The 288,358-nt window shown below is 41.3% G+C and overlaps 3 protein-coding genes across 4 annotated transcripts; 1 reads left to right on the forward strand and 2 right to left on the reverse strand.

The window, feature by feature from the left end:
* The first annotated feature begins 24,564 nt into the window (after positions 1 to 24,564).
* Positions 24,565 to 169,922, forward strand: zmp:0000001082 (integrin alpha-D). Of its 2 annotated transcripts, XM_061223232.1 has the most exons (32): positions 24,588 to 24,693; positions 24,920 to 24,996; positions 28,136 to 28,256; positions 65,148 to 65,242; positions 72,918 to 72,985; positions 82,915 to 83,026; positions 85,095 to 85,225; positions 90,376 to 90,518; positions 95,255 to 95,405; positions 99,468 to 99,603; positions 104,517 to 104,590; positions 124,680 to 124,797; positions 125,758 to 125,900; positions 128,899 to 129,039; positions 129,531 to 129,728; positions 129,844 to 129,974; positions 130,085 to 130,236; positions 132,111 to 132,277; positions 134,872 to 134,994; positions 135,712 to 135,782; positions 139,732 to 139,873; positions 141,838 to 141,933; positions 144,047 to 144,126; positions 146,296 to 146,367; positions 147,657 to 147,735; positions 155,134 to 155,241; positions 155,997 to 156,038; positions 157,534 to 157,632; positions 157,804 to 157,917; positions 158,000 to 158,035; positions 158,180 to 158,290; positions 166,984 to 169,922. In XM_061223232.1, exons 2-32 carry the CDS (start codon positions 24,930 to 24,932, stop codon positions 167,152 to 167,154), a joined length of 3,492 nt encoding a protein of 1,163 aa, XP_061079216.1. In that variant the 5' UTR covers positions 24,588 to 24,693; positions 24,920 to 24,929; the 3' UTR covers positions 167,155 to 169,922. The 2 variants fall into 2 exon arrangements, with proteins under 2 accessions (XP_061079224.1, XP_061079216.1); XM_061223240.1 differs by lacking the exon at positions 24,920 to 24,996 and having other exon boundaries at positions 24,565 to 24,693.
* Positions 169,923 to 216,799: 46,877 nt separating this feature from the next.
* Positions 216,800 to 222,920, reverse strand: LOC133121216 (uncharacterized). Its single transcript, XM_061230417.1, has 8 exons — positions 222,761 to 222,920; positions 219,015 to 220,115; positions 218,713 to 218,852; positions 218,423 to 218,627; positions 218,220 to 218,324; positions 217,400 to 217,593; positions 217,165 to 217,306; positions 216,800 to 216,810 (listed from the first exon to the last, which is right to left on the reverse strand). The coding sequence occupies exons 1-8, from the start codon at positions 222,918 to 222,920 to the stop codon at positions 216,800 to 216,802; spliced, it is 2,058 nt and encodes a 685-aa protein (XP_061086401.1).
* A 1,463-nt stretch (positions 222,921 to 224,383) lies between these two features.
* Positions 224,384 to 261,218, reverse strand: LOC133122677 (nicotinate-nucleotide pyrophosphorylase [carboxylating]-like). Its single transcript, XM_061232764.1, has 5 exons — positions 261,136 to 261,218; positions 244,574 to 244,848; positions 234,781 to 235,091; positions 230,678 to 230,809; positions 224,384 to 226,228 (listed from the first exon to the last, which is right to left on the reverse strand). Exons 2-5 carry the CDS (start codon positions 244,824 to 244,826, stop codon positions 226,019 to 226,021), a joined length of 906 nt encoding a protein of 301 aa, XP_061088748.1. The 5' UTR covers positions 244,827 to 244,848; positions 261,136 to 261,218; the 3' UTR covers positions 224,384 to 226,018.
* Positions 261,219 to 288,358: the final 27,140 nt, after the last annotated feature.

Consider the following 288,358-nt stretch of genomic DNA (forward strand, 5'->3'; position numbering starts at 1 on the left):
TAACACTCAGAGAACCTCTACTCTAAAGGTGATGCTACAGGAGGCATCTTTTGGGCCAACAGTTGCTGGCAACTGATAATACACAGAACAACTAGTGCAAGCAACTGCCAACCGGGCAAATTTCTAACTGAAAAATAAGTTTGGGATATTGGAATGCAATTAAACCAGAATCAGAATGCGTCGGAAAGTGGAAAGTGTCCTTGCCATACAGTTAGCAGGGAAAGCCACGATGGAGGCTGAAACCTACACTGCAGTAACTTTAATATCTTTACAGATGTTTTCAACTTCATAAACTATGTATTCTAACTCCACTATCTTCATCAAGTGATAATCAATAAGTGATTAAACATAATTCAGTTTAAATTACTGTACTGTACTTTTTTTTCTTAGCAACAAAGAAAAGAAGCTCTGGACGATGAGGACACCTGGCTCCTAAATAAAAAGAGGGGATGATATAGCCAGATGATATAGAGGAAGAACCAGGGCACTTTCAGACAACTGCTGAGCATGGTGGGGCCAGCAATAGCCACAGAAGATACACTAATGAGGCCAGCCATTCCTGCAGGAGAATGGCTTGCCATTACATGGAGGTACCTGGCCACTGGTCAAACATACACTTCTTTGTCCTACACCTACAGAGTAAATCTGCACAGAATTTCCAAGATTGTGGAGGAGACATGCAGGTCACTTTGACAACTTGAAGGGGAAGTATCTCAAAGTGCCCTCTACAGTGGAAGAGTGGAAGGAAGTTGCCCTCAAATTCCAAGCGAGGTGGAACTTCCCCCAGTGCATCAGTGGTCTGGACGGCGAACACCATTCAGATTTTTATTTTTGGCTTTTGAGCCTTTAACCGTTTGAACCTTTAACCTGTGTCTCATAATTTTTATTGAGTAGTAAAGGGCTACTCAAGTCCTGATTCTGGGGGCTGCAGTGTCTGCAGGTATTTGCTCCAGCCACAACCTACACCACCTGTTTCACTATTGACCTAACTTCCTCAACCAAGTAGCTAAAAATGTTATGTTCCTGTGTTCTGTCCTCTGTTAGTTTATTGCCTCTTTTCGACCGGGAGTTCCTGGGAATTTAACTCCCAGGAACAAGTACGCAATGAACAAAAGGTTCCTTCAGCCTGCAAACGTTCCACGTTTTGCAACGCTTGCGCCGGTCTGTCTGCTAGCGAGCTAAACTAATAGCAAGCTGTTGTTCTTATGCTACACTGGGTGTGGGTGTGAAACTAATGAAAACCCACCGCAGTTAAGCAGGAGTTGCAAATACTGATTTCGAAAGGAGACAGACTCAGAATTGAAAAAATGTTGCATTTATTCACTTGTTATGGTTTCACATTGCACATAAGTAAAGCCACAGTCCAAATCGAAAACAACAGTCACACTACAATGTGTTGAGAAACACCATTAGACCTGTACGTGCGTCTACATCGTTGCAAAACGCCGGTCTTTTAGCTATCGTTAAATAGCTATCGCTACATAATCGCTTGCTAGCAGGCAGACCGGCGTAAGCATTATGTGCTCGTACAGTAAATTGAGGAACTAAGGTGTTGTGATACAACAAACAAAACAAGCTCTGTAGCAGGCATTTAAAAATGTTGCCTGGAATACAATGCACGTAAACTCGCCCAATCAGAAATGACCTGCGCTGCTAGCCACACCCACGCTAGTTCCCGGCCATCAGAAAGCTCTACCTCCTGAGCAGGGGCTTTTTTAGGGCTGAATAACGGCCCCGGAGTGATGAGATTTGCCAGGCACGTGGTATGAAAACGCGTCGACTTCCGGCGAAATACCTTAGTTCCGGGGTAAAGTTCCACCGGTGGAAATGCGCCATATCATTGTTTATTATCATCATTCTTGTAATTTATTATTTTTCATATTCATGTCTGGTGTTCTGTTCATATTCATTACTCTTTGCACTCGTCTTCCCCTGTGATGTCTGAGTCTGAATGTTTTCTAGCCCACACTCCCTTGTCTGCGTGCTCCACTATTCGGGTGGTTACGATAGTTCCGGGGTTCAATCTTCCTTCCAATCTTACATTCCTTACTTCCTGCTTTCTCTCCATTTCATGTTTGTACATAGCACTAATATACTAACCCCAACTAACATAGAATTTGTACAGTACTAATTATACTAACACACAAATATGTTTGTCAAACTAACAAACTAACATTCACTAGTTTTGGGTATTTGTAATTTAAATCACTTAACTTACTAATGCATCTCCAGTTTCAATTCTGTTCTGTAACTCCGCCTCCCTATTCTATCACTGATTACTTGCTTAGTTTCAGCGAAGTATTCGCACCTGTCTCTCTGCATCTCCTGATTCTCTGCAATTATCTACTCTCTAGTCCGAGCCCTTGATTCCTTCCCCCAGTTCTAGCCTCCTTCTTTCCTTGCCCTTGCCCTTGCCCTTGTTCCTGAGTCCTTGCCCTTGTTTATCTGGTTTTCCTGTTTTGACCCCTGCCTGCTTCCCTGGACTATTCTTTGTGTTTTGTGGATTTCTGTACCTCTGCCTTATTGGATTGACCCCCCAGTTTTTGACCCTGGCCTGCTTTTTGACTACACTGTCTGCCCCTTCACCTGCTAGTAAACCTGCCATTTTTCTCCACCACTGTCTGCTTTTGGTTCCTCTGTTTCCCCCGGCATAACAAAAAAATTCTCATTCAATGGTTTTTCTTTATTTTTATTATTTTCTACACTGTAGATTAATACTGAAAACATCAAAACTATAAAAGAACACACATGGAATTATGTAGTAAACAAAAAACAAACCAGAAACCAGAAACCTTTTGCCTTGATGACACCTTGGCACACTCTTGGCATTCTCTCAATCAGCTTCATGAAGTAGTCACCTGGAATGATTTTCCAACAGTCTTGAAGGAGTTCCCAGAGGTGCTGAGCACTTGTTGGCTGCTTTTCATTCACTCTGCGGTCCAATTCACCCCAAACCATCTCAATTGGGTTTAGGTTGGGTGATTGTGGAGGCCAGGTCATCTGACGCAGCACTCCATCACGGGGGTCATTGTCCTGTTGAAAAACAAATGATGGTCCCACTAAGTGCAAACCAGATGGGATTCCATGTCGCTGCAGAATGCTACGGTAGCCATGCTGGTTAAGTGTGCCTTGAATTTTTCATAAATCACCAACAGTGTCACCAGCAAAGCACCCCCACACCATCAAACCTCCTCCTCCATGCTTCAGGGTGGGAACCACACATGCAGAAACCATCCACTCACCTTCTCTGCGTCTCACACAGACACGGCAGTTGTAACCAAAAATCTAAAATTTGGACTCATCAGAACAAAGTACAGATTTCCACTGATCTAATGTCCATTCCTTGTGTTTCTTGGCCTAAGCAATTCTCTTCTTCTTGTTGTTCTTCCTCAGTAGCGGCTTCTTTGCAGCAATTCAACCAGGAAAACCTGATTCACGCAGTCTCTTCTGAACAGTTGATGTTGAGATGTGTCTGCTACTTGAACTCTGTGAAGCATTTATGTGGGTTCTAATCTGAGGTGCTGTAAATTGGTTGGAGTGGCTGTAATGAACTTATCCTCTGCAGCAGAGGTAACTCTTGGTCTTCCTTTCCTGGGGCGGTCATGAGAGCCAGTTTCATCATAGGGTTTGATGGTTTTCGCCACTGCATTTGAAGATACATTCAAAGTTCTTGAAATTTTCCAGATTGACTGACCTTCATGTCTTAAAGTAATGATGGACATGTAAGTTCCTCTTTACTTAGATGAGTGGTTCTTTCCATAATATGGATTAGTACAGTAGTCGAATAGGGCTATTCACTGTATTCACTATTCACCCTACCTCTGCACAACACAACTGATGGTCTCAAACACATTAAGAAGGCAAGAAATTCCACAAATTAACTCTTGACAAGGCACACCTGTTAATTGAAAACATTCCAGGTGACTACCTCATGAAGCTGATTGAGAGAATGCCAAGAGTGTGCAAAGCTGTCATCAAAGCAAAAGGTGGCTACTTTGAAGAATCTAAAATATAAAACATATTCTGGTTTGTTTAACTCTTTTTTGTTTACTACATAATTCCATGTGTGTTCTTCCATAGTTTTGATGTCTTCAGTATTAATCTAGAATCTAGAAAATAATAAAAATAAAGAAAAACCATTGAATGAGAAGGTGTGTCCAAGCTTTTGACCTAGCCAAGACAGGGTCAAATAGCAGCATAACAAAATCAGAATCAAGAGACCATTATTACAATACAGTACTAAGTATGTTGGTATATACAATTCCATTACAATACACAGTATGACAGAACAAAACACATGGCGGTGAATTAACACATCAGTGTTACTTAAAACAATTGCAGCTAACTGTGAGAACATCCATTATTCTTATTTTAAAATTGCTTAATTAAATAAAATAATTCAATTTGAGCTTAGCCTGCAGCTTGTTCCAGGACCAAGGACCACTGTAGGACAAGCATGCTCTTCCATCCTCTGTATGAAAGAGGGGACCTTGAACTGAAGCCATTTGTGCGATCTCAGGTTATGACTGCTTTGCACAGATAAAAACTTCCAACTTAAATATATAGGGAATTTGCCTAAAATAATCTTAGAAATTAAAATGTACCAGTGTCATAGCCTATGCAAAGTAAGGGATGATAAGTGAAATCAGGTGGTGGTTGGAGCAAATATAATATGGCCCTCAGGACCTGGAGTACAGTGTCCCTGGAGTAGTCCTTGATATTTTCCCCGCTATTTATGGTACATTGTGATAATGTGTACAGTGGGTCCAAAAGTTTGAGACCATTTCATTTTGAAAATCTGGGAGTTCTTTTTCATGTAATTCTTTTTCACTGAAATAATTCATTATTATAACTGCCACTACTATTTTCAATTAGATTCAAACTGATTTATGAGGATGGCAATATGAATCAGATTTGCATTAATGTGATTTTATATGACTGATTTGAGGTGGTGAACATAACCATGTGTCCTGCACAATTACCTGCGAAGTCAGACCCTCACCTGCCATGTCTACAGCCTTCCCAATCTGATCAATCTGGAGGACCTGCAGACAGGACACCTCACACAGTGGTCCTGGTGTTAGGAGCCAGATTGTCTGGACATCCATCTATGGAGGCAAAAGATGTGAGACAGGAATACTGGCCCTACTTCAACACCAATGGAGCAGTCATTTGGCAGCAGAGCTGTCAGCTCCAATTGAAAAAAACATGTAGAAGATGACAGATTGTCGGGGAAGCAAGGATTAAGTAAAATGCTTTCAAAATAGCAATTCCTGAATCCAGAAGTTTTAACAACACCCTTGTTTAATGTCCAGCACACAAGTGTATCAACAGTTAATACCCTTTGCTTAACCAACATGTAAAATATATTTGTTTGATTTACTTTATTAATAATTACCAAATATATCAATTATCAATTAAACTGCCAAATTCTTTGATGGGCAGAGCAACTTGTTGGTTCAAGCATTATCAAAATGCACAACCCGCAGTCGCTGAAGCAAAAACCCGGGTATGGGAGGAGTTCGGGGAGGCTATGGAGAAGGACTTTCGGTTGGCCTCGAGGAAGTTCTGGCAAACCATCCGACGACTCAGAAAGGGAAAGCAGGGCTTGTCTCAGGCTGTTTTCAGCAGGGGAGGAGAACTGCTGACCCGGACTGGGGATATTGTCGGGCGGTGGAAAGAGCACTTCGAGGAGCTCCTGAACCCGAACAACACGTCCTCTGTGGAAGAGGCAGAGCCTGAAGACTCGGGGGAATCTGCACCTATATCCCTGGCGGAAGTTGCTGAGGTAGTCAAAAAGCTCCTCAGTGGCAAGTCGCCGGGTGTAGATGAGATTCGCCCTGAGATGCTGAAGGCTCTGGACATTGTTGGGCTGTCTTGGCTGACACGCCTCTTCAGTGTCGCGTGGAGATCGGGGACAGTACCTGTAGAGTGGCAGCCCGGGGTGGTGGTCCCCATTTTCAAGAAGGGGGACCGGAGGGTGTGCTCCAATTACCGGGGTATCACACTCCTCAGCCTCCCTGGGAAAGCTTACTCTAGGGTACTGGAAAGGAGGCTCCGACCGACGGTCGAACCTCGGATTCAGGAGGAGCAATGTGGCTTCCGTCCTGGCCGTGGAACAGTGGACCAGCTCTTTACCTTGGCAGGGTTGCTGGCGGGGTCATGGGAGTTTGCCCATCCAGTCCACATGTGCTTTGTGGACTTGGAGAAGGCTTTCGACCGTGTCCCCCGGGGAACCCTGTGGGGTGTACTGCGGGAGTATGGGGTACCGGGGCCGTTGTTACGAGCCATCAGGTCCCTGTATAACCAAAGTGAGAGCTGTGTCCGCATTCTCGGCACAAAGTCAAGCACGTTTCCGGTGGGTGTTGGACTCCGCCAAGGTTGCCCCTTGTCACCGGTCCTGTTTGTGGTATTCATGGACAGGATCTCAAGGCGCAGCCGAGGTGAGGAGAGTGTCCGGTTTGGTGACCTCAGAATCGCATCTCTGCTTTTTGCGGATGATGTGGTTCTGCTGGCTTCATCGGACCGTGACCTTCAGCACGCACTGGAGCGGTTTGCAGCCGAGTGTGAAGCGGCCGGGATGAGAGTCAGCACCTCCAAGTCCGAGGCCATGGTTCTCTGCCGGAAAACGGTGGATTGCTCCCTCCGGGTTGGGAACGAGTCTTTGCCCCAAGTGAAGGAGTTCAAGTATCTCGGGGTCTTGTTCACGAGTGAGGGTAGAAGGGAGCGTGAGATCGACAGGCGGATCGGTGCAGCGTCAGCAGTAATGCGGGCGTTGCACCGGACCGTTGTGGTGAAGAAGGAGCTGAGCCGGAAGGCGAAGCTCTCGATTTACTGGTCGATCTACGTCCCAACCCTCACCTATGGTCACGAGCTTTGGGTAGTGACCGAAAGAACGAGATCGCGTATACAAGCGGCCGAAATGAGCTTCCTCCGTAGGGTGGCCGGGCTCAGCCTTAGAGATAGGGTGAGGAGCTCGGACATCCGGAGGGAGCTCGGAGTAGAGCCGCTGCTCCTTCGCATCGAAAGGAGCCAATTGAGGTGGTTCGGGCATCTCATCAGGATGCCTCCCGGGCGCCTCCCTTTGGAGGTTTTCCGGGCTCGTCCAACTGGGCGGAGACCCCGAGGGAGACCCAGAGCCCGCTGGAGAGATTATATATCTCTCCTGGCCAGGGAACGCCTCGGGATCCCCCAGGAGGAGCTAGAATGCGTTGCTGGGGAGAGGGACGCCTGGAATACCCGGCTTTGCCTACTGCCCCCGCGACCCGACTCCGGATAAGCGGGTGACGATGGATGGATGGATGGACAACCCACAACCAGATTAAAATTAAGAAATGTCTTATATTGCAACACAGATCCACATCTAATCTAGGGATGGGGTTAAACTACCTTAAAAACATTTACGTTTACAGAAATAGACAAGTACCAATCACAAAATAAATTAATGAAAGGGAATACTCAACCACAGTTTGTTTCCTCCCAACAAGGAAGCCAAAGTCAATGCTTAATAACCAGAAAACAGCTAAATATTCCAAAATGGGAAGAAATGTAGAATGTCAGGTCAAGGTTGCCAACTTCCAACTTTAAAACGAACTAAAGAAAGACCATATTTTATCTAGGTGCAGCCGGGGCAGGACATCCCAGCTTCCCCTGGCTCATGCATATTAATTAATGATTGTCATAGAAGTATTGATATCTTGCTATGCTTGCTATGCTATATTGCAAAAATGTTAAAAATGGTAACTGATAAAATGAAAGTGGTGAACAAGTTGTTAATTGATGAATGAGGGGACACATTACCACAAAAACTAATTTGGTAATGAAGAATTAAAGATAAGCTCAAGCAAATGATAACATGACAAACCTGCATTATGTTAATCAGTAAAACAAACATTTTCAATATGGACAAACTGGGGGGTTCCGGTTACGTTATGATCGCGAGTAAGACGTGGCTTAGTGAGCTCCTGAAAATTTAATGAAAAATTATAGCAAAACAAATAAAATGACCGGTGTAGACACTACAGTGCAAAGTGTGTATACTCCGCTTCAATTAAGTCGACTTCTAAGATGTCCAAAATGCCTAAAACCAAAAAGACAGAACAAAATCAACCAAACAGCCCATCATCGGAAGCTAGCGACCACGAGGAAGCTAATCAACATGCTAGCAAGGCTGTGTTGGCTGGACTAGCTGCCATACAAACAGAAATTTGCTCATTCAAAGCTGAAATTGGTGATATGATTGACCAGAGATTTGAACAATTTTCGTCGTCCATTAGGAATGAACTGACTGCACTAAAGAACGATACCAACAATGCTATTTCCGCTGTGAAGGAAATAGTTCGCGGACAGGCTACGACTTTAGCTGAGCTCGAGCGCGGTGCCTCATACACATCAGACCAGGTCACTCAGTTGCAACAGGAGGTACAACAGTTTAAAAAATCTATGTCACAACTAAACAAAAAATGCACAGACAAGCAGGAGCAGAAGGCAAAATCTGCGGATCCTGAACATTAAGGAAGGCGAAGAGAAAGGTCAGAACAACAGGGATTTTATTGCCAAATTACTACAAAGTGCCCTATCCCTGGATAATCCCCCAATGATTGACCGTGCTCACAGATCTGCTAGTGCTATCCAGAGTGCACAGAATAACCCGCACCCACGGGTATTCATCATCAAACTGCACTACTTCCAGGAATGGGAGACCATCATGCGGAAGGCTGCACAGTTGAAGACCATCGCCTATAACCAAGAAAAGATCCTAATCTTCCCCGATCTGCCACCTGCCATTGTGAAACAACGCGCCCGCTTCAACAGAGCCAAGGAACTTCTGCGGGATCGCCAAGACGTTCGATATGGATTTCAGTATCCAGCAACCCTACGGATCACCTACAAGAACGACGAACAACGTTTCACAGACCCTGAGAAAACAGCTACATATGCAGAACGTCTCTTTGGCACTGGTAATGTAACCCCAGCTGATACGCTTGATCAGAGCTAACTTCATGGACAAAATAGTTTCTTAAATCCGCTATTGCTAAGTCTTGCTATCCCTTAGCTTAAATGACCAGACTATACCATACGCTCATCCTACCGAATGAATCAGTATTTCATTGTATTATGAGTGGTAAGCATGAGCGGTCACCTATTTCTTTATTGACTTAGTTATAATTTGCACGATATACAAACGTTTTGTGCTACAACCTGATGTTTCAGGAACTAAGGAGCTTTACTAGTTCGACAGTAGTTCACAAGACTCTCACCAGGATGCCTATGATAAACTGCCATTTAGGCCATGTGTGCCATGGGTACGCTTCTGTTTTTTGTGTTTATTATTGTTATTCTTATTTTCCTGTTTTTTTTGTGTTTAACACACCATGGTTTACAGTTCTCATGGGTTTTATCTGTTTATACAGGGGTTTTTGGAATGTGGGGAGGGTGGGCATGGGTTTAAGGAGAGGTGTGTTGGTAAATGAGAGCTTTGTCTGCTTTTGCTTTTGTGCTTATGAAGGACTATGCGGGTTGTGGGGGAGTGGGTTACCAATGTCTGACTGGGTTAGGATGAGTACTGTACAAGACAATAGAAGCCTAGATAAAACGAGGAGGGGACTCACCTTTACATCTTGGAATGTCAAAGGCCTGAACCACCCTATTAAGCATAGCAAAGTTCTATCTCATCTGAAAGCACTGAGTTCAGACATTATGTTTCTCCAAGAGACGCATCTTAAGAATGATGCACACTCCAGACTGAGATCCAACTGGATAGGCCAGATTTTCCACTCTACTCTTTCAGCTAAGGCTAGAGGAGCAGCCATTTTGATACGTAAAGGCATTCCTTTCAAACATAAATCCACAATTGTAGACAAAGAGGGGAGATACATTATGGTGACTGGGGATATTCAATCATCACCAGTGACCCTTGTTAACATCTATGGGCCAAACTTTGATAATCCCCAATTTTTTAAGAAAGTGTTCTCTCTGATCCCAGAGTTGTCACTCACTAACCTAATTATTGGAGGGGACTTCAACTGTGTTCTCGATCCATATCTGGATAGGTCTTCCACACAACGGACTCCTCCATCCAAGACCAGGGATTTCTAGGATTTCCAGGCATATATTAACAACACAAATATATGTGATTTGTGGAGAACCTTTAATCCTTCAGGCAGAGATTACTCTTTCCACTCTCCAGTCCACAACGTTTATACGCGAATTGATTATTTCCTGGTCGATATGAAACTGATGCCATATCCTAAATGCCAAATACCATGACATTTTAATTTCAGATCACAGCCCAGTCACATTCATTCTCGAACTAACCGACTTTTCCTCAACTAGGCCAATATGGAGAGTTGACCCTCAGCTTCTGAGTGATCCTGCATTTTGTGTTTATCTCCGTGCAGAGATCAAAACATTCTTTGACTCTAATGACCAACCAAACACCTCTCCTTCTTTACTGTGGGAGACCTTTAAAGCATACTTGAGGGGATGTGTCATCTCATTTAAAGGGAAAAGAAATAAGCAGAACAGAATAACTTTACTAAACTTAGAACAGGAAATCCACCAGCTTGACTGTGAAAATGCTAAATCACCTTCTCTCGACTTGCATAAGAGAATACTTAAACTTAGATTCCAGTATAACCAGATTATTTCACAAAGGCTTTCAACAACGTTAATGTATGTAAAACAGAAATATTTTGAATTTGGTGATAAGCCTCACAAGTTGCTAGCTAACTACGTAAATTAGAGAATGATCGGTCAGTCCATAAGATTAAGTCTGATTCTGGGGTGCCCCTGACTTCACCTAAAGATATCAATAACCGCTTCAAGCTATTTTACGAAGCACTCTACTCTAGCAATACTAATCAAGACCCAGTCCCTACTGAGACATTTCTAGACAAGTGTAACTTACCAACACTGACCCAAAGGGATTGTGATTTTCTTGGGGCAGACATAACACTTGAAGAAATAAACAAAACTATTAAGTCATTGAAAACAGGGAAAACACCTGGCCCTGACGGGATACCCAGTGAAATATACAAAAGCTTTAATGAACTATCACCCTTCATGCTTAAGATGTTCACCCAGGCTCTGGAGGATGGACTTCTCCCTCCATCTCTCTATGAGGCAGTGATCACAGTCATTCCCAAGAAGGGCAAGGACCCAGAGGAGGTTGGGGGATATAGACCCATATCTCTCATAAACGTAAATCAGAAGATTTTAGCAAAGACTCTAGCCAATAGACTTAATACACTTCTAAACAAATTAATAACACCAGACCAGACTGGATTTGTTCCAGGTCGGACTTCATTCTGTAACCTGCGCCGCCTCTTCAATATTCTATACTCCTCTCACACTAGCAATGAAGACTTGGTTGTCATCTCCCTGGATGCGGAAAAAGCATTTGATCAGGTTGAGTGGCCATATCTATTTGCTGTTTTACACAAATTTGCTATGGGTGAAACATTTACTGCCTGGATCAAAACTTTATATAGAAACCCAAAAGCACAAATACTTATAAACAAAACACTGTCTTCCCCCTTTAGCCTCCAAAGAGGTACTAGACAAGGCTGCCCATTATCCCCCTTACTTTTTGTCCTAGTGATAGAACCTCTGGCAGAAACTATTAGGTCTGAAAGAAATATTCATGGGTTTAATTCTAAAAATACCCCACACAAAATATCTTCATTTGCAGATGATGTCCTCATCTATGCAACGAAACCACTTACAAGTGTCCCAATGATTTTACACATAATTGAAGACTTCAGCAGTTTCTCAGGCTACAGAATAAATTGGGGGAAAAGTGAACTTATGCCAGTTGGACTTAAGGACTCCTCCCAACTTTCACACTTCCCATTCAAAATATCTAAAGACAAATTCACTTACCTTGGCATTGTTGTAACTAACTGCCAAACTCTCTGTTTACAGCCAACTATACTCCTCTGTTGGAGAAACTGAAATCAAATATCCAATTCTGGAGGTCCCTCCCCATCTCTCTAATTGGAAGGGTTAGTACCATTAAGATGATTTTCCTTCCACAGCTGTTATACCTATTCCAGAACCTCCCTGTCTTTCTCCCTAAAGCATTTTTTAAACAACTGGACTCATTATCATGCCCTTTGTCTGGCATTATAAAAATCACAGGATAAAAAAAACACACCTTTGATAGGATTTGGGCCCCCTTCATGAGCTACCTTGAAGTGAACAGTTAGGCCTTAACAGGCAACAGAAGTCCAGAATGATCCTTCCCTCTCTCAGACCCTTCTTTCCTTTTGATATGCAGGCAGACGCTCTCCTATTATTATTTATTTTATTTTATTTTATTTGGGTGGGTGGGATGGGTGGTGGGTGGCCTGGGTGAATTAAGATGTCCTATGTTGATGTCTTTGTTTAATATGCTCTTACTTCTACCTGATTCACTTGTTCTTGTTTTATGTATTACATTGTAAAAACATGGAGAACAATAATGAGATCCTGTCTATTGTAACTCTTGTCAAATGAATCTCCAATAAAAACCTATCTGACAAATATGGACAAACTGATAGGACGGTCGTAAATGTAACCAATTAATCGCAGCACAGTTTGTCTTATTGTAACATAATTAAATTATTATTTGAGGAAATGGGTCTTATTGTGTCTCGGCTTCATGTTTTCACTCTTTTCTTGTGAAAACTGTTAATGTGTTCAGAATGAGAACAATTTGCTATGGTTTATGATTCCTTGTTTGTAGGTTTGTTTACATACACCTATGTTTTGTTGTCTAATATATTAGATCTGTTGGTCAGAGTTGTAGATACGCTTTTATTTAAGACCAGTTTCCACACTGTGAAAGAAATCCTTTCGTTTTAAAGAGAGGATCCACTAGAGAGTTGCAGGCTTTCTGTTTCTCTTATCTTTTGTGTTGCTTCCCGAAGCCTGCCCGAAGATTTGCCTGGCAGTGGCAATTTTGCAATAGTTTTCTTTTCTTTTTTTTCACAGAAACAACTTGTTGTTTGCACACGAACATGGATTATCATTCTAGAACTTTCAGGCAGTAAATACAGTACCAAAATACACGCCATGGGGAATTTAATGATGATGGAGCATGCATTAAGCACAGAACTCTCATACAGTTCTCAGATCAGTTCTGTGGTAATCAAATTAACCTGACAGTTAATTTGCACACAATAGCCTCTGCTACACGAACATTGACGTTAACATCTGCGATTGAAGGACATTTTCTATAGACTGAGGGACTTTTTCCATAGATCAAGGGATGCTTTCCTTCAACTGAGAGCTGTTTATCTATAGACCAAAGTACTTTTTCCATAGATCAAGGGATATTTATTTTAGCACACAGGGGAGATTGTCTACAACCCAACACAGGCATGTTGAAAAATGGGATTTTGCATAGTTGCTGCATTTGTATTAGAACCATAAACCAACATAAAGAACAGAGAGCTGTCTTTGGGAGGAAAGCAAGCCATTTTGAAGCTTAGAAAAGATGGGAAATTGATCAGAGCCATTGCAAAAGCATTGGGGATACAAGAACTTGGAATGAACTTGGAATGAAACTGCTGGCGTACTGAACAACAGACATTGAATAGGTTGACCAAGGAAAACAACAGCAGAAGGTGTGAAGAAAAAACCCAAAACATCTCCACAGGGCAGGGGTGAAGGTGTCACGTCCGTGTCCTTCTATTTGTTTTTCCCTTTAACATGTTCTCTCCTTTCACTCCAGTCCTTGTTTTACTTCTCTCCCAATTTTGTCTCTGTCCCCCATCCCTTATATGCATTTCCTTCCTGTCTAGCCCCAGCTGCTTCTTGTTATCTGTTCCCCAGCACTCACACTAATCGTTGAATTCATTAGTTAGTTTATTTAAACCTGCCTGTTTTATCCTTTGGTGGCTAGTTCGTCAGTTCAGTTGCTTTTGTGTAAGGTTGTTTTGTCTATTTAGTTCTAGCCAGTTTTATGTCTGTTAATGTTCTGTTCGGCTCTGTTCTAGTTTTTTTTTTTTTTTTTCTAGATTTATGGATTTCTTCCTGACTCCTGCCTGGCTCTGTGGACTCTCTCTTTCTGGATCACGATTTCTGCACCGCTGCCCTGTTTGGACTGACCACCCAGTTTTTGAACCCTGTCTGTTTTTCGGATTACGCCCTGTCTGCCCCTTTATCTACATTCATTATTATCTGCCATTGAATGCTGTCTTCCACTCATCCCCCCTCTCTGATATGCACCAGGTGATAGGCGTTGTGCAGGTTGAGCTTGGTGAAGTAATTGCAGTTCTGTAAGGAGGCGAATGCAGTGTCAATGAGTGGTTGGGATAGCAGTTCTTGATGGTGAGATTGTTAAATCCACGATAATCCATACAGGGGTGGAGTGATTTATCCTTCTTTTCAACAAAGAAAAAAACGTCTCCAGCTGGTGAGGAAGAGGGTCAGATGAGTCCGGCGGCTAGTGAGTCGTCAATGTACTTCTCCATTGGTTTGGTTTCAGGGGCTGACAGGAAGAAGAGTCACCCTCTAGGGGGTGTAGAACCTGGATGCAGATAGATAGCATAATCATAAGCGCGATGGGGCAGCAGTGAGCTGGTAAGGGATTTACTGAAGACTTGCTGGAGGTTGTGGTAAATGGAGGGTATGTTAGTCAAGTCGAAGACATGAGAGGTGAGTGGTGACAGCCTGAAATGGCATCGTAAAAATCCAGCCAATTTGTGGGTTATGTCGTTGGAGCCAGGGGTGGCAGTGGATGCTTTGGTGCAGAGGGCCGTGGTGAAATGAGATGTGGGAATCCTTAGTCTGCAAGTCGCAAGTTCATCTTTAATTGGCTCAGACAGTCCGTAAAGAAAAATGTTGTACATCGCCAGGCTATTCCAACCAGTAGATCCGGAACTCTATGTCGAAGTCTGAAACGGAACTGTTCTTCATTTCTGTGGAGAACTGAGTGAAGTTCCTACACTCTGGAGCGTTGGAATCCCAGAAGGTGGTCCCCAACTTGCGTGTTTTGCCGGCCAGCAGGGTAATCACATAGGAAACTTTTGAGTGTTCCAAGGGGAATATGGAGAGCTGGAGACCAAAAACCAGAGAACACTTAGACAGGAAAGACCAGGGGGTGGTAGGTGAGGCTCAGGGTGTGATTGCGAAGTCTCCGGAGCAGCAACGACCGGGGTCCCCGAGACTTGTACTCCAGTGAGGGTAACTTGAGCATGCAGAGAGTGGAGACTTTGGTGGAGGGAACGGATCTCACATTCTTGCTGGCCCAATCGCTGTCCCTGAAGTCGGAGGGCAGATGACGGGATTGCTGGGTCCATCTCTGGCAAGATTGTTCTGTCAGGCATTGGGACAGAAAAACCAAGCACAACCCAGAAGTAGATGAAACAGGAGTTTTGTGTGGTATTTAGAAAGGTAGAGGTACAAAAATGAACAGAAACGGGTCAGAACATGCAGCAGGCAGTCAGAATAACACTGCAGAGTAAGCTGATACAACATTACAGTCTAGCAAAGTAAAAGACCTGGACATACCGGTATATAAACACAAGAAAATTGGCTGAAAAGACAATCCGGAAATGGCATACAGGTGAAAACAATGAATGACGTGAGGGAGCTACAGAGCAGGAGTGTCGACAAAACATTAACGTGAGAAAACTAAAATGCCAAATGCCGAAGACAGAGAGCAAACACAGGATGTGACAGTTTAGGAGAATTTAATGTTTAAACGCTTTTCATGGGAAGGTTGCATGGTTGTGCTTAGAACTTTACCAAACTTTTGGTCCAAAAAAGTCAATCTCATGTCAAGATATTTTGGATTTAATTGTTTTAGCAATTTCATACAATAAAATGTGTCATCATTCCATTCCATTTTTTGTGTCTTCGCTTGCTCATCCTTGGTCCTATCTCATCACAAAAAAGGAATGGATGCCAAAGCTGTCTACGAGACTGAAAATGGTTTTGTAACCATAATTATATTATCAATAGTTTACACTTTTGATTAGGGGGCTGCAGAAAACTTTGTAAATGGCTAGTAAATTATTTATTAATACTGTAAACCAGTCATAAGTAACATTTGGTCTCATGCGCTGGTCAGCTTGCTGACTTCCCCCTCCTGGAGCATACATTGTTAGCCCCCACCGTTGGCACACATGCCTGTGGGGGAGAGCTAGAGAAGGATTCTTAGAGGCGCCTTCTTGGGCCCTGGGGGCCCCCCTTTTCTCACATTCCTGACAGGTTAGAGCACAGGAATATTGGAGATGGTATAAAGATGTTTCATGATAATCCCAGGTCAGAATATAGTAATGTTTGGTGTTAGTCTGATTGGTTCAGTGCGACTGGTGTAATGGTCTAGTTTTTGTAACAGTACAGTTTTTGTACCTTTGATAGCATAACCATTCAGGAGCCGAGGGGAAAGCTGTCTCTGTAGAAGCCATGTGTTTTAGCCCCCTGCCTGGTGGGCCTGGCTGTAAATTATAGATTGGTGACTCACTTTTAGGGTTGTAAGCCAGTCAAAAGTAACGTTTGGTCTCATGCGCTGGTCAGCCTCCTGGAGCATACATTGTTAGCCCCCACCGTTGGCACACATGCCTGTGGGGGAGAGCTAGAGAAGGATTCTTAGAGGCGCCTTCTTGGGCCCTGGGGGCCCCTTTTTCTCACATTCCAGAACAGGAATATTGGAGATGGTATAAAGATGTTTCATGATAATCCCAGGTCAGAATATAGTGATGTTTGGTGTTATTCTGATTGGTTCAGTGCGACTGATGTAATGGTCTAGTTTTTGTAACAGTCTACCGTTGATATCATAACCATTCAGGAGCCGAGGAGAAACTGGGCAAAAGCTGTCTCTGTAGAAGCCATGTGTTTTAGCCCCCTGCCTGGTGGGCCTGGCTGTAAATTATAGATGGGTGACTCACTTTTAGGGTCAAGAACTAAGGCCTGGATTTCGGAGATAAGGAGAAGAAACCAAACAGTCTGGGGTGTCTCCTTTCCTTTCATTCACCCAAATCAGGTTTATCCAAAAGGTATATTACCATGAGAGGCACAAAGACATATTCACAGCATAATGCAGTTATCATGAAAACTCCCAACTACAGCATTCATAGATATGATGGGGCGGCCTGTAGCATAGTGGTTAAAGTCAGGAAGGGCTGCCATTTGTGAGGGGCCTGAGAGCTGGGGTTTCAATGTTGTTTAGACTACCTGTTGGGGAGTTAAGATGTATGAGTGGTCCAAGGCCAGTTGGGTCATGGGAAAAGAATCCTCCCGAACATTGGTGACCTCCCTGTGACCCCATACCTGGTCACTTCCAAGGGGGAAGACTCCGGACAATGCCACAGTGCCCTCATTTGGGCACTGCTGTCATTACACCGGTGACTGCTCTCCTAGATTAAATATTCAAAACTGCTATTAAGATAGTAAATAGACCCGGTAACACCTTGAAAACATTGCCCATGTGATCCTTGTATTATTGCATTAAGTCTTATGTAATGGTAACAGGAATTGCACGTAAAATGGATAATCAGGAGGGAAGTTTCATGATAACTGCAACATAATAAAACATGAGGGTAATCTGTTTGGTATGGATGTGATCTGATAAAATCAAGGAATTGGATGAGATACATTTCATACCAAATGGAATTTAATAAACTATAGTTTCAGTATCCCAAGGGAAAACCTACACATCCTCTCTTGGTAATCATCTCATTTTCCCTACTCAACAACCCCCAACGGTGGGGGCATAAATTCCAGATTTGACCACCCCTCCAGGTTGATTTATGGCACTGCCGCCTGGTTTCAAACGTATGATTTGGCATAAAAGCAAGGGAGAAAGACCAATCTGGGAAGATCGTATTCAACTTCCCACACAGCATATTGTACGTGTATGTAAGTATCAGGAAGATCGTATTCGACTTCCACACAACATGTCTTATGTATGTATGTATGTGTAGCAGCGGAAGATCGTATTCGACTTTCCACACGGCATATTCTATACTCTGTGTTTGTGTGTAGTCCAAGCAGGCTAGGTATGATTATTTACTCTATCTCTATTCTTAATTTGTGTATTTTATACTTGATTGTGATATTCTAAAGCTAATAACCTACCTGTCTGCGAATAAACTATTTTGTTTGTAACTTGCGTGATCTCCATGACTCATGAATGATAATTCATCTTGTACCTTTTCAGCCTAAATTACAACTGAATACTCAGGGGGAAATGGTGGCCAAAGACCGACCGATCAGCGGGGCGGTACACCTGTGGTAGTTCTAAGCTGTGCGGCCAGCAATTTCTGTCCCTTAAAGGGTCGGGGGACGCACGGCTCTTGTAATCTGGTGCGAAGGGAACCCATGGGCGTTAAGGCGCTGGTTCCTGCCAAATTAGCTCTAAGGAGCCCAGTTAATGCTACGCCGACCTGGGCTCGCAACTATCATGGCAGGTTTGCATGTATTGTGTTGACTGGACCCTCAGCCTCTGAGTTCTCCACCGAACTGAGATTTCAGCAGTAATGTTAATCGTGAGAGCATATATTGAGTAATGGTGGCGCAGGTACAAGTCGAATGTAATCACTCCCGAGGTCCGCGTAAGTTGCAAACCCAAATTTCTAAATTATATTTTAAATGGAGTCAGATAAACGAGTAAAACTATAGTAACCACTAAGCGTACAATATGGCCCCGTTTGAGAACGGAGAATATTAAGAATTGTACTGATCCGTTTCTGGCCAGCTGTAAGCGGGATATGGGGCAGGTCAATCCATATCCGACCCATGGCAACAGACCCAGTATATTCTTAAACATAATTGTGCTCTGTTCTTGTATGGAGGATAATAATTAACCCAACTAATGTTCTCCCAGCAATGCCAGAAGGACAAACACGCAAACCCCCTTCGGCCCCCGCTAAATTCCGTCATTGGGTTAGCGTGGGGTTTTACAATACATTTACAGATCATGTATAATGGATGAGAAGCACTGAAAAAAGGTAACCCACAAATGTAAAATGTAAAAAACATTTGTTGTGATGAATAATTCACACTTTGGGGCTGCAGAAAGTTTTGGATTTGGGGCTGCAGAAAGTTTTGTAAATGGCTAGTAAATAACTTATTAAATTTAAACGTATAAGCCAAGTTTGGCCGGCTCACGTGAAGGAGCAATAATTGGCTTGCTGCTCCAGAGGGAGGGACTTGGCAGGGTTAGTAGATCGCCGCACAAAACAAGCACCTCGAGCGCCTCGGAATCACGGTCACGACTTGGGAGGCGAGGCGGCTTGAAGAAGGCGTGTCGCTCTCCCGTCGGCCGCCGAGGGACGGGGTGTGGGCGGTGTATCTAATACTAGCTCTAATTGAATCAGACAGGGGTCCAATTGGCTACCAAATTGGGAGAAAAAGGGAAAAAATTGGATAAAAATATAAAAATAAAAAATATACAAATTTTAACGTATAATCACGTATAACAGGTGACAAGCAGTGTATATATTTCATTCATATTGTAAATAATTGTTTACTAATAACTATGCTTTTTTCATGATCAGTTCATGGTTTGTACATCACAACTTTATAACAACAAATTATTTATTATTAATTTGCAAAAGCATTCAATGATTTGTTGGAAAGAGTAATCAACAAATCATATGTAACTATTTAGTTGACATAACTCATTGTTTAGTAATCATTTAGATATGTTTTATTCATTATTAGTTACAGGATCATATGTGACTTACAACACATCTATATAACAACGTTATTATTCATCATTTTCAAATGTATTTAAATAATTTGTTCATGATTAGTTCATCAATGACTAATACATGATTTATAAGGGATCATGATTATAAAGTGTTACCAATATTTAAACATGAAATAAATATATTACCTCACGTACTTGCTACATCTGTGATGGAGACAAACTGCTCCAGGCTGCTGTGAGTAGGGGTGTGCGAGTACTTGTTGAGGAAATATTTTTTGCCGCTTTTCCTCCTCGTCCCTTTCACGTGGGTGAAGTTGTATTGGCAGCAATGATGCTGAAGAAATATTCAGAGTCAATAGTAGCTCATTACAAATCTTTCATTTAAAATAAAACAGATTAATCTGGGGAGTCTGTGTGCTCCGTGCAAGAAGCTTCCAGAGACCAGAGAATTCCAAAATAACAGTAGGAAGTATCCTAGTCTTTTTACATTATAGCTAACCAATCAATTGTCATATAACATCACATTGTCTCTCTTAACCCGCCTTAATATTTTCTGTCTGTAATGTTTCTGTACTTGTTCTGTTTGTTTTCATGTTTTTTCTTGTTTATTATTCATTTCTCATAGTACCTGGTTTATGTTTTCCCATTACAGTTCTCATTGTCCTCCCCTGTTATGTCTACGTCTGAATGTTTATCAGTCTAGCCACTCCCCTGTCTGCGTGCCCCACTATTCGGGTGGTTACGGTAGTTTTCAGGGTTCAACATTTTTTCTAAACTCTCGATTCTTACTTCCTGCTCTTTCTTGATAGTTAAATGTTGTAAAGCACGATTCTAACTAACTCACTAACGCTATCTCTTAGTATTTCTCCACTGTTCTATAACTCCGCCTCCCTATGCTATCCCTGATTACTCGTTTAGTTTCAGCGAAGTGTTCGCACCTGTCTCTAACTATCACTACGTCTTCTAACTATGCAAATGTCTACTCCCTAATCCGGAGCCGTATGTTTTACATGTTTTGTTTCGTGCATCCAGTCCGCGTTTTCGTCTCCCTCCCGTTATTATGTTATTACCCTATTGTGTTTCCCCACCTGTTGTCCATTTGTTTAGCCCACCTTTTTCTCTGCCCCGCCTAGATTGTCACCTTCCCTCTTGTATTTAAACCTCAGTCTCAGTATGCTTCGTTGTCAGAACGTTGATCTTGATAAGTGCCGATTGTTTGTAAGCCTTGTTATAGAGATTCTTGAAAGACACCCCTTTGCCTTGACTTCGACTTTGCTTTTGCCCTACTGTACCTTCGCCCTGTGATTTTCTGGATTTTTGACCTCTCGCTTGTTTTTTCGACTATTCTTTTCAATCAAACTTTAACATCCCCCCTTTGAGACCACTAGGTCTCACATTCTTGAGAGTTAAATTTAACGTTATCACTCATGCCCAAATTAATTAGCTATCAATCGCATTAATCATTTCATCTATCAATCACAATAATAATTTCATCTACCAATTACTTTAATCATTTCATATATCAATCACAATAATCATTTCATCTACCAATTACTTTAATCATTTCATATATCAATCACAATAATCATTTCATCTACCAATTACTTTAATCATTTCATATATCAATCACAATAATCATTTCATCTACCAATTACTTTAATCATTTCATATATCAATCACAATAATCATTTCATCTAACAATTATACTAATCATTGTTTTAAATGAGCAAAAGAGAAATATAGGAACAGCATCAGTTCTTGTCCCATGATCTTCAAATCCATGAGAGCCTGAGGAGAGGTTACTAGCACATCACTCAGCCGTCGCAATCAGGCCTATTTATTTATTGTTACCTCTATGTGTCAGTGCATCAGAGTAAAACATTTATAAGCACGTGACAGGTTACAATTAACTGACTAAAGAACACCTAACTAGCGAATAGGCTAGGTTAACATGCATTCAGGTATCTGGTTTGCTGACGTACATATCCATCATTTCAGCAGGCCTATAAATAGGCTGCAGCAACTAGGTACAAGGAAATGCCTTACCTGTTGGGGTTCTTGTTCTTCCCTGCTTGTGTGCAGGTTCCTGTCTGGCTTCAAGGTATGTTGCAGTTTGCTCTGTTACTTGCAGCCACGTAATGTTTCATGTAAGCCTGATGAAAATTGTGATTGTAGGTCACCATACACAAAGTGGTGGAACTTGAGACTCTGCACGTGCATAGCCTAATGAGGTATTTATTCTAATCGTTATATCTTGTTAATGGTATGAGTAGGAAAGCATTTAGCTTCCGCGGTAATGTCATGGTTAAAATGCGCTAAAATATTGTGTTTACAAGAACGCCACACTGCATGTGCACTAAAAAATATTTTCTGCCATTATAGGACATTGCTAGCTGCTGTTTTGCCAACATTAGTAATTTGCATTTATCTTTCAGTCTCATTAAAGAGCTAAGGAATGTAGATAGTGGAGCTCCAGTTCTATTAATTTGTCGGTAACTGGCTATGTGGAGCTCCAACCATTTGTGTTTTAAACTGTGTTGTATCCACCTTTTCCTTGGGGTTCTGTATTCATTTGTATTGTTAGTACTCTTACTACTGACAAACCAACTGTTGATCGAGTTGCGGCTTTGGGGCTGCTAACGTTGCAGTGCGTGGTTTGGGATCTGGGTTGGCGTGGAGGTCGTTGCGGCGCTGTCGGAAGTGGTGCCATTCTTTTCACTGCATGTTATAGCATGTGTGTAGAAGTAGAATATTTTGTGATAGGCACCTTCATGAGTGAGTGACCTTTCGGTTCCACTTCCATTAAGTCCTCCATGGACCCGTACCCGCATGCATCCAGTAGCGCCCCTAGCGGTGGTATTTTTAAGGTTATAACAAATAAACTGGATGTTTTTATTATTGAATCCATGTCTCTGCTTGTTCATTTTGTTGAATGTACCTATGTGGGGATTGATCATAAATCCTTGATTTGTACAAACTATTTCTTTGGGCATAATTCCCAAGGTGGCATAATCAGGTGGTGTTATGCCAGGTCACATTCTGAAGTATAGTCAGCTCCAGAATTACTCGCACCATTTGAAAAAATGCTACATACAATAAACACAGATAATAATCATATGCTCAGTCATTTTCTTTATTAAACATACCAAAGGTCCTGCGATTAATTTGTGTTCCACTTTTAATGTGCAAATGGCCTTTGAGCTCATGTTCCCAGTTTCAACACTTCAAGGGTTGTTTCTCCTGAATAATTTTTCCATTGGGTTCAGTAGGGGCGGCACGGATGGCGCAGTGGGTAGCACTGCCGCCTCACAGCAAGGAGGTCCTGGGTTCGAATCCCCGTCGGCCAGGGCCTCTCTGTGCGGAGTTTGCATGTTCTCCCCGTGTCTGCGTGGGTTTCCTCTGGGTACTCCGGTTTCCTCCCACAGTCCAAAGACATGCAGGTTAGGCTGATTGGAGAGTCTAAATTGCCCGTAGGTATGAGTGTGTGAGTGAATGGTGTGTGTGCCCTGTGATGGACTGGCGACCTGTCCAGGGTGTATTCCTGCCTTTCGCCCAATGTATGCTGGGATAGGCTCCAGCCCCCTGCGACCCTGTTCAGGATAAGCGGGTTCAGATAATGGATGGATGGATGGATGGGTTCAGTAGGACAATTATTAAGGAGAAACAACCCCTTGAAGTGATCCATATCTGCTGCATATCACAACATCATGATGGTTTGAGGCTCATTTGATAGCTTGGACCCTAGATGACTAAAAGCCATTTAGCCAAAAAATGTGTTCTATACTGTATCAACATAATTTACAGCTGAATCTACTCCCACCCCCTATTCCCACAGTGATCCATTCAAATGCAAAGAGTTTTAGTATCACTTGTAGGACAACCTGAAAATAAGATATTCAGACTCTTGCACTGGTTATTTGTCCGGGATGTATTCCTCCCCTTCTCGCAAAGTATATATGAATAGGCTCCCACCACCCTGCAACTCTGACCAGATCTAAGCAGTTAGAAGATTTAATCTTTCCCAGCAGATGGACCTTCTGTACATGATTACATACTTTGATACTCTCCTACCTTTTGTATTATCTGGCTAATTTTCTCAACTAGGACAGGTATCACTAAGTCAAATGAGCAGCCTCATTATATTATTAGCACAGTATAAATGCATCTCTTTCAACCAGAGTGAACAGTGACCCTTACAATAGGTAAGATTTTTGTTTTAAAACATTGTTACAAGACCATTGTAAATCCCTTCTTTGTTTGAAAAAGGCTCACTGTGCTTCAATTCAGATTTCAAAACATACAGTTGACTCTGTACCAAAACACTGTAACAGTTGTACAATAATTTAATAATTTAAACATTTCACTCTCGACAAGCTATCACTGAAACTCTGTGTACTATTGCTTATTATCCAAGTATTTAGCATATTTAGCATAGGTATTTTTAAGGATTGCAAAGCTGTTTGCTCACCTGTGGCCATCAGACAGGCTTACTGTTCAAAGTAATTTTTAATTGAACTGGTCTAAAATGTATATTCATAAATGAGTCAAAATAGATTTTTCAAGCAGAGAATGTGTGGTTTTTAGTAAATTAAAACATGTATAATGATTTTGAAGAGGACAGGAGCTGAACTTGTTCTCAGAATGGGAAACAGTGTAATTGAATGTCTTTTCAACCAACAGAATTGTCCTCCAAACATCCAACCAGCCCCTTTACCAAGTCTGTAGCACTTCATATATGGGTATAATTTTTTTTTTAATTGAACCTGTGTAGATTTCTTTATATTTCACACAGAACCTCATACTGGTTGTGCAAACACTGAAAAGGCAAAAACAGAAAAAAGGGAACAAGCACACACCCAGACCTTCCTTGTCTAAAGGACATGCCCCTTTATGATAAATGTACAGGAAATGTAACACAGGAAGACTTTCATGAGAACAGTTTCATGCAAACGGTTGTACACACTTTCACAGCAAGGAATTGAAAAAAGCAATGTAAAGGATGTCTCCATTGCCGCTAATCTCACTCTCCATCAGTCTAGCAGCTATAGGTAAGATGGGTCAGATATACTGTTCTTCTATTGTCAGGGATCTAAATGTCATGTCTCGTTTTCATGCACAAAATATATTCTGATGTGATGTATGCATAGATTATCTCCAGTCTAAAGGGCGTCTAAAGGGCACACCCCACCTTATGATAAATGCACAGGAAATGTAACACAGGAAGATGTTTATGACCACAGTCTATTGCAAACGGTTGTGCACGCACTTTCACAGCAAGAAACTGATGAAGGCAATGGAAAGGATGCCTCCATTGCGACTAGTCTCACTCTCCATCAGTCTAGCAGCCATAGGTAAGATGGGTCAGATATACTGCTCTTCTATTGTCAGGGATCTAAATGTTATCTCTCATTTTCATGCACAAAATATATTCCGATGTGTATGCATAGCTTCTCTCCAGTGCATTTGAAAAGACAAACCACACCTCTTCACTTTGTGAGCCGTCTAACTTTTCATCAGCCAGTATGATAAACATGCAACAGAATTGCATCATTGCCTTAAGCAGATTCAGAATTTTTTACTTTTGTGAAAAACTGCATAAAGTCAATGAGTGAGAATAGACATTTATATTACACAAAGAAATCTGTTTTTACAGAATAATTGAATGAAAGCTCCTTTTACAACACAAATGTTGGTAGTCAACCTTTCCCTCATTTAAATAGTTAAATATACTTATTTGTATTAAAATGCAAAGGAGTCAAATTGTCTTCAGAAAAATCTTTGGGTTAAATTTTTTGCATTCTCCCCAGGCCCTACTAAGACTTACATTTTGATGTGTGCTCCTGCTCAACCCTTTTGTTTTATGTTTTATTTTATTTTTTTGCATTTTTAATGAATTATACAGGTTTTCAAAGCAGTTTAAGACTTGCCTTGTGCTGATGCTTATCTTTGATATTGAGACAATATCCTGGACAAAATAACATTTATGCAGGTTAAGCACACAACAAAAATACTGGCACCAAAAGTTTACATTTACACTGCATTAAGAGAGAAGACTTGGAAAAATAAAGCTCTTGTGAAATCAGGAAAGTTGGCCCAGCAATAGTCTAAAATGATTTTTGCAAAGAAAACAGAAAAGCCTGTTTGGCTTGCTTCCCCCCATTAAACGCCAGGGGCTATATGTATCAATCTACTCAAAGTAAAAAAAAAAAGTCTTCAGTGTAACTTAAGTGTAAAAATTAAAAAAATAGTCTAAGAGAGATCCAGAGGTCTCTTAACTTTTATAGGAGTAGGCCTAGGAGCAGGGTGTCGAGGCTTGCTGTTGGAGAAGCAATGCCAGATGGGCCTTGGAGCAGCGGTGTTGATCCGATACAGGAAGATTGATATGAAGGGATGATATGGTGTTGTCTGCATTATCTGCATTACTGGAAACATTTACTTTTTTTCTGCTGTTCGAAATGTGTGTTTCAATGGTAGTGTTCACTGGATAGCGTGTGCTGCTTCCTGAAAGTTCTGCTTCCTTTATACCTAGAATGATAACTTTTATGATAACTATAATCATGCAGGCAAGCAAACCATCTCAAACAAACAGGTTGAATATACATCGTACAAAGATTCCTATATATACAGAAGAAAAGCTTACAATACATTTGTATAGTACCCAGGGCGATTTAATTTTCATGCAAGCAGGAATGCTAAAAGTTTCTTTGGCCAGCATCTTTCACTCACACTTTATTTAAAAAAATAGATCCCGTCCCACATTCATTATTCATCATCTCATTCATACAGTTTGAATGGGTTTGTAAGTTCAACCAATTCTAAATTTGGCACAAAGGAGGCTGACATATGGGCAATGCGACTGTGCCTTCTATTTTAGAAAGCAAGTACACATATCCCTTTCTTGCAATAACTGCATCAAGCCTGCCACCCACTGACATGACCAAACAGTTGCATTCTTCTTTTGTGATCCTTTTACTGCAGCCTCTTTCAGTTGTTATTTATTTTGGGGTTCCCTTCAAGGAGGTGAAAAGCATGCTGAATTGGGTTAAGATCTGATAATTTGACTTGGCCAATCTAAAACCTTCCACTTTTTTCCTTTGTTGTGTCCTTTGTTGTATTGCCTGTGTGTTTCGGGTCATTGTCTTGCTGCATGATGAAGTTCCTCCCAATTAGTTTGGACAAATTTCTCAGTAAATTGGCAGACAGAATGAACTTCTGAATTCATCATGAGTTACATCATAAATAAAGATGTAACTCATTTTACTCAGTGAACCCACTCCAGCAGCAGCCATGCATACCCATGCATGACACTTCCTCCACCTTTATTGATTTCTCCTCTGTTCTAAGCTTCAAAAAGGCTTGTTTGCTCTCCCAAAGACAACTCTCTGGTCTTTGTGTTGGTTCATCCTTTCTAACACAAATGCAGTCTTCACAGGCAAACCCCAAGGCTAAAAGAGTAGATATTCAGAACTATTTATTGTTTAACTAATCAATCTAACAGAATACATCTCGGCAACAAGAAACAGCTGTCTGTCACATTTTCCAATACCTTTACTCACCTAAAAAATGGGTGGTGTGATACCAAAGGTGCTATGTCCTAAGTAATACATCTAGGTGTAAATAGCAGGACATAAAAGCTGAAATTCAGAAATTTTGAAATTCTCATGATGCATGAATGCTGCAATGGGTAGCACTGCCGCCTCACAGCAAGGAGGTCTTGGGTTCAAATCCCGGTCAGCCGGGCCCTCTTTGTGTGTTTGCATGTTCTCCCTGTGTTCGTGTGGGTTTCCTCTAGGTATTCTGGTTTCCTCCCACACTCCAAAGACATGCAGGTTAGGCTTATTGGAGTGTCTAAATTGCCTGTGGGTGTGTGTGCCCGGCGATGGACTGGTGACCTGTCCAGGGTGTATTCCTGCCATTCACCCAATGTATACTGGCTGAATGTATGCTGCAACCCTGTTCAGGATAAGCAGGTTAAGACAATGGATGGATGGATGGATGTCTCGTGATCATATTTTTATCCCAAATGTATTGTGTATTGCAAAAACAAAGGAATTGGCCTTGCTGTTCCAATTCTTTTGGAGGGAATTGTATGTTTGGCACTTTCTAACTGGTATTTTTGATAGGATGACATAATCTGTTATACCATCTTGTAAAAGCTGTTGCGTCATATTTATAATGCTTTGTCAGTCTTATGTCAAGTTAAGTTACTGTTTCTGTAGCCTACTATATTTTTACTTATGGTATCGCCTAATTTTGGAAGCCTGATTATATTTGAGCCCCATCCCCGCAACATTTCCTATTTTGCAACATTTTGCAATTGTACATTAACATGCTTGTCCCCAGAAATACATGTACAAAGCCATCTTTTCTATAGCCCAATATAAGCTGACCAGTAGTCTTGCATGATTTACATGTAGATTACTGACAAAAGGAGGTTCAAATGACTCAAAATTAGATCTGACCACATCCATGTTCTACTTGTGTCAACAGTGTCACTTTCTGTGACTTTCACCATTGATGACATCAATACCAAAAACTTCACTGGGGACACTGAGGAAACGGGATACTTTGGATACAAAGCTCTACAATATATGCATGGGAAGGAGAAATGGTGAGTGTTGCTTTTCTGACAGTTGAGTATTGACATGTTTGACAGTGTGAAGATCCCTCTGTGAGGACCTGAGCAATCTCCCAAAATTATACTATACTTGTAGGGTCCTTCGCACAGGGCACCAAATTATGTAGGGTCCTCGCACGGGCCGCCAAATAACATAGCGATTTTACTCTCTACGAAACCGGGGCGCCAGTTAATGTTATGTAGCAGTATAACTGCCAAAAGTAATCAGTCTCATAAAATTACTGTTATCAGAAATATCTAACCACAAATTTAGTATTTTAATTAATAATTCAAATAACCAATATTAATGATTAAACATACCGATAACCTGAAGGTTGGAAGTTCTTTGAAAGACTGCTTTAACTCGGCTCTCATGTCTATGTGACGCCAAAACAGACACCGGGTTTAATAAAATATATTTATTAACATACAAACACAGAACAGATAAACTAATGGGAAGCTAGTAGTGAGTGTGTGTGTGTGTGTGTGCGTGCGTGCGTGCCCCTTGGACAAAGGAAAGGTAAATTGGGCATGTCAGTGATAGAGTTAGCTGTGAGAACAGACTACTTGCGTAGTTTTACTCTAATTACATATGCGAAAGACGGCGAATCAATTCAGGTATATATATGGCTAACACAAATACATTCAAACGGTAAGACGGCAAATATAGAACACAGATTCACAATATCAGTCAAGACTAAACTAAACACTGGCTATGCCTGAATGTTTGTTCTCTTACTGAGTCCATACGCTTTGGATCCAAAAGACCTTATAGGAGCCACGATGGTGCTGTGAATGCGTGTCCTGCAGAGGTGCGCAAAGCTGGGGCGTTCCTGTCTTAGCCGCGCTTTGCTGTCTGGTCCGCTCGGTTGCTGGAAGGATGTTCGCTGGTCCTTTTTCCAGGTGGAAAGGTTTGTTGATGTTGTTCCTTGGTGAGCTTTGCAGGGGTAAACTGATGTAATAATAATAATAATAAACTTTATTTATAAAGCACATTTAAAACAACCATGGTTGACCAAAGTGCTGTACAAAACAAAACCAGGCAATAAAATTAAAGATAAAATGAAATAAAATGAAATTAGATAAAATGAAATAAAATGAAATGAAATGAAATACAAGTACATCATCTGGATTCCCCATTTATGTCTGACATAAAGGCCTCACTAAAAAGGTGGGTTTTTAACAGGGATTTAAAAATATCTATGTTTTGGGCAGATTTAATATGTGGCGGTAGGCTGTTCCACAACTTGGGGCCAGCTACCTCAAAGGCCCGGTCACCCCTCCTAGCTCTCCTCGACATAGGGACATCCAAAAGTTGCTGATTGAATGATCTAAGTGATCTAGCTGGGGTATACATATTGAGGAGTTCAGACAAGTATGTAGGTGCTAGACCATTCATTGCCTTAAAAACAAATAATAAAATTTTAAAATTTATCCTGTAACGGACAGGAAGCCAATGTAGGGATGACAGTGCTGGTGTAATATGCTCCCGTTTTTTTTTGCCAGTCAGAAGGCGGGCAGCAGCGTTCTGCACTAGCTGCAGACGGCAGAGAGAGGACTGGTCTAAGCCTATATATAGAGAATTGCAGTAGTCCAGCCGAGATGTTATAAAAGCATGGACCACTCTTTCCAAATCTTTTTGAGAAAGATAGGCCTTGACCTTGGCTATTTGTCTTAACTGAAAAAAGGCAGCTTTGACAACAGCACTAATTTGCTTCTCAAATTTAAAGGCACTGTCAAAGGTGAAACCAAGGCTTTTCGCAGCAGGAACATTTTTGGGGGCCAGGGGGCCCAAAGCACCAGCAATGTCCTCCGATTGAGCTGGATGTCCAAACATAATGACCTCTGTCTTATTTTCATTAAATGCAGGAAGTTAGCATCCATCCAGTTTTTTAAGTCTTTAAGACATGTAAGTAAAAGCTGCAGTGATTTCTTGCATTGAGATTTTACAGGTAAGTAAATCTGTACATCATCAGCATAACAATGGAAAGAAAGGTTATGCTTCCTGAAAATTGACCCCAGGGGCAGCATATATAAAGAAAATAAAATAGGACCCAGAATAGAGCCCTGGGGGACTCCACAAGTGAGTGGGGCTGTATCTGAGGAGTAATCTCCTACCTGGACAGAGAAACTCCTGTCCAATAGGTACGACCGAAACCACTCCAAGGCAGCCCCCTTAATACCCACACAGTGTTCAAGGCGAGATAAAAGAATCTCATGATTCACGGTGTCAAATGCTGCTGTCAAGTCTAAGAGCACCAGGATAGCAGGCTCACCAGAGTCTGTAGTTATTATCAGATCATTAAAAACTCGTAAAAGGGCAGTTTCAGTACTGTGCCGAGGTTTAAAACCAGACTGAAACTTTTCACAGATGTCATTTTTATCTAAAAATGATTGTAACTGAATAAAAACTGCTTTTTCCAATACTTTAGACAAAAAAGGTAACTTGGAGATAGGCCTAAAGTTAGAGAGAACCGAGGGGTCAAGATTTTTCTTTTTGAGCAGTGGTTGCACTACAGCATGTTTGAATGCAGCTGGGACACATCCTGAACTGAGACAGGTATTGATTAGCAATAATACGCTAGCACCAACTGAATCAAAAACTTCTTTGAGAAGACGAGAGGGGATGCTGTCTGAGGGGCAATATGTAGGCCGCAGATGCTTAATTATATCTGAGAGCGAAGGGAGGGATATAGGCTCAAACTGGTCAAAAATGGCAGAGCACAGAGATGGAGCAGGGTCAATGGTAACACTCAATGTGTTAACACTCGTGTGGGCTAGCCTAAGAGTAGAGACCTTCTCAATGAAAAATTTAAGAACATTTTCACAGAGTGTGGGTGAAGATATGATGGGGGATACATCACGGGGGTTAATAAGGGAATTAAAAACATTAAAAAGAACCCGAGGCTTGTGGGTGTTTTTGGAGACTAAGGTAGATATATACTCTGTTTTGGCAGTTTTAACAGCTCTCTGGTAGTCTGATAGGCAACTACGCAGGATTTCTAGAGAGACATGGAGTTTATCCTTTTTCCACTTTCTCTGAGAGAACGAGTGGAATCATTAAGCCACGGCTCTGAAAGTGCTTTGGTGCGTCTAAGCCTAAAAGGAGCAACAGAATCCAGTATTTCAGAACATGTAAAATCAAACATGGAGATAAGCTCCTCAGCACTGAGAGCACAGTTCGCATCCAGCGCACAAATCGAGGAGACGCTGAAAATATCAGAGAACTGTGATGCGGTCGACTGGTTGATCGAGCGCAAACGGCGTGCGGAGGCGCGTGATTTGATTCCCGAGCAAGGGATAGAAGATGTGGCGTTCCGTGTACACCAGTTTCCACTCGCTATAGGCCACAAAGTTACCGCGAGGTAACTAGGTGTGTCTGTAGGCCTGGTAGTGCGCTGTGCAGCATTCAGCCTCTGTCCAAGTCTCGGAGCAGATGAGCTGAAGCGAATGGCCAAAAAGGGTGCGTCGAAGAAGGGAATGAACAAGAGAAGGAAGAAGAGGATCCCGAGAACATGTCTTGCTCTTGTACGGGAAAGTTTATTGCTCCCGCCATTACGTGATTGGCTGAACCAAGCTAGACGTTATGCGGGGTGGATGTCACGGAATTGTCCTGTGGGATTGTGGGAGTTGTAGTTCCTATGTACTATACAATACAATATGTATCATGATATGAGGGTCAAAGTTACAAATATAAAATAAAAAGAATGGATAAATGCTAAGCAGATGAAACCATCTAAACATGGCTCATCCATTTATAAAAAACTACATATTGCTACTGATTCTATGCATTTTTACTGTAGGAATTTGGAATTATGGAATGGCAAACTCCACCATAATCACCATTCAATTCAATAAAAGCCATTTTAAAAGAATTTTTCTATAGTGTTTTTCACAGAAGAAGCTTTACAGAGTAACAAAAAACTCCCCGATAGGAAGAAATCTCGGGAGGAACCCACCTATAGGGGCATGCCTATCCTCCGCTGGCCAATAAGTTTGATGTATTAAACTTGTAGGTAAACTAGAAAGTCCATATGGAGGGATGTACAGTTTGGACTTCAGAGGATAGGGGGATGAATTTGTAGCTGCAGGATGTGTCGAAGTGTGGGTTTAACCAAGGAAGAGCAGGGCTGCCGCAGTCCTTGATGTTAGATAGGGGTCCAGTGGACAGGTGGAGAGGTCGATGAGCTCTGGGAAAAATAAACAAAGGAGGATGTTAGGACTAAAATGTATTAGTACATAGAATAAGATTTCCCCACATTCTAGAACACATTTACCACACGTACCTACCCAGTGACTAAGGTTGTAGCTAACCCCACTGGCACCATTGAGGCATGCTCAATGCCACCAGTTACATGTGCATTTCTAAGTAACCACTAGCCTCATCCAGCACCAATCTCCAGAACAAAATACTTCTGATGATGCCACTCCACCAAGCTATACCTGCTTATAAACTGGATTGTAAAGGTGTGTTTTTAATCTAGATTTAAATAGAGACTGTGTCTGACTCCCTTATACATTTTGGAATGGTTTTCCATCGTAGTGGGACTCTGTATGAGAAAGCTCTACCACCTGTCAGTTTTTTTATATTTTTAGGACTACCAGGTAGCCTGCATCATCAGAACAGAGTGACCTTGTGGGTCTGTATCGTAAAAGCAGGTTTTCTAGGTAAACTGATGCAAGACCATGCAGAGCTTTAAAAGTCAGAAGCAAATCTGTCCTAACCCATTCATTTTTGCGGTAAAACGTGTGTGGCGAGGTGGTGATAGAAACAAAGAAAATACCATTCATCCGACTACGCCACCTAGGGAATTTCACCCCAGGAAGTATATAGGGGGGGGGGGGGGCTTGGAGTAATACCTTGATGATACACAGGCTACACAAGTTTGATAACTGAAGAAAGACAGAGACATGATTCCAAAAGAAATGCAAATTTATTTAATTATTAATAACTAAAGGGTCTGTGGAAAGAATAGGAAATAAACCAAACCTAGGTGAAAGGAAGTAACAAAGGTTTATTACAAATTTAATCAATATATAAAATACAATATTTTCCTAAACTTCCCCTTCCTAAGGCTCTAAGGGGAAAGTGGACTGAGGCCAGCAATGGGGAGGCAGGCTAGCTGAGTGTGTGTCCAGGGGTGCAACCACTTACCTACCACACGTGTATTCACTCCAAAATGGCTACCACGGCAAACAGGTGAAAAACAGGTGTCCCAGTGCTCTTTTTAACACTACCAACCAGTGAGGGGAACCACACCAAAGTGTCTAGCCTCGCAACCAAGCCAGCACTCAGTTCCACTTCAAAGAAATAAAAGAAATATTAACAATCAGAAAAGGGTCACCAGTACACCAGTAAGCTCACAATAAAAATACCAGACAACTGGCTAGATAAAACACATACACATTGAATATAAAATCTATCTAGGCAAAACAGCAGCTGATGGAGACCTACAATCAAAAAGGCACATTAGTACATAAATTACTTCAGGTACTGCTCAAACCCTACTTACCCCTGAACATTGGTTTATACCTTGGGTAAAATGCACGTTGGCCAAGCAGCCTCAGGGTAACAATCCCCAGCACCGAAGGGCAGGCCGGGACTTAAATCACCAATCGGTTAGCAGCAGACCAGGTAAACAGGACACTATCAAATAAATTAAAACTCAGTCATTGAGTATGTAAAAAGAATCTTAAAAAAAACCCAAATGCATGCCTGCATCACCTACCCCAGTCACAGAGAGGAGCCAATATTAGCAACCGGAGAACAGCCAGAGAAAAGCAGAAGCAGCCATGCTGCCACAGCTGCCTTAAATGCCCTAACGAGCTACTTAGAGGGCGGGACCAGGAAGGCTGTGTGGGTGTGTCAAGACTACTACATAGATCTGGAAACCAGTGTTCCTACCACACATGCGTGAACTAGCCTGATGGTGCCCAGTCAATATCAGTTTTCAAATAAAGGTTGGATGGTTGAACTGTAACTCAGGAGGGAATACCTGGTTTCCAGGCCAACCAAGGAAAACAACAGTAGTTGATGAGCAAAACATTATGAGAGCTGTGATGAAAAACCCCAAAACACAGTGAGTGACATCACAAACAATCTCCACAGGGCAGGGGTGAAGATATCTCAATCAACCCTTCTAAGAAGACTTAGAGAGCAGCAATATAGAGACTATATCACAAGATGCAAACCACTCATCAGTAGTAAGAATCGTAAGGCGAGATTACAATTTGCAAATAAGTATAGAAATCAGCCACATAAGTTCTGGAATACAGTTTTATGGACTGATAAGACCAAGATTAACCTCTACCAAAGTGATGGAAATGCCAAAGTGTGCAGAAAGAAGGGATCTGCTCATGATCCAAAACATACAAGCTGATCTGTGAAGCACAGTGAAGGAAGTTTCATGGCTTGGGTTTGCATGGCTGCATGCCGAAGTGGGCTCACTAATCTGTATTGATGATGTAACTCATAGTGGTAGCAGCAGGATGAAAAAAACATTCTCTCTGCCAATGTTGCACACTTGAATAATGACACTTTGTGATATCCAGGTGCTCATATTTTATTATATTCTGCAACAACACATGAAAATATTGTTAGCAAAACTGTAGTCACGATAAGCAGCTATGATACGCTTCTGCTTTCTGCTTTCATTCACACTGACATGACTTGTTCTGCACTTACAATATTTTATAATGATCAAAGAAATTATCATATTATATCATAACATATTTTATATTACTATACTACCATTACCAAAACAAGAAAATGAAATAATAACAATGATCCAGCTATTACTACTATTAGCACCATATTTTATAACATTCACGGTTTAACTTTTATGCTGTGACATTCCCAAAACGGCGCCTTTAAACCCAGAAACAACAGCTCACTCCCAACTTTACTAGTCTACCGTTATTCTCCGTGCCGAGCCACGTGGCTATGCTAACAAGCTATCGTCGTCACTTTCATTCCTCTCCTAAACATAAACACCGGACATTCAGCATGAGATAATATAAACCATAAGTTCTAAACAGTACTTATCGTGATGTTATATTACTTTCTCACCTGCAACAACACATGAAAATATTGTTAGCTAAACTGTAGTCACGATAAGCAGCTATGATACGCTTCTGCTTTCTGCTTTCATTCACAGTGACATGACTTGTTCTGGCCAAGGTACAGCGCGTGTGGATGATATCCGGTGTGACTACGGCCACTTAGCGGCTAGGAGTGGTGTGCGAAGAGGAGTTGCAGGCAAACTGTGTCCAAAATACTGTTTGAACAACCAAAGAAATATTAAACGAACATTTAAAAATGCACTATGGGGGGTATCATAAGAAGCAATGCATATTATGAACAAAATGCATATTATGAACAAAATTATAAACAGTACCACATTCCATGGCGCCACACCCTCCCCCACTTAAAAAATAAAATAAAATGTTTTCTCAACATTTTATCCATAACCATAACCATTGACATATAATTGGTGTATTCCTGGAAAATGAAATGGTTGATATTACCCAAAGGCATTTACTCTGTCCAGTAGAAACATCCTTCATACTTCTTGACATTTATATTAAATGCGTTCAAAGACCAAAGTAGAAGTTAATAGTGTTTAACTGTAACAAAATACCATTTCATCTGAATATTAAACCATTGTTTTTTTCATGCCAGGATCCGTAAACATTTTCACCTCATTGGGATAAACTCACTTTTACTCATTGTAACCAGACTCCAAATAATCGGGCAACATTTTACTATAGTCTGTTACCACAATTCTGTTGTTTACCTATCATACACCTTGAATTACATGTTGACCAATGTCTCCACATTAGTCTTTTCAGCATAAATCCGTTATTTTTTATTTTTTATTTTTTTGAATGCAGTCTCTCAGGCTATCAATGTCCCAGTCTTATTTCAGTTTTTAGCAGATTGTCTCGATAACTGACATGGTCGCCATAGGCTCTGGGGACAAGGGGATGGTGTTGTTACCTCCATACTGCCCATACCCGTCTCTATGAAGGTTGGTTGTCCTAGTGCATCATACGTCAGCATCTTGGGTCGCTGTCGCTCTCTCTGAGGGTGGACATCCACTGGCTGAGATGAAGACCCCTGCTCTGGTTCAGAATCACTGTGTCGATCCTCTTCATCAGATGCTTGTTCCTCCATTTCCTCGACTTCAGGCTCGCAGGTCTCCGCTTCCGGGATAGGCACAGCGACGTCATGATGGTGTGGAAGCCTCCACACAAGCTCACCTCCGTTCTCTTCATCACTGTCTATATCCTGATCCGGTCGCTGTTGCTGAATTTCCACTCTTCTACGTCTGGTGTCTTTTTTTCCACTAGTTTGATCCTTTGTTTCCGATCTATCCACCGGCACGCTGTCACATGGAAGCAATAGGTTTCTATGCACTAATTTGCTCTTGCCTCCTCTCTCTGGCTTGATGGGGATGTCAGGGCTCTTTCGACTCACCACTACATATACTTTATCTTCCCAGTGTGAGCGAAGTTTGCTTGGCCCTCCTCTTTCTGACAGGTTGCGCAGTAAAACTCTGTTGCCAGGGTGAAGTTCAGCTCCGTGGATCTTTTTATCATACATTTTCTTTCCTCTTGAGGCCTCGTGGTGGGCTGTTTTTGTTGCGATATCATACGCCTCTTGCATCCGAGCCTGCCAGCGAGGTCTATGGGGAGTCGTGGGGTGCGCCCAACAGCAGATAATAGGGCGAAAACCCGGTGGCTTCACTCCGAGTGCAATTGTAAGCGTGCACTACTTTTGCCAGCGAGTTTTTCCAGTCAGCTTTCTCAGTATCAGTCAGTGTTCTCAGCATGGACAAGAGCATTCTGTTGAAACGCTCTACTTGACCGTTTCCTTGTGGATGATACGGTGTGGTGTGGGAGCCACGCACACCACAGATTTTCTCCAGCTGGGCAAACATTTTATTCTCAAACTCTCTTCCCCTGTTGTGATGGATTTTTGCCGGAAAGCCGAATTTGAGGGCAAAATCATTAAAAACTTTTTCCACCACTGTCTTCGCAGACTTGTTTGTTGTTGCATACGCCTGTGCAAAGCGTGTGAAATGATCCATCACGACTAGTATATATTCATATCCGTGTTTGCATGTTTCGAGGTGCAAAAAGTCAATGGACACAAGCTCAAATGGGTAAGTAGTGGTGATATTGGTCAGTGGGGCCCTGGTGACTTTATTTGGCCTCTTTCTCTTCAGGCACTCGCAGGCATGCATTACAAAGTGCTCAACATCACTTTGCATTCTGGGCCAGTAGAACCTATCCCTTATTAACCCCAGTGTCCGTTCTACCCCCAAATGTCCCATTTCCTTGTGTAACTCGGTAAAGACTTTGTCATGGTGCTCTTTTGGTAGGAGGAGTTGTTCTCTACTCCCTACTCTCTTATGAAGAACCCCATCATTATCCACATACAATTTGCTCCATTGTCTCTGACATCCGGCGTCTCTGCTTTCCGGGCCTGTCCCCTGGGTAGATGGTTACTGACCTTGTACTGCAGAATACGTCCGATTACAGGGTCCTGCTCTTGACTCAGTCTGATCTCAGCTGGTGAGAGTGGCTTCCTGTTGGGCAGTGATGTGGTGTCTCTCACTAAGTTGATGGCATCCAGGCTGACTGTGGAGGTTAGATGAAGGGGGCTCTCTTTCTGCAGTATTACACTGTCCACAGAAGCACAAATTACATCCTGCTTTACCTCCTCTGTGCACTGGGCCATGAACTGATCCATATCCAGCAGCATGCGGGAGAGGCCGTCAGCGTCTGCATTCTGTTTTCCCGGCCGATATTTGATTGAGAAATTGAAGTCGGCCAGCTCACCCACCCACCGGTGACCTGTTGCATTTAATTTGGCTGTTGTGAGGACATATGTTAAGGGATTGTTATCGGTGTATACCACGAAATGAGGGGCGTAGTAGAGGTAATCCCGAAAGCGAAGAATTCTAATTTTCCAGAATGCAAATGATAGTTTTTCTCTGGAGGTGTCAATGTCCTGGAGCCATATGCGATTACCTTCATCTTGCCTGCCTGTCTCTGATATACCACCTCCACCAGGCCCACTTGTGAGGCATCACAATGTAGAACGAATGGTTCTGAGAAATCGGGATAGCCCAGAATGGGTGGCTCTATTAAACAGTCAATCAGAGTGTTCAATGTGTCTTGGTGACTTTGGGTCCAGCTAATGGGTGTGCTAGAGGGTAGACGATTGCTCTGTTTTGCACTGACCTTTCTCCTTTTTGTCTTTAGCACAGGAGGTGGAGCGTTGTCGGGGGGTGAGGCCAACAGCTGGTACAAGGGTTTAGCCACTCGGGAGAAATTTGGAATGTAGGCTCTGTAGTAAGAGAGAAACCCCAGCATACTGCTCACTTCCCCCACTGTAGATGGTGTTCTGTCCTTTAAAGCTTGTACTGGAGCAATCTCGGCTGGGTCCATGGTGTATCCCTCTTCAGAGACTATTCGCCCAAGGAAGCGTACTTCCCGCTGGAATACCTCACATTTCTTTGCACAGAGCTTGACACCATGGTTTTGATATCTCTGCAGCACAGCTCTGATGTGATTCACATGGCTGTCAAAAGTAGGAGAGTGAACAAGGTTGTCATCCAAGTAGGGCTGGCACATCTCATCACGGAGACCAACCAAGCACTCTTCCATACTCCTTTGAAACTCTGCTGGTGCTGAGCTGAGCCCAAATGGGATGTAGTTCCATTGGTAAAGGCCCCAGGGTGTTATAAAAGCTGTCAGGGGCCGACTCTCAGGGTCCAGCAATCCCTGGTGATATGCTTTCCCCTGGTCCAGTACTGAAAACCAGGAGCTGCCATGCAGAGAGTCCAGCATATCTTGGATCCTGGGAATCGGGTGCCGGTCTGGTACAGACTTCTTGTTGAGCTCCCTATAGTCACAGCACAGCCTCAGCTCTCCTGATTTTTTCCTGACGCAGACGATGGGTGAGGAGTAGGGTGACCTTGACTGTGAAATCCACCCTCGGTCCAGCAAATCTTGGAGATATTCTTTCACTTCCTGGTGCAGGGGCTTTGGCACTGAGGTGTAGGTTTTTCTTACAGGTGTGGTGTCGTTTAGTGTGATATGCATATTCAAAGAAGGAATACGTCCAAAGTCTTTGTCATTGTAAGCAAAAACATGGCATTCTTCCCTGAACAGTTGCTGATCTTCACTGAGGTGGTCTAACTTAACTAGAGGGTCCCACTCAGTTGGCTTTTGGTCTTGTTGTGGAGTGGTGGTTACCTGCATTAGTTGAACGACAGCTTGAGAGGGGCTTTGATTTGGTTTGGCTGGTGTCTGACTGTTTCTGGGGAAGCCACCGGTAAGAGGATACTCTGCTTTTATTTCCTGCAGATGACCCAGAATGGTGCGGGGGGTTCAGTGTGACATCATGCTTGTTATTGTTAGCGATTGAAACTGGTATGAACACTGACCTTCCCTCGTCGACACTGACTAGACCCTCTTGGATGACCAGACCTTCAGGCAGCTCATCAGGCGAGAATAACACACTTTGTCCATTAAACTGAGCTCCATTGTGGGCACGAGCATAGATGGTGGTGATGTGCCCAGCAGCCAGCCGTACTCCCCTCTTCCCTGCCTGCACTGTCCCCACATTATTACTTGAGTCTGGAGTCTGCATTCCTTTAGGACTGAGTCTGCTGATGTTCTGGTTGGTTTGTAATTTTGACTGCCGCTTGTCCCACTTGTTGACTACTTCCCCAATCACATTATATCCGATAATGGGTTGTTTAGCCACACCGGGATCGCCAAGCACCAGCATGGGGACCAACAATGTCTTTTCTGGGTGAGTGTCACAGTCTAGATAAAACTCTACCTCTACCCAACCATCAAATGGGTTTTCAGTTTGATTTGCCGCTAATGCCACCAGTGGCTCTTCCCCCACTAGTTCGGTGAGTGGTCTAACTGTGCTGTGTGGAAGGTGCCGTTTCCTCCATTCATCATTGATAACGCTTACTTGCGCCCCAGTGTCCCACAGAGCCTCAACCCCTATATTGTCCAAGTAACACTGAACCACACATCTTTCCGCAATAAGACTGATGAGCTTGGCTTGACGCTGTGAGGGAACATAAGCAGGTTGCTTACCGATTGTCTGTGGAGTGATAGGTAGGCTGTCTCCCTTGTCACTTGATAGGCTTTGTGACGGTGGGGGGTATGAGATGCAGGATTGATTTGGGACCTGGAGGACGGGAGGGCTACTGTGGGTCCCGGCTCAGCAGCCCCTGTCCGTTTCCCTGCATTTGTCTCCTCCTGCAGCCATGGGAAAGATGGCCCTCCTGCCCACAGCGGAAGCAGTGTCTACATGACTCACCAACCTGTGCCTCTCTGCATGCCTGGCATCCCCTGGTCCACCTAGCAGTGGTGGATGGCCCTGTGTCCGTGCTGGGGTGTGACTTTGTCGCCCCCAATGCCCCACTGAACATCCTTTTCACTTCCATAATATCAGCCCTAAGACCCTCGATGAGTTTAGTGGTTTCTGGGTCAGGCCCTTTACATTGTCTTTGATTCTTCTTTGTGCTTGTTTCTTTGTTTGTCTCCGTTTCACTGTTTGGAGGCTGACTACTGCTGGAGTGTAGTTCTGTGTGTATCTCATTCACTTTAGGTGGTCTTACTGTCATATTTTTTTTCTGTTTGGCTTGTCGTTCTAGCTCGAGACTGGCAGCCTCAGTCACCTTATCGATCAAAAGTTCACCTGTGACCTTTGGGTTGCTTAAGTAGGGTTTCAGCTGGAACTTCACTGCCTCACTAAGTAGTCCAGTTTCAAGTGAGCGGAGGAACTTTTGCTGGATGAGATCTGGGCTGAACTGTTCTCCTTCCTCCTCATCTCCAGACTTGCAGAGCAGTTTCTCCCTGAGTTCGATCGCCCGGAAGAGGAAGTTCTGAGCTGATTCTTTTGGGTCTTGGGAGATATTCATGAGTCTATGCAGCAGGTCAGATGATGAGTCAACTTTATAGTGCCCTCTCAGTATAGTTTTTAATGTGGGAATTTTGAGGCCTCTCTTTATTTCCAGTAGATCACGCAGGGGGAGGCCTGGGCTCACTGCTCTAACAACAGCTTCAATAATTTCAGCCTCTGAGTAGCCCTTCTTCAACCCAGCTTCCATCTGGTTAGTGAGACTGGTGTAAGAGAGTTTCTCTTTCGGTCCAGCTTCCCCTATCTGACCACAGATTCTGAACTCTCGTCTCAGAGTCACTTCTTGTGCTGCAAGGGGTATAGGAACAGTGGCTTCCCCTCTCTCACTCCTGCAGTGACACTCAGTCGCTCTCCCAATGCCTCAATCTTCTCCTCAAGTGCACAACGTGCCTCTGCCTGTGCCTGTTGGAGCTGAGCATACTCCTCTCTTAATGTCTCCACCTCACTGGGCTCTGTTGGTTGCTGATTTTCCACTTTCATGTTCTAGTGTTTGTATGAAAGACTGGAGTTTACTAAGACACGACTGGAACACTTTGGTGTCCCCCTCACCATCTTCAACCTCATCTAAAGTTACTTCTATCAGCTGAATTAGGGATCGACGGTGCTCGCCTCTGATTCCCTTTGCTGGTTCACTGCACTTCAGATGCTGACACACCCTGATGAGTTCAGACTGCTGACTGATGTTAACAGTCTCCTCCTGGCTGGCTCGCCAAAAATATGTTGCACACTTGAATACTGACACTTTGTGATATCCAGGTGCTCATATTCTATTATATTCTGCAACAACACATGAAAATATTGTTAGCAAAACTGTAGTCACGATAAGCAGCTATGATACGCTTCTGCTTTCTGCTTTCATTCACACTGACATGACTTGTTCAGCACTTACAATATTTTATAATGATCAGAGAAATTATCATATTATATCACAACATATATTATATTACCACACTACCATTACCAAAACAAGAAAATGAAATAATAACAATGATCCAGCTATTACTACTATTAGCACCATATTTTATAACATTCACGGTTTAACTTTTATGCTGTGACATTCCCAAAACGGCACCTTTAAACCCAGAAACAACAGCTCGCTCCCAACTTCACTAGTCTACCGTTATTCTCCATGCCGAGCCACGTGGCTATGCTAACAAGCTATCGTCGTCACTTTCATTCCTCTCCTAAACATAAACACCGGACATTCAGCATGAGATAATACAAACCATAAGTTCTGGTGTGAAAAAGTGTTTGCCCCCTTCCTGATTTCTTTTTTTTTTTTTTTTGCATGTTTGTCACACTTAAATGTTTCAGATCATCAAACAAAATTTAAATATTAGTCAAAGACAACACAAGTAAACACAAAATGCAGTTTTTAAATGAAGGTTTTTATTATTAAGGGAGAAAAAAAATCCAAACCTACATGGCCCTGTGTGAAAAAGTGATTGCCCCCCCTGTTAAAACATAACTATCAAACCTGAGTTCAATTTCTCTAGCCACACCCAGGCCTGATTACTGCCACACCTGTTCTCAATCAAGAAATCACTTAAATAGGACCTGCCTGACAAAGTAAAGTAGACCAAATGAATCTCAAAAGTTAGACATCATGCCGAGATCGATCGAAAGAAAGAAAGAAAGAAAGAAAGAAAGAAAGAAAGAAAGAAAGAAAGAAAGAAAGAAAGAAAGAAAGAAAGAAAGAAAAAGTAATTGAGATCTATCAGTCTGGAAAAGGTTAAAAAGCCATTTCTAAAGCTTTGGGACTCCAGCGAACCACAGTGAGAGGCATTATCCACAAATGACGAAAACATGGAACAGTGGTGAACCTTCAAAAATTACAAAAAAAAATTACCCCAAGAGCGCAGCGACGACTCATCCAAGAGGTCACAAAAGACCCCACAACAACATCCAAAGAACTGCAGGCCTCACTTGCCTCAGTTCCAAGACGAAAACCACTGCTGAGCAAAAAGAACATTAAGGCTCGTCTCAATTTTGCCAGAAAACATCTTGATGTTCCCCAAGACTTTTGGGAAAATACTCTGTGGTCTGACGAGACAAAAGTTGAACTTTTTGGAAGGTGTGTGTCCCATTACATCTGGCATAAAAGTAACACTGCATTTCAGAAAAAGAACATAATACCAACAGTAAAATATGGTGGTGGTAGTGTGATGGTCTGGGGCAGTTTTGCTGCTTCAGGACCTGGAAGACTTGCTGTGATAAATGGAACCATGAATTCTGCTGTCTACCAAAAAATCCTGAAGGAGAATGTCCGGCCATCTGTTTGTGACCTCAAGGTGAAATGAACTTGGGTTCTGCAGCAGGACAATGATCCAAAACACACCAGCAAGTCCACCTCTGAATGGCTGAAGAAAAACAAAATTAAGACTTTGGAGTGGCCTAGTCAAAGTCCTGACCTGAATCCTATTGAGATGCTGTGGCATGACCTTAAAAAGGCGGTTCATGCTCGAAAACCCTCCAATGTGGCTGAATTACAACAATTCTGCAAAGATGAGTGGGCCAAAATTCCTCCACAGCGCTGTAAGAGACTCATTGCAAGTTATCACAAACGCTTGATTGCAGTTGCAGTTGCTGCTAAGGGTGGCCCAACCAAATATTTAAATTTGTTTGATGATCTGAAACATTTAAGTGTGACAAACATGCAAAAAAAAAAAAAAAAAAATCAGGAAGGGGGCAAACACTTTTTCACACCACTGTATGCTACTAATTAAATAATTGCATCCTTAATCTACGATCTGAACAAGTTGACACAACTCTTGACATGCACAAGAGAGAAGTGAGGAAAATAGTCATTTTTACAAAAGGGGGAGGAACCAGGGAGGAACTGACCGATCACAAAACAGTATTAACTTCATGTTATGCATTCGTCACTGATGTACTCGTTTAAGATGAGTACTCGGATCACCCCTAATATTTACCTCGAAAATGTAAAAATGAAAATGCCCGTAAGGTACATTTATTTGTATAGCGCTTTTTACAACACAAATTGTCACAAGCAGCTTTACAAAGAACCCAGTCCTGAGACCCCCTCAGAGCAAGCCTAGGGCAACATCGGCAAGGAAAAACTCCATGACACCTTGTTTCAGAGGGGAAGTCTATTTGCTTCTGGCTGGCACTGGTCATACAGTGAGTTTAACAGCAGTATTATGTATACTATATAATGAAATAAAATCTATAATGAAATTCATAATTATACAAATAATAATTATATGGATAACAAATATAGATGATTATCCGGGAATGTCCGGTTTTTGGCACAGGGAGGGCAGAAGCAGCAGGTTAGTTGGAACCAAAGTCAGGTTGTGGTGCTTCAGCTACAGCTCCAGGCCGGAGCCCAGAGCAGGGAGAAGAAAGCAGAAAGAAAACAATGATTACTGGATGGTAAAAGTAGTATGACAGCAGAACAGTGGGTAAATCATTCCACAGGAGAAGGGCTCGATAGGAAAAGGCTCTGACGCCAATAATACATCTATCCACTCTCAGAACCCACCTGGGTTAGTGGTCTTCAAGAATGTCATGGTGTTTTTAAATAGTGCCATGTATTGAAATTAAATGCAAATATGGAGATTGCAATCCTATAATTCCACATTCCTACAGTAAAAAGGCACATAATTGATGGTATGTAATAATGTCAAAGTGTGTCCTGAAAAGAGTTTATATGGATTTTCTTTTGTAACTGATTTTCTAAATTGGGTGATGTATTGAATTATTGAATAGTCAATATAGTGATTATGGCAGTGTTTGCTATCCCATATTTTCAAATATCCACACTCCCCGGGCGCTGCACTGTGGCTGCTCACTGCTCCTAAGTAAAATTAGAATGGGTCAAATGCAGAGGGAAAATGATCTCACTGGGTTCAATAAATTATATAGACACTCTGTGAGCACTATTAGGTATTTATTAAATTTGTTTTTCAGACTTATTAAGTCTTCTGCTGTTGTAGTCTATCCAGTTCGAGGTTTGACATGTTGTGTGTTCAGAGATGTTCTTCTACATACCACTGTTGTAATGTGTGGTTATTTGCATTACTGTCACCTTCCTGTCAGCTTCAATCAGGCAAGATTGCAATTTGCAAAGTACAGAGATGAGCCACAAAAGTTTTATAGACCTAGATTAACCTCTGCCAAAGTGGTGGAAAGGCCAATGTGTGGAAAAAGAAGGGATCTGTTCATGATCCAAAACATACAAACATACAATATATATAATAATAATAACACTACATTTTATTTGAAGTGGCGCCTTTCTAGACACTCAAGGTCACCTTACATTGGGCAAAATACAAAATAAACATGGTAAAAACATGATATAAAATATCCAATTAAAAATCATCAACAAAAAAAAGAAAACATAATACAATATATCCAATAAAAAATAATTTACAATGAACATACAATTCATATCAAACAAACAGACAGCAGACAGAGATAGACACAAGAACAGAGAGAAGGAAACAGTCAGGGGTATGCAAGAGTAAACAGATGAGTTTTGAGAAGTTTTTTGAAAGATGACAGTGACTCTGTATGGCGGATGTGTATGGGTAGAGAGTTCCAGAGCCTGGGTGCTGTAGAGCTGAATGCTCGAGCACCCATAGTAGAGAGTCGGGTGGTGGGGATAGACAGGAGGCCAGCTGAGGAGGAGCGGAGAGTGCGAGTTGGGGTGTAGTCGTGAAGAAGGTCAGAGAGATAGGGGGGTGGATGGGTGTTCAAAGCCTTGTATGTGAGTAAAATATTCTGTTGCCTTCATAACTCTGGTTTCCCCCCAGAGATGCATGTCTGCTGGCTGCCAGTACCGTCTGCTTGTCTGCAAAATTGTGAAAACGATTTTTTTCCCCGTCCTCTGTTCTCTAAATCGTCAATATGCTCGCCAAACAATGAATTCGTTTTTTTAGCCTGGCTTCCACAGATTCTGTAGAGCTTTCAATCACAACAATTATTTACTTGGCTTCATCTAATTGTTCACCGGCATTCTTCAGTTCCTGAGTGTGAGCTTGAACAGTTTGTACACCTTAGAAATTCTCTCAGTCACTGATTGCAGCGGAGCAGGATCCAAAGCGGCTTCTTCATCACGGCCATGTTAAGAGAAGGCTGGCTCCCTGTCATTGTCTCGGCAGGCAAATAATTTTTGTCTGTTTTCTTGGCAGGTTTTGGCATTTTTATCAAAGGAATCTGGCCCAAAAGCTTCTAGAGACATAGTACTCAGTTTTCATTGCCCTAGTAGTTCAGAGTAACTGAGCTAAATTAAATAAATTCTATTTTTCATTATTAAATACAAGTTCTACATGGGATCGGCCTGTAGCATAGTGGTTAAGGTAAATGACTGGGACACACAAGGTCGGTGGTTCTAATCCCAGTGTAGCTACAATAAGATCTGCACAGCCGTTGGGCCCTTGAGCATGGCCCTTAACCCTGCATTGCTCCAGGGGAGGATTGTCTCCTGCTTAGTCTAATCAACTGTATGTCAGTCTGGATAAGAGCGTCTGTCAAATGCAATACATTATTACATAAATACATAAATGTAATACATTATTGAGTGAGTGGTGCAGGAGCTTTAAAAATGCTGTGTGCTGCCTACTCTGCCATCAAATCCCCCCCCCACTCCCCAGTAAACAGTAATCTAAAAAAAATAGTTTTGTGTTTACTCAAGTTCCCTTTTTCTTTATTTTTTTCTTTTTGTTTCAGATTTTTTTCCCAATTTGGTAGCCAATTGTACCTTAACTATTCCAATTGCCCATGTGGCTGTGGATACACCGCAATGGCCCCATCACTTGGCAGCCTGGGATTCCTGAGATTCAGGATTTAGAGAGAACAATACGCCTTCTACAAGCCACATCATCTCTCACATTCACATGCAATAGTCAGAGACGAGTGCAATCAGGGCTCTATTGTTTTTTTTTTGGGACTTTTTCAGATTTATTGGACAGTATATAGAGACAGGAAGAATGGGGGGCGAGAGAGAGGGAAAGACATGCGACAAATTGTCAGACGGTCAGATTCAAACCGTTGACATCGCGGCTCACAATGAGCATGCGGTCAGTGCTCTGCAGGCTGCGCCACCGAGACACCCATCAGGGTTCTATTGTATACGCCGATCCTACAGTCACTGCTGAGTCCCTCCCCCCACCCTCCGAATGGAGGGCCAATTATGCCACTCCATGTGTGCCGGCCAAACTCTTTGGCAGGCATGCAATGGGCATGCAACGGCAATGAACTGATGCCTGCATTAAGGTCTGTTGCTTTAGCTGTGTGCCACTGCGGCTCTAGCAAGTTCTCTTTTTCTAATATGACACTTTGTTTAAAGATCTGAAACTATTCAGTGTGACAAATATGAGAGAATTTAGGAAATCAGGAAGTGGGCATATACTTTTTCACGGCCCTGTACTATAAATATAATTGCAGTCTGCTTCCTGAAAGTCAGTACATTCAAATGGGTTAGCATAGTTTTGTATTTTACATAGAAATATAACCTGAGAACTGCAAATGATAAAAACATGACTATAATGTACATTTCCTAATTTCCTGTGGTCAAGCAATGCCAATTACTTTTTGTTTGCTATACATTTGGTGTGAGATAAAAAAAAATAAACATGAGACAACAGTTCAGAATTTAAATTTTAAAGTTAACTTCATATATAACTTCAGTATAACAAAAACAAAGGAATTTACCTTGCTCTTCCATTACTTTTGGAGGGGACTGTAAAGAAGATTGCTTCATTTCCTGAGGAAGCTAGTTGAGGTGAGCTCAGCTCTCAACTGTGAAAATGACAGTTGCAACACTCTGTTGCAAATTCATGGGCATGTGACAGTATGCTGTATATGAAATACATTCCAAAATCACTTGTATATGAATACTTTATTTCCTTTCCAAACAAAGCTGATAGGACATTTTGTGTAGTTCATACATTTTTTCTATTGTTTATAACTCATTACGAATGCACTGGTTCAAGAACTTGTGTTGCTTCTTGGTTAGCAAATGGCTGACTATGTATAAAAAGGGATGTATTTCCTACACGGATCACCTGATATGGATATAAATACCTCCAATTAATTAAAGGTGATAGTCTGCATTTTAACCTGCAGTTTAAATTTTCCATCAAAATTAATTTCAAATTGTACCACTGTCCAAATACTTACGGACTGGACTGTATGAATTTAGAATAGAAAATGCAACGTCTCTCCAATCACAGATATTGGTCTTTAGTAGTAGTATCGCAAAAAATACGTAAATGAGCAGAACACAATCATGTCTCGTTAAAAATACAGCAATAGCTCATTCATGCCAGTCAAGCAGCCACTGGCACGCAGATTAAAAGAATAGTCGACTGGCATTTCCAATAGCAAAAACTCCCACTTCACTGTACGCTTCTGACTTCAGCTGACCTTCATCAGATTAATCTAGAATGGTTTGCATTGGTTTGAAATCCCAAAAGAACTGCTACCCTTCCTTCACTGAGGTGATGTAAGAGACCCCTGTCTGTTCACAAGAGGAAGTGATACCCTAGTATTCTTAGAAAGGAGAAGTGTCCATGCAAAAGTCTTTTGAAAGCTGTAGCAGGTACAGGGCCTTGAAAAAGCATTTTTGTCACAATCAATGGTTTCAGATCTTTAGAAAAAATATTATATTAGATGAACCTTGAGTACCTGAGTAAACACCAAGCACATAAAAAAAAAAAACCCAGGTGCTTGGGTTGAGCTGCCCAAATCCAAGGTGCAAGCCCAATCTATGACATATTGTCAATTCCGGGGCTTTCATATGCAATGATCAGCCAACTCAAAAGCCAATTAACAGTTTTCATGGATCATGCAGTTGCCTGCAATGCATTTATTCCACACTGTTGTTTTCTTCTTTATAATTTGAATTCCTTTATATAGCTTATTTCTGTTTTTAATTGTTTGTGGCTGTTCTTCTGTGATATCAGGGGTAGGCTACTGTATTTTGTTCTTTTTCTTACACCCATCTGTAATGAGAAGAATGGCAAAATGCAAATTGAACAATCATTTATGTGGCAGTATTTAAAATGGTAAATGATTGGCATTTATATAGCGCCTTTATCCAAAGCGCTGTACAATTGATGCTTCTCATTCACTCATTCACCCATTTATACACACACTCACACACCAATGGCTGCTATGCAAGGCACCAACCAGCTCGTCAGGAGCATTTGGGGGTTAGGTGTCTTGCTCAGGGACACTTCAATACACCCAGGGCAGGATTGAACCAGCAATCCTCTGACTGCCAGATGACTGCTCTCACCGCCTGAGCCAATGTCGCCCACCAATCACTAAATCACAAGACTGTAACCAAATCCGGGATAGACTGCATTTGTAAACTTTGACACCAATTTCTCTCTTAGCTAATAAATGTAATATCAAAATAAAACAAATACGAAGACATAATTACCGTTTCATTATAGCTACTTTATTATCTTGAAATTATATAACACCCACAAGTTACTATGACGTTGTTTGTAATTATATACAGTTTAACTATTCCTGTAGCTACATGCTGAAATAAATGAACAAGATTATTCGATGGAGGAGCTGCACTATGATTACAGATGCACTATGCAGTGTGAACATGGCTACTTGTTTATTATTACATTTTTATTAGGGTGATGGTAAATGTTATTTATATTTATATTTAGAATTTTTAATATTTTGAATGCGACTCATTCATCGTTCACTAGTTAGATTATACGTTATGACTTGGAACGTCTGCCATTTCCCCTGCAAAGACAGCACGTAAGTAAAAATCAGAGAATCAGAGAAAACTAACCTTACTGGTTCATTTAATGTTCAGCTGCTGATGTAGCCTTTTTTTTGTCTTACAAAACGCTTGATTGCTGATGCCATTAATGGAACATAAAACTGTGGTCAAAGTTACACAATAGCCTAATATTGATACCGGTATGCATACTATGAAGTGGCTGGAGCCGTCATAACTCAGCAGTGGAAATAGGGCTTTGTAACGTTAGTGTAACTGTTGTGTTATAACAATTCCAACAGTCCAGTCCAACTCCAACAATTATCATGGCTGTATTTACATTAATATGAGAGCTCTAGCTAGATTTCAGACATGCGTGGGGTTTTAGGTTAATTTCCCGCACAAAAAAATATTGTGCAATCAACACGCTATAATTTAATACAGCTCATTCAATGACATGTCTGAGAATAGCAATGTTGATAACATTACAGAGCTACATATACATAACAATAGATAACCAAGCATCACAGCTCCTGCATGCTTCCCTTTAAGATGTTCGTGCATGGCTGTCCTGCTGCTGTGATGCCCCGTTTCAAAGCACCATAATAATTCCCACACTGGATGCTCAGGTTTTTTGGATGAAGTCTCTCCTGCACTCACAGCTGGGTTTGCCGCTGCCATGTTAAAAAAAATTGACAAAATTACATGGTCGACGTCATTGTTGCAGTCCTAATTAAGTGTATTAGTTATCTATCTTCCTTGCTAATGTAACATCATCCGGTTCTGGTCAATATCAGATATACACCAAATGCCCGTACCCCAAATGTGGACTTCAAATGCCTGTTTTCCACACACAAAATTGCTCAGTTCAGTTTTTTTTTTTTAAACTTTTTATTTATAACACAACAATAAAATAAACACAAACATATGGAGCATAAAAATACAAAATAAAAATACAAACACTGCATTTAAACAGTCATTCTCTTACAAAGGTATTACAGAGATATCATTTCTACAGTCCATCTCGGCATCTGCATTACCACCTGTGTCCACTGAGCATCGAAAACCACAGTCCTCAACTGAAGTCTGGCTGTTATGCCTTCCATCATATATACACTTTTTAACCTCCCCCTCCATTGTTGGACAGTTGGTGGCTTTACACTTCTCCATGACACTGTAATCATCTTCTTTGCAATCAGCAACAACACCCCAAGTAAATATTTGTTTTTTTGTAACTATATTCTCGGGCGTCTCCCCCAATATAAAGACTGCTGGCTCTAGAGGGAGTTCCACCCCCATGATTTGCCTAATTTGTGCCTGAATGTCTCTCCAATATTGAGACAATTTGGGGCAGTCCCAAAAAATATGGGCATGATCTCCTATCATCCCACATTCTCTCCAGCATAGTTCTGAGGTGTTGCTGTATCTTGCCACCAGCAGAGGAGTTCTAAATACTCTCATTCTAGTTTTCCATTCAAACTCCCTCCAAATAGGACTATTAGTTAGCTTATGACCATCTAGACATGTCTTTTCCCACATTTCATCGGTGATACAAATATTCATTTCCAATTCCCATTTCTGTTTTATATCCATAGTATTACCCGTTTCGTTTTCCTGAAACCACCCATAAAAGTGGGACACCAGATTCTTTTTTATCACTCCCTCCATAGACAGCATGAAAATCTTATCCATACCTGATGGTGGACTACAGATCTGCTCCCAGTCCACATGTGTCTGTAAGTAATGCCGCAATTGAAGAAATCTAAAGAAATCCATCCCTGACAGACCAAATTTGTTCTGAAGATATCCGTATGACCTCATTATCCCCCCCTCAAAAAGCTGATCCACAATGATTAGCCCTTTATCTTTCCATTTACTAAAGCCGGTATCTATCTTACTAGGCATAAAATCTGGAATAGCTGCTATTTTCAACGCTCTAGATATAGAATTCGAAATGTTTGATTGTTTTCTAATAACTATCCAGGTTTTCATTGTAAATTCAATCCATTCATTATCTATTTTTAGTTTTTTCCAATTCGCTTGACTTTGGGGCACTGGGGCACGAATTTCGCTCTATATTAACCCATCTCGTTTCAACATCATTTGTTATCCATGCTACTAAAGTCCTCAGCTGTGCTGCCCAGTAGTAATATTTAATGTTGGGCAAATTAAGGCCTCCTCTTTGCTTAGATAATAACAGGATCTTGAGTCTAACCCTGGGCCTCTTGTTTTGCCATATAAATCTTGATATCAATTTATCGAGAGCCTTAAATGCTGCCATAGGAACTCTAACCGGCAGAGATTGAAATAAAAAGAGCAATCTTGGTAAAACATTCATTCGGACAGTTTCTATCCTACCCAGTAGTGACAAAGGGAGAATCTCCCATCTAGTCAAATCCGCCTTTATCTCCGTCTTTAACTTCTCATAATTAGCCTCATACAGTTTCGAGGTGGAGGGGGTAATAATAACACCTAGGTATCTGAAGCCTTCCCTGGACCAATGAAACCTTACCTGATCATCTAATTGTGGGGGCCATTTACCGGACAACATCATTGCTTCTGATTTCGTGTCATTGACCTTATAGCCAGATATTACTCCGTACTCATTTAAAACTTGCAAGATTCGAGGAATTGATGCCATAGGATCACTAACATATAACATGACATCATCAGCAAAAATCGAAATCTTATGCTCCTCCCCTCTTTCATATCTTATGCCCTTAATATAGTCATTCTGCCTGATGGTTTCTGCAAGTGGCTCTAAGAATATATCAAAAAGCAAGGGACTCAAACTGTCACCCTGTCTCACTCCCCGTTTTAAGTTGAAGAACTGAGAGCAACATCCATTGACCCTCACTCTTGACTTTGGATTTAGATAGAACACCTTCACCCAGTCTATAAATTTCGGATGAAACCCCATTTTGGCTAATGTATGGTATAGATAGACCCAGTCCACTCTATCAAAAGCTTTCTGTGCATCTAAACTAAGTAACATAGAAGTATGATGTTTCTTCTTAGCACATGACATGACATTAAGGACACGCCTGATGTTATTGGCTCCCTGCCTACCCGGTATGAACCCTGATTGATCAGGATGTATCAGTTTTGTTATAACCTGTTGAATTCTCTTAGTTAGAATAGCACTAAGTATCTTTTGGTCATTACATAAAAGACTTATCGGTCTATACCCTTCACATTTGGTGGGGTCTTTCCCATCCTTATGGATGACGGAGATTATAGCCTCTGCCCATGACTTAGGGGGATTTCCTTCTAACAGGGCATAATTATAGACCTTAGCTAGAATCGGGGAGAGCTCCACCCTATAACACTTGTAGAACTCACCCGGTAACCCATCAGTCCCTGGGGACTTGTTATTCTTTAACTTTCTAATAACTTCCTCTACTTCTCGTGCTTCTATAGGTGTTGTCATATTTGTCGCTTCTTCTTGGGAGAGAGAGGATAGGTTTAATCTAGCAAAAAATGAACTTAACTTCCCCTCCCTATCTATGATTTCAGGTGAATTGTATAACTCTTCATAGAAGGTGGCAAATGCATCAGCTATTTCACTTGGACGTGAAACTACCTTCCTTGAGGTCGAGTGGAGGACTTTGGAGACCACTCGACTAGCCTGTTCCTTACGTAGCTGAAACGCCAAGAGGCGACTCGCTCTATTTCCCTTCTCGTAGTATTTTTGTTTTGAAAATCGTAGGGCCCCTTCAGCTTTGTAGGTCAAAAGCTCCTCTAATTCTTGTCTTTTTTGTTTCAATTTTTTCAGAAGTTCTTTGTCTTTGTTATTAATTTTATGCTCTAATTCTAATGCCTTAATTCCACTCTCTAACTCTAATTGTTTCTTCAACCTATTCTTTTTTATTCTACTTGATATTTCAATCCACTTTCCCCTTAACACTGCCTTGGCGCCATCCCATAAAATGGATGGTGTCACTTCCCCATTATCATTAATCTCAAAGTACTCCTCCATACACTTCTTGATTTCTTGCGTTAGTAAAGGATCGGTCAATAAAGAAATATTTGCTCTCCAGTATTTAAAACATCGTTCTGTTCCCAAATCGAGGGTGAGGATTATGGGTGCATGGTCACTAATCGTTATTGAGTCTATATTACAATCTACTACCCGATACATGTATTGTTTAGGGACGCAAAACATATCTATGCGTGAATAACTCCCATGAGCATTTGAAAAGAAACTGAAGTCCCTCCCCCTTGGATTTCTGTATCTCCATGGGTCTACTAACCCCAGCTCCCCTAGTATGTTATTCAATATTTTGGATCTTTTTGTTCGGTTGTGTTCTATCGGTAATCTGTCTAGCCTCCCATCCAGTACAGCGTTAAAATCTCCACCTACTAGTATCATGCCTTTGGCATTATTCGCAATTAAGTTTGCAATATCTCTAAAAAAAGAGGGGTTATCATCCGGTGGGGCATAGACATTCAATAATGACACCTCTTCTCCACTTATTGTGCCGGTTACCCATACATATCTCCCCATTGTGTCCTGGAGCACTTTTTCTGCAGAGAAGACTACATCCCTATTGACTAAAATGGCCACCCCTCTCCGCTTTCCATACGAGGCACTGAACACCTGACCCACCCACTCTCTCATGAGTTTTTTATGTTCAATTTCCAACAAATGGGTTTCTTGTATCATTGCTATTCCACATCCAAGTTTTTTAAGTTGGCTAAGAATTTTCCTCTTCTTAATTGGACGGTTTAGCCCATGGACATTATAGCTTACAATCTTCAAATTATTCATTATCAAACATTATGAACTCTGGGATTAGCTTTATGTGCCATTTTTGTTTCCTATATTGGTTAGTCTGTATATGTCTGCCATACCTTAAAAAAAATAATCGTAGAACTGCAATGCTGTAATACTGCTCCATATGTACAAGAACTTTTGCATAATGAACAAATATGCTAACACTATAACTTCCCAACATGAAAGAGTAAAATAAAATAACATAAAAGGATACTCCCTATCTAAAGAACCCCGCTGGACACCCCGAACCCAAAGGTGTGCCAGCTCCTTGTGAAAAGGAGAAGAGATGTGACTAAATCTCTCCTGGATGAGCCCACTTGTGTGGTTGCAACTAGTTAAAGTTGCTCAAAATCCCCCACAGGGAAAACTAACCTTTAATCTAAAGGCAGGTGTAACCCCCGCTCTAAAGAGAACCCTCCTGTCCTTCTTCTATCTAAATTATAATTAAAATAATAAGGATAACTGCGCCAGCCCCATTATACATTGCATCACATGGCATAACTAACTTTCTTGAGGTGACTAACTGAAAAATATAGGTTATATCTATGATATTTCCATATCTGATCAATGTTGACCATAACGTTATGTCGTCATATTCAATCAAGCTCACTTTTAGTTTCAGATTCAGACCTTTCTATAGTCCCTCTCCTTTGTTGCCGAGGAAAGCACAGAGATCTTTCTCTGACAGTGTCGACAGTCCGCTCCGTCCCCTTTCACCGGCTCCTCCATCCACATTCGACCACTGATCCTGTAGCAACTCTCTCCTCAACCTCTCAGCTAGGGTCTTGAAAGCTTTGACTCCGGACTCCAGGAAGATCTTGATCTGGGCTGGAAATGGGGACCTGGCTCTGATCTGTTTCGCCCGCAGCTGTTTAATGACTTGGAGTAGCTCCACCCTCTGTCGCTGGATCTCCGGAGAATATTCATGGTCAAAGAACACTCTGGCTCCCTTGTGTGTCACCTCGCGCTGTTTCCAGGCCTGTTGCAGAACCACATCCTTTGTGTAGTAATCTAGAAATCTGACTATGATCGAGCGAGGCGGGCTTGCTTTTCTCTCGGTCTGTCTGTGAGGGACCTGTGTGCTCTCTCAATACGGATCGTTACGTCACCCAGCAGTTTCAGGGAGTCGTTTAAGAGTTCAGTCACAAACCGAATCATGTCATCCTTTTCTTTTCCTTCTGGAACTCCATATATCCGCATATTCTTCCGCCTCGCCCTGTTCTCCAAATCCACACATTTCTCCGCTAGCTTAGCCTCTCTGTGTAGCAGGAACTTTATCGCCCTCTCATAGCGCAAGCCTCCATCTTCAGTTGAGCTTACTCTGCCCTCCATTTCGTTTGATCTCCTCTCTAGCTTTTCAGTGCGAGCAGTTAGGTTTTTCAGATTATCCTCCACTCCCACTAGCCTCTGTTTGATATCTTCTACCCCCTCTTTGTGTTCCTTTCTCAATTCACGAAGCTCAGAGAGAATTAACGATTCTCTCTTGTCCGCACCATCTTGGGTGGAGACGTGACTAGCTTGTTGTTCGTCGTTCTTTCCCTTCACTCCACCCTCAATTCCTTTCTGTCGCTTATTCATTCTGTTCAGTTAGTTTTTAGAGCTTGAATAATAACGTTTGCCTTGAAATTTATATCATATATGGCTGGTTTAAAGAGGGATTCTCCACGAGCGAATTGACTACACGTCTGCCACTATCATGACGTCACCGGAAGCCCCCTCTCAGTTCAGTTTAATAAGCCATATCATTGAAGTCAGCGCAAGTCTGTACCTGCCACAAAATAACTTTTTACACCTCACCTTGATGTGTGTGCTCCTCACTTTACCTTATAAAAATGGCAACATTCAATAGCCATGCCCAGTGCGCCACGCACCTCATCAGTCACTGTGCCAATGCACAATGCAAAGTTCCAGAAAATACAGCCCTTATAGTCAATAACTGGTTGCACTACCTTTGGCAGCAATAACTGCAATCAAATACGAATAATACATAAGTAATCACAAAAAACTATGTTTTAAGTGATGGAAAGTATTTGCATTTGCTGAAAGCCTCAAAAGACAGGACATTAAATTGATCAGCCTTAACACTAACATCAGCCTGCTCTCCATCAAGGTGGATCAGCACAGATCTCTAGAACTGCTACAGCCCTGTATAATCTCTACTTTACAACATGTGCTGACCACTGGGCAGATTGGCAAGGAGAGGAAATGCAGCAACAAACACCCTCAAACCATAACACTGTTTATCCCTCCCCTTTCTCTGTGAACGTGCTGACATTGAAATGCCACTGCTGTGGCAATTAGAACCAATTTTCAACCAATGAGCTTTAATTATTGTACAGCTTTGCAATGTTTTGGTGTTGGTCTGTCAAATGTATATTTTGAAACCCAAATTTAAGGACAATAGACACAGGCAGAGGGTGAGTCAACATGTCAGTGAGCCTTTTTCAATGATAGGAAGGGATTTACAATTGTTATGGTCATTCCCTAATGGTTACGCCCCTTTTAGGCCCATTTTTTCTTCTTCTGTTACTTAGATATGAGAATCCCACATGATAGTGAATATTACAAGTATTAATTGTAATGATGGCTTGGCTTGAGGAGAGGTATGCTGATGGTGGTTATTGTTAAGTGGATGTGACCGTGACCCCAGGTGAAGCGTTTCCTAGTGCGGTCTCTGGAACGCCCAAACCCAAGCCATATAGCTAAGAAACTGCCTGGTCCACCCTGTAGCCTAGCCATGGGTTTTGCTGTGGGAGAATTGCTACCCCTAGACTATGGCCAGTTAGTTATTGCTAACTATTTAAGAAATCTCTTGCAAACCCCGACTAGTCTGCTGCACAATGGTCTTGTAACAATGTTTGAACACAAAAATCTTGCCTGTTCTACCTCTAAATTCAAAGCTCTCAAAGAATTCATAATGTTAGAGTAGTGCACTGAAAACTGAATAGACAATTTTACAAGTTAGAGGCAATATACTTATTTTGCACTTTTCTAAAGCATGCTTTATTTCCAACATGCCCATGTTTCTCATTTGGGACCAGATATCTTGTATCACTCTTTCAATATAGCTTGTCCATAAAGTATGTCAGTCCGTAACAGTTTTTAAACTAGAGTATATAATTGATAATTCCTGCTGTCAGACTAATCTGTGTTATTCCTCTTTGTCACGTTTCAGGTCTGTTTTGCCATGTTTTATGTTTATTCATTTTGTCTTAGGGTGGCACGGATGGTGCAGTGGGTAGCACTGCCGCCTCACAGCAAGGAGGTCCTGGGTTCGAATCCCCGTTGGCCGGGGCCTCTCTGTGCGGAGTTTGCATGTTCTCCCCGTGTTTGCGTGGGTTTCCTCTGGGTACTCCGGTTTCGTCCCACAGTCCAAAGATATGCAGGTTAGGCTGATTGGAGAGTCTAAATTGCCCGTAGGTATGAGTGTATGAGTGTATGAGTGTATGAGTGTGTGAGTGTGTGAGTGAATGGTGTGTGTGCCCTGCGATGGACTGGCGACCTGTCCAGGGTGTATTCCTGCCTTTCGCCCAATGTATGCTGGGATAGGCTCCAGCCCCCCTGCGACCCTGTTCAGGATAAGCAGGTTAAGATAATGGATGGATGGATGGATGGATGGATTTTGTCTTAGTCTCGTATTGTCTTATCATGTATTATGTTAGTCTAGGTTCGTCATGTTGCTTAGTTTGTTTCTTATTACGATTTATTTTCTTGTCATGTCTAGTTATGTTTCGTTACGATTATTTTTACCTTCTTATGTTGAGTGGTTATCGTCTTAGTTCGTTTAGTGTTATATTTTGATTTATGTTTATTGTTACGCGGACTGGTTACTGTTTAAACATACACTTTTACATGTCTTTCCGCAAACCTTGTGTTCCGCCTTTTCTCTCTCTCTCTTTCTGTCATTCACACCCTAATTGTTTCCATTTGTCTATTTACTAAAACTACTAACGCTAGATCAGGATTGGGTAGAACTAACAAACTAATTATGTGTTCATGTTACCTTACGTTTCTCGTGCATGTCATTTACTAATTTACTAATGCTAGGGCAGGATAGGTTTATTACTAACGATTACTAATTACCTTGTTAAACTTGTCATCTATCGCACCTGTTTTTCATTTCCTTGCTGCTCTCTAAACTAATTGTCTACACCTGCATTTATATCCCAGTCGCGCTACTGTTCTCTGCGAAATTGTCTGCCTCTTGTTTTCAACGCAACTCTTGAGCATTATTACTGATTGATTCACGTTAAGATCCAAGCCTGTTTTACTGACCATTGTTGATTGATTTCTGTTTCATTGACCATCGTTTGTTTTTTGACCACGTCTTCGCCTACCATTTTTGTACCTTCGCCTCGCTGATTGTTTCATGGTTTCGACTTCCGCATCGCCCTCGACTATGACTCTGCCTGTGTTTTCTGATTATTGATTTGGTCTCTGTTTGGATATTTCGATTTTAGACTGCATTCTGTTTTTACGATTCCTGGATCTGCTTTTGTACCTCTGCCTGGTTGGACTGCCTGCTGATAAACAAACTTTTGCTTGTGATTTTGACACCATCTTGGATTATCTTTATCACAACTGTCTGCTGGCGATTGACCCATTTCTGTTTGGACTGTTTCTGTTGGAATAAAGAAACCTTTATTCTGTATACTTCCAGGTTGCTATTGGTTCTTCTGCCTCATATTCTGATATCGGCATTCAATTGTACACTCAGTGAGCACTTTAAGTATTTATTACTTATTTAGACTTCTAATGCTGTAGCCTATCCACTTAGAGTTATGATGTGTTGTGTGTTCAGAGATGCTCTTCCGCATACCACTGTTATTATTTGTGGTTATTTGCGTTACTGTCACCTTCCTGTCAGCTTTGACCAGACTGGCCATTCTCCTCTGACGTCTCATGAACAAGGCGTTTCTGTCTGCAGAAGTGCTTCTCACTGGATTTATTTTTGTTTTTGCACCATTCTTTGTGAATTCTAGAGACTAGTGTGCGTGAAAGTCCCAGGGGATCAGCAGTTTCTGAGATACTCAAAACCACCCTGTCTGCCACCAACAATCAAGTCATTTAGATCATATTTTTTCCCCACTTTGATTGATGTGAGCATTAACTGAAGCTCCTGATTCTACATGATTGTATGCATTGCACTACTGCCACACAATTGGCTGATTAGATTATCACATGAATATGGCGGTGTAATAAAGTAAAAATGTTCCAAATAAAGTGCTCGGTGAGTGTAGAGTGTGGATTGCTATGATTTAATTCATATAGGCCTACTGTATGTTGTTCTGGATAAAAGTGTAGAAGTAGATAGTATGTACGCGTACAGTACTGTGCAAAAGTTTTTGGTAGGTGTGAAAAAATTATGTAAAATAAGAATGCTTTCAAAAATTGAAATGTTCATAGTTTATTTTGATCAATTAACAAAATGCATGAACAAAAGAAGTGAATGAACAGAAGAAAAATCAATCAAATCAATATTTGGTGTGACCACCCTTTGCCTTCAAAACAGCAACAATTCTTCTAGGTATACTTGCACACAGTTTTTGAAGGAATTCGGCAGATAGGTTTTTCCAAACATCTTGGAGAACTAGCCTCAGTTCTTCTGTGGATTTAGGCAGCCTCAAATGCTTCTGTCTCTTCATGTAATCCCAGACAGACTTGATGATGTTGAGATCAGGGCTCTGTGGGGGCCATGCCATCACTTCCAGGACTCCTTGTTCTTCTTTACACTGAAGATAGTTCTTAATGACATTGGCAGATGCCTCCCTGAGCATTGAGGAGACCATTAATTCTGACCAAATCCCCAACTCCATTTGCAGAAATGCAGCCCCAAACTTGCAAGGAACCTACAGCATGCTTCACTGTTGCCTGCAGACACTCATTCTTGTACTGCTCTCCAGCCAAATATTTCACATTTTGACTCATCAGTCCAGAGAACCTGCTGCCATTTTTCTGCACCCCAGTTCCTGTGTTTTCGTGCATACTTGAGTCGCTTGGCCTTGTTTCAACATCTGAGGTATGACTTTTTTGCCGCAATTCTTCCATGTAGACCACTTCTGACCAGACTTCTCTGCACAGTAGATGGGTATCCCTGGGTCCCACTGGTTTCTGCCAATTCTGAGCTGATGGCACTGCTGGCATCTTCCGATTGCGAAGGGAAGTGAGCATGATGCACCACTGCGTCTACGGTCCTCAACGTTGCCTGTTTCTTTGTGCTTCTTCAACAGAGCTTGGACAGCTCATCTGGAAACCCCTGTCTGCCTTGTAATTCCTGCCTGGGAGAGACCTTGCTGATGCAGTATAAATACCTTGTCTCTTGTTGCTGTGCTCAGTCTTGCCATGGTGTATGACTTCTGACATTAAACTGTCTTCGGCAACCTTACCTTGGAAGCAGAGTTTGGCTGTTCCTCACCCAGTTTTAACCCTCCAACACAGCTGTTTCTGTTTCAGTTAATGATTATGTTTCAACCTACATATCAAATTGATGATCATTAGCTCCTGTTTGGTATAATTGGTTAATCACTGATCTCACTATATGCCTACAAAATCCCTGACTTTGTGCACCTAGAAGAATTGATGCTGGTTTGAAGGCAACCAAATATTGATTTGATTTAGATTTTTCTTCTGTTCACTCACTTTGCATTTTGTTAATTGATAAAAATAAACTATTAACATTTCTATTTTTGAAAGCATTCTTACTTTACAGCACACACTTTTTTCACAACTGCCTAAAACTTTTGCACATTACTGTATATGTAAATGTAAAAATTCACTTCCATGGGGCCGCGGTGGCGCAACAGGCTGAGATGCAGCGGACTTGCGGTTGCAGTTCACTGCAGTTGCACACTGGGGACCGGGGTACGATTCCAAAAGCCAAGTTTAGCCGGCTCATGTGGAGCAGCATAGTTGGCTCGCTGCTCCAGAGGGAAGGACTTGGCAGGGCTAGTAGATTGCTGCACAATAAAAGCACCTCGGGCGCCTTGGAATCACAGAAAACAAGCATGAGATGAGACGGCTTGAAGAAGGCATGTAGCTCTCCTTCGGGCCACTGAGGGATGAGGTGCGGGCGGTGTATCTAATATTAGCTCTAATTGAATCAGACTGGGTACAATTGGCTACCAAATTGGGAGAAAAAAGGGAAAAAACCGAAAATAAAACTTAAAAAAAAGAATTAACTTCCAATAAAATAGTAATAGTGAGAAAATATAAAATAGCCATGTGCAAATTAAAAGAGGGCCTAAATGAAATACCATGATAATACAATGATACACAGCTATAAATTACGTCTTTATCCAACATAAGCCACAAGAAACACTATCGTACATCCCCAAACTTAATTTCCTCAACAGATACATTTGCATTATCCAAACCTGTTCACTTTAGATTTACATACAAACTGAATTAAAAAATGATCCCACAGGACAATTCCACGACGTCCACCCCGCATGACGTCAAGCTCGGTTCAGCCAATCCTGTAATGGCGGGAGCAATAAACTTTCCCTGTATAATAGCAAGGTATGTTCGCAGGAAAGCTCCTTCTTCTTCCCACTTCTTTTGGACGCACCCTTTTTGGCTATTCACTTCAGCTCATCTGCTCCGAGATTGAATACTGCACAGCGCACCACCAGGCCTACGGACACACCTAGTTACCTCGCAGTAACTTAGTGGTCGATAGCGAGTGCTACATCAGTTTACCCCTGCAAAGCTCACCAACGAACAACAGCAACAAACTTTTATACATGGAAAAAGAACCAGCGGACATTTTTTCCAGAACCGAACATAACAGATGACAACGCGCAGCCCACGGGAACATCCCAGCTCTGCGCATCTGCCTATGACAACAGTTCACATTACCATCGTCGCTCCTACAAGGACAGCACGTCTTTTGGATCCAGCAATGCGTATGGACAACGAACATTCAGGCATAGCCAGTGTTTAGTTTAGACTTAGCTGATTGTGAATCTGTGTATCTATATTTGCTGTCTTATTGTTTGAATGTATTTTGTTAGCTATATACATATACATTAATTGATTTGCCGTCTTTCGTGCATATATATATATATATATAGAGTAAACTACGCAAGTAGTCTCTTCTCACAGCTAACAGTAAGACTAACAACGCGCACTTTTACCTTTCCTTTGTTCAAGGGACATGCGCGAGGACCCTACATATGAAATGATGTGTGTACGTGTGGAGAACAACCATTGTAAACCCCTTCCTATCATTGAAAAGGGCTGACTGACATGTTGACCCACCCTCTGCCCGTGTTCATAGTCCTTAAATTCGGGTTTCAAAATATACACTCTAAAATTCAAACATTGTATCACTGTATAATAATTTAAGCTCATTGATTGAAAATTGCCACAGCCAATGGCGTTTCAACATCAGTGCGTTTACAGAGAAGGGACAGGGATAAACGGTGTTGTGGTTTGAAGGTGTATGTTGCTGCTATTCCTCTTTTGACCTTTAGAAGTCCAAAATTACCTTTTGTTCCTTTAAGATTAACCAGATAAATATTTAATAGATTTACCTGCATAACAGAGTGCAAAGTAGTAGTTGTGCTTCAGGTGAAAGTCTTGGTTTCAATGTACTGCAAATCACAATGTAGTATGGGGGACTGTTTCCGGGTTACATCACGCCCACTTCCGAGTAAGAGTAACAGATAATTTAATTGGTTTAACGAATACGGAAACGGATACGAGTGATGCAAAATTCTAAATCGTACTTAAGTAAATGTAACTGAGTAAATGTAACATGTTACTAACCACCTCTGTATGATTGGACATTATAAATATGCATTCAGGCAAATCTTAAGGAGACTCCAACTGTCTGCCATCAACACAGTATTTGCATATTAAGTTACATATTTCTGGTGAAATTGCATGTTCTCTCGTGTGTAATGAGAAATATCCCGTGTCAGCCAGTCAGCTACCTAGCTGTTATGCTTTTAAAAGTAGTTTGTGATATACCTTGCTTGCGCGTTAGTCTTTAGTCTCGGCCAAGACTAGCTGCTGCTAGCCTGTCAGTGTGCTATGTAATGTCATCTAGTACTACCTGCACATAATAATGTTGCTGAACATAAAGGTCTCATGTTCGGTTAGAACTTAGCCTGATAGATTTGCCTGATCTATGTTAGCATCGTTTCTCCACATACTAAGTCTATGGGAAATGAATCAAATTACTGACAGAAAGATTGGTCTTGTGCGTCAGGATCTCTTGGATTTGATTTGATTGAGTTATTTTTGCGCAACTAAAGTCTTCATATTTATACAATGTTTTTAGCGCTATCCATAACACAGAAATGGTGCAATGTAGCTATAACGTCACCAAAAATGACTAGTTGGCGAGCCTGTTGCCATTGTAGGAGACCTGCGAAATGGCATTGAGAGGTGTTTTATGTTTGTTTTGTTAATTTTGGCTACTTTGTTTTGTATAGCAGAAGTGCATCTTACCACGCCCTAAATGAAATTGCGTGTTGCACTTCAGACTATGCACTAAGACAATCAAGATAGAGCCCAATATCACAACACAAACACAAGGTCAAGTCAATGTGGCCCCACAAGCCTGGTTATTAATAAGATACTCCATGATTCTTCAACATGGAAAACGAAAAGTGCTTGGAGAGTAATTGTTCAGATCGATTACAAGAAATTATTAAAACATGATAAAATAATAAAAATGATAATTTTAGTCCATATAGAATGAATAAAAACAAAATGTTGGTAAGGGCTGTGGTGGCGCAACAGGCTAAGATACAGCAGACTTGCGGTTGCAGTTCGCTGCAGTTGCACACCGGGGACCGGGGTTCGATTCTCGGTCCTGCCAAAAAGCCAAGTTTGGCTGGCTCACGTGGAGCAGCATAATTGTCTTGCTGCTCCAGGGGGAGGGACTTGGCAGGGTTAGTAGATCACCGCACAAAAAGCACCTCGGGCGCCTCGGAATCACGGTTACCAGCATGTGACGAGACGGCTTGAAGAAGGCGGGTTGCTCTCGTAGGGCCGCCGAGGGACAGGGTGTGGGTGGTGTATCTAACACTAGCTCTAATTTAATTAGATGGGGTACAATTGCCTACCAAATTGGGAGGAAAAAAAAGGGAAAAGATTCTGAGAAAAAAAACAACTAAATGTTAGCAATATTTATACTTTTTATTTGTAAAATGTCCAAACATGCTGTTGCACTGACAATGTTTTGCTTAAACCTGCGTAGGCTGCTTCTTGGTACTTGGTACCTTGGTATTCTTCCTGTTTACAGTAGTACCAGAGACCAGCACCCTGTTTGTTAGGGGAGTGCACGCTGAAGCAGATCCGTTCAACACTAAACCTACAAATGCCTCCTTACATTAAAATATATAATCAAATTCAACAGATGACGACTAAGATTTTTATTGGTTAAGAATATATCTGATTCATACACCTTTTTTTCTCTTTTAGGGTTATTGCCAGTGCACCAATGTTTGGAAATGGGAGTGGAACAATCTACAAGTGTTCTCCAAAGAAAACACACTGTGAACATTTCCAGATGGAAGGTATCCATTACTTAACTTTGTTTACTATTCTACATCTAAAAACACATTTGCTAGAGAACAAGCTTTTTAACTCATCATAGAATTCTGCTATTGTATATAAACGGTGATCTAACTATAGTGACATAGGGGTGGAACAGAAGAGAGCATTGCAGATTTTAAGGACAGAGAAACTCAGTAGGGGTTGTCTCATACCTGGTCCAGAGAATGAATGATATGAAATGACATGTGTTTACTTCTGAATGAGTGAAAATGGATCTTAAACAAAACTTCAACACAGGTGCAGTATCATCCAATATCTTAAAGAAAAGGGAGTTGGATCACATATTTTATATCCAGCGATACTGAAGAGTATTGGAGAATGAAGGTGTAGTTGCCCATGAAATCTGCAGTTGAGAATGCTGGCAAATTTAATTAAACATGTGATGGTGATTTTCAGCCATACTATTAGTTTCTAACAGTTAGTACTTTTTTCAGTTAGCATTTTTTGAGGTTTCATTTTGATGCTAGGATAGAAGGATAATTCGAAAACATACCTGCAAGTTGCAATATGGAGGGCCAAGCACTCATGGCCAGTAATAAGCAGATTAGGTCATAACCACAAGTAAGCTAATTACATAACTTCCCCTAATGACATGTTGACAGTATCATTCATTTTCACAAGGAAGCAGACACATTTTTTTAACCCTTTCCACTTTTTCCCCAAGAAGGCAATTTCAGCCTATTTTGTACTAGTCCTATAAAAGTGTAAATATCTGACTATTTACTAAACACATATGTTTGAGACAGAACAAATGTATGTCAGAGCATGTACACATACAGTGTACACAAAAGAAACATAAAAATATGAAAACGAAATACAAAAACACCTTATGTTTTTATAGTCAAGCACTGAAGTCAAGGACCAACCCAGAATGACTTTATATTTGTGCACAAACTTGATCTCAATGTGTGTACACAATTTATTAAAGATAAATTGTGTACACACAATTGCACCCAGATGTCCTCAAGTGTCCCTAAATCTCTCCAAATAAAAAACATGCAGATCTTACTGTCCAGACACATGAATGATCAGGAAAGCTTACTTATAAAATGTAAAGAATATTAACTTTCACGTGTTTTATTCACATATATGAGAGTATGTTTCGTAAAGCATGCCCTAGGTGTGGAAAAAGCTCTCCAAAAAGGATTACTAGCATTATATTTATGTATGGAAATATGAATGGAACTTGTTATTTTATGTGAAAACACAAAAAAATACTCCAAAATAGATCCAGTCGGCAAGAGTGGACACTCCCACAAATACATCATAATCTCTCCAGGCTCACCCCCAGAGAGGGGAAAGTTTGGCATGGTTTCCATAGGAAATTAATGAAGCAGTCTTTAAATGAGTACAAAATGTTATTTAAAATAGCTATTTTTGAAATAGCAGGAAGCTACTCTGTGCCTTACCACACAGAAAACAGGTTTAAAACCTGGATTTGCACTTTTATTGGGATTTAATAAGATAGATAGGGAGTGATACCCTCAGGCTATACAGTTAAATCATCAATCCACCATGTATGTAACCGACAGTACCCGAGTCCTGTTATTTTTTTTCCAAAACTCCTATACTGGTCCCTAAATAAAATAATTGAATGCAATTTGCTGACATTATTATTCATTAAAATACTAAAACAGCGATTATCTATGATAGCTCCCTTTTCAGAACAATGGCAGACAGGTTTGTTTTCTGCCTATATGACTATGAAGACTGGATCAATGACCCCCTTATTGTTGTCATTCAATGCAGAAGGCAGGCCTAGAATGATGGCACGGTTCGCAAGGAAAAAGCTACTATTTTTTGGTTCCAACTGAGAACCTAATTTTCAGATTCCGAACCAATTTCTTTTCGGTCTGAACGCGCTGACCAGTTCAAAATTAGGTTTGGGAACAGGAACCGGCACAGAGCCTTGCCGGTGTGAAAGGCCTATTTGTTTTCCCGGCCTCAGCCCCCTACTGTGGAAAGAAGCACACTTTTAAATTCCTGGATTTATTGGAAATGCCATCTAGGTGTGTCTACTTAACCAAAAGGTGTGGCCCTCAGATTGTCCTGCTTCCTTACCGCAAACAGAGCCCAGTTTTCCAAGTTACCTTTTTAAAAATAACCTTTTTTGTACGTCTGCCACCAAGTTTAATCACTTTTCTTCGGCTTAATAGTCCATCCTCCAAGGAAGTTATAGAAAACAAAGCAGTAGGCCTAAGTAGTCAGGGGCTTGTTTCACAAAAGCGATTTGCGAGGATTTTCGCTTGCTGATCACAATATGTTATCAAAATGCATTTCACAAAAATTGTGTCACTTGGGGATCGCTAATAAAGCTGCGACGACCTCTTGCAAAACCAATTTTCTCCCTCAAAATATTCAATTTCCTCTGATAGGGCAGATCAGAAAAAATAGTAAATTCATTCTAAGATCTGTATCCTATACTCTGATTCTTTTTAAACCATTTACTTCTCGAATTGTTTAAATATTGAAACAATCTGAATGCTATAGCGTATAGTAGGCATCACCCATTACAGGTCTACCACTTTTCAAGTGTTTTCACCAGTCAAACAGGTATTGAAAAAAAAAAAACTCAGAACAAAAACAATATGGTTCCAGGTTATTGTTTTAATGCTTGTTACAGCCGTGCCACTACAGTTGCATTCATTTGGAAATAATTCAAGATCATTGCTTGGACTACGTTGTTAGCGAATGTTTCATTACTCATGTTCTTAAAGGAATACTGAAGTATATTTAAACTAAATTTAAATATTTATAAGTATATTTAAACTGAATCTGAATTTAAACGCAAATACTACTAGTTTACTTAGTTATGTACTTGTTTTTGTAGTAAGTAGACTAAATTATATTTAGTATACTTTAAAGTACACTTAAAACTAACTAAGTATACTTTTGAATACCAAAAGTATCTGGGTAGTTCACTTTCATTATTAAGTATACTTTAGAATACTTCAAAGTTTCTGTGTAGTATACTTTCTATTTATTTAAATTCACTGAAATACTTACAAATATACTTTTGAATACTTCAAAGTGTCTGGTGTGATGCCAGGCTGGGGAGGGCCTCAGAATCGCATGGTGGACAGACACACAAACTCAAAATAAGGGTTGGCTAATTGCCATTTATTAACTGAAAATCAAACAATGAACTAATTAACGAAAATCCTTTACACAAAAAGTTAGGTCTTGACCGAAATACACCCATAAAATGGCGGTTCAAACATTTTAGAACAAACATGCCGTAGAAAAATTTGAAATCTACTAGTGCGAAGGTTTGAATGCAGCTAGCTATCAGATATTTATTTTAAAAAAGGACCCAGTCGCATAAAGCCAGCAGGCAGGTGTAATCTTTAATCTTTTTTTAATAAAGGCAGGTCAAACAGGTGGAGGTCAATAGCCAGCAAACAGAATCAGCAGGGATAAGGCAGTTCATATTTAAAAGTGCAGACAATGGGTCAACTCTCCAGCAAACAGGTACAGTACGGATAATCCAAAACATAGTGGTGGTCACAGGCAAAAGGTTGAAAACAAACAGGCAAATCAGACAGAATCGGTATCCGGAAGACAAAGTCGAAAAACAGAAACAGGTTGATAAACAGCGGTTCAGAACAAGATGGAAAGGATAAACAAAACACGGAAGTCAAAAACAAAAAGGGTCGTACCAGGTATCAATCAGATTTAAACGCTGGAAAGTATGGGGTTGACATATAACAATCTGGTGACATACAGAACAAACGGAGGGGTTTATATAACACAGACAACAAGAGGGAATGGCAATCAGTTGTGGGAAACAATCAGGAAGTGAAAGCGTAGGTGAAAGGATTAACAATGAATTAACAAACTGACAGGGTGACTACGGTGTGCGCAGAGGGTACTAAACACAACACAACGAACGTAGACAAAAGACTAAACAGTGAAAATACAGAACCTGACACTAGCTAGCAATGCATATAGCCTACTGTACAAAGACACTTTGCTATAACGAACATCTACATGATTTTTAGAACTGCATTATACTTCTATATACTTGCAAGAGAACGCTTCCATTCAATAAGAAGTGTCTGAACTCGGAGCCTCTGAGAGAGGAGTTTGAATACAGAACCTAGCTAGCTAGCCATTTGCTAACTGTAATAAACATCAAACTACATGGTTCTAACCGTGGTAGCATTATATTATACAGCTATGCTATCAATATAATGTTATATTTGGAAGAAGATATATCATTTCAATAGAATAGTCTGCAAAGTTACAGTCAGAGCCCCATTCTGTTATGATAAGTCAAAGAAGGCTAACGTTAGCTAACTCGGTAATCTTACAGCAAATACATTCATTCTTCCAACTGCATAACTTACTTGGATTCCTGCAATGAATAGCAGCTCAGAGTAAAGTTACCAAATGCTTGTTTACTGCGTGAAATTAAAATATATAATGTAAGAACACTGGTAGCTGGGATAGTAAGAGTTAGATGACTCAATATAACTAGTGCATCTAGTAGCAGTTGGTTGTAACTTCAGCTAAAACGATAGGGGAAAAAAAAGGTAAATAATTAATAAAGAATCATTCCATTTACTTTATGAATATGAGTGCAGACTTTCAACTTTAATCTGAGGGTATTTACTTCTAAATCGGGTGAATGGAGTAGGAATTACAGCCCTTTTTATAGAAAGTCCCCCCAATTTTAGGGGCTCAAAAATAATTGGTCAAATTAACAATCATAGATTAAATTGTCATTTTTTATACTCGGTTACATATCCTTTGCATGCCATGACTTCTTGATGTCCGTGACCTATAAACATCATCAGAGTCTGGATATCTTATTTTTAGGTTGTCCTACAAGCAATACTAAAACTCACCGCATTTTACTGGATCTCTATGGGAACTGGGGGATGGGACTAGATTCAGCTGTAAATTATGCTGATACAACATAGAACACATTTGCCTAAAAAGTTGGCTAAATGGCTTTAAGTCGTAAAGGGTCCAAGGTATCAAATGAGCCTCAAACCACCATGCTGTTGTCAGATATGGATTATTTTTCCATTGGGTTCAGTAGAACAATTATTCAGGAGAAACAACCCTTGAAGTGATCCATCCATATCTACTACATATCTGGCCAGGCAGCTGATTTAACTGAATTGCCTACCATACCTGAGGGAAATAAACACACTGTATCACTAATACACAACAGTTGCTGTAATAAAAACATCACACTACCATGACTACTAATCTGAATTTAAAAACAGCAAAGCTACAAACACACCTTGAAGAAAGCAAACCTTGGGTTGTTCCTCGGCCATCCACGGGGACAATGTGCACTTGCGTACTCTTCCTGGCAAGTTTGCAACCGTTTCCTATGTATACATTTTTTGTATTAAAAAAAAAAATTTGGTTTAACAGTTTATGTATTTCTTGTAACCTTTACTTGACTAATCAAAGTCCATTACCATCTGTCTTTTCTTTGCCTTTTCCCAAGCTGATGGATAACAAAGGAATTTAGCATTCTATTTTTATCCTCTAGCAGGCAGCACGGATGGTGCAGTGGGTAGCACTGCTGCCTCACAGCAAGGAGGTCCTGGGTTCGAATCCCCGTCGGCTGGGGCCTCTCTGTGCGGAGTTTGCATGTTCTCCCCGTGTCTGCGTGGGTTTCCTCCGGGTACTCCGGTTTCCTCCCACAGTCCAAAGACATGCAGGTTAGGCTGATTGGAGAGTCTAAATTGCCCGTAGGTATGAGTGTATGAGTGTATGAGTGTGTGAGTGAATGGTGTGTGTGCCCTGCGATGGACTGGCGACCTGTCCAGGGTGTATTCCTGCCTTTCGCCCAATGTATGCTGGGATAGGCTCCAGCCCCCCTGCGACCCTGATCAGGATAAGCGGGTTCAGATAATGGATGGATGGATGGATGGATGGATGGATTTTTATCCTCTAGTGAAACAGGAAGTGATGGAATGGTACAATATACACTCACCAAGCACATTTTTTGTTGTTTTGGCTCTATACATTTGATTTGAATATGAACTGTCAGTTTTGATTTGAGGCATTTACATGCATATTAAATAACTAATAACCCCAAAACATCAATGACCCACCACCATATTTGACCATGGGTACGAGGTGCCTCTTATTTCATGCATCTGTTTCAATGTCAAACATGCTAATGGTGTATCTGACCAAAACATTGTCTTATTTGGTCATTTAAATTTTGATTGAATGAAGGTGCAATGGTAGATGAGACCACATTGAACATTTCGGTGATATACAGCATCAGCATGCTTGTCCTTCAAAGTATCAGGCAACTTTGGCTGACAATCTGGTAGCCAAATAATACATAATAATCAATTTATCCAAAGTGGCTTATAGTTGGTTAGGCAGGGGACATTCCTCCCTGGAGCAATGCAGGGTCAGGGGTCTAACAGCCTCAAAATCTAAGTTCTGCATCTCACCTGCCATCTCAGGTACCTTTTTCTGCACCGGCTGAGATTTCGGTCACTTGATGTACAACCCCTTATTGAACTCTACATGATTGTGTACTCTTAAACTTAATTCTGCGCCTGCATACATATAGTTTCAGTTACATTAGTTAACTACCTAGCTAGTGAGCAAGCAGTTGTGAATTACAGTAGGCATCTAACTTTAGCTGGCATTCTTGCCATTATGTTAGTTAGCTAATGTAATAGATACTTGCTAGTTAGGTAGTTGTAGTGAAAGCTACCAAAGTGCAACAGTTGTGAATTACAGTAGGCAGCTAACATTAGCTAGCTACATGGATACACTTACAATCTAGCTAGGTGGATACACTTACAAACCGACCAAAGTTAACACATGCAGTTGACCTTAGCTTAGCTGCTTACTGCAATTCACAACATTGCTCACCACTTTGGTAGACTTTGCTATAGCTGCTTTACTCACAGGTAGCTATTACATTAGCTAACTAACGTGACTGCAAGAACATTGCTATCATAACCCACAACCACTCCCTCGCTATAGTTTGTTAGCAGGTGGCTACTAGGTTGACTAACATAACTGAAATTATGAGTATGCGGGCGCAGACTGTTTACTGTTTCAACGTACACAATCATGTGATAGCATTGCATACATTAAGGGATCGATACTGAAGGTACTCCACCACAGCAGTCCAATTGTAAACTTGTGGGCTTAACTGAAGAGGGCAACTGCAAACCCAAGGATCTGCATAGATGACTGGTCCAAAATCCTTCCAAATGTGTTCCTTAACTTAGCGTTACAGGAAAAGACTACGTGCTGTTTTCCTTGCCAGAGGTGGATGCACCTAAACCTTGGGTGCCAATAATTATGATTCTGTTGAAATCTTTTTTTATTAAGTTAATGTTTGATGTTGATCGTAAAAAGGGATGCAATTCCTACACAGATCTCCCAATATCAATGTGAATACCCTCAAATTAATGTAGACAATCTGCACTGAATAATTGTTCATATTAATTGTTTCATTCCATATCCAATGTGTGAGTACAGAGTCAAAACAGCAAAAATTGTGACAGTCCAAATACCTACACTATATATATAAAACTGAAAGTAAAAGCAAACATAGTAAAAAAAAAAAAAAGAAGAAGAAGAAGGATGGTAATATTATCTCATTTAATTCTAATACACAGATTTATTTTGCAGAAATTAGCTCCATCAAGTCAGCAGGACTAGCTCTGGATATCAGCTCGACTTCTCCTGCAGAAATCACTGTAAGATATTTTTTATTCGTATTGTTTATAAGTTTTGTCATGTCTAGGAAACGACAGAGTCCAAATCTTCAATTTGTCGAAAAACATCTTCACGAGGGAAAAGACGACACCACGGCAGCAAGTTCTTCAGGAAAATCAGACTTTATTAGCACACGTGCATGAAGCCGGATCAGTTCTCCAGAACTGAACCCCGACTGTCTTTTTTACACCCATTTTATACACAGTTACTCCACCTACAACTCCTCCTCAAACCTCATTCTGGCAAATCACCCACACTGTTCTTATCGTAACTCCTCCCAACGCTCCTCCCACAACGTCATTGTGGCAAATTGCCAACAGTCCTTATGCTCTGCCAACTCTGTACAAAGTTCAGGGCATTCTGCCAACTACAAACAAAGTTCAGGACTCCCCCTGTCCTCACTTGACCCTGCACCTGCTCTTGGCAAACTACCAGTTCTGGATGCCCCCACTCTAACACACACGTCATCCATACACGTCACTCTGTATCTTTCGCTTTTATAAGACGAACTAAGCAGCAGTAATCTTTGAAAATATACAGACATACTAAACATTTGATTTAATATTCACTTCTAATATGCTTTTCTAATATACAGACTAAATAAATACTAAATATTTGATTAATTATTCTCTTCTAAGGGAGCAAATGTATGTTGCATTCTTTGCTCTCATTTCAACAGTTTTCACTGTGGTTTCTTGCATTTTCATAAGCTCAGCTATAATTAATGTTCTAGGTCAAATAGATACACTCCTGACATAAAACATTGAGAGTCCCGGAGAAATCAGCTGTAAAGTCATATCTCGCTCTGCCCGTGTCCTTGACAGTTCGAGACGCCTCCCCCCAACTGGCTGGCTCACTGTGTAATTCTAGCACAATTTAGCAGTTAATCAGTTTGAAACTATACAGGGTACATATCATACTTTAATATGGATATATTGATACACTTTTAGCACACATCCTCGAGAGTTTTGGAGGAACCAGCCTGCTCACTAATTGTCCACAATTGTGGACATGCAATCCTTTGTTGGCCAGCTGGTTGACTGGCTAGCTAATTAAGCAAGCTACCATGTCAGCTAGCCAGTCAACGTTAACAAACTTTGGCTCTAACAGACAATCAATCTAAATGCATCACTGAAACTATTTTATTGTTTTATTGTTTATTAACATTTGTGTGACAAAGGACTCTTTGATTGGATTAAAACATGACTGTTCCTTTTTATGTTTGCATGCTGTATTTCACCTAATGTCAGAGTGGATGTGAATGCATGCGATATCTTTGGCCATGCAAATATGCATGACCCTTCATGATCCCCGTATGGGGAGGTGTGTAAAAATCTTTTTACAGACTACTGTAAAAACACAACAATTCTGATGACTTTTATAATAATAATAATAATAAATTTTATTTGTATTGCGCTTTATATTTTTTTTAAAAATCTCAAAGTGCTACAGATGAAAAAGCAGAAGTGCTAAAAAAGAAATACAAAACATGAGAAAAATTTTTTAAAATCTAGCAGAAGGCTCTAGAAAAAAGGTAGGTTTTTAGACCTCGTTTAAAAGTATCCACAGTCTGTGGTGCCCTTAGGTGGTCAGGGAGAGCATTCCACAAACTGGGAGCGGCCGAGCAGAATGCCCGATCCCCCATTGTGCGGAGCTTGGTCCTGGGGGGTTTGAGGAGGTTGGTGGTTGCAGAGTGGAGGTTACGTGAGGAGGTCTGAGGGGTAAGGAGTTCCTTGAGGTAGCGGGGGGCATTTCCGTGTATGCACTGGTGGGTGAGGAGGGAGACCTTGAACTCAATCCTAAGTGAGATGGGGAGCCAGTGAAGCGATTTGAGGATGGGGGTGATGTGATCATATTTGCGCACCATCATCAGGATCCTAGCAGCGCTGTTTTGGACATACTGTAGTTTCTGGAGGCCGTTACTAGGAATCCCGATGAGGAGTGCATTACAGTAGTCAAGCCTGGAGGAGACAAAGGCGTGGACGAGCTTCTCTGCATCTGTCAGGGTGAGTGTGGGACGGAGTTTGGCAATGTTCCTAAGGTGGTAGAAAGATGTTTTACACAGATGTTTGATGTGAGTCTCGAAGGTGAGGTGAGAGTCCATTCTAACACCCAGGTTAGTGACTGATGTGGAGAGGGGGATGTTCTGGCCAGAGAAGGTGATGCTGGTGATGGTGGATGAGCGGACCTGGTGTGGTGTGCCGACTAGGATGGCTTCAGTCTTGGAGCTGTTCAGCTGTAGGAAGTTGAGCTTCATCCACGCCTCTATCTCCTCCAGGCAGGCGGTTAATGTAGATAATGGCAGGAGTGCAGATGGGATGGGGTCTGTGTCATCAGCATAGCAATGGAAAGACATTCCATGTCTGCTGATGACACGGCCAAGGGGGAGCATGTAAAGCGTGAACAGAGTGGGGCCCAGCACTGAACCCTGGGGGACACCACAGGTGACATTGTGGGTGTGGGATTTTGCCTTTCCCAGGGCTACGTGCTCAGTTCCGCCAGTGAGGTATGAAGTGAACCAGTTGTGGACAGTGCCAGAAAGGCCAATGGTGGAGTGCAGACAGTGGAGGAGGACGTTGTGGTCCACAGTGTCGAATGCTGCTGTTAGATCCAGGAGGATGAGGAGGGATGGGGAGCCAGTGTCTGCTGTCATCAGGAGGTCGTTGGTGACCCTGACCAGAGCCGTTTCCGTGCTGTGGCCAGGGCGGAAACCAGACTGAAATGTCTCAAATAGATTGTTTTTTTTTAGATGAACTTGAAGTTGAGCGGCAACTGCTTTTTCCAGTACCTTGGATATAAATGGAAGGTTGGAGATGGGCCTGTAGTTGCTGAGAACTTCAGGATCTAAGGTGGGTTTTTTGAGGAGTGGTTTGATGACAGCAGTTTTCAACGCAGGTGGAACATGACCGGCTTGGAGGGAGTGGTTGATGACCTTGGTGATGAGGGGGCTTATGGCGAAGAGGTTGGACTTTACCAGGGCTGTGGGGAAGGGGTCCAGGGCGCAGGTGGACGGCTTCATCGTCCTAATATTGTCCTCAACCTCTCGCTGAGTGAGGTTAAAAAAACAGCTGAGAGGTTGGGCACTTCCAGGTTGTGGGTCAGCAGTCGGGACAGGTAGGACGGCAGAGCTGGAGAGGAGGGAGCGGATGTCATCTACTTTTTTTGTGAAAAAAGTGATGTAGTTGTTGCACCTCTCCTCTGTTGCCTCTGAGTGCGAGAGAGTTGGTGGTTTGAGAAGGTGATTTATGGTAGAAAAAAGTTGCTTGGAGTTGCCAGGGCTATTTTTTATGATGTTGGAATAGAATTTTGACCGTGCATCCCTGAGGGACTTAGCGTAGGCCTTTTGATGTTCTCTGTAGGCTTTTTTATGAACAGTCAGTCCTGAAGCCTTGAGACGCCGCTCAAGGACACGCCCAGCCGTCTTCATCTTCCGCAGCTCGCAGGTGTACCAGGGGGCTGAGCGCGAGAAGGAGACTGTTCGGGATTTGAGAGGGGCGTGGAGATCCAGGAGACTGCTCAGAGATTGGTTATAGAAGTCCACTGACTCAGTGACTGAGGGGAGGTCAGCAGAGCCAGAGGAGAGATATTGGATGTCCAGGGTCAGGGCGTCTGGGTTGATGTTTTTCAGGCTCCTGAAATGGATTTGCCGCTTGGGCTTGGTGTAAGGGGAGGGAAACAGCAGCTCCATTGAGATGGTCTTGTGGTCAGACACACCCAGATCGTAGACCTGTAGATTGCTAATGGGGGCGGAGTTTGTGATGACCAGGTCGAGGGTGTGTCCCCTGGAGTGTGTGGGGACGTCGACATGCTGTTGGAGGTTGAGACAATCCAGTAGTTGAAGGAACTTGGCTGCAGAGTGACAGGAGGGGGTGTCGACATGAATATTTATATCTCCAAGAATTATGATATTAGCAGAGGTTGTACAGAGTGTAGTGAGAAGGTCGTGCATCTCTGGGATGAAAGCTGAGTTGGGTTTGAGAGGCCGGTAGATGAGAAGTATGGTCATAGGGAAGGGGGGCTTACATTTAACTGCAAGACATTCAAATGAAGACTGTGTAAGCAGAGGGATGGGGGACAGCTCCAGTTTCTGTCGGTGTATAACAGCTAGGCCACCACCACGACCAGTGCTGCGGGCTTTCTCCAGATAGCTGTAACCAGGAGGACAGGCTTCATTAGAGTAAACCTCTGGCTGGTGCCATGTTTCTGTAAGGTACATGAAGTCTAGGCCCTTGTCCATGATATGGTCTTGAATGTAGGAGGATTTGTTATTGACTTTTGACTTTAGTGCAACCATTTCGTAAGGCCAGCCACTTGCCGACTGGCCACTTCAGTGTTAAACCACTTCTGATTATGGATATGGACAGATAATATAATTGGTTGAACAGATACAGATAATGCAGTACTAGCTCACCCCTAGTCACTACAATACCTTGGATTAAACCAGCTTTGTTTTGAAAAATGGGAATGCTGCCATCGATTATCGCAGTTAGAAAATCACTATTGTCTCGACTCTTTATTCCCTGGATTACCATAAAACAAATAGTTTAAATTTCTCTTCCACATATCTTTCTAACAGCTCATTCTCGCCTTGTTTCCTTGTGGAAAACACAGCCAACTGATAAGATCCCGGACCTAGAGCCTGCATCACAGCTCTTTTGAATGCCTCTACAACATCACCTATTGCTTGAGTGGACTCAAACCTTGTTGTAGCCCATGCTGAATTACTGTTGTCTAAACTGTTTTGGTACATTTGGCTGTTGTTATATATATATCAAAGGCATGCAAACCGCCCACTGACATGTACTGCCCAATCTTACTCCAAATTTCAAAATTTGGGTCCTGTCTCTGCAAGTCAGGTAGCTAATCAGAGGGGTTTAGAGGGGTGTGTTTTAACACTGCAACCGTCGCCTGTCTCCCCTCCCCCGGCTGGAGGGAATCGTCTTTATAGCAGAGGTGGTCATGGGGCATTTACAGACTTCCTTGATGGGGTGGTTGGGGCATCTTGCTGTGCTAAGACAGCTATTTTGGGAATGTAGGAGGGGGCTGCTTAAATGTCACCATTTAATTGTCTTTACATTAAAAAATGTCATGACATTGTTTACTGCAACATTCGGTCAATTCTATATTTAGCACCTGTATCAGTTTACCATATTCTGATTCTTGATTCTGTCACAACATTACTGTGCTTAACATAACACACATTACAGTTTCTTTCCTTTTCCTTTTTCGATTCTTAAGGCCACTGCGCCACTCACATATAGTTTGCACTAAAATTCTATCAGTTTGTGCTTTGAAAGGAAATGGTGACTAGCTTTAATTACACCACTATACCTAGTTACAGTTGTGTTAAAAAAAATAGCAGTGCGTTAAAAAAGTGAAAATATTTTTAATAGCCTTTAATTCAATATTTCAAATGTAGTGGAAACATTACACATTCATTTCCAAATCAAAGCATTAGCAAATGTTATCAAGTCTGCGGAAGCAAAGAAAAGGAATATTAATCGGTTGAGAAAATGGCAGTGTCAACATTTTTCTCTTCAAACTGTCTTCAAACTGTATAAACTGAATACATTTTTCAAGATTTAACTTAAATTACTGAAGTAATATTTAGTTGCATAACCTTAGTTTTTGATAACTGCTGTGCATCTGCGTTGCATCGAGTCAACCAACTTCTGGCACCTAGAAACAGGTATTTCAGCCCAGAATGAACAAACTACATTCCACAGTTCCTGTGAATTTTTGGGTTTTGCTTCGGAAACTGCATTTTTAATGTCACCCCACAAGTTTTCAATGGGGTTGAGGTTGAGGGATTGAGCTGGCCACTCCATTACCTCAATCCTTTTTGTTTGGAACCAAGATGTTGCTCGCTTACAAGTGTTGGAAAAGGAAATCTCCATAAAGCTTGTCAGCAGACGGAAGCATGAAGCGCTCTAAAATCTCCGGGTAGACGGCTGTGTTGACTCTGGACCAACACCAGCAGATGACATGGCACCCCAAATCATCACTGACTGTGGGAACTTCACACTGGACTTCAAGCAACTTGGATTCTGTGCCTGTCCACTCTTCCTTCAGACTCCGTGAAGTCAGTAGTCTTCCCCATGATTGCCTGAGCGAGTATTGAATGCATATATGAATATACTTTTCAGAATGAACTTGAACTTTTCCAAGATATTCTAATTTTTGAGATGCACCTGTCTGTACTTATAGCTGTATGCAAAACCATGCTTATCTGACAGTCCAATAAATATTAAATTATATAATTGTAATTGAAAGTTAGCCACGGTACCCAGCAAATATGCGTAATACATACATAATACATTTTTTTGTACCTACCTGCTGACAACGTTTCTGCCTGTGACAGATGGTCCTTCTACCGTTTGCCTGCCACAGTTATGTACTGTTTTCTTACAAATTACACACAAGGCAGGAAGCACAGAACCAGCAAAGCTACTGGCAGGCCCGTCTACCCAGCGCTTACTGCAATAGAGTATAATTCAAGGACAGACTTTGCCACTACAAGCTGGTACTGACTATGAGTTAGCCGACCCTATCTTTCTGAAAGTTGGTTTAAACCTTTTTTAGTTATACATTACATTGTGAACGTGTGGTGCAATATGGAGCTGGCCCAGACTACAATTTAAACATTAACTTAACATTCAGTAAAAAAAAATTTTAGCTAGCTGATGTTAGCTGTTGATATTTGCTTCTAAAGCCAGACAGGGATGTAATGTTACAAGCAGTATATTATAAGGTTTGTTAACTTCATGTAAAGGGAGGTACTGGACAGCGCAAAATGAGATGCCAGTGCTAACAACGTTGAGCGCTGCGGTGGAAGATATATACAGAGCTACAAGCTTAAATTCTACCTATGTTGAAGCATTTTGTTTCCCACTTTGTGTTACACTTTTTGTATGTGCAGTGATATAGCTTAGACTAAACTAAAAGTTCAGGACCCTCATTTCATAATTAGCTACAAGAGAACTTCTGTAAGATTGATGTCGTTTTATGTTAGCTAGTTAACATAAAGGTGGTCGGTCTCAGTAATTAACGTTAGCTAGCTCCTTCTAGACTCTGATAGGCTAGCTACAAGCAGATTCAAAGGCATAGTTAACAGTTATGTTATTGTTTTTGTTTTGAGTTGTGAGTATTGAGCAATAAACACCAATTAGTACGTGATACAGTACTGTGCAAAAGTTTTAGGTGTGAAAAAATGCTGTAAAGTAAGAATGCTTTAAAAAATAAAAATGTTAATAGTGTATTTTTTATCAATTAACAAAATGCAAAGTGAGTGAACAGAAAAAAATGTAAATCAAATCAATATTTAGTGTGACCACCAGTGTGACAAACCAGCATCAATTCTTCTAGGTACACTAGCACAAAGTCAGGGATTTTGTAGGCATATAGTCAGGTATGTGATTAACCAATTATACCAAACAGGAGCTAATGATCATCAATTTAATATATAGGTTGAAACACAATCATTAACTGAAACAGAAACAGCTGTGTAGGAGGGTTAAAACTGGGTGAGGAACAGCCAAACTCTGCTTCCAAGGTGAGGTTGCTGGAGACAGTTTAATGTCAGAAGTCAAGAAGTGGAAGAAGCAAGGTCTCTCCCAGGCAGAACTAGTGGGACCCAGGTATACCCATCTACTGTGCGGAGAAGTCTGGTCAGAAGTGGTCTGCCTCTGACGTGGAAACAAGGCCAAGCGACTCAACTATGCACGAGAACACAGGAACTGGGGTGCACAAAAATGGTCGAGACAAAATTGGCTGTAGCAGAAGGCAGTTTGTTCGCCGAAAGGCTGGAGATTGGATTTGGTCAGAATTACTAGGAGTGGACTCCTCAATGTTGAGAAGTACAGGCAGATACTTCTCCATCAGGCAATACCATCAGGGAGGCATCTGATTGGCCCCAAATTTATTCTGCAGCAGGTCAACGACCCCAAACATACAACCAATGTCATTAAGAACTATCTTCAGTGTAAAGAAGAACAAGGAGTCCTGGAAGTGATGGAAGTGATGTTGAGATCCACAGAGCCCTGATCTCAACATCATCAAATCTGTCTGGGATTACATGAAGAGACAGAAGCATTTGAGGCTGCCTAAATCCACAGAAGAACTGTGGATAGTTCTCCAAGATGTTTGGAAAAACCTACCTGCCGAGTTCCTTCAAAAACTGTGTGCAAAGTATACCTAGAAGAATTGTTGCTGTTTTGAAAGCAAAGGGTGGTCACACCAAGTATTGATTTGATTAAGATTTTTCTTCTGTTCATTCACTTCTTCTTTTCATGCATTTTGTTAATTGATAAAAATGAACTATGAACATTTCTATTTTTGAAAGCATTCTTATTTTACAGAATTTTTAGTAAAGTACTGTACTTTTTTTTGTAAAAAAAGAAAAAGAAAGATAAGAAAATCAGCGCAAGTCCAATTACCATTATAACTATTGGAATATAGCCTATTGTATTGCCTCCAAAACAATGGTTATCTACTTTTGTAGGACGTTTTTCACCTACTTTCAGCTTGTAATCATTCTGTTAATGGCAAAACACAATAATAATTTGTTATTTTATTTATACATTTATAAATAGCTATTTATTTTTGTATTTATATTATAGTTAAGTATAATGTCCACTTATTTTTATTTTGTAATGCATTATTGCTGTACATAGTACATTATTGCTGTGCTTGTTTAATTGGTTGCTGTGTGGAAAAACAAAAACTGTTTGACACTTTCAGTTCTCTGAGCACATTTCTGTTGGGTACTCTGCTGATGTTTCTATATATGCAATGGCATGTCCTATTGACAGGGCTATATGATGTGGTTACTCCATACAACCTATTCTTGTAATGTAGGATGATACAACTGAACTGACACTTTGATTTTGGAACATATTTCTTTTTGTTAGTGAAAATGTTTTATGATATAATGTTTTCTGATATAATGTTTTCTGATATAATGGCCAAAACCCCACACCAGAGGCAAATTCGTATTGCTCAGTGCTTGAAAATCAGCGCTTAATTGCTAAACTGTCTTAACTGTTCAAAGAGGCCATCTAAGACTGGCCGATGTGTCGCAGATGCCCTAGAGATATCAGTCAGGCTAAATATATGGACTTTTTGGGGAGTCCAAATCTTGTAGTCTGAAAAGTATTGTGACCAGCAGTGAGAGCAGCGAGGACCTACAGCCAATCAGAGCGCAATACATGGGGTGAGGGGAAAGGAGACCACAGACCCTTCCCCTCTGGCACAACATAGACAAACATGAAAGGCAGTAATATGAAATACATACTGTTGACTAATTGTGAGGTACACCCTGACTACAAAGTACTATAGAAATAATTTTATTAGGTAATTTGAGTGAGCTATACAAAGTTTAAACATATAAAATGTATGTGCATATTATTAAATTAATTATCAAATTCTGTAGGAATGTTTATCTATCTCACGCTGTTTTCTGCATTTCCCGTGTCACTTATCACGTGTGTTTTTGTAATAATATAAAATTGATTCTGATAGAGCCGGTCGCAATTGTTTGTCCGGGGCGTCATTGGCTCAGGCGTTAAGAGCAGTCGTCTGGCAGTTGGAGGGTTGCTGGTTCGATCCCGCCCTGTGTGTGTCGAGCGAGTCACCTAATCTCCAAATGCTCCTGAAGAGCTGGTTGGTGCCTTGTATGGCATTCAATCGCCATTGGTGTGTGAATGGGTGAATGAGAAGCATCGATTTTACAGCGCTTTGGATAAAGGGGCTATATAAATGCCAACCATTTATCATTCAATGTTTAGCACATATTTAATTTGTTCATTCAACATATGTCACCAGTTCTGACTGGGTAGCCACAATTATTAGGCCTACTGCTTGCAGCTACATTTGAGTTGTCTTTAATTGCATCCTGTTTTTCTATTTCTAGACTTGCAGCCCAAGTGTGATTCATGAATGTGACAGTAACTCATACCTAAATGGCATCTGTTATCACTTCAGTGAATTCAAGTATGTGGATAACATCAGACCAGCATTTCAAGGTACCATTATAAGAGTTTACCTCTCAAAGAGAATCCATTCATTCCAAACTAAGGGAAAAGCTAAATATTGTTCATGCTAAGCACTGTGGATGAATAAATATGCATGTAAAAGTTTAAGAATTACATGTGGGCCTGGTGAGTGATTGGCTAGCTTGTTATAAAAACTGCCAAAGATATGCATGAAGGTCAGCTGGCTCTTTCTTTATTCTATGAGAGTAAAGAAAAAAGAAAGAACAATATACTCTAATTGTAATCTTCGGTTTTAAGGCTGAATTGAAATCTTTTGAAAAATTCAAATTGTCAAATTGCTCTCTGTAGCTTATGGAAAGGACAAACTATATTTGCATAAACTCAGACTATTTAATGATTTCTGTGTTGTGGACTAACTTAGAAAAAAATTAAGAACATTGTAGCATAATGAATATTTATTAATTCATTTTTTACCCTTCTTAACCTGACAGCTTACCACTCCATTCAAAGCAGCCTTACAACTCAAGATTACAATTATAGTATTGTTTTTTCTTACAGTACTTCATTTGTATTTTATTGAAGTACAACTTTGTATCAAATGTTCATGTATATTCTTATTTCACCTTTCACCTTTTTTCAGTGTTATACTTACAGTGCAGTCCATATGTATTTTGACAGTGGTGCAATTTCTGTTCTTTTGGCAGACACTTTTAATTTGAGTGTGTTTACATCCATATCAGGTGATCCATGTAGGAGTTACATCCATTTTTATTCATAGCCCCCCGATTTTAGTGGACCAAATGTAATCGGACAGTTGGCTTCTCAGCTGTTGAGATGTATTCAATTGCTTCCTTAGTGCAGGTTTATAAAAGCTTTCAGCATCTAGTCTTGGTTCTAGCCTTTTGATTGCCATTGGAGTCTGTTATTGGCATGTGTCACCATGTGGACTAGAGTTGTTCCAATGTCAGCTAAGGAAGCTATAATGAGGCTGAGATATTTAAAAAAAAACGGTCCAAGATAAAGGCCAAACAATAGGCTTACCAAAACAAACTGTTTGGAAAATCATTAAGAATAAAGAGAGCACTAGTGAGCTCAGTAATTGCAAAGGAGCTGGTAGGCTAACAGGTAATGACCTAGGAATTCTTGCCATAATGGAGGAAAAACACCAAATACCAGGTGGCAGGTGTGTATGTGTCAATTACTATTCCCTGAAGACTTCACAAACAGATCTACAGAGGCTACACTACAAGATGCAGACCACTAGTTAGCTATAAAAACAGGATGGCCGGGTTAGTTAAGTAGTGCCGAAAAGAGCCTGCAGAGTTCTGGAAAAGAATATATTGTGCACAGATGAGACCAAGACTGACTTGCAGCAGAATTAATTCTTCAGTGTACATAATCAACTTATCTGCTCAAGTTCAATCAACAGCCTCCAAATTCATTGAACAATGATATTGTCCACAGCAAGGCAATTATCCTAAACATACACTAGTTTGTCTGACTACACATGACCAATGCGAAACAGTGGAGAAGCCAACTGTCCAATTACTTTTGGTCCTCTAAAATGGACGGACTATGTATGAATTCCTACCCTTATCACCCAATATGGATATACTTACCCTCAAGTTAAAGGTGACAGTCTACACTTTAACCTCATATTTTTTCATTTCAAATCCAATGTTACATTACATTACATTATTGGCATTTGGCAGACGCTCTTATCCAGAGCGACATACAGTTGATTAGACTAAGCAGGAGACAATCCTCCCCTGGAGCAGTGCAGGGTTAAGGGCCTTGCTCAAGGGCCCAACGGCTGTGCGGATCTTATTGTGGCTTCACCGGGATTAGAACTACTGACCTTGCGTGTCCCAGTCATTTACCTTAACCACTACGCTACTGCCCACCCTGTACAGAGTACAGAGCCAAAAGAACAGAAATTGTACCACTGTTGGTACAATACTTACAGACTGCACTGTATCTGTGGAATTCTATTTGTGATTGCTTTTAGATTACATTAATGTTATTATTTTATGTTCAGAGAGAAACAACAACAAAAAAATCAATCAATCAAACTCTGTAACCTGTCTTTTTTACACAGAGTGCACAAAGAGAAAAGTGGACCTTGTCTTCCTCTTCGATGGGTCAGAAAGCCTGAAAGCAGTTGATTTTAAGAAGACCAAAGTCTTCATTAATGACATCATGAAGACATATTCGAATACCTCTATACAGGTCTACTCACTAGTACCATAATATATGCACACCACATACTACAGCAAGCTTTAAGGAATGTGTAGCTTCATCAACATTATAATTATGCAACATTATTATTATTGTAATGTTGCTGTAATTTGTGATAAAAAAACATTTTGGGTCTCTGTGGAAGGTCGAAAAGTGATTTATCCTCATACAAACGAAATATAGCAAACTAAAAATTACAGTAGCCTATACATGAATAATAGAGATCTCCAATAGATTCTTTAACCTAGCTATGAGACCGCTTTTCATATTAACACGTACCTATAATTCCTACGAAGCCTGTGAAGCATGCATTCTTCATTAAAAACTAGAACCCCCCGTACGTATGACAGGACATCAAACAAATGCACGAAGCGGGAATAGTGGAGCTTATAAATGATTCTGCACAATCAAACCCAGAAAGAATGTCCCATAACGTTATCTAAACAACTTAAAATTCTTTGCTTTTAAACACAAATTCGATCCATAACTAGCCTAAAACAAATAGCATATAGCTCAAATCCCATATTGTTTATTAACAGTAGGTTTTTTCCATATGGAACTGTAAAATCCTTGGAAAATGACAAATATGGCAACAGGCCCCGAAGGCCTATATCCAAGATTACTCTAATAAGAGTATTTATAGGCAATGTTTTTGCAACATTAAGCTGTAAAAAAGTCTGAGATGTTTGACACACATGACTGACAATGAATCACAGGAGGCAATATTGATTATAAAAGGGAAAAGGCCTTTATACCATTGTGCTTCTCTTCAAATGAGATCTGGAATAAAAATATTTCATATAGATGCCACCAACATTCAAATCTTGCAGTCAAAAAGATCACACGGTCACGCAAGCACTGGAATGTAATACTGATAGCCAAGTTTTAATATATAAATACACTCAGTGACCACTTTATTAGGTAGACCTGTAAACCGGCTTCGAAATGCAAATGTTTAAATCAGCCAATCATGTGGCTGCAACAAAATGCATAAAAGCTTGCAGATGTCTTCAGCTGTTACTCAAACCAAATGTCAGAATGGGGAAGAAATGTGATCTAAGTGACTTTGAGTGTGGAATGATTGTTCGTTTATGCATCTCAGAAACTGCTGATCTGGGATTTTCATGCACAACAGTCTCTAGAGCTTGCAGAGAATGGTGCGGAAAACAAAAAACATCCAGTGAGCAGCAGTTCTGTTGGCAGAAATGTGTTGTTAATAAGAGAGGTCAGAGGAGAAGGGCCAGACTATTTGAAGGTGACAGAAAGGTGACAGTAATGAAAATAACCACGCATTACAACAGTGGTATGCAGAATAGCATCTTTGAACACACAACGGGTCAAGTGGATAGGCTACAGCAGCAGAAGACTTAATACGTCTAAAAAAGAAGTCCTAATAAAATGCTCACTGAGTGTAAACCTATTGGAATTGGTGGATTGAGGTACAGCTTGAAATAGCAGACAAGTCACGCCTGGATCACACCCGACAACGCCGCCACTCCCGCTGCCCTCTCATCCTCCTACTCCTTCTCTCACACTTCCGGCCATGGCGGTGGTACTGGTCTTTTCATTTCCCCCTCATGGAAATTCTCTGTTCTCCCCCTCTCTGACCTGTCCATATCCACTTTTGAATTCCATTCTGTTGCAGTATACTACCCTACTAACCTTTTTATTGCAGTTTTCTATCGTCCTCCAGGGCCCCTGGGAAGCTTCCTTGATGAGCTAAACACCCTTCTCAGCTCCTTCCCTGAGGATGGCACCCCACTGATTCTCCTTGGAGACTTCAACATCCACCTTGAAGCCTCCCAGGCCGCTGCCTTCCTACCGCTACTCCACTCCTTCGGCCTCTCCCTGCAACACTCTCCTCCAACCCACAAGGCAGACAATGTCCTAGACCGAGTCTTTGTGAGGAACTGCTCATGCTCCGATTTCACGGTTACCCCTCTGCATACATCTGATCACCACTTCATCTCATTCTCTCTCCCTCTTCCTCCCCATCCTCCTTCCCCTCCTCCCACCCACACTTCCTCAGCCCGCCGTAACCTCCCCTCCCTCTCACCCTCTTCCTTTGCCACCACTGTCACCGACTCACTCCCCCCTCTCGAATCCTTCTCCAAACTCCTCACTGACTCTGCATCTGCTACCCTCCTTTCATCTCTCTCCTCCGCCTTTGACTCTCTCTGTCCCTCTGTCTCAAAGCCACCTTGCACATCCCCTCCCAGTCCTTGGATATCTGACACCCTCCGTACTTCCAGGGCCAGCCTCCGCGCAGCGGAGCGGAAGTGGGGAAAATCCAGAGACCCTTCAGACCTCACAACTTACCAGTCTCTCCTGGCAGCATTCTCTTCCGCTGTCACTGCCGCCAAAGCAAAATACTATGAAACACAAATTCAGAACTCCACTTCTAACCCCCGGAAACTGTTCTCTATTTTCTCCTCTCTCCTCAATGCACCGCCTCCCCCACCCCCATCCCTTCCTTTTCCATTTTCTCCCCCCTTACAGACTCTTGTTGTCCCCCCTTACAGACTCTTGGAGTTGTTTCTCAACTCCTGCTCTCCCACCGCCCTACAACCTGTGCCCTTGACCCTATCCCCTCTTCTCTTCTCCAGACTATCACACCTCACATTTTCCCTTGTCACCTCCCTTATCAACTCCTCCCTGTCTTCTGGCTGTTTTCCAGCATCCTCGGAGAGGGCCCACATCACTCCGCTACTAAAATAAGCCTACTCTGGATCCCTCCATCATCCAGAACTACCGCCTATCTCTACTATCTACTATCTCTTCTTCCTTTTCTTTCTAAAACCATAGAACGAGCCGCTTCTAGTCAACTTTCTTCTGTCTTTTCTAACAACAACCTGCTAGACCCCCATCAGTCTGGCTTCAGATCTGGCCACTCGACAGAGACCGCGCTCCTCTCCGTCAGTGAATCACTCCATGCCGCACGAGCAGCCTCCCTCTCCTCTGTCCTCATTCTTCTAGATCTCTCTTCTGCCTTCGACACTGTGGATCACTCCATCCTCCTGTCCGCCCTGTCAGCAACGGGCATCTGTGGCACAGCCCTGGACCCAGTGCAAGGAACCTCAGAGTGGTGATGGACAGCAGACTGTCCCTCTCCGAGAACATTGCGGCGGTGACCCAGTCATGCAGGTTCTTCCTATACAACATACGGAGAATCCGCCCCTTTCTCACCCCCTACTTGACCCAGCTCCTGGTCCAAGCGATGGTTTTGTCCCGCCTGGATGACTGCAATTCCCTCTTGGCTGGCCTCCCAGCATCCGGGATCAGACCCCTCCAACTTATCCAGAATGCAGCAGCTTGTCTGGTCTTCAACCTTCCCAAATACTCACATGTCACCCCCTTGCTTACTTCCCTCCACTGGCTGCCTGTCATGGCTCGCATCAAATTCAAAACATTGGTGCTAGCCTTCCAAGCAGTTAAGGGGTCTTCCCCAGCTTACCTACAAAAAATCATCAGACCCTACACCCCAGACCTCTTCGTTCAGCCTCCACAGGCCGCTTGGCACCTCCCCCTCTCCGAACTTCCACGTCACGCTCACGACTACTGTCTGTTCTGGCTCCACGGTGGTGGAATTAACTCCTCATTGAGGTCAGAACTGTAGAATCTCTTCCCACCTTGAAACTGAAGATGCACCTCTTCAAGCTGCTCCCTCCCTTGTCTTTCTGTGATTTACTTTTTTGTGTATCGGTATTTTTGGCTAGGTAAGCAGTGTTTGGCTAGTAAAGTTTGGTCACTTTTGCTTTGTTGTTTGTTTGTTTATTTGTTTGTTTAAAAAAAGAAAAAGAAAAGAAAAGAAAATAGGCCCTGGTCCTTATCGTTGTTGTACAGGTAGCAGTTGAAATTGTACTTCCCTCTAGGGTCTTTCAGCGCACTTATCCCTGGTTATGGGTATGCACTTTGTTGTATGTCGCTCTGGATAAGAGCGTCTGCCAAATGCCATTAATGTAATGTAATGTAAAGTCAAGCTGTACAATATGGAGCAGTTGAGGAGGTGCATGGAGGGAATGCACTGCAGTTGCACTAGCCATATAGACACAAGAAACTTCTTGTGACGTCCACTCAGAGACCTAAGCGCAGACCATGGGATAATCAGAATCGTAGTTTATTCAGTCCAGTAGTCAAAGCCAGGTATTCCAATACTCACAGTTCCAAATCGAGTAGCAAAAGAATGGTAAGTAAACAATCCAAGGTCAAAAAATATAACAGGCAGAAATGCAAAAGTACAAAGGGGAAAGGCAAGCGGGAGATCGAAAAACACAAAGCGAAGGTCAAAACCAAAACTCAGAAAGGAAACAAAATAAAAGGGTAAATCGGGCAAAGGTGTGTCTCAGGAATCTCAATCAATACAGGCTTACACTGAATCGGCACTGGAAAGATGATCAAAGTTCTGTCAAAGAACCTAACAGAGACTGGGGTTTCAATACATAAAGGGAAGTGACATACTAGGTGGGACACGGGAGTGAGGAGGGCTAAACAAATAAACAACAGGTGAGGAACATGATAGGGTAATATAACAATAAGGGGTAAATGAAAAAGCGAACTGGGTTCGCAAAAACATGTAATACAGAGAGTGGACATTTGCATAGAGTTAGGAGACATAGTGATAGCGGGAGGCAGGTGTGAACACTTTGAATCAAAAGCCAGTAATCAGTGATAGAATAGAGAGGCGGAGTTTCAGAGCAGAATAGAAACTGGAGATGACGTTACTAAGTTAGTTACGTACTTAAATCTAAATTACCAAAAACTACTGACTGTTAGTAAATTAGTTGTACAGTTAGTGTGTTCATATAATTAGTACTGTACAATATCTATGTTAGTCGTTATTAATAAGTTTAGTGCTATACAACATGAACTAGCGAGAAAGCAGGAAGTAAGAAAATGCAAGGCTAAGAAGGAATCATTGAAACCAAGAAATTTCTGGAACCACACGAATAGTGCAGCACACAGACAGGGGAATGACTAGGGCTTGGAAAGATACAGACACAGGCATAATGGGATGATGAGTGCAATGAACTGCAATGGATAAATAAACAGAGGACCAGATTGGATTTGAAAAATAATAAATTACAAGAATGACTATTTATTATTTTACAGGATTTACAGGAACATAACACTTCTTTTCTCAGTTTGCAGCAATGCAGTTTTCGAAGTTTTCCCGCACTGTTTTCACCTTTAAAGACTACCGGGCAAATAAGGCATCATATCTCTTAGAAAAGGAACAACACATGAAGGACATCACCAGCACATACACTGCAATTGAAAATGTTCTGTGAGTACATTTCCTTTTCTTTGATTGCAAATGTGTATCTGCATTGTTTATGCTGAATAGATATTGTGATCACAATAGTCCTGGGGCCTCTTTTATAAAGCCTTGTTGAGGCAAAAAATGTGCAAGGTAAAACAAAATATATCCTCATATAAAACCACACGGTCACTTGCATCCAATTTTCTCTTTAACCATAATCAGTTCATGGAAAGCCCATTGTGGATATTGATGTGCTATAAATCAGCTTGTCATTCCAATGAATTGTCAGGGAGAATGGAGAAGTCAGACCACAGAAAGCAGAAAGCAGAGCAACGTCAATCAGAAAATAATACAATAATAATCCAGAGCCCTTCACTTTTTGCACACTTTTTTTCCCATAAAAAACACGTTTTCACTTAGTCATTATGGGTGAAAATAGCAATTTTATCCATTTCAAATGAAATTTACAAGACAATAAACTGCAATACGTGACGGGGTCTGAATACTTTCTGAAGCCACTGCATATGTTATGTTCAAACATGTAGGAAAATGATATACTTTTATTTCAATACATTTACTCATGTTTCAATGTATTTATTTACCTTTATATATACAGGGAGGGTTGACTGAGTGTGCATGCTCTTTTGCAGCAATGCTCTGTTAATACCCCCCAAGTGGCCAAATGTGCATGTCTTTGTATTACATTTTTTGTATTAAGTCATTTTTTTCTTAAATTGGCAAGACATTAACTTAGTTCATCTCAGTCTAAAGGAACTATGTTGGGTCATTCCATCACTTCCTGTTTCAATAGAGTATAAAAATTAGGTAACAAGCATGCTTAATTCCTTTGTCACCAGTCAGCATTGGAAAAACCAAAGAAGTGTCAATTCAGAAGAGACAGATGGTAGTTGACTGTCACAAGTCTGGTAATGGGTACAAAAAAATACATAAACAGTTAAACATACCACTTAGCACTGTAAGTGCCATAACAAAAACATGTAAAAGATATGAAATAGTTGCAAACTTTCCTGGAAGAGGACGCAAATGCAAGTTATCCCCACAGACCGTGAGGACAGTAAGGGAGGACATGAAGAGGATCATAGTTTAAGAATTGCAGAGATCATTTTAATCTTGGAGTCACAGAGTCTGAAAAAGGACCATATAATTTCACCTCCATACCAGCAAACTCTTTGGAGGGGTGGCATGAAGACAGCCCTTACTGACCACAATAAACAAAACCAAGCATCAAGAGTTTGCCAAACCTCATTGGAATTATGACTGGAAGAGATTTTGGCCATACACCCCATCAATATGTTTGGCGCCAAAAGAGGAATGCATAGGTAAATTGCCCTGCTGGACAATTCATTCAAATCTACATCTCAGTCTCCAGACTGACAGTCAGGTCCATAAATATTGGGACATCAACACAATTCTCATCTTTTTGGCTCTATACACCACCACAATGGATTTGAAATTAAACAACAAGATATGCTTTAACTGCAGACTTTCAGCTTTAATTTGAGGGTATTTACATCCAAATCAGGTGAACGGTGTTGGAATTACAACAGTTTGTATATGTGCCTCCAACTTTTTAAGGGACCAAAAGTAATGGGACAAACTAACAATCATAAATCAAACTTTCACTTTTTAATACTTGGTTGCAAATCCTTTGCAGTCAATTACAGCCTGAAGTCTGGAACGCATAGACATCACCAGACGCTGGGTTTCATCCCTGGTGATGCTCTGCCAGGCCTCTACTGCAACTGTCTTCAGTTCCTGCTTGTTCTTGGGGCATTTTCCCTTCAGTTTTGTCTCCAGCAAGTGAAATGCATGTTCAATCGGATTCAGGTCAGGTGATTGACTTGGCCATTGCATAACATTCCACTTCTTTGCCTTAAAAAACTCTTAGATTGCTTTCGCAGTATGCTTCAGGTCATTGTCCATCTGCACTGTGAAGCTCCGTCCAATGAGTTCTGAAGCATTCGGCTGAATATGAGCCGATATTATTGCCCGAAACACTTCAGAATTCATCCTGCTGCTTTTGTCAGCAGTCACATCATCAATAAATTCCAGGCGAACCAGTTCCATTGGCAGCCATACATGCCCACGCCATGACACTACCACCACCATGCTTCACTGATGAGGTGGTATGTTTTGGATCATGAGCAGTTCCTTTCCTTCTCCATGCTCTTCTCTTCCCATCATTCTGGTACAAGTTGATCTTTGTCTCATCTGTCAATAGGATGTTGTTCCAGAACTGTAAAGGCTTTTTTAGATGTTGTTTGGCAAGCTCTAATCTGGTCTTCCTGTTTTTGAGGCTCACCAATGGTTTACATCTTGTGGTGAACCCTCTGTATTCACTCTGGTGAAGTCTTCTCTTGATTGTTGACTTTGACACACATACACCTACCTCCTGGAGAGTGTTCTTGATCTGGCCAACTGTTGTGAAGGGAAAGAATTCTTCTGTCATCCACCACAGTTGTTTTCCGTGGTCCTCCAGGTCTTTTGGTGTTGCTGAGCTCACCGGTGCGTTCTTTCTTTTTAAGAATGTTCCAAACAGTTGATTTGGCCACACCTAATGCTATCTCTCTGATGGGTTTGTTTTGATTTTTCAGCCTAATGATGGCTTGCTTCACTGATAATGACAGCTCTTTGGATCTCATATTGAGAGTTGACAGCAACAGATTCCAAATGCAAATAGCACACTTTAAATGAACTCTAGACCTTTTATCTGCTCCTTGTAAATGAGATAATGAGGGAATAACACACACCTAGCCATGGAACAGCTGAGCAGCCAATTGTCCCATTACTTTTGGTCCCTTAAAAAGTGGGAGGCACATATAGAAACTATTGTAATTCCGACACCATTCACCTGATTTGGATGTAAATACCCTCAAATTAAAGCTGAAAGTCTGCAGTTAAAGCATATCCTGTTCGTTTCATTTCAAATCCATTGTGGTGGTGTATAGAGCCAAAAAGATGAGAATTGTGTCAATGTCCCAATATTTATGGACCTGACTGTAAATCCCATCCAAAAACCTGTGGTCTGAACTGAACCCAATTGCAGTACGCTCATCAACATGCTATGCTGATCTAGCTTCCTGTCGATAGTAGTTGCAATCAGTGTTCATTTTGACAACAAATTTTTAATTAATTTTAGTCATAGTAAAATAGTAAAAAGAAAATAGAATTTTAGTTTCATAAATTTTTTTGTCTTTCGCATTTTAATAGTTTTCGTCGTAAGTTTAGTTCACGAAAATGAAAGTAGAGTCGATGAAAATGTAAGTAGATTTAGTCAAGTGTCCATGTTTAACTCCTTAAGTAAAAAGTGAAAATGACATACCCAACATAAATGGCTACTATTCTACAGGCATAATCCTGGTCTCTTCTGAAAGGTATCCCTTTGCGGTCAGAATTACTCAACATATTATTAAGTACAAGATTTTCCACGGCTCCCCCACCTTAGCCTGCCATGGTGGCACAACAGGCTGAGATGCAGCGGGCTTGTGGTTGCAGTTGCACACCAAGTATTTCTGTAACTGCTGATCGCCTGGGAACAGTCTCTGGAGTTTACTCAGAATGGTGCGAAAAACAAAAACATCCAGTGAGCAGCAGTTCTGCGGACAAAAACATCTTGTTGATGAGAGAGGTCAACGGAGAATGGCCAGACTGGTTCGAGCTGACAGAAAGGCTACAGTAACTTTGTACAATTGTGGTGAGCAGAAAAGCATCTCAGAATGCACAACACGTCGAGATGGATGGGCTACAATAGCCGAAGACCAGTCGGGTTACACTTCTGTCAGCCAGGAACAGAAAGCTGAGGCTGTAGTTCTTACCAAAACTGGCCAGTGAAGTCTGGAAAAGCGTATCCTGGTCTGATGAATTTCAATTTCTGCTGAGGCATACAGATCAGGATCAGAATTTGCCGCCAACAGTATGAATCCATGGACCAAGCTTGCCTTGTGTCAACAGTCCAGACTGTTGCCGGTGGTGTAATGGTGTGGGGAATGTTTTCTTGGCTCACTTTGGCTTCAATTCTGTGATGCAATATAGAACAGAGTCTCAAAGGAATGTTTTCAACATCTTATGTAATTCATGCCACAAATAATTGAGGCTGTTTTGAGAGCAAAGGGATGCCCTACCCAGTTATTAGTATAGTGTTCCTTGTAAAGTGTTCAGTGAATGTATTTCAATTGGGATTTCCATTCTCTGAAGCAGTTATTTTGAAAAGGAATATATTTCTGTTTAAAAGCAGTCATTGCTTGTTACATTAAGCAATCAGGGCTACAACTTATTACAAGTAGCAAGTGCGTGGTTAGCTGGCTAACCGTTAAGTGATGGATATTTCATATCCCTCTCCGTTTTTAGCATATAGGTAGCATATAGGCTAGCTATTATTTATGTATAATATAATAAATTATACATAAATTATTATTATTTGTTGTGTAAAGAAAACAAACATTTTTTATATTTTTATCCTATGCTGACTATGGCTATACACAGCTATACATGGCCTGCAATACACAGCTAATAACCACTACAGCCAAACTGATGTCAACTTGTAGTGGGTATGTAGAGAGTTTTGGCATCCCCAGCCTACCCTGACTTACAGAACCTAGTCTGATTATTGCTGAACACTTATGAGAAAGTAAGTGAAGATGATTCCAAGCATTACATTTCTCACTAGCACATTTGATTTAGGATCTTCTGCAGTGTGTGAAATAAGTAAAATGCATCGTATAAATGTTGTTATGTTACAGAAACAGTATTATCAACAACACAACTGCTGGTGCCATTCCAGATGCCATAAAGGTTCTAGTCATCATCACAGATGGAAATCCATCTTTCAAGGATAAGACCAATGTTGTAAAGAAAATGAATGACAGGCACATCATTCGCTATGTAATTGGGGTAAGATATGTGTGATAATTGTTTTTCTATTTTGTGAATTTACCATATCCTAGAGTGATATTCATCAGAACATGTTTTCTGAGGGAGAGGCGAAACATGCTTGTCCCTGCCAAAAAAATGACTACAATTTTAAAATGTGCATTCGGTGCCATGAAAAGGTATTTGCCCCATTCCTGATTTCCTCCTTTTTGTATTTTTCATACAGAATGTTTTCAGATCTTGAGACAAAACGACACAAAAGGGAACCGGAGTAAACACAAAACACATTTTTAAAATGACTATTTCATTTATTTCATGAAAAAAGTTATCAAACACCCAAATCACCTCTGTGAAAAAGTCATTGCCCCATTAATCTTAAAAACTGATTTTACCTTTAGCAGGATTAACTGAAATCGAACACTTCCTATAATTTGATATTAGTCTTTCGCATCAAATTCATAGGTTTGGTATGCCAAAGGATGCCCAATAAGAAAATAAGTTGTTCAAATATATCAGGCTGGAAAGAATTACAAAGCTGTTTCTAAGGCTCTGGGACTTTTTCCCTTTTTTCCACATGTTTATGGGACTAAAAGTAATTGGACAGTTGGCTACTCACCTGTTTCTGTATTCAATTCAGTATTCAATCGCTTCCTTGTAAAGGTATAAGAAGTCTTTCAGTATCTAGTTTTGTTATTAGCTTTTGTCAACATGAGGATCAGAGTTGTGCCAATGAAAGTCAAGGATGCAATTACAAGGCTGAGAAGTAAAAATAAAAAAACAGTCAGGGACATAGGGCAAACAATAGGCTCAGCAAATAAACTGTGTGTTTGGGATAATTGCCTTATTGTGGGATGAAGCACCATCCAATGATTTTGGAAGCAGCTTCTGAATACTTCAGAATTCAATCTGCTGCTGCTATCAACAGTTACATCATCAATGAAGGCAAATGAGTGAGCACCTGTGGCAGCGATACCTGCCCAAACATTAACACACCTTATGTTTCAAAGGGGGGGCACTTCTTGACCAGTTCCTTTCAACCTCCACATTTTGCTCTTGCCATCACTCTGATACAAATCAATCTTGGTCTCTCCAATACCTTTTTTGGCTCTTTTACGTAATTCTAACCACGCTGTAACCTTGCCATCCTGTTTTTGCATCTAACAAGTGGTTTGCATCTTGCAGGATAGCCTTTGGTTTGTGAAGTCTTCTGCAGACAGTGGTCACCGACACACCCACATCCGCCCACTGAAGGGTGTTTCTGATCAGTTGGACTGGTGTTTGGGGGTATTGCTTCATTATGGCCAGAACTATTTGTTCATCAACTGTCAAGGCCTTCCATGGCCTGTCAGGTCCTTTGTGATTACTGAGATCACCATTGCTCTTTCTTCTTAATGATCCATCCATCCATTATCTTAACCCGCTTATCCTGAACAGGGTCGCAGGAGGGCTGGAGTCTATCCCAGCATACATTGGGTGAAAGGCAGGAATACACCCTGGACAGATCGGCAGTCCATTGCAGGACACACATACCATTCACGCACACACAGAGAGGCCCCGGCCAACCGGGATTCGAACCCAGGACTATGGCTGTGAGGCGGTAGTGCTACCCACTGCACCATCTGTACCGCCCCTTCTTAATAATGTTCCAAACTATTTATTTTGGAAAACATATTTGGCGTATGTCTCGGACTGCTTTTTTAAATACTCATCCTCATAATGGCTCCTTGACGGTCATTGGCACAATTCTGGTCTTCATGTTGACATACACCAATGACTCCAAAGGCAATCAAAAACCTAGAATCAAGACAAGATAATGAAAGCTTTCTTATACCTGCACTATGCACTATGATCAAATACATCTGACAAATCGGTAACAGAGAAGCCAACTGTCCAATTACTTTTCGTCCCCTAAAATTTAGGGACTATGAATACAAATTTATGTAATTCATACAATATGTAAATACCCTCAAATTAAATGTGACAGTCTGTTGTTTTAATGTACTTTGGTACAGCGCCAAAATAACAGATATTGTACAACATGCACTGTTTGAATGTCACACCAGCCCATTGGGAAGATCACTGAAATAAAAAGTTTTCAGTACAGAAACCTTCAACACAGATCTGGAGTCTTGAAATACTTACCTATCATTCAGATAAAAAATTAATTTGCAAATATGAAAAAACTGCAAAAATGTATCTGCCTGGTTGCTTTTCTTGTTGGTACTCCAAGGTCTCCTATGTTGGTAGAATAGCTGTAGTCTACGCAAATGAATACAAGTAGTGATGTCATTATTGTCACAGTCCATTTAACTTGAGTAAAGAAAAGCCAAATTCAATTTGTTTCTCCACAAAAGTATTGGGGTCTGTATATGTACCCGACCATCAACAACATGCAGAAAAAACATGGCTATTTATGTAAACTCTAAATTTGGGAGTTTTGTACCATTTTTTCTCAGATTTTTAACACAGCCCCTCGATAATGAGAAACAAACACATAAAAGTAAGCAACAGAGTACAACAGGGGGCCATACAAAGCAAGCAAAAATAACCAACCAAACGAGAGCCAGGTAGACTACTGAGCCAAATGAATACAACTGAAGAAGGCAGACAAATACTTGAAAAAACTAAATAAAAGAAGAAATAAACACAGGCAAAGCAGCAGTGGTGTAGCCCTGCGATAGTTAAGCCCAACGTTACTGCGTGCAGAGCGCAAACAATAAAAGTGTCATACAAAGATAAACAATACATGGACAAGCTCAGACTAGAGTTTTACCTTTATGCTTGTTCACCTCCACAACCACACAATGCAGTCCTTCATTCTGTTATGGATTTCACACCCCTACACTGTGCAATAAAATATATAGTTAACACTTCCACACGGATTGATGGTTGCCCTAAAACACACTGAAACTAGAGCATTGAATGCTTGCATATCAGCTTTTACCTTTGCATGGGATTGGCAGTTACCTTAAAACACAGTCAAAAGTAAATTGAGCATCAAATAATTACATATCTGCTTTTACCTTTGCATGGAGCTATGTATGTGAACAAACAGTGCGGCCGCTGTAGGTTACGTGTACCTGCATTCAGAACACAAACAATGATTCGCTGTGCAACAGTTTTAGCTGCTTCTCATAAAACACATTTTTAATTCATATGGTGCTTACTGTTAATAACTAGCGAACCTAGTTGAAACAAAAAACAAAACACGAGTAAAAAAACCCAAAACTATTAGCACCAGGGCCTGAAAGAGGACTGTCACACGAGTGGTCCTTCGAGAAACTGTAGCACGGGTCTCGTCAGGTGCATTGGTGGACATAGGTGGCACGGGCAGACAACCCTGCACATCTGCCATGGCGGAAGCACTCATCCATGCTGGTGGCCTGGGGGGCAGTGTAATGGGAACCTGCTGGGTAGGTAGTGGCTGGGTGGTAGCAGCACCGCTTGGAAGAACAGAACTAGTTGGGTATGCAGGTACAGTGATGTTGGTCTGCAGGGGTGCTGGAACCCCATGTGTAGCTACTGGGGGACCCAATTTACTTTCAGACATTTCAGCTCTATAATGATAATCCAAGCTGCTCATTATTAAAAAAAGCACTGCTGTCCCCCTACTGTTGGAGCCTGCACGTATTTCAGACCGGTATGGATTAGAGTGTTCCTGGTGGTGGTTGTGCGGATAACAAGAAGGGCGAGTGGCAAATGAACGCAAAACCACTATATGTGACATTCATCAAGAGCAAATGCCGCTCATCCACTTTAGCTGGAAAAATGTTTTGCAATTTCAGCTAAAAACTTCAATTTAGTGTACTGTTTGTATAGTAAACGCTTATCTTTACTGTATTCATACTACTAAAGTCAGGTGTCAAGTAATTCTCCCTCACCAAATGAAATGGGAAAAGTACGTGGGGTTGGGGGACAATATGTTTAATATTTACTTGTTTGATTTGAAATACAAATGTGAATAGCACAGAGGAATGCAACAATTTGAACAACTGTCTCAGTACTTTTGTACTGCATGATGAATCCATATTTAAAACTGTTCACCTGAGTTGTGAATTAATACAGTAGTCTGTTATTTTGCAGGTGGGGGGTGTCTCCATGGAGACACTCAAAACCCTGTCATCAAATCCCAAAGACAGTAATACCTTCCCAATTCAGAACTACAATGGGCTGGGAAACATCTTCGCTAGTCTACAAGAACAGATCTACAATATTGAAGGTATTTCCATTTTAAGTGTCTACATATGGGATACAATGGTTATAACTTAAATGTCTTGTGTATGCCACTTCATTTGCAATACATTACACAGTTCACATAGTAGACCTCTGGGCTATTGACAGCTTGATAGCCTAAACCAATTTTTGGTAGCAATAATTGCCATCAACAAATTAAAATAGATGGCAAGGACTTCTAAGATGTCTGCAATGTCTGGAAGATGTCATGTGCAACATACAACTTGAAAAACTTGGCTCAAAAGACTAAACACACAGGGCTTTTTTATATTATAATTAATGTCAGTACCAATTTTTGTCCTGTGCCCCACTGTAGTGTGGACCTTGCTAGCCTTTAATTAAAATTAGAGGTGATGGCATTTAGTTGAGTAAATGAGTACTCGCTAGCAGATTCATTCAGAAAAGAAATTTAATCTGAAAACTTTAAAAAATAATTGCCATTGTAAGAAGTTAATGTGTACATTGTCCTCTATTGGTCAACAGATTGATATTCCATTTTTAATGTTTTTAATGTTTGTCGCCATGTTAATGGTTTAAAATAAGCTTGTATTTTATCAGAGCATTACTGTATAGGCTAGTCTATCCTTTGGACACTCAGGGTTAATACAATTGCAGATCACAGCAGAAAGAAAAGTCACACATTTTCTCCTTTGAGCGTTACATTTGTATTCTCAATTGTCTCCCTCTCTCTTGTTTAATTGTTTGTGTTTGGAACCACTGTCAAGTGTAAAATCTAATTTAAGTGCAGTTACAATTATGCAATTACCTCAATGCCTTTATTTTATTGTTGTCAACCTCCATCCAATTGTGTTCAGTGCACACAAGAGACATAAAAGGCATCATGTTTTGCCATGATCTCTAAAATGTGGTCTAGCTTTCTGTGCACAGACTGGGATATTTTTAATGATAAAAAAAGAAAACTTCTGTCCACTCTCCAGTGCCAGCTCTGTTCTCTGTCCACTTTTTCTATTACATAACTACATAATTTATGATTATTTGTTTGTATTTTTATCTTGACTAATGAACCATTGAAGACAAATAAACTAATCATGGGTTTTGAGTTGCAGTTCCTCGGTGTCGAGAGTTTGGTTAGCGTTACCATTATGGCGTCATCTACTGCCACTTAGTAGTTCATATTCATAGCATAACGTTAGCTGAGCTGCTGTGCTAGTCTAGTCATAACGGTCAGTAGCTGGCTAGTTATCTAGAAAGTGGGCTTACGTTCGGTTTCAAAAATGAAGTGGCAGTTTGCTTATAAGCAAGGAAGGACCACTGATGATGCAATTAGTAGTATCACCCACTTAGTCCTTAGACACCTGGTGAACACCAAGGCATATGTACATTTACTTTTTATTAATTTTAGTTCAGCTTTTAATTCTCTTCAGACTCATTTATACAGGACAAACTGAAACAGATTAAGAAAAAAAACTAAACAAAACATAATTTAACTAATACAGTTCAATGTGTAAAAGTGAATAGGCCGATATCTGACCCTAAAACTATTAGCACAGGTAAGTTTGTGAGCTTCTCAGTTCTCTTCACATTATATACAAATGAATGTGTGAGCAAAACTCCCCAAAATGACACAGTGAAATTTTCCAACAACACAGTCATTTTTGGCTTATTACAAAGAGATTAAGACACATCACTTTACCACTCTGAAATTGAACAATCGAACAGTGGGTTATTGTAAATGTGAAGAAAATAGGAGATGATATTCGATCCAAAGACAATTGATGACCATAAATTACCCTTTATTATTTTAATGAACTACTGTCTCACACTCAACATTTTGAATTTAAATGTTTATGCATGAGTGTATGTATGATCTATGTAAAAGATCATTGCCCTCTATAGATGGTTACTAAATTCACAAAATAATATTTGCAGTTTCTAAAATAACCGGCACAACCAAAACTCAACTATCAGTGTTCCGCATCCAAGCAGTCAAAAGGAAAGCCAATCTCATTTTAGAGGATCCCGCTTTCCCGTTACTACCATCAGGTCGCTGCTATAAAGTCCCCCTGGCCAAAAAAAAGCACCTTCATTCCCACTTCCATAAACAAAGTTAGAACTTTATCAGACAGAATGGATGTCTCATAAGGATATTTAATGAAAATATTTATGTGATCAGTTTATTACATTTGACTAAATTACTGCTAAGGTGCATTTTGGTAGGAAGAGGTTAATAAAGTGCACTACTTTATGCATGTTGGAAAAGAAAGCTTTTTGTATAATAACTGCAGTCGTTTTTAGTTCATATTTTTGTGCATATTTTTCAAGGATGCCAAAAATTCTAGAGCCCACTGTATATAGTTGTGAGAGTCTTACTAGGTGGTTGCTAGGGTCTTACTAGGGCATTACTAGGGTGTGCCAGGTGATTACAATGGTATGGTTGTTACTAGGGTGTTGCAAGCTAGCTATTGATAACTATTTGTATAATGCAAGGCAATTGATGCCATATACGTATATGGAACTGTTAGAGAGCCTTGTGACATCATGACATCATTGGCTGGAGAGGCAGCAGTTCAGCTGCAAGAGGGCATTGTGATGTCACAGATATTATCCAGTTGGTTAGGTGGGAATATCTTGAATGCATCCCTATGCATTACCTAATTCATAAATTGGCTGCCATTTTGAATGGCAAATTTTTCACTTTTTCTTTTCCATTGAAAAATATCTGCCATGGTTATCCAGTGGTTAGCAAGGTTACCTCTGAGCAAAGAGGTTCTTGGTTCATATCCAACCAGGGCCATTTCTTTGTTGAGTTAGCATGTTCTCCAGGTGCCTGTGTGGATTTGCTCAATCAAATTGCTGTTTGCTGCTTGCAGCTATATTGATGTGTATTACATTTTGCCTCTAATAACAGCCTGGAAGTGTAACAGTGGAAGGAGAAATAGTCAGAGTTGCATTTAGTTCAATAAATGTTTTCCATTCTCTCTCAATTAAATGGAAGACGTCTTTATGCTTTATGCTTCAGTAAGGGTTTAATCACCACCTAGCAAGGCTCCCCCTGTGGCCAAGAAGCAGCTGTAGGCTAATGGGGGAGTGGTCAGATCTAGAAATGGGGTGAATTGAGGTTGAGATGGCTAGATTTATTCGATCACAAACTAAGAGAAATAGGCAGTTTTTAGGTGGCTAGTTGGCTACCAAACAATTGTGATCAATTGTTTACATTACATTACACTACATTACATTTATTTTATGACTGTGTCCCAGTAAGTAGTGTAACTACTAACTCAAACCTAACCCTAACATTTAAATTAACCCTAAATGTTAATCTCAAAGGAATCTCAAAGGAATCCACAAATGTCATCTTGTGGATTCCTTTGAGATTCTGTTCCATGTTGACAACATTTGTCAGCTGCACATTCATGCTGCGAATCTCCTGTTCTACCACATCCCAAAGGTGTTCTATTGAATTCAGATCTGGTGACTGGGAAGGCCACTGAAGAACGCTGAACTCATTTTCATGTTCATGAAACCAGTTTGATGACTTTTGCTTTCTGACATGGTGCATTATCATGTTGGAATTAGTCATTAGAAGATGTGTACATTGTGGCCATGAAGGGATGCACATGGTCAGCAACAGCACTGAAATAGGCTGTGCCATTCAAGCAACAATTGATTGATATTAATGGGCCCAAATTGTGCCAAGAAAACATTCTCCACACCATTACACCACCGCCAACAGCCTGGACTGTTGACACAAGGCAGGTTGGGTCCATGGATTCATGCTGTTTGTGCCAAATTCTGGCCCTACCATCTGAATGCCTCAGCAGAAATCGAGATTCATCAGACCAGGCTATGTTTTTCCAGTCTTCAACTGTCCAGTTTTGGTCAGCCTTAGCCCACTTCAGCCTCAATGTTCTGTTCATGGCTGACAGAAGTGGAACCCAATGTGGTCTTCTGTTGTTCTAGCCCATCTACCTCAAGGTTCGACATGTTGTGCATTCCAAGATGTTTCCCTTCTCCCACAATTGTAAAGAGTGGTTATCTCAGTTACCGTAGCCTTGCTGTCAGTTCAAACCAGTCTGGTCATTCTCTGTTGACCTCTCGTCAACAAGGCGTTTCAGTCCACAGACCTGCAAATCACCATTCTCAGTCAACTCTATAGACTGTTGTGCGTGAAAATTACACAGAGGCAGTGCAATGAGTGGAGCAATAGTCCTGTATTGGCAAGCACTGTCTCTTCATCAAACCTTGCTGACCGTGTATCAACATGGTAAACCCAGTCTGTTTCCTTTTGGGCAGAGGGGCACACTTATGTAAAATGTCTGACAGTAGGCTAGATAGAAAATGTGGAGGAGTTCAGCTGTCAGCATTTACATTCGTGAAATTGTTATATTTTTTAATTACTGCAATTTTCATTTTTATGCAGATTACACAGTTCTCTATTGCTTCTCCCAGTCCATCACATTGGCTGTGAAAAAGCTGTAGTATGCTTTTAATGCTCTGGAAACAATACTTCTAAATGTTGAACTTGTTTTCAAAAACTCCAGATATGCACCTGAGATGGGACTACAAGTACTTTTGAATGAGTCCCTTATTATAAATAATGCATCTAGATTGATCAAAATCTTTAACAATCTGGTAAAAAAGGGTGAAGCTTGTGGATTACCTAGCAAGTCACACTAATGTTATCCGATAGTTAATGTGATTGCAGAGGGGAAAGTCCTGGAACCCTATTCTGTTTGTTCTGTTTTTATTATAATTTTCTTTTTTTTCTTTTTTTCCCCCACCTTAAAAGGTAATAGGCAGCAGAAGGTCCTAGAAAATTGCATAGAATTTTGACTAAATATTTAATATTTGACTAAATATTTTTAAATGTCATCCTGCATTCTTCTTAAAAAGTTAATGCTACTTAAGACTTATTCAACATTCCATATTTTCTGTTAGGTACTCAGAATGTGCTTGGCAGGAAATTCAAACATGAGATGTCGCAGAGTGGATTCAGTGCCGTCTACTTAAAGGTAAGCTGCAGGATCTACAAAATCTCACCACACAAACCTGTTTATCAGTCACATATTTTGGGTCTGAATACTTCCTTAAAACTAAATAAAATAACAGGGTCCCAAAAAGGCTAGAAAAATTGACCTAAAAAATTAATGGGTGGGGATGACATGGCCTCTGTATCCTGGGGTGCAGGCTCTGTGCTCTATCTGTGCCATGCTTGAAAGCAGTTCCTGTCCAGGATCAGGCAGTAGTTGCGCTGGGAACATTTCCAGGGTGTTTGTTTATTCCCTGAAGTAAGAATCATACAGCTGAAAACAGTGGTGGAGTTCACAAAGAACTGTAAAAGAGCTTGTCCACAAGTGCAAGTACACAACGAACTCAAAAAATTTTTTGTTATACTTTATAAACTAAATTTGAATTGCTTAACACACTGAAATAACAGGGGCGGCATGGCTCAGGCAGTAAGAGCAGTTGTCTGGCAGTCGGAGGGTTGCCGGAGGGTTGCCGGTTCGCTCCCCCGCCCGGGCTGTGCCGAAGTGTCCCTGAGCAAGACCCCTAAATGCTCCTGAAGAGCTGGTCGGCGCCTTGCATGGCAGCCAATCGCCGTTGGTGTGTGAGTGTATGTATGAATGGGTGAATGAAAGGATCAATTGTACAGCTCTTTGGATGAAGGTGCTATATAAATGCCAACCATTTACCATTTACCAAATAACATATGTAATGTTTTAAGCCTCCGTGAGCTAGCCAGCTAAATTGCTGACTGAAACTAATCAATGGCGAAGCAGCCAGAAATGCACAATGCGATGTTACCAAGCAGACCAATCACAGTTGTTACAGTTTGCGTCACTACGACGTGTAGTTACATTTCATACACCGAAGGCTCTGCATATATTCGATGCAGAAGTATAAATCAGGCTTCAGAGGTGCAGTGAGAACTTCATTGCCTTCTTGCTGTAGTATTCTGGGAGCAATCTACTTTGCTAGGGTCACATATAGAGACTGACAGGCAACAGGCACAGGGATAGACACAGGGAACAGCATCAGGCAAGGCAGCAGGAGAGTGACTGAGAGTGCAAAGGAGTGCTTAAAAGTATGGGACTGCTGAGAAAGAGGACAGAGAAAGATATTATTTAAATGTACAATAGGTAAGATTTTTGTAAATCTTCATTGAAAAAGGCTCACTGACATCTGCCTGTGTTTATAGACTTAAATTCGGGTTTCCAGGCTGTCAAATGTATCAAAACATTGTATAGCTGTATAACAATTAAAGCTCATTGTTGAAAATTGGTTCTAACTGGCACAGCCAATGGCATGGGGCTTATTTTGATTGTTCATGTAGCTGCCCAAATTGCACTCCAGACAAGCAATCACTGAAACTCTGTGTACTATTGCTTATTATCCAAGCAAAGACTACAAACCTAGTTATAAAACAATACCAGTTTGTTATCGGTAGCAACAAGCAAATGATCTATAGTTAGGGTTGCCACACATTCTGGTTTTCCCAGGATTGTTCTCTTTTTTGAGCAACGGCCCCGGAAAATTACTATTCTTTCCCGGGACATGAATTGTCCTGGTTTTTTGTACTTCTAAATGTCAGAGTTCCAGAGTTTTTCCTCTTTACGTTTAGACATCCAATCCCATGTCTGAGTAAAACACAGTGAAGATTGGCCAATTCCCTATACTTCTTTTTAATTGGTAGCAGAAATACAAAAATTTTCACCTAGCAACTGCTTCACGGGCTGTCAGTCTGGCACGTGCATTCACTTCAACGACCCCATTATTTTTAAATCTGTATTTAATGTAGAAAGGGACAGCAGCAGACAGAGTCCAGAGTGAGTGCAACTGCGTCAGGGTCAGACAAGCAACCCTGTGGGGCTGGTGACTGCGCATAGGTGCCTTAATACCCTCAGAGGAGGGGAAGAACCTATGTTTTTTCATTTTTGTTCGAGTCTTTTTGTGAATAAACGCATCCTTGAGTCCTTCAAACTGCAACGGTCTTGTGTCTCACTCTAAATTATATGCACATCTCCCTGATTTTCCCTCTGGTTGCCCCAGAATGCATGTACGTCAGGACAAATAGAGGTAAGAGAGGCAATATGGAGTCCTACAACTGTTAACATAGTATATTTGCAAATATGGTTTAAGGCCCCACGTCATGCGTAAAATGTCCCGGTTTTTCACGAATCAAATGTGGTAACCCTGGCTATAGTTTGTTTGAAGAATATCCACTTATGATAAAATATAGGCAATATGAACATCGTAGCGATTGCACAAGCGTTGTGCTTCAGGTGGATATTTGTACATTCTGGAAGCTTTTTTTTAGGCCTTTTTCAGCTTTTTATTGGACAGTATAGTATAGAGAGACAGGAAGAATGGGAGCGAGAGAGAAGGAAAGACATGCAACTAATGTCAGATGGTCGGATTCAAACCGCCGACGTCGCGGCTCGCAAGCATGCGGTCAGCGCTCTACAGGCTGCGCCACCGAGACACCCCTTGGTATTGTTTTCTAATTAGATAAGCAATAGTATACAGAGTTTCAGTGATCGCTTGTCTGGAATGTAATCTGGGCAGCTACACATTCCATTTGTCTCTTTATGTGTTCAATCATCCCTAAACCTTTATTTCTCTCAAACTGTAAGTTGCAGTTGCATCGTTTGGGGTAGACTATCATATCTTAGCTATATAGCTAGCTAGTTACCTAACCAAATAACTTGCTTGCTCACAATGTAGTTAGTTTGCTGAAGTGAAAACAATAAATAGTGTTGTGTAGCACAGCAAAGTCAAGATCTCATAAAGTCACCTGTTCGGCGAACATTTTCTGACTACAGCACTACGAAAAGACGACAGGCTCTGTTGTGTTTGTCACGGTCAGCTTTCCAAAAAAGTACACGAGAACACTGAACTGTATAATAACGATTTATATGACGCGTTATATTCATAGACTGTGGGAAGCATAAACAGTGTTGTGGTCTGAGGTTGTCTGTTGTTGCAATTCCTCTCTTGACCATTAGGAGTCCGAAATTACCTATTGTACCTTTAACCGTTGGTGAAGCCATTTACAGACCTTACCAACCCTGTTTATAGAAGCAAACACTACTGTACTTTCCATACATCCCCCTTATTACCCAGTCTTATTTGACAGAAGATTTTGTGAATCATTTACATTCTGTACGACTGTCTACATAATGCAGTTGCACCATTCAGAACCAAAACTAAATATTACTCTTGAATTACCCCCTGGATTGTTGTTCATATACGCTCCTTAAAAAGATTGCGGATGTCACCTGCCTTCTTTAAAAAAAAAAAGGAGACAAAGTAATCAGCTGTGAGTGATATAGTTGCACTGGGGCAAAAACTGTTCTTTTTTATGCCACAACAGTATAAGGGTCGGAGGACCAAAGTTGGGTCGGAGGACCAAACGCGACCGCATTGGGTTCTAAAAGTTACCCACATGACATGAGATAAGCACTAATATTTTATGGGGGCATCCCTAGAGAGAAGGGATACACCCCAGAGGAGGAAGGGTTAAACAAGAAAGGGAATAAGTTACTCCCCGGAAATTAGACAACCAATAAAATGGTCAAGAAGTTAAATCAGAATCGAGCGGAGCAATAACAAACGGCAGGGAAACTCAACCTCACGTCCAACTGATTATTATGGTCGTAAGGCAGGTAGAATGTAAGTATGCCGATAGCGCAAGGGAGACGCCTACCCAGGCTCCCAACTGCGTTACAAGTGCACTCTCTAGCAGCGCAAAAAAAGTTAATTCCTAGAAATTAATGAGACAAAAGCCTAGAAAACGTGAAAAATAGAGGGAATTTTCCGTGACATGACCCCATTTTATAATGGTGAACATCTAAATACATTCTCAAAATACTGTAATATTATTCAGTATGCTTATAAACAAGGAATCAGCCTGCTGAAAACACTTCAACACAGGCCTAAACTTTCCTGAAATAAAAGATTTATTAGACCATCCCAGAGACTCATTTAACACAAATAAAAACATTTGGGCTATTATCAGAATGGAAACTAGCTGTACAGGACCACTTCAAATGGCTACATTTCAAACACCTTTAAAAATGTCAAAACAAACAACAAAGAACCAAAATGCTCCTTTGAAAAGAAATTAGTTATATTTAGATCTAGCTAAACCACTGGATGGAAAGACTGGCATCCAGCAACCACAGAATTATGTCAACAAAGTGGGACTGCTGAGAGATTGAGCCAAAATGCGTGTGTACCAGCAGAATTTCGGTGAAACATTTGTGCACATGACAAATGTGTAATTCTAAATAAAAGCACTTTAATACTTATCACGTGTTGTCGTTTATGTTGATAGTTAAGACACTTTTCCTGAAACTATACATCATTACTCAAAACAAAATGGTGGCATTTTTTTAAATCCTCAAGAAATGTTGTTGTGCCTCCAAATCATAAACCCAAGTAAACAACTGGAGAGACATCATGAATAGAATTATAAACACTGGTGTGACAATTACTATGCTACTGTGAATTCATTTAGGCATCGGTATGTTTTTGAAAAGTCATTGTTTACTGTCAATTTTGTATATTGTCAGGTGACTAATTCCTAATTCACCATTAGGTCATTGTCAGGAATCAGGACAGAGGAACCAAACGCAGACTCAGGGATAACGTAATCAGGCAGGCTTTAATGACAGAGGGGCAGATCCAAAACATAGTCCAAAAACAGGCAATGGGTCAAAATCCAAGTGGACAGGTACATGAAGGGCAGGCAGAGCGAAGACAGAAAACAGGCAGAGTTCAAAAACCAGGAAGTACTAGAACAAAAATCAAAAACAGAGTCCAAGAACCAGGCAGGTATTAAAACCAGAAAAATCCAAAAGCAGAATAGACAGACATAGACATAGAATTGTTCTTTACGCTGAAGATAGTTCTTAATGACATTGGCTGTATGTTTGGGGTTGTTGTCCTGCTGTCGTGAGCCACGGACCCCTTGCCGAGCTCAGACCTCACGTTCCCACGAGCAGTACCTCACCATGAGGTGTCTCGGGGACGAACTCAAGTACTCCGAACGTTCTGGAGCCCTGGTAAGTTCTACTGAACTTCCAGCCCAGTCTCGAAGTGAAGGGTGTGATGCAAATCTGGTATACGATGTCCTGTATTCAATGTATTCCTCTAAAATAATCTTTATCACATATGATTATAGTAAGATATACTTTATTATAATCAATCAAAAGAATAGTTATACAGATTACAGGATATATATCATCTTTCAGTTTGCTGATCACATGCAAGTTACATATACCCCTTTAGCTCTTTCTAATTTACCTTTCCACCATTTAAAAGTCAAGGTACACCCCTCAAATACCCATGCTCTTTGGCCTTAGCCTTATCCTATAGCCCCCCCTTCTGGACGTTTAAAAGAAACTATTCCTAGAATATTATATTTATCTAAACTATAAAAACTTCTCTACATTTTTCTACCTTATATAGAACCTTAATGAGAAATAAAAGACATAAAAATAAAAGGAAACTTATAACATTGAACTTCTATGTGCTACTTTTCCAACTTCTACAAGTAATATAGATTATAATTACCACTCAAGCTTGATTATAGTTGTTCTGCATTGCTCTTTCGACATCAGTCCTGTTGCCACAACTCTTGGGCTAAGTCCGCACCGCGTACATCACTCTGTTCTCCATATCCAGATCCTGGAGTGGCGTGCAGAGGGAGCGCGCCACTCCAGCTTGACTACAGCTGTCTTGCGTTGCTCTCTCTTCAACAGCCCATAGATATCTTCAACAGCGAAATTCTAAGAGGGTTTTTTCTTCTCTCCTTCTTTCTTCTTCTTCTTTCCTGCTTTTTTAACGTCTAAAAGCTCACTCCTTATATATCCTTTTTCCGTATAAGAGTGTACCTTTTTTTTGATAAGAAAGGCCCCCAATATATCGAGTGGGAAGACATTTATCTCTTATGCAACTTTTTAATGACCATATTCATCACTTCTGTTTGTCCCACTGTCATTTTCTCATACCTCAAAAGAAATTTTCCCAATACTTTATCTCATGTGCCCCTCCGGTTGGGAGTTTCCACCATCTCAATATACGAGTGGAAAAACACTAGCTCTTATGTAATTTTTCAATGAACCTATTCATCACTGGTATTTGTCTCTCCTTGGACTCTCTCCAAACTTTGACTTCATACAAGCCAGAAGTTAGTGCCCTCCACCATCTCAACACACTCTTCAGGTGCCCCTCTCCGCGGCGCCTTAAGGGATCTACAAAGGACATCCAGCCAATAGCTGAGTGTAAATCATCCCCCAACTCTTCTACAGTCAGTCCTTTGAATCTAGCCAATAAATTATCAGATTATAATCAGGAAGGCCCTTAAAGCCTCTTAATATTCTTTCGGTATTGACATCCCTTCCGTTTTCCTTATCTTTTTGCTTTAGCCAGGCATTGTGCCCCTCCCCTGTAGGGTTGGGGTATTCCCTGACTGCTCGCTCAGCATGTTGAATCTCCTCCAAGGTTATGCTGGAACTCATTCTATGCATGGCCTCAGTCAGAACTTTAACCTTGCTCCTTAGTACTCTAAATCTAAGTCCCCCGACTTCAGACTCCTCTTCTGACAAGTAGGGCTGCTCATTATCTCTGAACCACATATTTTTCCTCTTACGGGCGTGCTTACTACCACCTCGATGGCGTGTGCGAGGGGTTAACAATGCATTCCTTCCTAACCCATCCCCCGTCAATCTCTCATCAGGGGGGCCTAGGGCCGGGTCCTCGACACCCCCTTCAACCCCTCGCACTAAGCCAATCTTAGCCCGTAAGTGCCTCTCAATGAACCCATACAGCTTTAATATCCAGGTATCAAACGGTAGGGAGTACCAAGTACAAACTGGGCTCCCATCTGTCATCCTCCTCATTGTTTTTTATCATCAACCAAGCCCATGAGCACACCTACCAATGGGAGAGTGTTCTGCCCTATCTCCTGCACATATGCCTATATGACGTAAGCTGAGGAGAGCACTCACCCCTCCCTTACATTCTTTCTGGTTATTTGTCACAAGAACAATTTATTCTTTTAAGCAGTCCTCTGACTATATGCATGAGAATACATATCTGGATATATAAATCCTAGGTTATATTATACTTTTCTTCCATAATCCCTCCTTTTATCATATAAATGATAACATGTTCAAAGAGAAAAATAATTTGTCTACTTTGCTCATCCTGATACATAGAATAACATAAAATAATCATACTGATTCATGAGATAAACATAGAATAACTAGGAATTACTATGGAGAATATTCTATATAATTTCCCTCTTTTGTGGCTTCTCAGCCACACACATAGCAAGCTTATCCAACAGTAATGTGCCTGTTTCGTGCTCACTCCATCGTTAGCCACCTCATTTTAGACAAATAACAAAACAATGATGCTACCAATAGTCCCAAAAGCCACTCCTCTACAGGAGCCTCGTATCCAAAGTCCTGTCCATTCCTGAGCGTTGTCTTCATGTTGAAGCAGACGCATTCCAGGCATCCCCGCATGCCTCCTCGCAGCGTGAAATGGGCAATGTCCCTCACTCCTCGGAACTTCACCCCTTTCAACCTCGTAACTGCATCTCGAGACCAGGAAGCTATCCCTTCCATCAAGGAGAGCCTTTCTCTTCGTATCGCCACCTCCTGTCCTCGTTCGGTACTTCTCCTTCAGGGGTATACCCCAAACCTTCTTTAAAGATAAAATAACACACAGATAATACAAACCCCTCCCCTACATAGTTCTCCCCGTTCGAGTGTTTTTACAGCTGCCGAGCGGGTATTTTGTTTCTCTTGATTATATATCTAGTCTGTTGTTTCCCTTCAAAGTCTTCGTAGATGTAAGGAAATACATTCCTGTGCATTGTCACAATATCTTCTCTTTTTTTATTATAAGGATAGAACCTAACTGTGCCGATACATGGTAGGGGTGTGACTAGTCCTTCTGACAATGGGTAATTTGGAATATCTGAATATACAGTTATTGTATTCTCTAAGATTTCAAATTTTTCTCTGTGATTTTCTAGGTTGATAATATTGATGCATTCAGTCTTGTTCAAGACAAAGCACGGGGTGCAGAGACAACCGTACAGGCCCCTGGCCCCCTTCCTAGACTTCACAGTTATCTCACAGTTTAGACAGGAATCTAGTGGGGGGTATTCAAGGTTACAGGTGTTAAATAACCTCTTCTTATCTCTCAAGGCAAACAAAGTATTCACTATATGATTACGATACCCTCCTAATTCTATGGGATAACTGGGCGTATCTGTTTCGTTTGCGAACCCCTCTTTTAGGGCTGTCACTGGGAATTGTGATTCACTGGCTTCCACTTGTTCTTTTTCCACAATCCATTTCCCGGTTATATTCTGCAAGAGATCAGATACAATTTTTCTTTATTTTTTATTATTTCTTCATCCTACCTCTACCGGAATATATTATACGTTTTTCCATGCGCCTTTGATTATCTATACTTCCTGGGAACTTAATTCATTCATAAATTTACACTGTTTCGATTAGGCCCGGTGGACAGGGGATTATTATTATTATTACTTTTCTTAGGGACACACACTACAAGATTTCTCTTTTCATTTTGAGAAAGGTTATTTATTAACCAGCAGGATTTTTCCAAAACGTCCAACGGATCAAGTTACATCTCTGTTGGATGTGTGGATTTATGTATACAGTTTGCTGGTTTGGTGAAGGAGGCCATGCAACTATTGTTACACGGGACACCTCTCTTTGGAGTTTAGTCTTGGATTTGTAACTTTAGTGTGGGGACTCCTGTGAATCCCCTTCTTTGTTTGGAGGCCCTAGGCCTCAGGTGACAGTTTTGATTTCTAAGTACACAAGATATATAAATCATTCTCTGGGCTCCTGCCCCTACACTTTGATTCACAATTATCCACATTTCCATGGACATACAACTGAGGGCTGTTATTATTTGTGACCCATCGAACACAAGCATGATCAGGTAAATAATTTATATTATTTCTTAACACCTGCCTACTTGAAAAATTTGAATTTAGATAACACACAGCCAATGCATGTTGTATTAATACTAGCCACTTAGTAAATTTGTAGTTCCATATTTGTATTCATAAGGTGCCTGTTATTGACAAAAAATCAAATCTCATATTCAGCATTCAAATTATATTTGTCATCTTTGTCTGAAATCTTGCCCTTCCGCATTCCTAGTAACCAAATAAAACCATGTTTTGGTTTTAGAACTCAATTAACAATTTTTACTCCTAATGAGTTTAATTACTGTTACTATGTTACCAAGATTCAAATCAAGAGCTCGGAGGAGGGAACTCACCATGGATAGAGCTAATGGTACTGCTTCACCGTTCTCCCGCACTCCCAGATTTCCTTCCCCTGATACATTCCCGGTTTGGCTCATGGTTTCATAGGAACTGTTCCAAGTTGCCATTATTCTTGAATGCTTGCTTCAGCTGTTTTTCTGGTGTGACTTGTGTCTTTGACTGTTCCAGGCTTTATACCTTATCTGTTTGGGTTTTTGGTAGCCATTTTGATTTTTGAGGTCAGTATCCTTCACCCCTCTATCTTTTCCTTATGCCTATCTTAGGCCTCCCTTAACAGTCAGTGATTTCTTGCCGGGGTCATCTGGTCAAGATTTCAGCGAAAGTACGATGCTGCTCATGCTCTTGTTTTTGAGACTCGAGCTTGTGGTATGCATACTGTTGTCTATGACGCCTGCGCCTTAAGCATACAAAAATGACATATAGTATTCCTATGATTAATATTTATCATTTAAATAAATTAGTTGAGGCTTAACTCCATGTTCTTGCTTCCTTGTGTAAGTAGTCCTGAGCGATGGAATAAAGTAGTCAGGGATATAATTTTTGAAATAGTCCTGGTTTTGTGCATTATTCCCTATATCTCCAGCATAGGCCTCCCACCAACCACTCATTAACGTATAATGAATCCATTGTGCCCTGTAATTTGTTTTAGGATTTTTTCCTTTCATAACTTTATTCCAGTACCAATGTATCAAATTTCTAAGTTGTTCTTCTACGGGCCTATATCTGAAGGTTACGTATTCATCGCCTTCCCATGTGCATGCCATTGTCATTACACCCTTTTTAACGTTGATTTAGAGATTGATTTTTCCCTTATATCTTTTTCATCTTCCGTATTTACCGATATTGCATACTGCCTCATTTCTTCTATCATCTCCTTTTCTTTCGGAAGTATCTCCTCTACTAATTCTCGAGAAGGTATTACTGTCTTAATCAATAACGATGGCATTGCTTGGATTGTATCGGCTGCCCAAATGCCCTTTCGAAATTTACCTTGACTCCAATAGGCTAATGTACACAGTAAAGTTCTATTGTGATATACACATGTATTTGTCCACCCTAGTTCCTTTTGCATCATTATTGACTTATCTATTTTGGGATATTGTTGCGGGTCCCCTATATATAGACTAGTGAGTAGTGGTGTTGTGGGTCCCCATATTATTCCTCGTTGTTCTAATTGCGACCATCAAAGTCCAGTTTGACTCGGTAACCCTTTCCTTATAATCAAGGGGTATTTAAGCTCACATCTCCTCGCCCTTTGAGTATTTTTTGTCGGGACCTCCCGCTTTACTTTACGCCCCAATGAGCTTGGACAATATCGAGTTTGCTTGCCTCTTGAACATTTCTGTTTCCCGTCTGTGGTGATACAGCTGACATCACATTCTATCATACTGGATTTCCGACCTCCGCGAGTTAAATAGTGACAGCATGTTTCGTTTTTCATTTTCTGACCGCAATTTTCAGTACTGTTTTCTCTTCCTGGTGATGTCATGTTGTATTCACACCAGATCACATTTATTTCCTCAGTAATGCATGTGTATTGGTAAGGGACTCTATATTTCATTACATAACTTCCTAATCCTATTACTACTACAAAAAATATTAACCCTAGTATTGCTAACCCTTTCCTTTCCCGATCTTGTTCCTTCTTCAAAGACTCACTGCGTAGGATTTGTTGATTTTTCTTTTGGTTTCGGATTTTCATGTACTCTGTCAGCAGTTCCTGATCGGAAACACCCGCTGAAACACAACATTCTCGGCCTCCTTGTGCGCCGTTGCTGAGAAGCGTCACTAGGTCCTCCATTGTTCGGGTTATCTCTCAGTGGTATTGGAGTAGCAAAATCGCTGACGTCCTTGTACTCTGGCTCGGTGTCTGGAACTACAGGTTCAGCTGCCTTTCCCGTAGCGTCTGCTTCTCCTCCCTCTTCGTCTGTAGACAGGGGTTCCACTGAGTGCCTAGCTGAAACAGAGTATACACCTTCGCCAACCACAACTCTGGTGGTGACTGTTATGGTTAGTGTGTAGAGAGGCCCTATGGCCTCATCTTTATCATCAGAATAGTTGTGGCGAGGGTTTATCCGCCCTGAGGCTCCCCGCCGAGACCACAATTGTTTCTCTCACTTGCCCTTTATCATCAATTAGGCCTTCTGTGCACACAGTTAATTGTCTTCTCACCCCTTTTAATATCCCTTCTACAGGGAAAGCGTGTAACCTGAAGTATGCCACTTGCCCTACTTTTTGTGCTCTAGTTTTGAACTTTGTCATTAGTAGATCTGTATCACTGCTGTACCATGCTCTGGTTGTATAATCCCCAAAAGGTACGTCTAGTACTTCAGCATCTTCTGGTGGGTACAGACAATTTTTAACTTCCTCTTTATAATCTGTTAATCTCCATACTACTCTTCCTTCTCTATTTATGGCTTTTCGCCTAAACCTCATAGGTCTGGTATCTGTTTCCCCCCTTCTGTTTCTTCATCAGCAGCCAGGTGGGCCCGTAGTTGTATGTCTGTTCAATAACATTTCTTAGTTGGTCGTCTCATTGTCTACCCATAATGGGCTGGGCGTATGTTGACTTTTCCTGACCTTTGGAGGTCTCGTTTTTATCATAGGGGATTAATGCATGAGTGAGGCCTGCTGCTACAGCTGATCCCTCAAAAGTGAGTTCTCTGCACTCATTACATGTCACAAGTTCCCCTTCTGCTGTTTCAAGGCAGTAACATTTTTTCCTAGGCTGTCCCCCCTTCTCAGGCCCCTCTATCTCTCTGGCCATGAGGAAAGTGGTATTTGTCGCAATGCTAATTCTGCATTGTCCACAGACCACTAATCTGTGCATCATCACTACTGGAGAATGCCCTGTCGGGGTTGTCATTTCCTATAGGGCGTCCCCTGGTAACCCCTCTATTTTTGGGGGTACTCTTTCCCCACCAGGTCCCTGATATCCTGGCCTTAACTCATTACATGAACACAGGATGCAACAGCCTGGCCCTTTAATATCTTCCTACATTGTGCCACTGTGGTTATTCCTCCCTTTTTCAATTTTACCATATTTTTATCTAACACTTTCTCTACTATCCCATTTGCTTGAGGATGATAGGGTGTGGAGAATATTCTTTCTATATTGTTTTTGATACACCATTTATTGATAAAGGTATTCTTGAAATGAGCTCCATCGTCTGGATTTCTTTGGGTTTTCCTATTGCTATTACCATGCTTTCTAGCCTGGCTGGAATCTGTCTCCCCATACCTTGCCGCAGAGGATGGATAAGGGTGTACCCAGTGCACAAATCAACTATTATCAGTAAGTATCGGTGCCCCCCTGTGGATCGCATCACAGGACCGGCCGAATCCATGTAAATACTTCCCCAGGGTACTCCCGACCTTATAGTTAATCCAGCACTCCACAGGCTGTGTGGTGTATTAATCATCTGGCATTGTGAGCAGTTCTTAACTACTCCCTTCACTACCTCTTTCAGCTTGGGTATATGTAACCTATTCAAGTTCTTAATTACATTAAAAGAGAAATGTCCATTCTCTTCATGTATTTTCCGAACCAATGCCTCTCCCTCTGTCAGAGGGACGACTTGTTTAGTCCCTACTATGGGCTATTCTTTATTAGGAAATATACTTCTATATGTGGGTCTGGCATATCACTGACAGCCATTTTCCCACCTAGTTATGAATTTATATTTATACTATTACTTTATTAGAATTTACTGTCCTATACAGTCTTCTAATATTGTAACTTATTCTAAATTATCTCGATTCCTTTCAAGTTCGAGTATTACGGTTTCACTACTTAGGTGCCTAGCACCTTTCTCGTCAGTGCCAGTAATCGACTCGAGCTCCACGAGTAGGAATCTACTCGGGCAGTGCCTCACTAGGCCGTGAGCAGTTCTCAACTACTCGTGCCCCACGTTGGGCGCCAAAATTGTCGTGAGCCACGGACCCCTTGCCGAGCTCAGACCTCACGTTCCCACGAGCAGTACCTCACCATGAGGTGTCTCGGGGACGAATAGACATGAATAGAATTATAAACACTGGTGTGACAATTACTATGCTACTGTGAATTCATTTAGGCATCGGTATGTTTTTGAAAAGTCATTGTTGTACTGTCAATTTTGTATATTGTCAGGTGACTAATTCCTAATTCACCATTAGGTCATTGTCAGGAATCAGGACAGAGGAACCAAACGCAGACTCAGGGATAACGTAATCAGGCAGGCTTTAATGACAGAGGGGCAGATCCAAAACATAGTCCAAAAACAGGCAATGGGTCAAAATCCAAGCGGACAGGTACATGAAAGGCAGGCAGAGCGAAGACAGAAAACAGGCAGAGTTCAAAAACCAGGAAGTACTAGAACAAAAATCAAAAACAGAGTCCAAAAACCAGGCAGGTATTAAAACCAGAAAAATCCAAAAGCAGAATAGACAGACATAGACATAGAATTGTTCTTTACGCTGAAGATAGTTCTTAATGACATTGGCTGTATGTTTGGGGTTGTTGTCCTGCTGTCGTGAGCCACGGACCCCTTGCCGAGCTCAGACCTCACGTTCCCACGAGCAGTACCTCACCATGAGGTGTCTCGGGGACGAACTCAAGTACTCCGAACGTTCTGGAGCCCTGGTAAGTTCTACTGAACTTCCAGCCCAGTCTCGAAGTGAAGGGTGTGATGCAAATCTGGTATACGATGTCCTGTATTCAATGTATTCCTCTAAAATAATCTTTATCACATATGATTATAGTAAGATATACTTTATTATAATCAATCAAAAGAATAGTTATACAGATTACAGGATATATATCATCTTTCAGTTTGCTGATCACATGCAAGTTACATATACCCCTTTAGCTCTTTCTAATTTACCTTTCCACCATGATGTTTAAATGATGATGTTTTATCCTTTTTCCGTATAAGAGTGTACCTTTTTTTGATAAGAAATGTCCCCAATATATCGAGTGGGAAGACATTTATCTCTTATGCAACTTTTTAATGACCATATTCATCACTTCTGTTTGTCCCACTGTCATTTTCTCATACCTCAAAATAAATTTTCCCAATACTTTATCTCATGTGCCCCTCCGGTTGGGAGTTTCCACCATCTCAATATACGAGTGGAAACACTAGCTCTTATGTAATTTTTCAATGAACCTATTCATCACTGGTATTTGTCTCCCTGTCATAATCTCTCCTTGGACTCTCTCCAAACTTTGACTTCATACAAGCCAGAAGTTAGTGCCCTCCACCATCTCAACACACTCTTCAGGTGCCCCTCTCCGCGGCGCCTTAAGGGATCTACAAAGGACATCCAGCCAATAGCTGAGTGTAAATCATCCCCCAACTCTTCTACAGTCAGTCCTTTGAATCTATCCAATAAATTATCAGATTATAATCAGGAAGGCCCTTAAAGCCTCTTAATATTCTTTCGGTATTGACATCCCTTCCGTTTTCCTTATCTTTTTGCTTTAGCAAGGCATTGTGCCCCTCCCCTGTAGGGTTGGGGTATTCCCTGACTGCTCGCTCAGCATGTTGAATCTCCTCCAAGGTTATGCTGGAACTCATTCTATGCATGGCCTCAGTCAGAACTTTAACCTTGCTCCTTAGTACTCTAAATCTAAATGAAGTCCCCCGACTTCAGACTCCTCTTCTGACAAGTAGGGCTGCTCATTATCTCTGAACTACATATTTTTCCTCTTACGGGCGTGCTTACTACCACCTCGATGGCGTGTGCGAGGGGTTAACATGCATTCCTTCCTAACCCATCCCCCGTCAATCTCTCATCAGGGGGGCCTAGGGCCAGGTCCTCGACACTGCTGCAGAATAAATTTGGGCCCAATCAGATGCCTCCCTGATGGTATTGCAAGATGGATAAGCATTTGCCTTTACTTCTCAGCATTGAGGAGACCATTAATTCTGACCAAATCCCGAACTCCATTTGCAGAAATGCAGCCACAAGCTTGCAAGGAACCTCCAGCATGCTTCACTATTGCCTGCAGACATTCATTCTTGTACCGCTCTCCAGCCCTTCGGTGAACAAACTGCCATCTGCTACAGCCAAATATTTCAATATTTTGACTCATCAGTCCAGAGAACCTGCTGCCATTTTTCTGCACTCCAGTAGTTGAGTCACCTGGCCTTGTTTCCACGTCGGAGGTATGGTTTTTGGCTGCAATTCTTCCATGAAAACCACTTCTGACCAGACTTCTCAGCACAGTAGATGGGTGTACCTGGGTCCCACTGGTTTCTGCCAATTCTGACCTGATGGAACAATCTTCTGATTGCGAAGGGAAGTAAGCATGATGTGTCTTTCATCTGCTGCACTAAATTTCCTTGGTTGACCACTGCGTCTATGGTCTTCAACGTTGCCCGTTTCTTTGTGCTTCTTCAACAGAGCTTGGACAGCACATATGGAAACCCCTGTCTGCCTTGATTATTAAACCAACCTGCTGAAGACATGTTGCTGAAACTGTCTTCAGCAACCTCACCTTGGAGTTTGGCTGTTCCTCACCCAGTTTTAACCCTCCTACACAGCTGTTTCTGTTTCAGTTAATGATTGTGTTTCAAGCTACATATTAAATTGATGATCATTAGCACCTTTTTTGTATAATTGTTTAATCACACACCTGACAAAATCCAAATCCCTGTCCGCTTACGAGCGGTATCTCCCAGGTAGCGTCCTTACTTGACTGGGGCTGCCAGCCAGCTAACCCCTGCCAATACAGGAGACAGCCTAAACAAAAAAAAGAGAAAACCAAGAAAGAAAAAAACCCAGACACAACAAACCGAAAAATAACCAAAAGCTAAAATTCCATTCGTGGAACACAACATTCAACCCCCGGCGTCTCTCTTGATCTGCCCTTTACCTGCCTTTTTCTAGCCTCCCCAGCTTGTAAGGGCAAACAAGGAACAGCTGCACCATGCCTCCAATTCCTGCAGCTGGCGAGCGCTCACAACCCCATCCACCTGTGCACCTGGATTACAATTAGCCAACTTCCCCAGAGAATCTGGCCCAGCTGACAGGCTACCTCCTGACATACTAATTACATTACATTACATTAATGCCATTTGGCAGACGCTCTTATCCAGAGCGACGTACAGTTGATTAGACTAAGCAGGAGACAATCCCCCTGGAGCAACGCAGGGTTAACAGCTATGTGGATCTTATTGTGGCTACACCGGGGATCAACCAACTTTGTGGGTCCCAGTCATGTACCTTCACCACTATGCTACAGGCCACCCCCGTAAAGTACTCATTTATTTGAAATTCCTATCACCTTGTTCAATCAATCAATCAATCAATTTTTATTGATATAGTGCTTTTAGCAAAGGGAATTTGTCACAAAGCAGCTTTACAGAGAAAACGGTCCCCAAGAGTACACCAAGGGCAACAGTAGCAAGGAAAAACTCCCTGGCTAACAGGAAGAAACCTTGAGCATAACCTCACTCAGTAGGGGAACCCATCTGCCACTGGTTGACACTGGTTTGTTGAAAGAATGGTTTTAAAATGAAAAACAGATTAATAAAAGTACATAAATGTCCAATTAAAAAGTTTAAGTAGATGAGGTAGAGGGATGGCAGGAACACCAATGGGTGGCACTGTCAGGCAAGGGGACCGGCTTGGTGCTACAGTGGAATCAGCTTGGCAGGAGGGATGTGCACAGCTGGTCTTGAGCTGGAGCTCTGGGCCAGGAGGGGGTGCTCAGGAAAAGTTGGGCTAGAGCTCCGGGCAGGGAGAAGAGGAAATTAACATTGTTAGGGGGTTCAGTTTGTAATTGGTCAATCACAGCAGGAGAGAGAGAGGTACCTGCGTGCGATAAGGAGAACCCTGGCAGTATAAGGCTATGGTAGCATAGCTTAGGGAAACAGAGACAGTGGCCAACACAGCCATGAGGGCAGGCTTGAGCCACCAGACCATGACTGGTTCTGCTTAACACAGCACTACCAACAATGATCCACTGACAGCACTGACCAACCGCCAAGTCCACCAGAGACTCTATAGCTTATGCCAGCCACCCACTTCTGCCCCTCAAATATAGGACAGACTAAAGAGATACATTTTTAGCGTAGCTTTAAAGCGTCTGAACACCAAACATGAGCAGGCAATTTGTTCCACAGGAAAGGGGCATGATAAGAAAAGGCTCTGCCACCTATGGAACTTTTAGTTATTCTAGGAATAACAAGGAGGCCTGCACCCTGCGAACGGAGTATTTGTGAGGGAGTATATGGTAGGCTATAAAAGTCAGAAGTAGTATCTTGTAATCTATTCAGAATTTAACAGGCAACCAGTGAAGTGAAGCTAACACTGGGCTGATTTGCTCAAATCTCCTTGAATACGAATACGAGCCGCTGCATTTTGAATTAGCTGGAGCCCTTTCAGAGAGGAACTTGCACATTCAGACAAAAGAGCATTGCAGTAATCTAATCTTGAGGCAACAAAAGCATGGACTAGCTTTTCTGCATCATTTAGGGACAGTATCTTCTGAATTTTTGAAATATTCCTCAAGTGATAAAAAGCAACCCGAGAGATGTTTTTAACATGTGTATCAAATGCAAGATCTGGATCAAAAGTAACACCAAGATCTTTGATGACAGCAACAGTTTATTGTCCCAAGAAACTGTAAAATGTCCTTCACTGTGGTTGTGTTGTATATGGGTGCAATGTCCAACAGCTGTTCATTGATTGATAGGTCTGGGTTTACTCCCTGGACATAAATCGTGGGCTGTGTCATTAATGTCTGTGCTCTCGTCTGCAGCAAGGGGGAATGCAACGAATCTGCTTGCCGTTTCCGATAGCTCATTGGCACTCTCTACCACAGCATTTCTAGACAGACTGACAAAAACTTGCAAATTGATGTTTCTTTTCCAGACAAATAACCTTTGTTTTTAAAAAAGCAAAAAAAAGACCTGGATGATTTCACTATTTTGTGGCATGCAATAAAACTTTACAGCAGCATCTCTCTGTCTTTGAGCCATAGTGAACATATTCTGTTGTAAGGGCTTTTTTAGTTTGGCAGCTATTTTTAGCTTCTCCTCATGACTTGGTTCACAATATTTGGCTTTCCGTTTGGTCTCACGATGATCACAAATAAGGCACATAGGCCTCTCTCAATGCTCCACGAACAAGTACTCTGTCTCCCACCTCTCCTGAAACACTCTCCCTTTCGTTTTCTTTGCCATTCTTTGTCCATATTCGCAAGCCAGACAGTAGTATAGACTTAGCTGCTATTACTTGATGTCAGATTCCCACTGTGGCGCCAATGGGGCCAAATCATATGTGTTCGGATATTTAAGAGGGCTGTGAGAAATAACAAGGAGGGCCATATGTGGCCCGCAGCCTTGAGTTTGACACATATTATTTACACTGTTCAGCCATTGAAATGTTGACTCTAGTCTGTTGTGCAATGAGAGAGAGACATTTTCACAATCCATTGTGTCTTCAAACAATTTCCACCTATTTTGTACTAGTCCTGCACAAGTGTCATCATCTCAAAAACTATTTACTGAGCACACATAGAAGACCTGGGGAAAAAAAACAGAAGAAATTGTACCATTCAGAAATTTGAGACAGAACAAATTTATGTCAGAGCATGTACATACTGTGTACACAAAAGATACACTAAAATACAAAATAACTACAAAATGCCGTTAAATTTTGTAAAGATATCGATAGCCATTCAGATTCCACATGTTTTCCCCAAACTGCGCCCAGTGTCCCCAATCTCTCCAAAAAAATATCTGCATATCTTTTCGTCCAGACACTTGAATGATCCGAAAATTTGTGATCATTCTATTGTTTCTATTAAAACAGATTTTTTAATACAAAATGCAAAGACAATTAACCTTAAGTGTGTTTTATTCACATATGAGAGTATGTTTTTATAAAGCATGCCCAAAGTGTCCAAAAAGGATTACTCACCCAAATGCTTTCTAACCAACCTGCATCATATTTAAAAATGTAACTTTATTTCAAAGTTAGATTAACCAGAGCCCCAGTAAGCCTGTACAATTACAGGTTTATATAGCTAGTTCAAATCCTGTAATTACACACGTCTGTATATTCATTCTGCTATGCGAACGCAGCGATATTCCTAAACTGTCCGTCACCTGAATATGACACATTATACCTTGTTGGGAAGTGTAGGAAACCCTGTACAAGAAGCTTACCATGTTTTACATTAGTTCGGTACTGAAATTACCGAGCAATGCAATTACACAACAATACGAAGTAGTTCAAGAAGACGTTGAACTTAGTCCCACCAAATATATAGTTGTTGGCTGAACGGATAAACTTCAATGTTAGTCAAAAAACAGTTATAGTTTCCTAACCAGGTGGGATATGTGCCCCTTCCCAAATGGTAAGAGAAATGTATAAAGTTGTTGTTGAGTTGTTGACATCTCAAATTATTGCTGTGTTCATATTTATAAAATAAAAAAAACTGTAATGTAATAAGACAGCAAAACGGCAATTCCAGATTGTTAAAAAGACTCTCCGCTAGTCAGTTTCATTTAAAAAATTGTATGGTTATGAATGAATAATAACTTAGTTACAATATGAGGTAAAAAACTTGTGCCAAGTTAAATCATGGGTCAAATTTGACCCGCTAACACAAAAGGTGTGCGCAACTTTCTAACACATTAGGAGGGTTAATACAGTAAGCATTAAATGCTTGACTTTACAAGCATTTCAAGTTCTATAACATTTCTGGCCCCAAGGTGTTTGTATGTCAAAAGTTTTTATTTTACATTTGTTTTCTGCAGGACACATTGATTTTGGGATCAGTTGGTTCATACAATTGGCGAGGTTCCCTAATTGAAGTTGCTACAGGGTCACACAATGAAATTGTAGATCCTGAAATGGAGGAGGACTCATATATGGGTAAGTATTCACAAGGTTCTGCAAATAAATGGTATTTATTACATTTCATCATCCCCTGTTATGTCTGTGTCAGGACGTTTTTCGTGCCATAGTCACTCCCCAGTCTGCGTGCTGCACTATTCGGGTGGTTTCAGTAGTTTCCAGATTTCCAACATTTCTTCCAGCCTCGCATTCCTTTCTTCTGGCTTCTTTCGCTAGTTAATGTTGTAAAGCACTATTCTTACAAACAACTACTAATTTAGATATTATACAGTATTAATCATATTAATATACTTACTGTCTCTCTAACTAATAAACTAACAGTCACTTATTTTTGGTATTTAGATTTAGACACGTAACTAACTCACTAACAATTATCTCCCGTTTCTAGTCTGCCCTGTAACTCCACGTCTCTGTTCTATCACTGATTACTTGCTTAGTTTCAGCGAAGTGTTCGCACCTGTCTCTCACTATCACTATGTCTCCTAACCCAATGCAAATGTCTACTCCCTATCCGGAGCCGTCTGTATTACGTGTTAGTCTATGTGCATCCAATCCGCATTTTCATTTCCCCCTTGTTATTGTATCATTACCCTATTATGTTCTCCACCTGTTGTCCATTTGTTTAGCCCACCTCACTCCCGTGCCCCGCCTAGTTTATCAACTTCCCTCATGTATTTAAACCCCAGCCTCTGCAAATACTCTTACTTTGTAACCTTGTTTATTTTTGATTCTGTAATGACAGTTTTTTGGCTTATTCTTCTGCATCTTGATTCTGGCATTGTCTGTTACTGGGATACCTGGCTTTGACTTTGGAAAACAAAGTTTTCTGCATACTCCCTGGTCTGCGTCTGGGTCCTCTGAACAGTTTGTCACACCTACTTTCTATGATTTAAGGCAGGGTACATTGTTTTGGTTTTCGTTGATGTGGTGTTGATTAAAAGCTTTTGAAATGTAATTGCTTACTTTCTGTTCATGCAGGGTATTCTGTGGCCGTTGGAAAGAAAGCTAACAAGGCATTATATTTTTCTGGAGCACCAAGGTTTCAGCATATGGGACAAGTCGTGCTTTTCCACAAAGCCAATGGAAATTGGGTAGTGAAACAGAAGAAATATGGGTCACAGGTAGGCACTAATACTGTGCTACTCCAATTGCTGTGATCTGCAGTGTCTGGGGGCATTTGCTCCAACCAACTTGACCAATTATTGTACTTCCTTGGTTCAGGAAGTAAGCTCATTAGTGAAATCAGGTACGTATTTGGAGCTTGCAGACCCTGCAACCCGCTGGACCTATAGCAGAGTAGCCCTGCACCAATACAATTATTGCCATATGTATATTTTTTTATGTATAAAGAGAAACATTCATTTCTTAATTGTCAGATTAGATGGCTATCCAATTGAATTATCACCTACTAATAGCCAATTTTGAATAGAGACCAGAGAAAACATTGGGCAATTCGAATTGCATCTTTTCACTCCTTGCCCATGTCTCAGATTGAATACTTGTGGGCAATGGCACCGGAATGGGTGGTGCTACTGGTGCTATAGCACCACCAGGGAAAATGTTAGTGGTGCTATCATAGCCCAAAACACCACCTAGAATTTTGTCCTTAAATAAAGCATATTACTACTCCTACTAAGATAACTGCAAGTTCAACACAATCACTAAATACAAAACAACGTAAAGTAACAGGCCAGAGACTAGTAGACATGACAAACCGTGGCGGTCAAGCTGATGTCATGAAAGAGTTCGGACTCAACTTGATTCCATGGACAAATCACCACTGATATATTAAGTGTTTTTACAAGTTGATAAACATAACACTACTGCTCATTTACTATGTAGTCTACATGTATTAGTTTTTACAAATACACAAGCTAATTTGTTTATGCTAGATTTAGGCAGCTAGCTAAGTCAATTGGTTTTGCTGCTAACATTACTAAATAGCATTTGTTACCATGCATGCCATGTATAGCATTAACCATCTTCTGAATTAAGCGATTATTATCACCAGGTGGAGAAATTCAAAGCCACATAGACACATTGTCATTAAAAGCACAATAAAACTATGCTGTAGCTTAGCATGGAGGCTAATTTGTTGGTTACATATGGCAATGCAATGTGAAGCACGGGATAGAATACAAAACTGATATGTTGATTGGAAGGCTATGAAATTTAAAAAAAACTTTTAAAAACTTTTAAAAAAATAGCTAGATATCATTACATACAATAGTGAAAATGTGCCTAATGTGCTAGCTTGGTAGGTAATGTCTCCCCCACCCTTGAAGAGAACAAAACAAGAGAGCATTTCTTCTTTTTTCAAACAAAAAAATCGAAACACATGAAATAATGTTACTGTAGACAATGTTGATATTAACATTAACAAGGATGACATCTGAATTGGCAGAACAGATCAATGAATTGGCTACACAAGTAAATGAGCCAGGGGGTGAGTGCACAGAACTGTTGTTTAAACCCCAAAGTACCATCCCAGCCTGATAAATACCACTTTCACTACCGGCAAACCCACACACTGAGTAGCAACAAAAAGCCACAAGTAAGTTATATTGATCTAAAATGGTTCAATTAATTCCTGTGGTTAACATTCTGCTTAAAAAGGCTGAAAATTGTTCTGTTAAAACTGTTGCTGGGCTAAGAGGCAGCGATCTACTGCTCCTGGAGTCAAAGACGACTCCTCGTTCACGAACTCCAGTTACACTTTAGTATCTGGAATCAAATTCAGTCATTCAGTTTACATGAAAAGAGCAGAGCCCATGTAAACTGTACATATGCCTGGTTAGCAAGGGAACAGTTGCCTGTTGCAGAGCACATTTCGCTTTGAGTACCTCCCATAGGAATGGCCTTTTAAAAACAGTAACAAACACTTGCCAGGGAATGCCCATGCGTGGCCACAATGACACATATGTCACTTGAAATAGCGTGAATTGTTAGAATCATATAATATGTATCCTATTTCTGCGTTGATCATATTGTATTGTGCACAGACAGTTTTTATTGGTGTTAAAGAGCTCCACCTGCTTTAGTGTAAATTCAAAAGGTTGATTGTTTGAAAGTTTAGTTGGGAGAGAGAATGCACACAGTTATCGAAGTTAGCTAGCAAAGTAAAACATAAAAAAATTAATAAAATAATAATTATTCTCTACTCCTAGCTTCTTTCTCGCAAGCCATTATAATTTGTATGACTTGTATGATGACATGGCGAACAAGGTTTTTATAGCAATGATCATGAATTTGAAGAGCTTATCATGACTTTTCCTCCAGCTGTTGAATACAAAGCGGTGTCATAATGTGAACGTAAATGACGTCACTCCGTGATAACGTATATGGGGGCGTGGTCACACAATCACGCAGACAACACCAGTAAGATTTGGGTTGTTCCAGCGCCTATGCTTGTGGACTAAGTTCATGGTTAATTCAAGAGCGGAATTAAGGGTCATGTGAATGTATGTGCAATATGGAGTGGGTCTCAAAATAAAGTATAAAACTGGCAAGTATGCATCAAATTTACCGGAAGTTCTCTTGTACTTGGGAGGACTGAAAATTGAAGTGTGCTTTGGAGCACACTGCTCTCAGTAGTCCTTGCATTTTCTAAGCAGACAGCCAAGAATGGGAATTTTTATTATTCAAATTGTGAGGGTGTGGGTCAGAGGACCAAATGCGATGGAGGGGTTCTAAAAGTTACCCACCAGATTTAGGATAACCACTAATATTTTGTAGGGGTATCCCTAGAGGAGGAAGGGGAATAAATAACTCCCCGGCACTTAACCAACCAAAAGAACGACCTATCAGAACGATCGAGGAGTCTAATCTGACTCAAGCAAGAAAATCACAAATGGTAGGGAAACTCAACCTCACGCCCTACTATTATGGCTATCTTAAAATGAGGCGAGTAGGAAGTAGGTACGCAACCGCGCCAGAGAGAAAACCATGCAGGCTCCCAACTGCGTTATAGCCTACCTCGGACCAGGAACGGCAAAGTGATAACAAGAAGATATCCCGTCTCTAATTCAATTGACGAAGCAGGAATACGTATATAGAGGTTGGAAGTGTACACAAACAACAACGGGGATTTCCAATATCCATTTGTTTGTTTTTTTCCAGATTGGTGAATATTTTGGGGGAGAACTGTGTGCTGTTGACATTGACTCAGATGATGAAACGGATTTTATCCTTGTGGGAGCACCTCTGTATTATGAGTCACAGAGAGAAGGAAGGATGTTTGTCTACCAACTCACTAGAGAGGTAATATTATACTGTGACGATGCAACCAGGTTCATTTCTTTGATTATGTTTTGTATTGAGTCAAATGTACTCATTTCCAGGGTGTAGAACACAACTCATGTCACAACATATTTACTACAATGTACTCATTTCCAGGGTGTAGAACACACCTCATATTTATTTATTTATAAAACATATTTACTACAGCAAGAGCATTTGTGGTGCAATATCATTGTACATATCATTGTATCTTTTCTATATCATAGGCAGGAACCAAATTAGTGCCCCTTCTTTGTACTTTTTCAATATCTTCTACATCTTTCCTGAGGTGAAGAAAATAAATAAGCAATCACAAAAGTCAGTCATTCGGCAATTAAATTCCAGTCTTTTTCAATATGGATATTTCTGTCTTGTCATGTCCTTTTTGCTTTTACACATTGTATAGTCTTATTGCTTGAAATCACTGATTTTTTGGTTACGGTCTACATTTTCCTTTCTCTTGTCTTCCTCAGCTAATGATGCTGGAAAAGGAGTATGTTACAGTGCCAACACAGGGCCGATTTGCTTCTTCCATCGCCTCTCTTGAAGATTTGAATGGAGATGGTCTGAGGGACGTGGCTGTGGGTGCCCCACTGGAGGGAGACCAGAAGGGGGCAGTGTACATTTATTTGGGAGACAGGCTTGAGGGAATCCGAATTGAATCCTGCCAGGTAAAAAAGAAAAGAATTTAAGAGGTAGCCATAGACATTGAGAAGAGTATATTTTTTGTAACAGCTCCGCTCCAATTATTTAATAAAGGATTCTGATTTGGTACATAATGTACAGCGCATACCAGCCCAGAAAGTGTCACCTGGACTGAGGTTCTTTGGCCAATCAATTGATGGTAGGATGGACTTGGGAGAAGATGGACTGACAGACATCATAGTGGGAGCATTCAACAAGGTTGTACTATTTAGGTGAGTCTGACGGTTTTGTAAAGTGACTAATCATCTCTGTCTTTGTATATTTTAGAAGGTTCCACACAGTTAATAACATTCTCACCTCTTCTCCATCTGAACCACTGTAGGTCCAGGCCAGTTGTCAATGTCTCTGCCCAGCTTTACTTCAATGAATTGAGAATCAGTACTGACAGATTTATCTGTCAGGAGAAGGAGAACATCTTTTCTGTTGGCACATTAACAGTCTGCTTTGTGGTGAAAAATGCATTGAATACAGCAGGTAAATTGGAATTGGGTGCCCTCAAAACATTCCATGTTTATATGCTGTTACAGTTTCATGATGTATTACACAAAGCCCCACATTGGGGTTCCAGAGTAAAACGCCTCTCTGATCAGGCCCACAGGACACAGCATTTGCAATGCAGGCCAGGGATCTGCATATGAATATTCTCTAGCAACATTCTCTGCTGATTGATTAGATGCCTGCAAGTCCATCTATTAAGCTAAGCAGTCTTCCTCCGACTGATCTCTGGCTTACAAACTGTAGTGTGATGTGCCGAATCAGTAGCAGAAGATCCAGTAATGAAGGCTTGTATATGAATGGGCATACTAAATAGTAGAGAAAAGGCAAAAAAAAGCATATAGCCCTCATGAACTGACACAGTCATCGGACATTTTGATCGGGTGTTAAAGGAGTAACATGGTGTTGTCACATTTTCTAGGTTATATGCAATTTGCACAAGAAGGCATTGAAGAAACATAATGAAAGTTTAATATGTCCGTTCTTTAGTTTTGGAGATATAAGCATTTTTAATGTATTGTCCTATTTTCAACCGGTTCAGAATGTTCTTCTCACAGTGCCTCACATGAGGATAACCACTCCCCTTATCCCTACCCTATAACTTGTGACCCATTTGTGACCCACTGGCCTCCAGGCAAGACAATGGAAATATTTGACAAACATTAGGTTGTGGGATTTTGCGGAAAAAGACAAGTCGCTCGTTTTCAAATAACAACTTTATTTTCGAACTTGCTCGGAAAACATGTTATTTTGCACTTGTCGGCTAACACGACCAATCTCAGTCGCCTAGCTGATGTCGCCTCTCTTGTGCGTCTCTCAAACGCCTCCGGGAGCCACAGGGACTTCTGACTGTTACTAAGTGGTCCTCACAAGGTTCACTTAAATTAGAGTGCCTTTTAAGGACTAGTAGACTATTTTTGGTTATATTCATTTAGCTAGCGAGTTACTTTGCTTTTATAAGGTGTCGTTATCGATAACATTAGCTAGCTAGTTTACTTTCATAAGGACAAGTTGTGCTTTTAGCTTAACTTGGCTAGCTAGCTAGCAAAAATGATTATTGGATAAGTCAGCATCCTTACCTTAGCTATCGATAGTTGATATAAAGTTTTTTCATTTGTATGTGTGTATACTAAGTTAGCTAGCTTGTGAAAATTCAGTTTCCCAAGATGAAAAAAAACAACAAGGTGTGGAAAGTGGGGGCGCGGTCTGTCAATCATAGCTAATTGACTGTTCTCATGCCCAGACAGTTTGGGTGAACTTTGAGAGCGGGAAATTGAGCCTTAGAAAAGCAAGTCTTAAAATAAATTTTAATGAGGGCCACGGTAGCGCAACAGGCTAAGATGCAGCAGGCAGTTCGCTGCAGTTGCACACTGGGTTCGATTCCCGGTCCTTCGAAAAAGCCAAGTTTGGCCGGCTCATGTGGAGCTGCATTAATTGGCTCGCTGCTCCAGAGGGAGGGTCAGGGTTAGCTGATCGCTGTACAATAAGCGCCTCGGACACCTTGGAACCACGGACATGAGACGTCTTGAAGAAGGCGTGTCGCTCTTCCTCGGCCCGCCAGGGGTGTGGATGGTGAATCTAACACTAACTTGAATTGAATTAAAGGAGGGTACAATTGGCTACTAAATTGGGAGAAAAATAGAAAAATCTGAAATAAAATAATTTTATAAAATAAATTTTAATGACTGAATATGAAAAAAGTCACATTCAACCACCATGTTACTCCTTTAAAAATGTTAATGAAAAATTAGATATTGCTTAGAATAATCACCCGAGAAACAATAACTAAAAGACCTAAACTTAGTGGTTAGTGTCAAATTGAAGGTTTTCTGTGTTGTCTCTTTGTCTTCCAGGGCCAATAGATATAGGGCTGACTGTGTCCTACCAGCTTAATCTGGACAGTGTGAGACAGAAGAGTCGAGCCTTTCTCGAGGCAAGCGACAAAGGGAGCAGGAAAATTCACTCTACCCTGGACCTGAAGCTAGGGGAGACCTGCCGTAACTACTCAATCTACATGCCAGTAAGATGGAAAGAGGAAGCTATGAATATAATAATACATAGAAAGGCAGCAGCAGCAACAAGCAGAAACTTTGGCATAAAATACTAATTGTGCAATTAAATACTGTATGGTTTATTATTTCTTCAGTTATGGCAATTAGGTTGTTTGAGAATTATAATAGTTTTTCTAAAAATTAAATGGTGCCGCACTCATCCCATTCTTGGAGGAGCTGAAGAATATGAACTCCTCAAATGCACTTATTGCCAGCTAGTGTCTTTTTCCATAGTCCAGACCACAGAGCATTAAAGATAGGTTAGCACGTACATTGGAGAATTGGAACAGTGAGGCGATTAAAGGGCTGTAATTGAGACATGATTGAAGTTGTATGGATCTAAATGCACTGATATTAAAACTGACAGTGTGCATTTTTTGAGGGTATGTAAATCCATGTAGAGTGAACCATGTAGAAAGTACAGCCCTTTAAAATTGTGTCACAGTGAAAATACTTACTGACTTCACTGTATGTATAAGTGCTGAAGTTCAGCTCTCACTGATGGAAAATGACCGGACACAAGACAGCAAACTTGAGTCAGATCCAAGTTCATTCTTATTGCATTTTACAATTTACACTTAAAGGAACAGTGGGAAATTTCAGATTCCTAATGGTCAAGAGAGGAATTGCAATGTGTGTTATTATACAGTTCCATGTTCTCTTACACTGTTTTGGAAAGCTGACAGTGACAAACGGGACAGAGCCTGTTGTCTTTTCGTAGTGTTCTAGTAAAAAGGTGACTTTATGAAATGTTGACTTTAGTGTGCTCCACACCACTGTTTATATTTTTTGTCTTTTTGAAGTTTAGCTAACCAGTGAAATGAGCAAGCCACTTATTTGGCTATGTAACTAGCTGGCTATATAACTAAGATATGATAGTCTACCACAAACGATGCAACTGTAACTTATAGTTTAGACAAATAAAGGTTTAGCGAAACACACATGATTGAACATGTAAGGAGATAAAATGAACATGTAGCTGCCCAAATTGCACTCCAGACAAGCGGTCACTGAAACTCTGTATACTATTGCTTATTATCCAAGCGAATACTACATATCTAGTTATACAATGATACCAGTTTGTTATTGGTAGAAACAAGCAAATTAGCTATGAGTTAGCTTGCCCCCTGGGGCAAAATGCTTATTTGCTTGTTGCTACTTTCAGTTATTGCTTGTCTGGAGTGCAATTTGGGCAGCTCTACGCAAAAAATCAGAATAAGCCTCCAGAATTGGCTGTGCCAATTTGAACCAATTTTCAAACGATGAGCTTGAATTATTGTACAGCTGTACAATGTTTTGGTACAGTGATGGCCTTCAACTGTACATTTTGAAACCCAAATTTAAGGACCATAAACACAGGCAGAGTGTGAGTTGACATGTCAGTGAGCCTTTTTCAATGATAGGAAGGGATTTACAATGGTCTTGTAACGATGTTAAAATCGTACCTATTATGCTTTTAATGCTTTTAAAACATTTTGTCCAATATATTGAGAATTAAATAAAGTATTAACAATACACCCAACCCCTGAGGGTATGCTGCCAAAAGTTTCCCATCACTGTTGACACCTGTTTCATGTACGTTGCTTAACGCCATAAGTCACACTGGCCCGTATTCTGGCTGAGTGGGTTTATTTGCACTCATTCCCTTTTTTCATGGTGGCATTTTGAATCTAGATGGTCACAGGATATACTGTTTGAAAGCATTGAAACTCACACTCTTTGGTGGGGTGGGGGGGGGGGGGATTCACCCTATATCCATGCATCCATTATCTTATCCTGCTTATCCTGAATAGGGTCGCAGGGGCTTGAGCCTATCCCAGCATACATTGGGCGAAAGGCAGAAATACATGCTGGACTGGTCGCCAGTCCATCGCAGGGCATACACACCATTCACTCACACACTCATACCCATGGGCAATTTAGACTCTCCAATCAGTCTAACCTGCATGTCTTTGGACTGTGGGAGGAAACCCACGCAAACATGGGGAGAACATGCAAACTCCACACAAAGAGGCCCTGGCCGACCGGGATTCGAACCCAGGACCTCCTTGCTGTGAGGCGGCAGTGCTACCCACTGCACCTTCACCCTGTATGTGTTTTGGAAATCCACAGACCATATGCATCAGGGTAAAGTCAGTATCCTTATCACGGCAAGGGTGCCACGAGCCAAATCCAGTCATTTTTAATTCCAAAAATACGCGCTCGGAAAAATCATAGATAGAATATCCATTGTTTACTCAAAATTTCTCCAGAGGAATTATCATTCCATAGTATGGCATAGCCTACCAGAAACATACTTTAATTTCAATTTTGGGTGAACTGTCCCTTTAAGACCATTTGCCTCGGCTTTATACCAAAGTGTCAACAGACTAATCAGGTTAACTCCGCTAAATGCATGAAACAGGGCCCTGGTCATTGTCACCCAAAAAGGTTTAAGGTTTGAACCTGCTATACCTTAGCAATAGTGATCTATCATACTCATATGAAGTTTGGTAACATGTATATGAACCAAAATGCTAAATAAAAGAAAATGGAAAATAATGCTCAATCTCTTTTTTTGCAGGACTGTGTGAAAGACACTGTGTCACCCATGACCATTAAACTAAACTTTTCCCAATCTGACAGCCCTCAGCACATTTACAGTACTATTCTTAATATTGACAGCAAAACTGTAACTCTGATGGAGGTAAATCTTTCCCCCGCATTTTATGAGATGTTCCTTTTTCTCTGAACTTTCCGTGGTATAAAAGTGGAAAAGCATGGGGAGACTGCGTGTTTGTTCTGTGGAAGCAATTTTTATTTTTTATCCACTCACAATGAGAGCTGATAATGAAATGCCTTCCTCCAGGGAAGCCTGGTTCCTGTCCTAAGTTATATGAAGGCCATATACAATAAGGTTTGGTCTGGCCACCAAAGGGGAGCCCCTCCCAGCCCTAGTAAGAGCAACACTTTCAATTGTTTAAAGTGAATCAGGTAATGTGGCTGAAAAATGTGTTCCAAAGTAACTGACTGTTGGAAAAGGCACTGCTCTGTGAGAATGCTCACACTCATAGAGAGGTGTGCTATCAGGCTCGAATGCAGTGCAGCATGGAAGTGGCAGCCCTGATAGGAGACAAGCTCACATGCCGGGTACTAGGCTGGGTAATAAGTATGGTTCTAGCTGCCCAGAAAATGGCATCATGGGCGATGGCCGGAGAGGGGTACCTATTGGAAAAAGAGCTTTGCCAGGAGGACAACTTTCATAGTGTTCAGTATGTCATCACTGTTGTGATAGCTGGTGTGGAATCAAAATTGTATAACTTACAGTATTAACAAATTCACTGGAGACAAATCACTAATTGAAGTAGAAGGTGTTGCTGAGAATGTCAATTTTGTTATTAATGTATTCTTCTCTACACATCAGGTTCCATTCCAAAGGAACTGTAAAAGGAATGAGGAATGTGTCTCTCAGCTGGAGCTGGATGTTAATTTCACGTATGTATCTTCACAACGATATGAGCTCTATCTTCATAGCTACAAAGTATAAAGCACAGCATGCAAGTCCATTTAGATTATGGTCAGATGCACTTTTGCTAGTTTCACAGTTACATTTAACATTTTTTTTGGGGGTTAGACAAGAGGGATCGGGATATCAGAAAGGGGGCAGGGGAAATCAGGAGGTAGGACTAAGGTACAGTTTGAAAAGGTGTGTTTTTAGTCTGCATCAAAATAGGGGGAGGGACTCTGCTGTCCTGACAGTGGTAGGCAAGTCATTCCACCACTGAGGAACCAGAACGGAAAACAGGCGTGAACGTGCAGCTGGACCGCCAGGTGCTAGTAGAGAGGGAACCATAAGGCGACCAGAGCTGGCAGACCGGAGTGGTCTAGCTGGGGAGTAGGGAGTGATTAAGGATTGTATGTAAGGTGGGGCAGTCCCCTTAGCAGCCTGAAATGCCAACACTAGGGCCTTGAATCGGATGCATGCGGCAATAGGAAGCCAGTGGAGGCCAATGAGGAGCGGGGTGACATGAGCCGACCTGGGCTGACTGGTGATCAGGTGGGCTGCAGCATTCTGGACCAGCTGGAGGGGCTTGATGGCACAGGCTGGGAGACCGGCAAGGAGGGAGTTGCAGTAATCCAGGCGGGAAATGACGAGCGCCTGGACTAGGAGCTGGGTGGCTTTCTCCGTTAGGATACGGCGTATATTGTAGAGAGACAGTTCTGCTAGTTTGTGTGCGAGTCCTTTAAAACGGTATGAATTATATTTGTTTCTGATTTTCAAAAGGTTTATTTTTCTTAATTTGACTTTTCTTTATGATCAGTTATTGTGTAAAAGGTGAAATCACCAGGGTTTAAATATGTAAAATTATAGAAACCTGATCACTGTAATTTAAAAAAAAGATTGAATGAATCCCCTTTTTTAATCATATCCAAATGGAAGAAAAAAAACCTTAATGCACAGTGAATGCACAGACCATATTTGAAAAACAGTGCAATGTAATGTCCAAATAAGAGCAATATTCGCTGAACAAAACTTTGGACATTATTTATTCATCCAATAAAATCCATTCCCTTTGCTTACCAGGCTGAAGCAGCTGTTTTGCCAGTATTTGGTTAATTAATTGGCATGCAGTTCAGCATCACACCTCCTAATGTCTTGGGTCATCATTTACTGTATGTCCCAGACATCCATGCTTTTGGCAATGCCAGACACAACATGCCACAAATAATATCCAGGTCATCTGAGGGCTGTACTGTAATGTTCCACCTGACTTATGCAAACATCTTAAGTGCATTTTCAGTAGCCTACAACAAAACTCGTCTCTATTAGGCTACAGTGTGTGTTTTATTGAGTTTTCCTTTCAATGTTTTCCATTCCAATTCACACTACAGTCTTGATTCTAGGCTTTGATTGACTTCGGGGGCTGTTATTGGCTGTTGTCATCATCCAGCCCAGAGTTGTGCCAATGACAGTCAAAGACAGTCAATTATTTTTGGTCCCCTAAAATGAGGGGGACTGTGGTTGTGTCTGTAATCAAACACTCCATACTATGTATGTATAATATAATGTGGCATATATAAGGTGGCTTTAGTATGCAAGTAAAAAGTGGATTTTCAGATGTATTACATTGTCAGAGAATGCAACTTTAAGCTCAGTGCAGGTTGATGAAGGCAGCTCATTGATGCAAAGATTTTACAGGATAGGAAGACTTTTTTTGTCTGCACGGGAAGTGCGCAGGCATGCGTAGTAGTGCTTTTCAGCAGCTAGTAACAAGTGACAAGTGGTAGTCATTAGTTAACGTTGAAGTACTCGATAATTTATAGTTATCAAATGTAATGTTAGCTATGACTACCTAGCTGGTTAACACAACAGGTTACTTAATCTATTTTAGCTGCTTAATGTTAGTTTAGGCGGCACGGATGGTGCAGTGGGTAGCACTGCCGCCTCACAGCAAGGAGGTCCTGGGTTCGAATCCCCGTCGGCCGGGGCCTCTCTGTGCGGAGTTTGCATGTTCTCCCCGTGTCTGCGTGGGTTTCCTCCGGGTACTCCGGTTTCCTCCCACAGTCCAAAGACATGCACGTTAGGCTGATTGGAGAGTCTAAATTGCCCGTAGGTATGAGTGTATGAGTGTGTGAGTGAATGGTGTGTGTGCCCTGAGATAGACTGGCGACCTGTCCAGGGTGTATTCCTGCCTTTCGCCCAATGTATGCTGGGATAGGCTCCAGCCCCCCTGCGACCCTGATCAGGATAAGCGGGTTCAGATAATGGATGGATGGATGGATGTTAGTTTAGCTGCTAACATTGCATCATGTTCGCATCAGAAGGGCTCGCATCTGACCGGCCGTACTCAGATTTAAAATATATTTTAGTTGGATTATCAACAGTATTATGGTTTGTGTGCAATTGTATTGGGTCTTCATAACCTAAGCATGTGTAATCTGGGAAAATATTTGAAATTACCCGTTTAACAAACTGCTTTGGTAAAACGTTTGCCTCCTCTCTGGTGATGTGACTTTGTGTAAAGAAAACAGAATTTTTTTATTTTTTTTATATTTTATATTTAAACTATGTTCCGCTAAGCGTAGTTAAAGGTAATACTCACAATGAAATTGTTCAACTCTTTCGCCACTTTGGTTTGAATACCCTCCTGGTTAGTTGGGCATGACCTAGTACAATACACTGTGGGATTCTTGTACCAGCGTAGTGTCCAATGTTGGGGCGGCCTGTAGCGTAGTGGTTCAGGTAAATGACTGGGACACGCAAGGTCGGTGGTCTAATCCCAGTGTAGCCACAATAAGATCCGCACAGCCGTTGGGCCCTTGAGCAAGGCCCTTAACCCTGCATTGCTCCAGGGGAGGATTGTCTCCTGCTTAGTCTAATCAACTGTACGTCGCTCTGGATAAGAGCGTCTGCCAAATGCCAATAATGTAATGTAATGTATGCTATGATATTTCACTGAATGTAGTGTGATATTTTTAACAGCCTGCTCTCCATCAAGGTATCAGCACAGATATCTGAAAACATGCTACAGCCATGTACATTGTCTACTCTTTGTCAAACAACTTGTGCTCATCACTGGGCAGATTGTTTAAGATTCAAACCTCTCAGAAAATTCATATTCTTAGAGCAGTGCACTGTAAAGTGTATTGTCAATTTTATATATTAAAATTAGAGGAAATGTACTCATTTCCAACATGTCCAATGTGTGTTATTTGGAGCCACATATCTTGTATCACTCCTTCGACAAAGCTTTCCCCCAATACGTGCCTGTATACGATTAATTGATTAATCCTGCATTAAAGTGTATATTGCTATGCTTTCATTTATTATTTATTGCATTTTTTTTTTAAATCATGTTTTAAGGGTATCTATGACAGAAATTGCATAACATAGCAATACCAAAATCAGGGTGGTAGAATATTCTACAAAAGCTTGCTCAGTAGGCACTTGGTTTCACTGCTTAGCTACTCATTGGTTCTAACATTGCTTGTAGAATGACTTACGAGCGAGCACACAATTTGTTTTAAAATAACTCACTAGCCAGCACAGAACTTCTAAGCTATGAGGATCCCAGTTTCACTACTTTCCGGGTCACCGGTTTCAAGCTGTACTTTGTGCTTAGAGACTGGACCTTACAGCACCTCTGTTGCAAGAAATAAATAAAAATGATATGAGAGCACTTTTTTGCAGCAAAGAACCTCTTTGAGATCGTACTCACAGCCATTGACTCTGGCAGCACGCACAGCATGCATCCGTATACTTAGGTTAATTACGCTTTTTCTTTTGTTTTGATCTTATATAAATAGACACACGTCTGCAACATAACATAACTTAATTTACACCATGCTCTAAATTGGCCATTTATTATATTGTTAAAAAGCACTTTTTTGAAAAATCAAGGTTTGTTCTGTAAGTCAACCACTATATTCTCTCTTTCTCTAGGACCTCAACTCTGCTAGTGGTTGACCAAGACTATTTTAATGTGACAGGGAAGTTGTACAATCATGGGGATGACTCCTATAATACCAGCATCACCTTCCAGTATCCTCCTGGGCTATCCTTTTCCAAGATGAAAGTTCGAGAGGTAATCCATAGAAGGAATTAACTGATGTTTTGTGCAATCACATTGTCCCTGAAAAAATGATGGACACATGAATATGAATGAATACGACACATTACTAATACACAAGCAGCTCAAAGTGTTTCAGTGTTTTATTTTTTTCCAAATTTTATTAAAAATGGGAACAACAAAAACATGAGCAAGGTGTGTGTGTGTGAGAGAGTGTGTGTGTGTGTGTGTGTGTGTGCAAATTATGTGTGTAAATTATTATCATTATGAAATTCAAAATGTTGCCATGAAACAAGTTAGTTTGTACAGTAGTATATGAAATGTTTAAATCATATTAATTTATAACACTGCACTACATGTACATTGATATAGCACCATGAGAACTACCCCACCCAAACACACTGTGCCTTTGAGCCCACATTTAAAACCGTGTGGCTAAACAATCAAAATAATTATTTTATAGTTTTATATTTTACAGGTAGAAATATAGAACAAAATAAAAAGGTACTATAACTATATATTTTTTGTGAATAAAATAAACAGCTACAAAGGTACAGTTTTCATACACCTAGATCCCCGACCCCCTCTCCTAGATTAAAGTCTTTTTTCCATGCTCTGAGGATCAGTAGGTCATTCTGTTGTTTGGAGGGTTTGCTATACACTGCTGACACAAACCCCTTGATGGGGAGAGACTTTATCCTGGCTATTAAGGGGTGCAAAATACATGCTTTAAGTGCTGATCTTACTTGTAAGTAAAAAAAGTAGAAAAAAAAAGGGTGAGCTTGGTAGACCAAAAATGCGGCACAATTCCTGGAAGCCAAGCATACCTTTGTCATTGTAGTCACCAATCTTATTAATATCTTTTGAGGCCCATGGTTTGAATTCCAGCGGTTTATTTGCAATTACTATATTTGCGTTATGCCATAAGGGGGCTTCATAATGTCATTTTAGGTTCCCCACCAAATTTTTCTCTGCAATTCTAAAGTTTCTGATGGTGTTGGCAACAATAGGTCCGTAGTGTAACATACAGTGTTTCTCTTTCATCCCGGAGAAAAAAACATTTTCTAACCTCCTAGGGTGTATGAGATCCTTCTCTAAGACTCTCCATGGGACTGTTGAGCCAAGCCATGACAAGACGCAGCTGAAAAGATTGGTAGTAGGCTTTGAAGTCAGGGAGAGAAAGTCCACCCTGGTCTTTGGATCTCTGCAGTACTAATAGTTTGAGTTTAGGATGACCTATAACAGTTATGTGTTAAGTCATGCTGCTTTTTGCATTAACATTAACTGGCTAGCAATCAATGGCAAACAAAAACACTTTGGTCTAACATTGCGATTTATATGTGTCATATGCTAACACCATGAAGATAACTGACATATTGGTCCTCATGTATGTGCAATCAAATAATTATTTTCTATTTTTATATTTTACAGGTAGACATAAAGAACACAATAATCTACCATACCCAAATTATTTAACTGAAACACTTTTTATCCTGAAACTGTGGGGACTGTGTTTAGTTTCTAACAAGATATTTTACATTTGGTATCCAGTCAGTGGCATCACCTTAATTATTAGACATCATTTTGATATTGATCATTTGCTAAACAGATACATTTAATTTGTAAATGATGCAAATGTTTTATTTTTATTTACTGTACTATAGGGCTGCTCGGTAGCTCAAGGCACAGTTACAGTGCATGAGTGGCCTCCAGTTGTAACTCTGGCAGCCCCACAGAGTGATACACAGTTGGCTCTTGTGTTGCCCAGGGAAGTTAGGTTGTTAGTTGGATGATAGCGTCTCACTGAGCAAAAGCAACTCCTTCTGGTCAATTGGGCACCCATGTGTCCCAAATTGAGAGCAGAGGTTGCAGCATTGAGTGCTGATAAATATTATTGTGCATTCCAAATTTGGGAGAAAACACAAAAGCATCTAAAAAAGAAAACAGATTTATATTACTGTATTACTCCCATGTGACAGCCCTCCAGGAGGACAATCATCAGTTGTTCTGGCCGGGATGACATTCTGCAAACATTCTGCACTGTGAGCCGTCCTGTGTACCCCAGCAAAACATATGTAAGTCATTTACATACAGTAGGCCTTTGGGCTCTATTTTCATAGTCTTAAGGCAAAATCTTTTTAGAGTGTGGTCTGATGCACTTTTGCTAGTCTCACAATTGATAGTTCAAGGGTAAAGTAAGGCCCAATGTTCAACAGAGCTGGACTAAGTGTCTTAATTAATATATGTGCGTCTTGGGCGTATATTGTAAGAATGTCATCTTCCATTCCCTTCAAAGTTCACAGCATTTTTGCCTCTTTGCAGAATGATAATATGATGGCAGTTTAAGCTAGACGTCAAAAAGAAAAAAAACCTGCTCCTGGTTAAATCCATTAAAATTGTCTGAATCGGAACCAGTTTCAGTATATTACATCATTTCCTTTTCTATGTAGTATTCCTTGTTTTCAGTGTTTTCTCATGAAGGTCCTTGGTGTCTATTTAAACAATCCAAACGGATGCCTACGTTGGTCATTCACAGATACAAACTGTTGGCACATATCTTTAAGATCTACTTGATCAAGGGTCAAGATTCTCAATCTCATTGAATCATCTCTTACCTCACTAGGCATTACTCTTAGGATATCTGCAGCCTCACTACTTGATAGGAAGTTATTCTTTGAGAGAAATATTGGCAGCTGAACCTTCAAACTATCTATGTTTATCTCTGGATAGTGTCCAATGACATCCTTCATTTGCCCAGTAAGGAGAACATTATCAACTTTTTTCAAGATCTGCAAATCTGGTTGGTTAAACCGTTCTTTGAATTGAACATCCAAACTGTTCAGCACCTTGAAAAATTCTATCCTATAGTATTCCTCTGGTGTTGTTGTGCTGACTAGCCCTACGAGTGAATCTTTTGGGGGGGATTTCTTTGGTGAGGGACTTGAATCGGCTCAATATCCAGGGAGTCTGCCTTCTCAAACACTTCTTCAAACTTTTCCTCATTCCTCTTTTTTTGAAGAGCTGAGCTGACATACTCAACAGCAGCCTGCATTCCTCCAATTGTTTGGGACTGCTTTTGCAATGACTTGTTTAGGCACTCAAGCTCTCCCAACACCTCTGATGCTAACAGTTTTGCCCTTCTGGAAGCGATCTAGGAGACCATTAGCCCTTGTGCCAGAGTTGGAACCAAGTGAGGCCATTTCGTCCAAACTGGACAGCACAGCCTCATACTGACTAAGAACTGTATCAACAGCTTGTACACACAGTTGAGGTTTTGGTATGCCCCTCTGATATTGCCTGTCCAGCCAATACCCCCTTGAATTTCCCTGATTGGTTGCTAAGAGTTCCAAGTTCATGGACCCACTGCAATGTGTCACATACTAGGGGAAAGGCACTGCAAGCACATTGTGTTATAAGATTTACTCAATGTGTGCCACAATGCACATGCAGAGCCAATGGCTCCCTTCAACATTGCCTGCACCCCTGCGCACTTCCCTGCCATATTAGCAGCGCCATCATACATCTGACCTCGTAAGCCTGAAATTGGAATATTCAATCTCAAGAGCATATCAATAGCTAGTTTGGCTATCTGCTCAGCAGTTGTCCCTGGCACCTCATACAATCCCACAAAAAAATACTTATACCCCAGTGAAGCAGGAACCCAGGACCACTAAAGACTCAGATGAACTTAAAGAAGTTAAATATAAATGCCAATATATTGTTGACATATATCTCTTGAAGGATATTTAAAACAATTTAACCTCAGTTTAAAGTTAGATTTCTCTCCTATCTTGAGTGCAAGATCAAGTCTTTACCGCCTTTTTTCCTCAACTTTACCAATGGTGCCAGCAATTATGGAAGGCACTGTGTGTGGGGTATTTCCTATTACCTGCAGATATTTGTGTTGAACATTGTGTTTTTGTTGAAAGAATTTGAATAGAGCAAGCTGATTTCTATTACAGTGATCGGGGTATTTTTTTGTGAAAGTCAGACTTCAGGCTTTCATTTTAAAAATGAGTGAGAACAGATGAGGAAAATTAGATTTTATTGGAAGTAAGCAAATACTTTTCTTTTCATGCTGCAATTGAGCAGTCTTAGAAGAAGAAACAAAACATAAATGGTACTGTATCATATTGACATTGATAATTATGACAAATTGTTTTAATTATTTTGTTTTCTCAATTACAGGCATTTTTTTACAGTTCATTCCTCATATCTAATCAATATGACTGGAGGGACTCAATGGAGATGACTGTCATAGCCGACAGGTGCAGTTTTTTAAAGACAGCATATCATGCATTACATAATTTCAAACAATTGCAACCATAAATGAAACTAAATGCAAACCATGAAACACTGAAATGGTAGAGTTCTTAAGTTTCAAAGATATTCCTAAATTCTTACATATGTATTCTATTCCAAAATACCCTCACTGAGCACTTTATTAGGAAGACCTGTACACCCACTTATTCATCTAATGTGCCAATGTGGCAGCAGTGCAATGCATAAAATCATGCAGATACGGGTTAGGAGCTTCAGGTAATGTTCACAATTTGAGTTTTTCCACCGTGGAATGGTTCGAGTATCTCAGAAACTGCTGATCTCCTGGGATTTTCACACACAACAGTCTCTAGAGTCTACTCAGAATGGTGCAAAAATCCCAAAACATCCAGTGAGCAGCAGTTCTGCGGGCAGAAAAGCCTTGTTAATGAGAGAAGTCAGAGGAGAAGGGTCATACTGGTCAAAGCTGACAGGAAGGTGACAGTAACGTGTATGTTGATAAATACCAAGTAATCGTAAATCAAAGGCACGTGCACAAAATTTATAATTAGCATAAATCGACGCCCCTAAAACAACCATTTTGGCTTTTTAAAGAGATAGTTGAATAAAGGAAAAAGCTTCTCTGCAGCGGATATTGAAGTTCTGTTAATGGAAGTACAACAAGCCAAAAACATACACCGATCAGCCATAACATTAAAACCACCTGCTTAAACCAGTTTTTTCACGATGAAAATGCTTTAAATGGTATAAACATGTTATTTAAATATCTTGGTATATACTGGTGTTCATGATCATGTCTATTGACATTTTACATTTTTGTCATTTGGCAGACGCTTTTAATCCAAAGCGACTTACAAGTGCATAGGTTCTTCCACAAGTTAAAGCATCACATCCATAACTAGTAAAATACACATGAAGTGTTGTTCTAAACATATAGTCATCATAAGTGCAATTTAAAAAATTGGGGTTAGACAAGAGGGATAGGGATATCAGAAAGGGGGCGGGGGAAATCAGGAGGGAGGACTAAGGTACAGTTTGAAAAGGTGTGTTTTTAGTTTGCGTCGAAATAGGGGGAGGGATTCTGCTGTCCTGACAGTGGTAGGCAAGTCATTCCACCACTGAGGAACCAGAACGGAAAACAGGCGTGAACGTGCAGCTCGACCGCCAGGTACTCGTAGAGAGGGAACCATAAGGCGACCAGAGCTGGCAGACCAGAGTGGTCTAGCTGGGGAGTAGGGAGTGATTAAGGATTGTATGTAAGGTGGGGCAGTCCCCTTAGCAGCCTAAAATGCCAACACTAGGGCCTTGAATCGGATGCACGCGGCAATAGGAAGCCAGTGGAGGCCAATGAGGAGAGGGGTGACATGAGCCGACCTGGGCTGACTGGTGATCAGGCGGGCTGCAGCATTCTGAAGATATTTTTTAGGCCTTTTTCAGCTTTATTGGACAGTATATAGTATAGAGAGACAGGAAGAATGGGAGCGAGAGAGAGGGGAAGACATGCGACAAATGTCGGACGGTCGGATTCGAACCGCCGACGTCGCGGCTCACAATGAGCATGCGGTCAGTGCTCTACAGGCTGCGCCACCGAGACACCCGGGCTGCAGCATTCTGGACCAGCTGGAGGGGCTTGATGGCACAAGCTGGGAGACCGGCTAGGAGGGAGTTGCAGTAATCCAGGCGGGAAATGACGAGCGCCTGGACTAGGAGCTGGGTGGCTTTCTCCGTTAGGAGATGACGGATATGGCGTATATTGTAGAGGAAGAACCTGCAGGTTCTGGCAGTGGAGGATACTTGTGCAGCCAGGGTGAGGCAGTTATCAAGAGTCACCCCAAGATTCTATAGCCGTCTATCACGGCTATAGAATTTTTCATATTTAAAAAAAATAAAGACCCGCCATATTAAAAAATGCATGGGATCTATTCCGTCATAAATTTCACCACATGCAGTACCATGTAATTCCAATGGAGGGAAGAAGGGTAAAACTGATTTAGGATTAGATGATGTGAAATATGAAAAATTCTACAGGTTCTGGAGCATATGCTCAGATCAGCCATAACATTAAAACCACCTGCTTAAACCAGTTTTTTCACGATGGAAAAAATGCCTAAAGACAAACCACCATCCATAATGAAATATGTTTCTTTGCTCTTTAGTGACAATGGGAAGTCCGCTAGCAGAAGAATCTCTCTCCCAGTGCAGTTTGCTGTTGATCTTGCTGTAAAAGGGTAAGTCACATGCACTTTCAATATACAGGTATACCTCGATTTACGAAAGGGTTACATTCCGAGAAACTGTTTGTAAACTGAAATTTTGTAAACCGAACAGCATTTATCATTGATTTAATAAAGATACATTCCGGGCAGTTGATAACAATAAAGAACAAAAAAGAATAACAATAATCTTTAGGCCTATATGAAGTCTACCTCTCTTCCATGCTTAAATGTAATCTCCATTTTCATATTGAGGTGACTTTCGCTTTTTGGCTGGAGTAACTGTTAAATTGAGTAAATTGCGGAGCTTCGCCCTCCATTTGAGTTTAAACTGGTAAATGTGCTAATGCAAATTAAGCTACTGTAGATGTTAAAGTGAAACCATTTAAATAGGGTGGTCTGTAGGTTAGTGGTTAAGGTGCATGGCTGGGACCCACAGGGTCATTGGTTCAATCCCCTGCTATAGCCACAATAATAAACATTTTTCTCCATGTAAAATTTCATTAAAGTGAACATTCCATTCACTAAATGGAAAAATGTCCCTAAAACGCTAAAAGGTATACCTGTACTCAGTGACTACTTTATTACGTAGACCTGTGCAGGTGCTTGTTAATGCAAATACCTTATCAGCCAATCATGCTGCATTGACACAATGGTGAAGAAATGTGATCTAATTGATTGTGGAATTATTGTTGGTGCCAGACAGGGTGGTTTCAGTATCTCAGATACTGCTGATCTCCTGGAATTCTAGAATTTACAGAGAAAAAGGAGAATGGCCAGAGTGGTTCAGGAAGACAACAATAATAAAAACAAACAATCTGAAACAAAACTGACAGCAAAAAACAGCAAAACAACAATTCTGTTTAATCTGAGTGTTGAATTGTCATGCTTTTGGTGACCATTTAAATATCTCCATCTAGCAGCCTTCACAAAAGTAACTTGCGTTTATATGTAACATAATTTAACATGAAATAGCTTGATGATATATGAAAATAATGCCTATAGGACAGTCGTCTAGCAGTTGGAGGGTTGCCGGTTCGATCCCTCCCTGGGTGTGTCAAAGGATCCCTGAGCAAGACACCTAACCCCCAAATGCTGGTTGGGGGCCATTCGCCATTGGTGTGTGTGCATGAATGGGTGCATAAGAAGCATCAATTGTACAGCACTTTAGATGAGTCATAACTCAGAAATGACATCATCAATCATCCATCAAAATGTATTTTGACAGGTAACCCATATACTTCTCATGTGTACTGTTCACTGTTGGTGTCATCTGTGTTGATTCTGCATTCTTCTTCCCAAAGCCATGATGAAGACTCTGTCACTTACTTAAATTTCACACTGGAGGACAAAGAGCCCAAAACAGTGAAGCATTTCTTTCAGGTAAGTCAACTTCACCCAAGCACGAGAGGTACTCTCAAAATTTCATGGAAGAAAGGCAATACAAACTTAAAACAAATGCATTTTTAATGGAACTATGTTTTATGGTAAATATTCTTCCGCTGAACAGTAGTTTATTGGTTGCTAAGCAATGCTATTGCTAACATTAGCAACTAGCAATAATGTATCCCCTCTTACAGCAGTAATGCTAGAACGCATCCCGACTGCACTAATGTAAGCTAGCCAGCTTGCTCGTCTATTATTACATTATTGGCATTTGGCAGACGCTCTTATGCAGAGCAACGTACAGTTGATTAGACTAAGCAGGAGACAATCCTCCCCTGGAGCATTGCAGGGTTAAGGGCCTTGCTCAAGGGCCCAACGGCTGTGCGGATCTTATTGTGGCTACACTGGGATTCGAACCAACCTTGCCACCAGCCTTGCCTGTCCCAGTCATTTACCTTGACCACTACGCTACAGGCCGCCCTTTACATCAGCGTTACTCAACTTCATGTCCTGTGGGCTGCAGTATCTGCAGGCATTTGCTTCAACTGTGCACTACACCACCTGATTTCACTAATTATGTTATTATCTGAACCAAACAGTTAGAATAATTAGTGAAATCAGGTGGTGTAACGCACGATAGGAGCAAATATCTGCACCTACTTTACATGCGGTTTGCAGAAAGCCACACTAATATATTTCACCTTTACTTTTTGTATTTATACATAGGTTTTATATACTATATACAGTCAGCTCCAGAATTATTGGCACCCTTGAATATAATTTAAAAAAACATTGTTCAAACGTATGGGAAAACTATATACTTTTATTTAAATACATTTACAGTTTTTCTATTATTAAGTAATCTAATTTCTGAAAACCATAGTGTGAAATTTATTGACAGCCCTAACAATTATTGCAAATATAATCAAACAAAGTCAAATTCGCAATAAAATTTTAATACATGCATTTAATCTCAGTTGAAAGGAACTATATTGTGTCATTCCATCACCATTCACTGGACAAGAATTATGACTGACTTACCTTGACTTCCTGGCTTACATATGCATGTATGTATGTACGAACATATAGAGAGCTGTAACAAGATGGCAGAACAAACAATTATTGCATGGCGTTAACTGGAAGTGGTGTCGTTTAAACAGTACTACCCTGTACTACATTGCAATTTGCAGCACATAGAAACCAAGACTTTCAGCTGAAGCAGAACTACTATAGTTTACAGGTTATAATATACATTTCTAATAAATCTTTATCTGGTTAATCTTGTCATAGTTGGTGTTCTCGTTGGTAATTTCCTAAAATTATTTGAAAAGTTGCTTTCAATTTCTTTGCTGGCGGTTGCATTGGCTAAGCTGAAAACCCTTCTCACAGAACCACAGGCTGTGCCACAGAAATGGTGTCCGAGCTCCTCACCCTATCTCTAAGGCTGAGCCCGGCCACCCTACGGAGGAAGCTCATTTCGGCCGCTTGTATATGCAATCTCGTTCTTTCGGTCACTACCCAAAGCTCATGACCATAGGTGAGGGTTGGGACGTAGATCGACCAGTAAATCGAGAGCTTCGCCTTCCGGCTCAGCTCCATCTTCACCACGACGGTCCGGTGCAACTCCCGCATTACTGCTGACGCTGCACCGATCCGCCTGTCGATCTCACGCTCCCTTCTACCCTCACTCGTGAACAAGACCCCGAGATACTTGAACTCCTTCACTCGGGGCAAAGACTCGTTCCCAATGCGGAAGCCACATTGCTCCTCCTGAATCCGAGGTTCGACCGTCGGTCGGAGCCTCCTTTCCAGCACCCTAGAGTAAGCTTTCCCAGGGAGGCTGAGGAGTGTGATACCCCGATAATTGGAACACACCCTCCGGTCCCCCTTCTTGAAAATGGGGACCACCACCCCGGTCTGCCACTCTGCAGGTAATGTCCCCGACCTCCACGTGACACTGAAGAGGCGTGTCAGCCAAGACAGCCCAACAATTTCCAGAGCCTTCAGCATCTCAGGGCGAATCTCATCTACACCCAGCGACTTGCCACTGAGGAGCTTTTTGACTACCTCAGCAACTTCTGCCAGGGATATAGGTGCAGATTCCTCCAAGTCTTCTGGCTCTGCCTCTTCCACAGAGGACGTGTTGTTCGGGTTCAGGAGCTCCTCAAAGTGTTCTTTCCACCGCCTGACAATATCCCCAGTCCGGGTCAGCAGTTCTCCTCCCCTGCTGAATACAGCCTGAGACAAGCCCTTTCTGAGTCGTCGGATGGTTTGCCAGAACTTCCACGAGGCCAACTGAAAGTCCCCGAACTCCTCCCATACCCGGGTTTTTGCTTCAGCGACTGCTGAAGCCGCAGCCCTTCTGGCCACCCGGTACATGTCTGCTGCTTCAGGGGACCCCCGGGCCAGCCAAGCCCGAAAGGCCTCCTTCTTCAGCTTGACGGCCTCCCTCACCGCTGGTGTCCACCAGCGGGTTCTTGGGTTGCCGCCCCGACAGGCACCGATGACCTTCTGGCCACAGCTCCTGCTTGCAGCCTCTGCAATGGAGGCTTTGAACATGGCCCACTCGGACTCCATGTCCCCAGCTTCCCCCGGGATGCGTGAGAAGTTCCTCCGGAGGTGGGAGTTGAAGACCTTGCGAACAGGGGCCTCCGCCAGACGTTCCCAGTTCACCCTCACTACACGCTTGGGTTTACCGGGTCTGTCCGGCAGCCTCCCTGGCTACTTGATCCAACTCACCACCAGGTGGTGATCAGTTGACAGCTCTGCTCCTCTCTTCACCCGAGTGTCCAAGACATACAGCCGCAGGTCTGATGATACGACCACAAAGTCGATCATCGATCTTCGGCCTAAGGTGCTCTGGTACCAAGTATTGTGCATAAGTTTGGTGCATAAGCACAAATGACAGTCAGAGCTTTCCCCCCAGCGACACAGTCGCAGAGAGGTGACCCTCTTGTTCCCTGGGTGGATCTCCAACACAGGGGCGCTCAGCCGGTGGCTTGTGAGTATCCCGACACCCGCCCGGCGCCTCTCATCTTGAGCAACTCCAGAAAAGAACAGAGTCCAGCCCCTCTCCAGGAGTTTGGTTCCGGAACCAGTACTGTGCGTGGAGGTGAGCCCAACTAGATCTAGTTGGTACCACTCCGCCTCCCGCACTAGCTCCAGTTCCTTCCCCACCAGAGAGGTGACGTTCCACGTCCCCAGAACCAGTCTGCGACGCCGAGGATCAGCATGCCTGAATCCCCGCCTTTGCATACTGCCCGTTGGGCAAAGCACCCGACTCCGATGCCGACCCCTGCAGGTGGTGAGCCCACAGGGCGGCGACCCCACGTGACCAGTTTGGGCTGTGCCTGGCCGGGCCCCATGGGATAAGGCCTGGCCACCAGACGCTCGCCGGCAAGCTCCCCTCCCGGGTCTGGCTCCAGCAGGGGGCCCCGGTTTCCCTTTTCCGGGCGAGGTAACTGGGTCATTGTGTGGCCGTATCATGGAGTCTTTGAATCGCTCTTAGTCTAGCCCCTCCCCCGGGACCAATTTGCTTTGGGAGACCCTACTGGGGGCTAACAGTGCCCCCGACAACCTAGCTCCCGGGATCACCGGGACACACAAACCCCTCCACTACGTTAAGGTGGCGATTCCTCAGAGGGGACAATGTAATATAAAACATAAAACAATATTGTATTTCTATCATGCTTATATACTGTTTATACTATATTATACCATACTGTATTATTATTACTTTTACTAATGGACTTGCATTATGCATCTTTTATATCATAACATAAAAATCATATTATCTAAATAGCATTAATATAACATTTGTGTCTAACGCCATGTGGTGTCAATCACTGAACACAAACCATGTGGTGTGGCTAGTTCATGTTAGCTAACCCTAGGCAACATGCTATTCTTGGATACAATTCTCGGAAGAAAACTATGAAATCAAAACCATGGTAAAATGTATTACAACATTCTTAACAACATGAAATATTACCTGCAATCGGATCAGCAAAATGTATATGCATCAGGGTCATCCACTGGTCATTGGTCGAAAGAAAACATGCCAATGTCAATGCTACACCAATGCACTCACTGTGAGGCATGCTAAGCTACCGTCTAATATTCATTCTGAAATGCTCAAAATTGCATTTCCATGTCCATGTGTCATATAACATCTTTTATCAGTGCAGTTATTCAGAACACAGTCATTTCACATGAAATATATTATCTTACTTATTTTGGGAGCACTGCTGTAACATGGCCCTGCGATGGACTGGCAACCTGTCCAGGGAGTATTCCTGCCTTTCGCCCAATGTATGCTGGGATAGGCTCCAGCCCCCCTGCGACCCTGTTCAAGATAAGCGGGTTAAGATAATGGATGGATGGATGGATGGATGCTGTAACATGACTTACCACAGCAACGTTTCAGCATGTTTCCTGAAACGTTCTTGGCTAAGTGGTACTTTTGTAAGGTTGGTCTGGACCGCTCTTAACTATACCTTAGCAATGTTGTCAGCTCACTCCTCTAGTGGCCACCACTGTTACGACCACAAGCCTCTGAAATCAGCTGTTACTCTTAGTTACATCTCAATCTGTTAAGCAACATGTACACTAATAATTCTACAGTTGTAATTGGCTAATAATATTACTAAAATACCACATTAATGTGACTGTTTTTATGCAAAGAATAAAATTGTACATTGATGCATGTTGTACTTTATTAAACACGTTGCCTAATTGCCTTTTAAATTACATTTAGAAACTGACGATTTCCCACTCTCTCTGTGGGCCAGAGTGATGTTTAACCATAGTTCTTTCTTTGTTTTGTTGTAGTCCTAAAATTGGAATTCAGTGCCATGTCCTCTAACAATATCTCCATTTTGTTCACTGTGAAACTGTGGGACCGCTTCTTTCTCTTTTTTTTCGCCATAACTTATGTTGTTTTCATGTTGGTGCGTTTTGCTTTTATTGAATAATCAGAGAAAATAGTGAATTACACCAGTAATGTGATGTTGCTTCTGGGAAATCAACCCTGATTGCAAAGTCATTTAAGGCACCATGACAAAGATATTAAAATAATGCAAATAAAACAAGACATGCCAAAGAAGGCATATTGCTAGGTGGCAGGACAAGGTGTGATACCACAATCTGATCACAAACCATAGCCTTATATAAAAAATATATAAAATTATATATTAGTTGCATAATTTAGTTTGTACATTTTAAATTATATTAATAAGTTCCCACCAGCCGTGATAAATGCTATATTTTTAAGCATTCCTGCAGTGTTTTATTCATAAAGAACACTACTTTCTCTCATGACGCAGTCAAGCAGTCGCTGCATGGAGTGAATATTCGATCTTAGAGCCGTCAATGGGCCTCGTAACGTCGCACATGGAAGCTATCCCTTAAGCAACCGCCAAAGGGATAATTCGGGAAACAACCGAGAAAAGTAAACAACTTTAGTTAGGTATACAGAGAAGAAAGGTGAAACTGATGTAGAATTAGATGCCATGCATTTTTAAATATGGTGGGGGATCTTTATTTCTTGTTAAATATAAAAAATGATATAGGTCATGGAGCATCTGTTAATATAGACATCATTGTGAACACCAGTATGTACCAAGATATTTAAATAACAAAACACTGCACTCCCCCCCACCCCTCCCAATGAGCTTACAAGACTTCCATTTTCATAAAAAGATTTAACTTTTGAATGCACTTATGATTATCTGATTGGTCCATTTTATTTCCGTAGTGTAAGCAGTGAATTGTCAGAGCTGGGGAAGACTAAAGCCTGGCAATATAGGCCAGCTGTTGTAAACTCTCAAGTAACATGCACTATGCAACAGGTAAAAATGGTTTCACATTTGGCACTTTCTTTCCCACGGTGAAGCCTGCAAGGCAGCGGTTTCAGCTCCGCCAACCATGTACAACTGATGCTTCTCATACATCCTTAATTCACACACTCACACTCCCACGAACGGCGATTAGCTGCCATGCAAGGCACCAACCAGCTCACTAGGAGCAATTGGGGGTTAGGTGTCTTGCTCAGGGACACTTCAATATACCCAGGGTGGGATCAAACCAGCAACCCTCCAACTGCCAGACGACTATTCTTACCTCCTGAGACAATTAATGTAATGTTTAATGTAATTTAAAGCTTAATGTAATTTTTATATGCTATGAATGATTGTAATATCCAATTGGCATATACAAATAATTTGGCCAGTCTAAATAAAATAAATAAATGTGTATAAATTAAAATAAATAATATGTATATATATATATATATATATATTATACATTAATAAAACATGAATTAACAGAATAATAAAATAACAAAACCGGCTTTACAACCGTTCTCTTTCATTTCCGCGCACAATACGAACAGCTGAGACTACTCATGAAGTTTGTTCAGCTCCTGCGAAAAAACTGACATCCAAAAACTTTGATAAATCCCACATTATCTGCGGAAATGCATTTCCGATGGATTTACAGTGAATTTCGTTTGGCTCATGTTTGATAAATGAGGCCCATTGTGCGTCCCACAAATGAAAAAAACTTTTTGTGCAACTGTACTGCGCCTTGGACTGCATTATAGGTTTCAAAAACCACTAAATGTGAATAATGTGTACGGACATGTCAAGTGACATGACATGTCACTAAAACGTATCCAACATGTTTTGAAACTAAAACTGCTAGTGTGTACGTAGCATTAGAGCAGACCTTTTCTCTAAAAAGTTTGTTTAGAATGTGTGTTGGGACCACAATTGCCTTTTGATCGGTCAATTTTTTTATGCTGTTGTTTCTGATTGAATACTGATTGGTTGCGAATTGTCTGACAGCGCGTTTGTTTCTTTCCAAGGCAAAAAAAACCATTGTGGACCAATAGAACTTACTGGGCCTGGGCATAGTGCCACACCTGCCACAAATTAAATGAGCAATTTCCACACAATGTACAACACAGGCACAGAAATATGATGTCAATACTCCACAACGCCAAATGTGGCAGTCTTAATACACAAAGTTGGGTTGCATTACAGTATTTTGTATATGAAACTAGGTAATTTCTTGGTCATGCTACAGTAGTGCTATTGTAATTCTTGGCAGTGCTGTAGCACCAGCAAGCCATATTTGCCCAGAACACTGCAAAAATAGGCAAGGGTTGTCAGATTGGGAAAGGGTTTAATCAAAGGGGTTAATCAATCCAAACTCATTAGGAATTATTATTTTATTATTATTTTTTATTATTATTATTTTTTTTTAATTATTATTATAATAATAAAATCAACCCTTATTGAATAAAGGTCCCATTTACATCAAAAACCAAAATATTTGAGAACATGTAACAGACAGCAGAAAAACATTAAAGATTACCTTCATTTCCATATTCAGGTGAAGAATCTGGGCTTCAAATGCGTACCTGTGACAGTCACCTTCACTTTTCCAACACAACTTGAATACAACTTTATCATGGAAGACTATATGATATCTGTTTCAAAGGTAAGCTTTTCAACATATTTTCAGTTATTTTTCTAAATCTATGTTTTTATTAACAAAAAAGCTCTCACAATGTTTATCCATTTACCTATGTACGCTTATGAAAATATGCAATTTTACAGAAATAATGTTTGTACATACTAGCTATAATACTGCAAAAAATTTTGTTAACACACTATAAAGCTTCATTGGAAAATGAAAATGACAAACCACATTGCAAGAAATATTTGTTTTTGGATTAATGTTATTTTTAAGTCTGATATCCTTATAAAAGCCTATAAAAATAGTTATATTGAGGGGAAAAAAAAGGTACATATTACATAATCCTCAGCAACCTAACTAAGCATTTGACTCTCACCATGGAAAATATTATGATTTGCCACACTCTCAAGCTTTGATGCTAAGTGTGGTAAATAGTAAATCTTTATTATTTAAAAGGAGAAGAGTGGAAGCGTAAAAGTATCATTTAAAAAAATAAAAAAAAAAGAGTACTATAATTCATCTGTTTATATATAATACCATTTTTTACAACAAACTGGTGCCAACCAACGGCAGATGGGTTCCCACTCTAAGTCAGGTTCTGCTCAAGGTTTCTTCCTGTTATCAGCCAGGGAGTTCACCCTAAGCATAATCTGGGGGGCCAGTTCTCTGTAAAGCTGCTTTCTGACAAAGCCCCTTTGTTAAAAGTGCTCTGAAAATAAAAATTGATTGAACATTACATCTTTTTCCTAACACATTAATATTTTCTCCTTCTCAAGAACCGAACAAGATGTGGAAACATTTCTGATATAAAAACACAGGTGAGCCTTTATTTATTTCCTATAGACCATCTTCTGTTAGCTGACATATTTTTATTGTCAGAATGAGCTCTGCGAAAAGTTAAACTCTGATGTTGATTAGTGGAAAAGAAGGGTGTTATCCTCTAGCAGGCTTTTGTTTTTTTGGAGGAACTGGATAAATTTGAGATGTTTTGTGCACGGGTTCAAGACAAAATCTCTGTTGATGTGGTAGACTGGCCTCTCGATGTGGCCTGGAACAATCCAAATGACAAACCAGCCAGGAAAAGTTGGGAGCATAGCATGATGCTTAAGGTTATGGGTGCAGAACCTTGGATCGTTTTTAAAATGTGCCATTCCCTTTGGAAATATGGGGCAGATTACTTTGAGGTCCTGGAAATTAATGAGGGGGACTGGTTGAAGAAGGAATATACAGCAATGTTGGAATGGAATGAATTTGGAATGACTGGGCAAAGCTGCATCTTTTGTTTGTGAATAGATACATACACTGTTTTTATGGAGCAAACGCAAGGATTACATTGAAAGTTTTAAAGACTTGCTAGTCTCTTTTAACAAAATACAGATCCTGTTCTGCTGGATGGATTCCACAAGACTTAATAAGAATAAGAATAAACCAAGGCAGCTTGTTTGAAGATTGTTTGTACCTGATTTTGATAAGAGAGTTGCCCTGCAGGTCTGAGTCCTGAGGTGTGAAGAATTAAAGTATCCCTGAGACAACTGTGAAGACAGTTGGAAGTGCTGTATACATGAAACACTTACATAAATCAGAGCCAGTAGACCAAAGAAAGTAATGTTGGTGGCTCTGAAGATCTGGTACAAAGGAAAAGTACCCGTTTCACAGAGAATGTTAAACTCTGTTAAATAGAGTTATGTGGTTGGACTGGTTGGCATTTTGGTCGCATTTACATTTGCAAATGTATAAATCATACGTCTAAAACACTTAATTGTTGACTATTTTAGAATGTGTTTTGGCAGTGGCCGCATATGCCATAGCTTTTTTCCCTAAAAACATGAGTGCTGGGTTATAAAGGACTTAGACCCATGTTTAAATAAGACGTGCTTAGCTGACTTTGTGCAACGTTTGCGTAACCTTCATACAATTAGATTAGGCTTTTTCGTTAAGTGCTTGTTCTTTTTAGATAAAGAAGCCAGTTTTATGGAAGTCACAAATCCTGCAGCTGAGAGAAACGTACTTCCACAAGGAGCAAAGTCGTTGAATGACAGGGGCCTATATATTTTCCGATATTTTTTTTCAAGATAAGTTAATGCTGAACGTTGTTGACGTCAAGATTAAGATGTCTCGCGATAACGAAGAATTTGTACTTATGCTGGAGGTAGTAGTCTGCAATCAAGAAACTGTTTCTGAATTGTGGTACGGCTAGTTAATAATGAAGTTAAAGGAAGTTATGCAGGAAACCATTTCAAAATGTTGTACTGTTTATAGACAGACGTCAGTTTCCGGCAAAACTTTTTATTCTTTTCTTTTTTTTTGTTACAGGACAAAGGACACTGCAAGATTGAATGTGACATATTTCCTTTGAAACAACATTCATCTGTTCTTTTCACACTGTCTTGGAAGGTATCCTTCCACAATAAGGTAAGGTCCAGTCGCATAATGCACAGTAATATTCACATATTCAAAATTCTCTCAAACACCAATGCCCAGATACAAAATAAAGTTCCATTTTGGACCTGAGAGTAAATAAATAAACCCAAAATGAATGCGTCACTGAACTATTTGACTGCCTCAAAATTTCTCTCTCTTCAGGAACTTATTCCCAGAAAACCCTTTTCTTTTGAAAGTTTGGAAGTGCAATTCTCAAGTTGGGTAAAACTCAGCTATGAGGAGAACCGGTATATCCAAACTGCAAGCACCTCAGGGGTGAGATTTCTTCTGATAAAACATTCTGATTTGAAAGAATCTGTTGAAGTGGAAATAAGTACAACATTTTCCCTTTTGACAGGACCAAGCTAACCCAACAAAATTCCACAAAGCAAAGGTATTTATTGACATATCTTTTAAGATGATGGTCTGAAATTTCTTCTTTTCCTTTAATATTTTTTGTTACATTTCCATACTGTGGTTCAACACAATGATGTGAACAATCATGGCTGATCTGTGGTTTCACTCAATAATCTTACAGATTGACAGTCGAGTTGAACTGATAATTCCGCCCAACAAAGCTTTGATCTCTGGGATAGGAGCTGGTGGAGGATTTTTAGTGCTGGCCATCATTTTTGTGATCCTGTGGAGGGTGAGTGTCTCTGGTGTGGTAAACATCCATTTAGATTATAACAGTTGCTTTGTCCTGTGACTACAACCATTAATGATATTAATAACAATGAGAAGGAGAGGGAATGTGGTCATGCAAACAAAAAGTAGCTGTATGCATTTATGCAGTTCAATGCAATGGCAGACAGAATCACTCCCCAAGGTTAAAGGCTAAAAAAGCCTGACAGTCAAGATTCCCAGATTACTGCCGAAAAGTTCATACAAAACAAACAAAAAACCAAAAAGATGAAATAGTCCACAAAACGAAGGGCAAAAAGAAAAAGGTTAGATCTCACCCCTCTGTGGTTTGGAAGTCCATCATTTCAGTTCTTATAATCCAGTAATCCAAAGAAAAAGAAAAGTCTTTTAAATCCAATGGGCCTTTGTCTTTCCTTTTCCCAATGGTTCAGTTAGTCCAACAAAGCAATCCTTTTCCTTGTTTTTTAAAGTGATCCCCAACAGTCCTAACTAGGCCTTAGCCGAAAACCATTCTCTCTACTCCACCAAACATTTTTTCCTTTGTTCCCCTTGGCACCTCCCCTTCCTGTCTCTAGCACACCCCCTTCCTGACTCCTGGTGGTGAGAAAAGGTATAGCTCTAAAGAGATAGGGAAGAGTTTACAGGCCCTGCTAAATGATGGAACCCTATTCCTTAACAGGGTTACAAGATTTATTTAAAATGTTAATGACAGAAAATGGACAGTAGAACTGTCCTTAACCCCTTAAGTATCAGTAGTTCTATCCATGAATTGAAGAAGTACTAGAAAAAGGACAGGCAATGATTTTGAGTTTTTGGAAAGGAAAAATATTACTTGCTTAGTAATATTTAAGTATCAACCCTTTTCTTGAAAATGTCTTGAAAATTACATACCCAAAATAAAATGGTTACTATTCTTGAACTCTTTTAACTACAGGCATTATCCTGGTGTCATCTAAGTGGGGTTTGTATTCCAAGAGTCAGAATTGGAATATTTGAAGAGTTTGGTCCCAAAACGCTATAAATCCATTTTGATTCATTTGAGTAAAAATGTGTTTTCTTTACCAAGAAAGTGGTATGATGAAAACCACCATTTTCTGTTTCAAACTTTCATATAGCATCTTGAGGTTATAATAACATTAAAAATTCAAATCCAGATTTTAATATTTAAAGATTTATTTTAAAAACAGATTATTTTTTCCCCAAAATGCAATAAATCCATGACACGTTTTTTAAATCCATTGCATTAATACAAAAAAAGAATTTCTGTGCAAAATACAATTACAAACAACAAAGTAAGTTGATCCACATATGACAGCCTATTTATCTAATTTTTTGGCCGAAAATACAGTCAATTACATCAATAAAACGTTGCTCATATGCGGAAAAGTGCTAAATTTCATCATGAACAAGAAGAACATAAACAACAATATCACATATATTAGACCATAACATTTCCAAAATCACATTCCCCTTACATTAACCTTCCAAAATTGCATTCATCATAGCCATGTTACATTTAGTTGTGTAGTGTATGCTATAAATACGCTGCATATGCTGATTTTTTTTTAGATTCATTTTGAACACATTGCATTAATTGTGTTGTCTTGTGCATTATACAAATTATTGCATTGATAAAAACAATATTTCTGTATACAATTGTGCAATAGTAGAAATATACTGTAAGAAAGAACACTAATACATGACGATATCCCTTGTATTTATTGTTAATCACTACTTATATCGAGAACTCTCTAGGATGCCGGCTGCATACAGGGCGCCGCCATTACTGTTTACACAAAGTGGAATGGCACGCTGTGATTGGTTGAGTGGAAAAGGGGGACTGGCATTTATTGCGGTTTGGAAAAAAAGGGAGTAAACAGGACAGTGTAACACGGTGAATATCGCGTTTTGCGGAAAATTGAATATGGGGTTATCAATAGTGACAAAATACAGTACAGATTTTGGCGGTAACTACATTTTTTTTTTAATGGCGCTTATCGCGTTTTGGAACCAAACTCCTCATTTCTTTCTGAATGAAAACATTTTATGTTTTTGAGTGGATACAAATTAGTGTACCTTGTCCCTGGCGTGTTTAGAAATACAATGTCAAAATGTACACAGTCAAAATACTGGACAAATCACCTTTGAAATATGGTGACAATATCTCCAAAAATGATCATTCTGCATGATATTATGGGTCTGATACTAATAAATATCAATTTATTTACTAATATATTGATTAAGGTCCATTGATTGACGTTTTTGTCAAATACGCAACGTCCATCAACAAGTCAAACACATTCCACAATTTCAAAAGCAGGCAGGGGTCGTGTCAATGAAAATGCCCTCTATATTGGAGCCAAAGGTGTTTTCATGGTCTTCCTCAGTGTTGTTTTATGCAAGCCTAACAAATTTTACATCATTGTAAACGTAATGTCATTAGCTAAAATGCTTCTCAGTCGTTACCTCAATATCATACCACTAGCCGGTTCTAGGCACAGGTGAATATACTTGCTCACGGATGGGGATCACACTTTTACTGGGTAACTGGATTACAGATATTGGTCAGATAAGCTTGTATGTGGGCTCATCCTGTTCAAGAGATCCTAAACAAAATGTAGAGAATCACATTCCTGAGTACTTTTGTAGAAGTATGCAATGGCAAAACGGACAACAATGATAATTCCTCCAGAGACATTCTAAGAAAGATTTTGAAGAGAAAAATGTAGACACTGCAATTTTTTAAAACAGATTAATAATGCAGACTTGATTAAATTTGCTAATGCTTTGATTTGGAATTAAATGTGTAATGTTTCCACTACATTTGAAATATTTAACTAAAAGCTATAAAAAAATATTTGCACTTTATTTACTTTTTTTAACGTACTGCTGTTTATAGATTTGGAGCAGGACAGGATGGATTTTAAAAATGCAGAGAAAGTGATGTCCCCCCGCCACCCACATGTTACAAAATAAGGAACTGTTGTTAAAGTGCAACAAAGTATCCACAGCCCAGCCCTGGCCGACTTAAGGGTGTGTTATGTGTTTTTCTCTGAACAATTGGATTAGTGTGAAACAGTATAATTTTTGAGAATACAAGATGCAGTTATATGCAAAACCACATCTAAATTACTTTGACCATGGAATGGTTGTTGGTTCCAGACAGGGTGATCTCAGAAACGGCTGATCTCCTGGGATTATCATGCACAACAGTCTCTAGAGTTTGCAGAGAATGGTGTGAAAAACAAATAACATCCAGTAAGCAGCAGTTCTGCAGGCAAAAATAGGGCCAGAATGGTCAAAGCGCAAATAACGCAAATAGCCACAAATTACAACAGCGGTATGCATCTCTGAAAACACACAACGCGTCAAACATCTAAACGGATAGGCTATAGCAGCAGAAGACCAATAAGTCTAAAATAATAACTCTAATAAATACCTAATAATGTGCTCACTGAGTGTGTGTAATGCTATACTTTGCTCTACAAATAGTACATTTAGGCAAACATTTCAGGCCCACAGAATTCGGCAGAAAAGCTGTTTTCCTTCCAAGTTTAACACCGATTGAGATTTTTTTTCTTTGTGGAAAACGTCTAATATCATGTGTGAACTCTCACTTCAGGTCAGTGAGCTAATGTTACCTAGGCTGGCTGCTTGCTGTCTGATGATGATACAACATCATTGTACAATAAAATTCACATTTCTGAATAAATTTACATTATTGGCATTTGGCAGACAAATTCAAACAAATTACACAAGAATTGTTTAAGTAGTTAAATGAAACATAATACTACAAAATATTTAGGGTTTTTATCCACATTCAACACAAAATGCTACTTTTAATCACTACTGCAGTCTCAAAATTATTCAACCCCCTGTCTCAAGCACACCTGATGCAACTAATCAAAATTACCGAACCCCCTGTTTCGAGCATACCTGCTGCAACTAATTAGTTCAGGTGTGCTTGAGATAAAACACATAAATACCTGGACTGGCTAGGGGTTTGTTGAGAGTGACGTTTGATTGCATGTTAGAAATATGGCTAAGTCAAAAGAATTGTCCAAAAAGTTCAGAGAAGAGATCATTGCCTTGCACAAACAAGGAAAAGGATACAAAAAGATGGCAAAAGCACTGAATGTTCCTAGAGATACAGTTGGAAGCATAGTTTGCAAGTTTAAAGTTAAAGGAACAGTGGCTACACTACCTGGACGTGGCAGAAAGAGGAAGCTATCAGCGGCTGCCACCAGATTCCTGAGGAGGCAAGTGGTCAAAACCCTAGAGTGACTGCAAAACTCCTGCAGCAAGACTTGGTGGCAGTAGGCACTGAGGTTTCAGTTTGCACAGTAAGGCGCATACTGAACACTGAAGGGCTCCATGCCCGGACTCCAAGACGTACACCACTACTGACCCAAAAGCACAAGAAAAGTCGGCTCCAATATGCTCAAAACCATCTAAATAAGCCACAGAAGTTTTGGAATTCTGTTCTATGGAGCGATGAAACAAAACTGGAACTTTTCGGGCCTATGGATCAGCGGTATGTCTGGAGGAAGAAGAATGAAGCATATGCTGAAAAGAACACCCTGCCTACAGTGAAGCATGGTGGTGGCTCAGTGATGCTCTGGGGCTGCTTTGCTGCCTCTGGCACTGGAAACCTGCAGCGTGTGGAGGGCATGATGGATTCAGTCAAGTATCAGGAAATCTTAGGGAAAAACCTCATGCCGTCTGTGATGAAGCTGAAGCTTGGGCGTCGTTGGACCTTCCAGCAGGACAATGATCCCAAGCATACCTCAAAGTCCACCAAGGCTTGGTTTCAGAAGAAGAAATGGAAGATTTCCAGCCGTCACAGTCGCCTGACTTGAACCCCATAGAAAATCTCTGGTGGGATTTGAAGAAGGCGGTTGCCAAACGCACACCCAAGAATATTACTGAACTGGAGGCCATTGCCCATGAGGAATGGGCTAAGATTCCTCAGGAACGCTGTCAGAAGCTGGTGTCTGGCTATGCATTGCGTTTGCAGCAGGTCATAACAGCAAAAGGGTGCTCTACTAAGTACTGAAGATGCTTGTCATGAAGGGGTTGAATAATTTTGAGACTGCAGTAGTCAATAAAAGTAGCATTTTGTGTTGAATGTGGATAAAAACCCTTGTAATATTATGTTTCATTGAACTACTTAAACAGTTCTTGTGTAATTTGTTTATTACAAACAGCTGAGAAATTTTATATTTTGCCAACTAAATTAAATAACCACTATCTTTTTGTCTGCCCCTGATAATACTGCTTTTTCAGATGTCACACACTTGATGTCATATAATGTCATACAAAATATGTCTTCTACACTTCTGGTTTCTAAATCTTCAAGGAATCGTGATGAATATCTATAGCCATGTTTAGGCTGCACCATTCTGGAGATTTGAGACTTGACTCGGTCTCTAGCTAAGAGACTTGAGACTTGACTTGGACTCTAGCTCAGAGACTTGAGACTTGATTCAGACGTGTATTTGATGACTTGTGAACATCTCTGACACGCATGTTGTGGTTCTAGCCCCTTGTGCCAGTTTGATACATACAACGCATGTTTCCTGGGCAGAATGTGTCATGTGTGCTCCTGAAAATCGTCACAAAAGGCTTCGTACATCTAGCCCATAGTGTTAATCAGCATAAGACTCTCATAGCATAGTTGATGGAAAATGGAAACTTGTTTTTTATTATTATTTTTACAGTGCACATACAAAGCCATTACAGAAGAGTAGGCTAAAGAAAATTGAAGTGCAGTAAAGCAGGCTGTTTATACAGTAGGCTATAGGGCCATCTTGTCTCACATCATTAAATGTAGAGAAACAACCTGTCCTTCCTCAGACGTTCATTAGGTTAATTTGTTCGATGATTAGGGCAGGGAACAACAACACTTGGAAAAAGTTTGGTGAATCCAACATTTCAACATTTCTTACATTTACATTTTTCAATTGTCCTGCAGAAATGGTCTATATTTTTTTCTAAGCTAACCACATATAGCAACATTAATATGTAATGAATATCTCGGAAGAAATGGATAAGAGCTAAATATTACCGAATAAGTGCATGGTATACATGGAGTATAAATTCTTAAAATAATTAAGGGAGATAGGAAGATATTGACATGCAGGGTTCAAGAAGCTTGCATTATTTTGACAACTTTTCTTGCTTATATCTTACGCATAGTGTAACCGTGGAGAAAGCTAGCTGATTAATTCAGTTCTACGGAAATATCCTGGAGAGATGCCTCTTTATGAGTTAATTGGTCAAAGGGCAGTGGTTTTATATGTTTGAAGCCCATAACCTGAACAACCTGCCCCGGATCAGGTTAGCCATGCAGCATATTTGCCCTAGCAATATACCCCAATTTAAAGTAACTCAGCTTTATGGTACAGAAAACCCAGGGCTAGTGCTTGGGTTAGTGCTTAGGTTACCTCGATAACCCTGTAATCTTGCATCGTTGTACATCCCCCAGCTCCATACTCAACATGGTTTGACCAGCTCAAGCCATATTTTGAAACAGCTGGTAGTTTCATGCTGGTCATAGCTGGATTTTCCGCCAGGGTTGTCTGCATTCTGAAAAAAATATAAATTACAAAGAAATCCCTGTTTAAAACTCTGTGTGAGTCATGTATAAATAGAAACAAAATAAGTATTGGAAACACATTGAGAAATGAGCACTACTCCGAGCAGCAAGTGGACCACCTCTTTAGTTTGTTGACGACTAGCCAGCGGTCATTTTATTGTGAGCACTGCACTTAGGGAACCGGTAAAAGTGCTTACTTGCTACTCGTTATCGTTTGGAGGACGATGTGATTTTCCCATTTCCAAAACCAGAATCAAACAAGGAAAAGTGTAGGCTGTAGGCTAGGGGGGAAAAAACACAGATGAACCCCTGAAAGATAACAAATGTTTGTGCCAAATCTAACAACTTTTTCAGAACTTGTAGGCTACCTTTAAAACATATTTTAAAAGAAATCAAAGGCGCAGAAAAAAATGCTCTGTGTGTGATGTACCATTCAGAGGACCCAAGTGCAGACCAGGGAGTATGCAAAAAAAGTTGTCATTATTCAGTCTAATATCAAAGCCAGGTAATCAGAGATCAAACAATGCCAGAATTGAGATGCAAAAGAATAATCTAAAAAACAAAGCAGGGGTCAAAAATCCGGGAAATCAAAGGCTGAGGTAAAAAGGGGCTAGGCAAAAAAACTCATTAGAAAGGGCAACTGAAAATTGATCAACATTCTGACAGAGTTTCTAGCACAGACTGGGGTTTAAATACATGAAGGGAAGTGACATACTAGGTGGGGCATGGGAGTGAGGATTAACAAATAAACAACTGGTGAGGAACATAATTGGGTAGTAATACAATAACAAGGGGGAAACGAAAACTCAGACTGGATACATATAGACCCACATGTAATACAAACGGCTCCAGATTAGGGAGTGGACAATTGCAATTGCAGTTAAGAGATTTAGTGATATCGGGAGGCAGGTGCGAACACTTTGCTGAATCAAAGCAAGTAATTAGTGATAGAATAGAGAGGCGGAGTTACAGAGCAGAATCGAAACTGGAGATATCGTTAGTATGTTAGTTTACGTGATTAAATCTAATTTACCCAAAACTAGTGACTGTTAGTTAATTAGTTAGACAGACAGTGTGTTAATATAATTAGTACTGTACAATATCTATGTTAGTTTTTACTAGTAAATTAGTGCTATCTACAACATGAACTAGTGAAAAAGCAGGAAGTAAGAAAAAGCAAGGCTGAGAAGGAATCGTTGAAACCGGAAACCACCCGAATAGTGCAGCAAACTGACAGGGGAGTGACTAGGGCTCAGAAACTTACAGACATAGACATAACAGGGGAAGACAAATTCAATGAACTGTAATGAATAAATAAACAGAAGACCAGTTATAAATAATGGAAAATAATGAATTACAAGAAATAACAAATAAACTAACAGACAAACTCAGGAACACAAGTGTGTCCCATTTTGAAATGTCACTGATCACCAAAATCGTGCCATGCATAGCTATGTCTGACAAAATGTGGCTTAAGAGGGTAAATAATCCCTCTTAACATCAATGGCACCTAAAACAAATTAACAGCTTGTTAAACTACTACTGTACAGTGTACAGGCTACTATATATGTAGCCTATACAATGGATGTGTACAGGCTACAGCAGACTACAGTAATACCAAAACATTTGGAACCAAAAGCTTGGTTTGGCCGGCTCTCATGGAGCTGCATAATTGCCTCGCTGCTCCGAGGGAGGGACTCAGCAGGGACTAGTAGGAATTGCCGCATGCATGTACCCTGGCGCGCCTCGGAATTACGGTCGCAGGCTGTGAGACGAGGCAGCTTGAAGAAGGCGTGTTGTTCTCAGGATCGCTAGATCCATCTGGGCTGCCGAAGCGACGGGGTCATAAACGGTGTATTCCCAGCTAACACTAATTGGATTTGATAGGGTACAATCGCCTACCAAATTGGGAGAAAATGAGAAAAATAAATAAATAAAAATAATTGTGTGATTATTGAATTGAACTGAATGATTGAATTGATTTCATTTAATTATTGAGGCATCTTTGTACATATCATGTATGATGTACTTTTAGATTCATTTTCTTTATCCATTTTATGTGTAGGACCGTGTGTTTGACACTGTTCCTCTTTCCTCAGCTTGGACTTTTCAAGAGAAAGAGGCCTCCTACACTTTTACCAAATGATGTAAACGAAGTAAATTGTGACCACATGGATCTAATCACAAGTGATGATGAAACAGAAAATTTAAAGAATGACGCGGAACAAGATTCATCCTGTGGTATGAAAGCAGGTGGCTCAGACACTTAATTTATTCAATACAGGGGTGTAACTTACGGAGTGTTAGGGGGTTATGTCCCCCTAATATTACAAAACAAGCAAAATATCCGACCCCACCACCCCCCACCCCCAATTCCATAGCACAATGATGAGAAGAAATATTTCATAAAATAAAGATTGTGATTTCAGGATGTGATTGGGATATCAAGGTTGGATGTTTGTCACTGATTGAATTTTCGCAAATTTCTAAATTTTCTCTGCTTTGCATTTGCCTACATTGTGGAATGCGCTGGGATCAAGCTTTGATGAGTCATTGTCAGATGTGCTGATGTTCAACTGTCCATGTCACATTTGTTGATACTCAGCGCTCCTTCCCTTTACAGTAACATCAGTGACAACAGACGCTCATCAAAGATAGAATGAAGCAAGTAATGCGCCAACCTATGAATTAAATTTAGTCGTAGGCAGCTCCTATAACAGCCAGCAACTGCCTGTTGATTTTTTAAAATGTTATATTAGACCTTTAACCAGAAATGGGCTGTTGAGATTTAAATCTCTTTTACAAGGGGGACCTGAAACTGCCTAGAGCTCTTGTTAGTTACTGTTGCTACATTTGCGCATCTATCAATGTAACATTAACATGAATAATCTCTGTGATTTCTTCCACCTTTTTAAGTTTTCTGCAACTTCAGTGAATTCTTTCTGTGACATTCATCAGTAATCCATATTATTTTCACAGCTGTCCTTTTTTAAAAAATCTTATATGTAGGGGGGGGGAGCAGGTCTATGAATTTCAGCACCCCCAATATTCCAAGTAAAGTTACGCCCTTGATTCAATAAGAAGTGTGGGGAAAGTATTAATAATAATTTTTTTAATGCAAAAATGTTGTCTGTCTAACCTAAAGGCATACTATGCAGGAGTTCTGTGTTTACCATAAAAAATGGCTCCAACTCCATTCCCAACCCTGTCTAAGGATATGCACCAAAAAAACAACAAGATATTTTTCTCTGGCTAGGTATGTCGGTAGCTTTATACCGGTCAGGTTGTCACAAATATTCCAAAATGCTTCTATCCAAAACCGTTAGCAAAAACTCTCACCTCGCTGTCATATACAGCAAAGTTACTAGGGTACCTAGTGGTGGTGGAACATACCTATGCTAGTAATTGCTAGCACAGATACATTTAGTGAAAAGTGCAATCTTAGTGTCTCTCTGACCACAGATGTTGGTTGGTAGTAGTTGAACTGCAGTCATGTGTGAAAACAAAAAACCTCAGCTATATAAGATAGTAGGATTTTCCAACGTAATAGGACTCACCGCTATTACCTAATAACTGTAATTGACATGGCTTCAAACCGACACTCGAAAAAGCAAGGGCATTCCATTGATTCCTCTGTCCTTGTGCCCTTTCCTTGTATCCTTTGATGGGAGCTAGGAGTGAGGGAAGGACATGAGGTAAAAATAAGCATTTGGAAAAGAGCCTGGGAAGGGAGAGGTGGACAAATATATAATTTATATGCCACATGTTCTGTAAAAAGGCGCTCATGTTTCCTTACTCAAAATTCCTTCAGGAGCCTCCAAGCTCACTGCGCTGGGGCATTGGTGGACCCACAGCAAATTATCAGGCTATCATGGGCAGCAAGCCAACCTTGCCAAACATAACAGTATTTAGTTAGCTAATAACATCAGCAACCTAATGTTACCAACTGCTAACCAGCCAGTTGGTTTGGTGATTGATAGATACTTTGATAAAATGTCACTGGTTAGCCATCATGGCAACCCTGTCCACGGGGCAAATTTGCCTCCTAATCGTTCCCCCACTGTGGGAGGGGCAGGCATCGAGATGATAGGGAGCATAAAAAGCAGCAGGTGAGGGACACACTTTTGGGTTGCTCTGGTTCCAAATCGATTTATGAAGAATGAATCAATAATAAATCATCATCATACAGCTTAACAGTTGGACACAGTGAGCTCATTTCAACCTGGACATTTGCATTACATGCAATTATTACCATAATTTAATTGGTGTTGGCTGTAATCGACAAAATATGGATTTCAGACAACACTTGACAATACTGTGAAGACCACGATAATTATCTTTTGAAAAGATATGACATGGCAGACAAATTAGATTTGATTGTGATCAAATGCTTTTACAACTATGGTTGAGATGGCGACACTTAAGCAAAATAAGTGTTGGCTTGGGCCCGGGGGTACCTCTCCAGCACTAAGCCAGCTGAAAGTGCCCCAATGTGTACTGTAGTCAACCAATACACATTCCATAATTTTTCTGTTGGCCACATGCTTTTCAAATACCGCCGACAAAGAGGAAATAGTCACACCCAGAAATTTTCTTTTTAGAACAACAAATACAGGCAGACAAGCAAGACTGGGCAGAAGTGCACGCATACACAGATTGTCAGTGCATCAAAGTAATGATGAGCATGGTTGTTTTCATGATATTTTCAAGGTGTAAATCCTGCATAGTATGCCTTAAAAAAATTGCTAATACATTCCATTTCCATCATTTGTTGAATCTTACAGCTTTAATGCATGATTATTGTACATCATTATATCTTGTTTTATCCACAAGCAAAATGCAGTTGCAAGAATATTTTATAACAATGCTAATTTCATTATAGTTTGCTTGTTAAGCCAGTGTATTAATGGATCATTAAAATGCATGTGTCTGACATTTTATCTTTGAGTATGTTTCCTGAAACCTTCCATACTGTAATGATATTCTGTGAACAGTATTTTTTAATGCTCTTGCAGTATAATAAAAGCTTTATGCAGAAGTCTTCATGCAGTCTTTATTTTTAACCAATAGTTCTCCAAATGGAATACAGTTGGCTCCAGAATTGTTGGCATCCTATTGAACAAGTAACCAAGCAGCTAACAAAATTCCCAGGCGGTCTCCCATCCAAGTATTAACCAGGCCTGGCGCTGTTTAGCTTCCGAGGCTTTCTCAGCGCGGTATGGCGATTACGCTGGTGTCTGTGAGACCTCTCAAAATGGTGGAGGAAAGTGGAGACACACCTCAGTACCTCAGGAATGTCTGTTAAATCCTTCTATTCTAAGATACCCAGATAGGTAAAAAACAAAATGTATAAAATAAATTTAATCAGCATAATAAATACTTTAATGCAGATTTTTGTCATATTCTTTTTGTCGGTTTTCTGTGACTGAAAACCATCTGCCGACTGTTGTGGACACCAAGCAGTAAACGGTATATTCTGTATATTGGGGCTATAATTCCATGCATCTCTATGTTTGCAGGTTTTACTGAAAATAGTGATACTTTGTCACTTGATGTTTTAATTAAATAAAAAAATTACCTTTGTCATTTTATTGGTTTCAACTGTATAATGTTTATATTATATAGGCCTATGTAAGTTTCAGGATCATGGGGTTTTTGCATTACATTACAGGCATTTAGCAGATGCTCTAAGTGACATACAATGAAGTGACATAACCTGTTCCAACTTGCATGTGTATGAGTGATGGTAGCCTGTGTGTGTGTGTGTGTGTGTGTGTGTCTGTGTGTGTGTGTGTGTGAATTGTACAGCGCTTTGGATAAAGGCGCTATATAAATGCCAACCATTTACCAGAATAGACATACAGCTAAAAACAGGGACAGCAAAGCTAAACAAGGTGAGCATAAACATTAACTACTATGTGCAAATAAAAATATACATATAATATACATATATTATATATATTATATAATATGAAAGTATAAACACACTGAGAATGTGACAAAAGAGAATAGTGCAATGGTGCAAAGTGCAAAAATGCTGGAATAAATATGGAATTATTAAATGCAACAGGTTTCGTTATATACATGAGGTAGGTAGATTGGATTATCTGACAGTACATGCATGAATACACTATACAGTATATACAGCGTGCTTAGGTTTATATTGATAATGATGATATGTTCATTTTAAAGACTGTATTTAAACTACAAAATATATCATTTAGAATATATAGGTACAGTGGATAGTTTATTTCACAGCGATTGTTTCTGATACTAAGTGACAGAAAAAGTGTTTGCCCCCTTCCTGATTTCTTATTTTTTTGCATGTTTGTCACACTTAAATGTTTCAGATCATCAAACAAATTTAAATATTAGTCAAAGACAACACAAGTAAACACAAAATGCAGTTTTTAAATGAAGGTTTTTATTATTAAGGGAGAAAAAAAATCCAAACCTACATGGCCCTGTGTGAAAAAGTGATTGCCCCCTAAACCTAATAACTGGTTGGGCCACCCTTAGCAGCAACAACTGCAATCAAGCGTTTGCGATAACTTGCAATGAGTCTCTTATAGCGCTGTGGAGGAATTTTGGCCCAATCTTTGCAGAATTGTTGTAATTCAGCCACATTGGAGGGTTTTCGAGCATGAACCGCCTTTTTAAGGTCATGCCACAGCATCTCAATAGGATTCAGGTAAGGACTTTGACGAGGCCACTCCAAAGTCTTCATTTTGTTTTTCTTCAGCCATTCAGAGGTGGACTTGCTGGTGTGTTTTGGATCATCATTCTCCTTCAGGATTTTTTGGTAGACAGCAGAATTCATGGTTCCATTTATCACTATATTTTACTGTTGGTATGATGTTCTTTTTCTGAAATGCAGTGTTACTTTTACGCCAGATGTAATGGGACACACACCTTCCAAAAAGTTCAACTTTTGTCTCGTCAGACCACAGAGTATTTTCCCAAAAGTCTTGGGGAACATCAAGATGTTTTCTGGCAAAATTGAGACGAGCCTTAATGTTCTTTTTGCTCAGCAGTGGTTTTTGTCTTGGAACTCTGCCATGCAGGCCATTTTTGCCCAGTCTCTTTCTTATGGTGGAGTCATGAACACTGACCTTAACTGAGGCAAGTGAGGCCTGCAGTTCTTTGGATGTTGTTATGGGGTCTTTTGTGACCTCTTGGATGAGTCGTTGCTGCGCTCTTGGGGTAATTTTGGTCGGCCGGCCACTCCTTGGAAGGTTCACCACTGTTCCATGTTTTGCCATTTGTGGATAATGGCTCTCACTGTGGTTCGCTGGAGTCCCAAAGCTTTAGAAATGGCTTTATAACCTTTTCCAGACTGATAGATCTCAATTACTTTCTTTCTCATTTGTTCCTGAATTTCTTTAGATCTCAGCATGATGTCTAGCTTTTGAGGATCATTTGGTCTACTTCACTTTGTCAGGCAGGTCCTATTTAAGTGATTTCTTGATTGAGAACAGGTGTGGCAGTAATCAGGCCTGGGTGTGGCTAGAGAAATTGAACTCAGGTTTGATAAACCACAGTTAAGTTATGTTTTAACAGGGGGGGCAATCACTTTTTCACACAGGGCCATGTAGGTTTGGATTTTTTTTCTCTCTTAATAATAAAAACCTTCATTTAAAAACTGCATTTTGTGTTTACCTGTGTTGTCTTTGACTAATATTTAAATTTGTTTGATGATCTGAAACATTTAAGTGAGACAAATGTCATGGTGGGAGGTAATTCCCGCTGTGATCACCAGAGGGCCAAGGATCATTGGTTACACCTGTGCCTCATTAGCACCAGGGGAATTACCTTCCCCTAAGAGTACGTAAGGCCAGTACTGACTACCTTTCAGTGCTTTTGTGTCTACTGTTCGCTCTAGCACAAAGCCAGTACTACACTAGGTAGACTCTGTGCTGGTAGAGTCAGGTACGGTGTTGGTGTGTTTATCTGAACTTTCAGAAATGAAGAAAAATAGGTAAGGAAGGCATTCGGTTGTGGTGTTTGTTCACCGACGCCTTCCTGAAGGGTTTTCTTTTCTTTCTTTTTGTTTGGGGCTCGTGTGAGCTGGTGGTAGAGGGACGTTGTCCCCGGTACTGTATTTTTGTTTGTGTCTTTTTCCTGAGCTGCGTCTCATGGTTTTTGTTTTGTGCCTAGCAGTTTTGCGCTAGGTTGTATTTTTATTTCTGATTTCTCTAATAGTAAATCCCATTGCTCGCCTCTAAGCACTTATTTTGGGTTTGGCGTTTCGCCCTGTTTTCAGAGGGTTGATTTATTTTCCTACAGCCGTTTTGTGCTTATTTTCTGTTCCATTCTAAATATCACCTTCGGGTTAGTTTTTGTTCATTCCCCTCTGTATTTGTACATCCCTGTGTCTTTCCCTTCCGGGATCTGATAGCGTTCACGCCTGCGTGTTCGCGTATGGGGTTTTGTCTCACGGTCGCGTCTGGCTCTCCGCTCATCCTCGCCCTCATAGACAAACATGGAAAAAAAATAAAAATAATAAAAAAATATCAGGAAGGGGGCAAACACTTTTTCACACCACTGTAAGTGTTCATTCAAGGTGATGGGCTGCGGGAAGAATCTGTTCTTGTGTCTGGTTGTTTTGGCATACAGTGCTCTGTAGCACCTACCAGAGGGGAGAAGTTGGAACAGGTTATGTCCAGGGTGTGATGGGTTTGCAGTGATGTTTCCTGCCAATTTCCTGACTCTGGAAAAGTCCTGAATGGAAGGCAGGTTGGAATCAATTACTCTCTCTGCAGTCCTGATAGTCTATTGTAATCTGTTCCTGACCTGCTCCTGAATCAGCAACTCCAGAGGCAGGTTGAACTTCTTGAACTGTCGCAGGAAGTACATCCTCTGCTGGGCCTTTTTAATAAGTGTGTCTATGTTGGAAGACCACTTCAGGTCCAGGGAGATTGTAGATCCCAGAAACCTGAAGGTTTCCACAGCGGTTGGGTATAGTGAGGGGGGCAGTAATGGGGGGTTCCTCCTGAAATCCACTGTCATCAGTGAACAGCAGTTCTGCGGATGGAAATGCCTTGTTGATGAGAGTGGTCAACGGAGAATGGCCAGAATGGTTTGAGCTGACAGAAAGGCTATGGTAACTCAGAGAACCACCCTGTACAATTGTGGTGGGCAGAATGCACAATACATTGAACCTTAAGGCAGATGAGCCTCAACAGCAGAAGACCACGTTGGGTTCCACTTCTGTCGGCCAAGAACAGAAAGCCGAGGCTGCAGTGGGCACAGGCTTACCAAAACTGGATAATTGAAGACTGCAAAGAGAGCACCTTTAGAATGTGGTAGAATGGGAGATTGTACAGAAATTGCGTGATACAATCATGTCAACATGGAAGAGAATCTCAAAGTAATGTTTTCAACATCTTGTGGAATCCATGCCACAAAGAATTGAGGCTGTTTTGAGAGCAAAGGGAGGCCCTACCCAGTATTAGTAAGTGCTCAGTGCTCACCATTAGAAGATGGGTACATTGTGGCCATGAAGGGATGCACATGGTCAGCAATAATACTCAAATAGGATATGGCAAACTCACAAATGGCTGTGCTCATCTTATTGTGGCTACAGCAGGGATTGAACCACCGACCTTGCGTGTCCCAGTCATGTACCTTAACCACTACATTACATGTGTCAATTCATGAACTGCAGATTTAAAGAATCAATCAATTCATCTCCAGTCAAATTCCTCCACCCAAAAAAGTAAAAAAAAAAAAAAAAAAAGATGAAAAGGTTTGAGATTAGTAGACAGGGGTTCCTTCTGTTACCCCCCAACCCCCACCAATTCACAAGAGAGATGCTGACAATAAATTTAAAAAATCCAAAGGAAAGGCAGCATCAGTGGCTAGAATTGAAGTGTACAGGAGCATATTTGAGTACATTCATTGGTAAGTTTCTTTTTTAAAATATTTTTACGTCTATATCAATTATTTGCTGATCAGTTTTGTTTTCAATGCATTTTTATCAGTGGTGGCTGGTGGCCATTTACCTGGGTGGAGTGCCATACACACCCACATGCACACATATGCCGCCACACACTAGTACTCATCTCCAACCTCTATAATTACAAAGGAAAGACAATTTTTTAAATACATATTTAACCTTGGAGGCTTAATACACTATATAGGGTTAATAGAACAATGAAAAACAAGAAAATAGTAAACATGTTGTCCTAGTTAATCCAATTGATGCCTGATGTTGGCCTTAGGACCATGAATTTGTTTTTTGGACAAAGTAAAAAGATCGATGAATTATAATCCCAAGATGGGGAGAGACTTTAGAGGGCAGATATTGGATATTGTAATATACACAAAGGGATACATACATTTCGATTCGGCTTCTCTTTACAGGGTAGCAACACAAAAGATAAAACAAACTCAACTTTCTTTAAACCCAAGGGATTTCCTTCAGTGAAAAAAATGGTCTGAAATAAAAGCATATCTACAACTCTGAGCAACAGATGTAATATATTAGACAACAAAACATAGAATTTAAATAATCAAGGACACATGACGCTGCCCTGAGAACATTGCAAGACATCGGGTGAGATCAAACATGGCAACGTTCTCCTAAATTTCCACGAAGCAAAAACACCACAAACAAAACTTTCGTTTGGATATTTATCTACCTCTTCAAACCAGGAAAACTTGTTTAACCTCATTGAGGACTATAACCTGGACATGGCAGCGGAACCCAGCAAAAAACAACCAAGGAGATACTGGTCTACTGAGACATTGGAAGAAACAACCAAAAGAGAATATTTGATTGAATCCTCAGCAGCCTGCCCAGTGGTACATGTTGTTTGAAGTAGACCACCATATTTACCGTACCCATAGCAGGTATTAATGCATTGTGTGTTGGAAGCCTTGTCAGTGCATAGGTCAAAATAATGTTCTTGGTGCTTCCTGTCTGTGAATTTCCTGTCTTTTTCGGCTTTTGCCAATCATTATCTCTCACTTTAAACATAGTTTTTGTGTTGAATTTCCAGACTTTTTTTACTGGAAGGTAATGTAATCATCTCTATATAAACAGTGGTTGCCCTGACCGATGATATCTTGTGAAAGTAAACCATTTCAAAATCTGCATTTTGCAATATTCCACTTGCGTTCTGAATAAACTAATTTTGCCATAATAAATTGAACTATTAATGACTAATATAATTTGAATTTTTGACCATTTAAAAAGAAAAGAGAACCATAGGTAGTTTAAGACTGTTACCTATCAAATACATAATGGCTCTTACACGTAAACGTCACAGCAGCAAGAGCTTCAGTGAAGTAGCCAACAAGCCTTGAACCCCTTGAACCACATTCTTTTCCACCTTTTCCAGACCGAATCAAAAATGAAATAGTTGAAGTTACAGTAATTGTCCAGAAGCATTGCGATGGCTGATTTAGCACATTTTCAGCTACTGTTTGGCTTGTGCCATTGCAAGCGGAAGTTTGTTTTAAACCAACAGTTAGCTAGGTCACGAAGCAAGCGCAAAAAGAGAAGAGATCACGACAATACTTGCTAGATGCCGAAAGCTGATCGGCTTAGAAACACATTCAGATATTTCCACAGGGTCAGTCGCAGTTGCTGTAGCTTCTCAAATCAGCACCTTTTAATAAGTTATCCTTAAAATATCTGCTTGTTTGGAATGCAAGATAAAGTGACCATTGATATAAAGTAAATAGTGTGCTACATACACTAATCAGCCGCAACATTAAACGAACCTGCTAAAACCAGTTTTTTCATGATTAAGAATGCTTTCAACTGTATATGTGCATTGTTTTGTTATTTAAATATGTTGGTACGTAGTGGTGTTCATGATCACGTCTTAACAGGTGCTCCGGGACATGTAGAATCTTTAAAAAATTAAGACCACCCGCCATATTTAAAAATGCATCCATCTAATCCTACATCGGTTTTACCCTTCTTCCCTCTATTGGGATTACATGGCACTGCATGAGGTGAAACCTATGTAGGGTTGCGTGAGCATATTAAGTTTTTTATTTCCAGCTTCACTTTTTTTCACTGTGATCAAGGGTCTGTTGTTTTTTTCATTGACTGACAGTTATGGTTAGGATTTCGGGAGCTCCATCACAAGATCATTTAAATAGCTGCTGACTACTCAGGTTAGCTAGATATATGTTTGCTAGCTAGCCATGTGACCAACCAACCATACGCTAACTCTACTGTTCAAACTAGCTAACGTTACAGCGTGATCGAAGACCGTTACTAGCTAGCTCTGCCTATACTGCTAGCTATGATAGCTATCCAGGTAATTAATGTAGTGGCGGGCAGCGAAAGAGAATGAACAGAGAAGATGTCATGCCTCATGCCAGGATGAGCTAGCTGTTGGTAGTGGCAAATCTGGAGATAACGTTACATTAAGGCAATGTTGTTTTGTAAGCTTGGCGGCAACAACTAGTCTGCTGTTGTTGGTTTAATGTATATGCTTAACAGGACTTAATAACTTAGCTAGCTAGAAGTTGCCATTATAACTAAATTGTCCTATTTAACGTTATACATGTAGCTAGCTAACGCAATTAGCTAGTAATGTTAACGTTACTTTACAACTAAGCCAATATAGACTAGCTAGCTAAGCATAAAAGCATAGAGCTAGCCAGCTATCCCAGCAAGACACAAATAGACATTCGATGGCTAGATGGCTACAGACTAACCAGAGATGCTGTTTTTTTGTGGTGTAAAGTATGTTACCCATTTATTCAGGGTCAGACGTAATGTTCCTTAGATATTTTGCGAAATCAGATCCTAGAGCAGCAGGGCAACAAAAGCCTGAAGTATACATAGATAGATAGCTAGAGAAGTAACACATTAGTTGGTGTAAAAAAAGTTTTATTTAAGTTGACTAGCTTAATTATAGCTTTGTACAGTTGTATTGCTAGCTACTAGCAACTAACAAGAGAGTTAGCTATCAATAGCTAATGTTAGCTGAGCTAACTGCCATCTTGAAAGCGGTCAGAAATAGCCTGTCATGACAAGGAGTGTGTCCTATTAGCTGGAAAGTGCATGTCTCGTCACCAGATTGTTATGGGTTTATTCCATACCTTCCAGCATTTTCGGCTTGATACCTGTTACGACCTGTTTCACCCCCAACCTCCAAGGTTTGTTTATCCCTCTTATCTGATTTTGAACCGGAGCTTTTCAACCCTTTTCTGTACCTCGATTTTTGTTTCTGGATTTAGTATTTGTCTGATTAGCCCGTTTATTTTCGACCCTCCACCTGTGACCTCGACTTCTTTAGATTACCTGTGATACACCGGTTTGCTGGAATTCCGACCTATTGCCTGAACTTTCGATTACAAACTGCTTGAACCTTGTTGGATCTTTTTTTGCCTGTTTAATCTGCCACCAGAAAATAAAGAATTTATTTACAAAGAAATTCACATCATGGTCTTGCATCTGGATCCCCTGTCCTGAGTGCCTGATAGAACAATCTAGCCAGAATGGATCCAGCGAGCCCGACCCCTGCTTTGGAAGTGCTGTGACTCCACAGACAGTGCCTGGGCATTCACGGGGATGAGATTTGCTCTCTGAATCAAAACATAAACACTCTTCTGCATCAGATGACAGAGCTCACTACCACTGCCATGAAAAACCCTTGCCCTTCCAAACCTCCTCAGTTACCTGCTCCGGAACTGGGCCCGACCCATCCAGAACCCCATCTACCACCACCAGAGCACTACGACGGCGAACCAAAGAATTGTGGATCCTTCCTGTCCCAGTGCTCGCTCATTTTCGAGCTACAGCTGTCTACCTTCCCCAGTGAATGCTCCAAAGTGGCTTATGTTGTCACCCTCCTGTCCGAACGAGCCCGGGAATGGGGAACCGCATTTTGGGACTCAGGCACCCCTGAGAGACTTTGCCCTCTTTTCTATGGCTATGAAGAGAGTGTTCAACCGGGCCATCTCCAGACCAGCAGCCTCCTGTGAACTGTTCCGTATCCACCAGGGATGCTGCCCGGTGTCAGACTATTCCATCAAGTTACCGGACCCTGGTGGTGTCTGCAGGCTGGGGCAATATGGAGCTCCATGGGGCTTTCCAGAATGGCCTTTCCGAAACCATCTTGGACCAACTGATTACGTGTGAGCTGCTATCTTCCCTGGATTGACTTAACAATTCAGGTGGACACCTGGTTGAGGGAATGGCGCATGACTAAGCGATTCCAGGAACCCGATCTGCTTTCGCCATGTCAACACATCCCACCCCGATGGCAGGTCTCCCGAGAACCTCCTCAACCTGAACCAGAACCCATGCAGGTGGGGTCCATACACCTCACCACCCTGGAAAGAGAGAGACGAATGAGGGGGAATCTCTGTCTGTACTGTGGTGGACCTGGCCACCACATCCAGACCTGCCCGGGAAAAGAACATGCCCGTCAGTGAAGGAGGGGGTCCTGACGGGCGCCACTATGAACACTTCCCCCTCAACCTCAAGGTCTACTATAATGGCATATATCTCCTGGGAGGGGGCTCACCACCAAGTGCAAGTTCTGGAGCCGATGCCAACCTGATCTGCCCCACTCTGGTCCATCGCCTGGGGATTCTGACATCCACCCTCTCCCAGGTCCTCTGTACCAATGGCATCACTGGCGCACCCCTGGCTGCAGTTCAGCTGCAGATCTCAGGGAACCACCAGGAGGAGGCTCACCTGCTACGTCATAGAGTCTCCCCTGGTCCCAGTGGTGTTGGGCAGACTGGGTCTGGGGTACAATCACTGGCTGTAGCCCCAACTGCCACCAATCCTGTCTCCTGTCCACCTCCAGCCAGCCTGAATATTGTCCTGTTGTCCCAGAGACCCCTCCTGACCTGTCTACCACGACATCGGACGAGTGTTTAGCAAGTCCCAAGCCTGCTCCCTGCCTCCACACCGGTCATACGACTGTGCCATCGAACTGCACCCTGGACTCTTCTCCCTCTCTGTCCCATCTCCGTCCATCGAGAGATACATTGGGGAGTCCCTGGCTGATCTGTCCCTCATCTTCTCCAGCCGGGGCAGGATTGGAGAAAAAAGAGAAGTCACTCAGACCCTGCATTGACGACTGGGGGTTGAACGATATCACCATAAAGAATCATTACCCTATCCCACTCATCTCCTGCACTTTCTCCTCACTTCAGAAGTGCCAATACTTCACTAAACTGGATCTCCGCAACACCTGGTCCGCATCCGAGAAGGTGATGAGTGGAAGACGGCTTTCAATACCCCGAGTGGCCACTACAAATACCTTGTGATGCCGCTCGGGCTCACCAGCACACCGGCCGTCTTCCAAAACGTCATCAACGACATTCTCAGAGACATGATCAATTGCTTTGTCTTTGTGTACTAAGACAATATCCTCATCTTCTCTGTCACCCAGGAGGAACATATATTTATCAGGCAAGTCCTCTGTTGCCTCCTGGAGAATAGACTGTTTGTCAAAGCTGAGAAGTAAGAGTTTCATCGCTCTTCCATCCAGTTTCTTGGCTTTGTCGTCTCCAGGGGGCAGCTCGATCGCTGCCCCTCTATCTGCCTTGACCTCCGTCTGCTGGGCACCTGCAGCCAACTCAGCCTTCAGAGATCTTAAGAGACGCTTCTCCTCCACTCCTGTTCTGACCCTGCCTGACCCAGAAAAACACCTTGAGGTGGACGCCTCTGACATTGGGGTCAGGGCTGTGCTGTCCCAGCGGTCCATAGAAACAAGGTCCACCCCTGTGCATTCTTCTCTCAACGCCTCTCTCCCACAGAGAGAAATTGCAGTATCAGCGACCAAGAAATCTTGGCTGTTAAATTGGCCTTCGAGGAGTGGCGCCATCTGCTGGAGGGGGCCACCACTCCGTTCATCATTTGGACTGACCACCGCAACCTAGAGTATTTGAGGTCAGCCAAAAGACTTGACCCTCGCCAGGCCCGGTGGTCACTGCTCTTCAACTGCTTTAATTTTTCCCTGACCTACCAGCCTGGTTCCGAGAATATTGAACCTGACGCTCTTTCCCGACTATAATCATGACGAGGAACCCACCACCATCCTGCCTGCCAGTACCCTGGTCGCCGCCACCACCGTGAGCAAGGTGGAAAAAGGTGGAAGAAGCCCCAAGGGGCTGTCCTGTTCCCAACAACACACCTGCCAACCACCTGTTTGTTCCTGAAGCTGTCCGCCCGTAATTCCTGGATTTTCCCGACTCTCCTGTCACCCAGGGCTCTTCTGGGCTGCCGTCAGACCTCATATAGCCAAATTCGTGGCCGCCTGTCCCAAGTGTTCCAGAGGGAAGTTAACGGCCCCAGGGACTCCTCCAGCCACTATAGCTGACTTCCATGTCCGTGGCACTGGACTTTATAACCGGTCTGCCTGTTTCCAAGGGCATGACCATCATCCACGTTTTCCACCTACACGGCCTTCCCCTGGCGGTCACCTTGGACTGAGGCCCTCAGTTCGCCAGCCAGTTCTGGGGGGCCTTCTGCGCACTCATCGGCACCAAACCCCAACTCTCCTCCGGCTTCCACCCACAGACCAACGGGCAGACGGAGCGTCTCAATCAAGAACTGGAAGAGAGTCTGGTTGCCTGGTGGAGAAATCTCCATCCTCCTGGGTGGACAGCCTTCCATGGATTGAGTACGCCTACAATTCATTGCCCGTCTCCTCCACTGGATTATCCTTGTTTGCTTTTTGCTTGGGCTACTGTACTTTGGCATTTGACTATTCACAAGGCATAGAACTCACTTGGGGGAAAACATGAATTTAAGACACTAAAGCTCATCAAAGATTGTGAAATTCAATACAATAATCCTGCCTTGTGGTGAGGTAAGATACAGAACTTCAGGCTTCCCACAAGTTGTATGTTGTTTCCTGAAAGGATGTCTGTTCTACTCTCTCCGGACCAGATCCAGATCCTTCTGTACCAGCTCCAGGAAGGAGTACTGGAAGCAGATTTGATTAAATAATGAAATCCAGGAATTTAAGTGACTTGTAAACATAATTGGTCCACATAAACAATTTTGAAGAATCAAACTTAACTTCAAACAAAAATCTCAGTAGTTCAATCGCCAGTTCAAATTTAGTATCCCTTGGTTCAGTGTCATAGATCATATGGTCATTTTGGTGAAGTAAATAATTTGAATTGTTAGATGTCACTTACATGTGCACAGGTTTTAGCACATCGGCAGCAACCATGATGATGTCTTTTCTGCACACCAAGTAGGTTTTTCCACAATTCACAATGCTACCTTTAGGGTTTGCAAGTAATTATGCAATGGCTGTAATTATGTCTCTTACAATAACTTTTGAATAGAAATACCTCAAAGTAGTTATTGCATTTTTGGATGAAAGACTTCTTGAGGAGGGAGAAGAAACACTCTGCTCTCTGCTCTCTTATTTTTATGAATAAGGATAAAGAGAACCAAATGTGCAAATGTGACTACAGTGAATTTATTTGCATGAAATTAATCATGTGATTATGAACTGATTTTCCCATTCTGGTGCTGTTTTGTCCTGACAGGGCATCGTCGCTACGTGAACTAAATGCAGAATGTAGGACTGCTACATTGTTGTCAGTCCTTACCAAACGTGGACACTGTAAAAACCAATTTAAAAATAGTACTAGATGTCAAATCAACATCATCAAGCAAATTACCAATCAGTTCTTTGACAGCATCAAGGAAGGAGAGAGAGAGAGAGAGAGAGAGAGAGAGAGAGAGAGAGAGAGAGAGAGAGAGAGAGAGAGAGAGAGAGAGAGAGAGAGAGAGAGAGAGAGAGAGAGAGAGAGAATTGGTGAGTAAAATTGGAGCAAAACAATGATTTTATTTGTTTCACACGTGCCTTCAGGGCACTGCCCAGCTATTCAGCCCAGCCAGGTGCTTTTCTTTTCAAACAAATCAAAATCAAAAAGGAAAAATCCAAAAAGAAAAAAAAAACGGAAAAAAGTCAGCGGCCAAAAAATTAGGGACGCGAGAATTCAGTTCATCCTTCGTTCGTTCGTGGGATCAGTGCGATTCCTGCGGAGTTCCGGCCGCCTATTCATCCGCCTGGGAGGCTCCGTTCTGGGTGCAGAGAGGGAGAGATTAGCGGGGTTAGGAGGATGGCGATTTCCTCACGTGAGTCCTCGCTTTTGGAGGTTTTGTTCGCGGAGTTTCGTTTCGTGCCACTGGGCTCTCGCGTGGTACGTCCAGGATCTTTCCGCTTCTCTTGCGGCTGGTTTAGCTCGGGTTCAATAGTAGTGTTTACTCACTCGGGCTCCGGGTAACCCTCCTCTGTCATGAGCCCCGCTTTTATTCGTAATACCGCAACACGCAAATGTATGAACAAACTGCTTTCCTAGCCAAACACTGCATCCTAATACGCAAGTAAATATCACAGGAAAAGACAACAATTAAGGTTTACAGAGAGGTGGGGAGGGACAGGTAGAGGTGCAGCTTGAAGAGGTGCAGGGGGAGGCGCCAAGCGGCCTATGGTGGCCGAACGAAGAGGTCTGGCAGGGGTGTAGGGTCTGATGATTTTTTGGAGGTAAGCTGGATCCCTTAACTGCTTGGAAGGCTAGCACCAATGTTTTGAATTTGATGCAAGCCATGACAGGCAGCCAGTGGAGGGAAGTAAGCAGGGGGGTGACATGCAAGTGTTTGGGGTCTGAAGTTGGAGGGGTCTGATGGCGGCCACTGGGAGGCCAGCCAAGAGGGAGTTGCAGTAGTCCAGGCGGGACAAAACCATCGCTTGGACCAGGAGCTGGGTCAAGTAGGGGGTGAGAAAGGGGTGGATTCTCTAAAGTTGTATAGGAAGAACCTGCATGACCGGGTCACCACCGCAATGTTCTCGGAGAGGGACAGTATGCTGTCCATCACCACGCCGAGGTTCCTTGCACAGGGTGATGGCGTCAGTGAGGTATCCCCTAAGGAAATGGAGAGATCCAGATGGGAGAGGTAATAGCAGGAATGAATATAATTTCAGTCTTACCTGGGTTGAGCTTTAGATGGTGATTGTCCATCCAGCTCTGGATGTCACTCAGGCAAGCAGAGATACAGGCTGAAACCTGTGTGTCAGATAGTGGAATGAGATGAAGAGTTGGGTATTCTCTGCATAGCAGTGGTAGGATAACAGGGCCAAGGGAACGAGTGTAAAGAGAGAAATGAAGCGGGCCTAGGAATGAACCCCGGGGAACTCCTGTGGCAGGGGGTCGATAGAACTTACAGTAGGCATTTGTATTTTCTAGTCTTAGTTAATGACTTCTTATATGTCACCAGCTGTACTCTAATGAGATATTTATCCCTCAGTCTCTACTAAAGCTCCTCCAACTTCCCTAGATACACATTTTTTCAAAGTTAAAAGGTATTTGTATGAAAGACATCCAGGATACCATGGATCTGAAATGGATCCACAGATGGGGAACTCCAAAATACATGAAAGTGATTCGCTTCTGAAACGGGTTACAAGTTACGGATTACTAAAAGCACCCTAACTAGCGAATAGGCTATGTTAATGTGCATTCTGTTATCAGGTTTGCTGACATGCGTATTAATAATTTCTGGGGGGCTATAAATAGCCTGCAACAACTAGGTACAAGGAAATGCCTTACCTGTTGGGGTTCATGTTCTTCCCTGCTTGTGTGCAGGTTCCTGTCTGGCTTCAAGGTATGGTGCAGTTTGTTCTGTTACTTGCAGCCATGTAATGTTCCATGTAAGCCTGATGAGAATTTTTATTGTAGGTCGCCATAGACAAGGTGGTGGAGCTTGAGACTCTGCACGTGCATAGCCTATTGAGCTATTTATTTTAATCTATCTTGTTAACGGTATGAGTAGGAAAGCATTTAGCTTCCGAGGTAATGTCATGGTTAAAATGCGCTACAATATTGCGTTTACAAGAACTCCACATTGCATGCGCACTAACGAATACTATTATTATAGGACATTGCTAGCTGCTGTTTTGCCAACATTAGAAATTCGTGTTTATCGCGTATGCTCATTAAAGAGCAAAGGAACTTGGATAGCGGGGCTCCAGTTCTATTAATATGCCGGTAACTGGCTACGTGGATGTGCATCCCTTTACAACCAGCCATTTTCAACAGGATAATGCACCATTTCACCAACCATGCATTGGTGTTTTTAAACTGTGTTGTACCCACCTTTTCCCTGGGGTTCCGTATTCATTTGTATTACTGACAATCCAACTGTTGATCGAGTAGGGGCTTTGGGGTGGCTTACTGTTTACGTCGCAGTGCGTGGTTTGGGATCTGATTTGGCGTGGAGGTCGCTACGGCGCTGTCGGAAGTGGTGCCGTTCCTTTCACTGCATGTTACAGCCTGTGTGTGTAGAAGTAGAATATTTGTTTCACCGTGTCCGTATCTCACTGATTTACAGTGTGTGTGTGTATGTCTGCTGGCACCTTCACGAGTGAGTGACCTTTCGGTTCCACTTCCGGTAAGTCCTCCACCCTCCACGGACCTGTACCTGCACGCACCCAGTAGCGCCCCTCGCGGCGGGGAAGACCTACCGGGTTTGGGGATCCTGTGGGTTTTTGTGTGGGTTTTCTATTGTGTTTTCTTGGATTGTATCGAATAAACTCTTTATTATTGAATTCACGTCTCTGCTTGTTCATTTACTTGAACATACCTAGGTGGGGATTGATCACTAATCCTCGATTCTTAAACTATTTCCAAGGTCATAATTCCCAAGGTGGCGTAATCGAGTGGTGTTATGCCAGGTCACACTTCTTTACTCCCACATACAATCTCTAACAATCAGGCTTATTCACTGTAACAAATTTGCCTGTAAAATTACAGTAAAATACTGGCAGCTGGGGTTGACAATATTTTACTGTATTTTTACAGTGTCACTATTGTCATACAATCATTACTGTAAAATGTATGACAGTATTTTACAGTAGAATGAGTTGTACCATTTAATATTGTAGATAGACTTTCCAGTAATAAACTGTAAACACTGTGGCGCCCCGTGGGGAGAGAGAGGCAGAGAGAGCAAGAGTAGTTCATCAAACTGATATTTAATGAGGTTCTGGTGTGCCTTCAGGGCACTTTTACAACGTCCCAAAAATAAAACTTGCTTTCTCAGCAAAACGGGAAAAAAAAACACCGGCCAAAAAATTAGGTCTCCCGGTCCGTCGGTGGTTCTGGGTGGTCCGTACCGCCCGCGCCTTTCTGTAGGGCCTCCGAAGACCCGCGGTTCCACCGTGGTGTCGTCGTTTGCTTCCAATGGTTGTTTCCCACTCACTGGGCTTCGCCTCCGTCTCCCTCCATACTCAGCCCCGCTCTGTGGTTGCGCCCCGTCTTTTGTAAGGCTCCTCTCTCTCTCGGAGTCGGTACGGCTGCGCCTGTCCAATGAGAAGGGTTAATCGTTTCTTCCTCACATTCCCCATGCGTCTTTCCCCGTGTCGCTGCCCATGGTTCTGACTCTCCTCGCCGGCTCTCTCTCCGGTGCGGCTCTGTTAGATACGACCTGGGGAAATACACGTGGTTAATAATGTTTCCTAGCACTTGGCGCCGGCGCACGGGCCGTTCCACTCCAGTGGTGTACCGATTCCCGATCGGGCCACCACATTTCCTCCCCCTCAGCTCCACGCCCTCGGCGGGAGCGTCACCAAAGAGGCCCTCGTTCATCCGGGACAGGGCATCCGCGTTCCCTTGGAGTCTCCCGGCTCGGTCTTCCACCGTGAATTTAAAACTTTGTAGTTCTAAAAACCATCGGGTCATCCGGGCGTTAGTGTCCTTACACCGATACATCCATTGCAATGGGGCATGGTCGGTTATAAGGATAAATTCCCTTCCCACGAGATAGTATTTGAGCTTTCCACCTGCCCACCTTATGGCCAGGCACTCCTTCTCCACCGTGCTATAATTCTTTTCATGCTTCAGCAATTTCCTGCTGATATAGGTGATTGGGTGCTCCGTGGCGTCCTGGATTTGGGATAGGACAGCACCAAGTCCGGTTTCGGAGGCGTCGGTCTGCAAAACAAACTTTTGTGAGAAGTTAGGGGTGGTCAGTACTGGTTCATTCCCCAGGGCGGCTCTCAGGTCTAGGAAGGCGCGGTCGGCGGCTTCGGTCCATATTACCGTGTGCCGGTGGTCCTTCTTTGTCAGCTCGTGCAAGGGGGCCGCTCTGGTGGCAAAGTCAGGTATAAACTGCCTATAGTACCCCACTAGGCCCAGGAATGTGCGCACTTGCCTTTTGGTGGTGGGTCGTGGCCAGTTTGTGATCCCATCCACCTTTTGGCTCTGGGGTCGGACGCACCCTCGTCCCACGGTGTGGCCCAGGTAGTCGGCCTCCTCCAGGCCCAGGCGACACTTAGCCGGGTTAGCTGTCAGGCCGGCTTCCCGGAGCGCCCCGAGCACTGCCTCCAGCCTCCTGAGGTGGCTTTCCCAATCCGCGCTGTGAATGACGATATCGTCGAGGTAGGCAGCAGCATACTCCCTGTGGGGCCTCAGCAGGTTGTCCATGAGCCTCTGGAAGGTGGCGGGGGCTCCATGCACTCCGAAGGGTAAGACGCGGTACTGGAACAGGCCATCCGGGGTGGCGAAAGCCGTCTTCTCCCTCGCCTGTGGGGTCAGCGGTACCTGCCAGTACCCCCAGGTGAGGTCCAGGGTGCTGAGGTAGCGAGCGGGTCCCAGCCGCTCGATCAGCTCGTCCACCCGGGGCATGGGGTAGGCGTCGTACCGGGAGATTTCGTTCAACCTCCGGAAGTCGTTGCAGAACCTCCAACTGCCGTCCGGTTTTGGGACCAACACTATCGGGCTGGACCAGGCGCTTTGGGATTCTTCTATGACCCCCAGGTCCAGCATCCTCGCCACCTCCTCCCGGATGGTCTGCCTTCTCGCCTCCGGGATCCGGTAGGGCCGCAGTCGAACCCTCCTTCCTGGCTCTGTGACGATGTCGTGGTGGACCTTTGTAGTCCGGCCCGGGAGGTGGGAGAGCACATCCCGGTGTTGACTCACCAGCTCGCGGAGGTCTTGTCGTTGCCGGTCGGTCAGCAGGTCTCCAGTGGCCACTTCGGGGGTTCCGGTGGCGCCGCCTGTGGTTAAGCAGAGGGGAGCAGGGTCGTGCACGGGTTCGTGCCACCTCTTTAGTAGGTTAATATGGTACTTTTGGAGCTGGTGTCTCCGGTCCACCTGTCTTACCATGTAGTTCACTGGCCCCACCTTGGCTACTACTTCGTAGGGCCCATGCCATTTGGCCAGAAATTTGCACTCATTGGTGGGGATCAGCACCATGACCTTATCCCCCGGTTGAAATTCCCTCACCTGGGCTGTTCGGTTGTACAGTCGAGCCTGCTCCTTCTGGGCCTGTTGCATGTGCTCCCGGACCATGGGCCAGATTCTTGCCATCCGCTGGTCCATAGCCTCCACATGTTCCAGGAGGGTGCGTTGTCGAGACGGCTGCTGCTCCCAGGCCTCCTTCGCGAGGTCCAGTAGCCCTCGGGGACGTCTCCCATACAGCAACTTGAAGGGCGCGTACCCCGTGGATGCCTGTGGGACCTCACGTATCGAAAATAACAGGTCCGGTAATAAATGATCCCAGTCCTTACCGTCCGTTGTGATCATTTTCCTCAGCATTGACTTGAGGGTTTTGTTAAACCGTTCTACCAGCCCGTCGGTCTGGGGGTGGTAGACGGACGTCTTTACTTGCCGGACCCGGAGCAGGCGGCACATCTCCCTCATTACGCCCGACATGAAACATGTCCCCTGGTCTGTCAGGACCTCTTCCGCGATCCCCACCCGGCTGAAGAGGAGGAACAGCTCCCTCGCGATGCTCTTCCCCGTCGCGGCCCGTAAGGGTACGGCCTCCGGGTAACGGGTGGCGTAATCAACGATTACCAGGATATAACGGTGACCCCGGCTGGACTTGGGCAGGGGTCCCACTATGTCCATAGCAATGCGGAAGGGCACATCTATAATGGGGAGATGGATTAGTGGATTGCGATACGTCACCCGGGGGCTGTGAAGTTGACACTCCGCGCACTGTCGGCAGTAGTCCTCCACTGCCCGTTTGATGCCAGGCCAGTAAAAGCGAGATAGGATTCGCTCATACGTCTTCTCCCTTCCCAGGTGGGCCCCCAACAGGTGGGTGTGGGCGAGGTAGAGCACCTTGGAGGTGTGGGTCTGGGGTACCAGAAGTTGGTCCAGCTCTCCCGGATCACTGTTGCAGGTTCGATACAGCAAGTTATTCTTGATTTTAAAATACGGGTAGGCCGGTCTACTCACCCCGCATTGTGGGACGCCCTCAATGTACGCAGCGGCTCTCCAGGCCTGGGCGAGGAGGGGGTCTTGCAGCTGGGCGGAGCCGAAGTCCGTTGGGGCCCTCTCTAGTTTGGGTTGAAACTCCGAAAACCCCCCCGCGCTACCCCCTTCCGCCTCCAGGGGTGGTGGTGGGTCCGGTCGCTCCGGGGCTGTATCCGTGCTCTCTGTAGGGGGTGGCGTGGTCGGTCCTCTCCCCCCTTGGAGTGAGATCTTCTCCTCCTCACTCTCCCCGGCAGGGGCCACCCAAACCGGGTGTGGTTCCCGGTGGCCCTTCCGGCGGGGTCGGGGGGTGTGACTTGGCCTCTCAGGGGTCGCCCTCTCATTCCAGTAGCTGAGAAAGAGGGGGCAGTCTCTTCCCAGCAGCACCTCCACTGGGAGGCTCTCGACTACCCCCACCCTTCTCGTGAATTGGCCTCTAGGGGTGATGATGGTCACCTCGGCGGTGGGGTAGCTTCATACGTCGCCATGGATGCAGGTGACGGCGATGTCCTCTCCCCTTCTCCCCCCTGCTAGGGTTGGTCTCACCAGGGTAATAGCACTCCCCGAGTCCAGCAAGGCCTCCGCGTCTTGACCCCCGATCCGGACGGGTAGCCTAGGGGCGGCAGTGCCCTTGTGGGCCCAGCACGTGGTGAGGTAGTGGCAGGGTCGGCCCGTCTCAGGTGCAGTGGCCATGGACTCCTCCCTCCCTGGGCAATCCCGGCTCAGGTGGCCCTCCCGGCCACAGGCGAAGCACCGTCTGGTCTCCCTCCGTCGGAGTCCCTCGTCCCTGTCGTCCGCTCTCCACCGTGGCCTGGTTTGTGGCTCCAGTCGGACCGCGCTTGGGGTTCTTCGTGGGCTTTCCGTTTTGGTTCCCCTGACCATCTCTTGGGCCACCTGGTGGTTCTCCAGGAGGTTGACCAGGGCATCAATGGAGCGGGGCCCCTGCTGGGCCACATATTTCTTGACGTCCGGGGCCAGGGCTCGGACACAGCGGTCCAACACCACCCGGTCGAGCAGGGGCGGCCCGTCGCCCTCGACTAGCCAACTTTTGGTTAGCCTCCCCAGGCTCATCACCTGTCCTCGCGCCGGGAGGGCGGGGTCGTAGGCCCATTGGTGGAACCGCTGTGCCCTGGCGGGGAGGCTGTAGCCATACTGGGCTAAGATGGTAGCTTTTAGGGTGGGGTAGTCGTGGGCTTCGGCCGGAGGCAGTCCCCGGTAAGCCTTCTGGGCCTCCCCGCTGAGGAATGGGGCCAGGAGGGAGCCCCAGGCGCCTTAAGGCCATTTCTCCAGGTAAGCCGCCCGTTCGAAGGTCTCGAGGTAGGCCTCAATTTCATCATCCGGGGTCTGCTTCAGCAGTACGTCTTTGGGTGTCTGGTGGCTTGTCGCCGGGCTGGACTTTTGGCACAGTTCTGCCACGGCTTTCTGCAGGGCGCCTTGTGATCGTAGTAGAGCGTTGATGGCGTCCTCCATATTTATTTATTTATTTATTTTTTTTAAATTGCTCTCTCTCTCTATAGCTGGGGTCTCTATGCCCGCATTCTCCACCATATGTGGCGCCCCGTGGGGAGAGAGAGGCAGAGAGAGCAAGAGTAGTTCATCAAACTGATATTTAATGAGGTTCTGGTCTGCCTTCAGGGCACTTTTACAACGTCCCAAAAATAAAACTTGCTTTCTCAGCAAAACGGGAAAAAAAAACACCGGCCAAAAAATTAGGTCTCCCGGTCCGTCGGTGGTTCTGGGTGGTCCGTACCGCCCACGCCTTTCTGTAGGGCCTCCGAAGACCCGCGGTTCCACCGTGGTGTCGTCGCTTGCTTCCAATGGCTGTTTCCCACTCACTGGGCTTCGCCTCCGTCTCCCTCCGTACTCAGCCCCGCTCTGTGGTTGCGCCCCGTCTTTTGTAAGGCTCCTCTCTCTCTCGGAGTCGGTACGGCTGCGCCTGTCCAATGAGAAGGGTTAATCGTTTCTTCCTCACATTCCCCACGCGTCTTTCCCCGTGTCGCTGCCCATGGTTCTGACTCTCCTCGCCCGCTCTCTCTCCGGTGCGGCTCTGTTAGATACGACCTGGGGAAATACACGTGGTTAATAATGTTTCCTAGCACTTGGCGCCGGCGCACGGGCCGTTCCACTCCAGTGGTGTACCGATTCCCGATCGGGCCACCACAACACAGATAACAGTAACAGATAACAGATAACATTGTCTAACTGTAATTTACTGCAAACTACTTTTATTTGTAGTAACTAGTTTTATCTGTATTAAAATATATATATTTTTTTAACTACAGCGAATTGCAGAAATATACTGCAAATAACAATGTGCCTTTGATCTCTGTGATCCAGAATTGAGATTTAAAAATGATCAGCTCTGCTGTCTTAAAAATGCATAACCTCTAAAGCACCTGACTTAAAAGAGGATAAGGCAAGTGATATTTTTATGGAATGGAACATTTATTAAAAGGCAGCAATGTAATAATGTGTATGACAAATTGCCGTCTATTAATATGTTTTAGAAACCAAGATAATTATGATTTTTTGATAGTTGATGTCTCAGGGCGTCAATATCAGTATCAATTCTTATTAATTATCAATAATATTCTGAGCTGCCTCGAAAATCAGGTTGTGTAAAAAAATATATACAGTAATATCAAAATTACGTACAGAATAACGGCTTGTTATGCCTTAAAATGGCATCAGTTTGTGGATTGGTCTACGGGTGTCCCGGCTGACTGCTCACTTCATGAGACAAGAGAGAATGAGAAATGAAACAATTGGAGGGCAAAGAAACATTTCAAACACAAAAAGTGCCACTCAATATCCATCAGGTTTTTTCATAGAGTGGCGATATGTGGATTTCCTATCTGTCTTCTTTTGGACCATAGTCTTTTTAGACCATCTTTCCATGGCTGGCCTTTGTTCCCCTCTCGGGGTTAATCCCAATGAAGCGCCTAAAACAAACAAGCCCAAGATCAGGGATTGCAAGAACTCACAGAATTTAACTTGAAATTACAGCTGATTATAAAATAAGTGTCACATGAATGTCTTTTTAGTTCATAAGAATAAATCCTTTGAATACAAATACATTTTAGTTGAATGTGCCTTTATTAAAGAGCCATTTCCCTGTCAAAACCTGAATGGCTGACACTGAATTAAGAAATAAGATGAGTAAATGACATTCCCCTATGGGTACAGTAACAAAGTGACAAGCAAAGCTGCGTCTGGCTATTTCCCTTTTTAATGGATCCAGTATCTCATCAATCCACATACAGTTTGTGTGTATGTGAGCAACCATGTAAGTTCCATGAATCGAAATGGAATTATTTTGGGCATCAGAAATGGAAAAAGACTTCTGATGAACAATAGCACCATACCCATGGACACAAGATAAGCACTGTACAAAACAAAACAGCCCTGTGATAAAGGTTGGCAGGAGCCCCCTCACAGATAATTCGGCCTTCAGTGCTGACCATCCATTCAGTCATGACTTGCTCAGTGCCGCCTTTTGCCATAAAAGATAATAGTTTTGTTGAAACACATAGTTATCTTGTATTGTTCACATACAACAAATGGTTTATGGACACAATAATTGTCTACATACTTGTCTATACACAATGGAACTACAGTATGTATACAGTACTGTGCAAAAGTTTTAGGCAGGTGTGAAAAAATGCTGTAAAATAAGAATGCTTTCAATTTCAAATAGAAATGTTAATAGTTTCTTTTTATCAATTAACAAAATGCATGAACAGAAGAAGTGAATGAACAGAAGAAAAATCTAAATCAAATCAATATTTGGTGTGACCTCCCTTTGCCTTCTAAACAGCATCAATTCTTCTAGGCATACTTGCACAAAGTTTTTGAAGGAACTCGGCAGGTAGGTTGTTCCAAGCATCTTTGAGAACTAGGCACAGTTCTTCTGTAGATTCAGGCAGCCTCAAATACTTCTGTCTCTTCATGTAATCCCAGACAGACTCAATGATGTTGAGATCAGGGCTCTGTGGGGGCCATACCATCACTTCCAGGGGCCTCATTTATAAACGTTGCGTAGGCACAAAAGAATGCGTACGCCACTTTCTAAGCAAACTTTGGCATTTATAAAAAAAGAACTTGACGGGAAAATGTGCGGTCCTCCACGGAAACTCTGACCCATGCGTACGCACATTAACTGGAGAAATGAGAAACTGTGCCTTTAATGCTCAGGAAAAGACCAGGAAAACGGGGAGTGAAACAGGATTTAAAAAGGTATAAAGATTTGCCAGGAGTGGGTATGGCTGCTGTAAGGACGTGCTTCGTCCCTGTTATACTTATTAAAGTGTTGTGTTGTTGAATCTCGCTATACGGGTTCTCTCCCTTCCTAAGTGCAACACAACATTTGGCGACAAGAGAAGTCGAAAATGATATACAACAGATATCACTGTGTAAAATAAATCAAAATTGATTGCTGTTGATTGTACTCTTAAAGGGTTCTGATTTTCTGCATGTTTACACTAGGACTCGGAACTATACTGTCCTCTCAGGTCCTATTTGCACTTGTTCTTGCGTTTAATTTGCACTTTGTTGTACGTCGCTCTGGATAAGAGCGTCTGCTAAATGCCATGCAATGTAATGTAATGTAATGTAATGAAATATTACCTCTCAGGTATCATATACGAAGTGTTAATTTGCAGAAACGGATAAAAGCCTCTCTTACAACGAATAAACAAACAGCTGTTTGATTGATGCTCCCTGGAGTGCCCAAAAAATATGATTTAGGATGATAAATATAAACGGAGATGTTGTTATAAAAAAATCCCTCAAATATGTAGACGAATTGTTAAACAATACTTCATGTTATTAAATGTATTCTCATAAATAATATGGTGAACAGTCGGACAAATTGTGCTGCACTGATGCGGTTTACAATGCGTCAGTCGGGCGGATACGAGCATAGTTCCATATATTGTTATCATATTCATATATTATGTTTTATAATGTGTTTGTTATAAATTTTTGCTAGTTTTATCTCTTAATTTTGTAACTGTGTTTTCAATGGTGCTAGACAAATAACGTGTATTATTATTATTATCATCGTCATCATCACATTCGTTGTGCAGAACTGTTCGTCATTTACAATCGATCAGGATAATTCCCACACCTGTAGCTTTTCAGAGGCAATCAAATGGCTGAAATCCCTTTTCTTGGCCTTCTTTTCAGCTTTTGCCATTGTCGTCTTCGTGAAATGCATATTCATCAGGGGTGTTTCACTGCCGATTTATAGGCAACTGTGGGCGGGACATGAAGCTGGCAAAGTTGCGCCACATTTAGAGTTGATTGTGATTTATGAAGGAAAACTGGCGTGGGACGTGCGTATGCACTGTTTTATAAATCAGAATATTTTTTTGCGTACGCACGTCCTAGGTTTCATGCTTACGCAACCTTTTGACGTGAATCCTAAGCAGTTTTATAAATGAGGCCCCAGGACTCCTTGTTCTTCTTTAGATAGTTCTTAATGACATTGGCTTTATGTTTGGGGTCGTTGACCTGCTGCAATACATTTGGGGCCAATCAGATGCCTCCCTGATGGAATTGCATGATGGATAAGTATCTGCCTGTACTTTGCAGCATTCAGGGGACCATTAATTCTGACCAAACCCCCAACTGCATTTGCAGAAATGCAGCCCCAAGCTTGCAAGGAACCTCCACCATGCTTCACTGTTGCCTGCAGACACTCATTCTTGTATCGCTCTCCAGCCCTTCGGCGAATAAACTTCTTCTGTTACAGCCAAATATTTTGACAGTCCAGAGAACCTGCTGCCATTTTTCTGCACCCCAGTTCCTGTGTTTTCGTGCATAGTTGAGTCGCTTGGCCTTGTTTCCATGTTGGAGGTACGGCTTTTTGGCCGCAATTCTTCCATGAAGACCACTTCCCACACAGTAGATGGGTGTACCTGGGTCCCACTGGTTTCTGCCAATTCTGAGCTGATGGTACGGCTGTACATTTTCCGATTGCAAAGGGAAGTAAGCATGATGTGTCTGCTGCAGCAACCTCATCTTGGAAGCAGAGTTTGGCTGTTCCTCACCCAGTTTTAACCCTCCTACACAGCTGTTTCTGTTTCAGTTAATGATTGTGTTTCAACCTACATAGTAAATTGATGGTCATTAGCTCCTGTTTGGTATAATTGGTTAATCACTCACCTGACTATATGCCTACAAAATGACTTTGTGCAAGTGTAGAATAGATGAATTGATGCTGGTTTAAAGGCAAAGGGTGGTCACACCTAATATTGATTTGATTCAGATTTTCCTTCTGTTCACTCACTTTTGTTAATTGATAAAAATAAACTATTAACATTTCTATTTTTGAAAGTGTGGCGGACCCCACATGCGTGAAAGACAGAATTCACAGGGCTGGTATAGGGGTTAGTGTAAGCGGATTATGTTATTCACACAGGTAAAGCTCCCTGTAAGGGGTTAACATTTACTGTGGTAAGGGCAGTGGTGTCAAAAGTATTCACATTCATTACTCAGGTAGAAGTATAGATACTAGGGTTTAAAAAGTCTTCTGTAGAAGTTGAAGTATCAACTCAAGCTTTTTACTCAAGTAAAAGTATAAAAGTAAAAGTAATGTAAGTCAATAAAATGCCATTAAGGACAAAAGCTTAGGCCGCGCCACAGGGGCCTATAGTGCACTACCCCACCTCCCCAAAAAAACATTTTTCTAAAGGCCATAATGACTATAATGTTATATTAAAATGTTAATGTTGAAAAATTTGGGATGCACTAGGCTACCTGTTTCAGCCTCATATATGCCAATTGAAAATGAACGCATTTTAGTACAATGCAAATACATTAAAGAACCATATATGTGTACTACTGTATGTGTTTCATGGAGCGGAAGATGTGATGACTAGTTGCCTATAAGTATTGTAATGGTGCAAAAAGTCAAACTTCAGAGGCATGTTATCAATAACCTTTATTGGAATGTAAATGTACATCCAAGCTTAGCTGCAGGAATCTGTGAGGGCAACGGATGCAAGATAACAAAACTGGACAAGAAAAATGGAGTACCTAGGGCAGGCTTAGTAACAATTACCCTTGTATGGTTGTCTATATACAGCATACATTAGTGCTGTCAAAAAAATTAATAAATAAATAAATAACTCAGATTAATCCTGATTGATACCTTCCTGGTATGTACTATGCTCAATTCTATAGCTAATGGCAACAATGTCAAATTTAACTAGAAGATGTAACAAACACTTTGGACTCAATCCTGTATGTAAAACAACAGGGTAATCTACATCAGGATCTACATCAGTTAAGCACAGAACATGCAACAAAGAGTTACCAATAGGCTTTGTTCAGCCGCAAAAGCAGCTGGTTCTCAAAGTTCTTTGAGCCAATGCATGCTCTTCTTGGCCTGAAGATCAGCCCTGCAACACTAAACAGTCTTTCACAGGCTGCTGAGGCAGGGAGAGCTTAACTGATAGCTGGCACACAGCTGGGAAGGACTTCAGTACCTCTACTGTGTCTCCTGGGCACCCCAGGTACGCATCCAACTGCTGGGTAATTTCAAGAGGGCCGGTCTTCTTCAAGGAGGAAAAGAAGTCCTCTTCCTCAGAAGATTGGGAGCCCTCACTGACGTGATTCTCGGCCTGACAGTCCAGGTGGCTTCTGATATAGTCAAGGCCTGTGGAATAAAAAACAAAAATCAGGACAATTTAGACCATATGACAGTATTGTAATTGTGTATTGGTTAGTGTTGTGTGTGTGTGTGTGTGTGTGTGTGTGTGTGTGTGTGTCATTAAATGTCATTTCAAACTAATTTCACTGTCTCCATAGAAATGACACGTATTAAGGGGAAGTTGAGAAGTGAGACACTTACCAAGTTTGAGGATATTTTCATCACTTGTCCAGCAGGTCTTAAATTTGGGAACTAGAGCTATCAGCTCTGGATCTGCATCTCTCCGAGGAAAGAAGTGCAGCAATCAAAGGCTCACAGAACATGGAGGCGACGTGAAGGTGCTGGAGCTTGGTCCTTAGTAGAGTTATAGTGGGGACCAACCATCCCATCTGCACACTGGTTTCTCCCTGAAGAACATCAAGTACCTTTGCAACTGGGCTCATTTTCTTCGCATATTCTGCAAGAAATGCAAGTTCCACTGGAGTAAACCTGTACAAAGAAGAAAAGAAAAACACAACATTTAGCCTACTTGATGTAGCACCTTCAACTGGAGGAACTGATAATTAGGAAAAATATTGTCATCTGAGATTTTTAGAAATGTAGTTGTGTTGCTACAAATCACATCCATAGTAAATATGGGGACTGCATATTGGCATAGTGCATACATGTGTTCTACAGTATTCAAATTATAAAACCGTGACTTAATCTATTGTTCATCACTTCATTAACTGAAAGGCAGGTGTATCTAGTTCACTGCAGACAGCTGCAAGGGCTCCTTCGCCTTGTTCTCTTGTTATTCTCACTATTTTTCTACGGCTGAGAAGAGTGAATTCCACCTTGTAGCAACAGGCCTTACGAGCTGGAGTTTGCAGTGGTCTTCAATTACATCAGATGCGGTGGTTGATCTTGAACTTTTGTTCCACAGGCTAGAGCATTTGGCAAATGTGGACCTTGACACACGCTTCTACAATGGGTTGACCTCTGCTTTTGAAGCATCAACTGTGGACACTAAATTGAGGAGGTGGCAGGCGCAGCGATGGTGCTTGGGTAGCTGGTATTCCAAGTAGTCATCTTCGTCCAACAGGGCTCTGGCATCAACAAATTCAACACCCTCAACGCTTTCCTCTTCTTCATCGTAATCATCATTTTGGCCACCATCATCCTCTTCTCCACCACCCTCTCCTACAGGTTCAGGATTGTTGTTCTTGTCAGTCTGCCCATAAACTCTGAAGGCTTTCAGGAAGTTTGAACCATTGTCAGTTGTAGTGCGAACGATCTTCTCTCTGATATTGAATTCTGTGTGAATATCATTTAGGGCACCAGCCAGGGCAGAAAAGGTATGTGACCCTTTAAGTTGCTTGCATGCCAGGGCAGCACAGGATCTCTGCATGGTCTAGGGGTTAAACCAGTGCGCAGTGACACCAATGAAACCCTGACGGTGTGCCGTCCAGCAGTCTGTTGTTGTTGCTATGAACTCGATTTCACTAAGGGCAGCTTTCAGTTTTCTTTTCATTTCAACAGAGGCCTTTGTGACTTTGTTTACAACAGTATTGCGTGTCATGACATTTATATTTGGCTGAAGATGTTGCACAAGATCAATGAAGCCCTGTTGCTGAACAATGTGTGATGGGTGCAAGCCTTGGACAACGAAATTGAGGACTACTTTATCCACACTTGCCTGGGACACTCTTCGATTCTCCCACAGCTTGGTTTGTTTGGAGGGTGGGGCCAAAGAACCTTCAGTAGATGACTTCCTTTTGAGGGCTGCTGAAGTAAGTTGCGTGTACCTCTCTAGACGAGTGGGGTGTTTCTTCTGTGGAGAAAATGAATGCACAGGCACAGATTGAGATTCCTATTATTTCTCTCAAACCACAAGCTCAGACGATCTAGGACTTCATGAATGAAGGTCAGACTACAAGTTAGGGAGAAGTTTCACTGGTCTATGCAATTATGTTAAGCAGACCAGAATATTGCCACTTAAAGCTGTTTTAGGACCACAAGCAGCTGCTGGCATGACTGAAAAGTAGCATTATTGATGAGATAGTCTGACTAAATTCATTTTAAACTGCATTTGGCTGATAGTTGAACTTTTCAAGGACCCATAGGGCCTGCCCCACAGGCGTGCACACTCATACACAGACAGGATAATGCCTATCCTTAGTACATGCTTTATCAACCAGCTGTAGACTATAGCTTTGCACAATTAACTTACAAATATTGCATATAGCAATAATATAAGCTTAGATAACATTTGGCTAAAGTCGAATTTCAAATCTCACACAGAGCCCACCAAACGAACTTGCAACGTTGAATCATAGCCTACTGCTAGCAAGCAAACCATGGCATGTCTTGGCATGTACCTAGCCATAGCCAACATTGCAAATTTACCATTAGTACGTTACTAGGTTACTACAATATTTTGTCAATAATCGACTGATAATAACAAACTTTCAGCTTACCTCAATATGCTTTTTCAAATTAGACGGCAAGTTTTTGATAGCTCGTGGTACTTGGCTGCGCAGAGCTTGCAGCGCATTCGAAAGGAGTTGTTTTTGCATCCAACCATTTAGAAAAATTCTTCCAGGTACGGCCAGGGATGTACAAGGTTTGGCTGGTCTTCCTGGCTACCAACCTCCTCGCTGGTGCTTGGTTGGGACATTTCGCTTGAGTTCTCTTGAGTCTCTGCCACGGTCATCTTAGTACTAGGCTACATACATAAAGTCTGCTCTGTCCTTGCTGGAGTATGACGTGTTTGTGCCATGTGCAGGGGCGATGGATCGCGTACAAACCAATAGGGTGTCGGAATGGTCTATGTTTATACTTCTCATCCAACCACAATTAAATTCACTCTATCCGGATGGCACGATTTATCTGGATAGGTTTTTTCTTTTCTTTTTTTTTTTTTTGAACGATGACAAGCCGGAATGAAAACAAGCCGAAATGAAATAGGAGTAACGAGGCTATTTTTAAAATGTAAGGAGTAGAAAGTACATATACTTGTGTGAAAATGTAAGGAGTAGAAGTAAAAAGTTGGCAGAAAAATAATTACTCCAGTAAAGTATAGATACCCAAAATTTCTACTTAAGTAGGTAACGAAGTATTTGTACTTCGTTACTTGACACCTCTGGGTAAGGGCGGTGCTTAGATGGTAAAACTGGTTTGGCAAGATCACAGGTTGTTGTCAGTGTAAAATGTATCCGCGAATAAACGGCCACGGAGGAGGAAAAAGTCTTCTTACTTGTTTAATCCCGCGATTCCTACAAAAGCATTCTTACTTGACAGTATTTTTTCACACCTGCCTAAAACGTTTGCATAGTACTGTATATTCTTTCAGGTCTTCTCTTCTGTGTAATCACAAATCACATTCAAATTAAGGTTTTTTTCAGGTACTCCATCAGAGTCCATGACTACAACATGTGCATGAATATTCTGCAACACTTAATAACTCTTCCTACTCCATTCCTCACTTATGAAGTATGAGATGAGGGCTGGCCGACAAAGTCAGGGAGGCTTCAATGCCTGCAGCTGCAGAAAACTCCTAAGCATAGACAATGGTATTAAACATTAGAAAAGTAGTGTGCATCTAATCATAATATGAAAAAGTTATAATAATTACTTTTGCAATTAGCTTACATCTGCATAGTGTATCGATCCCTCAGGTGACTCAGTGAAGTGGGTCATCAAGAGTTGAATGACATGCAGTGTCAAGTCACCATTTTCTCTCTGGGACAAGACATCTTTGGTCTTGCACTTTTGTGCATAAATACTTTTACATTTACATTACATTATTGGCATTTGGCAGACGCTCTTATCCAGAGCGACGTACAGTTGATTAGACTAAGCAGGAGACAATCCCCCCCTGGAGCAATGTAGGGTTAAGGGCCTTGCTCAAGGGCCCAACAGCTGTGCGGATATTATTGTGGCTACACCGGGATTAGAACCACCGACCTTGCGTGTCCCAGTCATTTACCTTAACCACTATGCTACAGGCTGCTACTATGCTACTTCACAAATGCATTTCTGCATTCCTCAATCTCCAGCTCCAAGGCACAGAGGACAGGCACATCGGTCAGTAACTCAAAATACTTGACAAACACCAGTGACTAAAGCTTTATTCTTTATCATGGGGTAAATTAACTTTCACATTTAAATTTAATACATAAATCATAATAGAATTGAAAACAGAGATAACTGGCTGCATAAGTACAAAAAACACTTTACCTTTCATGAAGTCCGGATTCACTGACTGAAAGTGGTCGTTACTCACATGCAAGCCTGAAATGAAATAAAATACCAGCAGTTACTTTAATAGGCAACTATCAAAGGAAAAACACCCTCAATACTGCAGCAAAATACATTTTTGATTTCAATGTACTATTAGGCAGGTCTTACATTAGTGTTACCTGACTAAAGTGTAGATGTAGCCCCCTATAAAAGCAATCAAACTAGTTTAAACTAGACCTAGGTGTACCAGCGCTCATATGAAAAAAATGTTTCAAGTATTTGAACTTCCAGCTACTGAAGACATGCTATCTGAAAATGCACTCTTGTGCACTACCAGATGCTTGCTAGCAAGTTAGCACAAATTATATCTCACAAATTAGGTAACCAGATTCACAAATGTAATTTTAATTTCTCAGGATGATGTTACTGACCTTCTTCTTGGTCTCACGAGAGGAGGATGAATGATGGTGCATGTGGCTCACTGCTCTACTACTGCAAAAATGAAAATTGTACTGTCAAATTTTACATTAGCCTGCTGTTAATGGTCAATCTTGTTTTTGGCACCAAAAAATCTGATTTTACAGTATTTTACCATATTTTGGAAAAACAGTAGATTACTGTTAGAATTTGGAAAATGTGAAAAATGGGTATAGGGGTAAAGAAAAATTGAAAAATTGAACAACATTCTTCCAGCTAAATTCTCTCTAAGTAGCCTAGTTGTTTTCCACTTTTGCCTACATAACCCCTCCCACTACTCTATTAACAATGTTAAATTACCCTCAACTTCCAATTTTTCTTTTCTGTATTCAGGGTGCGGCACGGATGGTGCAGTGGGTAGCACTGCCGCCTCACAGCAAGGAGGTCCTGGGTTCGAATCCCCGTCGGCCGGGGCCTCTCTGTGCGGAGTTTGCATGTTCTCCCTGTGTCTGCGTGGGTTTCCTCTGGGTACTCCGGTTTCCTCCCACAGTCCAAAGACATGCACGTTAGGCTGATTGGAGAGTCTAAATTGCCCGTAGGTATGAGTGTGTGAGTGAATGGTGTGTGTGTCCTGAGATAGACTGGCGACCTGTCCAGGGTGTATTCCTGCCTTTCGCCCAATGCTGGGATAGGCTCCCGCCCCCCTGCGACCCTGATCAGGATAAGCGGGTTCAGATGATGGATGGATGGATGGATGCATTCAGGGTGTTTTCTGATTTTAACTGCTGAAGGCTTAAAAATAGAACTTTGAAATGGTTTTTCGGCATAGGCCATCTCTATACGAAACATTTTCATAATTTCATTTTCTGCTAGTATTTCATCTTACAATTGTCTTGTTCATGTAATCTCTTCTTTGCAGGTACTAAAAGTGGTTTTGATTCTGTGTTTATCCTCAGTTTTACCTTGATTTATGCGGATGCAATAAGCCCTTAAACCGTTAGATATCCAACTTTTAGACCTACTGTCATATTTGTTGGGTGTGAATTCTGTATCAAAGGTAGGCCACTTCAAAGTTTTAGTTAAATCCTTCATTTTGGATCTTTGAATAATTTCATTACAGGTTCCCAACAAGTTATTTATCCATGGATTATCTCTATCTGATAGCTGATTCAATAATGTGGTATCTCAAGAACTGGTACCCCCTCTCTCACTGTACACTCAATGTTTTCCCACCTGGCCTTGTTGTTTGGCTTACACCAGCATATCAGGGGCCTTAATTGAGCTGCCCTATAGCAGTCTCTCAGGTATGGGAAAGCCATGCCCATTTATTTTATTAAATAAAATATACACTCCATCCATATACACTCAGTGAGTACTTTATTGGGTAGACCTGTACATCAGCTTGTTAATGCAAATATTTAATCAGCCAATGACGTGGCAGCAACTAAATGCACAACAGCGGTTTGACAGGATGGATTGAGTATCTCAGAAACTGTTGATCTCCTGGGATTTTCACGCACTCTCTAGAGTTTGCAGAGAATGGTGCAAAAAACTAAAAACATCCTGTGAGCAGCAGTTCTGTGGGCAAAAACACACTGTTAATGAGAGAAGACAGAGGAGAAGGGCCAGACTGGTCGAAGCTGATAGTGACATAAATAGTCATACATTACAACCGTGGTAGGCAAAATAGCATCTCTGAACACACACACATCAAACCTCCAAGTGGATAGGCTACAGCAGTAGAAGACCAATAAGTAAAAAAAAGAAAAAAGTCTAATAAATACCTAATAAAGTGCTCAGTGAGTCTATAAAAAAAGTGAATAAAGTGCAAAAAAGTTTTTAATAGCTTTTAGTTTGATATTTCAAATGTACACATTCAATTCCAAATCATAGCACATTTTTTCAAGTCTGCGTTATTCTTTTACAGGAAGCAAAGAAAATGAATATTAATTTGTTAACATAAAATGGCAGTGTCAACTTTTTTCTCTTCAAACTCTCTTCAAACTGTATAAACTGAAGAAATTTTTCAAGATTTAACTTCACTTTAAATCACTTTAAATATTTAGTTGCATAACCATTGTTTTTGATAACTGCTGCGCATCTGCGTTGCATCGAGTCAACCAACTTCTGGCACCTAGAAACACGTATTTCAGCCCAAGATGAACAAACTACATTTCCTGTGAATTTTTGGGTTTTGCTTCAGAAACTGCATTTTTAATGTCACCCCACAAGTTTTCAATGGGGTTGAGGTCAAGGGATTGAGCTAGCCTCTTCATTACCTCAATCCTTTTTGTCTGGAACTAAGATGTTGCTCGCTAATCATGTGTTTGGGGTCATTGTCTTGTTGAAACACCCATTTCAGGGGCATTTCCTCTTCGACATATGGCAACATTAGGTATTTTGATGTATTTTCAATTTTTTTATTTTTTTATTCCTGCCACCCCAAAACAAAAACATAATACATTGGTAATTTTGAGAGAGAGAGAGAGAGAGAGAGAGAGAGAGAGGGGAGGAGGAGGAGGAAGAAAAAGAGGAAGAAAATAGTATGAAGCCTTTGAGGGGAGGGTAAAACAAAACAGGTACAAAAGAGTTACTAAAAATAACAATAAATGAAAAAAAAGAATAATAATAAGAAGAATAATAAAGTGTTTTCTGTAATGTGACCAATTTGATTTGTGGTGTTTTATTTTTCCAGTAGAATTTGGTTTGTAGGGAAAATTCACAGAGCAGGAGACCCCCCCCAAAAAAAGTACAAATCAAAATCAGACTCTGCCCTAATGAACAAGCTGGTTCCTTCAACGCTTTCGAAAATGTAGGCTAAGAGTGTATCAATATATATGTATACACAACATATAATCAATATATCATATGTATGCTGTTTTTATTGAATTGAATGAACCTAGAACCTGTTTATAACCAAGCTTATGAAAACGCAAGAAACCACAGTGTACACTGTCGAAAAGAGAGCAAAGACTGCAAGATTAAAGAATTACGTTTAGTCACTTAGAATAAAGTAGTGATTAGATGTGTAGTAATATATATTCCATGATTTCTTTGATGATTAATGTATATCTTCTATGATGTCACTGCTGTTCAGTTTATCTATACTTTCTATGACTTTTAATTTTCATTTGATGTCTATCATATAATTTCTATGATTTTGATTTGACTGGTGCTCAGTACATCTGTGTACTCTTTATGACTTTTTACTGATGAATATTGTTGTTAGAAATGCATAGGTGACCCACATGTAATCCAAAGTTAAGTGAAATGATTAATATGAGGTGGAAATCACCAAAACTGATCTATAGGTCGTAGAAAGTTCTGGAAAACACTATATAGTGAATAGCACCGTGTTTCATATGTTTTTCATGTTAAAGATTTAAGTTTATTAGACGACACAGCCTATAGCACAAAATGTATGGAAAATGATCTTTCTTTGTTTTGGGAATCAAGGGGAAAATTCGCCACAGTGGTTTCAGGACTGAAAAGTAAACATCGGCAACATAGCCAAGTCATATGATGGTTTTTAAGAAAGCTATTGGTTGTACTGAGATAAGGATTGTGCATAAAAAGAGAGTTTTGTCTATTATTCAAGGTTGGAAATCTGAGGATTTGAACTGGCTTTTGTGCACGTGTGCTACAATAAAGTCAAATTTTCTGCAGACTTTGCTGTCGTGGGATCTTTTCACTTCCTGGACTTGTTTTATAACTGATTGGAGATTGGACCTTGAGAGCTTCTGTTTCCTAGCAATGACAGGTTGTTATGGAGTTTAGTCAATTAAACCATTTAGTGGTGGGCTAGGTGAGAGTCATTGTGAAGATTCATTAATTTTAAGTAATATGATCATTTTTACAGTAGCTATTCTGCCAATTAATGAGAGGGGTAAGTTTATCCAGCGGTTTAAATCATCTTCAGTTGTTTTTGTCCGATTTATGGCATAGTCGGAAAGGTTGGAGAATATACTAATGAGCTAAATGGTTTATTGTTGAGAGTTTGATGGTTCTTGTAGATAAAGTAACACATCATTCACATAGAGGCTAATCTTGTGGTAAGTGTTGAGGATTTGGATTGCCTTGATGTTGTTGTTTTGACGTATTGCAGCAGCAAGGGGTTTGATGAACAGAGCAAAAGGCGATGGAGAGAGAAGGCATCCTTGTGCAGTGTGAAACTCTGTAATGCTAATCCGTTAGTAACAACTGTGGCCATTGGTGAACTATACAGAATTGTTATCCAGTGAATGAACGATTCTCTGAAACCAAATTTGTGTAGCGTTCCAAATAAAAGCTTCCAGTTTACCCTTTCAAATGCTTTTTATGCATCTAATGATACATTTTTTATTTTTGGGTCTTTATCAGGTTTCAGTAGTACTGAGATGAGGGCTGTGTTCATGTGCATCGGAATTGTTGAGTTATGTTTAATGTTAAGAACCATTCTAAAAAACTGTGTATTCCAAAAATGTTTATAGAACTTGGCAGGAAAGCCATCAGGTCCTGCAGCTTTATTGTTTGGCATCTTATTGAGTGCTGTATGGAGTTAATGAGGTGTTAATGGTGTGTTGAGTTCATCTGCTTGTTCTTGTTTTCTGAATATTTAATCTGTAGCCCATCAAACAGTAACATCAATGCAGGTAGAGATTCAGTTGGATACCCCATACAAGTACATCATCTGCAAATAGGGTGGCTCTCCTACACCCATTTGTAATCTTTTACTGGCATTATTTTGCCATACCCACTGTCATAAAAGTTAGATAAAAATTGCAAAGAGGAGCTTCAGACAGGACAACCAGGTCGACCACTCTTGAATGAAAGAGTCAGATTATTTGAGCTAATGGTTTATTATACATTGAATTTACTGTTCTGATTATTTCATGAAAACAATTTTTTTGCATAACTTTATACTATAGGAAGACCCACCTATGTTTAGTATTTTGTTGCATATCCTTTGCATGCAATGACTGCTTGAATTCAGTGATTCATGGACATCACAAGTTGCTGGGTGTCTTCTCTGGTGATGCTCTGCCATACCTATATTGCAGCCATCTTTAGCTCATGCTTGTTTCAGGGGCTGGTCCCCTTACGTTTTCACTTCAGCATATGAAAGTCATGTTCAATTGGGTTCAGATTGGGTGATTGACTTGGCCACTTTATAATTGACCATTTTATATATAATTTGATAATGTCCTTTGTGGGTTTAGCAGTATGTTTTTGTAACAAATGAGTCCAAAGTGAGATTTGAACCAAATATTTGTTGAATGAATGTGTTACCAGTCAGCTAAAGACGAACTCGCACCTAGCCAAGGGCAACAATGTTCTTTTGAAGTTGAGGGTTACGTCATCAGGGAGTGTTGTTGCAGTAAGCCTTCGCTTTCACTTTCGCTTTCGCTTTTCACCATGCTAACCTTTCTACACCTGGAATCATTGTTTGCTGTAGAATGAACTTCTGGCCAATAAGTTTTGAGGCATTCATTTGAACTTGAGCAGATACGATGTGTCTATACACTGCAGAATTCATTTTGCTAATACGATTGGTTATATCATCAATGAAGATAAGTGAGCCAGTACCTTAGGCAACCATATATGCCCAGGCCATAACACCCCCACCACCGTGTTTCACAGATGAGGTGATATGCTTTGGATCTTGGGCAGTACTTTCTCTCTTCCATACTTAGCTCTTGCCATCACGCTGATGGAACTTAATCTTCGTCTCATCTGTCCACAAGACCTTTTTCAGAACTGTGGCTGCTCTTTTAAGTACTTCTTTGCAAACTGTAACCTGGCCATTTTGTTTTTGCAGCTAACCAGTGATTCGCATCTTGCATTGTAACCTCCGTATTTCTGTTCATGAAGTCACACTGCACAGTGGTCATTGACAAATTCACATGTGATTCCTGAAGAGTGTTTCTGATCTGTTGGACAGGTGTTTGGGGATTTTTTCTTTATTATGGAGAGATTCTGTCATCAGCTGTGGAGGTCTTCCTTAGCTTGCCAGTCCCTTTTGCGATTAGTAAGCTCATCGGTGCTCTTTCTTCATAATTACGTTCCAAACAGTAGATTTTGGTAAGCCTAAGGTTTGACCAATATCTCTAACCATTTTCTTCTTGTTTTTCAGTTTCATAATGGCTTCTTTGACTTTCATTGGCACAACCTTGGTCCTCATGTTGATAAACACCCATAATAGTTTCCAAAGGTGACTAGAGGACAGACTAGAGAGCTCTCATACTTATTAAACAATTAAACAAACCTGGGCAATTCCTAACATTGGAAATGTGTCCCAACCATTATGGTGCCCTGAAATGTGGGGACTATATATAATACCATGTTAATTTCTACATGGTGAAACCAAAATGTATAAAAAAATACCCTTTAATAAAGAGAATGTGCCCTTTAACTACATGTTAACAGTGATTTTAAATCTTTAAATGGGTCTCATTCATGAAAAGTTAGTAAATCTATGTGCAGATTTGCACATAAACGTCCATGCTACTAAAAACCTACTCCGGATTCATGAACGCCGCGGGAAACTCAGATCTGATCGTAAACACGTGTGTATGATCATGAATGCCAATCCATCGTAAAGTGAAAGCGCGCTCCCGGTAATCAGCAATTAGCATAAATCCCCGCCCATGAATAGACAATGATTACCATATAAGGAGGTGTAGACGCATCCAGTCCACCTGTCAGTCATCATGGCGCAAACAAGGAAAGGGAAAGAAAAAAAAAAAACTTCTGAAGCGGAGATCGAAATCATCTTGGGTGAAGTGGAGTCAAGAAAAAGTATTTTATTTTCTTCTATCAGTAGTGCTGTTGTGACAGGGACAGGCAAAGCGAAGGCCTGGAAGGAGGTGACAGATGCTGTTAATGTTGCCTCTGTAGACAATAGAACCATATCCGAGGTTAAACGTAAATGGTTTGACATGAAACTGGAGGCAAAGAAAAAGTGCACAAAAAAAACATGCATCAGCCACAGGAGGAGGAGGCTCACAGGCACAAATATCACCTGCTGACGAGCGCATCGCTGGCATTATTGGGGAGACCTCTCTGTCAGGAATTATACCTGACGGAGACACCGACATGCCTCCACTGGAGACAACATCAAACCCAGATGGTAAGGTGATAATTGTTGTATCATAATACATTTTGAAAACCATCACTAATAGCTTAGTGGTTAGTATAGTTTAACCTAGGTCGTACAGTCCCACCAAACAAACAGAACATTTGTGGGGGTTTCTCTTCGGATTGAATGAAGTGGAAACGGGAAACCAGTAATGTTATATTGTGCGTAATGGTGCGTAATGGATATCAGTGTCAGAATGTAGAGCTATTTAACATTCATTTCAAGAAAGGATACGGATAACATATAGCCCACTGCAGTTTTGTATGCATCGTCTTCAAATTATTTGAATCTTAATAGCCTAAAGCTCTGTTTTATACTGTACAGCTCCAAATAAGTCAGTCTGCAGCCAACGTAAATTAAACATTTTTCAAATAAGATTTATTTAATGTTTCTTTCAAATGAAAAAAGAGCCACACATAAAACGAAAAAAAACTAACGTTGTCTCATATTTCTAGCTGGCGAGTGCTCCTCCCATGATGTGGCTCCACCACCTGCTGCTGCTGCTCCTGCTGCACCCAGGTACCGAGGCCGAAGAGGTGATCCGGCTGTCCTTACAGATGAGACTGTCCTTACGGATGAGGTCCTGAGCAATCAAGAAAGTCTACTTACAGCAGTCAACCAAATCAACATGTCCCTCCAAGAAATTAACACCAGCTTGAAGGAAATCTACAAGGCACTTTTGCATCCTCAACAATAAAGTGTTATGTTGTCAGTATTGTGTGATGTCTGTGTTTATCCTGGGAAAACACTTATTTACTACAAGATAATCAAGCTACTCTCTTTTACTCTGATAATTAAATATAGCCTATTTGTATACATTTTAAAGAGCATGACATGAAAATGAACTGAGGTAGCCTACTGAAACAGGATGTTGTATATAAATATAAAACAAAACACAAATGAAACTAACTTTTTGCAAAGCTTGTCGGCCTAAAATGTGCACAGTTTATTCAGTCTTAGCAACACTTACCTTAAAATTGCTCTACAAGTTGCTGGCGTGTCTGTATAGCAGCCGCATTTCGAGGCCCAAGAGCTGGTTCCGGAGGCAGTCGTTCCTCTGCATTGGGGACTTCAGGCAGGGGAAGGCCCTGTTTAATGGCCACATTATGCAGGACACAGCAGGCTAATATTATTTTGCACACCTTCCCAGGTGCATAAAGAAGGGTACCACCTTTATTATCCAGGCAGATCCATCTTGCCTTCAAGACCCCGTTTGTGCGCTCCACAACGGCCTGAGTAACAGCGTGTGCCTCATTGTATGCCAGCTCCTGTGGTGTCTGCGGGTTGGTCAGTGGGGTCATAAGCCACGGCGTCAGTGGGTAACCCCTATCCCCTATGGATATAGAAGGGTAAGTCCATATATAAAACACACATGCAATTGTTTAGGCAGGCTATATTCTTACTAATGAGCCAGCCGTTCCTCTCAGCTCCATCCTCCAAACGCGTGCCAACTGCGCTATTATGCAGGATAAATGCATCATGCGTCCCACCAGGCCACCGTACCACAACGTTTAACAACATACACTTTGCATCACAGATCAGTTGCACATTAACGGAATGAAAGTTTTTCCGGTTTATGTAAGCAAATGCATCACAAAGAATGTGTAATCTATTGAGTCGATTTACATAGATAATTCACAATCATGAACCTAATCTGGATCTTAAACCTTAATCTTAAACTAATTTAACTAAATGTGTTATATTTTTAATTGTTTGTCATGTTCATATCACATATTTCAAAGGCATCTGCGTATTGTTTACATAACAGAGCGCAATATGAATTAAAATGTAAATTTCCAATAGTGACAAGCATTATTTATGTGCATTCTTGAATTTACACAAGCACTACGCGTGGTCAGCAGCAGGTGTAGATTTTGTTAGTAGCTACGAAAAGATCGGAGCTGCTAAAATATTGATGAATGCCAAACACCCGTAAATTTCCCTCTACTCACATTTTACACACAAATTGGTTCATTTTGGAGGGTACTGTACCTATATGTACCCTTATGTTTGCGTCCATTTAAATAGTCTCAGCAATAAACAAAAATCCCCATACTTACTCAAACACAATAGTCATTTGTTCAGGTTAATGTTAATTGGTATTCTAGTGATTACTGTCCTGCTTGGTCACCAATATTCTTACCATTAAGAGTGTTCTTTTGGAGTCTCTACTCTGATTCCCTTTCTTCTCAACTGTGCAGCTTCCAAGGCGGTTTCATATGTCAGAACCATATGTAGTGTCCCAGTGGATGCGCATCCTGGAAAAAGGTGTCTAGAAATGGACACCCTTCTCCTTTAGCACTTTTTGGATCCAATTGCAGGTTTTGGGTTTTTGCCTCATTTATCAATGATAACGCCGAACGAAATTCACCGTAAATCCATCGGGAATGCATTTGCACAAATAATCTGGGATTTATAAAAGTTTTTGGGAGTCCGTTTTTTCGTAGGAGCCAAGCGAACTTCACTAGTGGTCTGTATTATGTGCGGAAATGAAAGTGCATGGTTGTAAAGTGTGCTTTGTGCAGTTATTATTCCATTCATTTATATTTGATTTTGATTTTGAGTGGCAAAATTATTTTAATAAGCCAATTGAATATTATAATTATTCATATCATATAAAAATGCAACAGGATTCAACATGAAAATGGGGGATGTTTCATTCCGGTAATCCTGATTAATTAATGCTTCAATGGGGTTTAATATAAATTCCATAAAACACATAAAAAGTTTGCTATACAGTGCATCCGGAAAGTATTCACAGCGCTTCACTTTTTCCACATTTTGTGATGTTACAGCCTTATTCCAAAATTGATTAAATTCTAATTCTACACACAATACCCCATAAAGACAACGTGAAAAACGTTTTTTTGAGATTTTTGCTAATATATTAAAAATAAAAAACTAAGAAATCACATGTACATAAGTATTCACAGCCTTTGCCATGAAGCTCAAAATTGAGCTCAGGTGCATCCTGTTTCCACTGATCAACCTTGAGATGTTTCTACAGCTTAATTGGAGTCCACCTGTGGTAAATTCACTTGATTGGACATGATTTGGAAAGGCACACACCTGTCTTTTTAAGGTCCCACAGTTGACAGTGCATGTCGGAGCACAAACCAAGCATGAAGTCAAAGGAATTGTCTGTAGACCTCCGAGACAGGATTGTCTCGAGGCACAAATCTGGGGAAGGGTACAGAAAAAATTCTGCTGCTTTGAAGGTCCCAATGAGCACAGTGGCCTCCATCATCCGTAAATGGAAGAAGTTCGGAACCACCAGGACTCTTCCTAGAGCTGGCCGCCCGTCTAAACTGAGCAATCGGGGGAGAAGGGCCTTAGTCAGGGAGGTGACCAAGAACCCGATGGTCACTCTGTCAGAGCTCCAGCATTCCTCTGTGGAGAGAGGAGAACCTTCCAGAAGGGCAACCATCTCTGCAGCAATCGACCAATCAGGCCTGTATGGTAGAGTGGCCAGACGGAAGCCACTCCTTAGTAAAAGGCACATGGCAGCCCGCCTGGAGTTTGCCAAAAGCCACCTGAAGGACTCTCAGACCATGAGAAACAAAACTCTCTGGTCTGATGAGACAAAGATTGAACTCTTTGGCGTGAATGCCAGGTGTCATGTTTGGAGGAAACCAGGCACCGCTCATCACCTGAGATGGTTCTCACTGCAGAACATTTGCCCCTTGCCTCGGGGCAACCCCGCCCACAATGTGTGTTTTCATTGGTTCAACGCTATTCATGTATTCGTCAACACTTAGCAAGTCCAGAAAAGTGTTCTATCGCTACTGTGAACGAAAAAAAAGTAACAGGTAAATGACTATCTAAGGGGATTTTAAGCAGGTGGAACCTCACATATTTGATGCTAGAAACAATGAGTGAAAAGGGTAGTGTACGGCTATATTTGTTTTTAATGTTAATAGTGCATAGATCCTGCAAGTCTTTTTAATGGAAATGTTTTTCTTGTGTTACAAGAAAAGAAAGACCACAGCATAATGTTAAGCTATTGTTTTTTGTGTTCAGTAAAGTTCAATAATGGTAAAACAATAATACAATTAAGTCATATTAGAAATTGTAAATGCCTAAATGGCCATAAAGGCCATTAAGAAATGTGTTCAACAAGGCCCTGGGGGTTAGGGTATGAAGACCAGATAAATAAACACTCAACCCACTTTATTTGTTTCTGCTTGTTCACTTTTAATATGTGCATAATAAACTAAACATATATATTTTTTTAATCAGTACACAAGTGTTGCGTGGTCCCTCCCAGATTCGTAAATAATCAAGCACACAATGAGATAGAAAGGGTTTTAATATTAAAACATACCGTAAACTATTTATATATTTTACAAAACACACAAGTAAAAAACATACATAAAACACCACATCACACCAATAAATAACTATTTACACTTGTTGTTACATGGGCTTGGAGTGAGTGGATGGGTTCCTGTGGGATGGTGTGTGTGTGTGTGTGTTTTATGTCTTTTTGTCTTGTGGATGTTTGAAATAATAAAAAAGAATTTTTTTTTTTTATAACAAAACTAACTATTTACAATTTGGGATGAAGGGGGGTGAGTGTAACTAAGCTAATGTTTGTCAAATTGGGGCCCTAAATGTTTGGGTTGTGGAAGGCCGAGACACGGATATCGGCCTTGTCCCTGATTTCAGATAAAAATAACAGCATGTCTGGCATTAACTTAAAGGTGAAGACAAAGGGGGCCCTTATTTCCTCCTCCAAATCCCCTACATATTTGTCTTGAACGAGGTTGTATGTGGCTAGGGCCAGGCAGGTATCCTCCTCCTCCATCTCCATAATTTGTGGACACTGCACCCTCCCCTGGAACAGGTGAACGTTGGCCGTCACCCAGTCACTGGTCACCCGAATGTTCTTGATCACCTCTGCATCCTTTTAACGAAATGGAAGATAATTAAAATCAATGAAGATGTCATTGCTGACATGTAAACATATATATGAGTCGGGATGAGTAAATTAGTAAACAACAAACATATAAGTAATACATAAATGTTCTCTGTACATACTTCAACTCTTCCTGGTGGGATTTCTTCCTCCATGGGGCCTGGTGGACTCTGGACTGTGGTCTCTGGTACTTGACTAAAGGCAAAAGTGACAAAAATAGAACTACAATGTCATATCTTTCCAGTGTGTGTTACTTGACATGCATTGCACATCACTTGCATACTGGAAATGTACATAATCCATAATCTTAGCTTCCTTGTTAAATAGTTGCAAACCTTTGTAGCATAATTATACCCCAATACTAATGTTTTACATTGTGCAATCAGTCACTCATCACTAGTATGTGTATTGATCATACTTTCCACTTGGAGGAAATGAGTCCAGCAGCTGCAGGCACCACCACCGCCGTATTGCTGGCATGTCAAACTGATAAAAGATGACCATTTGAGATTTGTAAAATGTTAATTACAAATAAAACGATTTTTTCACTGTCCATTTTCTCTACAAATGATTATATATTTATACAAACTCACCACAGTGAAATCTCAAAATTTCCCTGGCCACATAGAGGGCATACTGAAAAACAATCAAAACTCCTGTGTTGTATTAACAAATACATCTTACAAAATGCAGTGTGTAGTGTGTGAAAGACACAGGTAACATTACAGCAATTCTAAGGTAACTTACCATCAACATAAACACCCCACAGTCAATGCCTCCCAGTTGCAGTGGTGCATTCTGTAAATTATGTGGAATAAGACAATTACCATTCAATGATTATACTTTACTGGCAGAAAACATTTTCTGTTTATATGCAAAGAAATGAAAAGGCTTTACCTCAAAGTGTGCCAAGACATGTGCAGTCCACTGGCCATGACAAATGTGATTCGCCAAGTTCCTGTAGTAGAACCATAGTATAGCTGTAAGTATTGTGCTTTATTTCTTGAACCGGCATAAGTATGGCGAGTAAAAAAAGAAGATGATCATATTGAAATTAAAAAATAAAAGGTTGGGGGTTTAAAACAGAACTACCCCCTCATGTTACAGTCAGTGGTTGTGTTTCATTGCAGAATTTGACTACTATTACTATTACTACTTCTGAAAATAAGTATTATGTATGCCAAAGGACATATTTAGCAATACAAGAAACATGACCAGAACTGACTGAACCAAAAAGTATGGTCTCAAACTAAACTACCATACTTGGGTGTCAAATTCCAGTTCTCCAAGGATTAAGTATGAACAAACTGTAGTGTTAGTATGAACGCAGAACAGTACATATTTTCCTGAAATTAAAACCTGAAAATGTCAATGTAGCGTCCTTGTCCAAAGCCTACAGGGTTTAGGGAGTCAAGATATATCAACTCCCTAGACTTTGGCTTCAGAATCTGTGAAGAATATGACATAAAAGGCTCCAAACTCGTTAAAGTGTCTTTGTGACCATGTTTGTGATGAAAAGTACTATACAAATAAACTGAGTCAAATTGAATGGACTATTTCAATGGACTATTCAGAGATCACAATGCACACAAGTACATGTTTACAAAATACTGACAGTTCCATTAAAAAGGGACATATTAGTACACTATGCAGGCTCAAAAAAGCAAAGCAGCTATGGAAAAAGGATACAAACAAATAGTGAACATATACAGCAATTTAGGTTAACCTCATGTACTTTCTATTTGAACAATTAACTAACTAGCATTAGTATAATGGAGTCCTTGATTCTATACATTACATCTACATGCAGTACATAAAATATGAGACAGGTAACTTACACATAAAATCCAGTGGCCCGATTCCCAGGACGGGAGAAAAATGATGTCCTTGGTTGAGGCATTGTCCTGTGAGATGGGATGAAAAACATGATGAAACAAACTGCAGTAAACAGTCAACTAGTTAACAAATCATTGTATGTGACACAAATTTTAAAGGACACCAACAGGTAAAGCCTCCAGTGGATTGCCAAACAATGGTGGTAACCACGTCACCACCACATAGCTGTTCACAGCGAGGACATCTTTGCCCTGAAGAGAAATAAAGAAATTTGTGCCGTTTGTGCCACTATAAATCTTTCATAATTACTACACGTACGCTCAAATACACCAACAAAAACAACCAAACTGACCTCTGAAGCTGCCATTTGAGTTATTAAGCCAAAACAACCATTGGCAATCTGTAAAAAGTTAAATTTCATTAAATGTTAAAAAATAAATAAATAAAAAAGTGAGAGAAGAACAAAAACACAATGTATTCACATTATAAAAACACATACACATTTAATTCAGTATAAACTGCAAGAAATGTGGTCAATTACCGTCGCCTCTAACTCCAAATCCAAACCCAATGACCAAAAGTCACTTCTCTTTAATGCACAGGTTGAGCTCAATTGTACAATCTCTTCATTTGGATCATTCTGTCTATCCAAGACATAAGCCAGCTGGATAAAGGAGTGAAAAACAGTTAAATAATTAATTTTAATAGCTAAATTAACAGTTATCAATAAACATTATTTATGAAAATGTTTGCAACGTTTATAGGTCACCCGATCATGCTGTGCTGGTAGAAGATCAATAGCCCAAAATGTCCTGTTCTCTCTGTCGTTTGTAAGGTCTGTTGTCAAATCTTGGGTCAGGTCAGACATGGGTTCTGGACAGTCTGAAAAGAAGATATATTATTATGACCATGATTGTTTTTACTGGCTTCACCAATTGATTATTGTTACCATTTGTTGCCTCACAACTCCACCCATGTACATCAACTTAAGACAAAGGATATTCTGATTTAACCATTGTTCAGTATCTTCTACATTACTCCACAGAGTTCAAAGTAGTGTATGTACACATTGATTACTTACATTTATTGTTAAACTTCTATGCATCATTCTTTTCTACTTACATTCCACACCCTCACCGGTCTGTGACGTTTCCTCTGATTCAGTGGGCAGCTGCACAGCTGTGCCTGAAATAAAGAACTTTAAATCACTTGAGATATCTTGATGACCACAACAAGATAACTATTGTGACAAAAATCTATTTGAATGAATATAGAGAAGTATATTACCCAGTGTTATTTGCCCATTGCTGTCTAACTGTAGCTGGACATCCGTGCCAACCATCTTTTGTATGCTGGCTTGGGTTTTCTTATTGCATGTAGTATTGTAGTGATGCAGTATGTTGCGCATCATGAAAATGTGTGAAGATGGACTGAGTGTGTTCATGAAGTAGTTCTTTTTCTTTAATTCAGCAAATAGTTGTTCAGCACATTGGCTGTTTACCCAACCAGCCAGCTGAGGAACAAGCTCAATTTTTCTTAGGGCATCTCTGGGATCCAGCGAGTTAATGAGAGTACTGACATGCCACAGTAATGGAAAATAACGGACACAGATGAATTAGTATGATAGTGCATTATAAATGCAGTTTGACTGAGTCCTGTGCCAGGTGTGGACCTAAAGCATAGTGGTCATGCTTGCTATTGAACTGCTTACAGTACAGCTATTACATTCTTCAGGCAGAGGATCTGTTTCCTCCCTGTTTTAGCCAAGGCCACCATTGCAAATAAGAATGTTCTTAACTGATTTGCCTCATTAAATCAATATATGCATCACTTTATGTCAACCAGAGGTGACTGTTCTGTTTAAGACTTGTGATTAGAAGACTAATAATAAATGATCTTACCAGAGGCTCCCCAGACCTTCTGAAAGACCTTGTCATAAGAGGATCTGTTCCTCATTTCTCCCCTAAGTCTTAAGACAAGGTCCATCTTCGAGCCATTTGAGTCAAGGCCACATTGCTTGCACAGCGTTCGAACCATGCCCACCTATTATTTCAATGCAAAAGGAAATCAATAACCACACTAATATTTGGCTCAATTTACAACACTTAATTATCAATTACTTTAATTAGCTCGTACCCTGAGGGTAGTCAGAACGTCTTCAAGCCTCTCCTCAGTTATATTTAGATCAGCCACTTCAGAGGACTGCCTTGGTCCATGGAGCTTGGCATATTCAGTGTTTAAAACACTGGCATCTTTCCTGGTCTTTGGACCAATCCAAGGGGCCCAGTTGTCATACGAGGGAGAAACCACAAAGGGGTTCTTTCTATTGCCTTCAGAGTGGAAAAAATCATTACAAATATCCATCCATTTTCTTTTACCGCTTATCCTTTCTGAGGGTCGCGAGGGAGCTGGAGCCAATCTCAGCTGACATTGGGCGAGAGGCGGGGTACACCCTGGACAGGTCGCCAGTCCATCACAGGGCACACATATAGAAACAGACAAACCATTCACACTCACATTCACACCTATGGGCAATTTAGAGTCACCAATTAACCTGTTTGTGCATGTTTTTGGTCTGTGGGAAGAAGCCAGAGAACCCAGAGAGAACCCACGCAGGCACGGGGAGAACATGCAAACTCCACACAGAAGGGCCCTAGCCGGCCGGTGGGTTCGAACCCAGAACCCTCTTGCTGTGAGGCAATCGTGCTAACCACTACACCACCGTGCTGCCCTCATTACAAATAATTTGGACTGATTGAGCATTAATACAGTAGAACGGTTGATATATGAGCACAGTGGACCCACAGTGATACATCTAAGCCATTTGTTGACTACAGAAATATTGAACAGAGACGGTTGATTCACAATAAATAATAGAAATGAAGTAAAATCATTCCGTTACTGTACTTGCAAAAATGCTATATTCTTTTGTATACTTTGAGTAAAAGATACTCACTTGGTAATAAGCCTCTGCAAACAAGCTCGGAAGTCACAGTCTTCCAAAAGTCCTCTATGTTTACATTTCCATCAAAGTCCTCTGGTGGTCCCTCCAGATCACTTACTGTAAAATCTTTTAAGAGTATTAAGAAAACATTGTAAAATTCTAAAAGAAATGGTATCTCTAGAATAAGATGAACTTCCATTACTTTAGGGACTTACCAGGCATGTTGAAAACTGCCTTTTTGTGAAGGTCCATCATGACGACTGCTGGATGGTATCCACACTTAATGCAGGAATACATGTAGTCGTGCTTCGTGAGAGCTTCAAAGTGCATGTATGCATGAAGTATTGTGTTCTTACTGGGAAATTTCTTCAGTTCAGTCTGCTCCAACACTTCAATGGCTCGACTAACAGCATGGTGGGTCTAGAAAAGTATATAAGACTCAGTCAGGGACATACTCAAAGGATAAGAATACTACAGCATTCCTTCCAAAATGATGGCTTCTTACCTGGAGTGATGCACGTAGGAAGATGCACATATGTAATGTTATGATAATGTGATCATTAAAATTATGAACACCATCAGTCCACTCCTGATAATGATAGGTCAGTCCACAGTTACTGCACATCCTGCAGTAGGTAGAAATGCCTACAAAACAAAAACAAAAAAACAAAAAGTGACTGTTATATTATATCTAAAAATGTAACTCATATCTGGCAAGTTCACAGTGCAATGATAAAATTTAGTTTACGGTTAGTTTGTTTTTAACATTAGTTAAGTTGATCTAGATAACATTTCTTTTGAGCTCACCTTCTAGAACACCGGTATATGTGACCAATCTTGCTTTTTGTGTGATCAGCACTGGCTCACTGAGGGCTATGTTCCCTGCACACTCTTGGCATGTTGTTTCCTTGGGAATAAAGTGTCTTGGGAAGTATTCAGCTGCCCTGGAGCCGCTGGTCAGATCTTGTAGTAACAGGGCAGGTATGGATTTATTTTGCATCAAGTACGTGACCCTCCTCTTGAGACCTGCATCATCGGAAGGGTATGCTGGTCCTTCTCCAGCTTGTTGTGCTTGTTGCTGGTCAGTCTCTCCCTCAGCATCACTCTCCATGGCCGTCACAGTAGTAAAGATCTGCCTGTCCACCTGAAAAAGATGCCACTTGGCAATGGTTTTGTGGAGACAAGATTGTCTTGGTTTGGCACATGGGCAGTGCCATGTATTATTTTTAGAGTCATAAGCAGCTATTACCCTACCAAGTCTGCTGTAATAGGACACTTTTGGCTCAAAGATGGAAATATATTTCTTTGAGGGAGGCCTCCCCATGGTCACCTCAACCGAAAGAGGAACACCTGATATTCTAGCTTCTTCTTGCCTATTTAAGCATGTTCTTTTTCTGTCCTCGGAAAACATTTTGGCAGCTATCATTTCAGACAGCACCTCCTCTTGAAGATGAACTGGTGTAGCCTGAGAATTTGGGAAGAATTGCAGAGATTTTAAATGTTTGCACTCAAAAAGGGCAATTCCACTCCTTGCAGCAAATTCTGTATTTGTATTGCATTCCTCCATTTCGCAAATTACTTGATGGCTTGCACCCCATGTTTTTTTTTTAATATGGATAGGTGTGCATGGCTTGAAAAAAGATTTTTCGACAGCAAAAATCCCATTTTGGGGGTCCACACACTGGCATGCAAGGTGGTGTTGTTCTGTGATGTCTTCTACCCTCCTTTTGTGCTTCCTCCTGATATGAACCAGCAGGTTCCTCTTGTTTAATCTGAGCCCACAAATACTGCACTCCACCCGTTTTTGCTGACGCACAGACAGTCTTACTGGTGCCACTGCCAAGCTTGGAAGACTAGACTGGGGTGCTGGAGGAGAAAACGGCAGTACTGGAGGACTAGACTGGGGTGCTGGATGAGAAAACAGCAGTACTGGAGGACTAGACTGGGGTGCTGGAGGAGTTGTGGGTGGAGGCTGTCCGGAAGATTTGTGTTTTTTGCATGACGATAAATATTTAATGAATTGGAACTTCTTGAGTATAGTTCCGGAACAGTAGCAGCAATGAAAAAGTGCTAAGGGTCTGCAGTTGAATGGCACTTCATGATGATTAAATCAAAAAATTTTTCAAGAGAAAATGTTTTATCAGTTGTCTTCTTTAAAATAATTAAATTGGCATAAGGCACATAGCTTTGGAGTTGTGCAAAAACATTGCATCTCCAAGAAGTAAAATTTTCAGTATGAAGGAAAAACTAATACAAGTCCCATTAATTGTGTATAAGTCACAAGGTGTTCAAAATGTATTCTATTGGTCATAGAGTTATTGTCATTTGTTTTACAGATATATCAATTTGGGCTTTTAAGGTTTAGGGTTCATGTTATGGTTATGTTTAAAGTTAGGTTTATGGGTAGGCCGTACACTATTGTGTTTCATATGCTTGCCTTACGAGCAGCCATGGCCTAAAATAATACATAGCTTTATAGAAGACTGAGTATAACATAAGTGAGATGGCTATAATTAGTTCAATTAAAAAGGAAATGTTTCAATGGCTGTTTAACATTTTGTTGATCTACAGGTTAAAAATTACAATGCGATACATTAATAAAGAAGCATAACACACGAAAAATCCACATACCTTCATGCTGAACTGCCAGGCTGAGATGGTGGTTCTGTATGTGGTGTTGAAGGTGGTATTATTCATTGGGATGGTAGACTTCAGGGTTGCAGAATGGACAATGATATTTTGTGCAACACACAGTGCATTGCTGTATTTGGGGATTCTGCCCTCTTTTTAAAATTGTTGGATGCATCTGTGGATCACAACACACACACACACACACACACACACACACACACACACACACACACAGCACAAAATATTTCATACACGTGTTTTCACGGTTGCCAACTCTCACGCATTTGGCCTGAATATTCTTGGATTTAGCCACTACGTTACAGTAGTGTGTTTGCGAATCCCCCCTCCCCCACCCCGTAAACTATCTCAATCGGCACCCATTCCAATTAAACTACACCGGAGAAACTACACGCTCGGCAAACAAAACATCTGGCCAAACTAGCTAGCGAACGTTAATATCATTAACTAGTAACTAGTGACATAGTATATTGTTTAAAATCCCCTTAGATAGTTGTCACTTACCTGCTAGCGATCTTTTGGCGGTACACGGCTTGCTGATGAATAAATTAACACACAGCAACCCCGCCCACAGGAGCAAATGTTCTGCAGTGAGGAGTACTTGCATCACCTGGCCAATACCATCCCTACAGTGAAGCATGGTGGTGGCAGCACCATACTGTGGGGATTTTTTTCAGCAGCAGGAACTGGAAGACTAGTCAGGATTGAGGGAAAGATGAATGCAGCAATGTACAGAGACATCCTGGATGAAAACCTGCTCCAGAGCGCTCTTGACCTCAGACTGGGGCGACGGTTCATCTTTCAGCAGGATAACGACCCTAACCACACAGCCAAGATTTCAAAGGAGTGGCTTCAGGACAACTGTCCTTGAGTGGCCCAGCCAGAGCCCAGACTTGAATCCGATTGAACATCTCTGGAGAGATCTGAAAATGGCTGTGCACCGACGCTCTCCATCCAACCTGATGGAACTTGAGAGGTGCTACAAAGAGGAATGGCTTGTGGCATCATATTCAAAAAGACTTGAGGCTGTAATTGCTGCCAAAGGTGCATCAACAAAGTATTGAGCAAAGGCTGTGAATACTTATGTACATGTGATTTCTTAGTTTAATTATTTTTAATAAATTTCAAAAAAACTTCTTTCATGTTGTCATTATGGGGTGTTGTGTGTAGAAGTTTGAGGAAAAAAATGAATTTATTCCATTTTGGAATAAGGCTGTAACATAACAAAATGTGGGAAAAGTGAAGCGCTGTGAATACTTTCCGGATGCACTGTAAATAGGGTGGTGCCTGCTTAGGCCGTCGTTTATATGTCAGGCCTCTCTTTACATTACTTTAGCCTATTAGACGATTTGGGGCATGGTGTAGCCAATGAGTTCAAGTTCAAACATCATGGTATAGAAGTGGCATAGCATGTGGGCGATTCATTTGTTAATGAGTTTTGTTTTTCGCCTCGCGTTTAATTTCCGAGGTTGACGTGAACTTTTTTTCCCCAATTGGATGGTGGTAATTCAGTCATTCCGATATGAAGTAAAGGCAGTGTTGGGGCCAACGTAAGAACTTTTTGAAACAGGGAAACGCCTTTGTCTACGCCATTGATGACGCAATCCACGCCGCCTCCCACTGTAATTTTAATGGAAATTTAACCAATACAGTAACAGCCGGAAATACGTAACTGCAGGACCTCACAAAAGCCTCAGGCGCGAATTTAACGGCCTCTTTCTAACCTACGACTATCCCGTGCTAGACTCCCACCTAATTAATTTTAACACTCCCTTTGTGTCTGAACCCTTGATCACGGTTCTATTCATTGGGCCTGCTAGTTCTGAAATTATATACATCCGAATACTTGCAAGGACCCGATATTTTATCGGAGATCGCACAAACATTGTGCGGTTTGAATCAACTTTGGAGCCAGAAGACGACCGGCCTCTCTTCCAACTCCACCCACGCGTGAGTCGACGACGCCTTCCCCTGGTCAGGCCAGAGACGGATTTCCCTGGTCCCGCCAGAGACGCCCTTCCCCCGGGACAACGGTACCTGGGCAGCGTTCATTCCCTGGAGCATCCCAGATTCTCCAAACAAGAAACTTTGCCTACTGACGACGGTCAGCTATTTGAGACGGGTCGAATATCATCGGATATTCGCCACCAAGTAAGGCTGCGCATCTGGGAATTAGTCTTGTTCATGTTATAATACATTGTATCTTCTAGATTAATTGTTTGTGTAACTTTGTTTAAATTGTTTTTCTTGTTTACAACTGACGCATTATCATCCATTACATTGTACTCTCTTTCTTCCGTACAAATAACCCTTAGAGAATGGCCTACGGCTCTCCGGGCTTATAGTCAGTGGACTGTTAAATTAGGTGAACTAAGTTTCTAAATTAATTTAATCAAGCACCGCAAACTCGCAGAAACGCTTCCCAAAGCGTAAGTACCCTTGTTGTGGTAATTTCATTAATTTGTCTCTTGACCACCCAAATTTCAACTAGGTGTACGCGCCATTACGCGCTATAACCATAGTCTACCATTATAAGGCCCAAGCTATATTCTCTACCAATTCCTTCCCCCATCCTCTTCGCCCGCTACGTGTACTCACGTGCATGCGCTCTTTCTCTCCTCCTTTGTCTCCTTCCCTCGCTTTCTCGACGCGGGCATACGTGTACGCGCATTCCTTTGTCCTCCATCTTTCTTCCCTCTTCAATACATTACTTTTCCGTCACGCCCTTTTTATTTAGCTGTGTTTATGATTAGAATTCGTGTTCAATAAATACTCTTTATTGTAACCGGTTGTCCGTCTCAATGTTTTTCCAACACTGAATTAAGCCAACTAGCTATTTAAGAACGATATTTTAGGCTACTTATAAAAATCGAACTCATATAAGTGGTTGTTGAATTCATAGTATTAATTCAACTGAATGACTGTTGAATGATTTATTCAATCATTACTATTGAGTCCGTTATTAATAACGTAGCTAAATTGAAATAATTAAATGAGACTGATTCGGAATACGATATTGCCCTTCGGAACCTACAGCAGCATTAGACTCTCTTTACATTACGTTTAAATGTACTGCTTTAATTGAACATTAAAGAATGGCTTACTTCCAGAAAATGCTCATGTGCTTTCCGTCCTCATCTTCTTGCGGACTGGCACAGGACAGTGATAATATATCCCAGACAGTAATGTCTCTCCGATAATTATATAACTTGAATTTTATCTCAAACCAATTTAGTTTTACCTGTTCCACATTTTACACTTTTTATTCCAATCCTATGTGGCGCATACGTTGTTTATGTAGCCTATATAAACAAAAGTAGGATAATTACTAATGTTTAGATGTTAATTTGGATGAAAAGAAGGAAGCCTGCACACTGATATGCTCCTTGCTCACATTTATTGTAGACAACGTTTAGATCCCAGTGGATCTTTGTCCTAGTGAAGAAACATAAAGCAGTGTGCCAAAACTTACAATCAGCTTAATTTCCTCGTTCATTTATGAACAGAATAAACAACGAACAATAACAGCGAGTTCAAGTTGAAGTTTATTACAAGAAAACATCATGGCATCTTAAATACGTTTTCATATATATTTTCATGTTTGCAAAGACAACATACAACGTAGCTGTAGCAGGCAGTCATAAAACAATTGTAAAAAATTATCAACCTCTTGAAATGGCCTGGAATTGATTTCCATGGTCTTCATAAGGTATTTTATAGGCATCAGTTTATGCGAATTATACATTTTGTATGCACGCTTTTTGTTTACAATTGATTGGTATTCATCAATACATATATAGCAGGGCTATACATATCATTACAATATATTCCATATTACATACATAAATTACATATAATTTGTTTGGCAGTTACAGCAGGTACAGACTTGCAATGATTTAATAAAAAAAAATTAATTCCTAACAAATCTCAGAAATAACAGATCTGTTTGAAAGTAGTTATAATTCCCCATTAAACATACTTTCAATACTTTAAACACACTATTCTATAACTAAGAAATACTGACACGTCTTTCAAGTTTTTCATTAAGTTTTACTAAACGTTCACAGCAGTGAATGATTTTCTGACTGGAAAATTGCAATAAGCTACACGAAATTGGCAATGAGTTTCTCAGTCTTGACTGACTCACCCAGAGCAGTGCCACACGTCTCAAAATTACCAGAGGCATCTGGATCATCCAGAAAATGTGAAATCAATAGCATGCCAGTTCGCAACAATAGTTTGCGAGACCTTTAGCATTGTAGTAGACCTGCAAAATGGCATTGACACTGGTTTTATAGTGGATATTGAGGTTCAGAATTTGCTATTTTGAATAGAAGTGTCAACCAATGCAAACATGCTACCGTGCTCAGTATAATGAATTGTTGTTGTTTTAGGCAGGTGTGAAGAAATGCTGTAAAATAAGAATGCTTTCAAAAATAGAAATGTTAATAGTTTATTTTTTATCAATTAACAAAATGCATGAACAGAAGAAAAATCAAAATCAAATCAATATTTGGTGTGACCACCCTTTGCCTTCAAAACAGCATCAATTCTTCAAGGTATACTGTATATTTCTTGTTTATTCCACACAGTATTTAGTAGCTTGTTTCAGACACAGCCCTTGTATACCTGTGCTTTGATTCAGTTCCATGTTTTTCTTCCATATCTTGATTTCACTGACGTCAGTAACTACAGTGTCGGGCTGAGTTCACGTCCCTTGCATTGAGATTGTATCCCCAAAACTAAATATCAATATGAAACTGTGATTGCATCATACACGTAAAGTATGAAATCTTGCGGGGGGGAATTTGCTGTAGGGAGAGATTGCAGTAGATCCGCAGACCTTGCATATAATTCCTGCAATCTTCGCACCCTATTTGTGTTGTAAATTTTAAAGGAAAACACCAAACATTTACCCATTGTGTCATTTTACAGACACAGTGTTACTTTTTTTGACTGCCTGCCACATTGTTTCAAGATTCTATCTCTGAGAGCGCCATGCAGAACTATTCAGAGAACTGACCGTTTGCAAAGTCCCTCCACCCACAAGCCCATAAAAGCAAAATCCATCCTTGGAAGAAAGTCAATATTAGCAAAAGTAACATTGCTGCCATGGCTACTGCTTTGTTCATTGTTATTTTAAACAATCATGGTTGACAAACTCATTGCTGGTGATCTTTCTCATTGCTGGGTGGCTGCACCTTGAGGGAAAAGTCAACAATGGGGCACCCTTGGGTGATGCAGCCCATAGAGATGATATCCACATTTGGGGAGAAGTACAGGGGCAGTGTAACTGGTGTCACCCCACCACTGGCTTCAATCAGCACAGAAGGAAACTGCTGTTTCAAGGAAAGAGCTGCAGCATGCAGTACCTGATGTGAGAAAAGAATAAAAATGTATATTCCATGTTAATGTGAATAATCTCAAGCTAAATGACAGTTTGAAAAATATAGCTGTGTCACTGTGCCCAACCCTCTGATATCCAAGTTGGTCTTAGCACCCTCCGGCATTGGTGCTCAATCATGGCTCATCTGGCACTGAGAAAACACCTTCGCAAAACAGCCCCACAATTCCTATTTTGGATGTAAAATTGCCATATTCTGTCTCTTAATTAATAGCCTCATACAGAAATGTACCAGGGTAACTGGAAGGTATTGTTGCATGTCAATTACAAACACTGCCGCAAACCAGCATGAATTACATGAGTATGCATGATGCTCAAAGTAAGGCAACAGGTTTTGCTCACTTAGCCTACATAAAGTTATTTAGAAGAAAAGTGAGACAATTATGAATTTCAATTCTGATTCATGTTAAGGGGCCTTATAACAATAGGATAGTTGAGATCTTTCTTTAAAGCAGTTAGCCATCTAAGGCATGCAAGGTTGGAACATTTTTGAGCAAAATGGCCCCTGTACATTCCAGGATTTAGAATCACCATCCAACTTTACTTTTACCTTCTGCAATTGGTGCACTATTGCTATTGTTATTTTCTTTTTAAAAAAAAGTTTTTAATTTTAATTTTAAATGACTTTGAGCTATATCTAGCAGCTTATGTTTATTTCTTGCTTTTAACTTTGTGCTATGTCTAGCGGCACAGCTTTTAGCACTGCTTTTATTCTTTTCTCCCTGTTTTTATTTTGTATACAGGTTCTGTTATTTGTTAGTTGGTTAAGAATGCCATATTCCCATAATCAGTGTTGTAACATTCAAGGGAGGCACAGGTGAAAGGCCCCAAAGTGTTTGTCTTGTCTTGTTTGGGATTACAGTACATATTCCCACAATCGGTTTCGTCCCTTTCGAGGGAGGCATGGGGAAAGGTCACAAAGTGTTTGTCTTACTTGTTTGTTGTGTGGACATATTTCTCTGTATTCTTTTATCTACAATCTGTTGTCTTTGTAATTCTTTGTAATTGGTTGAATGTAAAGTACTTTGAGATACCAGTTATGTATAAAAGATGACATAGAAAGATTATTATTATTATTATTATTATTACTACTACTAATAATAATATGGTGTACCTGGTGTTTGGTAAGTGGTTGCTAGGTGGTTGCATGGGTGTGGCTAGGGTGCTGTTCGATGGTTGCCAAGTTGTTAGAAGGTGGTTGCTATGGTCCTGCTAGGGTGTTTCTAGGTGGTTACTAAGGTGTTGCTAGGTGATTGTTCGGGAGTTACTAAGTGGTTGCTAGGGTGTTGCTAGGTGGTTACTAGGGTGTTGCTCTGTGGTTGTCATGGTGTTGCTAGGTGATTGCTGAGGTGTTGATTTATAACAGCCAATCAGGAGCATGAGATGAAGATAATTGCATAATGCATGACATTTGGTTTCATGGCCGTTTTTTTAAAAGACTTCTACTACTGTAGTTCTGATGAGTTGTGTGTTCAGAGATGCTCTTCTGCATACCACTTTTGTAATGTGTGGTTATTTGCGTTACTGTCACCTTCCTGTCAGCTTTGACCAGTCTGGCCATTCTGCTCTGATGTCTCTCATTAACAAGGCGGTTTCTATCTGCAGAACTGCTGGTCACTGGATTTATTTTAGTTTTTTTGCACCAATCTTTGCAAACTCTAGAGACTAGTGTGCGTGAAAATCCCAGAAGATCAGGAGACACACAATTGGCTGATTAGATAATCATATGAATAAGTAGGTGTAATAAAGTAAAAATGTTCCTAATAAAGTGCTTGATGAAAGTAGTTCCTTTAGACTGAGATTAATGAAATAAGGTAAAATTATATTGCCAATTTCACTTAGTTTGATTTTATCTACAGTAATTGTTAGGGGTGGCAATTTTGCCACTGGTTTTCAGGAAAAAATGTGATCACAAAATAAAAACATTGAAATGAGTGTACATAGCTTTCCCATATGTTTGAACATTAAATATACTGTCATTATCCAAGTTGTTTATTAAATGCAGCCTTTTTTCTCCATTTTTATTTGGGGTGCCAATAATACTGGAGTCTACTGTATGTAGGCTAGTAGTTACAGCACTGTGCTAAAATTTTGGCACACTTGGTCAAAAAGCCTTGAACAATTAATATGAGTGAATAGAAGTGAACCTGACTTCTAAATCATACAAAATTAAACATTTGCTTTAAAATCAAATTTTAAAGCAAGATTACTTTTCATTTTAATCTTTTACAGTTTCAAAATAATAAAAAAGGAAAAAGGCCATGTGCAAAAGTTTAGTCACTCAGTACTTTGTAACTCCTCCTCAAGCAAATATAACCGCTTGTAAACGCTTCCTGTATCCAGCCAAGAGTCTTTCAATTCTTGCATTTAGAATTTCCCCCCATTCTTTCTGGCAGAACTTCTTCGGCCTCCTTGCATGTACAGCATGTTTGAGGTCTCTCCACAGATTTTCAATAATATTCACATCCGGGGAGGTATTTCATGCTTGATTTTCGAGGTATGCTTTGCATCATTGTCTTGCTGTAATGCCCAACCTATCTTCAACTTCAATGTCAGGACTGACCTTCAAACATTAGCCTCTAGAATTTCTTGATATTGGGTGGAATCCATTTTTCCTTCTACTCGCACAATATTTTCTGTGCCCCAAGCTGCCACACAATTACAAAGCATAATGGATCCACTTCCATGCTTAACATTTGGCAAGGTGTTCTTTTCTACAAAGGCTTCATCCTGTTTTCTACAAACTTACTTACTTTGGTGGGGTCCAAAAAGTAAAATTTTAGTTTTGTCAGTCTCAAGTACTTTGTTCCAAAAGGCTTCAGGCTTCTCAATGTTTTCTTTCAGGCAAGGTCTTTGTTGTTTAAATTACGTTGTATTGTTGTCCTGTGAACAGCTAGACCTACTTCATTCTGAAATCCTTTGACAACTGTTTAGAGGAACCCATGGTCGTTAACACCAGACGGAACAGCTGCTGCAGTTGGATAGATTAGAAGGCATGGAGTTACTTCAAAATAAAAAGCCTGAGAATTATACTCACCTGACTCATTGAAGCCCTAACAAGCAACTCACCTGGGTCTGGGCTCTGTTAATTATCTTCTTAAAAAGTAACAAAGAATACTTTTGCACAGGGCCCTTCTCATTTTTTATATGATTTATGAACAGTAAAAAATTTTATTAAAAAGCAACCTTTTCTTAAAATTTCCTGAAAGGTCTCATGTTTAACCATTTAGAGTTCAGGTTTGCTTTCGATTACGTACAGACTCATTGTAACAGACATTTAAATCAGGTGTGGTGTTTTGCACCGCACTGTACATTGATTTTGGCTATTCCAGATGAATCTTAATTCCAGACTTTGCTATCATTTCATTTAGTCTGGATATATTTGGTTGAACAATGATTGGGGTGTGTGTGGAGAAGGTGCGGTGTCTGTTTTCTGTGTCTGCCACCCAAAAATAAATTGGGTGCATGATGCCCCTGATTACCAGTGCTTGAACAGCATGCATGATCATGTGGCTGCAGCTCAATGCATAAAAGCATGCAGACATGATCCAGAGGTTCAGCTTTTGACCTTTGTAAAGATTGTTGGTGCCATTTCACATGCAAAAGTCTTACCATTCTTCGAGTTTACAGAAAATGGTGCAAAAAAACATCCTGTGAGCATCAGTTCTATGGGCAAAAACATCTTGTTAATGAGAGAGGTCAGAAGAGAATGACAGGCTGACATGAAGGTGACAGTGACTGTCATCAGCAACAGCTAGTAATTAGGAAAATAGTGGTGAACTAAAGAGTCTAGGGGTGTACCCCTAGGAAAAATTTTTAAATGTAAAAAATAATGATGCATTTCCTGCAATTTAAGAGTTTGACTTAAAGATTTGGGGGTCTTAGACTTGTTATCTTAAAATTCCACAAAAAACGGGTTTGTTACGAAGTCATTTCCCAACTCACATTAGGGATACTATTTTTAGTTTGTGCTGTTGTAGGCTACCTGTGTACTCATTACCAGCAACAAGATTCTAGCTCGTGTCACTGCCGAATATACAATTTCCTCCTCCATTTGACCATTGGTGGATTTTCAGTTCTGCTCTGTGAATGCAGGGCAATGCAGTTTTAATTATGTTGGCGTCAGTACAACTGGGGAACAAAACTTCCTGAAAAACGTGATTTGTTGGCTCTGATTGTCCTAACGGCAGCCTGATGGGAAGAGTGTAAAATGTTCGTGGATAGTTGGGATCGTGGGCAATGATGTTGGCCTTGCGAGGGGGTGATGCAGTCTGTTATGATATGGAGGTGTGATAGTCTGTACTTTAAAGGAACATATGCTTTCTATATGTGAGTAAATTAGTTTACCACATTGAAGACAATTAAAGACATAGGCTTTTTCACACCCAACTGAACTGGTTAAGATATTAGCAGTCACCTGTGGGGTATAGTTGTCTAGCATTATTATTTCAGCTCCGGCTCTGGCTGCCTCTATAGCCTCTTCATCATTCCTACACTCAACTTCAATCTTACTGCTGAACCCACACACTGAGCGGGCAGCTCTCACTGCCTGTGAGAGTAGAGAGGGAGGAAAGAGGATAGGGTACTGGTTATACAATCCTGCGGGAAAAAAAAAAACTGGTTATACAATGCTGAGAAGAAAACTGCAACCCTTAAACATTTGCTTGTTTATTTGACACTACATGTTTAATTTCAGATAATCATCTTCTCACCAGTTGAATATTATATAAATGCAGGACTTTCAAATTCTAAAACATCACTCGCAGTCTACAATAAGTAAATCCAACAGCAATATTACCAACAGTCTAAAGGCATTCTGATATATATATATATATATATATATATATATATATATATATATATAAAATCATAATGCCATATTTATAGTACTGTGCAGAAGTCTTAGGCACCCTAGACATTATTATATATATATATGTTTATTATCTGTACAGAATGTTATACAGGTGCCTAAGACTTCTGCACAGTACTGTATATGAAAGTCATATTTACGTACATGAAACTCACAGCGCAGAAGGCGTGTTGGTGCGGTCACAGTCTGCCTGAAATTAATGTCTTATTTATGAAGGCTACAGCTAATGAATAGGACTGCCTATGACTTGCATTTTGCAAATGAGACAGATCTTAAATGCACTTAGCGCATTGAATATCTTCACTGCATGTTGCGATATCCATGTATCCTATCCGGTGCCACGTTAAAGTCCAAAATGTGTACTGTCGCCACTATTTTTGTTTGAATTAAATGCTACATATAATGTTGCAATGAGCTATTTCCAAGATAGAATGGGAACGTTGTGTGGGAGGTACCAGTACATCTTTTATTTCTCCCAGAAACAGCATCATTATTTGTATGGCTTGGTGTCACAGAAACCGCATGGGATTTTCTCTTTTTTGGCAGTCCCTTTCATTCCGAGTTTCTTTTCTGAGATTGTATTAGTTATCCTCCAAAACAAACAAACCCGCTCTTTCCGCGATGGACAAAGGGGATTAAAAGCAGCATATAATTGCAATCAATCCGTCCATCCATTATCTTAACCCGCTTACCCTGAACCCAGCATACCTTGGGCGAAAGGCAGGATACACCCTGGACAGGTCACCAGTCCATCACAGGGAACACACCATACACTCACACACTCATACCCACGGGCAATTTAGACTCTCCGATCAGCCTAACCTGCATGTCTTTGGAAACCTGAGTACCCGGAGGAAACCCACGCAAACATGGGGAGAACATGCAAACTCTACAAAGAGAGGCCCCAGCCGACCGGGATTCGAACCCAGGACCTTCTTGCTGTGAGGCAGCAGTGCTACCCACTGCACCAATCATTGCATTTAGCCTACTAATATTTTTTACTAGCAGCTACATAGATTTTTTTTTAAACTTCAGTTCCTGTCACTTTGGTTGAGCACGTCATTTTGGTCACTTCCCACTGCTTAGCATGAGCTATTGCTTTATTTAATACATAATTTAGTTTAAAAAAATACCCAGCTTGGCTGCAATCATTAATTAATGTTTCCTACTAATAATCTGTTTGATGATTTCTTGCTCTGGGGTTGAAATAGTGATTCATGTTGCAAAGATAATTTCAGTGCATCTTCGAAGCCTAGATCTGCATTTCTGTCTTGGACCTTGCTTTACACCTGCTCTATAGATGCAGAGAAATTTCACACACAATTTGACCACCGTTAATTGCCTTAACTTTATCAAATTCAACAGAATACATCTGTTGCCTAGATCACATGCATGCTGCAATTCTAAAACAGTAGCCAATCTAGCTAGCGAACGTTAGCCATGTTAACGTTATTGTAGCAGTGGTTATTGTGTGCGCATTCAATAGTATAGCTGTTGCTATTTCGTATTATCTTCACGGCCATTGCCATGTTTCTTTACAATTCAGAGACATTCCCTTGAGCATGAACCAGAACCAGAAGTAACCAACGATTTGAAGTCACGTTACATTCAGTAAACATGGACAATCCTGAGATAAGCATTCTTTTATCGAGTAGGCCGTGTTAATGTTGCACTTTTTGCTAAAGCAAAATTGTGTTTTTTTGGGGTTTTTTTTACATTTAAGCACCCAGTTGGAAAAAAACACCCTGTTATAGTCACCAGCTGGTTAAATTCAGTATTTTTTGGTATTTTCAACAGTTAGCATGCTACAGCTAACAAAGTACATCTATGATCAACGGATATTTTCCTTCAACTGAGTGTCGTTTTCCATAGGCCAAGGGACTTTTCCCATAAATTGAGGGATGTTTTCCTTCCTACAGCCGTTTTCCATATGTTGTCTGAGGTCCATGAACTTACGGTTGTTTATATGCATTATATGTGCGCAAAATCTGGCCCTGTGACTCGCTTAGATCACACACATACTGCAGTTTAAGCCCTGCGTGCCAGTTTCATACATAAGACGCCTGGACAGAATGCATCACAAAAGGCTGAGGGCTAGATGTAGTAAGCCTTTTGCAACCCTTAATTCAATAGTCTTCTTGGGCAAGTCTCCACAAGCTTTGCACACCTGGATTTGGGCAGTTTATCCCATTCTTCCTGGCAGATCCTCTCAAGCTCCGTCAGATTGGATGGGAAGCGTCTGAACTGCCATCTTCAGGTCTCTGCACAGATGTTATATGGGGTTTAAGTCTGGGCTTTGGTTGGGCCCCTCAAGGACAGTGAGAAACTTGTCCCGAAGCCACTCCAGCATTGTATTGGCTGTATGCTTCAAGTCATTGTCATGCTGAATGGTGAACCATCAACCCAGTCTGAGGTTGCATGTACTCTGCAAGTTTCCTTCAAGGACCTCTCTGTATTTTGCTGCATTCATCCTTCCCTCAATTCTGACCAGTCTCCCTGTCCATGCCACTGAGAAGCACCCTTTATAGCATGATGCTGCCACCACCATGCTTCACCGTAGGGATGGTATTAGGACGGTGATGAGCAGTGCCTGGTGTTCACCAGACATAGTGCTTGGAGTTCTGCCCAAAGAGTAAAAATGTTTGTCTCATGAGACCAGAGAATCTTTTTCCTCATGCTCTCAGAGTCCTTCAAATGCCTTTTATCTCACTTCTTGGTCACCTCCATGACCAAGGCCCTTCTTGCCTGGTTACTCAGTTTGGCTGGATGGCCAACTCTAAGAAGAGTCCTGGTGATTCCAAACTTCTTCCATTTCACAATCATTGAGACCACTGTGCTCCTGTGAACACGGAATTGTTTTATACCCTTACCCTGATCCATGTCTTGCCACAATTTTATCACAGAGGTCTATACAGAGTTCCTTGGACCTCATGGCTTGGTTTTGTCCTGACATGCAGTGTGAATTGTGAACAGCCCAGTGCCACAGTATGCAATGTCACTCAAATCTCCCTACTCCCACTTCCTTTTAGCGCATTTTTACACAACGGATTGAAGACAATAAATAACCACTGAATCTGGAAGGGGACATCTTTATGCATAAAACCAATGGTAAGATTGTATATTCATTCCATATTTAGTAGTAGATATTGACAGTAGAATGACATGGGATGAGAAATGTAATATTCTGTGAGCAGTGTTTTTCACAAATACCTTTGGATAATTTTTAGACATTTTTTGATGGTGAAGTTTGTATGCATCTCCCAGATAGATGAAATTGTCCAATCTGTCACACCAGTTGCAGGTGAGACTGGGCAGGGGGTGCTTGTTAACCGGCCAAACTACACAACAATGGTGGGGATTAGAAACTCAATATTTGATACACAATGTTGTGTATTGCTTACCAATGAAGCCAGAACATAGATATTGTTGCTTCCACTCATAGTTTGGTTGCCCATAGAACAGAATGTCTGAGTTGAACAGTTACACGAAGGAGCTTGCGTGAAGGGGTTAAGACATCAGAAATGAATGGTAGGTTCCTATTGATGAACCTGTATACTCAATTGGGTTAATAGTGTTAAATATTATGTTATATGTTAGAACATATAAAGCATACACACAACAATAACCAGTATGTGTGCAGAAAGGCTCACCTGTGTGATGCTTCCTGAGGCCCAAACATGGTTATCTTTGAGCATGACCATTCCACTGAGATCATATCTGTGCATTGATATACCTCCCACAAGCATGGCATACTTCTCCATAAGCCGAAAGCCTGGTGTGGTTTTGCGGGTGCCGGTGAGCTGACCTTCCCAACACGCAGTCTGAGCTATGTCAAGTAGTTGCCGACAACGAGTGGCAATCCCAGAGGTGCGAGCCAGGCAGTTCAGGGCTGGTCTCTCTCCCAGCAACACACACCTTGCTGGACCTTTCACGACTGCTGTCTGGGTGACTAATTCCATACCTGATGGAGAAAACATTAGAAAACTGATGCATAATAAGATCACATATATGAAGATGTTAATACTATACTACATTAAATCCTCAAATTCCAGGTCCTTGTCCGGGATTCTATTTGAAGCCAGGCCTCGGATAATAGCCGGGGGCGTGGCCGATTCGGACAAATAAAGGCTGGCCCCCAAATACAAGCCGGGGTAATATTGCCTACCAGTAGGGCTATCAGTCCATGAGCACTAGAAGACCTTGTTTCGATTTAACTCAATGAAATAAAAGAGCTCTTCTTAATATTTTATATTGTTGGTTGGTTTAATACTGTTGCCAATGAAAAGTCGTTGTAAATGGTAAATGGTTGGCATTTATATAGCGCCTTTATCCAAAGCGCTGTACAATTGATGCTTCTCATTCACCCATTCATACACACACTCACACACCAACACACCAACGGCGATTGGCTGCCATGCAAGGCGCCGACCAGCTCGTCAGGAGCATTTGGGGGTTAGGTGCCTTGCTCAGGGACACTTCGACACAGCCCGGGCGGGGGATCGAACCGGCAACCCTCCGACTGCCAGACGACTGCTCTTACTGCCTGAGCCTGCCTGAGCCATGTCGCTCGTTGTCCTACACCATGGGTCTCCAACACGTTTCTCTCAAGCTACCAGTCGCTTGCTGCCCCCTTCTAAGTAGCTTGCCAAAGGCTGAAGCAGTATACATTTAAACACAATTGTTGCCGTGAGGCATTCCTGCCTACGAATTTAATGAAAAGTAAATCAGGCAAAATTAAAAATTAACTCAATGTAGGCTACTTGGCTACGCAATAAGGTTTCCATGTATTTACAGCACAGCGCACGTTCAATAAATGAATGAAAGCGGCTTCTACACCAGAAGCCTTTATTTCTTTATAAGAAATAAAGGCCTGCCTCGAATACAAGCCTGCCCCAATTTACGGTATATTTTTATGGAAAAATTTAACTTATAAAAGTTTTAAATAGGCAGCACGGATGGTGCTGCCTCATAGCAAGGAGGTCCTGGGTTTGAATCCCGGTCAGCCGGGGCCTCTCTGTGTGGTTTGCATGTTCTCCCTGTGTTTGTGTGGGTTTCCTCTGGGTACTCTGGTTTCCTCCCACAGCCCGTGGGTATGAGTGTGTGAGTGAATGGTGTGTGTGCCTGTCCAGGGTGTATTCCTGCCTTCCGCCCAATGTATGCTGGAATAGGCTCCAGCCCCCCTGTGACCCTGTTCAGGATAAGCGGGTTAAGATGATGGATGGATGGAAGTCAACCTATTTTACAAAAAATCTTTCAGTATTGGAACATACTTAAAAACAGTCACTATCTATAGAGAAACACAATAGCATATTAAAAAAATACATTTAATTCTCAAATCTAAGCCTTTACCCTTTTTGTGTGTACCATCACAAATATGTGATCACTTCAGAACTGCCCCAAACCAGTATGACTACAAATATGTCATTAGAACGTGTTATTAGAATGCTTACTTCATAATGTTGTCAAAATTGGTTTCTGCCGTCTAACTGATTCAGAAGATAAAATGATAGTGAGATGTAAAACAGTTGTCTTTTTGACAGCAACACAAGCTAAGCAATTTTGTGGTCCATGACCTTTTAAACAAGGTCTAACAATGGGATCTTAATGTGAAAGTACAAGCGTGATTCCAGTACAATGCCTAGGAGTCGTTTGTAGTTGTACTGAAATGCAAATTTTGTTAGCTACAATACGTTCGTTCATTTGCACTATAGGTTAGGTTACACGGTTGTATGAACACTTCATATGATCTCACTTGTATACATTTATAAATGTGGGTAGACATTTGCACTTTGTCCAGCACCATCAAGAGTCTAGTTCGCATACATATTTGCAAATTTAGTGTTTGGACCGCTTTTAAATTCCCGGGGTATAGAGCTCCTTCCTGGGAAATCCCGTAGAAACTGGAAGTACCTTTTAATACTACTAGGTACCACTGGGCTAACCTGGCCCTCATCAAGGGCCTGCCGCTGGGGGATACCCCTTGGTCAGGTGATTGAGGGAAGGTATTTTCCAACTGAGATGCTGGAGGGCTTTAGGACCATGGAGAGAAATGCAGTACCAGCCGTGAGGACAATAACTGAATAATTGAAGCTCATCAGGACCCAAAGAGGCACACCTGGTGATTGTAAACTGCTGCTGGCCACACCCCCTCAAGCACAGATGGGCTGCGTTGAATGATGAGGCCAAGGGCTTTAAGAACAGGAATTCTCAAGAGCTGAGGGGAGTGTGTTATGGTGAATTCTGTGACTGTGCTGATTTTGTGATCTTTTATTCAGTTCACCACAGGCCTGGAGTAGTGCCGCACCCCTAAGCAAAGGAAAGCTTAGAAACCGGGAACCCACCAGCCAGAAGCTTTGGAACGGCTGTCTTTTGTTCTCTCATCGCCCCTTACTCTTCACTGTTTTTTGTGAGAATAAATTAATCTCAGTTTCTTTTTAACCTAAAACCTTTTGCTGCCAGGTTTTTTGATCTGGGACCTCACACTATATAGACAAATAACAGAACAATGCTATTTTTATTTGATGCTATCCCATCAAATGTTTTATTGCTAAAAAAACAAAACCTCGCATCACTGTGCTTATCATATTTTACATAAAATGTTTTGCTGTAACAAAGGTTAATTTAGTACAATTTCTCAAGAAAAAATATTTAAGAAAAAAAAGAAAAGATAGTTGTTGAAACAGTGGTGGCGATTAATTCCTTGTGCTTAACAATGTGTCAAATAGCCGACTAACTTAAAATGAGATCGAAGAACACCAACACAAACACACAGGAAAAACACTCACACTATGTGAAAACCTAGTAACAATATGGTAAATGAGAAAACATTCACCACTGATAATCTAACAACTCATTATATTTTTAGCTCATTACTCTCGTTGAATCCTCTCAGTTATGGAATATCAACATCTAAAATGTAACAGAACAGATTCGTTTTCAGTATGCAAAAGTATCTGCAAAATTATTCTTATATGAATCTGATTCTCTTTTAGTACATTTCAAAGCTGCATCTCATGGAGTTCTTGGTGACTGCAGTTCTTGACCAGTGCTGCCCAATGACATATCGCACCAAAGGGGTAGTGTTCACACCTGGTTTCTTCGCTTGGGTGTCTGGGTCTGACTTGGCCTCCCTCTACTACATTTTTCCATGGTTCCAATATTGCTCAGAGCTTGGGCAATGGATGCCTTGAAATGCAGCAACAAGAAGAACAACTTCATATGAGGCTTTCAGAGCAAGCTCACCAACCTTTGCTGATTTTCGCATTATTGTCTGTTGACAATGGTAAGAGTTCAGACGAGCCTGAACATATTCCAATGATTTTCCTCAAGTTCAGGTGGTTCATCTCCAAGTGACGCTGCAGCTTTGATGGCTTCATGATGAAAAATGTTCTGCGTTTTTAGATTGCCAAGATAGGCTAAAACTTAGCCTCCAATAATGCTTCCCCTGTATTCATCTATTGTCCCGACTCATGCAATTTAAAAAATCTGACTTAACTGGCATGATTCTAACTTATAAACTTTTGTGTAATCAGTGGCCTATCGATGGCAACCTGCAACTGATGTCAAGCGCAATTGGGGAAGAAAAATATAACATACGGAGAATCCGCCCCTTTCTCACCCCCTACTCGACCCAGCTCCTGGTCCAAGCGATGGTTCTGTCCTGCCTGGACTACTGCAATTCCCTCTTGGCTGGCCTCCCAGCGTCCGCCATCAGACCCCTCCAACTCATCCAGAACGCAGCAGCTCGTCTGGTCTTCAACCTTCCCAAATACTCACACGTCACCCCCCTGCTTACTTCCCTCCACTCGCTGCCTGTCATGGCTTGCATCAAATTCAAAACATTGGTGCTAGCCTTCCAAGCAGTTAAAGGGTCTTCCCCAGCTTATCTACAAAGAATCACCAGACCCTACACCCCTGCCAGACCTCTTCGTTCAGCCTCCACAGGCCGCTTGGCACCTCCCCCTCTCCGAACCGCCACCTCACGCTCATGACTACTGTCTGTTCTGGCTCCACGGTGGTGGAACGAACTCCCCGTTGAGGTCAGAACTGTAGAATCTCTCCCCACCTTCAAGCGCAAGCTGAAGACACACCTCTTCAAGCAGCACCTCTCCCCGTCCCTCCCTACCTCCCTGTGAACCTTAATTGTTGTCTCTGTGATGTGCTTTGTGTATCGGTATTTTTAGTTGGCTAGGTAAGCAGTGTTTGGATAGTTCACTTTGGTCACTTTTGCTCTGTTTGTTTGTTTATTTGTTCTCACAAAAAAAAGAAAAAAAAAAGAAAAAGGCCCTCGTCCTTATCTTTGTTGTACAGGTAGCAGTTGAAATTGTACTTCCCTCAAGGGTCTTTCAGCGAACTTATCCCTGATTATGGGTATGCACTTTGTTGTACGTCGCTCTGGATAAGAGCGTCTGCCAAATGCCAATAATGTAATGTAAAAAAACAAAAAAACAAAGCGCAAATGTGTTGGTACATGCCGTGAAACTGGCCATCCCAGGATAGATAAGGATAGATAACATCATCTTTGTTGTTGCATTTGGTACAGAAGTCTGACCATACTCTCGTAACTACAAACATGTTTAAAAAGCAATGAAAAGCTGCATCGCAATAATTAATAATGATCTGGAGCCTTATAATTTTGTGTTTGTAGAACAAATTAATGCTTAATTTGCTTATATGAAGTTGTTGTTGCTACCACCTATGATGAAATCCACTAGCATAGCATTTCATTTACTTTTGCATATAGTAGAAGAACAACACAATTTCGTCTTACTACAGCACCATTTCTGATTCAAATAGCTTGTTTGGATCTATGTATATTAACTTATGATCCAGTTGAAAAAATGCCCAAGTATTCATTAGGCAGCCTGTAGCATGCTGTGATAAGATCCGCACAGCTATTGGGCCCTTGAGCAAGGCCCTTAACCCCACATTGCCCTGGTAGATTTCCTTAGTCTGAATCTAATGAACTGGAAGTAAAATGGAAAGGTTTTTCACAGGATTTTCACCTTAAAAATATTATAAAACAAACACACTAGAACCTTTGGCTGTGTTCACTTTTGCCCAATACCTTGCTTGTCTACTTGAATTTGCTATCTGCTCCTTGTGAACATTTTTTTGCCGTTTTAGATACGAGAACCAGGAAGAAAATGCTGATGCATGTGGGCCTTTATTGCGAAGGTAAAGTCTTAAAGGAGATGTCATCGCTCCTTTGAAAAATAAATTGCTCCTTGGTGTTGTTTTTTTTGTTTGTTTGCTTTTTTCAAAAATATATTATTAGCCAGTGTGGCAAGAATTATTATTAATTTATTTTGTATTCAAAGAGTGCAAAATATACAAGTTGGCATCCAGTATTGACATGTAACAGATAACTATTTGGCTTATGTGTTTGATCACAACCACACTCAAACAATAAAAAATGTAAAAAAATAAAACAATACTCTTGAAAGGAACCTAAAAAGTGCAAAAAAAGGTGAATAAATAGGTAAATAAATAAAAATGCACTTTGAAGACTTATTGTGAGAAGTAGGTGCAATGTCTGCACAATCTTAGCATACAAATAGACCTATATAGGTTAACGGATCCCATGTCCCCTCTACAGACGTCCCCCACAGCCAAAAATAATTCCACATCAACAAGAAAAATGTGCCATTTCCCCACAAGAATCCCACATCATGTAGCCTCAATTAAGAGGCAACGATTGCAGATTATCTACATATGCTATTAATGGTTGGGCAATGTGTAAAAAATTAGTCACAGGATCCTCGAATTGTAAATTAGATTCTCCAATATTAAGAAGTACATAACATCAAAAAGGCATGACATGGTCGACGGAGGAGACACAGCCTTCCAGTGCAAAAGTATCCTCCTGCGGGCAATCAGCGAGGCAAAGAATATGACATTCATTTGTTTATCGGTTAAAATCACATCCTTGTCAGGGGTCCCAAAGAACTTTAAACTGGATGAGCACACAAAGAGGAGGAGTTAACTTAAGTTAAGTGGCTGAGGTAAAAATGACTGGGACACGCAAGGATGGTGGTTCTAATCCCGGTGTAGCCACAATAAGAGCCGCACAGCCATTGGGCCCTTGAGCAAGGCCCTTAACCCTGCATTGCTCCAGGGGTGGATTGTCTCCTGCTTAGTCTAATCAACTGTATGTCTCCCTGGATAAGAGCGTCTGCCAAATGCCAATAATGTAATGTAATGGGTCAATGGCTGTTCTAAACCGTGGCGATCGTCTGAAGAAATCCTGGGAATAGTTTGGTTTGAAAAGAAATCTGACATTAAAGAAGAGTCTTCAGGTAACTCAGAGGTATTGAGTTGGGAGTAGAATTACATGAATGCATCATTAATATGCTTTGGATCCGATGTTAATAATCCTGAGCCGTCATAAATCTGAGGTATTGAGGCTGATCTACCCTTCAACTGGTGAGCCAGGAGATGCCCTGCCTTCTCCCCGTGCTCATACAAAGTGCCCCGTGTCCTAATTAAGAGCTGTTCTACAGCCCTGGGGGTTAAAAGATTGTACTCTGCCTGAAAACCAAGTCTGTCTTCATAGAGTTCTGGAGTTGGAGCTATGGCATAGCAGCGATCGAGATCCTTGATCAGATCTACCAGATCTTGTTGCCTTTTAAGGCGTCTTTTATTGGGCAATATGAGATAATTATGGCCATGATATTTGCCTTCAGTGCCGATCATAATAATGAGGATGTTTCGTAATTTCTATTAGTCACCAGAAAGAGGTCAATAGCTTGAGGTATAGTACGGCAAAACTCAGAAGATGAGAGCATAGTGGGGTCTAGCCTCTAAACACAAGCTTCTCTGGGCTTAGATTTGAAAGAAAGCTCAAGGACTACAGGGGCATGATCTGATATGGTTATAGCAGAGTATTGAGCAGAGATCAAAGAAGGTAATAGAGCCTTATCAAAGAAAAATAATCTGTGTGTAAGAATGGTGAACATGGGGAAAAAAAGAAAACTTTGTCTGTAGGGTGAAGAAATCTCAACGGGTCAATGCAGGAGCACTGATCCAAAAAACTGGATAAGACTTGAGACATCTACGAGGGACCAGGATTTCATGAACAAGTCAGAGCACAGAGAAAATACACCACAAACCAGAACATGAAAACATTGTTCCTTTATTGATCATAATTCATAGTATAAAACTACGCACGGGCATCTCATTTACGGGCCTAGAGTAGCTGTGTGTAGCGAATGGAAATCCAGAATATACAATATTGTATAACATGCAATACACAGCAGGAATGAGAATCACTTAATACAAATCATTTAAAGGTAGCCACGTCAAAATCCTGCACACAAGGAATATTAGATGACATGATCACACATTTAGGATGTCAAAAATCACTAGAGGTATAGCCAGCCAATATTAGGTATTGGGACCATCTCTTACTGTTTAATGTCCTGGTGAATATGTTAAATCAATGCTACGTCCATTGCATGTCCATTGTAAACACCAGGATCATCTGGTATAAGTAGGCAGGCAGCCCCAACATCAAAACAGTCACCGGTTAATGGTTTTGATGAAAACAGCGGCCTCTTCTGGCGACTCCTCCCTGTTGTATGTGACGCACAGACGGGCTGGGTGAAGAATTCCAAACCGGAGACTGTCTATTTCATGTAGTTGCCGTCGTACATCGTTGAACGCCGCACAGGCCCGAGCTATCTTGGCGGTATGGTCCGGGAGAAATGTTCTTCCCTCCAACCTTGATCCTCTTCAGCTCTCTTGTTCTTTTCAGAATGTCCGCACAGTCTGCGTAGTTGTGAAATCTGGCCACAATTGCGCAAGGCCAGTCACCCGTCTTGGGTTTAGGCAGTGTGCGATGAGATCTGTCCAGCAACGGCTCTCTCCAACCGTTGAGGGTTCGAGAGGGCGAGGTTGCGCCACACTGGGTTGGCCTCAGCTGAGATGCGTTCGCTGATTTGTTAACTTTTGGAGGCATTATGGCAGTCAAAACACAAAATAATTATAAAAAGTAGTATGATAAATGTAAACCAAAAATAGCGATGAACAGTGCCTTTAGAACATGAAATCGCGAGAGCTCGTAAACTTGCGTATCACTCCACAGTTCGCTAAGCTGGAAGTCAAGAATTATTTTTGATGAGAAGGCATACACAATGTTTTGGCAATTTAATTCTGTTTCTGTTAGTCACAACATTATGAATGGCATACATTTATTGTGTTAATATGGTCAGTTGGCATTCACTGGATAGTGAAAACTGGATAGTTTTCGTTATCAGCATCCAACTGAATTGGTGTTTAAAAAAATGTATGAATTGAAAAGTTCTGCAGTCGTGACGCTACGTGACGACTGCGTGATTTATACTGAAATCTGCTTTTAAACTTACAGCTTTGTCATTCGTTAATTTCAGTACCAACGCTTGCAGCAAACCTAAGCTTAATCATGCATTAATATTTGTATCAATTAACGTCTCAATGAGGTATTTACTCATAAAACAGCCATTTACTGAACGTAGCAAAATAATTAGCCTTCTCAAACTTTTTTTTCCCTAGAACGCTAAAAGCGAGAGAACAAACTAGGCTGACTGATTTCTGTTGTTAGGCCAATTGTTCTATGCTCAGTTAAACTTCAAGCATCTTGCCTGAAATTCCAAATCCCCAGGAAAAAGAGAAGCAAGTGTTTTTAACGTTATCCAGTAATTGCATGTATTGTATTTCTTTTGTGTATGTGTCTTTAGTATATTTATGTAGGGGAGCGCCTGGCCAGTTTTGCCGGCGCCTTGAGTAGAACCTGTTCCTGATCCTAATTACACTGCACATATCTAGTGTGATCATGTAATCTAATATTCCTTGTGTACAGGATTTTGACGTGGCTACCTTAAATTATTTGTATTAAGATTTTCATTCCTGCTGTGTATTGCACGTTATACAATATTGTATATTTTAGATTACCGTTTGCTACACACAGCTACGTAAATGAGATGCCCGTGCGTAGTTTTATACTATGAATTATGATCAATAAAGGGACAATGTTTTTCATGTTCTGGTTTGTTTTGTGGTGTATTTTCTCTGTGCTCTGACTTGTTCATGAAATCCAGTTGCCAATTAATTCATTGCGGTAGATCTAGGATTTGTACATTACTTAACCACACCATGACTCCTTGTAAAGATAACAAAGGTTTTATTTTTATTGTTTTGCATATGAATGTGTTGTGTGGGGTTCGTTTGGCCCTCTGGAACTATATAAAATGTGAGAAAATATACAACAATTTTTATTTTTATCTCTGATTTCTTTGCAGATTATTCTGGTGGCACTCTCCCATACAGGTGCCAACTTCTCTAAAGCTCTGCCACTGCCCCTGTCAGACTCCATTGAAGTGTACAGAATTTCCCAAACCCACACAGCAGTAGAAGTTAGGGCTTAGTAATATAATTACCAAAAAAATAACAAATAACTGCTCTCACCCAGTGTTTGTCCTTCATTGTAAATCCAGTCCACAGTGCAGCCAAGCTCATTGAAGACTGCTGTAAAAAAAGGACATCCTGCAAGCACGCTTTGTGGGGATTTACACAGAAGTGTTGCCCTGACCTCTTTTGACCCCACACACACTCCTGCAGGATCAAAGTTGGGCGTATCTTCCGCCAGCCATTCCCTTGCGAGGCGGATCAGCGCTTGTGGTGGGATGATGTGTGACAGGTCAACTGCTGGTGATGTCATGGTGAATGGTGGGATTTGTGTCCTGAGGAAAGACTAAGAGTTAAACTTTCAGGTTTAACAGGTTTAACTAGTTTTGATCTACTGTCAAATTTATACAACTGGCATGGTAATGTTCTTACCATGAACAAAGCTAGGATTAATTTTGAAGACAAAAAATGCCAAATAAAATTGCCATTTTTGACTATCAATCTCTATAATAATACTCAATAATCTATACTTGCATAATGACAACATGTTTTTATCAATTTATGAAAAATCAAAAACAAATATTTTATTTACATAAGTACATGGAGCCTTTGCTGTGTCACTCCAAATTGTGGTCAGGTGCATCCTATTTGGGGTGTGTCTAGAACCTGACTGAATAAGCCAATTATCGCTGAATACAAAGGATTTGTTGGAGCTGAAGTCTCATATTCTTAAGCTATGCTTGTGATTGCTGTAAATGCATTAAATTAATTGACTGGACATAGTTTATAAAGGCTCACACCTGTGTATATAAGGTCCCAGAATTCACACTGCATGGCTGCACAAAAACCAAGCCATGAAGTCCAAGGAACACTCTAGACCTCTGCAGTAAAATTGTGGCGAGGCATAGATCGGGACAAGGGTATAAAACCATTTCTACAGCTTTGAGTGTTCCCAGGAGCACAGTAGCCTCAATAATTGTGAATTGGAAGAAGTTTCAACCACCAAGACTCTTCCTAGATTTGGCAGTCCGGCTGAGAAGGGCCTTGGTCAAGAAACCCAATGGTAGCAGAGCTTCAGAAGCCCTCTGCACATGGGAAAACCTGCTGGAAGGACAACCATCTCAGGAGCACTCCATCAATCAGGCCTTTATGGCAGAAAATCTGGACAGAAGCCACTCTTGAGTAAAAGGCATACGACAGCCTGCTAGGATTTTTCCAAACGGCGTTTCAAGAATTCTGAGAGGATGAGGAAAAAGATTCTCTGTGAGATCAATGTGAGAATACAAGCATACTAATTACAATGCGGTTTTCTTTGCGGTCTCTGACTGTCTCCAGTTTAAGATTTTTTTTTTTGTGCAAGCAGTCCACACAGAACATAACTTGCGCTTCAGCCTTGAATACAAATCAAAGTTTAAATCAAATCAAATGAAACACCATTCCTTAATTTAACATTGCTTCTTTCTTTAACATTTTAATTTTATTTTTTCAAGGTTATTTTTTAGCAATAATATTTTTTAGCAATAGCAATAAGCCAATTATCGCAAAGGACTTTTTGGGAGCTGAAGTCTCATATTCTTAAGCTATGCTTGAGATTGGTGTAAATGCATAAAATTAAATTTATATCTCTGGGATTTTTCAATTCTGGTAAAATGGTCCTGTTTACCCGACACAAACATATTAAAATTGTTTTATTTTATTTTCAGGATAAAACCCCTTGAGATTTACCATCTCATTTTTCGAGGGGGTCCTGACAAAAGACAATAATAATATTTTTTAAAAAAACCTTCTTTAGTATGGAATCACTTTACATTAAATTCAAGTAAACAATGTGTTAACTGCAAACTTAAGCTCACATGGCATGGGAGCACAACGGTGATGAGAGAACACCTGAAACTAGGGTTGCCACATGTTCTGGTTTTCCCAGGATTGTTCTCTTTTTTGAGTGACTGCCCCAGAAAATGACTATTCTTTCCCGGTTTTTTGTACTTCTAAATGTCAGAGTTCCAAATAAATCCGGATTCTTCTACTGCTATTCTGTTTTTTCCTCTTCACGTTTAGACATGCAATCCTGTGTCTGTAAAGAGGTAAAAATGAGTAAAACACAGCAACGATTGGCCCTATGCCTATACTTCTTTTTAATTGGTAGCAAAAATACGAAAGTTTACCTTATCATCTAGCAACTGCTGCATGAACTGTCAGTCTGGCGCATGCATTCACTTCTACGACCCCGTTATTTTTTAATCTGTATTTAATGTAGAAACGGACAGCAGTAGACAGAGTCCAGAGTGAGTGCAACTGCATCAGGGTCAGACAAGCAACCCTGTGGGGCTGGTGACTGTGGGGTTAGGTGCCTTAATACCCTCAGAAGAGGGGAAGAACCAATGTTTTTTTTGTTTGAGCCTCCTTTTTGTGAACAAACTCTTGAGTGCTTAAAAGTGCAACAATCTTGTGTCTCACTCTAAATTATAGGCACATCTCTCTGATTCCCCCTCTGGTTGCCACAGAGTTAATCTATGTCAGGATAAATAGAGATAAGAAAGACAATAAGGGAGTCGTACAACTGTTAACATAGTATATTTGCAAATATGGTTTAACACCCCGCATTGCACGTAAAATGTCCCGATCTTTCACAAATCAAATGTGGCAACCCTACCTGAAGCGAAAGCATGTTGGAGTCGTCGATGAAGGTCTCGACAACAGCGTAGGCTAACGTTAACTTTTTACAAAATATTAGCTAGCTAATGAATTAAACATTCAGATCCATGGCATCCATTGCATTTTGAAGTGAGTAAATCAGAGTAATCGTTTGTCTCATAGCAGGTAGGCCTAGTTATTGTGGTTTATATTGTGGTTTGCTTGCAATCCAGCTTGAGTAGGCAGCCTATTAAGTTAAATGAACTAACGTCAGTGATAGAACTGAGGCGAAGCGTTAGTCTGGAAAGCTAATTTGTAATGAGTAATAGTTTGGCTCTACCCGGCTAGAATGTTAGCTGCATGGCTATAGCCTGCAGCAATATTACTTATACAATAGGCCTACTCAATGAAAATTTACACAAATAACATACATAAATGTCTGCGATACAACACGTATCAGCATAGATTTATGTATGTTATTTGTGTTAATATTTTTTACATTAATTAATTCATTCATTCATTATCCTAACCTGCTTATCCTGAACAGGGTCACGGGGGGCTGGAGCCTATCCCAGCATACATCGGGCGAAAGGCAGGAATACAGATCGCCAGTCCATCGCGGGGCACACATACCATTCACTCACACACTCATACCTACGGGCAATTTAGACTCTCCAATTAGCCCAACCTGCATGTCTTTAGACTGTGGGAGGAAACCAAAGTACCCGGAGGAAACCCACACAAACACGGGGAGAACATGCAAACACACAGAGGCCCCGGCCGACCGGGATTCAAACCCAGGACCTCCTTGCTGTGAGGCGGCAGTGCTACCCACTGCACCATCCGTGCCACACCATAGAATAAACAAGCATACATTTATGTATGTTTTGTGTTAATATTTTTAATTTGTGCACTATATATAAAACAAACAAGCATGTGTGTGCATTACTGTTCTGCAGTGGGTTGGTTGCATTTTCTCCTGGATTAGTTAAGTATTATTTGTTTGCTTGCTGATTCTAAATTCAGTTTAGTTGTCATTTTAGTGTTCTGTTGTGTACTTGTTTGTTTGTTAGCTATTACAAGTGGTGTTTATTTAGATTCAGTGAAACTGGGTTAGGTGTTTGTTTCTCTCAGGTAAGCTAGGCTATTAAGTTAGGCTATTGTTTTACTGGCTGGCAGGCCATAGCTTTTGTTGTAGGAGGAGCCAATACTTTGCACCCTGCTCAGGCTATTAGTACTGGCACACCTGAACTCACTTCAGTGTGCATTACTGTTCTGCAGTGGGTTGGTTGCATTTTCTGTATTCGGCGTCAGTGTTACTTAAGCAGTTGTGTAGCGCACCAGCGGCAGCTGTGTGCGGCAGCCTCGGCTACTTGCCTCGGCGTACGAAGTCGCAGGTGTACAAAGTCGAGGGTGTCTATCTACGGGTGTCCATCCAGGCTGCCCGAGAGCCTGATGTTTGATTTTGTTTCTGCTGCCTGCCCTCATTCCACTGTGTAGTATTCCCCTTGTCCTCCCTAGTTCCCTCCATGTGTTTCCTTCCCATCCCTGTCCTCTCTCCTCTCCCCAGGTCCCAGTCAGGTAGGAGGTTCGCCTCCCGCCAACATGGGCAGAATATCTCTAACCTCATCTTCCCTCCCAGATCCCCTGGTATTGATCTCTGTGTGGCTGGTGGCCTCTGGAACTGCCAGTCCGCTGTCCAGAAAGCAGACTTCATATCTGCCTATGCCTCCCACCTCAACCTTGACTTTCTTGCTTTAACTGAAACGTGGCTCTCACCTGAGAACACGGCCACCCCGGCTGCCCTTTCCTCTGCCTTCTCTTTTTCCCACACACCCAGATCCTCTGGCAGAGGAGGTGGCACAGGTCTCCTAATCTCATCCTCATGGAGATCTAGTGTCTTCTCCTCATCCCTCTCCTTCTCCTCTTTTGAATTTCATGCGGTTTCTGTTACTCTGCCGTGCAAACTGTTTGTTATTGTTGTTTATCGCCCCCCGGGTCCTCTGGGAAACTTTTTGGATGAGATGGACATCCTCCTCAGCTCCTCACCTGTGAATGACACCCCCCTGATCCTCCTGGGTGACTTCAACCTCAACTCAGAGTCCACCCAGTCTACCTTTCTCTCCCTCCTCTCTTCTTTTGACCTTACCCTCACTCTTTCCCCTCCCACCCACAAAGCAGGCAACCTTCTTGACCTCATCTTCACAAGGAGCTGCACAACAACCAACCTCTCTGTAACACCACTCCATATATCTGACCACTCCTTCATCTCTTTCTCTCTTCCACTCTCCTCTAACACCCATCCATCTCTCCCACCGTCCACTGTCACCTGTCGACGGAACCTACGCCACCTGTCTTCCTCCACCCTCTCATCTACAATCCTCTCCTCCCTACCATCTGCGGTGTCTTTCTCTCGACTGTCTACCGATGATGCGGCTACAACTCTCATGTCCTCCCTCTCATCTTCCTTTGACTCTCTGTGTCCCCTCACCACCAAACTAGCTCGGGCCTCCCCCCCCAGTCCTTGGCTTTCTGATGCTCTACGAGCTGTCCGAACCGAACTGCGGGCGGCGGAGAGAAAATGGAAAAGGTCCTGTCTCCCCAGTGATATAGCTTCCTTCCATGCCCTCTTATCATCTTTCCATTCCTCTGTCTCTCTAGCTAAATCTTCCTTCTTTCACTCGAAAATTAACGCGGCCGCCTCTAATCCCCGCAAACTGTTTTCAACTTTCTCCTCTCTTCTGGCCCCCCCTCCCCCCCCCACCCCCCTCATCACTCACACCTGATGCCTTTGTCTCCTTCTTTGAAAAGAAGGTCGATGCTATTCGCAATTCCTTCTCCCAACCCTCCACCCCTGCTGACCCTCCTACCCTCCCCAACTCCCTAACCTCCTTTTCTCCCCTCTCTGACGCCGACACACTGAAACTCCTTACTTCCCACCGCCCGACCACCTGTCCTCTTGACCCCATCCCCTCTCCCCTCCTACAATCTATATCTGAGGACATTCTCCCTTTTCTCTCCTCTCTAATCAACACCTCCCTCTCTTCCGGCACCATGCCCTCTTCCCTGAAGAGGGCCAGAGTCACTCCCCTCCTCAAAAAACCTACTCTTGATCCCTCTGCCCTGAACAACTACCGGCCTGTCTCTCTTCTTCCCTTTCTCGCTAAAACCCTGGAACGGGCGGTCTGCTCCCAACTGTCCACTTATCTTCTCCACAACAATCTCCATGACCCCAACCAGTCTGGCTTCAAGAGTGGCCACTCCACTGAAACCGCCCTGCTCGCGGTCACTGAGGCACTCCACTCTGCTAAAGCAAAATCCCTCTCCTCATCTTCCTCGACCTGTCAGCCGCCTTCGATACAGTCAACCATGAGATTCTGCTCTCATCGCTGTCTGGGATGGGTGTCACAGGTTCTGCACTCGCTTGGTTTTCCTCCTACCTCTCTGGTCGCTCCTACCAGGTGACTTGGAGGGGCGCACTCTCCGACCCTCAACCCCTACGAACTGGAGTCCCGCAGGGCTCGGTTCTTGGGCCTCTCCTCTTCTCGCTATACACCATGTCCCTTGGTTCTGTTATCTCTTCCCACGGCTTCTCTTATCACTCCTACGCTGATGACACCCAACTCTTCATTTCCTTCCCCCCCGACACCCAAATCACCACACAGATCTCTGCCTGCTTGGCTGATATCTCTGCGTGGATGACTTCTCATCACCTGAAGCTCAACCTTGCCAAAACTGAGCTTCTCTACATCCCTGCTAAGTCCTCTCCGTCAATTGACCTCTCACTGACTGTGGAGGACTTTGTAGTTTCCTCCTCCCGTACGGCAAAGAATCTTGGGGTGACTCTTGATAACTGCCTCTCCCTGGCTCCACAAGTATCCTCCACTGCCAGAACCTGCAGGTTCTTTCTGTATAATATACGCCGCATCCGTCATCTCCTGACGGAGAAAGCCACCCAGCTCCTAGTCCAGGCGCTCGTCATTTCCCGCCTGGATTACTGCAACTCCCTCCTAGCCGGTCTTCCAGCGTGCGCCATCAAGCCCCTCCAGCTGGTCCAGAATGCTGCAGCCCGCTTGATCACCAGTCAGCCCAGGTCGGCTCATGTCACCCCGCTTCTCATTGGCCTCCACTGGCTTCCTATTGCCGCACGCATCCGATTCAAGGCCCTAGTGTTGGCATTTCAGGCTGCTAAGGGGACTGCCCCACATTACATACAATCCCTGATCACTCCCTACTCCCCAGCTAGACCACTCCGGTCTGCCAGCTCTGGTCGCCTTACGGTTCCCTCTCTACGGGCACCTGGCGGTCGAGCTGCACGTTCACGCCTGTTTTCCGTTCTGGTTCCTCAGTGGTGGAATGACTTGCCTACCACTGTCAGGACAGCAGAATCCCTCCCCCTATTTCGACGCAGACTCAAAACACACCTCTTCAAACTCTACCTTAGTCCTCCCTCCTGATTTACCCCGCCCCCCCCTTCTGATACCCCTATCCCTATCCCCCCCCCCCCCCCAAAAAAAAAAAAAAAAAAAAAAAAATTGCACTTATGATGACGACTATGTTTAGAACAGCAGTCCAGGTGTATTTTCCTAGTTCTGGATGTGATGCTTTGACTTGTGGTAGAACCTATGCACTTGTAAGTCGCTTTGGATTAAAAGCGTCTGCCAAATGACTAAAATGTAAATGTAAATGTAAATATATATTTTGCTGTTGTAAGGAATACATGTTGCTATGTTATGTGTGTTAATATTTAAAATTTAGAATGACATTGTTATTTTGAACAAAAAAGTTTTGTGATTTTATCCGATTAATCGATTAATCAGAAATATTTGACAGATTAATCGATTATCAAAATAGTCGTTAGTTGCACGACATAAGATACAACCGAATATGTATTTATCAAGACAGGCATAATCAGTTACAAATTAGACAAATTATAAAGAAAAAACACTCACGCACCATGCACACCAAGAAAACTGGATAGCCAAGAGCTAGTTGTAAAGGACTCCTATAAAAGTCTTGAGTAAAGTAGCAGTGAGACTTTTATTTTGAAGCCCTCATTAAGCGGAAGTAGGTATTGCACTTCTATAAGACCACTTTGGTCGAAAGTAGACAGGTATATCTCCGGTACACTGCTCTAAAACTAAGGCTGGAAAAGGTATAATTAAAACCAACATTGCTCGACAATAGAAGGTGTATGGTGATATTGAAGCACCTAGCTGGACTGGGAACAAGGTATTGTGTGATTCGACTAGTTTTCATTGATATGTTATATGCAATGTGGTCTATGCTATCAAGTCACGCTAATATTAGCTTTGTTTAGTTTTGAGGTTTGTTTAGATGTCTGTGGCATCACAGCAATGTGATGTTTCCTAGCCTTTCATGTTCTTATGTCACAATATATGTTAGTAAACATTTAGATTATTGCCCATATGTATGGTTAATATGTATAAAGTTAATTGTATTTAGTATAAAGGTATTTGCGTTCGTTTGTAAGAGCTCATTTTATACGATTTCTGTCCTGTAGCTCTTACGGTGTTTAAAGGAGAAAGGAAGGAAGAGCAATTTGTGTTAAAAATAAGGATCAAGGCTGAACATAAATAAAGACTCTTGAAAACATCAGTAAGCTTCACCATTTGTCTGGCTGGGGTTCGCTACACTAGTAGCAACAGTAAATAGTGACAGTTAACAGGAGCAGACCATTTTTAAATGAACCTAAATGCTGCAGACATTTCAGAGAAATTGGTAGGTTGTCCCAGTCTCTGGGAGCCTTATAATTAAATGTTTTTTTCCGATTTCAAGTGAAGTTTTTGGGACGTGAAAATGATTATGTCAAAGAGAATAATTAAAATTAGAATTTTGTGGGTTGAGAAGCTCTTGTAAATAGATAGGATGGTTGAAATTAATACCTTTGAAAATAAACTGTTACCAGTGCAGCAGTTGCCTATTTCCGAGAGAAAGCCATTGTAGTTGATTGTACATTATACAGTGGTGGAGTTTTAAAGTGACAATTGAGAATAAATCTGTATAAATTATTAGATATGACATCTAGTTTTTGAAGCATTTGTTTTTTGCATTCATGGAAAACAGTTCTTTGATCTGTACAAAACACCAATGGAACAGCAAATCTTTCTACATAGATGATCAATGTGCTTTTTGTATGATAATTCAGAATCATTTGCCCCAGATATATTACACAATCAACTTTAGTGAGTAGTGCATCAGATGTAAAAAAACTAAAATTATATTATATTTAAGCCTTTGGCTTGTACCTAACAGCATGATGTAAGACTTTGTCTGATTAAGAACTAGCTTATTTGTAACAAACCAGTTTTGTATCAGGTCAAACCCAGACTAGAGAAAAGCAATGATCTGTAATGTATTTTACCTGGCAGCATAGATTACTGAATCAGGTTTTGCATAATAAAGGGAGATAAAGTAAAAGAGAAGGGGTCCCAGAATAGAGCCTTGTGGAACACCTTTATTAATACAAATAAGATCAGACTGATGCCCTTCAATAAACACACACTGCTTCCTACCAATAAGATATGCATTGAATCAGGTCAGAGCATTCTGAGAAAGTCCAATATTTTTCTATTTTTCTAATAATATGATGATCCACCAAGTCAAAAGCCTTGGATAAATCAATTAAAATTGCACCTGTTAATTTGCCTTGATAAGGAGGATGTTATGTCATTAGTCATTTTCAATAGTGCTATAGTAGTGGAATGTTTGGGTCTCAGACCAGATTGGAAAGATAATATATCATGTTCTGTTCTGAATAATTGAGTAAATATGAACTTTTCAAAAACTTTTGCAATTGTAGAGATAATGGATATGGGTCTATAATTGTTAAGGTCAAGACAGTTGCCACCTTTATGTAAAGGAGTCAGTCTTGCATATTTCCAAACATGAGGGATCTTGCCAGTGGACAAAGAGAGGTTAAACAAGTCTGCTAGGGGGTACATCAATACATGGGCAGCCCATTTGATAAATTTAGCCTCAAGTCCATCTAAGCCAGGACTCTTGTTGGATTTCAAATCGTGAAGAACAGAAAGCACTTCAGTTGGTTAGATTTTCCTGAAGCTGAATTATTCATGTTCTGGTGTTGAATATAATTAGGAGTATGTTGGTTCATTTCAGAACATGTATGCATTGAGCTGATAGATGTCAAATGTTGATTGAAGACATCAAGCTCTTCTGGAAATGATGTGATCTTTGAATATTACCTGTTTAATTGACTGGTTGCCAGATTTATTGAGAAAGTAATTTGCTTTTCTCCAGAACCGTTTCCGTTTTGTTTTTTTAAGTTTGGAAAGACTGTTGGCATAAGCAGCTTTTACAGGTTAGCTTGTGTTTCGCAGCGGTTTGTAAACTGAATAGACTTATCAAATCAGAATTAACCCAAAGTAGATGACTACTTTAACTAATTGTTTTCCAGAGTGCACGTTTGTTGCATATATTTATGAACGAAGACAGATAGTCCCAAGCTTCCTGCACAGTTGGTATAACTTTAAATCTATACCAATTAGGTCTTTAATATAAGAGTCTATTTATATTTTTGCACCGTCTAATGCTTATGAATTTGAGACTTTGGTATTTAAAATTTCCATATACAGTAGATTATAGAATGATCACTGAAACGGTGAGATGGTATGCCAGTTTTCGAAATCCTCTCAGGATGTGTGGTTATGATCCACTCTAACATTTTGTGATTGAGTCTTGTAGACTTGTTCAATAGCTGAGTAAAATTCAGATTTTCAAGTGAATATCTGTCTTTCGAGGAGGAATTATCCAACCAGTTTTTGTTCAAAGTGACCAAGGATTATCCATTCATTTGACCATTTAATAAAATTTTAATCAGAGATTGATTTGGTTAACCATGAACAAGCATTTGCAGTTCAGACAAATCTGAAGACATTCCTCACGACATGGTTCATAACAATGACAAAGCAAATAAGCATTCATTCAATCAAAACCTGCAAGCATTCACATCAGTAATTCTTCACCCGAAAAAAATTGGTCTACTTGCAAGGCAATTGGAAGGTTAGCTTATTCAACCAGCGTCTAGCTTCAAGATGCTGCCATGTTGGAAAACAGCAAGAATCAATATGCTCAGTGCTGCCACCCTTGCTCAGTTAGCCATTAGCGTTACCATGTCATAGCCAGAAACATTGAGCATGGAAGCATAAATATTGGGGTTGGCTGTTAGTTTCAGACCTTGAACCCCCTGTTGGGATAGGCGCAATTCCTTACCACCAATCAGAGGTTACACTTGGATTTGTAGACATATTTGAATATATGCAAATGTGATCTTTTAAAACACCCCAAACACCATTGCTCTTTGGAACATTTTCCTGATTGTAATAAACTTTCCTGTTTTCTAATGACGAACATCGGATCTGCTTCTTCCTGTGACAACGGTCATCTTACTGGTTCCTGGTAAAACTTAGATTTACTAACACCCCCAACTCACTAAGAATATGGAAGATGTAAAGATTCAAATTTTAAAAGCCATTTATTAGCAGCTTCCTTGGCTAATCTGAATGAAGTACATTTACAGATTTACGACCAATGTTAATGAATGATGGCAAGATTGAGCAATGCAAGAATGAAGTTAGCTCTCAATGTTATGTATGGTACCGAAGACCCAAAAGCAGACAAACGGATAATCCAAAAATGTATTTTATTCAGTCCAAGTTCAGAGCAAAGAGATCAACAGACAGTACCCAAATCAAAAAAGCAAAAGAATGGATGAAAAAACAAGCAAAGGCCGAAATCCAGAAGGTCAGAAAGGTACAAAAAGGGCTGAGGCAAAAGTCAAAGATGGAGCAAAATAAAACCAAATAAACAGATGGGCAACAAAAACAAGAGGGCAAGGCAAACTTGGAAATCAAATCAAAGGAGTGTCGTATAGGAATCTCGATACAGGCGCACTTGAATCTTGGCACTGAATACGATCAACGTTCTGACAAAGAACACTGCGGAGACTAAGGTTCCAATACATGAGGGAAGAGGAGACAAAAACGCGGACTGGATGCACAGACACATGTGGCTCCGGATTAGGGAGTGGACATTTGCATAGAGTTGGAGACGTGCATGTAATGTACAAAGCGCATTGTCTCAATATCCCAACACCATGATTGTATATGGCGATCCTGTGACAAACTGTTCAGAGGACCCAGACGCAGACCAGGGAGTATGCAGAAAACGTTGTTTTTAAATCAGTCCAAAGTCAAAGCCAGGTATTCCAGTAACAGACAATGCCAGAATTGAGATGCAGAAGAATAAACCAAAAAACAAGGCAGGGGTCAAAAATCCAAAAAGTCAACAGGCAGAGGTACAAGAGGGCTATGCAAAATCAAAGTTGATAGAAGCAGAAAAACAAAATAATCAGATGTGCAGACAAAACAGAAAGGATAAGGCAAACTCGAAATCAAGGCAGAAAGGTGTCGTTACAGAATCTCAAGTAAACAGGCTCACAAATAATCAGCGACTGATCAACATTCTAAAAGTATCAAGCAGAGACTGGGGTTTATAAATACATGACGGGAAGTGAGATACTAGGCAGGGCATGTGAGTGAGGAGGGCTGAACAAATAAACAAGTGAAGAACATAATAGGGTAAGGAAACAATACCAAGAGGGAAATGAATATGCTGACTGGGTGCACATAGACCAACACGTAATACAGACGGCTCCGGATTAGGGAGTGGACGTTTGCATAGATTTGGAGATGTAGTGATAGTAAGAAACAGGTGCGAACACTTTGCTTAAACTAAGCAAGTAATCAGGGATAGCATAGGAAAATAGGAATGCATAGGAAAATGTTAGTGAGTTAGTTACACAATTAAATCTAAACTACCCACATTAAGTGACTGTTAGTTTATTAGTTAGACAGACAGTAAGTGTATTAATATGATTTATACTGTACAATATCTAAATTAGTAGTTGTTAGTAAGAATAGTGCTTTATAACATTAACTAGCGAAAGAAGCTGGAAGTAAGGAATGCGAGGCTGGAAGAAATGTTGGAAATCCTACCAACATTTTCTGAAAAACTACCAAAACCACCCGAATAGTGCAGCACGCAGACAGGGGAGTGACTATGACTCGGAAACATCTTGACAGACATACCAGGGAATGTACAGTTGATTAAAGTAAGCAGGAGCAATGTAGGGTTAAGGGCCTTGCTCAAGGGCCCAACGGCTGTGCGGATCTTATTGTGGCTACACTGGGATTCGAACCACCGACCTTGCGGGTCCCAGTCATGTACCTAAACCACTATGCTACAGGCCGCCCTAGCCCATGATGCATGTATAATCATTACAATAAATATTCATATCAAGGGCTAGGCCTACTTTAACCAAGTGAAGGCAAGTGTGATGTAACAGTCGAATTCAAGAGCAGCTGTTGCACACAAAACACTGCAGCCGTTGGAATTATTTTAGAATTTACAGGGTTAAGAGATTTACCAGCATAACAGATTGCAAAACTGTAATAGTTATGCTTCAGGTGAAAGTCTTGGCTTTACAATGTACTTTACTGCAAATTGCAATGTAGTACGGCGGAGAGTTTAAACAATACCACTTCCGGGTTCCGTCATGTCACGCCACACCGACTTCCGAATACAGATACGGATACGGATACGGATACGGATTATGCCATACTCGCTCACCCCTCGTCGAAAGTGCACAAGGACAGCAAAGACACTCCAGTAAAGGAGACTGTAGGTCAGGTGTAATAGGTGACATTCATAACACTGCTGATAGTAGTGAGGAGGACATCGCATTTCTTGGTACTATCTGCATAGACACAGTAGATGCCCCAAAACTGAACGTAGACAAACGTGAGGCAGAATTCACAATTGACATGGGCACAGGTGTCACAGTGCTACCAGAAGACCTGTACATGAGCGGTCAGTTTAATAACCTGATGAATACAAAAAATCATGCAGGCGAGGTCAGAAGCCATTACCTGTAAAAGGAAAATGTACAGCCGCACTTTAGAGGGAGAATGAGATTATATTACGGCCAGACACAACACCATTCCCCATTTCAATGCCACACACATCTCCTTGCCACTCATGAGCAAGAGCAAGAGCTAGCATGGATGCAGCAGCTCAGGGTGATTTCTAAGGTGGAACAGCCGAAGCTGACAAAGCTGAATGACTCCGTGCAGCAGAAGAGACACTTACTCCCAGCAGTGGAACACACACTAGGACAGCTAGAGGGCGCCAGAGTATTTTTAAAATTTGATGCCAACTCAGGGTTCTGGCCAATTCCTCTATCAAAAAAAAAACATGGTCAGTTTTGCTACAATCGCCAATGCTTCAGCATATCATCAGCCCTGGAACACTTCCTAAGCAGGATGTCCCAGATTTGAGGAACTGGAGGGAGTCCTATGTCAAATGAATGACATGCTAGTGTTTGGGGTCACCAAAGCTGAGCATGACAAGCGGCTGTCTAACGACCATGCCTCTGTTAATGAATGCGAAAACAATCTGTGCGGTGGCCAGGCCTCAGCTCCAGAAAGTCATAGAAACGTTCTCAGCAGACAGCTTCAAACAGTTGTCTTATTTAAGCCCTAGGTTCCCTCAGAGCAATGGCAAAGCCAAATGAGTGCTGAGGACAGTGAAAAGGACCCCCTACCCCGCCCTGTTGGCCCACTGGGTTACACTTCTGGCCAATGGTCACAGCCCAGTGGAACTGCTTATGGGCAAGAAGATTCGCACCACTGTCCCTGTCATCCCAATGGATCTCACCAAGCTGAAAAGAGGGGAGCAGCGGAGCAGAAAGCAAAGCTGGAAAAATGTCAACAGAAGACACCAGGCACGTGACTTGTCACCTTTAACTTGGTGACCACGTCTGGCTGAAAGATACAAAGGTCTTCTGACAGAAAAAAGGTACTGTTATGACAGACAGAAGCACCAAGGTCATACCTAATCAATACCCCCAGAGGGATTCTACGATGCAACCGCAGCCACGTGGCAACACCTGTGGCACCAGCAACGTCCATCGTCTTACCTGACCACAAGACATCAGATTAGCCTACAAAATGGCAGACTCCCGAGGGACAGGTTCCTGAATGGCAAATTCTAGTTCAGCTTCACAGCCAAGAAGTGGTCAGAAGATACCCTGCAAGACTGAGAAACCCACCAAAACACCAACTGCAGGACTTTGTAGCAAGTGGTAGTTTAGATACGGAGTGATTTTGAACAGGGCAGAATAATCCCCACTCTCAGTGACAGGGAGGGGAATAAAACTGGACATAAACACCCCATGTCTTGAGCAGTCATTAAAAAGTTAATGTTGCCTTAAGTTAACAGTTAGCTCTTGCCATCACTCTGATACATGTCATCTGTCCACAAGAACTTTACAGGTTGCTAATTACATAAAAGAGCATGCAACCTGGCCATACTGTTTTTCCAGCCAACTAGTGGTTTGCATCTTGCAGTGTAGCCTCTGTAGTTGTGAAGTCTTCTGTGGAGCATAGTCACTGACACATTCATGCCTACCTCTTGAAGAGTGTTTATGATCTGTCAGACAAGTGTTTGGAGACTTCATTATGATGAGAATTCATGATTCCTTTGTGATTAATAGTTCTGTGACCACTTTGATCTGAAAATGTAGGCCAACAGGAAAATGGCTAAATGTATATATTAGTACCATTAACACTTAAATGACTGAAATTTTGCAGCCATCTTGAACATCCAAAACCAATTCAGATTGTTTTCTAAATTTCAAAACTGACATTCAGAACCATTTCAGATGACAACAAATGTTTTTTTTGCTAGAATTTGATTGAGAAGTAGAAATAATGTGTATGTCAGATGCGTCACATCCACAACACAGAACATTTTTTGGCCCCTCCACTCAGCCAAGAGGGTGAAATTATGGGTTAACATTTTTGTCCTGTAAGAAGAGCATTTCTCTGAGGGATTGTGTTTGTCATAACGCTGGAATTGCCCCATATAAAGAAACATTTACACAAAATTGGAGTGGTCAACTTGCAGAAGTGCCTCCAGCAATTAATAGAAGTGCACATTGCAAAACGAAGCGAACTCTGCAGATACTGTATTTCGCCCTTGAACAGGAACATTTTTAAATGAGCTTGGCGATGCTGAAAATAGAAATATATTTATTTGTCCACTCATTTCATACATACAACGTACAGTGCATAATCGCTAACAAATAAATATGTCCATAATGTTCCCAATTAATTTTTCATCTTGTGCGCCCTAGATATAAATACTTTTTGGAACTTTCGTCAACTCTGACACGGGCACTGGGCAGGGCCCCACTTCCCTATGTTAAAATGGCCCATTTTAAGCGATCGCCCAATTTACCTGACTTCACCCTATGGTCTACTTTTGTATTTTGCTTCCAAATGTGGGAAACCGTCTCGATCGACAAAGGGTCGCAATGCTGTGCAGTGCATATTATATCGTTAATATTGATTGAAAATTGCATCGCGAAAAAATGAATGAATGCAAAAAACCCTCGTTTGACGTTACCAATTCAAATGAGGTAATTATTCAAATATAATAATTCAAATATGAAAACCATATTATCATTATGCTCCCACAACAATGTAATTGCAGTTCTCTCGTTATATGCAATCGGGATTAATTTTAGTTTCGGCTCTTGGTGGAAACCAAGAAGTCCAAAGGTGACTAACACGAAATTCCGAACGACCGGTTTTCGATTAAATTTAGTTAAGCAAGCTACAAATACATCTAAAATGAGCGACGTCGTACCATTTATAATAAACAGCAAGGAAGAAAATACATTGATTTGGTTATATTTATTTACCAGGGCATTTCGTAATGCATCAGTTACAGAGTTAAACGATAGTCACTAGCCCTACTATAGCTAGGGTTAACCACGTAGGCTACTTGCTGAGGAAAAATAGCCTTCCTGCTGACTATCGGCAAATAACCAATTTAGCGAATTCGTTGTCGCTGTTCAGTTGAAGGAAGTCGCTTTCCCTTACCCAAATCGTAGTTTCCCCAGTTTCCACGGAAAGCGTTTTGGAGAGTTCCCAACGGTGCAGATTATTAGAGTAGATCCCACGGCAAAAATGCCTGACGTCACATTCGAAGCATTGTGATTGGCCGCTGGTCATATGCTCACGAAACCTTTATATTTGATAAATTCCCAAAATGTGGGAAGGGGCCGGGGAAGACAATCCAGCACTCTAGGCAAAATAGGAATATGCCGCCTCCTACGTTAAGAAAAAATGCATCGCATATTGACCCCTATTTTTGACTTAAGACAGGTGTAATTAAATAATACCGTTGACTCACCATTTAAAACAGCACCTTTCTTGCTTTGGCTGCTGCAAACTCTTCAATTATCTTGGAGTAATCTAATTTGCGACAGATTTGGTGCACTAATGAAATTTGGGCCAATCCATTAAAACGAACTTGTTACATTTTCGATTGCAGATAGTACAGGTTTGAGATGCGAAAAACTCTCCTGATACCACGGTTACAGTCACAGTTAGCAATAAGCGCAGAGCAACGCTAAGATTTGGGTAACCTTACAATTCCAAAACATTTTCCTGGTATTTATCTAAGCATGTCAATGGGTGAATCGCACACATCTTGACAGCTGTTTTTATCTCGGAGCTTGATCATCTTGTCCCCAATTTCCCCTGCAAGATGCAGTATATTGTCACTGATCGCTGTTTGTATGTCCTTGGTGCTGAAGAGAAATCTGAACAATTTGTAAAAGATATCAATCTGAATATCTCTCAGAAAAACTGATTAAAGCTGCATCAACCAGGGGCAGAAAAACTTTTCACTTGTACTTTAGCAGTATTGCTGGGCCATCATCTGAACTTCCCTGGGCAAACATTGTCCTTTTTTTCTGCTGGCACCGCGGGCTCCTGTGCAGGTAAATACCCTCCTCATCGTCAGCTTCGTCTTTCCATCCCTCTGCTCTTTATATTCCAAAGCTAGGCTAGTCACTGCTGCACCTTACCAAGCTTTTCCACTTTGCCTGTGCACGCTTTCTATATTCAGCTCCACTAGGCTTTCAACGTCTCATTTCAATGACCGTTACACCACTGCACAAAGTATGAAAAAAAATTAAAAAAAATAAAAAAAAGGGTATGAAATTCCCTGGTATTCAATGATCGTGATCTTAATTTTTGCAACGGTCATCATGGTGCGGCACTCCAAAGTGCTTCTGCTAGCAGTGCGTGAACGGACACATTCAGAACTGGTGGCTGCATGTCTCAAATTGCACACTTCTGTACTTCTGCAAGTTTTTAGAAGCTTAACTTACGTCAACTTACGTTACTTAAGTCAACTACTTATTCTGTTTTCCAGACAACTCAGAAGTCAAGTTTTACTGACCTCACGCAACAATGGCAGCACCCATGGAGGCACACATCATAAATAATAAACCATCAACTAAAAGGCAACACAAAGTATTTGTTCCTGCATGACATTACGGTCACGGACTAGCGCCGTGATGAGACTAACACTATTACAGACACGCAACACAAACACTGCAGCACAACACACTTTACATTTTAAACTGAACGGTAATAAACAACGCACAGCGAGTGCATTTAAAAATGTTTTCCCACATAAACCAAAAGGTTTACCTGGGACCATTCAATCCTGGTGTCACAACCAAACTGGAAGTGAAGGGAACCAGGTGGTATTTATGGAGGGTGGTTAGCGGGAACTACCACCTGTTTGATTTAGGTAAGGGGGGAATTTGAATGGTACACAGATAATTGTTTTAATTTTTGTTTAGTACCCCCTTGTTGTTCTTGTGTGTTTAGCTGTTTGTTATTATTGTTATGGCCATGTGTGTTATGTTCTGTTTGATAATTTTCTGTTTTATTTTATTAAATGATTGTATTTATTTTTTGTGCATGGAAGGTGCCAGGTTGGAGGGGCTATGCCCATTTATAGCTCCAGGAGAGAGCTGAGGGGAGAGTTTTTTCTTTTTGTTTGAGACATGGAGTTGGTGTGCTGTGTAATGAGCCTACTTTTGAGGCATAGCTGAAGTACACACTTCTCATTAGCATTTTCTCTTCTTTGTGTTGTAAAGTTTTTCTTCTTAGTTAATTATTATTCTTTTGGTCGTCGCTGTAAATATTTTTGCACCGCCACCATTGCACCTGTAAATAAAATACACCTTCAGCACCTCATCACCGCAGTCCCTCGACCTTCATGTCTTCCACCCTCGGTGCACCCTAACAATTACAATAGTACAATTACAATAATAACATACTGTCATATGGTAAAGCCTGTTCTGCTTGTGAATTGATGTGAAACAATGGTGCCAATGTTATAGGTTAGCTGGTTAGGGCAAATGATCTCTGAAAGTTATCTTCTTGTTGTATATAACATGTTGGTGCTATTGATTGATTCGTTTTTATATGATGTTTTTATTGTGTCTTGTAAGGTGTCCTTCAGTGCTCTGAAAGGCGCCCACAAATAAAATCTATTATTATTATTATTATTATTCTCTGCACAAAAGTTAATTTGGAAAATGTAAATAATACCAAAAAACATGTGAAACCATTCGGAAACATGTGAAACCATTAGATTAGCTACCAATGTCGCTAGACTGGAGTACAGTTAACAAGTGGTATATTTCTACCATTCGGTAGAATGTGGACAGTTCCTGTGGTTATAATATTCCACTCGCAGGGTAAGTTGTCACACGGGTATGTTGTCACACTGTTCATACCTTTATTTTATTTTACCTACATTTTATGTCATAAAACTGTGTTAGGTATGAATGTTCCAAATTATATTTGTGTACTGAATAAAGGAGACAAAAGCTGTCTTTTGATACTTTAGCTGCAGTCCTATGTTGAACTAACTTTGAGATTTAGCCAACATGTCAGTTTGGGGCAAGTTGTCTCAATGACTTTGGGGCAAGTCGTCACATGTGACAACTTTCTAGCTTGCAACTATATGCATAAAAGAATGCGGACATGGTCAAGAGGTTCATCTCTTTTTCAGACCAAATGTCAGAATGGGGAAGAAATGTGATCTAAGTGACTTTGACCGTGGAATGATTGTTGGTGCCAGACAGGGTGGTTATTAGGTTTTGTGTGTTCTATGTATTGTATTCTGTCTATGTTGTTAGCGTTTCCATATTTTTGTTACCTCTGTACATACTGTAGCCACCTTGTCACTTCATTCATTTGTTTCACCTGTTTCACTTCCTGATTGTTTCCGACACCTGATTGCCATTCCCTCTCATTACCTGTCTTATTTAAACCCCTCACTTTGTCTTGTCACTGGATTGTTATGTGTCTTCACCATACCTTCCATCGTTTTGATACCTGTTCCTACTGTTTCGCCCCCAACTTCCACGTTTTGTTTATTCCACCTGTTTGCTTTTCGAACCATCTCTACAGGCCATTACTACAGAAACTGGATGGAATTTTGGCTTACTGTGTGAGCACCTTTGCCTGGGACCATCAAGTGTCACACCTCCCCATTCTCAGGGCAGTCCCGGACAGGTGACTGGGTCGTTGCCATGGAACTCCACAACACACAGCGGTCGCTGCAGCACAAAATATGTATTTCCCCATTGGTTTCAATGGGCGCAGAGAGACTGGAGTGCATTTTGGCTTACTTGTGTGGGCACAGTTGCACCTGATCATCAAGTCTCACACCTCAGCGTACTCAGGCCAGTCTCGGGCAGGTAAGTGTTTTGTTGACACTGAGCTACGCAACACGCTCCGGCCACTAGAGTGCAAAATATGCATTTCCCCATTGGTTTGAATGCGCATTTTGGCTTCTACATTGTGTATTCAGTGCTCTTGTTGTTTTGCACCCGGGACAGGACCAGTGCAGGGGTCGGCACTGGGTCCTGAGGCATGATGGTGCTGGTGCCAGGAACTGGACCTGGGACAGAGCCGGTGCAGGGGCTTGCACTGGGACCTGAGGCGCTGGTGCCGAAGACGGGCCCTGGAGTGGAACCGGTGCAGGATCCTGAGACAGAGTTGGTGCTGATGCCGAAGGCGAGACCAGGGACAGAGCTGGTGAGGGGGCTGGAGACAGGGCCTGGGATGGATCTGGAGACGGGAGCGTTAGGGCATCGGACAGAACCAGGGACAGGGACCGGGATGGAGCTGTAGATGATTCCCCCAATGAGACCCAGTTAAGTGTTGGGGAAAGAGCCTGGGGTAGAGGCTGGGTCGGCGCCAGCCTAGAACAGAGCTGGTACCCTGGATGGTGTCGGGGACACTACTTCAGCCCAAGAAACTGTAGGCTGGGCCCGGGGTAGCACTGGAGACTGGACCTGGGGTGGCTCGGGGAACAGAGTCCAATGAGGTGCTGGCACGGGAGCTTGGGACAGAGCTGAACCTTGGTTCTGGAGCAACACTGGAAGTGGAACCTGGGGCAGTGCTGAGGACTGGGTGGTGGACAAGGCCGGAAATCGGATCTGGGGCAGCCCGGGGAATAAAGTGCAAAGGGGTGCTGGAGAAGTTGCCTGTGACAGGGCTGGAGACAGCAGGAAACTGGATCTGAGATAATCCTGAAAACTGAACTGGGAGAGGCGCCATGAACTGTACCTGAGCTTGCACTGGACGCTAGCAGAGGAGTGACTCTGGGGACTGGATCTGGGGAGGCACTAGAGACAGGACCGGGTGTAGTGCAGGAAATTGGGTCTGGGAGGGTCCTGGAAACTGGGCCGAGAAAGGCACTGTGGACTGGACCTGAAGTCGTGCTGGAAGCTGGGCGAGCAGTGTTGGGGACCAGACCTGTCTACTGCCTGGGTGAAACAGTAGACAGGACATTCCTCTTGGCTCAGGTAGTTCTCAGTCTCAAATCTCTCACTGCTGACTATTTTTATAGCTTGTTGTTTTGCAGATGGCACCCAGGTTGTAGTCGTGATAACATCCACAGGGAAGACAGAGGCAAAGCCAACCAGTGCTCAGAGTAAGACTAGTGAAATAAGATGTTGCTCCAATGATGGTTAAGATTCTCTGTGCTATAGGAGCGCAACCCAAGGCAGGATGGCACCACCACAGATGAACAGTATGTTTGGGTGATGATTTATTGAAAATAAGCATCAAAGGGGGGGATTGTAAGAAATCTGATGCCAATATGTCTGCTGACCACACATTCCCTGGATCTTATCAGTGTTATAATCAGTTGGTGCAATGGTAGAATTGCAGCCAGGAGGAAGAGATCAGGAGCTACTTACTCACAACTGGATGGCCAGTACATGACGGGCTGACTGATTGGTGTCACAAATTTGTCTGCATCCTCCTATAATGTGTATTGAACATTCCCGATCAAGACTTGGAATGTGATTTAAAAAAGTCTTCACAGCAAAGGTTCTGGGTTCAGTATGGCTCTGTTGAATCCAGAATATGTTTCATATGTTTCATGTATTTCTGACAACTGCCATTCCTGTAAATATACATAATTTTCATCAAGTTCTGGAGACCTTCCTGTTTTTCTTACAGTATAAAGTATCAACATCAATTATACAACTATTTACATTTGTTTGCAGTGTTGAAAATGTAGTTTCAATAAAACTTTAGAAACATTAAGCTATTCACACATAATCATGGTCAATCATTTGCCAAGGGACATTAGCAGGAGCTGAAACATGTGTGATGTGAGGACCACTCCTCTCCTGATGTTGAGGTCTATCAGGCAGGGTTAGAGGATCAACATCTGTATATTTGGGCTCCAGGTCCAGAACATTTCCATGAGTGAGGCAGTCTGTGCAGAAGGAGACTTTGACTTCCAAACAGTGTTGGCCGCCACCTTGGCTTCATCATACCAAAGGCCTGTTAAATGACTGAATGAGCCTGTGAGCGGCAATGATTATAGCCAAACATCCAAAACCCTGACCAATTTTGTCTAGTTTGTCTTGCCGGGGGAATAATTGGGCAATAAATAATTGATTTTGGTACAGAAATAGCTTGTGCTGAAACTCTATATGAAAGTCCACGGGCAAGCCAATAAACAAAAAAATTAATTTTCCAATTCTCCCAACCATGGTTCACTTTTCTGAGGAGAAAAAATGTCAGTGTCAGTTCAGGCAGTAATCAGGTCGGAGATCTCTCTCTCTGGGTCCAAGTAAACCTGTAGGACTGGCACTGTTCTGTTCAGCCGAGCATACCTCATCTCACAGACATGTAAAGAAAATTAAGAGTAAGAGGTACATATCATAAATGTTTTTCTACTTTTATTATCTGTCAGGTTTTGTGTTTTTTGCTGTCTCGTTTTTGTGTAAGTGGTTAGCGTTTCCATGTTTTGTTACCCTCTGCGCTCACCGTAGTCTGTCTGTCAGTTCATTCATTCCCTGTCATTCGATTCACCTGTCTCCCACTTCCTGATTGTTCCACACCTGATTGTAATTCCCTCTTGTTACCTATGTATAAAAACCCCTCTGTTTGTGCAGTCAGTTGCCAGATTGTCATGAGCCTTAGCCATGTTCTCCAGTGATATTTTCTGATTGACTCCTGTTGTGACCTGTTTTGTTTTAGACCGCCGTCTCTTGATTTACTGTTTTGTTCTGATTTGACCTGTTGCGTTTGGACTGTCTGGCTATTCGGTTTTTGATTTTGGATTCTCCTTTTGTATGGACTGCCTGTGTGTTATCGACCCTTTGCTTGTGACATCGACCATTGGATTATCCCTGCTGAACCCATTTGTGTTCCACCCCTTGGCCTGGACTCTTGTTTTCAAACTGCCTGATCTCTGTCACTACTGTTGGATATCGACCCCGGCCTGTGTGATCTAAGTTAATAAAGACTTTAACGTTAACTTCTGTGATCTCGCTCTTGGGTCCAGTGTTCTGATCCCTGACATTATCTCATATTAGGTATGAATAGCACCAGCTAGTACAGAGATGCATTTGTGGAGGACATGAACAAATATCTATTTGTTTCACTAATAAATGATAAACTTTAGGGTCAGGGTAGAAACAGTTGCCAATCACCATTTTTAATGTCACTAATGATGTCTGATGAGTCTAGCCTACTGTAAAGGCTTCAGCCTAATGAAGCAGGCTATGTATTGCTCACTGGACAGCAGAAAAGGTTCTTTATGCCCTCCAGTATTTGTGTATTTCTGTTAAATTCATGCAATATTGAAATTTGAATGTGAATTTATGAAATAAGAAATAGAAGTTACGGACTGGAAACAGGCAAAACTACTACTGAATTTGAAACTAAATGACCAAGCCTTCTTCAAGAAATGACTATTACTATTATTACACAATTTCACAATTTAAAACATTGGTGCTTGAATTCCAGGCAGTTAAGGGATCAGCCGCAGCATAATTCCAAAAGCTAATCAGACCCTACCTCTCTGTTCCGCTACCTCTGGACACTTGTCACCTCCCCCTCATCACACATGCATTTCTCAGTCATGACTGTTGTCTGTTCTGGCCCCATAGTGGTGGAATGACCTTCCTGTGGACGTTAGAACAGCAGAGTATTTGACTACTTTCAAGCACAGACTGAAAACTCACCTCTTCAGGCTGCAAACTTGATTACTGAGGTTTACCTGCATTCAACCACTGCCTGCCTGATCTGCATATCGCAAAATAAATACACTAATTTTGCTTAGTGACTTCCTGGTTGGGATTGCTTCTTTGGTCCTGACACCTGATAGGCTCGGCCAAACTCAAGGAGAAACTGGCAGGTATTTTCCGATAAATAAAATGAATAATAAGACCGTGATTTACCTGCTTTCAAATAATGGCAGCACAATGAAACTGACATTTTTTCATGACTTCCTATACGCTGGGAAGAAATAATATAATTCACTGTTTTAATGTGATGGCATCATCAGAAAAGCAAGTAAATCAAAGTATTTGTAAAGTTGAAATGATTAAACCTTGTATTGTCAGTCCTCAGTGAGCTGGTCAGCACTAGGTGGCTGCCTCTGATACTGTGGCAATAAAATGGCTGTAAACTAATTTAACCCCCGCCCCCCCTCAGAAGCACACACACACATCCTTTGCCCCTACCGTCTCGGTACCCATACTGTGCAGGAACACTTTCGTTGTGTTTCATTGTCCAAAAACAGCTGTCTTCCTGAATGACCCCCCTCTCATATTTGGTAAGGTAAATTACTGGGACACGCAAGGTTGGCTGTTCTGGTGTAGCCGCAATATGATCCGCACAGCCGTTGGACTCTTGAGCAAGGCCCTTATTGCTCCAGGGGAGGATTGTCTCCTGCTTAGTCTAATCAACTGTACATTGCTCTGGATAAGTGTCTGCCAAATGCCAATAATGAGTACGGAAACGGTGTATACGGCATAAGATGTTTCATCACAATCCAAGATCAGAACATATTCATGTTTGGTGTCATTCTAATTGTTTCAGTGTGACTGGTGCAATGGTCTAATTTCCACAGCAGTATACCTAGGGTGTAATACCCATCAAGAATCCATTACATTACATTACATTACATTACATTACATTACATGGCATTTAGCAGACGCTCTTATCCAGAGCGACATACAACAAAGTGCAAATTAAACACAAGAACAAGTGCAAAGAGGACCTGAGAGGACAGTATAGTTCCGAGTCCTAGTGTAAACATGCAGAAAATCAGAACCCTTTAAGAGTACAATCAACTTTCAACTAGCATACCACAATTGCAGCTAGAATACAAAAAATAACAATACCAGTAACAATATACAAGTAACAATATCTATACATAAGTGCCATTACAGTCTAAGGCTAATCATGGTGATGAGTTGGGGAGGGAAAGGTGTAGCCTGAAGAGATGGGTCTTCAGTCTGCGCTTGAAGGAGGTCAGGGACTCTGCCGTTCTGACATCCACCGGGAGGTCATTCCACCACCGTGGGACCAGGACAGACAACAGTCGTGAGCGTGAGGTGCAGGTGTGGCAAGGAGGAGGCGCCAGGCGGCACGAAGTGGCAGAACGGAGGGGTCTTGTTGGTGTATAAGTCTTGATAAGGGATTGAATATATACAGGGTCTGATCGTTTAACTGCCTGGTATGCGAGCACCAAAGTTTTAAATTTGATGCAAGCCATAACAGGCAGCCAGTGGAGGTTGAGGAGCAGAGGGGTGACATGTGAATGTCTGGGAACATTAAATACCAGACGGGCTGCAGCATTCTGGATCAGTTGTAGAATCCTTGGAGAAATCTGCATCCATGTGGGAGCCTGCCCCCAGTGACACCTCCCACCCACCCTCTCAGGGTGTGTGGGAACTTAGCTCCAAACCCCAACTGGTTTACTTTATGACTTTTTATAACTCTCACGTATGACTCTCAGAGGAAACCAAGCACTGTAGTCAGACTCCCATGCACATAGTGTGTGTAGTTTTTGTTGCCAGGTATGACTTTTAAGACTGATGTTTCAGTTGATGTTTTCTTATATATTTTATTTGAAATGTAATGTAAAGTAATTGGCTTTAAGTAACTAAGTAAAATAATTAAGCTAAATAACTTGAAGTAAAATAAATTGTTAAAACTTGATCTGTGTTTCTCTTACTGAACACTCTGTCAGGTTCCGTTTTTTTCCATTTAGTCTTTTGCCTATGTGTGTCGCATTTCCATGTTTTGTTACCCTCCATAGTCACCCTGTCAGTTCATTCATTTATTGTTATTAGGTTCACCTGTGTTTTAACCTCCTGATTGTTTCCCACACCTGATTGCCATTCCCTCGTTATCTGTCTTATATAAATCACCAGATTGTTGTATCAACTCCATACTTTGCAGTTTTATATCTGATATCCAGTACAACCTTTTTGTTTTTTGACTTCTGCATTTTGCTTATCCTGCAGTGTATTAACCTGTTTCTGTTCATTCTGTTGATTCTGATTAGCCTGTTTGTTTTGATCCTTCGCCTGTGACCACAATTAGGAACTGCTTTATCCCTGCTGATTCTGCATGCTGGCTATTGACCTCCGCCTGTCTGACCTGCCTTTATTTAAATAAAGACTCAATACAAAACGTTACGCCTTGGTCTTGCATCTGGGTCTGGTGTTCTACGTGCCTGATACACTCTCTGTTATATAAAGAGGTAATGCTTGGACACCCCCTTCAAGTTGGTCTAAGGAGGATGCAAATTTAAGCTTATTGTATCACACGTTGTCATTAAATCAATCTCCTCTGCTTAACAGTTCAATCATGTTGAGAACAGGGATAGCTAATTTTGGTCTTCTTGGGTCCCTGGGGTGCTAACGTCCATACCTAAAGTAGTAGCATCCTTCATGAATCATAATGGCCGATGTGCCATGAGGTGGGACCAGTTCAGTTACAGTACAGGATTCCTTTTTCAATCACGTTTAAATGATAAATTACAAGAATAAAGCTTGTACTACTGTCTTTATAACTTGGTTCATTTATTGGCTGATCTAGTCTCTTCACATAGAGGTCATAATGATTTAATCTGACTAACTTTTTTCAGCAACAACAGAAGGACAAGCACTCAGAAACATTCACCAGAGCTAAATTCCATTGTTGGGTTAGCACAGGGCTTACATATACAAAACCAAAAACTTATGCACCATAATGGACAAGTGGTTAAGCTCTCAGGACATTTGGGAGCATCATGGAAATATTTATTTGTTGCTGATTATGAACTGTACTTTGCGTTTATGTATGAAACGAGTGGACAAATAACGTTTATTATATTTTCAGCATCGGCAAGAGCATATAAAAATGTGCCTTTACGAGAGCTCAATACAATATCTACAGGGTTCACATCGCTTTGCAATGTGCCTTCTATTAATTTCTTGAGGTAAATGATTAAATCGGAGGCACTCATAAAGATAGACTTAAGGTCTTGATATATGTTCCCTTCTAAACTCTCTTCTTACACAGCTGCCTTGTTCATTGAGCCTTGCTTACAAAAGCTGCTCTTTTTTCTGCTGCCTGAATGTGATTTCACCAGGTGGTTTATGTAGCTATGTTCATGTTATCCTCTTTAACTTGAGCTTAAGACACTACCACTGTCAAGCGTGTCTAAATTGTGAAATTGTCAGGCACCAGGGCTAAAGAACCAATTGCAACCAGGAAATGTGCAGAATAGCAGGTTTTACTTATTTCCAAGCAGGTTAAGCAGGCATGGGTCAGTGGAATTGCCAGCAAACTGATGCACAAAGGATAATCCAAAACAGAGTTGATGAAACAGGCAAAAGTTTGCTGCTAACCAGAAAGCAGTCCGTCCTGGCAACAGTACAAAGGAGAATCCAGGAATGATAATCACAGTGTTCAGTCTGAAATCATAAACAGCAGATCAAAATGGTTACAGAATCAGAAACCAGAAAACGAATGACCAGGTTCACAAAACAGGTTGGAATATGGGTCAGACAATCTGATGGCAGAGGGGCTAATAACTCTGGTAATGGAGTAGGGACCGATAAAGTCAGTGGCCAGTTTGGGGCAGGTAGAGCGGAAAGTTAGTGTGGAATGTCCCACTGTGTAGCCAGGGGCAGGACGTCGGCAACAATTAGCAAATCAGCAAAAGAGGGAAGCCCAGGCAGCAAGCAAAGGGTGACAAGCCCGTGGAGGAGACGGGTAACAAGTTGTGGGCATACTCGATCCTTGGTCATGAATTAAACCAGGACGTGGGTGACTTCTTCACCATACACCGTAGGCTCTTTTTGAGTTCTTCATTAACCTCTTCCCGTCGGGGGCCAATTTCGTCCATTTTCACTAGTGTCAAATAATGGTACAAATATGGTTCAGGACTTTTATTTAAGCTAATGTAACAGGTGAGTCCTGAGTCTGAGGTGGGATTTGAACCCCGGCCTCTCACTTGTCCAAATATTTGTTGAATGAACACGTTACCAGTCAGCTAAAGACAAACTCGCCCCGAGCCAAGGGCAACAACGTTCTTTTTGAATATGAGGGTTACATCATTAGGGAGTGTTGTTGCGCGATAACCTGCTACCAGCCTTCGCTTTCACTGCATTTCACCATGCTTACTAGAGAACTAGCTGAGCTAACCATGCTCCACCAAGACCTGCACCCTTCTGACTAAGTGACAAAAAAGAAAATGGAAATGGTCAAAAAAATTAAAAAATAAAAAACTCAAAAGGAATACCTTCATTCAAGTTCTAGAATTTTTCCCTGATGAGCTACAAATGCTATAGTGGATTGCTGCTGAGGTGGATTGCTTGGACCCAGGACAGTAAGTGAGGGTCCACTTCCAGAGTGAACTGCTTTTCAGGGTCAGGCATGATGAGTACGGGAGCAGAAGTAAAGTGTTGCATCAGGTTGAGGAATGCCCTTTCGGCTTCATGGGACCAACATAAAGTGGTTTTGCAGGAGGTGAGGGGGCGGCCACAGAGCTTTAATTATGTATAGATCTACGATAGAAATTGCCGAAGCCCTGGAAATGTTGTAGCTCCTTTCTGTTGGTGAGAGGTGGCCACTCCACCACAACTTTTGTCTAAGCAGGAGCCATTTCTAACTGGCCCTGGGAGACCACAAACCCCAGGAACTGGATAGTGGGTTGATGAAACAAACAGGTGACTCTCCAAAAGGTGATGAAGGACTTGTCAAACATGCTGTTTATTTTCCTTGAGGGTGGAAGAGAAAATCAGAATGTTGTCCAGGTATATAAAAACAAAGTGGGAGATCATATCTCGTAGAATGTCATTGTTTATGGATTGAAAAACTGCTGGAGCAGCATGACTAGGTAATCATGGTGACCCCAAGGGGTTTGAAAGCAGTTTTACATTCCTGAGTCTGAGACAGAACTGTTCCCCTGATGTAGCCCCAGGAGTTAGTTGGTCAATTTCCAATGAAAATCTCACAAAGTCATTACATTCATCAGCATTACAGTCCAAAAAAGTGTTTCCCTACTCATGTACTTTGCCGGCCAACAAGTTGATAATGTAGGCAACTTTAGACCGCTCCGTGGGAAAGGTAGAAGGCTGCAGATCAAAGATCAGATAACACTGCGATAGGAAGGAACAACAGAATCCAGGTGCTCCATCTTATCACTCCAGGGAGGAGTAGCTTGGGCTCCGGCGATGGTACTGGAGAGGCCGAAGATCCTGATGGATAGACTGGATCTCAGACTTGCTGATCCAGTCTCTTTCCCTGGAGTTGGATGGCTTCTTAAGTGGGGGTCAGGTTTGCTGGTTCCATAGTTGACCAAATTGTTCTGTCAGGCACCAGGGCTGAAGAACCAACTGCAACCAGGAAATGTGCAAAATAGCACGTTTTATGAACAGTGTCACATTTCATGCTTGTCACGTCATGTTTCATGTTTAGTTATTGTCTTAGTTATATTATTGTCATGTCACGCATTATGTTAGTCTAGTCTCGCCACGTTTTTATGTTTTATTTCTTGTTACATTTCATTTTCATGTCATGTTACGTTTCACGTTATAGAATTTATTCATGTCATAGTTCGCAAACTTTTTATGTCACGATTTATGATTCATGTTATGTTCTCCCATTCATTGTTTAGCATACACTTTTTCATGTCTTTCCGCAAACCTTGCGTTCATGCTTTCGCTCTCTCCCTTTCTGTCGCTCACGCTTCCCTAATTGTTGAATTTTCCCTTGTCTTCTTACTAATCTATTAACTTTAGATCAGGATTGGGTAATACATTAACCATGTGTTCATGTTTACCTTACGTTTCTCGTGCATGTCATTTACTAATTTACTAATGCTAGGTCAGGATAGGTTTATTACTAACTATGACTAATTATCTTGTTAACTTGTCAATCCTCCACACCTGATTTCCATTCGCATGCTGCTCTCAAGCTAATTGTCTGCACCTGTCTACACCTGCATATAAGCTCAGTTCCATGTCATGCCTTTTGTCTTTTGTCAGTGCACTTTTGAGTGGTTTTGGCAAGCCATTGGTTACCCGTTATGGTCCAAGTCTGCTTACTAACCAAAGTTATTGTTATTTTTTGGTTTTTTGACCACTGCCTGCACCACAAACTTTTACCTGCTGTCTTTGTGCTTTTTCCCCGCGGAGCGGACTTCGGTCTTGACTCTTACACCGCCTTCGACTACGAGTCTGCCTGCCGTCCGTCTGCATTACTGCCCCGCTGACAGCTTTCCTGGTTACTGGACTATTTGCATGGTGTACTGATTACGAGACTGCCTTCTCCCTCAGTACTGTACTTTGGCTTTTGGCTGGATTTCACGTGTATGAACTTGTTTTCTACTACGCTCAATGGACATTCCTTTAATAAAGCCCTGACAGGACTTTCACATCTCTGTTGTCTGAGTCGTGCATTTTGGGTCCAACCCCCACGCATCCGTCTCACAGAGTCAATATCACAGGCAAAAGTTTAACTAGAAAGCAATATGACTACGCAACAGTACAAAGGAGAATCCAGGAACTGTAATCACAATGTTCAGTCCGAAATCGTAAACAGCAGATCAAAATGACTACAGAATCAGAAACCAGAAAACAAAAGTTGAGGTCCCCAAACAGGTTGGAAAAGGGTCTGGCAATCAGAAAAAAGCTGGAAAGTCAGAGGTAAGCACATAACAATCTGGCCAAGGGGTATAAATACACAGGTGAATCAATTTTTCAGAAAAACCATTGCAAATTCAATAATTTTGGGGACACAATCACAAAAACACTGTTGGGACTGTCTTGCAAACACAAACAAGGCTGTTGGCAAAAGCAATATTTTGATCAACCAATCAAAATGTTTGGTCCGCCCACTGCGTTTGTTGGGTGATGTTGACAGATTTAATTATTTCACAGTGCAAAAAAGAGCAGGAAATTAATTAAATTAACTGAGGTTTTAATTAATTGTCAATTTAATTAATTATTCATAGGGTTATTTATTTATTTATTTGAAGGTACAATAGGTCATTTCAGACTTCTAACGGTCAAGAGAGGAATAGCAGCAATAAACAGCTTCAATCCACAACACAACACTCTGTAAACACGCTCACGTTGAAACTCCATTGGCTGTGGCAATTGAAACCAATTTTCAATCAATAAGCTTGAATTATTGTTCAGTTATACAATGTTTTTGGTACAGAGTGTCAGGCCGTCAAAGGTATATTTTGAAATCCGAATTTAAGGACTATAAACACAGACAGAGGGTGAGTCAACATGTCAGTGAGTCTTTTTCAATGATAGGAAGGGATTTACAATGGTCTTGTAACAATGTTTTAACACAAAAATCTTACCTATTGCACCTTTAATATTGGCATTCCTAATCCTCCATAAAGTGCAAGCTTACTAATAAGAAATATATGAACATGAGGTTAATGAAATAACTGATGATGGTTAGTTGATTCAGAATTGATCGCAAAATCAAAGGATTTCCAATAAAAGTATTTATTAGAGAACTGGCAGGTCAAACAGGAAATGGTCAGATATTGGCAAATGGGAATGTAGAAGGTAACACACTTTCCTTTTCAGTTGCATGCTGCTAGTTCGTCTTGTCCTGTTTTTGTTCCCGAGCCCTTTATTCCTTCCCCCAGTTCTAGCCCCCTTGTTCCTGTAGCCTTGCCCTTGTTCCTGAGTCCTTGCCCTTGTTCCTGAGTCCTTGCCCTTGTTCCTGAGTCCTTGCGCCTATTGATTGGATTTCCGGTTTTGACCCCTGCCTGCTTCCCTAGACTATTCTTTTGTTGTTGTGGATTTCTGTACCTTTGCATTGTTGGACAGACCCCCTGGTTTTTGACCTTGGCCTGGTTTGTGACTACGCTCTGTCTGCCCCATCACCTGTGAGTAAACTTGCCATTTTCCACACCCCTGTGTCTGCTTCTGGTTCCTCTGTCCTCCCTGCCGTAACAGGTTTGATAACGGGGTAAACAGGCACAGTACAGATAATCAAAATCATAGTAGTTATCACAGGCCAAAGTTTGTGAACAGAAGGGCAGTCAGAAATAGCAGAAGTAAAATCACAAACAGAATATCCAAACAAAGTCCATGCAGAATCAAACAGGAGGGTAATCCAGAAATCAGTGGTTGGGTTGCACGAAACAGGTCAGAACACAGGCAGATAAAACAGAGAAAATGCTGGAGATAATGGCAAGAGCCGAGACGTGGCCTCAGGACACGTGGAATACTGGATGGATGCGGTGTAAGGAAGGAGGGGAGCTGAGTCGGATGGCAGAAGGGGCTGATGAACCTAGGGGCAAGCTTGTGACAGGCAGAATGGAGGGCAATGTCCTTAAAAGATAGCCATATCTTCTGGACAACATCATAGCAGGAAGCAGGGCAATGGTGGGCGGCCTTCTGTCAACTTCTTCACTGAAGTATACACTGAAGTATGATATTTGCACTGTATTGTATTATTTTTATATATTCTCAGCACTAAAGTACAATGCACTGAATTGTATTATTTCTATGTTTTTCCTTAAAACACTGGAAGGAATGTTTTCTTAAAGTCAAGGGTATTAGGGGGTCAAACACTGGAATGTTTTCTTAAAGTAAAATGTTAAGGAGGGGTTGGTTACAAGTTGGATGTGGATGAGATGTGGATGAGAAGGTGTAAGATGATCACAAGAGGTGTGAAAGCCAATCAGAAACAAGTAAACAACTATGGCGTGACTGGAGAAGATGGAGCCGTGCCTAGACAGAGGGAGATACCAAGGCCACAAAAATGATATATAAGAAACTGTTGCAAAGTGTATGCGCTCAGCTTGCTCGGCTCTACTCACGCTGTGCGTGTGTGTGTGTGTGTGTGTGTGTGTGCTTGCTGTTCTGTGCTCTACTGGTGATCACTGCTTTTGTACTTAGATTCCATCTGATGGGATAAAAGCGTATTATTCGACACTTTACTACAAGACTCCTGATTTTATGAATTAGATTGTATACTTGTAATTGGACTGATAATTTGTTGGCCAGGGAACCCACAACAACGGCCACCAGAACCGGCAACCCAGTAGAGCCAAGGTGCGGCTGACCCCAGCGTGACAGGCAAGTAGGGAAGACTGAGCTCACTTCAGAACCTGAGGCTGGACCACTTCAGGTTCACAAACAGATGGTCAGCAGATGTGTCGTCATGAGTAGGACTCCTCAGGGCTTCCTCAACTGTACTCATGATGTACAGTTGGGTAGCGGCAACCAGGGTGCCAGGAGGCAGGATAGTGACTGGACCTTTGTTGACTTGAGGAGGTGAGTAGAGCCAAGAGTGGGCAGTAGCTGGGTCGGTTAGTGAGAATGAAGTTAAACCTATTAAAAAACAGGGACTAACGGGCTTGCAATGTTTGCAATGTTTGGTCCAAACAACAAACGGAACTGAGGTACCTCTCAGGAGGTGGTGCCACTCTTCAAAGGCCAACTTGACAGCCAGGAGTTCCCTGTTGCCAATGCTGTTATTTCTCTCCGTGGGGGTGAGATGATGAGAGATAAAGGTGCAAGGGTGCACCTTATTGTCTGGAGCCCTTTGTGAGAGTACTGCTCCAACACCAGTGTTGAAGGCATCCAACTCAAGGGTGAACTGCTTCTCAGAGTCACGCATGGTTAACAGAGGGGCAGAGGAGAAGCGTTTCTTAAGCTCTTGAAAAGCTGATTCAGCTTTGGGGGTCCAAAGAAAGGAGACTTTCTGGATATGAGGGCTGTGAGAGGGGCGGTGACAGATCTGTAGTTCCTGATGAAAAGTCTGTAAAAGTTGGTGAACCCAGAGCAGAACCCAAAGCAGTTGATTTATTGCTAGCTGGAGTGTGAAGAGTATTTAACCAAATATTACCAAACAAATTGCCTACCCCAGTCTAATAGGCGGCCTGTAGCGTAGTGGTTAAGATAAATGACTGGGACAGGCAGGCCAGTCGCGCGTAGGTGTAGAGCCCTACAATGGTCACCACAGCTTGAATCCGCCCTTTGGCAAACCATGACATAAATAATGGAAACAATTTCCTTGTACAATTGTTCCATAATCATGTTTGCTGTGTCAATAGATTTGATCTCCAGCTCCATTTCACTATGGATAGGAAATCCTTTCTGCCATCATTCTACTTAATAGTTATCTCACATTACAATTAAGGTATTTGACTTTGTCCCCCAACTGTTCACTCTGAACAACACAGTATATGCAATTTGTTTAAAGTACATTGTTTTTAATGGCTGTTATTGTAAATGTTTTATTTATTTATTTTTATTTTATTGTTTACTGCTGCTTGACAGTAAACAATAAAATTAGGGATATGTTACTGCCCCCTGCTCTGTGCTACTTATTCTGGCGTTACTTCACAGGTGCCTAGTGGGCGGAGTACTAGATCTTTGGAAGCACCTGTGGCCAGATGTTAAAATGTGCCTGTCTCTTGTCTGAAGGAGGGTACTCTCTCCCCACATACCTGTTGGTTCTTTTTGGGTTTGCATCAGACAACATTGCTTCAGCATACTTTTCACACATCCACTTACTCACACGACTGATGCAACTGACTTTCACACTTCACATTTTTGTTAACTGGATATTTCAAATAAATTTGACCTTGTTTTTTAAATGCGTCAGTATGCGTCTCCCACTTTGTCACGGCCAGTGAGCCAGGTCGTGACAGATAATAAAGTATATCATTTAATCTCTTCTAATCCTGACAAACTTTACATTCAAATGAATAATAAGCAGGAAATAAAATGAAAGGCAGGCAGCTGGTTGGATGTTGGGTAAATGTTTTTATGGCAACTGAAGGAGAACAATATTTACAACTTGTCTACTATCCATGCACACAGATACAGACAACAATTGCCAAAATATCCACTCACTTTTTAGATTTGCAATGAAACAATTGACATTCGGTGAAAATGTATATTCTCAGGAAATATTGAAGGGCATGTTTACAGACTTTGGTTTCACCATATTGAAATTACAGTGTGTTTTATACATAGTAACCATAAACACCATATTTTTCTAGGCTTTTTCTTGCCATTGGTTTGTATTATTGCCATTAAACATGGCGGCCAGAGTTGTTCCAATGAATGTCAAGGAAGCCATTATGAGACTGAAAAATTAAAATTAAAATCTGTAATGTCTGTTTTGTTATGCCAAACCTTAGGTGTAACAAAATCAACTGTTTGGAACAGCATTAAGGAGAGAGAACATGTAATGGGGCAAAGGGCATGGCAAGCCAAGTAATACCTCTACAGCTGATAGCTGAAGAATTCTCATCATAATGAAGAAAAATCGCCAAACACGTGTCCGATCAATCAGAAATACTCTTCAAGAGGCAAGCGTGGATGTGTCAGAGACTACTGTCCACAGAAGATTACAGTAATGTCTCAGTGGGTCACAGACTTCAAGCAGTCATGCTTACAAAAAATATGCAGTAAACATGACTATAATTTACATCACATAAATATGTCCCAAACATTTTGGCGCCCTGAAATGGGGCATTATGTATAAAAACTGCAGAAAATATAAAAATACCCTTTAATAAAAAAACTTGCACTTTGAATCATTTATGAATATTAAATATGCTGTACTGAGCTAAATTTATGTTTTTGTCCCAAGCATTACGGAGGGCATTGCATATTACAATTCTTATGAACATATAAACACAACAGCAACAAAAATATCAATGAGTAGCTATATATTGTTGTTTGTAACAATATTAGCAGGGTTTATATGCACAGGTATTAAACGAGACTGGGCTTGGGACTGGGGCAGGTGAAATAACCAGGGCAGGAGGGAAGGTGACAACTGGCAAGCACATAGTCTATCTCCCGACAGTCAGATGCTGCCACAGCTGCTGGGTCTCTCCTGAAGCTTCTCAGGACTGGTGTTAAGTACTGGTATTGTTCTGATTTTGCCAAAGACTTCACAGACCTCTTCAGAAGCACATCTGTAGCCTACCTGGGAGAAAATATACATGCCTCCACATGCTGATCACCTGGAGATATCAAAGTAACATTAGTTAGGATGAAACTAACCAAGAGACCTGTACTAATTATATTGTGTGCCTAATTATACTGTAATGCCTGGCATCACAGTCATTCTTGTACTAAACAAAGAAAAGACAAAACAATAAGTCTATGTATTTACTGTGTATTCATATAATTTAAGAAAACATGGGTGTAAATATTGCATAATAAAATTATTGTGGAAACTGCTCTATTATTTAAATACTTAGCTGGGCAACTACAGTGCATCCAGAAAGTATTCACTGCGCTTCACTTTTCCCACATTTTGTTCTGTTACAACCTTATTCCAAAATGGAATAAATGCATTTTTTTCCTCAAAATTCTACACACAACACCCCATAATGACAACATGAAAGACGTTTTTTCACATGTACATAAGTATTCACAGCCTTTGCTCAATACTTTGTTGATGCACCTTTGGCAGCAATTACAGCCTCAAGTCTTTTTGAATATGATGCCACAAGCTTTGCACACCTATCTTTGGCCAGTTTCGCCCATTCCTCTTTGCAGCACCTCTTTGCAGCTCCATCAGGTCGGATGGGGAGCATCGGTGCACAGCCATTTTCAGATCTCTCCGGAGATGTTCAATCGGATTCAAGTCTGGGCTCTGGCTGGGCCACTCAAGGACATTCACAGAGTTGTCCTGAAGCCACTCCTTTGATATCTTGGCTGTGTGTTTAGGATCGTTGTCCTGCCGAAAGATGAACCGTCACCCCAGTCTGAGGTCAAGAGCGCTCTGGAGCAGGTTTTCATCCAGGATGTATCTGTACATTGCTGCATTCATCTTTCCCTCAATCCTGACTAGTCTCCCAGTTCCTGCCGCTGAAAAACATCTCCACAGCATGATGCTGCCACCACCATGCTTCGCTGTAGGGATGGTATTCGCCAGGTGATGAGCGGTCGGTTTCCTCCAAACATGACACCTGGCATTCACGCCAAAGAGTTCAATCTTTGTCACCTCAGACCGGAGAATTCTGTTTCTCATGGTCTGAGAGTCCTTCAGGTGGCTTTTGGCAAACTCCAGGCGGCCTGCCATGTGCCTTTTACTAAGGAGTGGCTTCCGTCTGGCCACTCTACCATACAGGCCTGATTGGTGGATTGCTGCAGAGATGGTTGTCCTTCTGGATGGTTATCCTCTCTCCACAGAGGAATGCTAGAGCTCTGACACAGTGACCATCGGGTTCTTGGTCACCTCCCTGACTAAGGCCCTTCTCCCCCGATTGCTCAGTTTAGACGGGCGGCCAGCTCTAGGAAGAGTCCTGGTGGTTCTGAACTTCTTCCATTTACGGATGATGGAGGCCACTGTGCTCATTGGGACCTTCAAAGCAGCATACATTTTTCTGTACCCTTCCCCAGATTTGTGCCTCGAGACAATCCTGTCTCGGAGGTCTACAGACAATTCTTTTGACTTCATGCTTGGTTTGTGCTCCGATATGCACTGTCAACTGTGGGACCTTATATAGACAGGTGTGTGCCTTTCCAAATCATGTCCAATCAACTGAATTTACCACAGGTGGACTCCAATTAAGCTGTAGAAACATCTCAAGGTTGATCAGTGGAAACAGGATGCACCTGAGCTCAATTTTGTGCTTCATGGCAAAGGCTGTGAATACTTATGTACGTGTGATTTCTTAGTTTTTTTATTTTTAATAAATTAGCAAAAATCTCCAAAAAACTTTTTTCACGTTGTCATTATGAGGTATTGTGTGTAGAATTTGGAGGAAAAAAATTAATTAAATCAATTTTGGAATAAGGCTGTAACATAACAAAATGTGGAAAAAGTGAAGCGCTGTGAATACTCTCCGGATGCACTGTACATAATATGGGCAAGTTAACAACAACAACAACAACAACAACAATAATAATATATTAATGGTACATAAAGTGAGACGGGTGCGTGGGGGGTTGGACCCAAAATGCACGACTCAGAAACAGGGGTGTAATAAAGTCCCATCAGGGCTTTATTCTGGGAATATCCAGAGAGCGTAGTCAAAAAACATGCAATGTTCGTATACGTAAAATCCAGCCAAAACCAAAGTGCAGTACCGAGGGAGAAGGCAGTCTCGTAATCGGTACACCATGCAAAAAGTCCGGTAGCCAGGAAAGCTGTCAGCGGGGCAGAAGTACAGGCGGATGGTAGGCAGGCTCAGGGTCGATGACGGCGCAAAAGTCAAGACCAAAGTCTGCTCCGTGGGGCAAAAGCACAAAGACAGCAGGCAAAGTTGTGTTACAGGCAGGCAATGGTCAACAAAACAGAAGTCAATAATGTTTGGTCAATAAACAGGCTTTGATCGTAATGGGTAGTCAAATGGCTTGACAAAACCGCTAAAGAGATGCACTGACGAACAGGGGGCAGTAATTTCGCAAAGACAAGACATGGAACTGAGCTTATATGCAGGTGTAGACAGGTGCAGACAATTAGCTTGAGAGCAGCATGAGAATGGAAATCAGGTGTGGAGGATTGACAAGTTAACGAGGTAATTAGTACTCGTTAGTAATAAACCTATCCTGCCCTAGCGTTAGTAAATGACATGCACAAAAAACGTAAGGTAACATGAACACATGGTTAGAATGTTAGTATTACCAAATCCTGATCTAAAGTTAGTAGATTAGTAAGAAGACAAGGGAAATTGAAACAATTGAAAGCTGGAATGCAAGGTTTGCTAAACAATGAACAGACCACATAACATGAAACAAACATAAATCATGACATAACAAGTTTGCGAAATTATGACAAAAACTATATAACATGACATGGCAAGACTAAGAAATAAATGGTAACAAGAACTAAACATGAAACATGATGTGACAAACATGAAACGTGACATAAAGGAACATATACCAAAATAAGATGTCTGAATGACAGCAATAAACAATTGGCATTGGCGCTACTTATTGCTTTTACAATAGCAGTGAAATCAGAGTAACAATAATACATTTTATGTCTAAGCCTTCATGACACAGTGAATCAAACGTAGATACAAATTGCCTATACTATTAAGACGGTGATATTTTTTACCTGTAATTTTCCCACATAAAAAAACGAACAATTGGGAGATTCAAAATAGTAATACATTGCAGTAACTGATTAAAATCCAGGCAATTTTATTGAAAATATTGTGGGAATACCTCAACAACATAAATATCATTCAAGGACCCGTTAGTAGTGTAGGATCCAACATTTCCCACAATCCCACAGGACAATTCCGCGACGTCCCCCCGCATGACCTCTAGCTCAGTTCAGCCAATCCCGTAATGGCGGGAGCAATAAACTTTCCCGTATAAGAGCAAGACATGTTCTCGGGATCTCTTCCTCTTGCTTCTCTTCTTCTCCCTTCTTCCCATTCCTTCTTTTTGACGCACCCTTTTTGGCCATTCGCTTCAGCTCATCTGCTCCAAGACTCGGACAGAGGCTGAATGCTGCACAGCGCACTACCAGGCCTACGGACACACCCAGTTACCTTGCGGTAACTTAGTGGCCTATAGGAAGTGGAAACTGGTGTACGCGGAATGCTACATCAGTTTACTCCTGCAAAGCTCACCAACGAACAACAGCAACAAACTTTTACACACGGAAAAAGAACCAGCGGACACATTTTTCCAGAACCAAACTGACCAGATGACAACGAGCAGCCCACGGGAACATCCCAGCTCTGCGCATCTCTGCAGTACATCATTCACCGCCGCTTCTACAAGGACACCACGTCTTTTGGATCCAGCAATGCGTATGGACTCAGTAAGACAACAAACATTCAGGTATAGCCAGTGTTTAGTTTAGTCTTGATTGATATTGTGAATGTGTTTTTCTATTTGTCTGTTACCATTTGAATGTATTTTTGTTAGCCTCATATATACCTGAATTGATTCACGTATGTAATTAGAGTAAAACTACACAGGTAGTCTCTCTTTCCCCAGCTAACACTCCCACTTTTACCTTTCCTTTGTTCAAATGACACACGCGCACACACGCTCACATACCCAACTACCTTGCCCTACTAACTTCCCATTCGTTTATCTGTTCTGTTTGTACATTTGTTTAAGAAATATATTTTATTAAACCCGGTGTCTGTTTTGGTGTCACATAGACATGAGAGCCGAGTTAAAGCAGCCTTTCGAAGAACTTCCAACCTTCAGGTTATCGGTATGTGTAATCATGAATATTGGTTATTTTAATTATTAATTAAAATACTAAATTTGTGGTTAGATATTTCTGATAACAGTAATTTTATGAGACTGATTACTTTTTGCAGTTATACTGCTACATAACATTAATTGGCGCCCCAGTTTCGTAGAGAGTAAAATCCCTACGTTATTTGGCGGCCCGTACGAGGACCCTACAGTAGTAAAATAATTATTTAGACAGACTTACCGAAACGTGCCTCGGCGCCCATGGAAATGATTCGCGCCAGGCGATTTCGTATAGTTAAGGAATCCGCACTGTAAAGACATCATTCGTTTAGCTCAGAACAGTGCCACGATATCAACGTGTGGCCAGAAATATATTGCCTCCGTAGTGTTTAGAACTACCGTTGAGAATGAACGGGGAGCCGGCGCGGCGCGAATAGGTGTAGAGCCCTACAATGGTCACCACGGCTTGAATCCATCCTTTGGAAAACCATGACATAAATAATGGAAACAATTTCCTTGTAGAGTTGTCCCATAATCGTGTTTGTTGTGTCATTAGATTTGATCTCCAGCTCCATTTCGCTATAGATAGGAAATCCTTTCTGCCATCATTCCGTGGGATCTCTCGCACCGGGCAGCGTGGAGATCCGCACAGCCTCTTGAGCAAGGCCCTTAACCCTGCATTGCTCCAGGGAAGGATTGACTCCTGCTTAATCTAATCAATTGCTCTGGATAAGAGCGTCTGCCAATAATGTAATGTAATAAAAGCGATTTTTTAAAACTTCTAAAGGGTGCCTTTTCTTTAAGCTATACCAAATAAAACTGCATATTAATTCTTTATTGGACTGCTCTTTAATATGTAAGTATTCAACAGCCTGGTGGTAAAGAATATAGCTGTCACGATCTGTGTTTTCTGTTTCACCTGTCTTCACTTCCTGATTATCATGCACACCTGATTATCATTTCCCCCTCATTCATCGGAGCCATGAAGAGGATTTTCGACCTCTTCACCTCTGAACCTGCAGTCAACTCTTCTGGATCTGTCAGGACCTCTGGTCCATGTCTGACTACGCCATTGAATTGTTTCTGCTGGCTGGGACAGTTTTGCGCTACACGGCACCTTCTACAACGGACTGTCAGACCTTATCCTGGATGAACTAAGCACCTGTGATCTGCCCGCTACCCTTCACGGACTTATCAACCTGTGCTCTCCGTTGGTTTCTATGGGTGTCACTGGCTGTGTCTGAAATGAATCACTAAAATATTCCCAAATTAATAATCCCTAACTAGTGAATGTCCATATAGTGTGCTTTATAGTTTACAAAATAAGCAATGAATTCGGACAGCAGACGTCATCTTTTGGAATTAAACAGCATCACCACGTAGGGTACATGCTGCTGCATATAGCCACAAAATCATTAACAAACAGATCATATAGCCAGTTCTTAAAACATTACTTCAGAGATATTAAACCAAATTTGCAATGTCCAGTCAAGATGCAGCTCACTTAACCCTACAGTGTTCAATTTATAATTAAAATTTGTATTTTACATGGCCTACATTGGCGTATTTTATATATATTTATATTTTTACCATCTTTTTTTACTATATTTTATATTTACACTTATATTTGAGAATAGATCATCAAATGGCAATGATGACGAGGACAGAAAACATAACAGAAATTTTGTGAAGAAGCGTTGAAATTATGGGTTAATTAAATCTGAGTGAAAGTTCTAAAATCCCAATTAGATCTGAGTTACTTTTAAAATCCCATTACAGGAACATAACAAATCAAGTATGAAGACAACAATAAACCCCCCTCCTGGGTTAGAAAATGATATAAACGCATAAAACGAGTGATAATACAAAAATGTGACGAAACCAGAAAGCGACAATTGGCCCTCCTCTCGTGTGAACCCTCCTCCCGTGTGAAGCTGTTCGCCAGGTTAGAAAGTGATTGACAACTGATTCTAGATGACGACTCAATCAGTCAATATTTCATTGACATGTAATTTGAACCTTGTAATTGGTCGAACAAAAAATTCAAGCCTTCAGATTGGTTGGACCGAAAAATAAGTGACAGGAACTCCGCCTGCGCAAAGTTTATGTACACTTAGGTTGAAGTCATTAAAACTAATTTTTTATTACTCCACAGATTTATGGAGTTTTCTACTTTGTGCATGACAAAAGTAATTTTACAAACAATTGTTGATGGACAGATTACTTGCTTTTCATTCACTATATCACAATTCCAGTGGGTCAGAAGTTTACATGCACTAAGTTGACTGTTAAACAGCTTGGACAATTGCAGAAAATGATGTCATGGCTTTAGAAACTTTTGATAACTGCCATGATTTGGATCACTTGGAGGTACCTGGCGATCTTAAGGCTTACAGTGGGCCAAAAAAGTATTTAGTCAGCCACCAATTGTGCAAGTTCTCCCACTTAAAAAGATGAGAGAGGCCTGTAATTTTCATCATAGGTACACTTCAACTATGAGAGACAGAATGGGGGGAAAGAATCCAGGAAATCACATTGTAGGATTTTTAATGAATTAATTGGTAAATTCCTTGGTAAAATAAGTATTTGGTCACCTACAAACAAGCAAGATTTCTGGCTCTCATAGACCTGTAACTTCTTCTTGAAGAGGCTCCTCTGTCCTCCACTCGTTACCTGTATTAATGGCACCTGTTTGAACTTGTTATCAGTATAAAAGACACCTGTCCACAACCTCAAACAGTCACACTCCAAACTCCACTATGGCCAAGACCAAAGAGCTGTCAAAGGACACCAGAAACAAAATTGTAGACCTGCACCAGGCTGGGAAGCCTGCTTGGTGTGAAGAAATCAACTGTGGGAGCAATTATTAGAAAATGGAAGACATACAAGACCACTAATAATCTCCCTCGATCTGGGGCTCCACGCAAGATCTCACCTCGTGGGGTCAAAATGATCACAAGAACGGTGAGCAAAAATCCCAGAACCACATGGGGGGACATAGTGAATGACCTGCAGAGAGCTGGGACCAAAGTAACAAAGGCTACCATCAGTAACACACTACGCCGCCAGGGACTCAAATCCTGCAGTGCCAGACGTGTCCCTCTGCTTAAGCCAGTACATGTCCAGGCCCGTCTGAAGTTTGCTAGAGATGATCCAGAAGAGGATTGGGAGAATATCATATGGTCAGATGAAACCAAAATAGAACTTTTTGGTAAAAACTCAACTTGTCGTGTTTGGAGGAGAAAGAATGCTGAGTTGCATCCAAAGAACACCATACCTACTGTGAAGCATGGGGG

Source organism: Conger conger, chromosome 2 (assembly GCF_963514075.1).
Source record: "Conger conger chromosome 2, fConCon1.1, whole genome shotgun sequence".
Classification (NCBI taxonomy): domain Eukaryota; kingdom Metazoa; phylum Chordata; class Actinopteri; order Anguilliformes; family Congridae; genus Conger; species Conger conger.

Bases quoted from the DNA above. Each gene is read 5' to 3' on its own strand.
- LOC133121216 (XM_061230417.1), bottom strand. From the start codon at position 222,920: ATGCTCCAGGGAATGAACGCTGCCCAGGTACCGTTGTCCCGGGGGAAG. The intron at 218,628-218,712 runs GTAAGAAGCCAT...ATACTTTTCTAG, and splicing joins TCCTACGTGCATCACTCCAG to ACCCACCATGCTGTTAGTCG. The intron at 218,325-218,422 runs GTAAGTCCCTAA...AAGATTTTACAG, and splicing joins GGCAGTTTTCAACATGCCTG to TAAGTGATCTGGAGGGACCA.
- zmp:0000001082 (XM_061223232.1), top strand. From the start codon at position 24,930: ATGAAGGCAATGGAAAGGATGCCTCCATTGCGACTAGTCTCACTCTCC. The intron at 124,798-125,757 runs GTAAGTATTCAC...CTGTTCATGCAG, and splicing joins GGAGGAGGACTCATATATGG to GGTATTCTGTGGCCGTTGGA. The intron at 125,901-128,898 runs GTAGGCACTAAT...GTTTTTTTCCAG, and splicing joins AGAAGAAATATGGGTCACAG to ATTGGTGAATATTTTGGGGG.
- LOC133122677 (XM_061232764.1), bottom strand. From the start codon at position 244,826: ATGACATCACCAGCAGTTGACCTGTCACACATCATCCCACCACAAGCG. The intron at 235,092-244,573 runs GTGAGAGCAGTT...TTTCTCCATCAG, and splicing joins CAATGAAGGACAAACACTGG to GTATGGAATTAGTCACCCAG. The intron at 230,810-234,780 runs GTGAGCCTTTCT...CTACTCTCACAG, and splicing joins CCTCAGGAAGCATCACACAG to GCAGTGAGAGCTGCCCGCTC.